Source organism: Podarcis gaigeae (genome assembly GCF_964106915.1).
Source record: "Podarcis gaigeae genome assembly, chromosome: 2".
Taxonomy (NCBI): Eukaryota; Metazoa; Chordata; class Lepidosauria; order Squamata; family Lacertidae; genus Podarcis; species Podarcis gaigeae.
Window position 1 is genome coordinate 109,998,232 of NC_139679.1, and position 283,394 is coordinate 110,281,625.

General features: G+C 45.7%; 10 protein-coding genes, 1 long non-coding RNA gene and 1 pseudogene across 37 annotated transcripts; 6 read left to right on the plus strand and 6 right to left on the minus strand.

The window, feature by feature from the left end:
* The first annotated feature begins 6,913 nt into the window (after nt 1–6,913).
* Nucleotides 6,914–16,437, plus strand: LOC310837553 (cholinesterase-like). Of its 3 annotated transcripts, none has more exons than XM_083724307.1 (5): nt 6,914–7,087; nt 7,722–9,225; nt 12,703–12,866; nt 13,933–14,008; nt 16,038–16,437. In XM_083724307.1, the coding sequence occupies exons 2-4, from the start codon at nt 7,730–7,732 to the stop codon at nt 13,977–13,979; spliced, it is 1,707 nt and encodes a 568-aa protein (XP_083580433.1). In that variant the 5' UTR covers nt 6,914–7,087; nt 7,722–7,729; the 3' UTR covers nt 13,980–14,008; nt 16,038–16,437. The 3 variants fall into 3 exon arrangements, with proteins under 3 accessions (XP_083580433.1, XP_083580434.1, XP_083580435.1); XM_083724308.1 differs by having other exon boundaries at nt 6,917–7,087; nt 13,936–14,008; XM_083724309.1 differs by having other exon boundaries at nt 6,918–7,087; nt 13,953–14,008; nt 16,036–16,437.
* A 5,583-nt stretch (nt 16,438–22,020) lies between these two features.
* Nucleotides 22,021–65,235, plus strand: PPP1R18 (protein phosphatase 1 regulatory subunit 18). Its single transcript, XM_083724156.1, has 4 exons — nt 22,021–23,676; nt 25,062–26,710; nt 61,047–61,254; nt 62,375–65,235. The coding sequence occupies exons 2-4, from the start codon at nt 25,091–25,093 to the stop codon at nt 62,392–62,394; spliced, it is 1,848 nt and encodes a 615-aa protein (XP_083580282.1). The 5' UTR covers nt 22,021–23,676; nt 25,062–25,090; the 3' UTR covers nt 62,395–65,235.
* Nucleotides 31,888–67,084, minus strand: LOC310838202. The gene is made up of 2 exons (XR_014560794.1): nt 66,948–67,084; nt 31,888–32,405 (listed from the first exon to the last, which is right to left on the minus strand). It is a non-coding gene; the product is annotated as an uncharacterized lncRNA (long non-coding RNA).
* On the plus strand, nt 66,977–84,986 carry DHX16 (DEAH-box helicase 16). 4 transcript variants are annotated; one of them, XM_083723344.1, is made up of 20 exons: nt 66,977–67,311; nt 69,288–69,556; nt 69,643–69,808; nt 71,035–71,091; nt 71,594–71,848; nt 73,117–73,341; nt 74,172–74,366; nt 74,550–74,660; nt 75,180–75,295; nt 76,364–76,574; nt 77,143–77,241; nt 77,334–77,486; nt 77,958–78,098; nt 80,141–80,303; nt 80,540–80,658; nt 81,576–81,643; nt 82,476–82,638; nt 83,399–83,560; nt 84,089–84,262; nt 84,746–84,986. In XM_083723344.1, the coding sequence occupies exons 1-20, from the start codon at nt 67,108–67,110 to the stop codon at nt 84,872–84,874; spliced, it is 3,180 nt and encodes a 1,059-aa protein (XP_083579470.1). In that variant the 5' UTR covers nt 66,977–67,107; the 3' UTR covers nt 84,875–84,986. The 4 variants fall into 4 exon arrangements, with proteins under 4 accessions (XP_083579470.1, XP_083579473.1, XP_083579472.1 ...); XM_083723347.1 differs by having other exon boundaries at nt 67,081–67,311; nt 71,594–72,769; nt 72,821–73,341; XM_083723346.1 differs by having other exon boundaries at nt 67,099–67,311; nt 71,035–71,114; nt 71,409–71,848.
* A 2,088-nt stretch (nt 84,987–87,074) lies between these two features.
* Nucleotides 87,075–95,659, minus strand: LOC310837805 (uncharacterized protein C6orf136 homolog). The gene is made up of 6 exons (XM_083724952.1): nt 95,431–95,659; nt 92,006–92,524; nt 90,140–90,228; nt 88,355–88,555; nt 87,603–87,672; nt 87,075–87,454 (listed from the first exon to the last, which is right to left on the minus strand). Exons 1-6 carry the CDS (start codon nt 95,563–95,565, stop codon nt 87,296–87,298), a joined length of 1,173 nt encoding a protein of 390 aa, XP_083581078.1. The 5' UTR covers nt 95,566–95,659; the 3' UTR covers nt 87,075–87,295.
* A 2,719-nt stretch (nt 95,660–98,378) lies between these two features.
* Nucleotides 98,379–122,513, minus strand: ATAT1 (alpha tubulin acetyltransferase 1). Of its 5 annotated transcripts, XM_083724760.1 has the most exons (12): nt 122,212–122,399; nt 119,770–119,830; nt 119,217–119,308; nt 118,229–118,289; nt 117,579–117,692; nt 116,788–116,889; nt 115,523–115,568; nt 112,862–112,933; nt 111,723–111,942; nt 103,479–103,576; nt 102,060–102,111; nt 98,379–100,120 (listed from the first exon to the last, which is right to left on the minus strand). In XM_083724760.1, the coding sequence occupies exons 1-12, from the start codon at nt 122,319–122,321 to the stop codon at nt 99,769–99,771; spliced, it is 1,380 nt and encodes a 459-aa protein (XP_083580886.1). In that variant the 5' UTR covers nt 122,322–122,399; the 3' UTR covers nt 98,379–99,768. The 5 variants fall into 5 exon arrangements, 4 of the variants coding, with proteins under 4 accessions (XP_083580886.1, XP_083580889.1, XP_083580887.1 ...); XM_083724763.1 differs by lacking the exon at nt 103,479–103,576 and having other exon boundaries at nt 122,212–122,394; XM_083724761.1 differs by lacking the exon at nt 119,770–119,830 and having other exon boundaries at nt 122,212–122,374.
* A 1,924-nt stretch (nt 122,514–124,437) lies between these two features.
* On the minus strand, nt 124,438–125,283 carry LOC310839496 (activated RNA polymerase II transcriptional coactivator p15 pseudogene; annotated as a pseudogene). The gene is made up of 2 exons: nt 125,280–125,283; nt 124,438–124,789 (listed from the first exon to the last, which is right to left on the minus strand). The product of its transcript is annotated as an activated RNA polymerase II transcriptional coactivator p15 pseudogene (transcript).
* A 6,082-nt stretch (nt 125,284–131,365) lies between these two features.
* On the minus strand, nt 131,366–141,232 carry MRPS18B (mitochondrial ribosomal protein S18B). Of its 3 annotated transcripts, none has more exons than XM_083725242.1 (7): nt 141,128–141,232; nt 137,614–137,764; nt 135,229–135,326; nt 134,906–134,974; nt 134,234–134,300; nt 131,969–132,028; nt 131,366–131,724 (listed from the first exon to the last, which is right to left on the minus strand). In XM_083725242.1, exons 1-7 carry the CDS (start codon nt 141,191–141,193, stop codon nt 131,513–131,515), a joined length of 723 nt encoding a protein of 240 aa, XP_083581368.1. In that variant the 5' UTR covers nt 141,194–141,232; the 3' UTR covers nt 131,366–131,512. The 3 variants fall into 3 exon arrangements, 2 of the variants coding, with proteins under 2 accessions (XP_083581368.1, XP_083581367.1); XM_083725241.1 differs by lacking the exon at nt 141,128–141,232 and adding an exon at nt 140,090–140,471; XR_014560651.1 differs by lacking the exons at nt 131,366–131,724; nt 131,969–132,028; nt 141,128–141,232 and adding exons at nt 132,487–133,089; nt 140,090–140,425 and having other exon boundaries at nt 133,316–134,300.
* PPP1R10 (protein phosphatase 1 regulatory subunit 10) lies at nt 140,614–162,590 on the plus strand. Of its 13 annotated transcripts, none has more exons than XM_083723471.1 (20): nt 140,614–140,786; nt 141,420–141,797; nt 152,160–152,277; nt 152,767–152,853; nt 153,315–153,450; nt 153,699–153,750; nt 153,862–153,939; nt 154,309–154,479; nt 154,887–154,992; nt 155,490–155,599; nt 155,924–156,024; nt 156,472–156,619; nt 156,944–157,105; nt 157,548–157,794; nt 158,310–158,385; nt 158,857–159,054; nt 159,489–159,603; nt 159,977–160,084; nt 160,386–161,009; nt 161,433–162,590. In XM_083723471.1, exons 3-20 carry the CDS (start codon nt 152,171–152,173, stop codon nt 161,540–161,542), a joined length of 2,736 nt encoding a protein of 911 aa, XP_083579597.1. In that variant the 5' UTR covers nt 140,614–140,786; nt 141,420–141,797; nt 152,160–152,170; the 3' UTR covers nt 161,543–162,590. The 13 variants fall into 13 exon arrangements, with proteins under 13 accessions (XP_083579597.1, XP_083579595.1, XP_083579593.1 ...); XM_083723472.1 differs by lacking the exon at nt 140,614–140,786 and adding an exon at nt 140,834–140,981; XM_083723477.1 differs by lacking the exon at nt 140,614–140,786 and adding an exon at nt 140,835–140,981 and having other exon boundaries at nt 141,420–145,203; nt 160,386–160,658.
* Nucleotides 162,591–172,810: 10,220 nt separating this feature from the next.
* Nucleotides 172,811–214,120, minus strand: ABCF1 (ATP binding cassette subfamily F member 1). Of its 3 annotated transcripts, none has more exons than XM_083723486.1 (28): nt 213,852–214,120; nt 209,514–209,560; nt 208,951–209,043; nt 207,807–207,942; nt 206,206–206,243; nt 205,285–205,392; nt 204,517–204,579; nt 201,059–201,121; nt 199,599–199,685; nt 199,306–199,350; nt 197,917–198,033; nt 195,555–195,647; nt 195,175–195,297; nt 193,933–194,033; nt 192,708–192,793; nt 191,538–191,677; nt 190,939–191,087; nt 189,358–189,441; nt 187,478–187,602; nt 184,447–184,559; nt 183,810–183,981; nt 182,470–182,544; nt 182,015–182,085; nt 180,358–180,390; nt 178,740–178,908; nt 177,500–177,564; nt 176,454–176,526; nt 172,811–173,324 (listed from the first exon to the last, which is right to left on the minus strand). In XM_083723486.1, the coding sequence occupies exons 1-28, from the start codon at nt 213,940–213,942 to the stop codon at nt 173,158–173,160; spliced, it is 2,727 nt and encodes a 908-aa protein (XP_083579612.1). In that variant the 5' UTR covers nt 213,943–214,120; the 3' UTR covers nt 172,811–173,157. The 3 variants fall into 3 exon arrangements, with proteins under 3 accessions (XP_083579612.1, XP_083579614.1, XP_083579613.1); XM_083723488.1 differs by having other exon boundaries at nt 207,807–207,933; nt 213,852–214,093; XM_083723487.1 differs by having other exon boundaries at nt 207,807–207,939; nt 213,852–214,093.
* A 2,808-nt stretch (nt 214,121–216,928) lies between these two features.
* GNL1 (G protein nucleolar 1 (putative)) lies at nt 216,929–249,680 on the plus strand. Its single transcript, XM_083724121.1, has 12 exons — nt 216,929–217,114; nt 231,175–231,343; nt 237,181–237,317; nt 239,367–239,518; nt 240,932–241,003; nt 242,247–242,445; nt 242,922–243,017; nt 244,188–244,388; nt 245,502–245,680; nt 245,948–246,110; nt 246,481–246,621; nt 249,243–249,680. Exons 1-12 carry the CDS (start codon nt 217,039–217,041, stop codon nt 249,530–249,532), a joined length of 1,875 nt encoding a protein of 624 aa, XP_083580247.1. The 5' UTR covers nt 216,929–217,038; the 3' UTR covers nt 249,533–249,680.
* A 7,695-nt stretch (nt 249,681–257,375) lies between these two features.
* Nucleotides 257,376–269,669, plus strand: LOC310837333 (uncharacterized protein; the record flags this gene model as incomplete). Its single annotated transcript, XM_083723747.1, has 4 exons — nt 257,376–257,612; nt 264,364–264,526; nt 264,765–264,824; nt 265,836–269,669. 4 exons carry the CDS (start codon nt 257,376–257,378, stop codon nt 267,584–267,586), a joined length of 2,211 nt encoding a protein of 736 aa, XP_083579873.1. The 3' UTR covers nt 267,587–269,669.
* Between the last annotated feature and the right edge of the window lie 13,725 nt (nt 269,670–283,394).

The window sequence follows — 283,394 nt, forward strand, 5'->3', positions numbered from 1 at the left end:
TTCAATAAAGACTTTTGTACATTACATCAACCGGGCGTTGGTCCTCTGTGAGCTGGGACCTAGAGGCAGCTCTGACAGTATGTAACCTGAGGTACCAGGTTACATACGCTTAAGTCCAGTGCAATGTGTTTCACTCTCTTGAGCCCAAGAGAGGGTCTTCTTGCTTCTAAAACTGCTTTGAAGCAGACCGTAAATTATACCATCGACCATTCTGGAGCAACTCTCCGAACTAGGAGTAGGTGGCACCGCTTTGCAGTGGTTCCAGTCCTACTTGGATGGTCGTTCCAAGAGGGTATTGCTTGGGGAATGCTTTTCAGCCCCATGGAACCTTCGATTTGGGGTTCCTCAGGGCTCAATCCTATCCCCCCATGTTGTTTAACATCTACAGGACACCACTGGGTGGGGTTATCTGGAGGTTTGGAGTACGTTGTCAGCAGTATGCTGATGACACTCAGCTCGTACAGTGGTGCCTCGCAAGACGAAATTAATTCGTTCTGCGAGTTTTTTCGCCTTGCGATTTTTTTGTCTTGCGAAGCACGGACTTTGGAAAAGCTTCAAAAAGCACCAAAGTCTTCAAAAACCTCAAAAAACGCTACCACACCGCGTGCTATGAGTTGCTCCTCGAAGTGAATGCACGGTTTTAAGAAAAAGGAATGAAACTCGCAAGACAAAGTAAACAAACCTGCAAGACCATAGGTAAATCCGTCCTGCGAAGCAACTCAAAAAACGAAAAACCCTTTCGTTTTGCGAGTTTTTCGTCTTCCGAGGCATTCGTCTTGTGGGGCACCACTGTATTTCTCCTTTGCATCTGCAGGTGAGGTAGTGAAAGTACTGGACCAGTGCCTTGCCTCGGTAACGGACTGGATGAGAGCCAGCAAATTGAAACTCAATCCAGATAAGACTGAGGCACTGTTAGTGGGTGGTTCCCTAGACCAGATGGGTGGGAGATCGCCTGTTCTTGATGGGGTTACACTTCCTTTGGAGGAGCAGTTTTGTAGCCTGGGGTTCCTCCTGGATCCTTTGCTGTTGCTCGGGGCTCAGGTAGCCTCAGTAGCCCAGAGTGCCTTCCTTCAGCTTCAGATCATAGCTGTCAACATTTCCCTTTTTTGAAGGGAAATTCCCTTATTCCGAATAGGATTCCTCACAAGAAAAGGGAAAAGTTGACAGCTATGCTTCGGATGGTGACCCAGCTACGCCCCTATCTGGACAGGGATAGCCTAACTACTATTGTCTATGCTCTGGTAACCTCAAGGTTCGATTACTGCAATGTGTTATGCCTAGGACTGCCTCTGAAGGCGGTTCAGCTAATGCAGAATTCAGCGACCAGGTTGCTCACCAGAGCAGAACAGTTTGAGGATATTACACTGATCCTGGTACGACTGCACAGGCTACCAATTCGTTTCCGGGCCTAATTCAAAGTGCTGGTTTTGACCTATAAATAGCTCAGGACCACAATACCTTGAGGATCACCTTTTTCCATATGAACCTACCCGGACCCTGAGATCAACTTCTGAGGCCCTTCTCTGTGTGCCTCCTCCTCAAGAGGTCCGGAGGGTGGCAACAAAAGAACGAGCCTTCTCTGCAATGGCTCCCGGTCTATGGAGTGCTCTCCTCAGCGAAGTTAACCCGGTACCTTCATTATATACCTTTAGGCGCCAGGCAGAAACTTTACTTTTTAACCACACTTGGTTGATTTGATTGACATCCTATGTCAATTGAAAATGTGTGTGGTTTTTTTGGGGGGCGGGGTTGCGTTGTTTTTATTTTGATTATGTATTTTGTGGTTTTATATTTGGATTTTATTTTGTGAACCGCCCTGAGACCTCCAGGTATAGGGCGGTATATAAATTCAATAAATAAGTAAACTAGTGTCCGCCTCTCTGCCATCTGCTCTACTGGTCCCAATTTTGGGGGATTTCTGTTGACATTGCTAACTATCCTCTACAGTTTTCTTTGCATTTGAGTTGGGAGATTTTCGTTTAAATTTGGAGTCTTCAAGCTGGCGTTCAACTTAACTGCTTTGCGGAATCAATGAACCCAAGTTGATTAGGTCTATTAATTTCAATAGGTTTACTCAGAGTAGAATTAGCATTGAATCCTGCCCCCACTTATGCCAGAATACTTCATGTGTTGATAATTGTGGAGGAGGAGAATTAATTCTGGAGAAATGGTAGGGTGTGTGTGTCTTGCTCAATGTTTCTTCTGTTCTCTCCCTTTGCACAATCTCCCTTTCCTTGGAAAGAGATGTTAAATTTTACCAAAATCATCATCATCATTGTGGTCATCTTTGTAGTAGCAAGGATTAGGATTGCAGCCTAAATGTGTGTGTGTGTGTTGCTCAATTCCCCATTTACCATATTTTCCCGTGTATTAGATGCCCCCATGTATAAGATGAACTCCTATTTTTGGAGACTAAAAATTAAGAAAATGAGGGGAGATTGCCAATATTAATTTTTTTTTTGCAGAGGAAGCCCAGAGCTTTTTTTTGGGGGGGGGGGACCACAAACATTTCTATAGCTTCTTTGGGAGGCAGTTAGCAAAAAAACACTCATCCTACAGAGCGCCGCTTTCAATCACGCGTGTCACTAAAGCAACCTACCGTCTGCTCAATCAGTGAAAGCAGACTCCAGGCACTCCAGATTGACGCAGCGCCAGCCAATACACTGCGGACGTTGCCGCAATCACCAGTCACCTGCCCAATCACTACTGACACTCTCCTGCTCGCTGCAACAACCAGTCACACGTCAAAAAATGTATAAGGAGACACCCCACCCCCCATTTTATACTTTATTTTTGGGTGAAAAAGGTTGTCTTATACACAGAAAAGTACGGTAATTTGGAGCAGGTGGTGTTAGCAACAACATCACCACCATCGTAGTAGAAGCAGTGGAATTAATATTGCAACCTGTGCATGTTGCTGGATGCTTTTTTGTTTTTTGTTTTTTTTTTATAGAATATTTATTAAAGTTTTCAAAGATAATACAATGTAAAAATAAAAATAAAAAATAACAAAAATACAAAAATAAAAACATTTAAAAACAAATTAAATTTCCATTACTTATTTTCTTTTAACTTATTTTCCAGACCTCCTCATACCTCCCTTTCTTGTATTCCAATTCCAATTCAAATCCAATTCAAATTGTTAGTTCAGCAAATCCTCACCATTAATTTTTACTTGTTTCTAAACCTTTTTTTTCATGTCTCTTAAGCATTACAGCTGAAAACCACTTAATTTCTGTCCAACATCATTCTAACATTCATTAATTTTACAATATGCTGGATGCTTTTGTTGTTGCATCATCATCACCCTAGCACGATGTCCTCTTTCAACTCAGCGTTGTCGAATGAACGTGTTGTTATCATTATCATCATTCTTCTTATGATCACAGCACAGTCTAGGTCACCTATTGAAACTAATGGCCCTAACTTAGCCATGGGTCTTAACTCTGAACAAAATTTACTTGAATAACACCCTTAAACGTGCATGTGGGTTTTTATTTATTTCATAGCTATTGTCATAGCACCAGGACAGGACAAAATCCCAGCAGAAGCGCTGACAGAAGGCCTCGATTCCTCCCTCAAAACACACCTGTACACCCTCCTCTTGCGGTGTCGGGAACAAGGATCTGTGCCACGAGACATGTGCAACCCCAGCTTTGTGACCTTCTACCAGAACAAAGGTGACCACCATGACTGACAACCAGTGTTCAAAACTCCCATTGTTCTAGGTGCGTTTGGCGACATGGAATTTCATTAGCGCGAGCAGTTTCTGAGCTCTGGGCACAGTACTGCGCCTAAGAATTCAGATTAAAACTGCAGAGTGGAAGGAAGGGAGGGCCTTTTTATGCCTCGCCACTTCCAGCTACTCTCTGAAAACTGAAGAAGAAACCCTCTTAAAGGGGGGTGGGCAGGGGAAGGACTAGATCATGTGAAAACTGAACATAATAGCTGCAGTTCATTTTCAGCTTTGTATTCTTGTTATTTTAAAAGCGTGCCTAGACATTCTCTTCTTGCTCCCATAACCTCTATGGTGTCATTTAGCTCCTAGCTTTCAAATCTCAGTTTCTAACGCTGCTGAGATCTCCCTGTTGAGCACTGTAAGGGAAAGCCTTTGCCTGTGTAGTTATCAACAGACTACAGTCACTGACAGCATCTGTTCTAAGCCACAGTGTGGCTTTAGAGCTGGGAGGTCAACAATCAACATGATTTTCTCACGATGCCAGCTGCAGGAGAAAATGCTGAGAGCAGAGACAATCCTGGTTACATCGCCTTCCTGGAACTTACAAAGGCCTTTGATCTTGTCAGCTGAAAAGGTCTCTCTGTTCTCGCCTCATCTCTCTTTGGCATATTCTTCTCCCTATTGCTCTCAGATGCCTTCGGCTCAACTGAAGATGGTGTGTTCATCCATTCAAGGAGTGATGGGAGTCTGCCCAACCTGGCACGTCTCCACTCCAAGACCAAGGTGTGGCAGGTCCTCATCTGAGAGAGGTTGTTTGCAGAAGACGCAGCCTTGACAGCACACACCGAGGAAACTCTACAGAGACTCATCGGCCGTTTTGTCCAAGCCTGCAGGGAGTTCGGCCTACCACCAGGCTGGTGAAGACCAACATTCTGAGTCAGGACATCGCCAGCATCACCATTGGTGATCACATGCTGGAGGTGGTAGACGATTTTGTCTACCTGGGTTCCACCATAACCAGCAATCTCTCCCTTGAGGCTGAACTGGACAAGCCTATTGGCAAGGCAGCTATGGCAATGGCTTACCTCTCCAAAAGGGTTTGGGGGAATGTGATGCTAACATCCAACACCAAGAAGAAGCTCTGCCAGGCTTGTGTGCTGAGCATGTTGCTCTATGGAAGTGAGTCGTGAACTTGTAACCATCAGGAGTGACACTTCAGTGCCTTCCACATGCGTTGCGTCAGGAAGATTTTGAATTGTCGCCGGACAGGAAATAATAATAAGAATAAATTTGATTTATACCCCAGCCAAGACCGGGCTCAGGGCGGCTAACACCAGATATAAAAACAATTGATTAAAATACAACATTAAAATGCAGCCTCATTTCAGTAGAAACTCAAATCAAAAACTTTTTTGGTGATGAAAACGTCAAGTCTTCACCAAGGCTAACTATCCAGACTGGTCCTACATGGGCCAGAAAAAAGCCAGGAAAGTCCCCAAATAGGAGTTCCATCACAGAAGGAGAAAGCAAAAAAAGAAAAAGGGGGAGGGGATCAAGTTAATTCCAAGCCAAAGGCCAGGCAGAGTAACTCTGTCTTACAGGCCCTGTGGAAAGAAATCAGATCCTGCAGGGCCCTGGTCTTATGAGACAGAGCGTTCCACCAGGCCGGAGCCAGAGTTGAAAAGGCCCTGGCTCTGGTTGAGGCTAATCTGACTTCCTTAAGGCCCGGGACCTCTAGGGTGTTGCTACTTATGGACCTTAAAGTCATCCGCGGGGCATACCAGGAGAGGCAGTCCGGTAGGTACGAGGATCCTACCAGGAAAGAGTTTCAAACAAACGTGCTCTCCCAAGTCCACATTCCCAACATGTTTGCACTCCTGTGCCAGCAATGTCTACACTGGCTTGGTCATGGCCACACAATGGAAGATGGCAGGATCGAAGATGGCAGGATCTGCAAGGATATGCTCTATGGGGCTTCAGGTACCAGGACCATTGGCAGACCAACTGCGTTACAAAGATGTCTGCAAATGGCAACGTCAATCCTGACATGTGGGAATCCCTTGCAGATGACCACAGTGCTTTGAGGCAGACAGGCAGGTCATGTATTCATAGCAATGGCCAGAGGAGAAATGACCTCTGGGAGGAGGGCAGAGAGAAGAAAGGCCATGGTGCATCTGCAGGAGCATAACTGGACGCCTTCGTCTTTTCCAGCTGCAACAAATGTGTATCTCTCGTATTGGTCTCTGCAGCCACAGTAGGAGCTGCAACCTTCAAACAGTTTGACTTCACCCCAGAGGCTCACTCCTCCATCTGGATACGCAGGAGTAAGTGGGTAGGTACTGGCAGCAACTGCCAGAGAGTAAGACACAGTGGCAGTCCTGCAGGGCTCTTGTATTGCAGTTGGGCTTCTCTCTGTCCTTCGTTCCAGGGTGGACCTAACAATGGCAGCAGTTCAAATGTTGTGAAAGAGGCAGCTCTTAACTGAAAACAGTATGGAACAAAAGCAGCTTATGCACTCCCATCAAATCTGGCATGGTGCTCAGCAATCATCATCATCATCACCTTCACCCCTCTGGTAGGGTTCCCCCTGCCATTCTGGTCAGTTCCAACACATAATAAAACATAATAAAACATCAGAGGAATGGTGTATGAAACCGATGGACTACGTTGAAATGGCTAAATTAATTGGCAAACTAAGAAGGCATAATGACGAAATGTTTAAGGAAGAATGGAAACCACTGATGGATTATCTGTCAAAGTATCACCCAGACATGTAGTTGCAGGCAGGATTTGAAATATAAGCAGTTACTGGAAGATTTAATGATAGTGAAGTTTAGATAATAAATACATATGAATTGTAAAACAGCTAATAAAAAGTAGTAAAGTACAAACTTCAGGAAAGGAGGGGTAAATTTGCCAGAGAGGAATATCTCCATGCAGGACACACACACACTCCGAAACATCAAACATTAAAAACTTCCCAATACAGTCTTGCATCTTTGCACTTGTGTACAAAAGGATCTCATGCCTTGTGGCAGAGAACTCTTGCACACAAATTATTATTATTATTATTATTAATAATAATAATAATAATAATTTGTACACCGCCCATCTGGCTGGGTTTCCCCAGCCACTCTGGGCAGCTTCCAACAAAGATTAAAAATACATTAAAATGTTACACATTAAAAACTTCCCTTTCGCAACCGCCCCACTTCACCTAGAACAACCCTTTTCCAACATTTCATTTGTTCTGTAGTCTCCTCCCACTCTGTGTACATAACTTGATGAATCACTGTTCTTGAAATCATTGCAACCAGTCCCTCACATCCCTTTCCAGGGGAGCAAGGGAGACACCGAACACGCGGAGAACGATAAAAAAATAAAACCCACCAGGAAAAAGAGAGAGAGGTGAGTCTGTGCTGTCTTGGGCACACCTGCCTCAGGTGATGGGAGAAATCTCGCCAAGAGGATGTGGCACGGTTGGTCCATTTAGCTTAGTCTTGCCTAAGTTACATGGACAGGCAAAAGCTGCCCAGGGGCTCTAACAGGAGTCCTTCCCAGGTCTACCTGAAGATGCTGGCCATTGAACCTAGGATGCTCTTATCATTGAGCTACAGCCCTTCCCTTAGTGTGGGTGGCAAGGAGAGGAAGCAGGGTTGGGGATTGCAGAAAGGGAGATGGAGAGACACCCTGCTTACTTTTGGCTCCAGCCCTGATCACTGCTGGTGGCCCCTGGAAGATTACCACTGAGGGATTGCGGCCCTCCAGAGGAAGAATAGGTTCCAACTCCCCTGCTCTTAACTTTCAAGCTAGCTGTCCTTCAAAACCAAAACTAGGCTTTAAAATAAAAAAATCCACTTCGGCTATTCAGAGGTGTTATGGGAACCACAAGTAGGAAGAGTGCTGTTGTGCTCAGATCCTATTTTTGAGCTTCCCATGGGCATCCTGATCTAGATGGGCCAGCCGACTGATCCAACAGGACTCTCCTTCTGAAATATCGTGTTCTATGTATTCTGCAATTTCTGGGACGTTTCCCTTTCAGCTGCTGCAATGGCCCCCCATCTCCTTCCTTGGCTCTTGTGCCTCATCCTTTCGCTGGTGGAATCAAGCTCTGGCACTGAAGATGACTTGGTGGTGGTGACCAGCAGTGGCTCAGTCCGGGGGAAGCATCTCACGTCTGGCTCTGGCAACGTCACGGCCTTTTTAGGCATCCCCTATGCTGAGCCCCCGGTAGGCAAGCTGCGCTTCCAGAAGCCCGTTCCTCATCAGCCATGGAGCCAGGTCTTGGAGGCCACCAACTTCAGCAATTCCTGCCCCCAGATAGTTATTTCCGGCACTCCAGATGCCGAAACATGGATGGCCAATACGCCCCTCTCAGAGGACTGTCTGTACCTCAACGTCTGGGTGCCCCATCCTCGGCCCTCCAAGCCAGCCGCTGTCCTTGTCTGGATCTATGGCGGGGCCTATTTTATTGGCACAAGCTCCTTAGTGATATACGATGCGGAATTCCTAGCTGCTGCAGAGAATGTCATTGTGGTCTCCATGAATTACCGCCTGGGGCCTCTAGGTTTCCTTTCGTTGCCACCAGCTGTCCCAGGGAACATGGGCCTGATGGACCAGCAACTTGCCATGTCTTGGGTGAAGCAAAATGCAGCTGCCTTTGGTGGAGACCCTACTCGGATAACCATTTTTGGCGTGAGTGCAGGAGGAGCCTCTGTTGCATTTCACCTCCTCTCACCAGGGAGCCAGCCTCTTTTCCATCGTGCTGTGCTAGAGAGTGGAGCTTCCGTCACAGCCTGGGCTTGGCTGAATCCTGAGGAGGCCAGGAGAAGAAGTCAGAAGCTGGCCAAGAAGATGGGCTGTGCTCAAAAAGAGGTCCCTGCTTTGGTGAGTTGCTTGCAGGGAAAGAACGCATCAGAGTTCCAAACCGCCCAGTTCCTTGTTGTGGACCCCACGGTGGTTCTGAATCCACCCTTTGCACCGACAACGGATGGGGAGTTCCTCACCGATGAGCCGCGGAAACTTCTAGAATCCAAGAACTTCACGGCTAAGCCTATCGTGATCGGTACCACCTCCGACGAAGGGTCTGTCTTCGTATTATATGCAAGCCTCTTTTTGAACACGACCAAAGACTGCCTTTTGACCCAGGAGCAACTGTTGAAGGGGCTGCAAATCACCGTCCGCAACGCAAGCAGCGACTTCATCAAAGCTGCAGCTGAGAGATACAGTCAGGCAGAACCTGAAGGCCCAGCAAGGTACCGTTCAGCCATGGTGAAAGCCTGCGGCGATTACCTTTTTGTCTGCCCAGTCACGGATGTCGCCACAGCAGTGACAGAGGCTGGAAGCCCCGTATACGTCTATACTTTCCGCCACCGCAGCACTGGCTCTGTTTGGCCTGAATGGCTGGGGGCCAGCCACGGAGCTGAGGTCCCGTATGTTTTCGGAACTTTGACGCTGTTGAAAGGAACCAAGGAAAAGCACACAAAGGCAGAGTTGGAGCTTATCTCCCGTGTCATGCGGTACTGGGCGGAGTTTGCCCGAAGCGGGTAAGAGAACTTTTTGGTTTCTCCTTTCAGTCACCCTTGCCTCGACAGCACAAAGACAGTCACTTCTCTATGAGTACGACAACTTAGCCAAAAGATTTGTTTATTGCTTTGAGATTGAAAACATGAAACTTATGGGTAACCCACAACTTGTGCACATTCCATTCCCTCCAACATTTCTCCAATGAAAAGAGGGGCTTCCTATTCCATAATAATAATTTTATTATTTAGATCCCGCCCATCTGACTGGCTTGCCCCAGACACTCTGGCGGGCTTCCAACATACAGTGGTACCTCGGGTTAAGTACTTAATTCATTCCGGAGGTCCATTCTTAACCTGAAACTGTTCTTAGCCTGAAGCACCACTTTAGCTAATGGGGCCTCCCACTGCTGCCTCGCCACTGCAGCATGATTTCTGTTCTCATCCTGAAGCAAAGTTCCTAATCCGAGGTAATATTTCTGAGTTAGCGGAGTCTGTAACCTGAAGCGTATGTAACCCGAGGTACCACTGTATATAAAAAACGTAGCAAACCATTAAGGATTTAAAATCTTCCCTACGCAGGGCTGCCTTCAAATGTCGTCTAAAGGTTGTATAGTTCAGGGGTCAGCAACCTTTTTCAGCCTTGGGCCAGTCCACCGTCCCTCAGACCATGTGGTGGGCGGGACTATATTTTGAAGGGGGGAAATGAACAAATTCCTATGCCCCACAAATAACCCAGAGGTGCATTTTAAATAAAAGCAGACATTTTACTCATGTAAGAACACCAGGCAGGCCCCACAAATAACCCAGAGATGCATTTTAAATAAAAGGACACATTCTACTCATGTAAAAACACGCTGATTCCCAGACCATCCGCGGGCTGGATTGAGAAAGCGATTGGGCCTCATCCAGCCTCCGGTCCTTAGGTTGCCTAGCCCTGGTATAGCAATTTATCTCCTTGGCTTGAGGGGACACATAACTCCACACCCTCCAAAATTTCTCCCATGAAAATAGGGACGTCGTAAGGAAAAGCAGGACATTATGGGGTCACATCAGAAACTGGGACGGCTTCTGTAAATCCGGGACTCTCCCTGGAAAACAGGGACACTAATGCCAGAGAGTCTCACATTCAGCTGTACACTTTTGGCAAAAAAACCCAAAAAATTAAAAGGGGGTGGAAAGTGGGTGGGTGTCCAGGAAAAAATACTTTGTCAACCCCTCCCGCCACTGAGCCCAATGTTTTGGCTATGGTTTGGGCAATGGTAAGTTGAAGGTGGCCTGTATAAAAGCCAAGCTCAAACTAAGATAAGGAAGCATTTCTGATATTCTCAGCGTTCAAAATTTTAGCTGATATCATAATTTTGTGTGCATGCTAATTATAAATAATGTCATTATCTCAGCCGCTCTGGATCTAGCTTGCATTTCTCTATACTAAGGTAGCTATACTACGTATTCTACTATAACCCCACACTTCTTTCTCCTGTGGGTTGAGGCAGGTGCTCGCTAATAGCTAATCACAATAAGCTGGCAAAACCTCCGGAAGCTGCTATGCACTGATAACACTGGTTGCAAGAAGGGTTGTTTGTGCAAGTGCAGAGTTGCACAATTAACAGGCACTGCATTGCGTTTTTGTTGGGGATAGTGAGCAACTGATTAGTGTGAAAGCAGAGTGTTTTGCAATTTTGTACAAAGTACACGCACACACACACACACACACACAAGTTAGCTATAATGCAATTGCATTACAGTGGTACCTCAGTTTTTGAACGGCTTAGTTCACGAACAACTTGGAATGCAAACTCTGCAAAACCGGAAGTAGGTGTTCCGGTTTTCGAACTTTTTTGGAAGCCGAATGTGCTCTGTTTTGAGTCCCCCTGTGTTTCCTGTTGCGCTGCTAATTTGCGTCCCCCCATTGTAATTCAAGCCTTCTGTTTCCAACTGCAGTGTTCTGAGGTGATATTTGGAGATTGAGACTTTTTCAGTTAATTTGTTTTTGTGACTGTGTGGATCCCAGTCCAGCTACTGATTGGTTGGTAGGTTGGTTGGTTGGTTGGTTGGTTGGTTGGTTGGTTGGTTGATTGATTGATTGATTGATTGACTGACTGACTGATTGATTGTGTGAGTGTGGAAATGGATAAAAGCCCCCCATCCAAACAATGACTATCATCAGTGCAGGTAAGAAAGAAAATTATTTTTTAATTTTATCATTTACAATACTGTTTTATTTATTTTATAGTACAGTGCATTGTTTATTGCTTTCACTTTATGGATCAATGGTCTCGTAACATAGTAAAATGCATGTTAAACTGCTGTTTTAGGGATTGTTTTTAAAAGTCTGGAACAGATTAATCTGTTTTGCATTATTTTCTATGGGAAAACACGCCTTGGTTTAGGAACGCTTTGGTTTGGGAACAGACTTCCAGAACGGATTAAGTTTGAGAACCAAGGTATAGTTTTGAGATCTGGTTCTCACAAATCTGGAAATTAATATTTTAATGGACAAGCTGACAACTTGTGTACGGGAGAGTCAAACGGACTCTCTCTAGCCTGGTTAGTCTAAAATTTAAAAAAAGGAAATTGGATTAACAGAATCAGAAATAGTACTACCATCTAGTATAAAAAATAGCCAATATTTTGAACTTTCTGAAATATTAGGAATGCCATTCAATCTTGAGTTTCACAGCATACTCTTTGTATATACCAGATTTCTCAGAAAGTGCACAAATCTGTCTCTTATTATGGAATCACAGATCCATTGGTCTCTGCGGTCTGTAAAAAGGAAACGGTTGCTCTTTTAACTGGAAATCATCTTTCTTCCTCCTCTACATGCTTTTGTCAAATCACAGCCATGTTAGTCTTTGGCTCAATGAGCTCTAACCCAAGTTTAGAATATATAGCTGGCGATGATGAAAATGGGAGGCATGTTATCCCTCCCAAAAAAAGGGGCAACATTAAAGGTAAAGGTAAAGGTACCCCTGCCCATACGGGCCAGTCTTGACAGACTCTGGGGTTGTGCGCCCATCTCACTTAAGAGGCCAGGGGCCAGCGCTGTCCGGAGACACTTCCGGGTCACGTGGCCAGCGTGACATCGCTGCTCTGGCCAGAGCCAGAGCCGCACACGGAAACGCCGTTTACCTTCCCGCTGGTAAGCGGTCCCTATTTATCTACTTGCACCTGGAGGTGCTTTCGAACTGCTAGGTTGGCAGGCGCTGGGACCGAGCAGCGGGAGCGCACCCCGCCGCAGGGATTCGAACCGACACTAGCTTAATTATGAACATGAGTCAAGTATTTCACTGATACTCAACATGGTGGTTTCGGAAACTCTGTCAGATGGGCAGGCTACAAGTAATAAATTTTATTATTATTATTATTATTATTATTATTATTATTATTAGCACTCCACACATGTATAACACTGTTTTAGGAAAGCAGAGTGGTGTATCGTGTGCCTCACACAGGACCAGTGCTATTTGAACAATGATTTATTGGCTTCCCACTCAGCAATCCAACTCCTTCCAATGTCAACGAAACAAAATGGCCTGTCTACGACCCGGCACAGCAGAACTTCTTCATCCTCAGCACGGACCCACCCCGTGTGATGGAGCCATCGCCGGCTCAGCAGTGCAGTTTTTGGAAAACACTTCCATCAGGGGCATCAAAGCCAGGTAAGTGGAAAGGGGGAACAGACAGGGCCAAATGCTTTCCTTGCAATGGTCACCTGTCATGGATTATTTAGCTGAGATTCCTGCATTGCAGAGGGTTGGACTGAATGACCCTCAGATCCCTTCCACCTCTGTGATAGTAATAAATGTCCCCCACCACCATTCAGGCATGGCTTTTTCCAGTTAAAACACAGTGATTTGGGTTTTACATGAACAAATTTCTCACTCGTGCACATATTCGCTTGGGGAGCTCATTCTCACCTCAGATATCTCTTGAAGGTCTTTTGTTTATGCTGACAGGCTTATTCAATTGCTTGCCGACATTTTTATATTTATTTTGCATTGCTTTATGTGCATTTTATTGTATTTCATCATCATCATCATTTATACCCCACCCATCTGGCTGGGTTTCCCCAGCCACTCTGGGTGTCTTCCAACAAAATATTAAAAATAGGATAAAACATCAGACATTAAAAACCTCCCTAAACAGGGCTGCCTTCAGATGTCTTCTAAAAGTCAGAGAGTTGTTTATTTCCTTGACATCTGATGGGAGGGCATTCCACAGAGAGGGCGCCACTACTGAGAAGGCCCTCTGCCTGGTTCCCTGTAACCTCACTTCTCGCAGTGAGGGAACCGCCAGAAGGCCCTCAGAGCTGAACCTCACTGTCTGAACTCATATGGGTGAGTGAAATCTAAATATTTTTGTAAATAAAATAAAAAATAGATCAGTTGCTCAGTGTTGTGGTGGTAGCCCAGGAGAAGGGAAATTCTCTGAGGCAGCCCTAAGTGTGTTTGCATCTGGCACCTTCATTGCCTAGTTTTTTCTCATGTGCTGAAGACATAACTTTTTATGCTGGTCTTAGACACCTGGGAGATATATTCTTATGTCCTTATTTTTAGCATCCACCATATACTTACGACTTTAATGGTTGAAAGCATTTTTATATTTCATTGCTGTAACCCACCCTGGGATCTTACAGGGAAGGGTTGGTAAGAAATCAAAATACTACTACTAATAATAATAATAAGTTCATTTCCTCCTTCATTTTCCATTTAAAAAAAATCCAAGAAGATGTCTTATCCACACAGGAATATGAAAGGATGGAGGAGCTGTGAATTAAGAGAAAGGCTTTTTTTTTTCACAGGTAAGTATCAGTAAGGATGGAGAGAAAGAAAGGATCTGGTTGGGAGTTGGGAGAAAGTAGTCCAATGGGACCAGTATAATTTTTTTGGTGGAATACAATTTTCTCCAGCCAAAATTAAGCGTTTAAAAGATCCATTTGATAAGATTTGATTGGGGAGCAATTTAAGCATCTGCTCCTGGAAATAATGGGGATTAAAAAGTGGTTAATTTGGGTTGGATTGTGGTTTATATTTACTTCAGTTTATGCCACCACACTGTCCCATTTGATTCAAGGGACTCGATACTATTTTTACATTGGCAGTTAGTTCTACGCAGAGAAGACCTGTTGAAATGAATGGAAATTACTTACTTAGCTTCCTTAAACTTCAACGGGCCTACCCAGAGGAAGACTTGGTTGAATACAACTAAGTCAACATAACAGCACCTACACCCTCCCAGTCCTTACGGAAGACGGGTTACTGCACCACTAGCACCTGGGCACCCCTTGGAGACGACAGGCAGGTTATAAATGTGAAATAATCACAATACATTGTGAACTGAAGTATGAGTGTAGCGCAAATTTTTCCTCCATAATTCTATTTTTTTATATATATAGGGAGAAATCGTCATTTTCTTGACTGAAAATATTTTCCTCTTTTCAAACATTATAAAAATATGAAATCGTTGATATGAAACACACCAACATTTAAACCTAGGATGGAGAACATGTGACCTGTTACCCCCAGCGAGCATAGTCAATAGTCAGGATTGACTCTAGTTCAGCAACATCTGGAGGGCCACATGTTCCCCACCCCTGATTTAGGTCCCATCTGTGGTCTAAACCACTGAGCTTAGGGCTCCCGTTGTTCGGTCCCAGCTCCTGCCAACCTAGCTGTTCTAAAGCACGTCAAAGTGCAAGTAGATAAATAGGTACCACTCCGGCGGGAAGGTAAATGGCGTATCCGTGCGCTGCTCTTGTTTCGCCACATGACCCGGAAAAACTCTGTGGACAAACATCGGCTCCATCGGCCAGTAAAGCGAGATGAGCGCCGCAACCCCAGAGTCGTTCGCGACTGGACTTAACTGTCAGGGGTCGTTTACCTTTGCACAAGACATGTAATGCAGTATCTGATACCACTTCAAACAGCCATGGCTCCCCCCCCCCCCCAAGAATACTGGGCGATGTAGTTTGCTAAGGACGTTGAGAGTTATTAAGAGACCCCTATTCCCCTCTCAGAGCTACACTTCCCAGAGTTCCCTGGGAAGGGAGCAGGATTGTTAAATGACTTTGAGAAGTGTAGCCCTGTGAGGGAATATGGGGTCTCCTCTCACAACCCGTAACAGACGGCATTTCCCAGGATTCTCTGTATATCCATGACTGTATAAAGTGGTACGATCCTGCTTTCAATGTATATTGCAGATGAGGCCTTATGCAGATAAAAGAGTCGGCAGTTTGGTTGAGGAACAAAACTTAGGAAAATATCCCGTTGATAGCTAAAGGGGAGGAGAAACCCACTTTTCCAGTTGTTCATGTAAAATCTCCAAGGCCAAGGGAACTGGCAACTATAAACAAGGGAGAGAGTTCTAGACATGAGGCACCCTGACTAAAAAGGCACTGTCTCTTGTTGACTTGCAACCCACCTTCAAAGGTAGGGACATTGAATGGAGCCTCTGAAGAAGGCTTTAACAACTGGGCAGGTACGTATGGAAGCAGGCTGTCAGGAACCCAGTTCCAAGCTGTTTAAGCCAGGGGTAGAAAACCTATGGCCCTCCAGATGTTGCTAATTTACAGGTCCCATAAACTCTGACCATTGGCCATGTTAGCTGAGGCTCATGGGAGTTTTGTAGTCCAATAACCTCAGGAGAGCCACAGGTTCTCAACCACTGGTTGGCAGGGTCAGACCAAAACCAGTACACCCTCAGAAATGTCATTACCTGCACATGTGGTTTTGGGGAAGGTCTTCCAGGACACCCATTCACAACCACACTGAGCTATCCTCCATCAGTAAAAAGAGCTCCCGCTAACACCAAATGCTTTGTGTCCCGCAGAGATGTCTAAAAAGATGCAGAAGAACCTATTATGTGGAATTATAAAGCTTCATTTTCGCAGAAAGGGCTTGCTACTGCCTTGCAAAGACCTGCCTGAAAGCCAAGGTTGATTCTCCAAGGGCCGCAACTCTTCGAGATGAAGCAGAATTATAGTGATAATTGATACCTCTGTTTTCTTTTTGTGAACTACTAGGCATCCCCAAACTCAGCCCTCCAGATGTTTTGGGACTACAACTCCCATCATCCCTAGCTAACAGGACCAGTGGTCAGGGATGATGGGAATTGTAGTCCAAAAACATCTGGAGGGCTGAGTTTGTGGGTACCTGACTTAGAGGCTTGCTTGCTTTTTTTACAGTCACGTGGGATGTAACTTTTATGCAATAAATAAATCTTTGGAAAGCATTTTCCCAGCTTCGTATCCTTGCCTCTGCATTACAGCAACAAAGGTCAGCAATATAAATTGAAATTTTGTATGGAAACGGGTGTGAAAAGTTTAGCTTTAGTGGGGATATTCATGTTCTGTACAAAGGACAAAGTTCAGAACCTCATATAGAGTTCGAGCTCAAAAACACCTGGAGGGCCATACAGTCCCCTTTCCACATTTATAATTACATTTTTACCAGCTAGATTTATTATTACATTTATATCCCGTTTTCCGCCAAAAATTTCAAAGTGATCTGCATGTTTCTGCATATTTTCCCCTTAACAACCCTGTGAGGCTGAGAAGTAGTGACTGGCCCAAGGCCACTCAGTAAGCTTTATGGCCAAGTGGGGTCTTGAACTCCGGTCTACTGGGTCTTGGGTTGCATTAAATGCAGCCAGTACAAGCATGGTATGTGTTGGTTATTTGGTTATTATAAAAGAAGAATTCATTGGATCCCTAGATCCCAAGGCAAGGTGGAATACTCCCCGCTAAAAGAGAGCCCCAGCAGAAGTTTCGAAACACAAAACATGCAGCAAAGAAAAGTGTGGGAATATGGGCTACTAAATATCCTGTTTTAAGTTGTTTACAACACTTCCCCTTTCTACCCTCTTAGCATAGAATAGACCACAGAGTTGGGTATGTTAAAATGGTTTTTACTTACAAACTTTCCAAAGGTCAGATTCATGCATTTTTCCATGCCACAGTAAGAAAACACAGGCAGACATTTTTGGTTACAAAATATAGTAAAACGTTTCTAAACAAGTGGTCTGAGCTTGGAGCGATCAAGCTCACACACATCCTATCTGGACAAGTTCACATGTTGGAAGAAGACAAACTGTAGAAAGAAAGCGAACAAAGAACCTTCCTAACCGTTTGCCACCAGAGGTGAGGGGGCAGAACCTGGCTGAGTGTACGCAAAAAGCTTACTCTATGGTCTTAGCCCTTTCATCCATTAACTAGAGCTAAGCATGCTGTTTTATATGAGGCTGTAATTATATCCCACAGCTTTAGTAAGAGAGGCCAGGGGCAAGCAATCAGCAATATTTTCTCCTTCAAAATGAATGGGGTGGTGTGAGAGCAGTACCACAGCCTTGTGTGTGCACACTTATCCCAGTATTGTCCATGCTCAGAATTTTTGTAGAGTTTGTTTTAAAAAAGTGGGACAAACTGAAGTGCAGAGTACAGTGGTACCTTGGTTCTCAAATTTAATTCATTCCTGAAGTCTGTTCCCAAACCAAAGCGTTCCAAAACCAAGGCATGCTTTCCCATTGAAAGTAATGCAAAATGGATTAATCCATCCCAGACTTTTAAAAACAACCCCTAAAACAACAATTTAACATGAATTTTACTAACGAGACCATTGATCCATAAAATGAAAGCAATAAATGTACTGCAGTCACACAATCAATCAATCAATCAGCAGCTGAACTGGATTCCACACAGTCACAAAAACAAAACAAAAAGAGCCGCAAAAATAAAAATGCAAAAACAAAATAGCAAAAACAGACAGACCTCAGTGTAACACTCAAAATGGAAGTGTGGCACTCAAAACACAGCACGTTCGGCTTCCCAAAAAAGTTTGCAAACCGGAACACTTACTTCCGGGTTTGTAGTGTTTGGCTTCCAAGTTGTTTGATTACCAAGGCGTTTGAGAACTAAGACACCACTGTACCTGAAATAGTCTCCTATCACACCAAACCCTCTTTGCAAAGGAATCCCGAGGAGGCAGTAATATTGGGCAGACACTAGGTGGCACCATAATGCTAAGCATCAAGAGCAGAGACTTTTAACCCCAAAAGTTTGGTGTATGGGAGCCTCCAATGAAATATCTGGCCACAGAGATAGGTATACTGACACCCTGCAGCTGGTGTGTATATTTCCCTCTGAAGTTAGTACAGTAAGAAGTTGTTCTTGTCAGGAAGAAGAAAGAGTATTCTGGCACCTTAAAAAATAAACAGATTTTTTATTCTGTGAGCTAGAGGAGCTTGCTCATGCCAGTGTATTGTCTGTAGCAGACAGTTACAGACAACACTGGGGCCAAAAGGCAGCGCTGGGTCTTTGGAAACCAGAGTCATAGAAGAGGCTTGTTCACACAACACACTCTACACAGGTATACATGTGCAAGTGCTTATGTGAAAAAGGTATACTTTTGTTGATTTGTATACCTCAACTATTGTCTGCACAGACTGTACACATGTGAAGCTCTGCGTGTACGGTAAATAACTATGAGTGTACAGCTATTTGTGTACACAGGCACACGGATTTTACACTTGCTGAATGGAATGGGTGAACACCCTTAAGAAAACTCCAACTCCAGCTCTCGGTGGCAATTTGTTGTTGTTGTTTAGTCGTTTAGTCGTGTCCGACTCTTTGTGACCCCATGGGCCAGAACACACCAGGCACTCCTTTCTTCCACTGCCTCCCGCAGTTTGGTCACACTCATGCTAGTAGCTTCGACAACAATGTCCAACCATCTCGTCCTCTGTCATCCCCTTCTCCTTGTGCCCTCCATCTTTCCCAGCATCAGGGTCTTTTCCAGGGAGTCTTCTCTTCTCATGAGGTAGCCAAAGTAATTGAGCCTCAGCTTCAGGATCTGTCCTGCCAGTGAGCACTCAGGGCTAATTTCCTTAAGAATGGATGCGTTTGATCTTCTTGCAGTCCATGGGACTCTCAAGAGTCTCCTCCAGCACCATAATTCAAAAGCATCAAATCTTCAGCGATCAGCCTTCTTTATGGTCCAGCTCTCACTTCCATACATCAGTACTGGGAAAACCATAGCTTTAACTATACGGACCTTTGGTGGCAAGGTGATGTCTCTGCTTTTTAAGATGCTGTCTAGGTTTGTCATTGCAAAAACAAACATGTGAAGTCTGAAAGCTCATTTTGCGGTCACGTGCCTTAAATCACAGCTTGCTTTGTAGCTCTGCTACCACAAACAAAAACATGGATTCAAAGCACGGATCCTCACAATTTTAATCAACCAAGCTCCCACATTTATCATGCAAACCAGGGGTGCCCAAACTTTTTTCAAAGAGGGCCAGATTTGATGTAGTGAACACGCGTGAGGGCTGATCAAAGTTGTTGCGCTTTTTAAAGGATTTTACCCCAGGACATATACTGCCGCAGGGACTGGATTAAATCACCCGGCAGCCTGGACTAGGCCCCAATACGGACTTTGGACATGCCTGATGTAAACCTACCTCACCATATATGCGTAGGACTGCACCAGGAACACAGCATTGTGATCCATGCACTGGAACCTCAAGACTAGATTACTGCAATGCATTCTGTGTGGGGCTACCCTTTGGCTGCAGCTGGTGCAAAACACTGAAGGTAGACGGTTGATTATCACCAGCCCACAACTCCAGTACTCAAAAGTCTGCACAGCCTGACAAGACAGCTACTGAGCCAGGTTCAAGGTTCCTGTATTAATTTACAAGGCCCTTAATAATTGGGTCCTTGAGGTACTGACCTTTAAAGCCCTAAACGGCATTGGTCCAGTATATCTGAAGGAGCGTCTCCACCCCCATCATGCTACCCGGACACTGAGGTCCAGCACCGAGGGCCTTCTGGGGGTTCCCTCACTGCGAGAAGCCAAGTTACAGGGAACAAGGCAGAGGGCCTTCTCGGTAGTGGCACCCACCCTGCGGAACGCCCTCCCACCAGATGTCAAAGAGAACAAAAACTACCAGACTTTTAGAAGACATCTGAAGGCAGCCCTGTTTAGGGAAGCTTTTAATGTTTGATGTATTATAGTATTTTAATATTTTTTTGGAAGCAGCCCAGAGTGGCTGGGGAAGTCCAGCCAGATGGGCAGGGTATAAATTATTATTATTATTATTATTATTATTATTATTATTATTATTATTATTATTATTATATCCCAGCCCGATCACTGAGATATTTGTCACTGTTAGTGGTCCCCAATGTCTGGGATGTATAGCTCATATTCTCCCCGAGCTGTGGGCGTAGTACTGTGGACCCAATTTCATGAAACTCCCTTCCGGCTGAGGTCAGACAAGCTGTCAACCCTGTTGAACATCTGGCACCTATTCAATACTTTTTAAAAATTCCAGCAGGCTGGAATTGAAGCTTGGTTTTATCATTTTAACTGATTTTTACTTTTTTGTATTGTATCTTTGTAAACAGTGGTAGTTGAGCAGGGACAGTGGTAGTTGAGCAGTATATAAATTCCTTAAAACATAAATTAATAAACAAATGGTGCTTTCTGAAGGGCTATGCCAGTGTTTCCCAAACTTGGGTCTCCAGCTGTTTTCGGACTACAAGTCCCATCATCCCTGACCATTGGTCTTGCTAACTAGGGATGATGGGAGTTGTAGTCTGAAAACAGCTGGGAAACACTGACCTACGCAGATGAGTTAACTCACAGCTGACCCAGCAGGCTTGAACTCTGCACCCATCAGCTATGGGGCTGTGACTTCAACTCCGCTGTCTCCAGGGGCTGGCTGCACGAGGGAGTTATCTAGATCCAATCCAGCAGCATCTGTGCCTGCCATACACCTGACAGCTTTGGGGTATGTGGGCACCATTTGCAGGAAATAACTTTGCAGGCCTAAATTGGGACCAGAATCTAATCCACAAGCTGGAGGTTCCCTACCGGTTACAAGCAGGTAATAGTAGCAGTAGTAGTAGTAGTAATTTATTTGTACCCCGCCAATCTGGCTGGGTTTCCTGCCACTCTGTGTGGCTTCCAACAAAAGATTAAAAATGCATTAAAACATCAGGCATAAAAAACTTCCCTAAACAGGGCTGCCTTCAGATGTCTTCTAAAAGTCAGATATTTGTTTATCTCTTTGACGTCTGACGGAAGGGTGTTCCACAGGGTGGGTGCCACTACTGAGAAGGCCCTCTGCCTGGTTCCCTGTAACCTCAGTTCTCGCAGTGAGGGAACTGCCAGAAGGCCCTTGGTGCTGGACCTCAGTGTCTGGGCTGAACGATGGGGGTGGAGACGCTCCTTCAGGTATACTGGACCGAGGCCACTTAGGGCTTTAAAGCTCAGCACCAACACTTTGAATTGTGCTCGGAAACGTACTGGGAGCCAATGTAGGTCTTTCAAGACCCACGTTAGATGGTCTCGGCGGCAGGTAGCAGCGCTCCCAGCTTACGGACTGCCCCGTGTAACAGGTGTCTGGCCCAGCAGCCTAAGGCGGACAAGCCACTGCAACAGGCATTCAGAATCCATTCATTTCATAAACCCTGCAGGGCTCAATCTCTGTGTTTGTGTATATTTCTGTTTTGCCCAAGGGTCTGGGAGTGCGAGAGAGCTCTTTAGCATGCTGCTTTTAAAATAATTAAATTATCAACAAACTTGATGCTACGAATAGCAATGTTAGGTGCTGCGGGGGGGGGGCGCGGAGAGAAGGGGGTCTACTCGGAAGTAAATACTGCGTCCAGGCGCAATTAGCGCCGATTTAAGGTGCACCAAGACTGCCTAAAAACCTCACCAAAGATATGCAACGGATCGCTTCGTTGCAGAGGGAAGAGTTAGTGCACCGTGGAGGCTGGAAGGCTTCTATTCTACATGCGGGGGGGGGGGCGAGGAAAATGTGCTGGGGGGGGGCAAGGAAAGGAGCTGAGCTCTAACTATAGGCTCCCACGCTTGAGCAGGCCCGACTCCGTGGGGCGGACCACCCTCTCTTCTGGAGGAGGAGGAGGTTCCCATCCACGGCGTGGCCTCCCGCGCTCCTGAACGGGAAATCTCTGCAGCCCAAGACTCTCCGCGAGGCAGCTCCTCCCTTCCTGCCTTGAGCCGCCGCCAGCCGCGCCCCCCTCCCCAGTTATCTGCTGCCTGCCAAGCCCCGCCCCTCTTCATTGTCCTCCCCTTTCTGTTTATACACAAAGACCCCCATCTTCTTCCCCCTTCCCCTTCCTCCATCCCTCGCTTTTTTCCCTCTCTTTCCTTTTTTTTTAAAAAAAATCTTTTCTCTTCCCCTTCTTTTCTTCCACCCTTTCTTTTCTCTCTTTCTCTCCCCCCCCCCATCCCCGCCCTCCTGCCTTCCTGGGTTAAAGGATTTGAGCAATGGGTCTGGAGGTGGAGCTCGTCGGAGGATTAGAAGAAGCGGATGTGAGAAGAGATTGAGAGGGATTTTTCTCTCTCTCTTCTCTGCCTCGCTCTGTCGCTCCGATCCCGAAAACTTCTCGGAAAGAAGCGGAGGGAGGAGGAAAGAGGAGGGTTTGTGTGTTGTTGTTTTTAAAAAGGGAACTAACCAAACCCCCTTCCTCCCCTTCACCCAGCAACAATCCTGACTCAGACCCGCTTGGATCTGCCCTCCCTTCCCCTCGGCTTGGGGAAAAGAGGAAAAAAAGATCTGCTGCTGAAATCTACCGCCAAGCAAGAGGACCAGCTCCGCCCGCGCCCAGCCACGCTCCCGGGGATCATGGGACAAGCGAGGGATCCAGCCTGCCGCCTGCCCCACGCCTCCAGGACCTAGCTGGATTAAGACTCTCCTCGCGTGTTTTTGCGTATCGTCGGAATACGCTTTCCCCTCCGGCTCCTCTGAGCACTGGAGGTGGCTTTTCCCCCCCCTCTTGGCGTCTTGAGGACAAGCCGCCGCTCCGGATCTGGGTTCTGATTTCGGAGCGGACGACCCTCCTGCCTTCTCGGACGCCTGGGTTCTAACGGAGCCGTGAAGAAATTCCACAGAAGGTGGAGCGGGGGAGAAGAAGAAGAAAGGATTCTTTTGATTTCGAAATTCACTGCTTTTCCCCTTCCAATTCTCGGGCACTTTGATTCTCTGCAGATACTGAAATACATTATCTCTACCGCTGTCTTTTAAAAAAAGGCTCCCTTGATCTCTTGGTTCCTCACCGGACTCCTGGGTTCTGTCGACTTATTGGAACGCTCCACCATTTTAATTATTTATTTTTGATGTCTATAATCCTCTTTCCTCCCGAGCTCCCGGACTGCTGAATTCTTGGGATTTTCTGAATATTAAGAAATTCTTGTTCTACAGACATCCAGCCACCTCTCTCCATCCTTTTGGACTTCTGGGTTTCCAGCTTGAGATTTGAGCCCATCTCCCCCACCCACCCACTGCCTTGGGCTTTGTGCTGATTTCCTCATCAGGGATCCTGGCTTCCTGACCCAGTTAAGAACTTTTAAGAGGAGGAGTTAGGTACCAAAGTCAACTCGGCACCTCCATCGTTGCTGGATTTAAACTCCTGGAATCGCTTGAAATTCTCGCATTCGGACTCTGGTAAATTCGATATTTAATTTTATCTCATTTCCACGCCGCCTCTTGCAGCCCCACAAACCCACTTTTCCTTTTCAGTCATCCACTGGAGTGCATCCTGATCAGTTTCTGCCAACAGGCAGGAGAAATTGGAGCTGTTCAGGATTTATTTTATCCCAGTTATTTAATTACAACTTACTTCCTGTCGATAATATTAATCTCCCCCCTACCCCCCCCCCCCGTTGCCAATCGCATGGGTCCTTGGTGACCTTCTGAACCCGAACCATTCCCCTCCTCAGGTTCAGATGAAAAGAATTCCCTCCCCCACCCCCCAAATTGGGAGCAAAAAATATTGCCCCCCAAACTATATCCCTGTTATCTGAGATTAGTTTCCACTACTCAGTAAGAAAACCGCAAGACCTGCATGTTTTAATTTAGATCAAGTAAGGAGGATGGCCTGTCAGCCCCTTAGCTGTGCACACGCTTGCCTCTTCAGATTAGTCTGTGCCACTGTTTAAATCTGGATTAAACAACCTGGAATAATTTCACCACCCCTGGTTTATTACTGCCTGTCACCATTAAGAATTAAAAAGCACACCTGCAGCATTAATAGCCATTGAGTGGGGTTTCAGAACAGTGGTACATAGGAGCTACCTTATTATGAATTATTATGAGGCTCTCCAGGATGGAGATCCTCTTCCCCATCTCTTTAACCACTCTGGCCTCGTCTACAAAACTATGGCTGCAGCATGCCACACTGCCCACCCCCTTTCTCCTTCCTTCAGTGGTGTGGCGCCTGAGCTCCTTGCGTGAAGAGATCCACGTGGAGAGCTGTCACCGCCCCAAGGCAGGGGAGGCAGCATATGGTGTGGGGTGTGTGTCTGGGTGTGAGCCGGAAAAAAGATGAGTGGATTGCATGCAGGGAAAGAAGGCAACTCCCAGGTGGAGCTCCTCGAAAAAGGGCTTTCCATCTCCACGCCCCTTCCTGAACGGACCCTCACAGTTATCCTTCCTTCCCAAGTTCCTCCATTTTCTTCTTCATCGTCTTCCTTCCCGGAATCTGTCTTGCTCCCCCTTCCTTCTTTCCCAATCCTCTTTCCTCACTCCTTCCTGCCTAGCTAACCCCTTTCCCTTCATGCCTTCCCCTCTCCCTCCTTCAATCACATCCCCATTCCCTTTCTCTCCCTCTCACAAGCCTTTTCCTATCTACTCCCATTTTGCTATTCGCCTTCCTTCCTTCTCCCCCCTCCTCTTTTTCCCCTTCGCTTCCCATTTTATTCCTCTTTATCACTCTTCCTCCTCCTCGAGTCTTTCACTTTCCCCAACTTGCTCTCCCTCCCTCTTCCTCCTCTTCTTTCTCATCCCTGGATTTCCCCGTCTTCTTCTCACGTTCCCTCCTTCTTTCCCAGGTTTCCCTCCCCGAGCTCCTCAGGCGAAGATGTCTTCTTCGGCTTCAGCTCTGCCGGAGTGGAAGCTCCAGCTCCTGGAGCGCCGGCGCAAGGAGGAGGAGGAGACCCGCCGGCGGGAACGAGAGCAGCAAGACCGCATGGCCAAAATGCCCGCCTGGAAGCGGGAGATCATCGAAAGGCGCCGGGCCAAGCAGGGCTCCGGCACCTCTTTCTCCGAGTCTGGGGGGCCAGGAGGGACCGAGAGTGGCGCAGCTCCGGCTTCTAGCGCTCCGCAGCCCTGCCAAGAGGGGGAGCCGGAGAGTTCGGTGCTGCAGGAGAAGATCGGCCCCATCCACCAAAACCCATTCATCCAGCTGGAGAAGCGGCGCTACAAGGAGTCGGAGAGCGACCTCGCCAACGCCAAAGCCAAGCAGATTGTTGACCTCTACGGGCAGATCCCGGGCGTCCGCACCTTGCGTGCGGACAACGTCATCATCATCGAGACGGTCCCGGGGGCACCGCCGGCGCAGCTGGCCAGCAGCCGGCAAACGGGCGAAGCCAAATCGGGGAGCGTGGAATCTCTCAACGAGCTGCTGGCTCGGCGCGGAGGTAGCGTAACTGAGATCCGCGCCGGGGAGGTCTTCATCGTCAAGTCGGCCTTGAGCCGCAGCGTGGAAGATCTCAATTCAGTCGGCCGGGCCGAAGGCCGGGGCTCGCTGCCCGAGCAGCACCGAGGGAGGGTCAGCAAACTGCTAAGCCACTTCAGCCAGGAGGGCAGCAACATCGGGTCGGCATCTCCGCGCCCGGTGCGGTCACTGAGTACCGAGAACCTAACTGAAAGCAGCTACATGGCAAGGAGGCCGGCCCGGGTGGCAGCGGACCCCAGCCCGACCCGGAAGCACTTCGACAGCAGCCCTCCGCGCGACCTTCCTGGATTGAGCCCGCCTGTTCCCTACACTGTGGCATCCTATCGCAGCCAGTTTGAATCCAAATCAAGCAGTGGCGAAGGCTGGCCGGACAGCCCTCCCAGGCGCTCCCCAACCGGGAGGAGCTGGGGGAGGGAGGCTGCGTCGCCTGAGAGAAGCCCCAGGAAGGACAGTGTAGATTCGGAGGCTGCTTTTGAGATCCAGCCGGCCCCCCCGCCAGCTCCGGTGGCTGAGGACGATGTCCAGGGCAAAGCCTTGGCCAATCTGCGCCTGCACTCTCGGAACTCCTTTGTGGTCGTTCCGCGCCGGGCCCCATCCTCCCCACCCCCAGAACTCAAGCAGGAAGCCAGCCCTTCTCTGTCTGCTGTCAAGCCCCCAGCCCCCACTTCCTGCTCCTCGCTTCTCCCAGACGCGGAGGAAGAGCCGCCCGAGGCTGCAGAGGCCATGAGGCGTGGTGTGGGGAGCGGTGTCGCCAAGGAGGACGTCCGGGTGGGGGGCTTGGCCCGCGCCTCGTCCCCCCACCCGGCCGTGCAGCGCCGCAGCGGCAACACCATCACCATCAACCCTCGCAAGGCCCCAGCCGCACCTGTGTCCGTGGTGGAGAACGGCATCGAGAGCGACACTTCCCCGGCTGTGGCGCCCATGAAGAAACGCTACCCTACGGCTGAGGAGATCCAGGTGATTGGAGGCTACCTGTCCCTGCAGAGGTCCTGCCTTGCCAAGAACGACCCACACCGGAAAAAGGTACACACACCTGGCTGGCTGGGCTGGGCCTGGCTCAGTTTTGCAGGACCTCCTTCGCTTCTCTCGCCACTGCCCCCTTTTGAGTTTGCTTCTTGCTGCCTTAGTTGGCCCTGCCTGCTTTCTAACTTAGGTGTTACTCTTTCATCGTCTTCCTTCTCTCCCAAATTATCCTCCAATTCCTTTTGTTTTCTTTTTCCTGCTTCCCTCCCTTCTTTCATTACTTCGTCCTCTTTACTCATAGCTCTGACGCAACTGGAAATAGTCATGTAAGGAATTGTACCAAGGCAACTTAGCTGGTTGAAGGGTGTGGGATTTGAAAGCAGGAGCCAGAACCTAACCTGGTGAGCTAGGCTCCGTTTATGATTGAGCCTTCCAGAATGCTTCGCTATTCCCGCCGGTTAGGTCACTGCTATCCCCATTTTACAGATGGAAAAATGAGGCCAAGGAGATGCAGCTTGCTCGAGGGTAGACGTATGTCTGAAGGGATTTGAATTCATGCCTAGGAAGCTGCCTTATACAGAGTCAGGCCATTGATCCACCTAGCTACGTTTTGGCTACACTGACTGGCAGCCGCTCTGCCGGGGATCAGACAGGGTGCAGGGCTCCCATCCCTTTCTGAGGATGGCAGGGATTGAACCTGGGTCGCATCTTTTGCGGGCAAAAGTGTGTGCTCCACCCACTGAGCTTCACAGCCTTGCAGGCCATGGGCTCTAGCCCCGAAACACCCTAGCTTTCTTTCAACTACTTCCTCTTGGTCTTGAGCATTCCTTTCACATTAGGCATAGTGATGTGAAGGCCTTTTTTGTTTTGTATATTAAAAGGTGCACTGTATACGCAGTAATTTTACTCATTGCCTTGTAAGGCAAAACGTTTAGCAGGATCAGCTGTCTGCTGGAGCACTTAGTCCTTTTCTCTTGTGCTTTTTTTGTCCCCCTTTCACTCTTTCTTTATCTCTTCCCTCCACCCCTTCTCTGAATTTCCTCCTCACCTTCTGCCCTCAGCCTTGCTCCGACAAACTGCTGCATCCTGAGAATTGCAGTCGCCTTCCCCTGCCTTCCCCGTGCATAATTTTACACGGGAGCTGTGGCTGTGGTTTGATGTTGACCAACAAACTCTGGACAAAAGCTTGGAGTGTTTGCACACTAAAAAAGCACTTTTGAGCTTCTGTTTCTACTGGTGCCATGCCTGGGTGTTCTTAATGGAGGACAGAATGCAGAACACTGTCTGCAATGTGTAGGGTTATTGTTGTTGTATTTTTACACTTGTTTGCAGTTGTTTTTGATTTTACAGATGGATTTAAGACTCTCATTTGTAAATTACCTTTGGCTATTTATAGACGAGGACCCCAGGAGAGCCCCAGTTACAGGCTAGGTCCCCTGTTGGGCTGGCTGGGCTTCAAAAGCTGCAGACCCAAAATGCAAATCTTCTCCCAGTTCAAAGGGGGATCAATATCACAGTTGTAGTTAACATGCAATTGCTTGTTCATCTGAAATTTCATCAGGAGTTGGCTGTGATCACTTGAATGCAACCACTGCCAAAGGGAGAAAAGCTTCCCCTGTGAAGGATTGGGGCATCCTTTTCTCAGTAAACACATTTCTACAAGACACTTGCCTCTCTGTTTCTTCACACGGTGGTCTGGATTATGGGTTGTGTGCTGTGTGTGTGTGCGTGTGCTTAAATGTGTCTGCGTGTGTGCAGATTGTTGTGACTCATAGCAAGAGATGTTCCCATTTCCAGTCATTCTTAATATCTGAAGAGCAAAACGCCAGCAATTTCTGACTTTTGCCAGTATATGTTGAACCCGTCAGGGTATCCAAATGTCATGCTTGTTTTCCCATCGTTTAGTTGTTCAAAGGACGCTTCTCATGCCATGGATACGAATGTCAAAAAAAACAAGCTGCACACCCACAGATGTTTCTGGTGTTTCCAGTTGGGCCGTTAAAAATCTTAAGAGTTACTGGTTAATGCCAGCATTTACCAAATTCTGACATTGACCACAACACACACATAAGTCCTTGTTTGCATGTAACAATAAGCTAGGCTCTCTGACATATCATGTTTTCAGAGAATCAAAGAAGGGAAGATTACAGTCAAGGTAAAGAGCTACGGAAATGACTATAGTAGCAGCAGCAGCAGCAGCATACTTGCATGCTGTAAATGGAGCAAGATAGGACATGTCAAATCCAGAGGAGAATCTTCTGCACAGCTTCTAAAAGGTAAAGGTAAAGGTACCCCTGCCCGTACGGGCCAGTCTTGACAGACTCTGGGGTTGTGCGCCCATCTCACTCAAGAGGCCAGGGGCCAGCGCTGTCCGGAGACACTTCCGGGTCACGTGGCCAGCGTGACATCGCTGCTCTGGCGAGCCAGAGCCACACACGGAAACGCCGTTTACCTTCCCGCTGGTAAGCGGTCCCTATTTATCTACTTGCACCCGGAGGTGCTTTCGAACTGCTAGGTTGGCAGGCGCTGGGACCGAGCAGCGGGAGCGCACCCCGCCGCAGGGATTCGAACCGCCGACCTTTCGATCGGGCCTCTGAGGAACAGGGTGCTTTGTGAATTACGGAGGTGACTAGTTGTCTTGAGCCTTATCCTGGGACCTGCTCTCTGCTTGGACTAAAACACACACAGAAACCAAGCTGTGGAAAAGGAAAAGAATCAGGTTGGAAGGGACATTGTCACCTACTAAAGCAAGAAGGTCCCATAGCCATGATTTACTTCTTCACCAGGGACAAGACTCAACACTAATGTTTTCTAGCGTGCCAACACCTGAAACATTAGAGTCCCCAGCTGCCAGTGGTGCAGTTTTCTAATATGTGATACATATATGAAATAGGTCTATTTATTTGCAGAATGGTCATTTTCCTGCTCGGCTGGAAAAGACTGCGCAGAGCAGCTCACGAATGTCAGTGGCAGGACAGCCCCTACCACTAGTCTTAAAAGTCTCCGGGGCATGACACAAAAGGAAAAAAGGACTGGGAGGGAGGAGGAAAAACCTTCATGTGCTGTGTCTTAGGTACAGAGCTCTTGCAATGAGCAGCTGGAATGCAAAGAGTTCGAGGAGAGGAGGAACCAAAAGTTGCTGACCTTTGAGCTGGTGGAGAGGATCTGTAGTCCCCCTGCTTGCTTGCTTGCTTGCTTGCTTGCTTGCTTGCTTGCTTGCTTTCTCTCTCTCTCTTTCTCTCTCTCTCTTTCTCTCTCTCTCTCTCTCTTTCTCTCTTTCTCTTTCTCTCTGTCCTAGGATAGAATATCTGGTGATAGTTGGCAGTTGACAGGATCCTGTTGGAGCTGCTCTGTGAGATCTGTCTTTGAAAGAGGGGGCATATTCATGGCAATAATTCCTTGGTGGAGGGCAGGTCCTCCAGAGCTAAGTGGCAGCAACTTTCTCCTCAGGGCCTCCCCCGCCTTGTCACCCTCCTGTGTGTCTATGGAGAGGAACCTATGAGCATCCAGGTGTTACAAGACTACACCTGGAGGGCCACAGGTTCACCATGCCTGCTCTATGGCATCTGCACTGCGGCATACGCTTCTCTTTGAGTGCCTGCAGCTTACACAAGATGGTGTCGCCTTAGGCTCTACGGTGTGTGACCTTGGGTTTGTGGTGTGTGTAGCTGTGGAAGTGCAGTGTTCAAAATTCGCCAGGTGCATTTTGCACCTGGTTGTCGGCCACTTGCGACCAAGTGAAGGTGCCAGGATGGCACCTGACGTCTCCACCCTCCGGAGGTGCGTCTCTGGAGATCCTTGGATCTTGACTGTTTTCACACGCTAGCAACACATCCTGTAGAATTCTACGTGTTATATTTTATCTGCGCAATTTCAGGAAACAAAAAGCCGCATTGAAAAATACGACCTTCGAACTGTCTGCCCCCAAAATAGGAACTAGGCATTCTGTTTTGGCTATTGCAACCCTGGTTTAAGGAACTGTTTGGTGCTCAGCTTATATATCTGAGTTTCTAACACTGGCAGCCACACTTACTTCATTACACCAGTATTTTCAACCTTGTGCAGCACTGGTTTGTGGCCCTTGAGAGGTTACCACAGGGCAATCCGGCCCTTGGGCATAAAAGCTTTAGCTGCCTGTGCCATAGAGGAAACACTTCAGGCATAATACAGTGGTACCTCGGGATGCATACGCTTCAGGTTACAGACTCTGCTAACCCAGAAATAGTGCTTCAGGTTAAGAACTTTGCTTCAGGATGAGAACAGAAATCGTGCTCCGGCGGTGTGGCAGCAGCAGGAGGCCCATTAGCTAAAGTGGTGCTTCAGGTTAAGAACAGTTTCAGGTTAAGAACGGACCTCCAGAACGAATTAAGTACTTAACCCGCGGTACCACTGTAAATGCCTCCCTTGCTGCCATGGAGATAACTTCCTGCTCCTCTGGCCATGTCAGTGGAAGAGTCCAAAATGTGCTGCCCTCAAACGGCACCCAAAGTTCAACACTTGAGATGGAGTCTTTGTGAGTCGGTTGGCCTCGAAAGCATCTAGTTCATGCTGGAAGACATTACACACAGAAGCCTTAAGTTCCCTCCCACAAAAGCCCTTTCATGCTAGTCGCCCTATACTACGCTTCTGGGGTCATTGGATGGGCCTGGAACAAATGTAGTAGCCTGTCTCTTCAGTGCATCATAAGGGAGTTATTTAGCCAAATTGCCAGCTACGTGCAAGGCATCCAGGCTACGTCTTTGTTGCCGGGTGCCAGCGGCATTTTCTGCAGCCAGCTTCAGAAATGCTACCCAGTTCCTAGCCACCCATAAGCACAGACATCTGCCTCCCGGCTTATTAATGCTGTCCTGCCATTTCCAACGTCTTGCACAACATTCCCCCAACGTGGGAATCAGCGACTAAATAGCAGCTTTAAGTCTCAAGCAACTTAGCTAAATACACCCTTTACGGGGATCCTTTGTCAGCCTTTAATTATCACTCATTAAGAAAATTCCTCAGTTCTTCTGTTACTCAACTCCAAGCCATTAGTGCTGGTGTCCGTAAGGAACATGGGCTTTTGAACTACATCTGCCCCACGTTATACTACATTAAGTCAAACGAGGTTTAAATTGACTTAACATTCTTGGTTTCTCAAAAGGAACTCTGGGAATTATATGTTGTATTCAAGGGCTGAGAATTCGGCTTCAGTCACCAGCCCCATTGCGGAATGGAGTTTCTTTGAGAGAGAGACTTGGCGGTTTAAAAGGGGTAATTACTTTTTAATTAACCGTGATTTAGTTTGTTAAGGTTTTCACAATGGAAGACTGCAGTCCCTTATTCTGCTTACCAACTTCCCTTCTTCCCAGCCTAGGCTGCTCTTGCGCATTGATGTGCAGAAATCCACCTCCAGTGCATGGAGACAGACATTGTCAGCAGCTAATGTCAGCTACAGTGACTGGTTGAAACTTTGACAATGCTGTGGACTTTTTGAGCTTCAGGTACCATCTCAAAACAGACATAAACCAGCAGCTGAGATCCACACACAGTGCCACACACAGTCATGAGAAGAGGAAGTCAGTAAGCTTTGTCTCCTCCCCACCCCAGTGTGCATGGAAGCATTTTGTGGCCATGCGTGCGGGAGCTTCTCTGAATTCCGCCCAGTGTTTGCTTGAAGAAACTTGCAGACTCGCATTCCAGAGGTCATTATGGCTTCCAGGTCTGTGAGGGCTACATGGCCACTTTCAGCTCCTGCAGATGTTGTTTCCGTAGGCAGGGCCTGGAAAAAAACCACAGAAACTTACAAAGAAGCAAAAAGTTCAAGAATTAAAGCCAACTCAGGTTTATCCTTGCCTGCTCTGTGAACTAGTAAATGGAGCATTCCTCTGCTATTATCACCCAAGCCTTCTTGTTCATCTCCACAACAGAATAACCTATGTCTGTGCATTGTTTTTTAAAAAACATTTTTATTTGATTTTACAAATACAAGGTTATTAAAATCCAAATATAAAGCCATATACAGAGATTCATCTGAATCTCGTGACTCCCCACCCCACCCCCTCCATGGGGTCCAATTTTGAACATTTACAACTGCATATTCTTCCATACTATTTTATATCAATCCATATTGTCTGTGATATTTATTAGGCTACAAGTGAAATCAAAATCCTGCCAGTGTTTCCATCTGCTTACAGTGGTCTCCTAAATAACTTATAAATTTCCCCATTCTTTTATAAAGGTTTTGTCCTCTTGGTTTCTGAGTTTTCCAGTCAGTTTTGCCATTTCGGCATCATCCATCAGCTTGGTTTGCCATTCCTCTTTGGTAGGGACCTTGTCTTCTTTCCATCTCTGAGCCAGTATGTTGTTCCATACATAAAAAGTCTTTTCTGCTCCTTTGGAATGCCGGTGCCTATAATTCCTAATAAAAAAAGTTTCTGGTTTCATGATGATATATAGTGTTTGTGTGTTTTATATCCCCTCATGCAATGCTCTGCACCTTGACTGAACCTTCTTCATTCTGATGGTCTGGCTAGCTTGGGTGAGTTTGGCATATAGATAGCCTACCTCTGGTTTTACCGCCATGCAACATCTCTCACTCCCAATTTCTATGGTGTTCAGAATTTCAAAATATTGCATGCCGGTGGTGGGGAATCTGTGGCTCTCCTGATATTGCCAAACACCAATCCTGTCATTCCTGGTCATTAGCCATGTTGGCCGAGGCTCCCAACTCCAGTAACATCTATAGGCCCAGAGCCTTCCCATCCCTGTTGTACTGTTTAGGAAACAAAGTGATCCCCATAAAGGCAGACAGTATTTCTAGGAACCAGAGCTGACTCTATAAAGTTACAGTGTCATTCTACTCAAGGCAACTGGCACATGTAGGTGCAAATTCTATTTTTTGCCGTTAAATGGGCACAAGTTATCCTGATCGCAATCTCCCCTTCTAACCTATGTGTTTTGATCCCCTCCCTTGCCATCCGACATACTTGTTTGCATTTCACCCAAGCCTGTTCACGACATCCCTCAGGGGGGAAATTCCAACCCTGCCTTTTCATCCATTGCTGGACTCTTCTTTTCTTGTCTTCCTTCACAAAAAGCCCTTTTATCGAGTCTGATTTGCTGGAAGCAGCTAAGCCTGACTGGAGTCCTCCCCACCCCACCCCGCCGCTTCATTTCTTTGGCCTGAGCTATTGCTGTTGGGCTCCGGTCCAGGGCTGACACAACGGCCTCTGAGAGGAAGCGAGGCCGGCTGACATCAGCTGAAAGCAGCGACTGGCTTGCCCTCAGCCTCCTCCTTCCTCTTCTGAGCGAGCAAATCTGTGAGAACGAGCTCCCAACTCTTGCTTCCTTGCCTGGGCCAAAGCCCCAGTCAGAAAAGGGAGCTGGGCTACAGGGCTAATCTGATTTCTGGTGGGGGAAAGGGCAAAGATGTTACAAATCACCCGACAGAAACTTTGCTGGGGAAAACAGCCATCCGAAAGATGGCGTCCTGTGGTACCTCAGAAGGCGACGAGCTTCTTGTGGCATTAATAGACAACGGCTTATTTCAACACACATGTTTATTCGGATTTTTTAAAATCCACATTCACCCACTCGCAGAACTTCCACTGTGAGGGCCACAGTTTGCTAAACTTTTAACTTGTTTTTTAAACTGTCTGACATGGCTGTGGGGATGATTCAGTCCCACCACAAGTCCAGCAGATGAAGATTCCTGTTTCTCTCTCATTTGTCTTGCACAGAGAAGGAGAGTAGGAAGGGGACATGGGGAGCTCCTGCAGCCTCCCCACCTGCCACCATAGCGATCTATCATGCTGCCTTGATGAGTGGAGGGGAAGGAAAGAGAAACTGTTGAGCCTCTGCACCTGTGGCAGAGTTGGATCATGCCTCAAATATTTGCTTAGAGTGAAGAAACGTTGCTAAGGAGGCATGCGGGCAGTTCCAAAGAGGGCTACATACTTCACAAATGGAGCCAGTGTCTTGAAGAATTGTGGGCCATGGAGAAGTGTCAGCAAATGCAGCGTTTTCCCTCATTGCACTACAGGGATGGGAGAAACTGCACCGTTCAGAAGTTGCTAATGTGCAACGGCACCTGTCAGCAGCATTCAGTCTTTCCAAACCCATAAAGTACTGATATAACCCCTATCTGCGACTTGTGACACAGATTTAATTTTGTGGGTTAGATGTGTGTGTGTTTTACCTCCACCAGCCCTAAGCCTATTTCTTATCTCCCCTATTCCCCTTACTTTTGCTCACCTCTCTCTCTGCCTTTGTCTCTAACATATACTTGTAGCACTGTTGATTTGGAGGAGAAACATAAACACATTAGGCTAGCAACTCATCCACAAGAAAGCTCCATGATCCCATTGGTGGAGCATGTGTGTGTGTTCCGTTGGTGGCGCATATATATTATTGAGTCATCAGATGTCTCTTTTTACTCAAGAGTCACCCAGACCTATAGATTACTTTTTGCCGTAGCGTCACAGGGCCACAAAGAACAGTGTAATGGGCAACCTGATCACAGAAATCCTGTCAAGTTCATTTCTCAGGAAATCCTGTCAAGTTTATAGGACCACAGCAACTGTATTCACACTTTCCTGAGAGTAGTGCCATCAAGCTTAGCGAGGCTTACTTCTGAGTAAACATGTGTAGGATTGCACTGTTTTTGTCCCTTCCTTTTTAATTCTTTTATTCCTAAGGCGCCATTTGTTAATTACTGCCATCCACTTTGTGGCTCAATCCCAAACTTTTTGGCTTAAAATTTATAGCCTGGTGAGTTCAGTAAGACCTATGTCCCCAGTCAGCATGCTGGTAAATGGGGCGTATTATTTGTACCCACACACACACCGCAAGTCCTTTGTGTGTTCTTTGCAGACATATTCCAGCCAGTTAGCCTAAAACCATTATATATAAAGAGAAAAGCATTTTGTTGACTTTTGGAACAGGAAAGCTCAATCGTTTTTCATCTCCCTTTTCAGACGTGATCCAATCATCCTTATCCTCACACTGCTGTCCTATGCACAGAATAGTCTCAGTTAGTTCATTGGGGCTTATTCCTATATAATTGTACATAGGATTTCAGCTTTAGTTTCTCTTTTCTCACTGCTGCCCATCCCTGACTGACAGTCAAGTACAATTCTGTGGATATCTATTTAGCAAGGCCCCATTCAGTTCAGTACAGTTTATCCCCAGGTAATTCTGTACAATGTAGATCTCTCTTTTATCTCTCTCTGGGACTGCTTTCTCCTGGTTCCAGCTGCCTCTTTGACAGATGCAACCCACATCGCGAGCAAGAACACAGACAATACACAATTTTCCACACCCTGCCTCTGTAGTGGCCCCTGCCAGCATAGGATTCTGGGGATATTTTGTTGAGTTCCCTCCTCCTAGGCCCTGCGGTTTTGGCTGCATCTCAAAACCCCTTTTGTCTCGTTCTGGCTCTAACGTCCTGCCAGCTGTAGCTGGCTAAGGGGCTGCTGGGCGAGCACAGAGAGGATGCCAGGGTGAGCGATGACAACACTCAGGAAGTTAGGAGTGGTGGAATTCCTTGCTGTTGCTAACAGAGACGTGGGTTTTCCCCAGGGCCTTTTGCAACACCTGGGATCTTTATGTACAGAGGGCATGTGCTCATGCAAGAATCACATACCCACCCACTCACATGCTCTCCCTTTGGCAAAGCACTTTGAGAAGGAGTTTCAGGGGCCTATGTGCATAAATTAGCACAGGCGTGGGAAACCTCTGGTCCACTGGCCAAATTAGGACCTGCCCAAAGTGGCCTGCAGGGTGTTGGAGGAGCTCAGGATCCAGTCTGCTGGCTGGATCCTGAAATGAAACCTTGCAGAGCGTGATGGTGGCATATATTGCTTCCGACCAATTACGTTCAGCTATATGGGCCAATTCAGAAGCTGGCAACCTTAATTCTATCACCAGATCTGGACAAAAAATAGTAATTTAAAGCAGGGGAAATGGCTAGACTTCCTATCTTCTGCCAAGAGGCTGATGAGGGAATTGGCAATGTCCTGAGTCCTGTGGCATCTTAGAAAGTTTTCTGTGCATTTGACAGAGAAAAAAAAACCCTAGCAATTCTTGGTTTATTGGTTTCCGGCTTCATGACGAGTCAATGGTGGAAGTTCAGGCAGGGGAAAGCCAGGATTTATGAGGCAAAAATCTTGGCAGTGTTCCCCAGTGGGTTCTGGGGAGCTCACTCCAACCTGAAAGGCAGAGTGGGTGCGACCTGGGAGTATCTCCCTGCCATGGATGAGCCTCCATCTCCAGCATGATTTGTGCTTGGTTTCTCCATAATTCGGACAATTGGTATTAATCAAGAGGTGCTCCTGGACTGACATGTGCCAAAGGGCTGCAATCTATCAGCTGCCAAAAGGATTGGGCTTGGCTCTTTGGAGTTTATTGTGGATTTATTTTGCTAATTTGTTAGTTGCCTAATACAGGGCAGTCTCTAAGGAGACTTACGATCAAGCTTAAAATACATACAAAATAGTTAAAAACAACCATCAACAATTAATGACCATCAAAATTAAATCAATACATTAAAAAAAAAAAACGAAAACGCCAGCCTCCGCAGGAAACAAGCAAACAGAAATCTTTGCAGCAACTGGCACAAACTAATCCCCTTCATCCAAATGATGAACTAGGCTCTTTCCCAGGAAAGCTCATACTACAATAAATGTTGTAGCCTTTAGGATGCAAGAGGGTTCATTGATGTATTTGCTGCAAGAGTCTAATAGGCTTCTTAGCCCCTCTTAGCTTTTCAGTGTTTCCAAATTAGGTTATAATAAAGATGAGTGGCCTGAAGAAATAGAGTACTTAATACCGCATGTACAAGATTATGTTTTGTGTTTAATCCAGAGCTATCACCAGGGTGACCAGCTGCAAGAAAGGACAGGGTTCCTGTACCTTTCATAGCTGTGTCAATTTCCCTCTTCCATATAGCTATTAAAAGGCACAGGAGCCCTGCCCTTTTCAGTATCTGGCAACACCAGGTTCAGTAGTCAACTAATACAGATTATAATCCTCACTTTTACCCAAAGGCAGGTGAGAAAAGGGTGGGAACGGCCCACCCTTTCTCTGTTTAAAAGAGCATTAACGGGTAACTAATACACACTGGATGATCTGTTGGGCACACCCTTAAGAGTAATAATTTCTACTATGAAATAAGCAGAGAAAAGTGACAGCAGCAGCACAGAATAGCAGGCCTAACAAAACAGTGAGAGAGTTACTCTACCAGAGAATTGGTAGGTGTCAAGATTGCCAGATGTGATGGTGACTAGCTTAGGTGGCTTTCGTTTTTATTTTCAAAGGGCTGTTAAGCAAATTCACGTGGGATGAACCTCTCAATGCCTATTTGTTGTGGTAATTAAATAGACCCCTCATGTACAGAGGCAGTATACCTCTTTCCAGAGGAATTTTGAACGAAATGACTCTCCTTGTACAACAAGATGGCGGGGAGCCAGTGGCCCTCTGGATGTTGTTGGACTCTGTTAAAAAAATAGCTAAGGGGGCTCTCAAAAAAGCTAATGAGGGTGGGGCAGAACCCCTCTTCCCTCCCTGTAATTCAGTCCCCGAATATAGCTGGTTTGGGATGGGCAGCCTGAGGGCCAGACCAACAGTGACATTAGCTTAGGTGGGTTGTTCTTACATGGCTGGTTTCCTAGTTTTTCAACAAATAGGTGTGGGTGGGCCTGATGCCAATAAGGGACCATTTCCACACACCACAGGCCTGATCCAGAGGCAGGAACCCTCAAATCGGCTTTTTGTTTTGTTTTGGTTTTTTTAATCAGTCACAAACCGCCAGACTCTCTGCCTAGTTTGACCCTCAGTAAACAAACTAGCCTGGAAACCAGCCAGTCATACAGCGACAGAGAGAGATAGTGAGGAGATCAAGGCACGTTGGCCATAGAAGGAGGTGACCTGCCCCCCCCAGCCCTCAAATTATGGGGGGGGGGGACGAATAAAGGTCTTTTATGAAATCCACAAACCCCACCTCCCTATTCCTCCCAGATTCAGCCAAATCACGTCCCCCTGCAGCCTTCGAATGCAGCAGAAAAGAGGGGTTTTCAAAAAAGTTGGCCTTTGTGTAGTTCAAGAAGTAAGTTTTTCGGCATCTGCCGTTTGCACTTTTTGAGGAGGCCTCCCTCAGAATCTGGGAGTTGCAACTGTCTGTCTGTGGCAGATGATACACATGAGGCACCGAGGACATTTTTGCGTGTGCAACTGGCAGAAGGTCCAGGGAGGCATCATGGAAGATTAAATACAGAGGGGAGCAGGAGTTGGAGCAGCGGACCAGGGCTCCTCCTGGCAGAAGCCGCCCTCTGTGTTTTTCCAAAGGAAGTCATTAAAAATATACTGAAGTCAGTGTTTATGAAGTTGCCACAGTTACCATGGAAGGCCTCTTTTAACTCCTCACTTCTTTGCAGCAGATGCCCTTAAGAAACCTCCCACCCAAGGCCTGTCGCTTTTTGGCACACACTCAACCCATCCCCTCTGCAGTTGCCTCAGGCCATCGCTGAGAAACATTCCTGGCATTGTGTTGAACTTGATTCCACTGGTTTCAGCTCAGCGCTTCCTAAAGGATGCTTGTGCTAAGGAAGCACTGGCAGAGTTACTGGGAGTGGCACCGCTGAGAGTCCAGAGCGATATGCAGGGATGTCTGTTGCTGGGATTGTGGAGACAGAACAGTAACATCCAAGACCAGGGCTGGCTCCATGATTAAGTAGAGTGGCAGCTCATTTGGAGTGTCTCGAAGGGGCAGCAAACTGTGAATTTATTATTGTTGGATTTTCACTGCCAGGGAGTGTCGGTGCTTGTGGGATTCTCCGCTTCAAATGCCAAAGGCTGGAGAACCGTAGATACTTCCATGGGAGATATGTCCTAGTGAACTCAGCTGGACTTGCTTCCGAGTAAATAGGAATAGGATGGGACTGAAATTAACTTGGGCATTGTGCACCTTGACTTGTGTGGTTTCGGGTGACACCATTTTGCTGTTCTGTTCTTTATGTGGCCAGATTCCACAGGCAGGCCCTAACAATGGCTGAATTGCATTACCCTTGATTCTCCATCATGAGGGTGGGGTTGATGTTTATTTTCTCCCCCCCCCCCCTTTTAGTATAGTCTTAATAATTTTGTGTGCTTTTTGTTGCTGGTGGGCTCTTGATGAAGGGTGATATATGTTGAATAGTGGGTAGACATGGCAGACGACACAGCGATTTCTCCAAGCAGCTCTTCATTTTTGTAAGCTGGAACAGAAAACTGAACAGCAAACAGCTCAGCCGGCCTGCTTTTATAGGCAGCTGGCTGTCAACATTGTAGCAACAACAACCCAGGGTTTCCCGCCTAAAATAACTGACGTGGACCTGAGTGAAAACTACATATACAATACTCCTGGTGGCCAGGGTGAGAACTTCAATACATAACAATATATAAATCTAATAAATATATAATACCGTAATTCTGGTTTGTGACAGCTTGGGTTCTGCCATTTTGTCTACTTCACTTTTAGAGCCACAGTTGCTGCCATAGATCTGAGTTGCCAGCTTTTGTCGCGGCCTTGCTCCTATGTCATTGAGAGCAGCGTAACACATCGATGTTATGCAAGTGACACTTTCCCAGGGATTCTCCCCCACACCCACTGCAGCTGTGCAGCACAATTCTGAGCATGTTTACTCAGAATTACTCACAGGTAAGTGTGCATAGGACTGTGGCCAGCACAACTGTACTGGACCAGATGAAGGGATGGGGAACCCATGGCCCTCCAGAAGTTGATGGGGATAAATGGGAGTTGCTGCCCAACATCTGAAAGGCCGCAGCTTCCCCATCCAGCATCCTCTTCCCTCAAGGAAGTGCACAAACAGGGAATGAATGCAACAGCTCTCCCATGGTGTTGCCCCCGCCAGCCAGCCACTGGAATCCAGTGGGCATGCAGGCTCTAAACAAAGAGGCTCCATTTAGACAACTTGGCTAATAGGCTGCTGATAGAGTTCTTCTTCCCCACCCCTCGGAATGTGTCTAATCCCCTTTTAAAGCCATCTAAGCCTGAGGCCATCACCATACAGTCCGACAGCGAATTCCATAGATTAACTGTGCATTGCATGCAGCGGCCGGGGGCGCGCAGGGGGGGGGAATCCTTTCTTTTGCCTGGCAGTAGACTGTGGGAATATTATGGGAGTTAGGGACAAAATGTCCTCTCTATTTGACTTTCTCTGCAACAAAGCTGGGGGAGCCATGGCCCTCTATAATCTAGAGCAAGCATAGGCAAACTCAGACCCTCCAGATGTTTTGAGACTACAATTCCCATCATCCGTGACCACTGGTCCTGTTAGCTAGGGATGATGGGAATTGTAGTCTCAAAGCATCTGGAGGGCCGAGTTTGCCTATGCCTGTTCTAGAGGCTCTTGGGCTTCAACTCCCCATCAGGCCCAGCCACCCTGGCCAGTGATCAGGGGTGCATGGGAGGGCCACAGCTTCCCCACCCCCCGCGCTACACTCTGCATATTTTTTAAATAAAGCTCTGTCACGTAGAGCATGAAACGTTTAATCTCAGGGGCTCATGTTGGGCAAAAAAAAATCCTGTATTGCAAGGGTTGGACTAGATTCTATGTCCCCACCCTACAGTTGGATTCTCCGCCCTAAACTAAAAAGCCCCCAGTGCGTCAACTTTTCCTTGATCCTTGGATCGTTTTGGTAGTTCTTTTCTTCTCTTCATTAATAAATGTGTTTTATTCATTTTGCATCCAATGATAGACAACAATAAAGAGGACAACAATGAGTAGTATCAGACCCTAAACTTTCTGAACATGTGGCGGTTCTGTGTTAACAGATAATTCTTAATTTGCAGAGGGCTTTGCAATAATTACTTGTGTTTTTCCTCAGGACATCTCTTTAGAGCAGCCTTTCTCAAACTGTGGGTCCCCAGATGTTTTGAACTACAACTCCCATCACCCCTAGCTAGCAAGGCCAGAGCTCAGGGAGTTGTAGTCCAACAACATCTGGGAACCCACAGGTTGAGAACCGCTGCTTTAGAGGTAAAAAAGGTAAAGGGACCCCTGACCATTAGGTTCAGTCGTGGCCGACTCTGGGGTTGCGGCGCTCATCTCGCTTTATTGGCCGAGGGAGCCGGCATACAGCTTTCGGGTCGTGTGGCCAGCATGACTAAGCCGCTTCTGGTGAACCAGAGCACACGGAAACGCCATTTACCTTCCCGCCGGAGCAGTACCTATTTATCTACTTGCACTTTGACATTCTTTCAAACTGCTAGGTTGGCAGGAGCAGGGACCGAGCAACGGGAGCTCACCCTGTTGCGGGGATTCAAACCGCCAACCTTCTGATCAGCAAGTCCTAGGCTCTGTGGTTTAACCCACAGCACCACCCGCGTCCCTGCTTTAGAGGTAGGTCACTGTTATTCCCCAATTAGGCGATGGGAGAAGCAAGGCTGAGGAGCAGCACTTAGAGTCTACGGCAGAGCACAAAGTCTTGTAGAAGGGTCAGAGTCCAGTTCTCAGTCTGTTTGTGACAGTGTTGTCTCTCCAGATGCATTTGTCCCTCTCAGCGTCTCTTGTTTTTCTTGGTTCTCTCCTAGAACTACCTGGAGATGTCAGGGAACGAATCTGGGACATAAAGCTTGCAGAGCAGAAGCCCTTTGCCAGTTAGGCCGGACTTTTGATTTGTTCCACAGCAGATGAGGCAGAGGAGTGAGAAGCAAAGGAGTCAAGAGAAAAAACTGAGGTGGGAGGAGCTACAGCAGCATCATTTGGCAACCCTTTTGCAGGGTGGCATTACATTCAATAGTACAGTGGTACCTCGGGTTAAGAACTTAATTCGTTTTGGAGGTCCGTTCTTAACCTGAAACTGTTCTTAACCTGAGGTACCACTTTAGCTAATGGGGCCTCCTGCTGCGCTGCTGGAGCACAATTTCTGTTCATCCTGAAGCAAAGTTCTTAACCCGAGGTACTATTTCTGGGTTAGCGGAGTCTGTAACCTGAAGCGTCTGTAACCCAAGGCACCACTGTATCATAGTGTCTGGGTGACCCTGAGGGTCATCCAATCCACCCCCTGCAATGCAGGAATCTTATCTTAAGCACAGAGCCTTACGTTTACATCTGGTTGGTTGCTCCTTTCCAGACCTACCGTCTTGCAGCCCATTGCATATAACCAAATGTGGTAAGGGCTGCTGTTTCTAGAGCTTGACTGGCTGTGGTTTCCGGCTTCCGTCATTCCCTTTGATGCCCTCTAGAAAGAAATTTCTGGTAAAGATTGCCCAACTTCACCTTCTGGGTAGCCACCACTCTTGCTGCTGTTTTGGCAGATTGCCTTATCTCGTCACAGAGCCTGCTAGGGCTGAGCATGCACAATTGCGCAAAGCATGATGAAGAAAAATGAAAACAGCTACAATTTTATGAGGGAGAGGGAAAGAGAACTGCACAATTGCACATTCCGGGTCGGGTTGCACCCATTTGTTTCCTGTGTTATTTCTCCTTGTGACAAATTGCCGAAACTGAATCGTCGAATCGCACAATTGTTTCTGAACCACTGTACGTGGACAAGTTTGACATGCCTCAAAGTTAAGATTTCAGAATTACAGGTTCATGGAGGATGGGTCTCTCAGCTGCTATAAGTCGTACAAACTAAGCCTCCATGTTCAGAGTACTTCTGAATAATAATCAATCATAAGCACACACAGGCCTGGTTCTCACATAATACTAAAACATGGTTTATTAAACTAGTTTATTAAACCATGGCTTAGCGCTATGTGAAAACCAGCACAGCATCTTACCTATGGTTTATTAACTATAGTAAAAGGTTGCTCATTAACCAAGGTTTGTAGTTGGTTTATAAACCTTACTTAATGTTAACCATAGCTTAGCATTATGTGCAAATCCAGACCTTAACTATGGTTAGCCCCAAAGCTGAGAGTGAAGAGCAGTTCTTCCTGGCTTGTGTGTTCTTTAGTGGGGGGAAAGGGGGAGGAATGTAAGAAACCAAAGTTTAAATGATTGTCTCCCAGATGCCTGTTTTACCTATGGTTTGCTGTTACATGCAAACTGTGCCACAGACACATTTAATTATTGAGAATAAAACACCCATCAGCAAAAATCCACCCCATAAAAGGACAAAACAGAGGTTCAGTTAAACAGGGATTTACATATACTAGAATAACACCATTTACACCTGGAACCTAAATGCGGTAAGGAAGGAAGCTGCCTACTACATACTCAGGGGTGAGGAATTCCCAAAGGGGACGCCACTACCAAGAAATCCCACTTTTCCAACTGCTATACCTCAACCAGCAATAGGATACAGCCTCATCCAGGAAGTCAGTGCTTAATGAGGCTTGGAATGCCTGCATGGAGGCTTAGAAAAAAGCTAGAAAATAGTTACAGCAGGGATGGGGAGCCGGTGGTCCTCCAGATGTTGTTGCGCTACAGCTCCCATCATCCCTGACCGTCATCCATGCTGCCTGGGGCTGATGGGAGATGGGGTCCGACCATATCTGGAGAGCAACAGGTTCCCCATCCCAGGGTTGCAATATCTCAGTTTCTCATTCTGGTATCATAACAAGCTGGTGAGGTGAGCCTGTTCTGAGAGATAGTGGCTTGCTCAAAGCCCACTCATAGCAGACCCACGGCATCTTCTCACCATCTATTTCTTCACTGTTTGAAGTCACTTCCGCCTCGCCAACCCCAGCCTGCATCACAGTTCTTCCGAAAACAGGAAGCAGTGAATGTGTGGGGCGGAAACCAGAGGCGGCAGGAGGCCTTTGCCATGCACCGAGTGCACCCTGGCTAGCTCCACTCAGGAAGTGGGTTGTTGCACTTACTAAAGATGGAAAGCAGGCAGGCACGAGGCAGGCATGGGGAGGAGGCTGGAGGCTACGAACAGGCCAAAGGTTTGTCTATGGTTCCTGGCTATGCTCAGTGAATTCTGAACAGAATGTAGGATCGGATATAAAACCCAGGCTCCCCTTCTCTTAAAAACATGTTTCTGTCCTTTGTTTCTCTGGGAGGGGAAATAATCCAGGCAGTATATCTGTGCCAAAAGCTTCCTTGTTCAAGAAATGCAGCTGCAACTTCTCCGCCCTGGCTACTAATTTTAACTTCTTCTCACGGTTTCCGGTCACAGTCGTTTGCGTGCACTAGAGCTGCTTTTGCTTCTGAGTGTGCTTTTGGAACCCCCGCCAGGGCAGAGAGTTGTGGTTTGGGGGGTGGGGGTGTCAAGAGTTAGCTGCGATAACCTGTGTGCTGTGTTGTGTTGTAAAAGCGATTAAAACCAGCCGTAGTTAGAAAGAAAACACATGTAAGATGTCTGGTACAGACCCGCCTAAACTAGCGCTCCCATATGTCTGGATATTCTCAAACATTACCAGGATTTCAAAGGCGGAAGTCCGGAAGGTGGGCCTTTCTTTAAAAAAAAGAAAGCTCAACAGGGTGTCCTGGTTTTTATTTCTTGAAACAGAATTGTTTTAAGTAGGTGCCAAAAGCAGTACGGTGAAGGCACCTGCCTGGTGTCAGTAGGCAGTCAGTTCTAAAGTTTGTGTGCTGCCACACTAAAATACTGATTTCTTGCAAGTATTATGTTGCACCTCTTCAGTGCCAGTTCCACAGCTCAAAGTGCTTGATAAGACATATATGAAGCAAGGCGATCCTGTAAAATCTTACGGTTGTGGTCCCATATTTGGCAACAGATTCCCCGCATTGCGGGAGGTTGGACAAGATTATCCTTGAGGGTCCCTTCCAACTATGATTCAATAGTAGCACCTTGAACTTGGCCCAGTAGCAAATCGGCAACCAGGGCAGATCTCTGAGCAGTGGTGGCAGATGCTGACAGGGTCTCACTCCTGACAGCAACTGTTCTGCAGCATTCTACGCTAACTACAACTTTCTGATGAAGTGCAAGGGAAGCTCCACACGGAGTGCCTTGCAGTAATACAATCTCGAAGTCTGAATGAACTGCTTTCACGCTTTTCATGAAAGTCACGAATATGTACAATTGGGGGGGGGCAAAGGGTGTTTAAGGAGATAACAGAAATCACTGGGTTAAAGCTGACCGAAAGTCCAGAGGTAGCATTGTTATCAATTTACGATGGGGTAGAAGGTTCGCAGGGGACGGAGGTGGCGCTGTGGGTTAAACCACAGAGCCTAGGGCTTGCCGATCAGAAGGTCGGTGGTTCGAATCCCTGCGACGGGGTGAGCTCCCATTGTTCTGTCCCTGCTCCTGCCAACCTAGCAGTTTGAAATCACGAAGTGCAAGTAGATAAATAGGTACCGCTCCAGCGGGAAGGTAAATGGCGTTTCCGTGCGCTGCTCTGGTTCGCCAGAAGCGGCTTAGTCATGCTGGCCACATGACCTGGAAGCTGTATGCTGGCTCTCTCGGCCAGTAAAGCGAGATGAGCGCTGCAACCCCAGAGTCGTCCGTGACTGGACCTAATGGTCAGGGGTCCCTTTACCTTTACCTTTAGAAGGTTTGCAGGCTATGAAGGACTTGCTCACAAATTTATTGACAGCTGCACGAATTATGATAGCTAGGAAGTGGAAGGGGCAAGCAGAATATAAAATGGAAGAATGGTATAAAGAGGTATGGGATATAGCCAATAATGATAAATTAACATGTGCCATTAATGTAAGATGAGGAATATGTAGGAGAAATGATTTTGAGGAGATATAGGGGGTTATTTGCAGAAATTGTACTGTTAAAACGGAAATGGGTCAAACCATCGCTAGAGGTGTTCAAATTTTGGGAGGTTGGATATTTACAATGGAATGGTCTCCGTGGTGGGGTGCACATTTTTATTCTTATTCTTTTATGATTATTACTTTGTCGAAATAAAAAAGAAAAATTTAAAAAAGGAAAGAAATAAATTCAGAAAAAAGAAAAGTCACGAATGTGCTTCCTCCCCCTCTTTCACCGTCGCAAGGTAGGTTTGGCCGAGAGGTTGTCACCGGCTAATCTGTGGCCCTTCAGACATTGGATTCCAACTCCCATCAGCTCAGAGAGATTCCTGCCTGAAGAGCTGCTGAGCTCTGCAGACCAAATGTTCTGACTTGGTATAAGGCAGCAGTCACAGGGTGTTTGTTGCATGCAGTTTCGGTTCAGATCATTAACGGTTCAGCTTGCAGGTGATTCTCTTATTTTAAAGCACTTCCTCCAGAACCGCAGAGGTCTTTGTTGTAGGCCACTTTGCTTCTGCTTGCAGCAGTCTTATCGGTTGGGATAAATGTGGGTTAATCTGCAGGGAATTAATGTGGGTTAGAGATAAGAAGATCCTGTCTCGGCAGGGTAGAGGGCAGGATTAGAGCCAGTAAATCCCAAATGGTACACCACAGCACGCTGGTGTCCCAGAAGAGAACTGCTATGAGAAATAAACTAATGACATAATTAAAAGTTCCTGTGAGCCCAGAGGATTTACCGGTAAAGGAGGTAGCCTGTTGTATCTCTTTGTGTTACATAGTTCTCTGCCCTGTGTGGGAGGCAGGAAATTATTTCCAGCACTGGATGCCAGCGTCACTCCTAATTAGTTGACATCCGTCCGTCTTAGGAGACAATGGAGTGCACCTTGCAGGGTGAGATCAAGCTGTTGAGCAGTTGCAGCGCCCGCTGTGGCTGTAGATACGGGAGAGACGTGTTTTGTTGCAGCTGGGGCAGAGGAAGATGGCCAGTTGTGCTGCTGCAGATGCACTCCTAATAAAGCTTCTTAGAGGAGGCTGCCTGTTCATCTCTACACGAGTCATGGACTGGGGCTGCAGGGTCTGGAGTAGGGATTGCCCTTTCCTTACCACCTTCTTGGTATGAGAGTATTTTCCTGTTTTCATCCAGAGCAGGTGGCTGGAGGGCAAGGTGGGGTTGTGGAGAAGAAATGTGACTCATCTACCAGTCTGGAAGTGTTTCTCGTCGTACTTGTGCCAAAGATAACCTTTCACATGAGATCATAATAAAGCAAATCCCGGTAGTAGGGTTGCATGCTCTGCGCATCTTGAGAAAGCTGATGGTTCCTTTTAACCTGCTTATTCCTGTACATAAGAGGATTCCACACTCATAAAATGAGTTTGCTATCCATTTCTTGTATATAGGAGTTCGTAGAATGGGCCCTCCGCCCCACACAATAATATTCATGTGTTGTAGATGCCTATCCTTTCTTCCCCAGCTAATAGCAGCTTTTAGGGATGGGGAATTAAGATCAGAACAAGGACTAGAGGAGTAGATGTCGAGCAACTGCTCAGCAGGCAGAAGGACTCAGTCCTTAGCGTCTCCAGGCCAGACTGGGCGAGAACCTACTCTGAAATCTTGGAAAGCCCCTACCAGCCAGTGTAAGACAGTACTGAACTAGATGAACCAATGATCTGACTAAGTAGAAGGCAGATTCCTATGTTCAGGCCTCTCCCATAGGCAAATTCCCCAATCTTCAAAGCTGCCGTACGGAGGTGGCAATTTAAAAAAAGAAGCCCAACAGTAATTGCAAGATATCCTAATCCTAGATCTCCCGCGCCACTTCCAGATTGGCAAGATTGGCTCACCAGTCGAGACAACCTGCTTTGCATGCAGACAATATCAGATTCATTCCCTGGTATCTCCAGTTAAATGGCTCAGGCGGCAGATGACAGGAGAGGCATTTAACCAAGATCTTGGAGAGCTGCTGCCAGTCTGAGCAGACAGTATTGAGTTAAAGGAACGAATAGTTTGACCCCAATATAAGGCGACTTCCTGTGTTTGGTCCTCAGCAAAGGTGCAAGAAAAATATCTCCTTTCCTGCTCTGCTTCCTGTTGTGAAATTTACCCTCTCTCTGACGGCATCATTACAAAGCACAACTGGGTTTATTTAATAATTTTTTAGGGGGGGTGTCATCACAGCAGCAGCACACAAAGTTGAATTCTTCCTTCCCCTTGCGATTAAAAGCTCCTATAGGTGTGAATGGGGGGGGGGCTGATTTTCATCAAGATTGCAGCTGGGGAAGGGCAGATTATACCTCCTTGTACATTGCCATCTCTGTAAAAAATTGGTGCACACCCCTTACCTTTTGTTAGATAAACAAAACGAAAACTGCTACAGTGGTACCTCAGGTTACATACGCTTCAGGTTACAGACTCCACTAACCCAGAAATAGTGCTTCAGGTTAAGAACTTTGCTTCAGGATGAGAACAGAAATCGTTCTCCGGCGGTGCGGCGGCAACAGGAGGCCCCATTAGCTAAAGTGGTGCTTCAGGTTAAGAACAGTTTCAGGTTAAGTACGGACCTCCAGAACGAATTAAGTACTTAACCTGAGGTACCACTGTACTTGTTGTTTTTTTAATTGATGTCTCTCATATCAAGTGTAGTTTGGCTCTGAGGAGGACAGTCTCAGTACTCTGGGAAGAAGAAAGAGCAGGCCTTGTTCGTGTACTGCTGCAAACCGCTCTTTAAAGAGAAGTCCATTTTCCTTACTTGACTTACTTCTGGTGTACAGGAGTTGCAGAGCATTCAGGACTTAAATGGGTACCTGTTAAAGCAGACGTTAACTGTGTGGATGTGGCCGAGATCAGAGTCTGGGTTAGTTAAGCTTTAAATGCCCATTAACCGCTCTGCTGTAGTTGGAGTGGATTTTTGTTCCCCTCATGCTTGCAGTGAGGTGGGTGCTCATTGAGCGGGACTGAAACAGCCGCCATTTCTCAATCTATTTATAAGCCAAAGAGACATTTCTTTCCCAGCCTGCATTGATTGGTGCAGAGAACAAGGTTGTAGTCTTGTGTATGTTAGTCTTGTGGTGGGTTTAAACCAGAGAGGCCTGCCTTCAAATGTTGGTCGTTGTGAAGATAAAGGATGGCATGTGAGGCACTCTAAGCTGCTCAGGAAAAGGGTGCGAAAGATATCTATGGAGTGCAATCTGTTTTTTTACTCCCCTACTCCAGAAAGCATCACATCCTCAAAGGCAAGCCGACTTAGACCCCAACTGCACTGTATACGTAAAGCAGTATCATTTTAAAAGTCATGGCTCCGCCTGCCCCGCCCCGCCCCACCCCCCAAATCCTGGCAATTGTGGTTTAACAGTGCTGGCTGTTAGGAGACACCCCCCCCCCAAAAAAAAGAGCTAAAGTCCTGAAAGTTCCTGGGAAGAGGGATTGGTTGTTAAATCACTCTGGGAATTGTAGCTTTGAGAGGGAAATGGTGTCCGCTAACTACTCTCAGCATCTTTAACCAGCAACAAGGTTCTTTGGGGAAGCCATGACGGTTTAAAGCTGCATGATACTGCTTTAAGTGTAGTTCCCGTGAGCCCATGGACAGAGATGGGGATTTATAGCTAAGGCTGTAGGCAGAAATGTCTTTGTTGCAGGCACCCGACTGCTTCCGCACAGCATTTCCTGTTTAAAAGGAGCCACCTAAGAGCTCCTGCCTGGGTGAAGCTAAATCATGCCGGACAACAAAGGTGGCACTAAAATGGAACTGCAGATCAAAATGTTCACCCCCGCCTATGCTGCTGGACGTTGTTAAGAATATCCTGGCTAGAGAGGTAGAGCTACAACATGACTTGCCTGCTTTTCAGACTGGACATGTTGCCCCACTCCTCCTCACCCCAAATTGAATCCCCTTTTCTCTGACAGCCCCTTTACGCCTACAATGGTCAGGGCTCCAGGAGAGATAAAAGCTCCGATGCAATACATCCCATCGGCGAGGGATGCGCAGCTTGCAGCCCATGTGAAACTCTAGCTCCCATCAGCCCCAGACAGCATGGCCAACGGCCAGGGGTTAATATGCAGAAGGATATTAAGTTTGTAAATTGAGATAAAGAGAAATGAAACAGGAAAAAAATAATTGGCATGGCAGTGAATATCCATTCCAAATGGAAATATGATGCTTAGAAGCACCCCACTCCAGAAAAAAAAACCCACAGGCTAAACACTTAAGACATACCTCAGAACAAACACAGATTAAAGAGCAGGCAGCATCCCTCACCCAAACCCCTCTTTAAACAGTGGGAGGGACAGGGGGCCTGAGCAGGCAACAATAGAGGTGTCTGAGAGTGCTGTTAGGGCTGCCATATGTCTGGGTTTTCCTTGACACATGGGAATTGGGTTGCAGAAATGGTGTCCAGGTGGATTTTTGCTGAATTGGCAAAATGTCTGGGAAAACCTGGACATATGGGGAAGGGGGGAGGTGTTCCCCCCAAAAGCTCAACAGCTTTGACCCCCCCCCCCAATGGCAATCCTAGCCTATGGGTGTCATGATGGAGGACCTCAGATCTAAAGAACCATAGCATTGTAGCTATCATGCCCATCTCTCTAGTAACAATCCTGTAAATGGGGCAGATTAGGGTTCAATCAATGAATGACTTGATGTTCAAAAGCTGCAGGAAGTAAAGCAAACCGCAATCTCATCCCTTTGGGACTGGGATCCAACTGCATACCTGAGTCTTCTAGTGCCAGTGGGTTGCTCTCCAGATGTTGGACTACAGTTCCCATCAGGCTTGACCATTGGCTGTGCTGACCAGAGCTGATTGGAGATACAGTTAAACAACATCTGGAGAGTGCCATATTGGCAGCCCCTCTTCTAGTGTGCAGTAGCAGGAGAGGCAAGTCAGCCGAAAGGGAAAAAAGGTGCCTTCTTTGTTCTTAGGCAGAGGTTGGATGGCCATCTGACATAGATGCTTTAGCTGAGATTCCTGCTTTGCAGGGGGTTGGACTAGATGACCCTTGGGTCCCTTCCAACTCTATGATTCTTGAAACCCTCTTCCATCCAATCCCTATAGCTATAAACAGCACTCCAAGGCTCATGTTGCAGGCTGGCTGGAGCCCTGAACAAGAGCACTCCTGGTGGTTGGAGAATTGCAGTAACATTTTTGGGCTGGTGTTTTAGCTCCTTTATGTTTGAACTGGCCTGCTAAATTAAACCCACCACCCATTCATTCATTCCTTCATTCCATCACACCTTTCATGCTGCCTGGAGGTCTGCTTTGTGATGATGCTGGTTTTGTAACTCCATCATTTGTTTTCAATTTTGTTTTATTATGCTTGTCAGCCACTTTTGAGAGTCCTGTGCAAGACTGAGAGGCAACATATAAGCTGCTACTCAGCCAGGAAGTACCTGAGACAGCATAAAACCTTTAAAACATGCAAGGCCGCCTCAAAAGCGCCGAAACTCACTAAAAGCTGGCATTAAATTCAAACAGCAGCATAAAAATACACCACGAAACTGTGATAGTGCCCCAGCGGTAAAAGCCACAGTCTGTTTAATTACTCATCAGTACATAGTGACTAAAACAAAAAGGGTTTTTAAAAAAATAATAAAAGCAATAAAATCAGTCACAACAAAACCTAAGCACACCACAAGAACAGTAAAATAATGAGTTCAAAGAACGTTTATGATTATAAGCATATTACTGTCTTGTGCTGACTGCCAGGAAAAGCTTTGTAAAACATCAAATGACATCAGTCGCCAGCAAAATGCTGTTACTACCGGGAGGGGGGGCAAATGGGTTCCCCTTGGGAAAGAGTTCTGCAGCATGGGTGCCACGATAGAGACAGCCCCTCCCTCCCCTTTTTATTTATTTTCTGAGCCATCAGTGGGACTTCAAGCACAGACTTTTCTCCTAGATCTTGGTTAGCAGGACGGAACGTACGGGAGAAGACAAGTCAAATGAAGTATTCGTTTATTGTTACTTAATCCTACCTTTCCTCACAGTGGTTCTCAACCTGTGGGTCCCCAGATGTTGTTGGACTACAACTCCCATCATCCCTGAGCTCTGGCCTTGCTAGCTAGGGGTGATGGGAGTTGTAGTTCAGCAACATCTGGGATGCCCTCCAAATGTTGTTACACTACAATGCCCATCAGCCCCAGCCAGGGTGGTCAGTACTGGGGATGATGGGAGTTGGAGTTCAGCATCTGGAGCTCTGCTCTAACTGCTGTGCCGCACAGGTGTAGGTTCTCTGTAAAGACAGACTCCTATTGATACAATGGACGACCTGTGGCTCTTCAGGTATTGTTGGACTCTGACTCCCAAGAGGCCCAGCTAGCATAGCGAAGAGTGATGGGAGCTACCATCCAAGAACACTTGGAGAGCCACAAAGTTCCCCATCTCTACTTTAAAGCTTAGCACCGAAATCTTAGCAAGGACCCAGCAGAGCCAAGAATAGTGTTGTTTTGCTCTCAGTGCAAAAAGCAATCTAAGTGCCAAATTCTGTGCTATCCTGGATAATTTTCAAGGCTTGCTCCTTGTAGATCCTGTTGCCAAGGCAACAGATGACAGTGTTCAGATCCTTATCAGAGAGGAAGGGGTTCCCTAGCAATTGATGAAACAGAGCTCTCCCTCACCATGCAAAGCAGATTCAACAAGCGCTCGCAGCTGTAAGCTTGCAGTAGATAAAACAACCTAGGATTGCCGTGCCAGCAACACTCGCGTCTAAGCATCTAGTGAACTTTGCTGCATTATCCCTCATCTGTGCCACGGCACCATCCACACATATATTCAAGGCCGTTTGAGTGACAGCTGGCCATCAGTTAAGATAACCAATACGTAGATCATAGAATCTGAGGGGACCCCGGGGGTCATCTAGTCCAACCCCCCTGCAGTGCAGGAACAATCATCAATATAACTTAATACTTCTCAGGGGTATGGGGCACTGTACAGGGTTTCAGAGACCTAAAAAGACAGTTCCCTGACATCGGAAGAGATTACAACCCAAGGGAATAATTAACGTGGTGGAGTGAGAAAGAGTAACAAGGGGGAAATGCGAGCAAGCCCATGCAACTTAAATAGCCTTAAACATGGCTCCGGTTTGGGACAAAGATTAAGAGGTTTAGCCAAAAGCAGACATAATTACAAAGGAAAAAGGAAACTGGGGGACCTGAAAGGAAAAACAAACAAATGTTGCAGCGTGAAGTGCTTCTATTCAGAGATCCAGTCCTTTTCTGTCCCCACCCCCGGTTTTTAAATTTTTTCCCCCTCCCTGAAAGACAGTCAGCGTTCTGCAGACACTGAGCAGCTGTTTTAGGATCTCCCTCCTCTTTTTTATTTCTTTTTCCCCTCTAAAGATTTGTTGGCTTTCGGCAAACCTTTCAGAGTTTCCTCAAACCAGCTGTGGGTGGTGCAGTTTTGACTACAGAAGGATCAGCGCTCTGATAATTGGTGTGTTTAGGGATGGTTAGATGAGAACTCAGAAGCCAGTTTCCATGGGTGTAGCCGGGGGGCAGCTGCCCCCCATCAAGTAAAACAATTGTTGTTGTTGTTGTTGTTGTTGTTGTTGTTGTTGTTGTGTCGTTTAGTCGTGTCCGACTCTTCGTGACACCATGGACCAGAGCATGCCAGGCACTCCTGTCTTCCACTGCCTCCCACAGTTTGGTCAAACTCATGCTGGTAGCTTCGAGAACACTGTCCCACCATCTCGTCCTCTGTCATCCCCTTCTCCTTGTGCCCTCCATCTTTCCCAAAATCAAGGTCTTTTCCAGGAGTCTTCTCTTCTCATGAGGTGGCCAAAGTATTGGAGCCTCAGCTTCACGATCTGTCCTTCCAGTGAGCACTCAGGGCTGATTTCCTTAAGAATGGAGAGGTTTGATCTTCTTGCAGTCCGTGGGACTCTCAAGAGTCTCCTCCAGCACCACAATTCAAAAGCATCAATTCTTCGGGAATCAGCTTTCTGTAAAACAGTAGAAATACTTAACTAACTGACCAATCATGTCAGTTCTGCCCCCCTCAAACAAAAATCCTGGCTACGCCCATGCCAGTTTCTTGTTCTTTCCCCTGTACTGTTTCACATCTGACCCTTGCGATCGGTGGGCATCCCCTTCCTTGGCCGTCTCATTGCCCTTCCCTCTTCTGTCTTGAATTTTGCATTTCCTCCCTCCTCACAGCAGCTGCTGGGGCCCCACCCATCCTCCTTGAGGAATGCTTCCGTTCTGAGTCACCCACTCCGCCAAAACAGCCCTGGGTGGGCAGGAGACAGAAGCCCAGGACCCCTGCAGCTGCTGCTATACCACCACCAAGTCTAGAGCGAACCCTCTCAGGACTTTCCTCTTCTTTTCCTTTGCTGCTGATAACATGTGTGGGAAAAGAAAGAAAATCCGGAAAGCAGCTTCTGGGTCTCCTCCTGGGAGGAGACCCGGGAATATTTATTCTTGTATGAAAGAGCGAGGGAGTGAACGTCAGTGGCACAAATTCCAGAGCTATGTTACATCTGTTCCTGGGGGGGGGGGGGCAGCAGCACAATTGGGGTGCCTTGAAGCCTAACAAATGCTAGCGTGGCAGATGCGATTGTGAGCCAGAGTCCACTCAGTCAGGTCACAGAAAAAGGTCAACAACTTGATCAAATCTGGCCCTCTTTGAAAAAAGTTTGGATAACCCATGGCCCTTACATTAAGAGTCTCATGCTCTATCGACTGAGCTATTCCTCTCATATACAGTGGTACCTCGCAAGACGAATGCCTCGAAAGACGAAAACTCGCAAAACGAAAGAGTTTTTCGTTTTTTGAGTTGCTTCGCAAGACGGATTTCCCTATGGGCTTGCTTCGCAAGACGGAAACGTCTTGCAAGTTTGTTTCCTTTGTCTTGCAAGTTTGTTTCCTTTTTCTTAAAACCGTGCATTCACTTCAAGGAGCAACTCATAGCACGCGGTGTGGTAGCCTTTTTTGAGGTTTTTGAAGACTTTGGTGATTTTTGAAGCTTTTCCAAAGTCCGTGCTTCGCAAGACGAAAAAATCGCAAGACGGAAAAACTCGCGGAAAGAATTAATTTCGTCTTGCGGGGCACCACTGTACCACTACAGTGATCCTTGGTTGTCAGATGCCTTGGTACTCAAACAACATGGAACCCAAACACTGCAAACCCGGAAGTAAGTGTTCCGGTTTGCAAACCTTTTTTGGAAGTCAAATGTGCTCTGTTTTGAGTGTTATGCTTTTGAGTGTTATGCTTCCGATTTGAGTGCTACACTTCTGTTTGGAGTGCCACACTTCCGTTTGGAGTGTTACGCTGAGGTCTGCCTGTTTTTGCTATTTATTTTGCGTTTTTGTTTTTACGGCTGTTTTTTGTTTTGTTTTTGTGACTGTGTGGAACAGTCCCTTCAGCTAATGATTGATGGATTGTATGACTGCAGTATATTATTTATTGCTTTCATTTTATGGCTCAATGGTCTTGTTGAATAGTAAAATTAATGTTAAGTTACTGTTTTAGAGGTTGCTTTTAAGAAGTGTGGAATGGATTCATCCATTTTGCATTACTTTCTATGGGAAAGCACACCTTGGTTTTGGAACAGACTTCAAGAACGGATTAAGTTTAGGAACCAAGGTACCATTGTATATTCCTATTGTGGTGCAGCAGCTAGTTAGATCCCTCAGCCATGAAATTCTGGAAATTCTGCTGGAAATTATTTTGGCAAATCGCCTGTGTCCATGGGTAGCCCCAAATCAGACTGGCTGTAGTAAAAGTGGGGGGGAAATTAGCCTTTCTCCCCACTCCCTAGTCTATTTTGGCCCTCATTGAGTAGCCTAGGTAATCCCATCCCATCACGATTTTGAGATAAGGTGCAATGGCTACTTTCTTTGTGTTGGTGGTGTGGAAAATGCACTCTGCACATGTTCTGTGGCATTCTAGTATTACTTTGTGTGCTGTAGTCCAGAAGCTGAAAATAGGTTTTGAGGTTAAGCCACATATCATCATAGTTCTCAAAGGATAGCTTCTACATAACCGGGGGGGGGGGGGGGGGAGGGCGGATAACCAAACGAAATAGACTGATCTTCTTCTGTGCTCTTATCATCAGCTTGGAAGCTTTCCAAGCAAGGATTAGCATGATCACCTGGTAATATTTGACAACATGTTGTTAAAAGCAAAGTGAAGCCAGTTTTTAAAAGGTGAGCTTTTGCTCCTACTGATACTCCCCCCCTTTTGCTTAAGACCCCTCCCATGTTAAAAACAAAACAAAATCCAAGTACATCAAATTGCAAATATCAGAATACCGTACCAGAATTCATGCCACCTCATTCTGCTGCATTCTTCTGTGTGTGTTGAGTATCCAGCTGTTTTTGTACTACATTTCCAATCATCCCTGACCACTGGTTCTGCTAGCTAAGGACAATGGAAGTTGTAGTCCAAAAACAGCTGGAGACCCAAGTTTGGGAAATCCTGGTGTAGACCAACACCCCACCCCCATTTCTGAAGGTGTGACTCTTCCTTGCTCAGGCCCATAACTAGAACTGGCAAGTTTTTGTTTTTTAACTGCTTCCTGTGACTGGAACAGCAGCTTGAATTTATTCAGCAAGTGACAATGTTTGGACTGTGGAACTGTTTCCCCTGTTCCTTTCTGTTGTGAAGACACAAGCCATTTCCAGCACACCCTCCCCATGCCACTCGGCAAGGCTTTTCTCTTCCCTGTTCAGTCTACAAACAAATCTTCTCTTCCCTGGGTCATTAATAGACTTCAGTTAATTGAGATTAGCTTGGATTAATTCCCATGGGAACACTTGGGAAGGAGATCAAGGACCCCCTAGGTCGCTAAACATAGGGGGCCTGGGAAGGAGCACGTTGAGGGCATCAGTGGCCTGAACCAACAATCTGGAAACTGGGTCCTTAAAACATGCAATGGGGTGGGCTTCTAAGGGGCTCATCCCTGCCTGCCAGAACCAGCAGGACTTTATGACAAAATCAAAAACAAAGTCTGGGCTTCCGTGGTCCATTCTGAGCTCAGCTTTGTAAAGTTACAGTTAATCATTTACAGAGGACGTTTAAAGCTCTGTAAGTTAAGCCGTTTACAATCCCTATCGTGTCCTTTCTCACACCATCCCTCTGAAGTACATGATTCCCCCTGCTTGTACAGCAAACAAATTGTGCAAGGCAGTGCCTTAAGTCATGGCTTCCTGCGTTGCCTGAGAGTCTATCTTTAGGTCACTCTGGGTCTTCCTTGCTCCAGGTAGCAGCAACAATGAGGTCATGTCATTCAGGGCTACAGAACCATTGGCCCTCCAGATGTTGCTGGACTACAACTCCCATCACCCCTGACCATTGGCTGTGCTGGCTGGGGCTGATGAGAATTGGTTTCAACAACATCTGGGGAGGGGTAGCTATCCCCCAGCCTTGATGTGATGGGTTGCAGCATCAATTTAGAAAAATAAAAATGAGGAATGAACTGTGACCACCATTTTCCTGGTGACCTTATTTTCCCCTGCCATGGCATTTTTTTGCTTTGCAGCTATGTGGCTTATGGAAATTCCACAGGTGCGGCGTGTGATTGTTTTCCTGCTCTGCTAGCAGCCTTCCCAGAAGTGTGAGAAACAGGATGCTGGACTCGGTGCAAGGCACTTAGGTTTTTATAGCAAGGAAATTGATTAATAGGGCTAAACATAATCTGCTGAATTTTGGCCTGCCACAAGTTACTGAGTTTTAAGCCTGTCTAGAAGCCACATTTCCTGACCTTTGAAAGCCGGGTCTCTTGGCCCAGGTGTCTCAGCGGAAGTCAAGAGCCTTTCTTCAGACGTCCTCCGTAGGTTTGCTAGATGCATGCAGGGTGCTTGATCAATTCCATTTGTCCATTGCTGGGGGACATGAGACCCTCCAGATGTTGTGGGCTAAAACTCTAATCAACCTCAGCCAGCCTGGCCAGTCAAAGAAGATGGGAGTTTTAGTTTACAAAATCTGGAGGACGCCCCCATGGGCTAGCCTTCTACAGTATTACAGGCAACCTGGGCAAATTGGGATTGCACCACTGCCTTTCTGTGCCAAATGTTTGGTAACGAGAGTAGCTGGCTGAGATAACTGCCAACCTACCAATGGGTTGAAGGGAGATTAGGCAAATTCATGGAGGCTAAAGTGGGCAATGGCTTCTAGTCAAGATGGCTACTTGCAGGATTCGAGGCAAGCTGAGAGTGCTTTTACGTTCACATCCTCCTGGGGGGGGGGGTGTTTCCAGTAGGCATCTGGTTGGCCCCTTGGGAGGAAAACACTGAATTGGATGTATTTATTTATTTAAAAATCTTTTAAGAGACTTTTTTGTCTATAAATCTCAGAGAAGCACCCAATAGCCACAAGACGGTGAAGACCGATAAATAACAGCTTAAACATTCAAATTGCCATAGAATTTCAGCAACTGCAGCTGCCAGATCCAAACAATATCAACAGCCAGGAAATGTCAGGGTAGGCAGAAAGGTCTGCGAAAACACCCCATGCTCAGTGCTCGCCTGGTCTCCATGGGGATCCTGCTCCTTTGGTCTGATCCAGCAAAGCTCTTCTTATGATCAACTGCTCCTCCTGAGGCCCAATGTCCGCTATTGAGAGCCTGTCAGAATATATTGGATCCTTACCCCCCCCCCCCCGCAGGCAGCATATTCTATCTCCTCTTTCTGCATGCTATTTTGGACTGCCATGCTCTCGGCGCTCGCCAAGGTGACGGGTCTCAGAGGACGCCTGCCCTTGAGAATGGTTGCTTGACTCTCTTCCGCTGCAGGGGTGGGAGTGGGGCAGTTTAATCTCATTTCCTCCGAGGTTTATCTCCTGCTGCAGCTTCCACTCTATATTTTGCCATGGGGGTTGAGCATGTGTGTGCATAAGGGAGGGGACGACACATGCTGGCAGGCGGCAGCAGTGACTTACCTGGCAAGGAAGGCTAGGCCACCTCCTTTATTTTTATGATGCCCGAAGGAGTAGGAATGTGTTTTGGTTTTTCCCCCAGCAGAACCAACAAAGAACCTTGCAGCGCCCAAACGACTGGCAAGCTCATTGTGGCATAATCAGCTTGTTAGTTTTTATTTCATTCCACATATTCGTACGCCATTTGATATTCCAAATTCCTAGGCGGTGTGCATAAACATTAGGAATAGGCAGAGAAGAATGGAGAACAAAACTAATAGACTATGCAGAACTGGACAAATTAACTGGGAAAATCAGACTTCAAAGAGACCATAAGTTTTTAGAGGACTGGGGAAAATTCAGAGAATATTTGAAAACTGTATGTGAGGAACACACAACGCTAGTGTGCTTTAAAGAAGCTTTGTGAAAAAATAAGGAATATTGCAAGAATGTAAATGAGGATTAATTTTTTTTTATTTAAAGGCGATATTATAATTAAGGAATGCGAGGATAGGAAATTAATTATGGATGATTGTCAGAGGAGTTGAGGGAAGTTCAATAAGTTAAAATATGTGATGTGATATGTGGTATGAACAGAGATATTATGGAAAAATTCAATAAAAATCTATTTTTAAAAAAAGGAATAGACAGAGAAAAAAGGATGATTAAAATTCATCATAGAGACAGACCTTCAAATGCCTGCTGAAATAGGAAAGACTTTGGAAAGAGTTCCACAGAATTGGGCCCATAGCACAGAATGCAAGGCTTCTGTTTGTGACAATGGGGGACTGCCAAGAGAGACTCCCCACCCACAAAGATCTCAGTGATATAAGGCAGGGCTCCCAAAGTTGGGTCTCCAGGTGTTTTGGGATACCAGTTCCCATCATCCCTGACCACTGGTTCTGCTAGCTAGGGATGATGGGAGTTGTAGTCCCAAAACAGCTGGAGACCCAAGTCTGGGAAACCCTGATAGAAGGGATCAAGGGGTCCTTAAGGTATCCTGGGCCTAAGCTGTTAAGGGCCTTGTAAATTAATACCAGACCCTTGAACACTGGCCTGGAAACATATGGGCAGCCAGTAAAAGCTTTTAAGCACTGGTGTTATGTGCTGACAGGAGTCTGCCCCCGCCAACAGTCTAGCCACAGCTAAGTTGCCACAAAACTATTTGTTGTCTTTATTTTCAGGTCATCTCCTCACTCCCTGTCCCCAAAGCTTGTGCTTTCCTGTTTCTTCTTGCCTTTCCCACCTTTCAACCCACCATTCCGCCTCCCTGCTGCTGACCCGGGGTATATCTCTGTAACCAGGAGAAGTTTGCTTTCAAAAACAAAACAGCAGCGCTGACAACGCAGCCCAGTCCCCTGGGGTGCCACCCGCAACTTGCAGGTGTTTTTTTTCTGCCGGATGCTCCTGTCTGAATGAAAGGGACCCAATGATTTAACCTAGCACAGTGTGTACACCAATACAGTGGTACCTCGGGTTAAGTACTTAATTCGTTCCGGAGGTGCATTCTTAACCTGAAACACCACTTTAGCTAATGGGGCCTCCTGCTGCTGCCGCACCACCGGAGAACGATTTCTGTTCTCATCCTGAAGCAAAGTTCTTAATCAGAGGTACTATTTCTGGGTTAGTGGAGTCTGTAACCGGAAGCGTATGTAACCCAAGGTACCACTGTATAGCATCCTCCAGCTGCTGTTCAACTCCCATCGTTCCTGATGGGAGGAACATGCTTGCTGGGACTGATGGAAGTTGGAGCCCAACATCTGGAGGACATGCTGTTGACTACCCCCATCAAGTGAGAGGTTGGCTCTGTGACCTGATCTTGCATGGCCAGAAAAGGATGAGATGACAGAGAAGAACACTGTGGAAGTCAAGATCTAACCAGCTTTCTCCTTTTCCACGCAGCTTAAGATTTCGTTCAGCGAGAACCAGCTGGAGAGGACCTTCCAGTATCCGTCAGAGGGCTCCTTGCTGGAAGAATATGGGCCTCCTGATGAGTCAGAGCCTCTGACCTGCACCAACCCCCATGGGGATGATGAAGACGAAGAGGAGGAGATGCTGCTGCTTCATCGGGGCCTCCCGGGCCTGCTGAGGACCAAACCCCTCATTGTAGGTGAGTACGGGCAATACAGATCTAGACGAACCTATGGCTGGTTTCGGTATAAGGCAGCTTCCTGAGTTCCTGAGAGGGAAGTTGGCAGTCGGTTGTGCAGTCTGGAAAGAGAGGGGAAGCCTTGCAGATCCAATGTCGGGTCTCATTGAGAGCTTAAATCACTTGGAGCTGCTACGCGTCTGTTTTCAGACTGGACCGCTAGACACACAGCAAGCAGCTGGGGAACTGAGTGCTCTTGTTAAATACTCCCTACGACCAGTGGTTCTCAAAGTGGCAGGAAGGGTGGAGGGAAGGTTCAAGGACAATCAAAGAAACGTTTAAACATTTCCTTTGTATAGATGAAAAAACGAGACTTCGTCTCAAATTAGACCTATGGTAAACAAGATTAGCTGGCAAAAGCAAGCTCACAGCTCTCACTGAGTTTATAAACATACTTAAGGTACATATGTAAGAGGCTCGCTTATGATCATATTTTGGGAATGATTCATGCTCCTATGCAGCTGCATTGTTTTATACTTTCTGGGTGTCCTGTGATCATATTATAAAGTACAGTGGTACCTCAGTTTTCGAGCGTCTTGGAAGCTGAACGTTTTGGTTTTTGAATGCCGAAAACCCGGAAGTAAATGCTTCTGTTTTCAAACGCACCTCGGAAGTTGAATGGCTTCTACTGCATTTCCCCCCCCCCCCCCACAATTTTATCCATTGGCTTTGCAGACTGCCCTTTGTGCCTTGGTTGTTGAACGTTTCAGAAGTCAAATGTTTTTACCGGAACGGATTTTGTTTGACAACCGAGGTACCACTGTAGTTGTGTTCTATGTTATAGCATTCCTAAGAGTGTCTCCCCCCCACCCAAGTATTTATTATAAATTTTTAAAAATTGTGTGGTGCGAGCAAATTATTATTCTGAAGGTGTGTCCCAGAGAAAAAAGTTTGAGAACCACTGCCCTATGCGACGGGTGGGGCTCCTAACTTCCATCACCCCCAACCTCACAACCAATGGTCCAGGATGACGAGAATCCAGCAATTTAGTGAAAAGGGGTTCAACATTCATTACTCCTTAGGTCTTTGGGCTTTCCTTTTTTGCTGACAATGCCTCTGTTCCTTCTCTCCCTCTTTGCAGACGAGTCTTGTCGGCGGTAACCCCGTTCAGCCTCCGCCGCAGAGAACAGCGGAATATGCACAAGGATTCCATGCCACATTCTGAATCCTCCAACTGGACCTTTTATTATCTCTTTCCGTCTTCCAGTGACTATCGCACCCAGGAAAGAAGCTGGGGCCACGAAAGACTGAGGGGGGTGGGGAGGCAACCACTTTTATCCTGGGGCTACAGGTGCATTTCTTCCTTCGGATGGAAACCACTCCGAAAATACTCTCCCATTTTTGATACATATATTTTTCCCTATCTGACTGGCACTGAAATCATGTGAGAGACGCTGCCCAGCCTAGCTGGGAGAGGGCACTCTCAACTTTCTCTTATCCTTGCACTGCCAGCCAACAAGGAATCTGACACAGCAGCGACTTGGATACTTCATTTAAAAACTGCCAGCAGGGGGAAGCACTGAACCTTGTATGCACACTTCTCTGGGGTTGCAGAGTTTCAAACAAGGGCTAATGATAATGGTCATATCTTTCTTCCTGCTGTCACTCAAAATACCGCTGAAAGCCTCACTGGCCAAGGGACTTTTCTGTAATTGGGTTTGTTTGTTTGTTTGTTTGTTTGTTTGTTTGTTTGTTTTGTAAAATATTGTCCAGTAGGACTTAATTGCTGCCATGTGAGTGAGATGAGATTTGGGGAGGGGGGAGTAGGGTGGGGAGGGAATAACTAGCTTTGAGAAGGGACCATTATGTTGGCGCACAGCCTATCAGTATTTCGGGGGGGGAGGGGGCTTTCTACTTGCTTTTTTCCCAAAGCCATTCTGGAGGAAGGCAATTCAAAATACCACGGCTCTAGTTATTCCACCAAGAGCCATGAGTAATAAGGCATGTTAGTGGGCAAATGGGGAGGGGTCCTGGTTGTTTATTGAAGCAGGAGCACTCAGTATTCAGGCATGGAAGTGGGTCAATGGGGAAGGGCATTCTGCATGTGGGCAGCGCTTGTTGCTCTTTGGGGCCGTTTGGGGGGTTCCTCCCCTCTTTTTGTTTCAGACGGGCAGTTCATGTTTGGAAGCAAAGCAAAATATGCAGGGGGTGCAGTGGGGACAGCCAGGCGAAAAATGCAGCTTCCTGTCGTGGTCATGACCATTTCCTGTTTGGGATTCAGCACTCACGTGGGATTAAATGACGGGCGATGAAGAGGCAGATTGAATGTTAGAAAATGAAGTAATATTTTGATAAACAGGGGTTTGGGTTCATTTGTTTCTCCCCCCCCCCCCCAAAGAAAATATTATATTACAAACTGTCTTCTTGATTAGTATTTGCCATTTTTTGCCATGTGGCATTTTGAGTGGAAAGAAGTGGACCCAGAGATTATAAACTGAGAACAGCTTTCAGAAATGATTGAATGCAGAGCAGTTGCAGCTCAGAGTATAGACAGCTCTCCAGAGCTGGCTTCAGGCTTTGGGGAAAGCCTCAGATGAGAGATTACCAAGAGTCCCCTTCATCAGCAAGGGGCAGCACAAACTGAAGGAGCACTCCACAATCCTTTCCCCAGATGACTGATGCAAGCAAACCCAGGCATTACTGTTCTGGATCTTTCTTTGCCAATTCAGCAGTCATTTAAGTCAGCCGATGACAGTAAGAACCTCAATAATGGTGAAGAGGAAGTCAAAGAGCATGTTGTGCATTTGTTCAAAGGTGTCTTATCCAGTTTCTTGAGTGGGCCTTGCTGTTGGTCTCAGGTGAGAGCTGGCATCAGGGATCAGCACCACTGCTGAGACCCATTTCTCAGTAGCGGAGCCATCGCCAACTGCTCGAGCCACAAAGCCATGGTGCTTGTCCTCTTTGGTATCACTGCTTGTTTACCTGCCCTCTCCGGATGAGTAATTATGGAGAAGGTGCAGTATCCCTCTGTATCCCTTTGGGTGAGAATGCACCTGGGGCTAGAGTGGGGATGGGGGAACCCCATTGTTCTGCCAGAAGTTAGCAAACTCCATCTCCCATCAGCCTCAGCCAGCAGGGATGATGGGAGTTGTTGTCCACTAGAATCTGGAAGGCCACAGGTTCACCATGTCTGTGCTAGAGATAGAGAGCAAGCTAAACGTGGCAGTGACAAGAATACTGCCCCGCTCAGGGAAGCAGCAGCCTACCAAGGGCATATTGCCCAATGCCCACTGCGAAAAAATAATATACAAGTGGAGCAGCCTCAGGGCCTTGGCAAATGCCCCACCGTGACACCACAATGCATATATTTTTTAATCCTCTTAGATGAAAATGTGTAACTAAACTGAAGCATCCAGCTTAAATTGGGGGAGTTTTTTAAAATTTGTGAACAGGAGTTCACAATTGGAGCAATTAAAACCTGGGAAAACTGGTCGGTTAAATGCCTTGAGGAACAACGCAACTCATCTGCAGGAGAGGATGCATACACAGAGTGGAAGACTGGCCAATGTATGAGAGCAGAAAGTTGTTTTTTTAGAGTGCAGGTTGTAGACTGAGTAAGCAGTATGAATGAGTGGAAGGAGGCATTGATGAGAGGGAATGAGGAAATTTACACTTGTTTTTTTTCTCTCTCTCTCTTCCTTCCTTCCTTGCTAATTTATCTTGTTATCTGTGCACAGTTGTTATTATCATTTCCCCCTCCCCCCTTATTTTGCACTGCGGGAACAGCCATGTCTGGAGCCCATTAACAGGTGAATGAGTGAATGATTGAACACAGCAGACATTTCTTTCTTTGATGCAGAGAATGAGGTCTGCGCAGATCAATGTGTGTGGGGCAAGGGCCGAAGCAGCTGTGTCCAGCCATTTCCATCAGTGTTGTTGTTGAAAAAAATGGTATTGTTATTATTATTATTAACAATAAACCAGAATGATGTTGCACGTTGACCTATTGTTCTTCTGTTGTCTCTTAGTCATGATAGTTAAATGGACTCTTTGTTTACAGAAGCCATATTCATCTGAATACTGGCGGCAAATAAGAAGACAGGCATCACCCTCGTGGACAAGCCACGATTGGACTAGATAGACATGTCGTGTTCCAGCAAAGCAATCTGATGCTCTTCTACCTTTAAGGGTGTCTCTTCTGCACTCTGATGGAGGAGGAGGAATCTGGCTTGGCTTGTAGAATCACAGGATAAAAAGTTTATTTTCTCCCATCATAAAAGCCATTCCCCCACCAGCTCCCTCTGTCAAAACACACACACACACACACACACACGTGTTAAAGTAATACGTACAGATTGTTAATATTCTTATTTATTAGACTTCGTAAAGGTAAAGGTAAAGGTACCCCTGCCCGTACGGGCCAGTCTTGACAGACTCTGGGGTTGTGCGCCCATCTCACTTAAGAGGCCAGGGGCCAGCGCTGTCCGGAGACACTTCCGGGTCACGTGGCCAGCGTGACATCGCTGCTCTGGCGAGCCAGAGCCGCACACGGAAACGCCGTTTACCTTCCCGCTGGTAAGCGGTCCCTATTTATCTACTTGCACCCGGAGGTGCTTTCGAACTGCTAGGTTGGCAGGCGCTGGGACCGAGCAGCGGGAGCGCACCCCGCCGCAGGGATTCGAACCGCCGACCTTTCGATCGGCAAGTCCTAGGCGCTGAGGCTTTAACCCACAGCGCCACCTGCGTCCCCCATTAGACTTCTTAGTCACTTGTTAATTATGAGTTTGACCAAACTGTGGGAGGCAGTGGAAGACAGGAGTGCCTTGACGTGCTCTGGTCCATGGGGTTAAGAAGAGTCAGACATGACTAAACAACGACAACAAAATCTGCAGGACAACTTGCTACCTGAAGTTCTCCAAGTGACTTAGAACACAATGAAAATACATTGGTCCATGTAGCTCAATATTGCCTACACTGACTTGACAGTGGCTTGCCAATAAAAAGAAAAAGGCTGTCCGCTGGAGTTAAGGAAAAACACATCCCCTGAATTCCTGAGGTGTCACCACCACACCACCACAGCTTGTGGTAGTCCCTGAAACATGTAACAATAATCAACTGAAATTAACCTTATGTAAGAATAGCCTGCTGGATCAGGCCAGTGGCTCATGTAGTCCAGCATCCTGTTCTCGCAGTGGTTTAACTGGCGTGTGGGAAACCAGGGAGCAGAATATGAGCACAAGAACACACTCTCCCCTCCCATGATTTCCAGCAACTGGTATTCGGAAGTACTTCCAAATACCAGTTTCCCACACGCCAGTTAAACCACTGTGAATTTGTGTAATCCTCTTAAAGCCATCCACGTTGGTGGCCTTTACTGCCTCCTGTGGGAGCAAGATCCATAGTTCGTCTATGCGCTGCATGAAAAAGTGTACAGTATTACTAAGCTACTTACCCACTAAAAAACAAAACACTTCAGATTGTAAGCAAAGTATTAAGGCTGGCTTAACAAAGTCAAAGAAACGAAAGGAAGACGACCAGTTATTCAAACTTCTGGTTTGAGCTGGATTCTTTTTCTATGCTTTACACCAAACCGATGATGATGATGATGATGATGATGATGATGATGATGATGATGATAATAATAATAATAATAATAATAATAATAATAATAATAATAATAATAATAATAATAATACAACTCCTCTCTATCATACCGTCTCTATGATCCTCCCGTCTCTATGATCCGCCGTCGCGGCGCAACAACAGCAACCGGAAAGCGCTTCTTCAGCCAGAGCGTCGACCGGCTGGCGAGGGCGCATGTCCGGAAGCGCTCGAAGGTGACGGGAGCCGTTGGAGAACCGGCTTTCCGCTGCCATGGCGGGCGAGCTGGAGCGCTGGGTGTCCGGGCAGCTTCACTCTCTGCTGGGGCTGAGCGAGCGCCATGTGGTCGCCTTCATGGTGGGCCTGGCTCACCGGAGCCGAACCCCGGAGGACCTGCTCGCGCGCCTGGAGGAGACGGAGACGCTGCGCGCCGCGGACCCTTCGGCGCGAGCCTTCGCGCAGCAGCTGTGGGAGCGGGTGAGGGCCCGGCGGCCGTTGGGCGCGAGGCCTGGGGCGGGGGGGGGGGGGAGGGGATAACGCGTCGGAAACAAGGAGACGCTGGGGTTCTCTGGGGGTGGCGCGCCTTGACTACGATACTTGGCATTTAGTGCTTGTGAGTGTCCAGGTAGAGTTGCTACCTTTCTACTGGCAAAAGGCGGGGCGGTTGGTGGACGATTTCTCTTTTTTCTTCTGGTGCTGAAGTGACTTCAAAGCCATCCATTACAACCTATGGCAGCCCAACAGGATGGCCCTTCTGGAATTTATCACACATGCATACACTCTCATGAATTCGTAAATCCATCCGTGCTTGGCTACCCAGAGCTTAAATGCATGACCTTTCATACACATTCATTTGGAGAGGATCCCTAACTTAGCAGAAAGGGGGGCAGGAGAGAGAGACCCGAAATACAGGACATAGCATTTCACATTGAAATATGGAACAACCCTGTGTTATGCAGGACAGGTGGCAACCCTATGCACAGAGCGCTTCCAGGATGTGGGACTGGCCACCCTTGGAAGACAGCTCAAGAACTTTGCTTGGTCCAAAATGCAGCATACAGATGCAGTGTTTCTCAAACTTGGGTCCCCATCTGTTGTTGGACTATAGCTCCCATCATCCCTGACCACTGGTCCTAGTTTAGGATGATGGGAGTTGTAGGCCAACAACAGCTGGGGACCGAAGTCTGAGAAAGATTTGGGTTAGTGGCTGGGGGCTCCACCTCCATCATTCAGCTGAGGTCCAGCTCCAAGGACCTTCTGGTGGTTCCCTCATTGCGAAAAGTGAGGATTCAGGAAACCAGGAAGAGGGCCTTCTCAGTAGTGGTGCCGGCCCTGTGGAACACCCTCCCATAAAATGTCAAGGAGATAAACAACTATTTGACTTTTAGAAGACACCTGAAGGTGGCCTTTTCAGGGAAGCTTTACTGTGTTTTTAATATTTTGTTGAGAGCTGCCCAGAGTGGCTAGAGCAACCCAGTTAGATGGGCAGCATATAAATAAAATTGTTTTAAAAAATTAAAAAATTGTTCAGTAGCACCTTAGAGACCAGCTAAGATTGTTCTGGGTATAAGCTTTCGTGTGCATACACACTTCTTCAGATACCAACAGTAAAATTGTTCTTCTTGTTGTTGTTCAGATCTCATATGAACCCCTGTGTTGAAAAAGCTGCACTGGTTGCCAGCTCGTTCCCTGGGCCCAATTCATGATGCTTATGTTGGTGCCTACAGCCTTAAATGACTCGGGAACCGAAATACCTGAAAGACCGCCTCCTCCCTACAAAACTACTGGTGCCAAGATTGACACTTTTGATAGTTTCTCTGCCTTCAGAAGTTGGGGTGGGGGTGGCTCTGAAGAGGCTGTTCTCTGTGGTGGTTATTAGGTTGTGGAACTCCCTCTCCACAAAGGTATATCTGGCACTTTTCTTGCACTGATTGCTGAGGATGCATCTCTTTAACCTTGCTTTTGACACTTGTGGTGTAGATTTTTAGGACCCGCCTTATTTCTGTAATTTTGTTCTTAAACTGTTTTTAATATTCATCTTGGGGTAAAAAGTGGGTAATTGTAAAAACAATCACCATCATCATCTTGTTATTTTTACAGTTGGTCAGTATTATCCCCATTTTATAGATATGGAGGGGAATGAGGCTAAGAGTTGTGCTGAAGGCCACTTAGTGAATCTCTGACAAAGATGCAGTTGTCTTTCAGCCACTGTTCTAGCTCTCTATACTTTAAATTCATGTGGTTGTACATAAAGTGCAACTAATGTGAGGAGCAGATGAGGGATGGGGAAATTTGTGGTTAGGAAGCACATCTAAAGCATCACCCTGAGAGGAGTTACCTTTTTGAGGAATGGTAATAGGCACTCAAGGGATGTGGGTTTTGCGTGTGAGGATGGAAGTCATAGTTTCCTTGTTTTCTGTGTCTGATTTTCTGTGTTCCAAATTTCCTGGTAGGTTCCGCACCAGGCCCCACGGGAACGTCCAGCTAGGCTGGCCGAACAGGAAGCCTTGGCCTTTCAGCAGAAGAACCGTTCATACACCCTGCTGGAGGACAGCGATGATGAAGAGACTGGAGAGGCAGCTCGGGGCTCCAAGCGTCAGCGCCCTCCGCGAGGCCCTGAGGGCAAGCAGCGGAAGCGGCATAAACACCTGAGGCAGCGCAAGGAGGAAGAGGAAGACGACAAGGACTCTGATGAGAAGGGCAGCCGAGATGATGGGGGAAAGTGAGTATCAGTCACTTGCAGAGAGCAAGATTGGGTGAGGAGCAAAGGAAGCGATAGTGATAATTCTTTTGTCATTCTTGGTGTAGGAAGTCAGCAGCATCCCCCACCATTAAGGAGGATTCAGAGGATGAGTGGGACCGGAGTGAGCGAGAGCGACTGCAGGACCTGGAGGAGCGGGACGCTTTTGCTGAACGTGTCAAACGCAAGGACAAGGAGAAGACACGCAACATTCTGGAGCGTTCAGACAAGAAGGTGTGGCCTCAGCCTGTGGCCCTGCTTTTGGCAGCCCTTCCTGATTGCTCTCCCTGGTTTGTGTCCCCCTCTGTCTAACCTGAATGTCTCACACTGCCCATCTGTTTTTTATTGCTGCCAGGAATTATCCACTTGTGGTTGAAAAAATCTGGCTTAAAATCTGATCTTGGTACCTAATACCTTTAAAACACAATAGGATTGATTGTGCATCTACTCAAGCTTTAAAAGCATCCACTGCAGAATTCAGTCTTTTACTAATCACAACTTTTCTGACCCTTATGGCAGCAAAAGAATGCCTCAAAGAGAGTTTGGGTAACATCTGGTAAAACGTCAGTTTCAAGAAAAGGAGAGGTTCCTGAATTACGATTTCAATGTTCAGTAATAGGGCATAAGTACACTGTGTACCTCCTCATCACTAAGCTCCTTTCCCCAAACAACAAGAGGGAATGAGTTACACAAAACAGCAAGGTCATTCAGAGTTACTTAATTCTGAGCATTTGCTGATGTTGCACATCTCTGTGCAGGTTACCCTAGTGTAGAATTTTAGCTCTGTATTCATATCTTCTAAAGCATGGAAGAACCTGTGTAAGATTGGCACCTAAACAATGCTGGCATATAGGACCCCGCCCTTTTTTACTCATTTCCCTCACTTCATTCTTTGCAAGGACTTCTTTTCCATTTTCTAGTACTAAACCTGCCCCAACTTTCCTTGCACTTTTGAAATCTCTGCCTTGCCTACTCCAAGGTTCTTGCCTCAAGGCCACGTGCTCTAATAATGCTTGCTAGTATTTTCTTTGCCATTTATATACTTCATGCTGTGTGTATTTAATTATGTAATTGTTATATTTAATTATCAGCTTTGATGCTGATTTATTTAAACAATTTATATCCTACATAACTACAGCTGTCTATAAATGGTTTACAAAGATGAAGCACAAAAAATAAAGATCAGTTAAAATTATAAAATAAAACTTCAATTAAAGTGCATTCTGGCTTCTGCAGTTAGAGAAGGATAAGAGAAGTCGTGTGTAAATTATGGAATGGGGAAAAGTCAGGGAGGGTAATGGTTTTCTTGCTGACAATTCTGTGGACTTGTGCTATTCATGACCAGTCCATAGTCTTTAAAATTTTTGCACCAGAAGTGTGGTGATAGGGACCCTGCTGATGATCTGCTTTGGTTGAGCTATATGTTTGTGTCTTTTGTCTTCTGATCCTGCCAAGTCTAGGCCTATGAAGAGGCTCAGAAGCGCTTGAAGATTGCAGAAGAAGATAAGAAAGTTATGGTAGGAACTTGATTTTTACCGTTGTATGGTGTAGCTTCTGGCTCATGAAATTTGTAGCTGTATAACTACAATTTGTAATTATATTCTACAATATTTTAATACATCTTATTTTTTAACCACTAATCTTTTTATTCTTAACTATCTTTGATCAGACTAATAGAGTGATTTTAACTTTATTCCCTGAATGCCACACTATGTGTGTACTGGGGTATAAGGGGTAACCACTTACAATATTTACAACAGCTTTTCAGAAAAGTACAAAATTAATGTTTTGTAACCATTTTTCCTGCTTGCATACATTTGCTTTCATGGGGCAGTTTGATTGGTGGGTTTAGCAAGCTACCAACCTAGCAGAAATACTTTCTGCTAGTGAGAGGCTGGTTTAGAAACCTATTTATTTCACAAAAGCCCTGTTCATATTAGGGATCATGAATCAAACTCTCATAGTCCTTGCTGTTTGACTTACTTGCATGGCCCCATATTTTCCCTTTCTGCCTGACAGGTTCCAGAGCTGCGTAAGAAGTCCCGCCGAGAGTATTTGGCGAAACGCGAAAAGGACAAGATAGAAGACTTGGAGGCAGAGATAGCCGATGAGGAGTACCTCTTCTCTGAGCTCAACCTAACTGCCCAAGAGCGGCAGGAGCTGGAATACAAACGTGAAGTTCGCGACTTGGCAAAACGGTACAAACAAGCTGGAGAACAGGAAAAGCTGGAGAAGAGCAATCGCTACTATATGCCTGAGGAGAGTCGCAGCAAGGTAACTATTATGCCTGTAGGAAAATTGGGAGCCTAGACCCCTATGAAGAATGGTTGGTAAAAGGCGCTCTGTGACAGAGTATATGTATAACGCCATTAACTCAGGGGTGGGGAACTTTGGGCCCTCCAGATATTGTTGAACTGCAACTCCCATCAGCCTTGATCATTGCCCATACTCATAGATATCTCATAGAGAGTTGCAAGGAACTCTGAGGATTATATAATCCAACCCCTTGCAATGCAGCTGTCCCTTATGGGGATCGCACCTGCAACCTTGGCGGTTCTCAGCACATTTGGGGGATAAAATCGGTTTGCTGAGATTTCAGACTAAGGCTCAGCAATACATACACTTGTTTGCAAACAAGATCCCTTTATTTGCTTATAGTATGTAGAACTGCATGGCCCGGTAGGAATAGAAGACACCATATTTTGCCTGGTCATATCTGCCATCCCTTCACTTGCTGTAGTGCTGTGAACGTTGACTATAACAAATGGAGAGGAGGAGACAGAACACAGCAACATATCTCCCCTACCCCAAGAGTATGCTGTTCGCATTAGCAGCTTGCAGCAGTTTCATCTGGAATGTTTGGGACTCTTATGCAGGAGAGTCCTCTGATAAAATTGGTTACCATACAGAACTGCCCTGGGGGAATGTGCTTCTGTAATTGTGGCATGCCTAGGATGGTGCTGCACTTTGTTTTTCTCCTTAGAAATGAATGGCAGGCATTCCTTCATATGGGAGAAAGTAATGAGGATAAATCTCTTTGCCATTCCTGATCTCAGCCATTGAGAATCAAGCCTGTTTCTGGCTGCATAGCCACACCCTGAGTTCTGCTTCTTGGTCACACTGTAGCACAAGGGTAGGGAACCTCCAGTCCTAAACCTAATTTTATGTGGGTGGCAAGGAGGAGGGGCACGTAAGGTAAAGGAAGTAGCAGGAAAAGAGGGTAGCTCCGCTCACTTTTGGCTCCAGCCTTGCCAACTGCTAGTATCTGGTCCCTAGTGGATTACCATGGCGAGAGAAAAGTTGCTCGCCCTTGCACCGCAGAATGGTAGATTGTGAAAACTTGCTTCCATATACAAGAAGAGTGTCTGAGGGTTTGGTGCTTGTTCAACATGGCTTATGTAAACTCAAATGCGGCATACTTTTGAATAAATGTGCAACAGTTTGGGCTGTGAATATACCTCCAATCTAGTGCTGCCTCACAAGGCTCTGAGATGCAAGACGCACAAAGGAAATTTCCATACTGATCTCTTTTTGCCCTGCAGAAGATACCTGATCGCTATGAGGATCCCCAGACAGAGGATCACATGGCCCCGCGAGATGAGCAGCGGCGCTGGGAGGAGGACCACATCGGGGCAGCTTCCCTCCGTTTTGGGGCCCGGGATGCCAGTCAGCGCCATCCTCACAAAGACTATGAATACGTGCTTGAAGAGGATGAGATGATCCAGTTTGTGAACGCCGTGCAGATGCGGGGCACAAACCAGGGCAAGGTGAGAGTAGGTTGTTGGTTAGGGAATGGGGCAAGGGACGGCTGGGACCAAGATAGTTAAATCGTGTAGTGAAGTTGTCTTGGAAGAGAAACTGCTGGGTGAAAAGAAAACAAGGCCATATTTGACGTGATTGAAAGGGAGCAAGCAAACTGTGTTACAGATAAGAAAACATTTGGGGACATCAGGAGATGGAGAATGCAACAAATTGCTCCGTAGAAGCTTGAAAGAGAATTGCAGATTGAGCACTTATGCATAGCTGATGGTGAGAAATAGGGTTAGTACCATGAGATGGAGCAGAGCTTCTTCATATTGCTGAATGTGTGCAAACTAGACATGATAGGGGCATTCACGTGTTTGTTCACTTGTCTTCCCCATTTCCTATTCACCCACGAATCATCACTGAGACAGATGGACAACAAATGTGGCTGCCTCCAGTATACCTGTTGTTTTGACAGCTTTCCTGAGCATCTTTAAAAGCAGCTTGTTTGAGCCTTGCTTGTTTGAGACGGGATTTGGTGTTAGATATGTCAGTATTTAAGCCCAAGTATGCATAGGCACCTGCATGCTCAAGTTCTGTTTACATAGGATAAGCTACTGGGAGATAGGAAAATGCCTTGTACTGTGGCAATCCAAATATCAATTTAGCCCAGAGTTATTTCTGGGATCTTCTGCATGTAAAGCGTGGTACTCGGCAACTGAACTACCATGCCTCCCCAGTTCTGCATGTGGAGCTGGCTTTTCCCAGTGGCAAGTGTAGAACAATAGGGATTTCACCCATGGTCTGTTGCTCTGGGGTTACTAAATCTCTATGGCCACTCTCTTTCACTTAGTCCGTGGAGGAGAATCCAGAGTTGTCCGAAGCTGAGCGCAAGAAGCTTTCCATCCAGGAGGTGCGTCGCAGCCTGCCCATCTTTCCTTACCGTGCAGACCTGTTGGCCGCCATTGCCGAACATCAGACGCTTATCATAGAAGGAGAGACTGGCTCTGGCAAGACCACTCAGATCCCACAATACTTGTTTGAAGAGGTAACTTCGCACAGAAAGTGAGGGATTGTGAAGATCAAGAAAACCTGCACTTTGGCGAGCTAGAGAAAGTGCTGCCTTTGTACTTGCTACCTCTTCCTAGTAGAAGCTTTTCAGCATCTGAATGAACAGCCTAGTACAAGTGCAGCCTGTGAGTGCTAAGGGAGATTTTCTCTCTTCCTACAGGGCTACACACAGAAAGGAATGAAGATCGGTTGCACCCAGCCCAGGCGGGTGGCAGCTATGAGTGTTGCTGCCCGTGTTTCCCAGGAAATGGGTGTCAAACTTGGAAATGAGGTATGTACTTGGAGCTGGGGGGCTGCAGAAGAAAAATGTATGTCCTGTTCCCAGTTGTTTTGGCCAGTCATTTCTGAATTGATTTTTACAGTGTCTAGTAATCCTAACAGCAGCCTACTTGGTCTCAGATAAATATGCTTTGCTGGTGTGACAATGTTCCTCCGTTAATAGATGGGAAGGTCCCATCCTTCCCTTTTGGAATATATTTGGGTAACCAAGAAGATCGGTGTTAAATCAGCTTGGAGTAAACTAGGGTCTCCTTTCTATGCATCCATTGTCTGTCCATGTCTGTCCTTGATCTGGTGTTAGTACAACCAGCATGGCTGACACTGCTATCACCCAGAGGTCAGGTACACTGTTTCCTTCTTACTTTCTGATGGGAATTTGTATACAGCTTATAAATGTATGTGTCCCGTTTTTAGACTGTTGAGCTAAATTGACTTCCTAGCCAAATACTGTTCTGTGGGTAATAAGGATGGCTTCATGGAAACCTGTATCTAAAATTCCGCCTTTTCACAGGTGGGCTATAGCATTCGTTTTGAGGACTGCACCTCAGAGCGGACAGTGCTGAAGTACATGACAGATGGGATGCTGCTGAGAGAATTCCTCACTGAGCCTGACCTGAGCAGCTACAGGTGAGCAACAGCCTACCCCCTAGAAGTCTGTAGAGAGCTCAGTTGGGAGGTGGTGAACAGCTCAGTTGTTTCTGAGGGATGGTTGAGCTAGATTAGGTAGAATGCTCAGGAGGAAATCTTGATTTGGGGTTATATAGAGTTACAAGATGGGCTAAATACTAGTATGTGTTGTACAGAACATAGAATGCAGCTTCAGTACCAGAGCCCCAACTTTACTTGTATACATACAATAAAAATGTAAGCATGTCATCACACTGCAGTTCACTTGGCCACACACAGGTGGTGCTCAAAACTACAGCATGTTGAGTGGCATCCGAGGAGAGTCACAGTCAGAATAGGCTGCTGCAGCGCCCCTTCCGGCAGCCACTCTTCTCCGCTAGCTTCTCTGCCTGCTATCCCTGGAGCTACTGCCTGCAGGATCTAGATATCTAGATCTACCTTACTCCTCCACAGCCTTCTTGGAGGAATGCTGCTTCCGCCACCAATTAGGATGAAAAGTTGGGCCTGCAGGAGGAACAGCAAGGAAAGAAAAGGCATTCAGAAGTGGCAGTTAGCTGGCCTAGTAATCTTCTGATGTTGCTGATGAGGCACAGAGAAGTTGGTAGTGGTGGCAGCAAGCAGATTCCCAGGCTGGCTGCTGCTTGTAGCATCCTTCCTGTTGCTCACCTGCCTGGCCAACTCTTTATTCTGGTTGGCTGCAGGGGATGGAAAGGGGAAGGTCTAAGAGGTTAGTGTAAGAGGGGGTGGGATAGGCAGGGTTGATGAGGAATGGGGGGGGGGAGGCAGGGTTGGCAATCAATGGGAGCAGGTGCACAGCCCCAGTTATATAAACAAAAACCCAAGAGCTGTTTCCTAGTCCTCAATATTGTGGAGAGAAACATAGAAGCAGTTTCTACTAAGAAGGAAAGGAGTAATTGAGAAGGTCTTTTCAGAGGCTTTTCAGTGGGAAGCCATTGCTTAGTACTGCTGCCATGCCACGCTGCTCATGTTCTTTTGTAATAAATGATCCATAGCTTTTAAATGACAACTGGTAGTTCAGCAGCACGGCCTCCCTAATTTCTTCCCTAGTGTCGTCATCATAGATGAGGCTCACGAGCGCACGCTGCACACAGACATCTTGTTTGGGCTGATCAAGGACATTGCTCGCTTCCGGCCTGAGCTGAAGGTGCTAATTGCCAGCGCCACCCTGGATACGGAGCGCTTTTCCACCTTCTTTGACGATGCTCCCATCTTCCGCATTCCTGGGCGCCGCTTCCCTGTTGACATCTTCTATACCAAGGTCAGCAAGCAGAGAGGCCTGTTGTGGGTTGTGTGTGTGAACATTGCTAAGGAAACACAGCTGCACTGATGAGCAGGACCAGTGCTCATGACAATAGTATACCAAAGGAGCTAAACACAGTGCTATTACTTTTTTAAAAAGCAAGATTCCCAGAACTGTACCCAGAACTGAATCTTGGCCAGATTCAACTAATGGATCCTGCTAGCAGAAGTGCACAGAAGGATTTTCACTGGTGCAATAGGGCTTTTGCCCCCTATCCCTTGCATTGGCTCTGTGGGGGGGGGGTCAGGAGAGCCCCCGGAAAAGCAGGGGGAGGGGAGATAGTGAGGACTTTGGTTAAAAGCTAAGCTGTGAGTGACATTGCGTTTAATGGAGAGAGAGGAATATCAGCAAGTCTTGGTGTTAGAATAAGCGGAAGACGGGTGCTGGAAGCAGCAGTGAAATTAGGTTCCCCAAAAGAGAGATCAAGTGGTACAAGTTGTAACAGAAGCCACTGAGAGGCAGAGATGGGCTTTGCTTATATGGGTCAGTAGGAGATAGTGATTTCTCCCTACCTTCTATCCTCTAGGCTCCAGAAGCTGATTACCTGGAAGCCTGTGTGGTATCCGTACTGCAGATCCATGTTACACAGCCTCGAGGGGACATCCTTGTATTCCTCACTGGCCAGGTATGTCTGTGTTTGTTTCAGTGCCCACTTTGTCCTTGGACGGAGAGGGGGGAGACATGCAACAGCATCCAACTCCCATTATTTGTTGACAGGAAGAAATCGAAGCATGCTGTGAGATGTTGCAAGATCGCTGCCGTCGCCTGGGTTCCAAGATTGCAGAACTTCTGGTCCTCCCCATTTATGCTAACCTGCCCTCTGACATGCAGGCCAAGATCTTTGAGCCAACCCCTCCAGGGGCCAGGAAGGTAGGAGCATGGAGTAGAGAAGGAGAGGGGAGCGAAGCTTTGGCTGTTTGCAGTGGAGCTTTATATCTCTTTATCCACTCTGGAGGAAGGGAGCACTTGGCAGGTTTGGGCTGTAGAGCTAGTGGTGATTTTAGGAACTGGTTTTGTGTTTCAGGGGATGTAGTTTCAAGCTGTTTAGTGTTCTGGGGTTGTGGCTTTGAAGGGGATTGTGCAAGGACCAGTTTTGAGTTCACAGTCTGGAGACAGACTGTTGGCTCAACTAGCCTGCCATGGTTTACTCTGACTGACACAGGTCCTTCCCAGCCCTTTTGCCTGAAATCCTTTTTAAATGAAGAAGCCAGGTCTAAACCTTCATCAAAGCATGGGCTCTTACCACTGAGTTATGTCCCTTCCTCTCATAGTGGTGTTTTTAGGCTATGACAAAAGCAGGTGACCTGACCAGTTAGCTTATGTATCTCTTCCCTTCTCCAGGTTGTCGTAGCCACCAACATTGCGGAGACATCTCTGACCATAGATGGCATCATATATGTGATTGATCCTGGCTTTTGCAAGCAGAAGAGCTACAACGCTCGCACAGGCATGGAGTCGCTCATTGTCACTCCATGCTCTCGGGTACTGGGCTTCTCTGCTTTTATTCATCACACTCCTAAGCTTAGTCTTTGGGTTACCTGCAATTTTCATTCAGTCCGTTTCCTCTCTCAGGGAGAACAGTCTAGCTGTTGGGATTTGTGTGCCAGGGAGAGGGTGTAAACTGTACTAACGGGTTGTGCAGCATAAATTAGAGATGTACAAAAAGTGACTCTGTTAAGCCACAAGTTTGAATCTGTTGTTTTTTTCTGTCTCAAAACCCCCATATGGTAGCATCTGCATAGCCACAAATGGCTTATGTGCTGGTTACCAGTACATTACAGGGAGTCTGAGACCAGTAGCTGGGAAGTGGGTCTTGGGTATGGTGTACCTTTTAAGGGACAGAGAAGTGAAAGTTGATAAGGTGATAGCTAGATATCAAAGCAAAAATGGATTGTTGTTGGTCATTCTCATCATAAAGATGTTGAGACAACTTTTGTAAAAGTAAATCAGAACATCTTGTGCAGTGGTTTGCTAGGAAAATTTAGATTCCCAACTGTAAACACACGTTTTCACTTCCCATGAAATTACAGTGGTGCCCCGCAAGACGGAAAACCCGCTAGACGAAAGGGTTTTCCGTTTTGGAGGTGCTTTGCAAAACGAATTTCCTATGGGCTTGCTTCACAAGACGAAAATGTCTTGCGAGTTCCTGCGGGGGGGTTTTCCTCCCCCCCCCTTTTTCCCAAGCCGCGAAGCCGCTTATCAGCTGATCCGCTAAGCCGCTGATCCGCTAAGCCGCTAATAGCGCTAAGCCGCTAATGGGCTTGCTTCGCAAGACGAAAAAACCGCAAGACGAAGAGACTCGCGGAACAGATTCTTTTCGTCTTACGAGGCACCACTGTACTGAAACTTACATACGTTTGTGAGGTTTTTATGGTGTGCCTGCATCTGGTTTCTGAGGCTACCTTGAGCACTGCATACATTTCAGGTGTGCCTTTTCCACAGTCATAAGGACTATAGATGTGCCCATATACCGGTTTTTTCGCTGTATAAGACTCACCCGACCATAAGACACACCTGGTTTTAGAGGAGGAGAACAAGGGAAAAAATGTTCTCTCCCTCTCTGCTCAGCGCCTCTCCAGCAAAGCGGGAGGAGAAATGGAAGGGGCATTGAGAAAAGGGAAGTGATCAGAGAGGAAAAGCTGTGCAGCAGCTCTCCAGCAACGCAAAGCCAGGAGAGCAAGAGGGATCATTGCGCACCAATCCCTCTTGCTCTCCTGGCTTCAGCGAAAGCAACGCGAAGCCTCCTGAGCACATCGGGAGCGCTCCCGCTGCACTCAGGAGGCTTTGGGCAGCTATCCCTGAAGCCAGGAGAGCAAGAGGGATTGGTGCGCAATGATCCCTCTTGCTCTCCTGGCTTCAACGAAAGCTGCACAGCCTGCATTCGGTCCATAAGATGCACACACATTTCCCCTTATAGAGCAAAAAATACGGTACTCAGTGAAGCCAGATATTCTGTATGTGCCGTGCTAGACAGCAACATGGAATTCTAGACCACCTTAATCAGGAACATGTTCATTTCACTGAGGTGCTGTTAAGGTAAAGGTAAAGGTACCCCTGCCTGTACGGGCCAGTCGTGTCCGACTCTGGGGTTGCGCGCCCATCTCACTTAAGAGGCCGGGAGCCAGCGCTGTCCGAAGACACTTCTGGGTCACATGGCCAGCGTGACAAGCTGCAACTGGCGAGCCAGCGCAGCACACGGAAACCCGTTTACCTTCCCGCTAGTAAGCGGTCTCTATTTACCTACTTGCACCCGAGGGTGCTTTCGAACCGCTAGGTGGGCAGGAGCTGGGACCGAGCAACGGGAGTGCACCCCGCCGCAGGGATTCAAACCGCCGACCTGATGATCGGCAAGTCCTAGGTGCTGAGGTTTTACCCACAGCGCCACCCGCGTCCCTAGGTGCTGTTAGTCCTCGTAATAACCCTGATAAGTTTTCCTTGGGATCTGGTGGGATAAGTTGCCAGTTGTCACCCCCCGCATCCTCACAGACACAATGCTTCATCGTCTCCTTCCCTCTTTCCCTCAGGCTTCTGCCAACCAGCGAGCAGGACGGGCTGGCCGTGTGGCTGCAGGGAAGTGCTTCCGTCTCTACACAGCCTGGGCCTACAAGAATGAGATGGAGGAGACCACAGTGCCAGAAATTCAAAGGACCAACCTGGGCAACGTTGTGCTGCTGCTCAAAAGCCTGGGTGCGTGGCTGGTCAATCTAGGATGAGAATGATGTACAGGAGTTGCTCAACTTTCCCTAAAACACCTTCTTATTAAGGCTTCTCTGGATGAGAACAAGAGTTTGAGTGTTTTTAAGCCCATCGTTTCCTAGGGTCCTATTTTCCTTTTTAGAAAGATGAGAGGGGTGCATTTCCTGGTGGCAGAAACACTTTGAAGTTTTGCAGGGTGTTTCTAAGTCTAGCTTTCCTCCCTTTAGGCATCAACGACCTGATCCACTTTGACTTCATGGACCCACCGCCCCATGAAACTCTAGTATTGGCACTGGAGCAACTCTATGCCCTGGGAGCCCTCAACCATCTTGGCGAGCTCACCAAGGTAATTGTTTCATAGGCTCAAGGATGTGCTCTTCCACCTGGGCTGAAAGTGAGCTGTATTTTCCAGCTGGCTTCATTTGAAAAAGAGCTGGAAGCAGGAAAGGAGGCCAGAGCTTCAAGCACACCAACATCTTCTGCTTGCTCCCCAGTTCAGGGCTTCGTGGGTACAGATGGTTTTCATAGCATTGTTATGGATGGTGTAAAATTCTTGCCATTTTTCACCTGTGGTAGTTGAGCAACTACAATGCTAGATTTAGGAGCCCATGCTCAGGTTGCTGCTGAGACAGAAAGCTAGATGGTGGCCTTGGGCCTTTCACTATTTCTCAGCCTTACCTAGGCTCACGCTATTATTATGATGAAAGAGGAGGGGGACATGAATGCTCCCCTAAGCTCATTAGAAGGATATAAAAAATGTAAGAGATAATAAATGTCTTCCATGGGTTGAACATGTACCCTCCTACTATGATCTTGACGAAACTCAAAAGCTAGGCAGTGTTAGGAAAAGTGGTGAAACTGTTCCCAAGAAAAGGTTTCAAATGGTTCGGGTTAAATTACACTTTTTTTATATATTTGCGCAACAGCCCACTGCATCCCAGTGACTCCAGGTAGGCACCAATATGAAAACATGAAACCCCCAATTAGCACAGTTAACCTAAAAGGGTGTGTTTCTGGGACAAGATTTGGGATTTCCACTGCAGGAGGAGTTTGTCCCCTTCCTTCCTTCCTTCCTTCCTTCCTTCCTTCCTTCCTTCCTTCCTGTCAGCATATGTGATCAGTTGCATCCATGCACAAACTAAGTGTCAGGATACAGCTGCACCCCCCTCTGCTCTTAAAAAGAAGACTAATTCATTGTGGAGTTGAAGTCGACATTTGTGCATTTGTACAGCAAAGTTTGTCCTTCTTGTGTTCTGTATTTAGCTGGGTCGGAAGATGGCAGAGCTGCCTGTGGATCCCATGCTGTCCAAGATGATCCTGGCTTCAGAACAGTGAGTCCTTCTCTGCCTTCCTCTGTCTCTTTCCAGCCAATAAATTGTGTGCTTAGCATTCCGTTCTAGTAACCACAAGTGAAGCTTGTGATCCCTATTATCTCTCTTAGTTCCTAGTTCCTCTTAGTTCTGCCTACTTATTGCTATTTCCCCAGCAAATTTCAAAGCTCTCAAAAACCTGAACGAGCTCTATTAGAATTAACTGTTTCTAGAGAGGGAGCCATGTTAGACTGTAAAGCAAAAATAACCATCTTATGGAATCGTAAAAACTAAGACATTTATAGATCTGCTTTTGTGTGTGCGTGTTGGCAATCTATTCCTTTGTTCTTTGTTGTGACTTGTGATCGAGAGTTGATTTCTTTTTTCACAGAGAGTATAAGTGACCTACTAAGCAATAAACTATTCTACTCAGGGTAGTAAAACATTTGTTTTGTTTTGCTTTAAATGGCAGGTGGCTAAAATTAGATATAATTTTGGTTGCATTTTAAATATTGTAATTTTAATTTTTTATTATCTAGTTAAAATTAATCCAAGCACGTGGAACAAACACTTGGATAATATTAAATTCATTTGTAAATTAACCTGTTTTGAGTAGTTAGGTTTGTTTAGGAAACCTTGGAAGTACCAGATTTAAAATTGTGATCAGTCCAGCTGCCCTTCAATTTTTCAGATTGTATTGCTTCTTGCTTCTGGTTGTCCTATTCCCCAACTTTCTGAAATTATCTTCTGGTTGGCTTTCTATCGTAAGGCTGTTGCTCTGAATTGAGTCTGGCTTTTGTTTCTGCCTTGCCAAGATCTAATGCTGTCCTGTTCCTCTGCTGGCATTCTCCAGGTATAAGTGCTCAGAGCAGATCCTTACCATCGCTGCCATGCTTTCAGTCAACAATGCCATTTTTTACCGGCCCAAGGACAAAGTGGTCCATGCTGATAATGCCCGCATGAACTTCTTCCTGCCTGGTGGGGACCACCTGGTTCTTCTCAATGTTTATAATCAGGTAAGGAAGAACTTCTAGGAACATAGGAAGCTGCCTTATACAGTCAAACTATTGGCCATCTAGCTAAGCACCATTTAGAGTGACTTAACAGTGACCTTCCATGGTTTCAGAGAGGGATGTTCCCATCCTTACCAGAAAATACCTGGATTGAACCTTAGACCTTCTTCATGCAAAGGAGGTGGTCTACCCAGAGCTATGAACCTTTGCTTATGCTGTGCATATGGAGTCAGGAAGGAGAGGGGCCTTTTGTTAATCCGTTTCAATTGAGTAACAGGCTAGCTCATGAAAAGAGCTGGCACAGTGGATGTGGATGACTTTCATGTGCTTGATTTGAGCAGATTGCTGTTTATAGTGGTGGTCTGCACCGTGTTTCTAAGGAGTGTGATTACGTCTCCACTGCAAAAGCTCCTTAAAGCAGATTAAACAGATATTTGGTGGGTGAATTTCAACCCTTTGGGTAGGAGTATTGATTAGATGGCCCCTTGAGATCTGTAAGAGACTCGTATCCAAGTGCATCTAGTCGCAAGAGATTAAGTGCATGGCCTTTCTCATTAAGGGTGTATTTAGGCAGGAATCCTGTTTTAAGGGTTGAGGGTCTAGACACCTCTGACTAGGAAAGGCTCATTGGCTGTTACGGTGAGAACTTAGGTACAGTATTCCCTTGAGAGGCACCAGCTCTGTGGTTGTAGTCGGGTCGATGGGTGGATGGGAGCCCAAAAAGTGGGACTTGGCTTATATCTCTCCTTTCCTCCTCTCTAAGTGGGTGGAGTGCGGTTACTCCATGCAGTGGTGCTATGAGAACTTCATCCAGTTCCGCTCCATGAGACGAGCCCGGGATGTGCGAGAACAGCTGGAAGGGTTGATGGAGCGCATTGAAGTGGACATCACTTCCAGCGAGGGAGACTACATCCCAGTCCGCAAGGTACAGGCTCTCCCCAGCTTCCATTACTTCCTCCAGGGCTGCTTGTAAATGTGGTGGTTGCCACAGACATGCCAGTGTTCTGCAGATCTAAAGATGGAGGGGAGGGGGAACCCAGCATAGATTTGGGAGGCAATGGAGAAGCTCTGTCGTACTTGGGGAAGTAGTTCCATGCATGCCGTAATTTAGTTGGATGCAACCCTGTGTGGGGAATAGCCCTCTGTTTCAACTTGACTTTGTTAAATTTCTGTGCATGAAATTGTGTTGCTAAATGTGTATTACGTAATGCAGAATGGAAGTGCACTGGAAACACAACCTACAACACTTTGTAGTAATTTATCAGATCAAAGACTCTACCAGTCCTAAATATATCATGCAACACTGAGCATTTTTGATCACTTGAAATGCCAGGGAATGCAATAAGTAGCTGGCTGTGTCAGGCAGAGCAAGCCAGTCCCCCCCCCCCCCATTACGTTTTTGGATCTTTTTCATTCTTGACTCCTTTTGACTCTTCCTCTTGTTCTTCCGCAGGCCATCACCGCTGGCTTCTTTTATCACACAGCCCGCCTGACCCGCAGTGGCTACAAGAGTGTCAAGCACCAGCAAACAGTGTTTGTCCACCCCAACAGTTCCCTTTTTGAAGAACAACCACGCTGGCTCATCTATCATGAGCTGGTCTTCACCACTAAAGAATTCATGAGACAGGTAAAAAGACCGTAATCCATGCTGGGACTTCTGGGGAGAACTTTTGAGATTATAACTCAAGCTAAGCCCTAAAGGAGACAGATGACCCGTAATTTTAGAAGAAATCAGTATAACGTGGGTAGCATTTGCAAATCCAGCCTTGGTAACTGATATAGGAAGAGCTTGATGGGGGTCTTGTGATGGGGGTAGCCTGTCTTTCCACTGTAGTACCCTCCCAGTGAACATATATTTTGTCCGTGACACGTCTAATTAAAAGGACCACAGGTAGTAGTGATCTCTGCAGAAGAGCAGCTGCTAGTCAGAGTAAATAATTGTAAGTTAGACCAAAGGGCTTCATGGGTTTAGAAACATACTTGTATTTTATTGTGCTCACTCTTTAGCAGGGTCTATGTAACGCTTTGGTTTTCCCCAAAGAAGAAAATGATCAGTGTGCCAGTTCACAGTGAGTGGGGCCAACAATGAAATATTCTCTGTACCTTGCAGGTCATAGAGATTGACAGTACGTGGCTGTTGGAGGTGGCCCCGCATTACTACAAAGCCAAAGAATTGGAGGATGCGTCCAACAAGAAGCTACCCAAGAAAGTGGGGAAGACCCGGGAGGAGCTGGGATAGGCTTCTTCTCAGTTACCTGCTTCTCCCCACCAACCCTGGGACACTTATTTGTACAGCTGTATAGTTTTGATGTCATTTCAAGGCATTGAATAAAACCTTTTTTCTACAAACACTCATGAGTAATTGCTTCCCTTCTCTTTCTCGGTAAGAGGAGGAAAGTCTCTTTGGAACTCATACAGCTGTCTTGGACTGCAGTGTAGCTATGGCTATTTAAGCTACTATAGTTTGTCACTTGTGTTGGCTATATTCATGCTATGCAAGCATTTGCACATTTTGCAGGGGAGTCCATTAATTCATCTAGGTCTAATACAGAATGCTATATAGCATTCACAGCAGTTCCCAGCCAATGCAGGCAGCTAACCTACACTCTGGGGCAGTTCATACATTATCTTGTGGTTGAACAGTTTGGTTAAGGATTTCCAGTATATAAAGCTGGCAGTTTGTGCTGCTAAAGTTAAAATTCTCTCAAGAATAAATGAATGCTGGAAATAATTCAGTGATAAGTAAATATGTTCTTATTCTCTAACTTACTCTGCTTCCTCCTGACAAGTTAAGCTCTGTAGGACACTGACATTCTGCTTCCAAACCTTGGAAAGCTTGACACACCTCTCATTTTAAGATTCAGGATGCCATGGTGACATTTTTAAGCATCTTTGCAATCATTAAGATTAACATTTTCTCTTTAGCGAAAAGAAAGCAGACATTCTTAAGACTATTTCACAGTACCACTTTCTGTGCTCACACAATTATGACATTTGACACCATACCTCAAGAAAGCTTCCAAAGATGGTACTAGCCAATGGGGAATTTACTAATGTAAAATCTGCTGTGCCTGTACTCAGTACAAAATCTACAATGTTGCTACAGGAAGCTGGAATGCTTGCCTTGTTTTTAGTTACATAGTAGAAAAAACCCTATGTATGATCCAGAAATGTGTTGTAGAAAAATCTGAAACAGGCTTTTATTTATAGCAGTGGTTTTCAACCTGTGTGCGGTGGCACCCTGGGGTGCCTTGAATGATGATGGTCAGGGTGCTGCAGGCAACACTGGCCTGCCTCTGTCCCTCTTTCTTTCCCTTTGATGCCCTCTTGCCTCTCTACCTCCCAAAGGTTGTCAAAGCTCTTTGTTGCAGCAGCCCTGGCTACAATCTCCCCAGGCAAATGGTGCCTCTGGGGCTGGCCAGGAGGTGCTTCCCAGGCAGTGTGAGGAGGCACCTCTCTTTTGGGGGGGAGAGCTTAGAGACAAGGGACGGCAGCAGCGGCTGTCTGGAGGACTCCCAGGGAGAGGGGTGAGGGTTCAAAAAAGGGTGAGAGACAGCCAGCTCTGCAGGAAGAGGTGACATAACTGGGCTCCTGAGTCCCTCAGGGGTGCCGCAGAAAGAATGTAGTTGGTCAAGGGAGCCACGGACTCAACAAGATTGAAAACCTCTGATTTATAGTCAGCTACTACTCTGCTTCTCTTAAGCCAAGGGTGACTGAGCTGTGGCCTGCCAGGTGCTGTTGGACTCTCTTCCCATTAGCTCTAGCCAGCATGGCCAATGGTCAGGTTTGATGGAAGTTGTGCCTAAGTATAAATATAACCTGCCAATTACCTAATAATTTTCCTAGCCCAACAGAGCAATTGTTTTGATTAATACAATCATCCTTATAATGATTTTTAAGATACGATATAAAATCAACCATAAGTCTAGATTGGCGCTGGACAAAATTTTCATGCAGCTCAATTTTCCATGCAAAGAAGCTCTTGCCAAGACAAGCCACCCTTTATGAAAAATTGTTTATAATAATAATAATTTATTATTTATACCCCGCCCATCTGGCTGAGTTTCCCCAGCCACTCTGGGCGGCTCCCAATCAAGTGTTATAAAGTGGGTTTGCACATTATATGCCTTGATTCTGTCCCTTCTCAGCAAGCACTTTGAGGCATTCCTCATTTCATGGCGATCTTTATAAAGCGCTGCTAAGAGATGATGCACAGCACCAACCCCATCGCTGTGATTCGCCTCCTCCGCGGTGACCATCGGCATCTGAAAGTTGCCAACCCTTTTTGGCCATCTGCATGTGCCCTGAAAGACTGCCAAAACAGGGACCGCCTTTTCATGCTGCTGAAAAGGGTGTTGTGAAACGGGGGCCTCTGCTCTGAATCAGTAGTTTAGATGCAAGTTGTTCTTCTACGATGGAGCCACTTCATTCGCCCAGACTTATTTTCAACATAAACCTTTTATTATGTACAGATTAAATTACAACCATCTTTATACAGCGCTTGCTGGTGCAATTGACAGCATAGCCACATGGAAGGCAAAGCCCACGCTATTTATAGAGAGGCAACACCGATACACAATGAGCCACTAGCGGCATCCTGCCGGCCACACACAGATATTGTCAATGAGCTGAGAGACATGACTAGCGAGAGGGCTGGACTTCAGCTATCCCTACAACCTAGTGGTGTTTCCTGCTGCTTGCCAGCCAGAATTGATAACAGCAGGAGCAGCGACGGCTTCTGTTCTGACAGCCCCAGGCCCAACAACGAGGCTACGACAAGCTTTTTCAACTTGTTCAGGGGAGGCTGGGATGGCATGAGCTGCAAGGGGAAAATAAGCCAGGAATTAGGCTGGTGAGTATAACATATCTTCGTCTCTTGAACCAAGCAAAGTGAAGGGGTGGCAGGAGCGTCGAGGGAGAGTGTTTCTACTCTCCCCTGCAGGTGGTATTCATGCACCAACACTCACCTTGCTTACCCTGTGACACTTAATCAATCCTTGTGAATCTAAGTAGAAAGTAGAATAGGCATCATAGGTCCTGGAGAGGAATTAAAATAAAAAAGGCAAAAGATCAGTTGGGTGGCGTCTTCCAACAAATACAGCATGAAAGTACACGTGTTTTGAATATATTACTGCATCTGAAAGGCTCAGCTCATGCTAACAGCCCTAAAACAGCACCCAAATAAGCAGAATACACTATTTTTCTGAAGACTTTCCCATAGCTACTTAACCCTAGCCATGGCAAGCCAGTATAAATACAGTGGTACCTTGGTTCTCGAATGGCTTGGCTACCAGACAAATCGGCTCCCAAACGCCGCAAACATGGAAGTAAGTGTTCCGGTTTGTGAATGTTTATCGGAAGCTGAACGTCCGACTCAGCTTCCACTTGAGTGCAGGAAGCTCCTGCAGCGAATCGGAAGCCACGCCTCGGTTTTCAAACAGTTTTCGGGAGTCAAACAGACTCCCGGAATGGATTAAGTTCGAAAACCAAGGTACCACTGTACAGTACAGTGCTTTCAGAAGACTAGCTCTGGTGTAAGAATTTCATTAACTCAGAGCAAGATGGTTACCTTTTCACTCCCTTCCTCACCCCCCCAAAAAAAGAATGATAGAAGCATGTCAAAAGCCCTAGTTCTTGATGCCAGGGGTTACACAAGACGATACATTTGTCTGGGGCTGCTCAGCTCTAAAGAGATGGGGTAGCAAAGGAGATGTCTCACCTGTACAGCTCACTCTTATCCTTCTTGTAGAAGCGCAAAAGGAATACATGGAAAGGCAGCCCTTTAATCCGCCACCGGGCTTGGATGCTCCAGTTCTCAGGGTGCTGTGTCACCTTCAGCACCTCCATGTGCAAACTGGCAAAGTAGTTCCAAGCCAAGAAACGGCAGAAGGTCAGCGCCAACTGGTACATGGTTCGGCCGCTGGTGATGGGAGGCAGAGAAGTGAAGAGAATGGAAAGGTCAGACTGGGATAGGAAATAAAGACACGCTAGGGAATGACCTAGTCCTCTCACCCCTACTGAGACAGATGATTCACACTGCCATCTCAAGTAGAATGACATATCTTGAACTTCCCTCTCTGTTCATGCCTGCAGGTTTAGACAAAAGCAGTACAGTTCCAGCCATAACACCTGGGAAGCTGATTAAGAAGGTTCCCCCAACTATTCTTCCTTCCCTAAATAGATCAAGGGTAGCCAGCCTTTTGGGGACCGATTTGCAAGCTGGAGAAACTGTCGTGAGCATTCCACACAAATCACCACCTTATCAGCCAACTACAACATAGGGCTTTTTTCGAGCTTAATTTCAGGCATGGGAGAGGGCCCTATAGGAAAGTCTCTGCGGACACTGGCAACCCCCAATAAGCTCACTCACTCAGGGGCAAGTTGGCACATGCCTTTCAGCCCCCAAGGACTACAACAAAGACTCACACATGAAACAGATCAAATGCCACGGATAACTCATGTAATCTCGCATTAAACAAAATGCTTGTTGGGGGTGGGGGAAAGAAGGGGAAACATACAAATTCTGCTACAAGTTAGTGTGTAATTCACAAATATGTGGGAATTAGACCTTTGAGCATATGATCCCCTGACACAGAAGAGCTAGATGCTGAAGGCAACCAAGGGATTTCAGAGGATAACTGAAGTAGCAGCAATTGTTGGGGATGTTTCAGTAAGCTGAAGCAAGATCATCCAGCCAATATCAGAGCACAGGGATGAGGGTCCAAAGCTCTTTCATTATACTGTTGTTTCTTCCAACATGCTCTCAGGCAGAAGCAACACTTCACCGTACTACAAGAGGCCCATGCTAGAAGAGAGCCCTGTAAATCTTCGTTCCTCTACTTATGCTCACCTCAAATTGAATGGTAAGGTATTTGCCGAATTGCATAGGCACATGAGAGTCGATTTCAAAATATTCAGAGACAAAGGCATGACTCCGGGAAGCCCAGCCTGAGCTCTTTATCGCTCTTGCTGTGTCTCTGCAGTGTGACGCCATCTGCCAAGCGCCACATCCAATGTGGCAGGACAGGGTATGTAATTATAAGAAGACATTGACAAAGGCGATGCAATAGATGGGGAATTGTGAAAGAAACCTTGCCCTAAAGACAAGCTGATAAAAAGTGGGGTGGAGTTTAATAAATAAAATACAAAAGATGAGGTAGAGCGCCAGCTAGGGCACTGGGAATGGTGCCATTTTGGAAAGATTTGAGTAATGCCCACTGAATATAGCAAGCCACTTCTGCCAGTGATTCAGGTTGTCTAGACACTGCCTGCTTTCTTGAGTCCTCAAGACAGTCAGAAGGCATTATCTTTGGGTTGCTTCCCACAGAGAGCCAGATAACTTCTGCTATGCAACCATTAGATCTTTAACTTACACAATGGATAGAAGGGACTGTTTTCTTTCATCTACTTTAAACGTCTCACAGAACCTTTCCCCGTCATCAGAGAGCAGTTCATTCAGCCGGCAGGCATCCCCCCCAATCCCTTCACTGTTCCTAGAACTGACCGTGTTCTCAGATGCAGAATCTCATTGATGAACTCTACTTCCTGGGAGTAGATCCCATAGTCGTGGGTCTTCAAAAAGAAGTACGGTAACTGGAGGGGGGGGGGGAGAGACAAAACAAAAACTATGAAGTATGAAACATTCCCAGCCCAGCTGCAGGCTTCCTGTCCTAGCTTCAAAAAACTTCCCCCTGTCCTCAGCTTTCACATCCATAGTAAGTGGCTAACAGCTCTCTCTTCCTCAATTCAGATTGTGGGCTCTTTGGCCTAGGTTTGACCCAGGGGAGTGGGAACATATTCTTGGTTAATTCCAATTCGAAACCTCAACTTCCTACGTGGAAATTTACATTTTAAAATCTGATATTCTGACTCAGCCTTCCATGCACAAATATAAAATAGAATTGGTATATATACTTTAGTAAGAAAGTGGGCCAGGATTCTGAGACTCGTGCACATAACAAAACTTTTTCTGCATGGATGGGACTTGTTATGTGCTGGATATTGATGAACCAAAGTCCCCTGGCTTTCATGAGTAGCTCCAAGAGGTGGTTTTAAGAGAAGGAGAACTCCAAGCTACTTCTTGGGTTTTTTGGATCCCTGCTTTGAACTCCCACCTCATTACAAAAGAGGCTTTTAGAAGTCAAATACTCAAGCCCTCAAAATATGAGATCCCACGCTTAAATTTCAAGTTTTCAGTTCTCAGTGGTACTTCTTTACTGCTATAATTTCTAGGCCCTCCAGGGTCTCAAGCAGGCAGAGGTTTTTCCCACCGCCTCTGACCTGTGATAGTGAGGCTTCCTCACAGAGACTACTTCCATCCTACTCCTAACCCCTCCACCCTTGCCAATAACACAGATAAACAAGATGGCTGGAAGTCATCCAAGGAGATATGGGAAGATTCATGTGTTATTTCTCAATGTGACAGGCATTTCCACTAAAACTATGCACATACCATACATTTAAAGAACATGTCTCCCCCCTGCCCAATCCTGGAAACTGTAGTTGTTAAGGGTGCTGGGAATTGTAGGCCTGATGGGTGGACTATAGTTCCCAAGATTCTTGGGGGGGGGGGAAAGGAATGTGCTTTAAATGTCTGTAAGCAACCCAAGTCAGTTTTGCGTGATAAATTATTTGTGTCTTCTCATGAAGGGAAGGCACTAGAACAAAGAAAACACTGCAGACAAAGGTTGTGGCATAGAAGATTTCAGATCTTAGTACATGAAACTAACTTATTTCATGATATTCACCATGTAAAAACCACCACCTCAGGGTGAATTTATCTCATAAATTATTATTATTTATTGAATTTATATACCGCCCAATACTCAGAGGTCTCAGGGCAGTTCACAGAATAAAATCAAGATACAAAACCACAAAATGCCCAATAAAAATAAAAACAACAACCCAATAGCTCCCCCCCCCAAAAAAAAAAACATTTTAAAGGGCCATAGTACGTAAATCGGATCAACCAAAGGCCTGGTTAAAAAGGAGCATTTTTGCTTGGTGCCTAAAGGTGTGTAATGAAGGCCCCAGGAGAACGTCCCTGGGGACAGCATTCCACAAACGGGGAGCCACTGCAGAGAAGGCCCCGTCTTGTGTTGCCACCCTCCGGACCTCTTGAATAGTAAGGCAGTAAATGCTGAACCTAACCTCAAGGTATGTTAAAATGGGGAATCCAAAGGACAACAAGGGGCCCTTAACTTCTGCCCAAGCCACACAGAACAGAACCCAGCCTGCCATGCCACTCCTTATGCCACTCCTTATTCCAATATCAAGTTCAGAATATGCTAGCCTGCTTTTGGGAAGTCTTCCAGCCCTAGCAAAGCAAAAGCACTAAGCCCCATAACAGGACAAGATCCCCCATATATACCTCTTTCCGTAGTTTCTGATGCATGACTGCAAGATGCTCTTCCATGCTGGGGTCATCCCTTTCTGGAGAACTAACTGGGGAGGGAGTCCCGGTAGTAGCCCTGAAAGGTGCAAGGGGCCCCAGTGCTACCTCTGAAGCCTGGTAAGGCGATCGGTACTGCCAGCCGTGGAAAAGGCTGTGCAGGGAGTCTAAAGAGGCACCGTCCAGCCCTTCGCTCTCTTGCACTGCAATGTCGTCCTCTTGCCTCCCGTTCACCAGCGTGATGGCACCCTCCATGCCCTCCGGTGGGGAAAGCACAGCGGGGTGGGGAAGGACCCTAGTCTCTAGATAGCGCATCGGTGGGCAAAGGCTGGTCTTCAGTTTCGTACTGTTGATAACGGCAAAGGTGTCCCCAGGAGGTGCAGGCAGGACGGTGGGAACTTCTGGTGGGTTCTTGGTGAAGAGGGAGTGGAATGTCGGTCCTATGGAACTGGAAGAGACTAGCCCTGGAGGTAGTTTGTCCCATGAGCCATCCAGGTCCTAGAATAAAAGAAGGAATTTGAGGACAATTAAAGCTAGGTAGCCCAGCTGTGCCCCCGGAACTCCTGAGAAGTGAAGGAAGCTTGCAAAAGCACCTAAATCAGGCTTCCTCAAACTCGGCCCTCCAGATGTTTTGAGACTACAAGTCCCATCATCCCTGACCACTTGTCCTGCTAGTTGGGATCATGGGAGTTGTAGGCCAAAACATCTGGAGGGCTGAGTTTGAGGAAGCCTGACCTAAATTATCCTCCTCAAAAAACCAGAAGCATTTTTGCTCCGGTTGATGGGAGAAGAAATTGCAAAAGTAGATCAAAGACTATTTATGTATGCTACCACTGCAGCAAGAACTTTGTTAGTCCAAAGGTGGAAATCCCAAGAATTACCAACGACTGAGGCAGATGAGTGGCAGATGAAAATGATGGACTATGTGGAATTGGCCAAACTGACTGTGAGGATCCGGAACCAAGGTGACCAGAAATTCCAAAGAGATTGGAGTAAATTTACTGAACATATGAAAGATCATTGCAAAAATGTGAAGACACTAGAAGGACTGATATGAATCCTGTAACACAACATAAAAATAGTATCTGACCACTGATAATAAAAGGATTGGATATATGTTGAAGGACAGAAGCTGGCAGCTAAAATGCACATACAACTTATTAGGAAATGGGAAACCAGTTGAAGGGAGGGAGGGAAGTCACAAGCTCAGGGGAGCAAATGAAATTGATTTGTTATTGTAATGTTGTTATATTTTATGTTTAATGTTTTTTTATTAAATAAAATAAGAAAAATTATATTCCAAAAAAAAGGAAGTCCTACAGCCTCAGCCACCATTCTCGGTTCTTTTTAAAAACCCACACACACCGATAAATGGGAAGCATGACAAGATTTGACGTAAGACTGACAACTGCTAAGTTACTGGTTCTAGCACCAGGCCTATATAAGGATCTAAAGAGAACCGTCCCATATTCCTTTCCTCAATTCCTGCACCAGCCAGTTTCTATCTCCCAGGCTACCTTGGTATTCAGCGAGAATGGAACTGTTTTAGTTATTTCACATCCTCACACCAGATCACATCAGTTAAGTGGTCGTTTTTGTATTCAGCATTGCATAGAAACTGACACACAAGATAGTGCAAAGTAAAAATGCCTAGCAACAATATCAGAGGCAGAACCTGGTACAGTCATACCTCGGGTTAAAGTAGCTTTGGGTTGAGTGTTTTCAGGTTGTGCTCCACGGCAACCCGGAAGTAACGGAACATGTTACTTCTGGGTTTCGCTGCTCGCGCAGACACTCAAAATGACGTCACGCGCATGCGCAGACGCGGCAAATTGCGACCCGCACACACATGGGTTGTGTTTGCTTCAGGATGCAAACGGATCCCATTCGCATCCAGAGGTACCACTGTATTTTGAAAATGTCAGTTTTCCAGCTGCCATAAATGCAGGGCAAAACCTGAAAACGGGTGGGCAGAGCTGAGTGAAGCTTCACAGACTAAGATGGTATCCAGTGATCAGTCAGTAAGCCCCACTTCAGCAATTTGCCCTTGCCTACAGATCCTATTCCCTGCTTCCCCACTGTTTGTTGTCTATATCGGGGACAATGAAAGAGTGTGCCTTCAGGGATGAAGTCAAACTGTTGGAAAGTTACAGCACTTGCTGTGGCTGTAGAGCCTGATACAGGAGAGGCATGTTTTTTTGTAGGTGGGGCACAGGAAGGCGTCTGCTTTTGCTGCTCTGGGTGCACCAGGAAATTTCTTCTCTCTGCCCAGTGGTCACTCCTTCTCCAGTCACTGCTATATAGCTCATCTTAGCACAGCCCCAACCCAACCCCTTGTTGTGAAGATCTGAATTTTAGAAGGCCAATAAATTGTGGCGTATGCAGTGCTTTTTTTCGGGGGGGGGGGACACTGGAGTACACATACTCCTCAACGTTTTGTGAATCTTTGTACTTTTGTCCATTTACTGTATTTACTTTTCCCAATCTGAACTATAAAATGGTGATTTTCTTGAGTCAAAATGAGAGTACAGTGGTACCGCTGGTTGCGAATGGGATCCATTCCGGGGCCCGATTCGCAACCTGCAAGGAACGCAACCCGCGTCTGCATGGGTCGCGATTCGCCACTTCTGCACATGCGCGTGACGTCATTTTGCGCATCTGCACATGCGGCGAAACCCAGAAGTAACCCTTTCCGGTACTTCCGGGTCGCTGTGGGACGCAACCTGAAAAGATGTAACCTGAACTGAGCGTAACAAAAGGTATGACTGTACCCCTAAACATTTTTTAAAGGAAAAAAAGCACTGGGTGTACGTATGCAAATATATATGAGGGCATGTGTATTGTGGCACTTTAAGAACCATGAAGACTATGTTTCCAGGGTACTGGGTCCACTTCACCATGCACTCAAGCCCCCTCCCAAGCATGTACTCTGTGTGTGTGTGTGTGTGTGTGTGTGCGCGCGCGCGCATGCATACACATACACACACACAACCAGATAGATAGATAAATAAACACAAACACACAATCACACAACAGAGATATAGATAGATAGATAGATAGATAGATAGATAGATGATAGATAGATAGATACACAGAAACACACAATCACACACACATACACACACACGGCTCAGCGCACGAGGAAGGCACGAGCAACGATCCAGTTGCCAATCTCACCACTCGCGATCCTACCTAACTCAGTGCTCAGCAAGTTGGTCCCACGGACCATGTGCCAACACGCACCTCCCCCCCCCCCCCCAAAAAAGCAGCCCTCCTTCCGGGACTCCCATCATCAGCCCTCAGAAAGGAGCAGGGTCGCCTGGCCCCGCCCCCTCCGCGCCCGGCCCCGCCCCTTTGCCCACCCCGCCCACCGTCTCCCGCTCTCTCCTCGCTCGCTCTCTCACCTTCGGCCGCGCCCGGTAACAGCATCGCGCCGCGTCGCCGTGGCCCAGCCGGAGCCTGCCGCCGCCGCTTCCTCCCCACCTCCACGGGCACCGGGGCCCCAGGCGCCCGGCCACCGCCCGGCTCCGCTGGTACATAATGCGGACACAGGGCGGCTCCCCACCTCCAGCCCAACGCCTCTCGCCTCAGAAAGCGCCCGCTGCAGCCGGCGAAGCCACGGCGCCTGCGCTGGCAAGGGAGCCTCCAAATGCGCAGGCGCAGTGCCGTAGTCTCCTTGGGCTGAAGGAGGAAGGCGTGCGCAGGCGCCCTCTTGGCCGGGCCCCGACCCCGCTTTGAACTTTCCGAGAGCTCTTCGCCCACTGCGCTTGCGCCACGAGGCTGCTGCTGCTGCTGCTGCTAGGGGTTACGGTTCTGCTGCAGGAAGACTTCCGGTTCTCTATCACAGCTGACAGCATCCTCCATGTGCGGGGGTCGAGAGTGCTAGAAATGCAGAATGCCGACAAAAAAATGGCACTACGGAGTCTTTCGAGTCCTGTCCTTATTTTCCCCCTCCCAGGATATTCCTTCCGATCCTCTCACATCACACACACAGCACACATTGAGCACAGCCAGGGCTCACTGGGCAGTTTGAGGGGTGGGGTCAGCACCCCCTCTCCTCATAAGAAGTTGAACGTATTTTGTTCCCCAAAGCTGCAACTGTCTCCCTCTTGCGCTTATGTAATCAAAACCATCAACTCTAGAAGAACTTCGCTTTTAGTTATGTAGGAGAATTACCGTATTTTTGCACCATAACACTCACTTTTTTCCTCCTAAAAAGTAAGGGGAAATGTCTGTGCGTGTTATGGAGGGAATGCCTATGGGTGGCATGCCTACGGATTTTCCTCCTCTAAAAACTATGTGCGTGTTATGGTCGGGTGCGTGTTATAGAGCGAAAAATACAGTAAATGTAAAAGCCCCCAAACACACGTGGTTAGAGGCTCCTTTGGGTGGAGGGGATTTGACATAACCATGCCCCTAACAACGAAGTGCCCCTGTGCATTTTTTTAACGCCTCATGACAAGTAGAAGGGCAACAGTTTCACAATGTATTGCATGAAGGTGTATCTTTTAGACTCTCTCATTACAGTAGTACCTCGGGTTACATACGCTTCAGGTTACAGACTCTGCTAACCCAGAAATAGTACCTCAGGTTAAGAACTTTGCTTCAGGATGAGAACAGAAATCGTGCTCCGGCGGCGCGGCAGCAGCGGGAGGCCCCATTAGCTAAAGTGGTGCTTCAGGTTAAGAACAGTTTCAGGTTAAGAACGGACCTCTGGAACGAATTAGGTACTTAACCCGAGGTACCACTGTACAGTCCTTTGAAAAACCCCTGTCCTCTACCCAGGATAGTGAAAGAAACCTCATGTCCTTAATGACAATGTGACAGGAAGATGATAATACAGACTTCTAAAAGGCTTCATGACAGGTAAAGACATAGATCTCAAAAGCTGAGAGCCAATATTTATTGTAATAGGCTTCCGTATTACAGTAACCCCCTTGGTGAATCCTTACACCCTTAACATGAAGTTGCTCGGTTCCAGTCTTAAAGCCCAGTCTTTTAGCTCACTTTTCCTACTTGTTGCTGTTGGTGAATGTTAATCTGGTTTTACCAGTTAAGAGCTGGTCACACCAACACAGACCAGATTGCATCAATTACTCCTTTTGAATGGCTCTCACTTTCACAGGAAAATGGAAATTGTGCATTGCTCTATTTTCCAGCCTCCCTTCATGATAACTTATTTTCCTCTGTATTCACACATAAAGTTAGGAACTATTTATGTGTCTGATGAGAGGGGTTCTCATCCACAAAACCTTACACCACAATATTTGAACCCTTTAAGGTGTCGTCGGACTCGTGCTACAACAGACACAACTCCACTTCTGTAATTTCCTCACAAAATGTTTGCTTCAGTTATGAGTGCAGCTATCAAACACGGCGTGCGTACATAGAATTATATAGACTATTGATTTCAGTGAGTTTAGGTACACCCAGTACTTATTTTCTGGGGGGACCCAGGGGTACACATACCCCTAAACATTTTGTGAATCTAGTTTGGCCTCATTGAGGGGCAGTATTTCAATATGAGTAGGGAAATGAGAGTACCCCTAAACATTATTTTAAGAAATAAAGCACTGGGTACACCTAACAGCAGCTCCCATTCCATTTTCTATCATGTATACATTTCCCCTTCCCTTGCTTTAAATTTAGCCAGGTAATTAGCATTACTTTGATTCAGAAGTGAGTTTCCTAAAAAATAGTTCCTTGTTAGATTTTGAAAAATAAAGTTACAATGAATATCAGAACTTTCACTGTTGCCTTATTCTTCCCCAAATAAACAAAAAAAAAAATTCCTACTTTAAACCTTGTTTTATTCCAACAGCTAGAGAGCAGGCTCAACTGAAAAACAAAAAATAACCAAAACATTTTTGCAAGCCAGAGAAGTACACTGATTTCAACACACTGGAACAAAAAGGTACTTCTCATGTACTTGCAACTCTTTTGTCCTGCATATGGAAGCTTATAATCTGAACAGGAAATGATGGCTGCAAGGAACTCTGCTTTTTCTCTATCTTGAGCCTGCTCAAACTTAAGTGCTAGAAAACTTTTCTGCATGTATGGGACATGCAGCCCAAATTGTACATGTTCAAATAGGGAAAGAAAGCTGGAAGATGCAATTGCATCTTTGCACCAGAACAATGACTGCAAAAGCTAAATCATGCATGTTTTTCAGGGGTCTGTGATTGCATCAAATGTGTAATTTATGCACGCTCTTCAATGCTGTGCTAACTTGGAAGAGATACTTGCATGATCAGCCCTCAACAACAGCAACAGCTTGATATGAAATAACCTGTTATACCTACATCTACATAAATTCTGCACAGGACACTCATAGCTTAGGGAAGACAACAACTTTTCTGTTCTGTTAAATTCAATATTTAATGGCACATTCTGTATGATGGTACATGTGCAAATGACTGACACGAGTTGACACTATCCAGTCCATTAAGCTCAACACCCTGTGTCTTCATTAGATCATCTTAAAAATTCTTCCTAATCTCCAAGCAGCCTAGTTAAGGTGATGCATACTGCTAATGGTTGCGCTTCTATTTAAAATGTTTTTGCCCCTTCATGTTCATCCTGCCCTGTTTGGACAAGCTGCTGACTTACCTTTGCATGAGTTAGTGCTCCTTTCCAGCCGGTGCAACGTGGAGACAGAAGAAGATGCCAGAGTCTATAATGGTTTGCCTAAATGGTTTAAATTGATGTGGCCACTACCAAGAGAAGAGAATACTATATGGAAAAAGATACTAACATTTGCTCTGTTATTAAAGCCTTGAGGAGCTTTGGCCTAGACACATTAATAAGTTAACAAATGAATGAGAGAACATTAATAAGAAAATGAACAGGAAAGTAAAAGGCATAGGAAGTGAACTTAGCCAATTTTGTAAGGAATTGGTTCAATGAAATAAGTATGAATTCACTTTTAACTCCAGTATTGGCTAATTTGAACTAAACGCTCTACTAAGACCATATTCATGTAGATTATATTTAGTCCAATTAGGAGGAGAAATATACCAAATTGGAAGGGGTAAATTTAAATCTAGATTAAGCGGATCCAGAAGTGCTAAATCCCTTTTGATTAAACTGGACCAAGTTGATTTCCTGCACATGCTATTTATTCCTTCCTGTGTTTTCTTCCTACCGCTCTTCATATTCAGGGCAAAGGCAAAGGAAGTGAGCGGCCCTTCCCTTCTCAAAGTTTGTGGGAAGTTCCAACATTGTACTGAAACAATTACCGAAAATTTGAATTCAGGCTTTCCTATTTTTCTTGGGATGGAGCAAAAACCCACGTAAGATTTGCCAAGTAAAATTTGGCTGGGGCATTTCAGCACCGGTATCTGAATTCTGTAAAAATTCAGGCCCTTTTAAGTTTACAAATGCAGGATCACCTAATTGAACGGAGTTTCATTAAAACGCTAGTTTCAAACGATGAAAAGAGGATTTCAAACTGAACGGAGCTAGCAGGAAATACAACAGAAAGGCACCACATCAAGGTGAGTGAGAGGGATATAGTGAATGGCATGCTGCTTCTGCTGGTCCGATCCAGGGCAGAAGGAAAAGGAGCAGGAAAATGCTGGCAATTTAATGCCAGAGGGAGGAGACATTCCAGGTAAGACGGGTTGATCCAAGTCAGTATGTCAGCAAGAGAGGAATCTAAGCTAATTCAGACCTCTTCCTCATATTGGCAAGATTATCTGTTCTTGGCTGAAGACTACAGCCACAAGTGCAGGCCATTCCTCTCACCAGGGTCTGGTATTGCAATACAGATACTTGTGGTGGATCCATTTGGCTTCATAGGGACTCCCCGCTACTGTCCAAAGTGGTTTCATCTGCCAGGGACTCCTAGGCAGATTGTGCCACCCTCTGTTCTGCTGCGGGGAGAGTCTGCCCACGCAATGGCCGTTTTCGCAGGAGGGTTGGCTGTTTGTGACTGTCAAAGCGTAATGGTCCTTAATCCTTTCTGGAGGACTTGGAGTCATAAGAGTTCTGGAGTCCATCCTCTGATGTGTAGCTTCTGCAGAAGGATGAGCTGTCTCTCCCATCTGCCCGAGGTTGGCTGGTTCTGGGGGGGTGATGATGGTGTTGTCCAGCCTAGTGGAGAAAACAAATATCATCATCATGATCCCTTTTATCATATGTGGTGGTCTTGTAGTAAGGTTAAAGCTTACTGGGAAATGGCACACAATGAATTGAAAAGGATGTTCAAAATAACTTTTGGGGGGAAACCAGCTTTTCTTTGGTGAATTATAGGGACAGAACTACCTAAAGTGTATAGCAATTTGTTTATGTATGCTACTACAGTGGCAAGAATGCTACTTGCCCAAAAGTGAAAAGAAGCAGAAGTCCCAGCAAAGGAAGAATGGATACAAAAACTTATGGAATATGCAGAATGGCAAAACTTACCGAAGAATAAGAAAGCAAGATAACAAAACTTTTTATAAAAGAATAGAAATGGTTTGTTGAATATTTACAGATAAATTGCAAACAGATAAAAACATTGTCAGGGTTATTGTAATAACCTCCAGTTTCATAAACGTATATATTTAAAGTAGATAATTAAAGGAGAAAAATAAAGGAATTTGGGTATGCAGAAAATACTAAAAATAAATTTAAGGAACCACAGAAAGAGGGGGAAGTAAGTTTGAAATGTTAAATTGATTGTAAAACTAATGAAATGTATAAACTTGAAAAGTATAAATAAAAACTTTAAAAAATAAATAAATCATATGACATGATCCAAAGGCTAATGGTGGTGATGTTCAGTTTTTACACAATCCTTTTAAAGCAATTCATCTAGACTGGAAGTACAAATTTGATATTGCCATCCTATTCAGAGCCTTCATTAGCCACTGTTGCCTTTCAGAATCAGAAAAGTATCTGGGCAATATCTAACTAAATCGCACTCAGAGTAGACCCACTGAAATAAAGGGATTTGGTTTATTTACATTCACAGCGAACAACTGGAAGATTCCTAGCAGTGAAGGAGGCAGAAAGACTGGCTACTGTGTTTGGAGGGAAAGAAAGAAAACAATTTCCCTCCAGGGATTGAGATTGTTCTCTCCTGCGGGTGGGGAAGAGCTATAGCTCAGTGCTAGAGAATCTGCTTTGCACGTAGGTGGTCTCCGGTTCAATCCCCGGCACCTGCAGGTATCACTGGGAAATATCCATGAACCACTGCTGTAGGAGTGCAAATATCCAGAGTGTGGGGTCAGGTGCGATTACTATGAGGAATTCTAAAATATGCATCAAGCCATTGTGTCCACGATGAATGCATTGTGTTGACTGGGTTTAATTCATTGACAATCATTTCTGACCAAATCCCACAACCCTCTGCATCTCTGGCCATTTCCTCTACTGCCTGGGCCATAAAGATAGTGGGCAAGCTTCTTTGATGTAGCTTTTCTGATATGTTAATCTTAGGATGTTAATCTTAGGGCCAGGAAACAGGTTTCACATAAAGGTGATAATGATCGCTGTCCTCCTGGCCATCCTTCTCATCATGTGTATTGATTGTTTCCGACCTCTGGGGTTGCTGAATGCACTCTTTTGTAGTTTTCATTCATTTACACCAAAAGTATGCATGCTTAACTAGTGTTTGTAATTTAACTTTGCCCCCACATGGGGTTTGTTGAAATGCTCAGAAGAAATCTGATTGGTTCTTATGAACACTCTGTCAAAAGCTCTTTTGTGAATAAAACGACCTGGGCCAGGGGCTGGAGGCACAGATTACTATACGCACCCTTCCCAGAGTCTTGCTGGTTCAAGCCTCTGTGTGTATTCTTATTAATCAGAGTTCAATCTTTACTTTGGGAACGCCTCAAACTGCTGGTCTATATAAACAATACCAAGTGGGACTGTGCCAGCAGGAGGCACTGTAATATCCTTGCAGCACTGCTGCAGGCTGAATTACATAGGCATGTTTGGTTAGATGGTCCTGCACGTAGTAAAATACCAAACCAGAATAGCTTTTGGTGCCTTCAGTTGTTTTATTGGAAGAAAAGTCATGGGGCAGGAAAGTAACAAGAAGTACCTCTCTGACTCCTGAAGCTTTATGGGTGAACTGAGGTTGTCCTCTAAGTCATCTAGATAGGAAGAAACCAGACAAATGCAGCGTTTCAGTAGTACAGACATGACAATACCCCTCCCCCTCCCGAATTCTTCATAATGGATGGCAGACACACTATATTAAAACTAGCCCTTAGGCAGAAATTCCTCAAACATTAGCAAGTAATAGCTAGAAAGAAACCAATCAGAGCTTCGTCAATTAATCTGTTCCACATGGTTGAGACTGCTTTTGCACAAGGCCAGAATTTGATATCGAAGACGTAATTCAAAAATCCTGAGAACCACAGCTTGGTTATTTCTTTTTTAAAGAAACATCTAGGGCAGTGTTGTTGTTTTTTGTCCAGTAGGAACACAGGGATCTGCCTTACAAACAGGCCAGACTACAGTATTTGTCCATGTAGCCTAGTACACTTTACAGAATACATCCTTTGGGTGTAGAAAATTTCCAGGGCCAATCCTTGACATCTCCAGTTAAAGGATCCAGATTGGAGGACTGGAAAAAGATCCTCTGCCAGAGACAGCACAGTGCTAGGTGGACCAAGAAGCTAACTCTGAATCAGACAGGTTCAATGCTTGCTTTCCTCCTCCCTCCCTAGGCCTTTTGTACTGTCTCTATTAAATTGTGAGCCTGCAGACAGGGACTGTTACCTGTTAATTCCTGCAGAGTGCTGAGAAAACTTGCAGCACTTTAGAGCAAATAATAATGAGGCAGAATATTAAATAAGCACTGTAGAGGTGCTATTGAAACGTTCACCGTGAACAGTGCAATCCTAACTGTGCCTACTCAGAAGTAGCTCCTACAGAGTTCAGTGGGGCAGACTCCCAGGTAAATGCAGTAAAGATTGCAACCTGGGCGAGTCCTTTATGGGCTAGGATCCCAGTGCTGTAATGCAAGTGTAGGGAAACCTTTGACCTTCCAGACATTGCTGAACTACAGCTCCCATCATCCTTGGCTATGCTTGCTGGGGCTGATGGGCGCTCCAGTTCAGTAACATCCGGAGGGAGGCAAAGGTTCTCCGGATCTGCTGAAACGGTTAACCTGTACAGTGGTACCTCAGAAGTTGAATGGAATCCATTTCAGAAATTTATTCAACTTCCAAGAAGTTCAGAAACCAAGGTGCAGCTTCTGATTGGCTGCCGGAAGCTCCCACAGCAGGAAGCTCCCACAGCCAATCGGAAGCTGCGTCAGACGTTCGGGTTCCAAAGCATGTTCGCAAACTGGAACACTCACTTCCGGGTTTGTGGCATTCAGGAGCCAAAACATGCAAGTACCAAGGTGTTCGGGATCCAAGGTACAGCTGTATTTGCCCCACTACCCAGTCCCTTGAGGAAAAAGCTGGCTATAGATCTGGAAATGTCTCCTATGCCTCCAGCGGTCACTCACTTGCTCTTTTATCGGAAAGCTCCACGGCTGGGGCAGAGTTCTTGAAGCGGCTGTAAGAAGACTTCTGAGCCATGAGGCTGTCCTTTAGAGTGCCTGTCCTGGAGGGCGGGAGGGGGAAGACAAGCGGGAGGGTGGAGATGAAGCGGTGGCAGAAGAAAGCAGCAGGTAGGGCAGGAACATCAAGCAAGGATGCGATGGAACAAGAATGTCCCACAGGGAGAGGATGAACAGAATGAAATCCATCCAGTGGGGCACAGTCCGTCCCCCCCATTCAAAAGGAATTATATTGCAGGAGGTTGTACCTGGAGGGGAGAAGTGAGCAACATTGCAATGTACTTTCCCTTGTACTTGGGCGACGTTACTGTATATCAACCCTCCGCCCCTACCTGGATTCATTACCCCAACCCTGTATAAGGTAGGTTAACTCAAGAAGGGCAAGCAATCCGCACAAGGCAAATGAGAGGTTTGAACCAAGGCTTCCAGGGTTCGGCATCAGTGATCTATTTGCCTACTATAATACACCAATTCCTGGAAAGGGAGAGGATTTGCTAGCTATTCCATAAGCCAGCAGATGCGGAACAAAAAAGACAAGACCACACATTGAAACTTTGAAAAAAAAAAATCAAACTTTATTGAAATGTAAACAAAAGTTTTTGTATTTTCCATGCCAGACACCAACAGCCAAAGGCAGTTCAGAGTCTCAGGTGCTTTGATAAGAAAAGAAAGGGGTTGGGAAAGGCAAGAAGCCTCAAGGAGCGGTGCTTTTCAAGCAGCCAAATCTGAATTTAAAGAGAAAAAGGGTGGGGGGCAACGTTGGGAGTTCCCCACATCTGAGCAGCTTTTAAAGTCCGTTGTGTCCAGGGAAAAGGGACATTACTTGGGCTCATGAACGTCATTCTAGAGAAAAGCTTAAGACGCTAAGCAAACTTCTGCCTTGTCCACAGACGTCATCTCCAAGTGGCTGCTGTCTCACTCAGCTTCACTTTCCCCCCGTTTAGCAATACTGAGCTGAGAAGGGTGGGGTCTAAAGATGGCAACTGGGGATGTGCTGTAAGACATAAGAACTGCTATGCTAGATCTGACCAAAGGTCCGTCACAGCTTTCAGCTGGATGCTCCCAGAGAAAAATGACTTCCAACAGGAATGAGGAAGAGAGCCATTCCCCCATTTGGCCTCAGCATCTGGAGAACAGAGCAATACTGGGATGTATCCAGGGCTAGTCCTACTCAAGAGCTGGCCTACTTAACAGACATGACTAACTTAGGTTCCTTAATTTCAATGAGTTTACTCTGTGTAGAACTTAGGTGGATACAACCTATTGTGTATGAACTTTAGAGGGCCCATTTTTTAAAGACCAGGCATATGCAAACTTGGCCTTCCAGATGTTTTGGGACTACAACTCCTATGATCCCTAGCTAACAGGACCAGTGGTCAGGGGTGATGGGAATTGTAGTCCCAAAACATCTGGAGGACCGAGTTTGCCTATGTCTGTTTAAAACCATAAAGGCTGTCAGTGACAGACCTAGCCAAAGCTATTTTTCTAGAAAAAGAGGTGTGAGAACTCACCATGAACGCCTCCCTTGTTCTCTTATAATGGCAATGGCAGCCACCTGAGAGATGCCGGAACTAAAAGCAAGCCCTGGACCACTGTAAAATTATCAGGGCTGGCCCAATATAATAACAATAATAATAATAATTTATTATTTATACCCCGCCCATCTGGCTGGGCTTCCCCAGCAACTCTGGGCAGCGTCCAACAAAATATTAAAATACCGTAATACATCAAAAATTAAAAGCTTCCCTAAACAGGGCTGCCGATACATTTTGCTGCCTCAAGCTCATCATAACCCCCCACCTTCTTCTACATACGAATGAATCTTACTTAACACTGGTGACAGGACAGCATCCTCAGCAGGGATTAGCAGACCATTTGGCACATGCAGCTCTATTCTTCAGCACCTCCCTGCCACTCATCACCTCTCAGCTTCTGCCACCTGAGGCAGCTGCTTCCCTTTGCCTAACGGTAGCACCGGCCAGCCCTGACATTTATAGCAACACTCGTTGGTGAAGCTCAGTATCATTCAGGGGCATGATCTAAATGCAAGTTGTTAAGAGTCAAATTTAAAAGCAGCACGAGCCAAATATTCCAAGAACTAGATAGCCACTAGGCTGGGGGTTTTTTAAGAGAGAGAGAACAGATTAGATTCAGCCATGGAGGATAGGAGTATCGTAAGCTATCAGAAATGCTAAACTAAAACAGAACTCCAAGAATGACACCAAGTACCAGTTACGGAGGACAAAGAGTAGTAGGAAAACCATCGCCTGCATAATCTTCTTATAAACCTCCTGGGAGCAACCAGCTGGCTGCTGTTAGAAACCAAATGCAAGATTAGGTGGAGCAACGCAGCAAGGCAGTTCCTACGTTCTTAAGCAAAGTAAGTCTCCTGTTATAGCTGAGCCCATGCTACTTGATGGCACAACCTATGCAAGGTGTAACTGCATACAAGGGCAGCCCATACTGCCACATGATACAATTGGCGGACCACACAGGGTGATGACCACTGGCACACTCAGCAGGCAGTGCTTCAACCTACGCCTCTGCGGTCTCCTCTCTGTCGATCTGGTGTCACAGGAGCACAAAACAAACTGTGTATGCCGGAATGCGTGTGGCACTTTACAGCTCTGCAATTTCAGCGCACATGAGGAATGTAGCATTGGGCTCTGAAGTTAAGCATCCCAAGTCTCATGAGTTTTCATTAAATCTGTGAGCCTGCGTGTGATGACAAATTTGAAATCAGGCAATGCCATGATTTCAAAGCTCAGAAGCCAGAGGAGAGTCCGAAGGGAAAAGGCAGAGTTTCATTGCCCCTGAAGTTTCACGGCCACATTTTTATCCTGCCCTTTCCCCAAGCCGCTCAGGCAAGCACACATGACATCTGTATCCCTGCCCCCATTTTATCCTCACAACAACCCTGTGAGGTAGGTTAGGCACAGAGAGGGAAAGAGGGGGTAAGGTCACCCAGTATGCATCAGGGCTGAGTGCGGATTTGAATCCAAGTCTTCCCCATTCTAGTCCAACACCCCAACCACCACACCACACAGGCTCTATATAGTTCCCTTGCTCTTTATATTATTACTACACCTACTGGTTAAGTAAACATCTAAATTACAGTAGCTAAGCAACCTCACTGGCAAGTTGCTAAAACAAGTTGCTGTTTTCCCTGGCACAAGAGTTTAGGCTACCTTGGCACTTTTATCCTCAATATATGTGCACTTGCTTCTCTGGCATCATAATTCTCTGGCTGGCATGCCCAACACCTTTCAGTTTCTTGCTGGAGACCAATTCCCCCCTCCAAGGCACGCAAGACCCAACTCTCATTCTAGGGGCTTCTAGTTTCCCGCTTCTCGTCCTCTAAACCTGTCCATCTCCACTCCCAAGTCTGAAAATAAAGGCCAGAGCTTCTGCTTCTCCAGCTGAGGTATCCATTTTAAAGCCCTGTGAAGACAGGGACAACCGCTGTAGGTTTTGTCACCGAAGCCAGGTCCTTCTACGCTACATCCCAAACACATCAGCAGCCTCAGGGGTGACATTCTGAAAGGAATTCAGGGCAGAACATGCTATAGACACAAGAATGTCTGAAGGCAACACACAGTTGGCAAATCACAAAGTGGAGGAAGACGGGAGAATGCAGGAAGGTGGACAAGGTGAGCAAATCAGCTTCTTTCTTCCTCTCTTAAAATTTGGCAGAGGGGGTGAAACTGCTATCAATGTTGTGTTCTATGGAAACTGGGTCACGTGGAAACACGATTGTGGTTCTTCTCACATTTCCACCATAACCACACTAAATGAAACCTCAATAAGTACCTTTGGCTACAGTCGCAACTCTATTAGGAGTTAATTTGGGGGATGACAGGGGGAGAGGAGGAGGAGATACTGAAGGAGGACTAGGTGGATTTCGCCAAGAGCAGCTGTGGCCTTTGCTGTGCTCAACTCTGCTTTAGAGGGATTCTCCAGGGGAACTTTCCCAGGCCTACTTTGGAAAAGCAGAGCCCCAGCTTTGCAGGCAGACAGACGGTCCCAGCCCCAGGCACAATCCTTCTGAATACTAGTTGCTGGAAACTACATGAGTGCTCAGGTCCTGCCTGTGGGTTTCCCCATCTGGTTGGCCACTGTGAGAACAGGATACTTGACTAGATGGGGCACTGGTATGATCCAGCAGGGTCTTCTTGTGCTCTTATGGTGGGGAAGCTGTGGCACCTCCAGATGTTGTCAGGCTCCCAGCACCCATAAGCAGATATGGCCAACGGTCAGGGATAATGGATTTAGGAGTCCAGCAACATCCCCACCTCTGACCTAGCATCTCTGGGTCAAGGGTGTCAGATAGCAGGAAAAACTCCTTTCTGCCAGTCAAATTAGACTGCGCTGGGCCAGATGGACCAATGGTCTGGCTCGGTACAAGGCCGCTCCATTGGTTCCATCTATGCATACCTTAAAACAGAACACACTGTGGCCCAATTTAATGTCTCAGCCACTCCCTCCAAGGTAAGGGTAACAAGTATCTAGAAAGTAGCTGAGGTGCGTAACGGCAAGGGCGAAGGCGAAAAAAGAGTTCTCCTTCAGAGTTAGGGACTATGCATGGCAGGGGGATGAGGGCAGATAAGGGAGTTTATAGGGGTTTCATAGAGACCCCTAATGCCTGTCCACTAGTTCAGCCTTGCAAGTACGTTTACAGCAGCTCCTAGCCTGCCCATCTATCACTATTAAAGTTAAATCATTCTTCCGGCCTGTCCCTATATCAATCTCTGCCATTCATAACACATGGATACAAAACGCACCAAACACAACAGGGAGCCTGACCGCAACTGAAAAAAAACCTAAAACAAATACGCTATACCGTAAGTTTTTCAGGGATCAGATCACTTTGTCAAAATCTATGATGAAAGTGGGAGGGGTTCCTAGTGACTAGCCAAACGTACAGGAGAAATATCACGGGCCCCAATTTTAATAATATGAAGCCGCCAGACAGCTCCTCTGACTTGGGCTCTGCTAAAAGCAGTGGATCCCATGTAAAAGGAATCAGGCTTTTGAAGCCCTACAAGAAATAATAATAATAATAATAATAATAATAATAATAATAATAATGCAAACTCTGTTTACCAGAGATAACAGCAGGATGTGTCTGCACCCCAGGCTGATGCCTCTTTCAGAGGCTCTGAAGTTACAACTGTCTCTCTCCAATCTAAAACTCACAGACGGCTGGCCAGGTAGCGCCTAACACTGTAAATCCAAAACCGTACCTGCCTCATGGTGGTAAGACTATAATAACCATTTCAATAATTCTCTTGCTTTTAATAGTAAAGTAAAATCTGCCATCTGAAATGGGTGCTCTCATCCCTTCTAATAATACACCCAGTCCTGACAGTGTTACGTTTTGTCACCAGTCCGACGACTATTCACTTAATCTATGTGGCCAGTTTTTCAAAAGTGAAATCTTACAGAACTAAGTGATAATTTACAGTAAACTTGTATTGTCTTCTTTGGATCCATGATTGGCAGGTCACAACAGACGACTGACAGGTCTGTATGGTGACAGGCAGCAGACCACAGTGTCAAAGAGTGTATACTTGGGACGCCAGTACTTTCCCAGCTGTAAGCTCTCACCGCTTTGGAGCTGAAGCCCAACTTAATAAATAATTTGAATTTCATCAAAGCCCAGCAGTCTTTTAAAAACGCAGCTAGGTTCCTTTCCTTAAGGGCATTCCGGAATCTTGGCATTAAAAAATTGAAGACCAAAAACACACACACACACACGCACACGATATAAATAAACCCACATCCTTACAGGTTCTACCCATAAAGCTTATAAAAAGGAAGGGATGAGGAAATTGGATGTAAAACCAAATTTCGCTGCTAGAAAGAACTCAAGGATGCAAGTGGAGGCCCAACGGCTGGGTAGACACAGCAGAGACCGGCGATCAATGGCTGTTTTCAGCACGATTCAGGGAGCTGGTGGTGGAGAGGGGGAGGAAGAGAAGAAAGGAAAGGGAGGGAAGAGGAGGGGATTGAAAACAGAAAAAAGAAAGAGAGGTTAGACCCCCAAACGAACCATTTGGGGAAAATCTATCAGGTTAAGATAACGAAGAAAACATCTCACTTCCGAGAGACACAGTGCTAATGGATAAATGGTACTCTGGAAATGGTGGGTATATTATACTTTTGATGCTGGATTAAGTGCAAGGATGAGGATGATGGATGGCAAGCACTAAGGAGGGGGAAGGAATGTGAGGGTGCTGCCATGGCAAGAGCTGTGCAGGACAGCAAGACCTTTCTAGAACCTCTGATTTCTGAAACTTCCTGAGGCCCTGCCTACATTTCTCCAAACCTTTTATAGCATATCAGATACTATTAACTGCTGTGCAAAATAAATATGACCCAGGGCACTCTTTATTCTGAGGAACCAAGGTGAAAGAGCATACAATTAGAATCGACACATTAGAATTGAAAGTGCATACAATTAGAATTGAAGACCCACAAAAAGTTTTTTTTTAATAACTGCATTAGAAGCATGCATGGAAAATGTACAATACACTGTTAAAAATTGTATTTCATGCACAGCAACATCCACAACCTAAGATTAATATAGCTTAGTCATGCAAAACTGGCACATCTTTATGGCTTTATAGCTTTCGAGAGCCACAAACAAATCAAACATAATCTCATCTAGCACTCAGTGAGCCAAGTTCAAACCTAGCATCCTTTTTCGGCATGTCAGATGCAAAGCAAACTGACAAACTGCAAGCGCTCAGTCCCATTTCATGTGGTCTGCATGTGATAAAAGACCAATTCTGCCAACTAGCAGAATTGCATAGAGGAATTAGCCACCCAAGGCCACAAGGAATGATATGAAGGGTTAAATCCTGAGAGGGAGCCTGTGGGTCACTCCAGTGCAAATGTCTAGGGCAGCTCATCTTTGCCAGCACTTTCTGTACTTTCCTACATCTCACTCAAGGTTCACCCTGTACCTAAATGAGCACATCTCTGCCCCTCCCCTAGACGTGCAAGTCCCACATTTACTGCTGAAGCTCTGTTGCATTTGCAACCACGTGATCTCCACCCATCCATCTTGCCTTCATATCTTGGCTCGCTGTTGCCACTGCCCTCTCTGATTCCAAGGCTGCCTCTGGCACTCAGTCTCTAGTCCCAACATGGCCTTTTAACTCCTTTGTCCAGGAAAGGGTAAGCATAATGTAGCAACTAGGTACCTACGTAATACACTAGCAACCACTGCCAGGTGGAACTGGAGGTAGCTAGAAAGAGCATTGTAGCTGTTTAAGTAACTACAACGCGCTCATCCTTCTTCCCTGTACTGTTCACACAGTCAGCATTTTCCAGGGTCTCAAGACATACACCTTTATCCCAGGGATTTCAACACCCACCACCCAATTCCAGATGGTACAGTTTCAAAATAGGGTACTGAGCACATAGTTAATATTCTCCAGAATCAGATTTAATTTTACAAAGCGAGATTCTAGCCCTTAGGGTATGAAAATATGTTTGAAGGCAAGTGGGAAATGCCTGGTGAAGTCTCAGAAGCCAGAGGAACTGCTGAACGACATTTTTTTAATTGATTTACAGTGGAGGTATTCAGTACCTTGCACAGCTGTAGTCTCCCCATCTCACTTGTCTATTATTAATATTATTATTATTAATAATAAAAATAACATAAATATATTATATTATATTATATTATAATTATTTACAGCACGCCCATCCAGCTGGGCTTCCCCAGCCACTCTAGGAGGCTTACAGCATATATAAAAAAAATTGAAAAACACCAGACATTAAAATTTTACTGATACAGGAAAGTAAAGTCAGAATGAAATCTGTAAAAGTAAGCCAAATTACACAAATCATTTCATTTTGTAATTTTTTTTTACGGGCAGCAGAATTCAGTTTTTCTTGTCAAGGACTTAGAATGCCTGGATGCATAGTTTGAACTACTTAAGTTCAGGGAACAGACTTCTCTGTTAACAAGGCTCCAGTGTGACAAGACAAAAAAACCCCAGAAGCTGAAGTCATTTGCAAATGAAATGCCTGCTGGTGTTTTGATTCAAAGATCCTTAAGGACTGACTACTTCCCAAGCTCAACAGAAACAATATTCTATTCCACACATACAGAGAGAGAGAGAGCATTCTTTCCCAGGTACTGCAAGATGTTCAGATACCCCACATCTCCAACTGTACCTGGTTCTCCGCCTCTGTGAAGCTGGGTCTCCGGGCTCACCATTCATCAGATGGTGGGCAGTCGAGTGGGGAGGGCAGAGGCGCAAGTTCTTCAGCAGCTCCTGCTCGTTGAGAAAAGGCTTGAGGCAGCCTCGCACTGGGGAGTTGCCCAGACTGCTGGAGCGGGTCAGTGAGCGAGACTGGTTGAAGGGCCAGGGTGGTTCAACTTCTTCCTTCAGGACTATTTGTGGGGACATATATATAAAAAAAAGGTTCAGTCCTCCAGTTCCTAGAGAGGCCCAAGGTATGCTATTCAAAAAGGCAGCCAATCTGGGTCCCTTAAAAGCCACATCACCACCATCACCTTCGCCTTCTACTTGCTGAAAGGCCAAAGACCCAGAGAACCACCTTGCTTTTTTCTCCCACTTGCACTACAGGAAGCTCAAAAACAGCTGCATCCTTACTTATGGAAGACCAGGTAGGACAAAGTTTGAGTGTTTTCTTCTTTATGCAATGTTTCCCTGACATCCTGTCAGGGGACCGGTTTGGAACTGGCACATTCTAAAAGGTGGTGGCTGAGCCCCGGGATCTTGTAGCTCACTTCCTAGACAAGGGAACCCCTTTTCTTCTTAAAAAAAAAAAAAGTCCGCTCATTTCCAAGCTTGGATGGAATGTAGACCAGGCTTCCTCAACCTCAGCCCTCCAGATGTTTTGAGACTACAATTCCCAACATCCCTGACCACTGGTCCTGCTAGCTAGGGATCATGGGAGTTGTAGGCCAAAAAACATCTGGAGGGCCGAGGTTGAGGAACCCGTCTGTTGACTCTTCTGACTGAAGTCTGTCTCAGATTTCAAAACTGACTTGCCGTTTCTCCTACTCTCCTAAATCAAACAGCTGCCGTACCCTAGAGAGGGCCTAGTGACCTAACTGTGACAAGTATCACAGAACCACGAACACATAATATGCACATTCCTCAGCTTCATGAAGTCAACTGGTCTCCATCCTACCCTGAGAAACAACACAAAATGGGTTCTTGTCTTGGCGTCATTCACAACTTGCCCCCTCAATTTGGAGGCGGATTTGCAACGCTCCCACCAAAAAGAGAACTGCTTAAACCCACTTCCCAATCCAGAAGCAGCCTCAGTTATTAATCTCTTACACTCTCGGTCTGATGAAGAATATGGTTTTATCTCCCCCTCATGACGCTTTTGAGGCAACTTTCTCACTGGAGCTGTGAGGAGAGGGAGAGAGAAAGATGAGTAAGCCTTTGAGGAGGAAGGGAAAATCAGTTAATCACATAAAAACATTTTATCTCAGATAAAATAAATAAAATAAAATAAAATCTTATTCCAAGCATGAGAAGCAGTTGTGAGGAAGATCCCTTAATAATCAAAATAGTTCAATACTGGGAGGTATATAAAAAGGGGGGGGGGGTAGAAATAAGATGAAAATAGGAGAATAAGTCCAGCAAAGCCAGTGCAATTTATCAAAGTATGTTCTAATTCTTATATTCACAAAGTACAGATCAATAAACTCTAGTTCATCTCATCGGACCAATTGCCCTCGTAGAAGTTGATTATTAGTAGGCTAAAAAAGAGTGTCATTTAATTATCTCCCTCGTAGATTTAAAAGAACACATCCATGGTGGACCTCCTTTTTACACCCCTAATGTTTGCCAAATTAATTTCAATTTAAATAAACAGTTTATTATCCTCTTGGTAGTTAATTAATTCTAGGCTTTCAAGTTTTGGAAAAGTTACTGCTTTGATGCACGGAGCTTGAGGCTTCTCGTAGTGGAGCTGCGTTGGAGCTTGGTGCTTTCGGCTCCATCTCACCCCCACAGCTGGATAGCGGGACAAGAATCAGAATTGTGCTGCTGGACCCCTTTGAACCCAAAAAGAACCTTTTGGGCTCTCTCGGGAGTGCAGAGCGCCCACGTGCTTCCCCCAGAACTCTCACGATGAGCGAGCCGTTCATGGAGAACAGAGCTTGCCGTCTGACACCATTCCACGGTAACCCAGAAATGGGAGTAGGGATTTTAAGAGCTTTTTCTGAGCAACCAAATGAATGGCAGTTCTAAACTGTGTGGGTGACCATCTAAGAATTAACCGAGAAGAACATGATTTCATGAATGGTAGTTAAGGCATGCAATAGGAACAGTCCCTTAATTGTATTCAAAGATCTAGCCAACGAGCAAAAGCATGTGTAGGCAATCTATTCAGGAAATTCCAGGAACAACACTGGAAATCTGTCATTAGACAGCGGGCCCTCACTTCCTTTTCTCTGTGTTTAATTAGCATAATTGCCATTCCATTTTCAGATTCTTGGCAGATGCTGAATCACAGCCAACCGGATGTGGTATACTTGTTCTACACTTAAGCTTAGCTTGAAATTATTACTCTCAAACCCCCATCAATGCCACTAATATAAATCCTGCGGCGGCGGAGGAAGCCGCTTGGGCGCCTGGGGTGGTGGGCCCAGGGGTGGAGCAGGGCACACCGCAGGGCCTCCAGAGTCCGCCTGCCTCCTCCCACTCAGCCACCCTACAGCTGGGGGGAAGGCAGCGGGCAGACCGTTTGGGCAAGAGACACGTGGCTCGGGCGTACTGCAGGCCCCACGGTGAGTGCCACCCGGCACTTTGTCATGCCCCTCAGTGGTGACACGCGGCGCAAACCTGCAGCCACTGCACCCCCCTTCGCCCTTGTATAAATCCATGATGTAGGATTTTTATTAATGTAAAGAAAGACTTCAGTTTTTGGAGCTGCCAGCAGGCCCAGACAGAGCGGGGGCCATATGGGCCACTTGGCCAGGGACTCCGATTCCAAAGGGGGCCTAAGTCACCATGTTTTTTAAAAGCGCTATTGTATATCTATATTTTGCGTTTTGTCTTTATATGCAGATACTGTTCAAGCCTTGAAATAAAATTATTTGTCAGCATAACTTTTGTGATAATTATTTATATACTTACTTATTTATAAGACTTCAGTTACCCCCAGGGTAAAAAAAAAGGGGGGGCACATTATTTACCTGGTCCGGGCCTCTGCCTGGCTTTGCAAGGCCCTGGCTGCCAGTCTTGGGGGAAAGGATAACATTGTACATGGTGTAGACAAAATGGGGAGTTTTTATCCCTCTCTCATACTAGAACCTGGGGACATCCATCCCCGGGATAGAGAAAAGGAAGCACTTCATCACACAGTGGATGACTAACCGTGTCTGGAATTCAGTACACAAGATGCAATAATGTCCCGCCAGCATGGACGGTTTATACAAATTCATCGAGGGAAGGCTATCAGTGGCTAATAGCCATGATGGTTATAGCTCAACTTCCACAATAGACTGCAGTATCTTTCCAAATATCAGCTGCTGGGAACCACAAGTCGGGGTTGCACTCAGGTCTTGCTTCTGAGCTTCCCTTGGGCGTTTGGGTGACTACTGTGGGAAATGGGGTGCTCATCTTGATAGGCCTTGCTTTTATTTTGGACCAAAACAGCATCCATACTTCTGAAGCCTTTCATGACTTGGACATTCTGGCTATTGGGCCCAGAATAACCATCTATTGCTTGAGGGTTCCATTTTAACTTCATTACAGGCACAGAATAAAGCTGCAAACATTTAGTATTCATCAGGAGGTGGCAAAGGTAACTGACACGCAAAATGCTCAGAAGCCAGCCTATGTTGAGGGAGATCTTTTTTTAAAAAAAATTGAAGAAGCTTCTATACCGTTTGCCTCTTCTAACCCTTCTCATGAGCAGCCCCCCACTCTTAATCACATGCAGAATCTCAGCAAAAGGATGTAGCAATGTTTATGCCACTGACTCACCATGGTGGTGGCTGAAAAAGCCCTGGAAGATCACAAAGTTGTTCACCTGAAAGAAGAAAAACAAGATTTTTTTAAAAAAACAGCCAGAAAACCAAACCTACCCCACTGTTCCAAGCTTCTTGTGAAACACATTTGTACGGCTCCCTACAGTTACCTCCCCACTCACCCTCTTTTTTGCAGCTGGTCTGCATATTTGCTTCGGGGGGGGGAATACAACTCTTCAGGGTAAGAGCTTAGTAGCAGAGCATATGCTTTGCATCTTGGTTTGTGCAATTTATAAGCTTTCACTACATGGTGACAGGTCATAAAAATAACACATAAAACTGCAATATGCACACACAAAACATCAAACTATCATTCAATTAATCATTAGCAAAACACTTATTACAATATACTTGGAAACAGGCAATGAAACAAGATCGTACTGACTGGTTACTTACTATTCTCTTTAAATACAATCAATTCCCAGTAGTTTTTGAGCACAAGATCTTCAGGAGAACAGGGTAGAGCAGAGATAAGGAACCTCTGGCCTTCCGGACACTGTCAGACTACAACATCCATCACACTTGGCCATTAACCATGCTTGCTGGGGTTGATGGGACTTGGAGTCCAACAATGCTGGAGGGCCATATGTTCCCCACTACAAGGCTAGAGTGTCTGCTGCGTGGTATAAGGACCTGTGCAGCATCCTACATCCCTCCTCTGTGAAGCTTAAGCTAGTGGCACCAGGACGAGCTCCCAGCCTGGTTCATGGCACATTTAACAGTGTGCAGTTCCATTAAAGTGTGGCCACTCAGAACCACCTCTGGGTGACCCAGAGAACAGTCAAGACGCAAGATACACTTTTGCTGCTATGGGGCTGTAAGCCGCCTAGACGGAAGATTGTCTGGGAGATCCAAGTGGCTCTGAGAGGACGTGGCAGGTAGAATAAAAGAGTATTCAAAATCCATTTTATTGTTTGCTTCCTGCACAGCACACAGCTATTTCCAACTTCTCTGGAACCATTCCCTTCTTGTCCCACAGTCTGTGCAAGCTTAAAAATGAATACTTTCAGAGATGATGGACACGAACTCAAGTGAACAGAGTATTATTGCATTAGCTATCAAACTGCCTTGAGGGTGATTTTTTATAAAATAAAATAAAAAACAACCACCACCAAGTGGTGTGTAAATTTTATGAAACAAATAATAAAATAAGTCAAAAGGTGAAGGAATTGCTGTTGCTTTCTTTCGTCCTGGCTTCCCAGCACAAAAAGACCAGCTCACCTGGGGAATAGTGTCACAAAGATTATAGTGTTTCCGGAGAAAGCAGAGCAGCTTCTCTGAGGGGCGATCCACAGCCAGTTTGTGAGGCTCCACTCGCTCTTGCTGAGGGAGGGGAGACAGAGAGAAGTGAAGATAAGGGTTGTGGACTACAGCTTCCACCTCAAAAGAAGGGGTAAAATTTAGGAGCTGGATCTAAAGCATCAGTCGTGGGGCCAGCAGCAAGTTTCTATGAACCCTGAAAGGTGCAATAACAGGGAGGACAGGTGAAAAGAGATATCAACAAAACCAAAGCAACAGCAGCTGCTGTTATTTACAGAAGAGAGGTGAAACCAGCTTGCTAAGGCTGTGAAGCAATCCACAGGGCAAGAATGTTAAACGGTGGATCCTAAGAGCTTGTTCCAACCCCATCCAGGTCAGCCTGGCTACGTGAATTAATTAATGCCTATTGGGATAACCAACTGCACTGGTTCCATACAGCTAAAATTAAAATGAACTGAGAATAGCTCCAGGGCCATAGAAACCACAACAGCCACAAATAAGCATTGCACTTTGGATGGGATGTGTTCTAAGAGAGATAAAATATCCCCTGGAGAAGACTCTTGTCTAACTGATCACCTTATCTGTGGTTAGGAATGAAATCTCCACACAGATTGATTCACTGTGAAGGGGATTGAGCCTTTAAATGTAGGAAGTGAGCACACAAAATACAGGGATATGTGACCCAGCCAGGATATTACAGGGGTGGGGGAGAGACAGAGACAGAGAAAGAGAGAGAATATGCAGAGGCACACCTGCAGCATGTAATGGAAGAGCTCCTTGCCATAGCCATGCCTCTGGAGGGACTCGTGAATGTAAAAGTCCAATACACACAGTGGTTCCACTTCGTTGTGAGCTCCGTGGCGGTCCTGAAAGAAAGAAGGAAGACTTGCAAGATGTGTATCTATATATAAAAACAGAGCAGAGTACACAGAATAAAAACAGACACTTCATACTCGCACCACAAGTAACAGAGCTAAAATATCTGAGCCACATACCAAACACATGCTAGCTTACGCTTACTTTTCTGAGACACTCTTGCTTAAATCAAGTTGTCAAATGCTACTTTAAGGAAATTCAGGCCCCATGTTTTGACCTAGCATGCAACACGATTACAATGAAAACAAACTATAGCTCACCTATCTATATTGCTAGCACTTTCATTTTAAAGGTCTTCCTTCCTTCTACCTCCAACACATACAAATGTCAGCTAACTTCATGGATATTATAAAGAAGGGAGGCAGTTGTCCCCACCTAGTTCTGCTAGATCTCTCAGTGGCCTTTGATACCATCGACCATGATTCTTTAAGGAAGTGGATAGACTTAGTCCTGTTTGGTACCAATGACCCTTTTGCACCAGAGACAACTGCTCTGCACATAAAGGCAACTTCGCATTGCAACTTACCAGTACAAAGAGTTTCTTGTATCCCACCTTGAGGAAGCCAATTATGACCCCTTTCCCGGCCCTGGTAGCAATGAAGAAAAGATACAAAGCATTAGTTAGAGATGTATGAACAATGGGCCACTGAGGCAGAGGAGGGCTATCATTTATTACTGTAATGTATTCATTCCTGACGGCGTCATGGGATCTACAGTTACTTAGAGCCAAAACACTGTTTGCAAAACACCTGCTTATTTATACTTTTAGGGCAAGTGATAAAACCTGCTGTATAAAATTGAGATAAGGGGCCCAAGGTAGACTATCAACCTTCCCTAACCTGGTGCTTGCCAGATGTTTTTGACTACTGCTCCCATCAACCCTGACCACTGGCCATGATTACTGAGGCTGACGGAATTTGGAATCCAACAAATATCTAGAGGGCCAAAGTGTCCTCATCCTTGAACTAGAGGCTAGATTATTAGCAGTAGCACGAGGAAACAGTATAGCATTATTAAATAGAGACCTTTTTTTGCTTTTCAGATTCCAGAATCATAATGATTTATGCAAATCAGGGAAATGTATAGTATTCCAAGAGCAGAGGATTTTTGGTCACAGACAGAGGGAAAGAAGCACACAGATACAGGAATACATGGAACTAGCAACTGTGAGGGACAAGCAACTGTGCTGAAGGAAACAGGGCAAGATCTCCCCACCCACCCAATAAAAAAAGAGGGGGAACTCTGATATTTCAAGGATTTTGCAAATCCCTGAAAAATATTTCTATGGTTGCTACGGCTAAGCAGATTGTGTAGAGTTCCTGTGTATGGTTCAGAACAACAAAGCCTTTTCTTGCTGCATCCCAAGATGTTCCCACAGAAATGGCTTGGGCTGCAATCCTATGGACACTTACCTGGGAGTAAGTCCCACTGAACTCAGTGGGATTTACTACTGAGTAGGCATGCAAAGGACTGGACCCTTAAGACTCCAGCCCCTCAGTCGCAGCCACACTCACGTTTTTGCTTCGCTGTCCTTCAGAATGTAGAGAACATGGCGGTTGGTTTGCATCCGTGAGGCGCTGGTGATTGGAGTTGGCAGATTCTGGGCCTGAAACCAAAAAGTTTCGAGTTTCACTAACTCGAGAAGATTTTTTTTTTTACGGACTTGGAAGGGCAACTGAACAAACTGATATCTGAACTGGAGCTTATATCCCTTGGAGAGAAAAAGTTCCCCTCTCTCCTTTCTTGCATCCTCTAGGCAGAACTACACTGCAAGACAGTGAATCTTCCAGGCCAGAGCAATTTAAGACCTACAAAGCCAAAACCTGCTGCTTCACCTGTGCTTCTGCCCAGGCATTTAGGAGATGAGTCATTTTCAATGGAACTGTTTCTCCCACCCACCCACTCCTGCTCCACAGTTATATTTGTGTTTTAGTTACAGTTTTAAGTGAATTGGCCGAGGCTTACAAGGGATAGGCAACCTGGCTTCACACACATCCTCCTGTTTACCCAGAAACTATCATCTACTCTGCGGCCCTTTAAACCCTCCAGATGAAAACCCTGACCCACCTTGGCAGAGGCCCTGCCCATCTCATCTATGATCCTCATGAGCTGCTGCTGGTGATCCACCCTGGCCATGAAGAAAAAGAGAGAGAAAGAGAAGCAACTAGGTTGAGAGCCTGAATAATCTAATCAAAATAGAAACCTAGAAGAGGAAATAGTCCAAATCCTTGAAGGAGGAAAGGAATGTTTGACACGCTGGAGGCAGCATAGTATCAGGCAGCTTCTGCAATGTCATACCCAGGGACAGAAAGAAATAATAGGAGGTTCCTGGAATTGACCGAGCACATTAGGAAAAATAGCAACTCAGAACACGGAAATGGTTTAAGGCTGCCTAATAAAGATCCATCCAGGATGCTAAGCAGAAGAAGACTGCTGCTGGATCAGACCAGAGGTCCATCTAGTAAAGCATCATTTTTTCCTCAGTAGCCAATTTGTGTTTCTGGGAATACCACAAACAGCATATGAATCTAACAGCCCTCTCCTGTTGTTGCTGACAAAAGCAAAAGGATAACAGGTTAGTCAACAAAAGGTACCTCATCCATGCAACCAGGTAATCCTAAAGCAATGGGGCACCCCCCTGCTATACACTGTGGATGGATGGATGGAAAGAATGATGCTAATGTAAACCAATTTATTTTTCATGCTTCAAGACCATGGTTTTCAGACTCTGTTCTGAGAAATTCTAGGCTTCCTTGGAAATTTCTTAAGAGGTTCATCCAAGTAACAGCAGACAAGCTTCCTTGAAAGGCACCTTGATCACCATTACTTATTGGCCTTTGCAATGCTCCCCCTGTAAGATAGCTCAAAATACATACTAGATCACCACCTCTGTTATGAAGGGGCAACTGTGGAACCTCAAACACCTAACAAGAACCCTACATCAGGGTAGGGTACCCTGGCCCTCAGGACTCTCACCAGGTCACAGCCCTCATCAGCCCCACTTCTCATCTTCATGTGTTTTTGACAGGCTAGAATGCTTCATTGAACACTGATAATGTCTATTGGGTGCCTGGATGGAGGATGGGGAGGGGTGTGTCAGTGTGTAGAAGAAGCTAGCCTACTGTACAAAGATAGCACACAGAAGCTCCTGAGCAAACATGTCGATGCATAAAGGATTCCCTACAGATATAATGCCTGAGAGGCACTGCTGTAAGACAACAGGAATGCAGGGACAGTATCTACCACAGGGAACTGTTATATCTTTTCTGTGCAGACTTATAGAGCAAAAATAAACCCCCTGCAAAGCACATAAAGCAACAGGGATCATTGTTCTAAGACAATAGATTGAAGTAGATTAGCCACCATTCTCAGGATGGCAGCCGTAGCTAATTTTAAATATCCTATCCCAGGCTGTGCACGTAAGAGTAAACCTGTTAGTTACTTCACTTTAAGACTGTTCATGGTCGAACAGAGAACTATAAATCATGCTCTGAAGTAGGCTGATAACATTTAAACCTCACTATTAACCATTTCAAATTATAATATTCTACACTATCATCTTCAAAATAGTTAGTAGCACCTTATATGCGACAATCTTCAAAACACCCTTACAAGGTGAGCTCAGGCTATGACAGTGTTGAATGTTGACATGTTGAATGTTAGCCAACAAAGCTTAGGTTTAAGTTAACTTTCTTCAGTTTGTATAAATGTCTTAATCATCATTTTAAATTTAAAAAAACACCACCACCAGGCATCTATGCTAACATGCAACCATGGAGCAATGGACCTGTGAACCATTTATCATTTCTGTACCTACCCATCCTTCATCCACTTCAAGCGTCACAAGCACGGGCTAACCCCCCACTTTATTCCCAAAACACGTATGCGAACGTGAGGCTAGGATTCGATTCTCTTTTCAGCTAGGTGACTTTGGGCCAGACTGACCTACCTCATGGGGTTGTTGTGGGAGGGAGAAATGGAAATAACAGGTAGTGACGGGGGGGGGCGTGCGGGGGGGGGGAGAGAACCACGTCTGAACAGCCGGAATTCCTTGAATAAAAAGTTGGGCACAGATGTTAGCATGTAAACAAAGAGGGAAAGAGCAGGAACATTCATGGCTAAGGTCACATGTCTGGGAGTAAAGCCCCGCGGCATTGACTTCTGAGTCAGGAACCAGGGTGTCAAAATGTATGCCTACATATGGTACATAAAGGTTGACACCCTCATTCCCAGGGGAAAGAGGTGAGAAGCAGCTAGGGCTATCAATTACCCAGCATGCCCCGCGCCTGAGACAATAGATGGGCGTGGGAACAGCCGCCAGGAGCGGCTCCTGAGGGCGTCACGGGCGCGCAGGGAGAGCGCCTCCCCGCGGTGCTGAGGCGCAACTGAGGGGGTCGGACCGCCGCCCTGCGCTGTTTTCGCGGGGCGAAAGGAGCCCCATAGGCGAGGAGGGCGGGGGTGGGGGGTATGGCAGCCCTCCCCCAAAGCCCGTGCCGCTGCCATAGTTACCTGTGGGTCGTGGCGAAGCCGGCCCCCCTCCGTCCCGACGGTCGCAAGTGTTGATCCACCGTCGTAATCCGCTCCGCGAAGAGCGCGTCCACGTCGAAGGGGAACTCCATAGCCCCGGCATCCGGGTCCTTTTCTCCCTGCTGCCCCGGTCGCGCCGACTCACGCCTCTGAGCGACGCGGAGCGCGCGCGCGGCCGGCCCCGCCCCTAGCGACCGGGCCTGCTGCCGGCACCTCCGTTGCCAGGCTCGCCCTAGCAACCGGACGGCCCCTAGCAACCGCTGCCTTCCTCGCCCGCCGCCGGGCGTCTAGACTTGAAAGCCCGCCAGCGGGGGAACCTGCCTCCGTTGCCACGTTTACAACGCACTTTCCCTTTGGAAGTTCAGCCTTGCCCTGGATGTCCAGCAGCATGGATGTCTGCTGAGTTGTTGTCCCTGTTCGCCAGCCTTGTTTAAGGATATTTTATTTTTTTTTTATTTTTTTTTTAATTGAATGTGTTTTATTTTACACCGTGATGTGAGAACATGACACCTGTTTAATAAAAGTATACACATCTGTAACTTCACCCATAATACACTTTTAATGCACATTTTTTTTAAAAAGTGCTCATCTGACAAATTGCTTTGCAGTCCAATCATCATCATCATAATAATTTATTATATATTTCCCGCCCATCTGGCTGGGTTTCCCCAGTCCCTCTGGGCGGCTCCCAACCGAATATTAAAAACATGATACAGCATTAAACATTAAAAGCTTCCCTAAACAGGGCTGCCTTCAGCTGTCTTCTAAATAATACAGTGGTACCTCAGGTTAAGTACGTAATTCGTTCCGGAGGTCCGTACTTAACCTGAAACTGTTCTTAACCTGAAGCACCACTTTAGCAAATGGGGCCTCCTGCTGCTGCCACGCCGCCAGAGCACAATTTCTGTTCTCATCCTGAAGCAAAGTTCTTAACCTGAAGCACTATTTCTGGGTTAGTGGAGTCTGTAACCTGAACATATGTAACCTGAGGTACCACTATAATAATAATTATATATATACAATAATTATTTATACAATCAAAATATACAATAGTTTGGAAAACAAATAGTTTAGAAAATGAAGGCCAACGTAAAAAGATTACTTAAACCTATAACAACAATATAGTTTCTGCATGGCTCATCTTTACAGTTTTCTTTTTCTTTTCTTTTTTTAAATAAATTTTTATTCAAGTTTTCCCAAATTTATGACATTTCCACACAACACAATAATCAACAGAAAAAAAGAAAAAAAGAAAAAAGACATTATAGTAGAAAAATACAAACATAAAACACGTATAAATTTCGAGTTTTTCTTTCTTATAACTTACTTTCCCGACTTCCTCATACCTCCCCTTTCTGTATTCTAATTTCTGGTTAAGTTATCAGCAAATTCTTCCCTTACTTTTAACTTAATTTTAGTATTATTTAATTTCTTTAAATTATCCCTTGCCGCGATTAACCCCTTAATTTATGATCCAGCGTCTTTCTAACATTCATTAATTTTACAGTGTTTCTTTAGATATTCTTTAAATTTGTCCCAGTCCTCTTCCGCCGTATCTCTTCTCTGGACCCAGATTCTGCTCGTCATCTCTGCCAGTCCCATATAGTCTATCACCTTCATCTGCCATTCTTCCACGGTGGGTAGATCTTGCATCTTCCAGTACTTTGCGATGAGTATTCTTGCTGCTGTTGTAGCATACATAAAGAAAGTTCTATCCTTCTTTGACACCAATTGGCCAACTATGCCCAGCAGAAAGGCCTCTGGTTTCTTAGGGAAAGTGTACTTAAGTACCTTTTTCAATTCATTGTAGATCATTTCCCAGAAAGCCTTAATCCTTGGGCACGTCCACCAAAGGTGAAAGAATGTTCCTTCATTTTCTTTACATTTCCAACATTTATTATCGGGCAAATGATAAATTTTTGCAAGCTTGACTGGGGTCATGTACCACCTATAGATCATTTTCATAATATTCTCTCTTAAGGCATTACATGCCGTAAATTTCATGCCGGTGGTCCACAACCTTTCCCAGTCAGCAAACAAAATATTATGACCAATGTCCTGTGCCCACTTAATCATTGCAGATTTAACCATTTCATCTTTTGTATTCCATTCCAACAGCAAACTATACATTCTTGACAAATTCTTAGTACTGGGTTCTAACAGTTCTGTCTCCAATTTTGATTTTTCCACCTGGAAGCCAATTTTTCTTTACAGTTTTCTTACTGCTTCATCAATATAGTATCAGTAATCTGTTCCTTCAGGGGCTCCACTGTTCTGGATTTAGAGAGAGACCTTTTTCTGCCAGGTTTCATTTCACCTTCTTGATCCATCCAGCATTCTGTAGTATCAATTAGGACTTTACCTTTAAAATCATGAACCCTGACATATCTTATTTTACCAATCTGAAACATATTCTCATCTCAGTTGCTACTTTGCTTGGAGCTTTCACCAGTCTTCTGTTTCTTTACAGGCTTTTCGGGCACTGCTTTTTTTTTCCTTTTCACCTTTTTGTCAACTTCACTGTCCGAATCACTGGCAGATGAGCTTGAAGATACAAGTTCTTTTGTTCCACTCAGTGCCTGCTGCTCTCACTGCCTTCTTCTTGGTTTGCCTTCCCCCCACCCATCCACTCATAAGCATCTTTTATATAGTAAAGGTAAAGGGACCCCTGACCATTAGGTCCAGTCATGACCGACTCTGGGGTTGCGGCGCTCATCTCGCTTTATTGGTCGAGGGAGCTGGCATACAGCTTCTGTGGTCAGCATGACTAAGCCGCTTCTGGCGAACCAGAGCAGCGCACAGAAATGCCGTTTACCTTCCCACCGGAGCAATACCTATTTTTTAAAAATGTGAGCTGACAAGAGACAGTCCTGTCTACCATTTCAATAGTCATTTACTGCATTATCCTGATTCCGCTACACAACCCATGTGTGGTCATTGCATTGTGCCCTTTAAAAACAAGCTGTTTTTAAATTTCCCACAAAGTATCATAATGCATGACACGGATCCTTGAGTGTAAACCTGATAACTGGGCAACAGTGTGATCCAACCCATGTCTACTCATAACTAGGTTCTGTTGAATTCAATAGGGCTTACTTCTCAGGTGAGTGCAGCCTAAGAATTATATTTCATTTCATTTTTTCATTTTATTTTATTTTATAATAATTTTTATTGGTTTTTTAACAAAAAGACAAACAAAACACAAAACAAAAACATATAAAAAACATTTAAAACATGACTTCCCCATACCTCCCTTTCACTGCATCCTTGTTTTGCAACTCTTTAGCAACCCTTCAGTCAATTTCTCTAATAGTTTTCTTTAAATTTCCTTAATGTTAATGTTTACAGCTGTAATTCTCTATTTCTTACCCCCAGACATCTTATCAGTCCTCAATTTTACAACAATTTTTAAGATATATTTTAAATTTCTTCCAGTCCTCTTCCACTGTCTCTTTCCCCTGGTCACGGATTCTGCCGGTCATCTCTGCCAGTCCCATAAAGTCAATCACCTTTGTCTGCCATTCTTCCAGAGTAGGTAGTTCTTGCATCTTCCAATACTTTGCCAACAGGATCCTTGCTGCTGTGGTCGCATACATAAAAAAAGTCCTATCCTTCCTTGGCACCAACTGGCCAACCATGCCCAAGAGAAAAGCCTCCGGTTTCTTTATAAATGGCCACTTAAGGACTTTTTTGATTTCATTATAGATCATTTCCCAAAAGGCTTTAATCTTTGGGCAGGTCCACCAAAGATGATAGAAGGTACCTTCAGACTCATTACATTTCCAACATTTATTATTGGGCAAATGGTAGATTTTTGCAAGCTTGACTGGGGTCAGTTTTCTGGCACCCTAAAGAGGATGAAGTAGCTGCAGTAATACTATTCCCATGCTATCATGGGCAGTATTTCTGTAACGTTATATTTCTCAAGGTTATTCCCACAACTGCAACAGCTAGAACTAAATGAACTAGTTTCAGACTTCATTATGCTGTGTAGCTGCCAAAGACCGTTAAGTGATGTAAAAATCCCCTCTGGGCCTTGTTATAATTTTTAAACACAAGATTGGGCTTGCCAGCAACAGAGGATGACTTCGGAAAGTAACAGGAGCTATAGGATGGAAGCTAATATTTTGATTTTCAATGCACATAATTAGTGTAACTAAAAAGCCTATCATTACCAGTGATGTGGGGAAAAACCCCACCTACTGTAAGGTCTGCCGCACAGCCCAAGCCCTTGCATGCATCTATAACGTTCTTTTACACATTTCTGTGTTCTCTCTTTGTCCCCCTCTCAAGCTTTCATTACACCATGATTACAATAAGAATAAATGATCCTGATATATCAAAATGGTGTATCTTTGGTTCAAAATGACATTAAGTCTTAGCCTTGGCTTTAACACCAGCATCTTTATGTAGGGCTGGGAGAGAGACCCCTTTTTGAAACCTTGGAAAGCCTCTACCAGTCACTGTAGATGGTATGAGGCTGTAGACCGTCTTCTTGTGTTCCAAGGGGGAAAACCCATTAAACTGAATTAAGTCTGACAAGACCTCTCCCCGTCCATATTTAGACTGAAATTGACATAGTTTGACTGCAATACATTGAGTACTTTTGAACATAACATACTGCCCTTCAAAATGTTTTTCTTCTTGAGAATAACTGGCCTATAGAAGAGTTTGATCTACCATAATTCAGTGACTCACATCCTATGTGAGCATTGCTTGATCCCAATAGAATTACTAATTTGCCTTTCCTGTGACTTTTGTTCTAAAGTAGGGCTGCCATACGTCTGGAATTTTCCAGACATTACTGGGATTTCAAAGGCCGAAGTGACGTCTAGGGAGAATTTCAGGAAGGCGACAGTTTGTCCTGGATCTTTGGCAAGTAAACCAAAAAATTGCGGGGTTTTTTTTTTTTTTTGCTTTTTCATTAAAAAAAAATGCTCAACAACTTTGGGGTTTGAAATATGGCAACCCTATCTAATGGACTAACATGGCTATGTGTTTTTGATAGTCATCCATTACTTTTATATTCTGCTTTTCTGCCACTGGCAGTTAGAGTCTTCTGAAGAGAATGTGTAGAGTCTAATAGGCACAATATTAGAGGGAAAAGAGATTGAGTGAGATGAGGAAAATAATTAACTTCAGGTACCAACTCTGCTGTCCTAATGTTACATAATCATTATAATGATCAGGTGGAACAGCCACTGGGGGAGCCAGTTCTGGAAGAAGAGCCTTATGTAATGTGCATGCAATCTTCATGAGCAAATTGCTCTACAGTTGGCAAACATTTAAACCTGCATTATACTATTATTATCCTTTAAGTCAGGGCTGGCATCAGCTCCTTGCATGTTTGGGCAGCTGGAAGGCGACCTCAGTGGTTTCAAAAGGTTTGCCACTGATGCTTAAAGCGAATGTTATCTATACACCCTTGATCATAGCATTTTTCAAAACCTCTTAGCACTGGTGAGGGCTAAGAACTTTAAACAAGAGTTAAAGCATTTGCATGTTAGATTTTAACAAAGCTGCATGTCTTCAAGGCTGCTTTTAAGAAAAGAGTGACACTTGTTCTCCAACTTTATCCTGAAGTGTCAGGAACAGCAAGGCTGTAGCTGAATGTATATTATGCAGTCATAAGTTACGGTAAGTACTATTGGCTGTCCCAGACCATTATTACATGATTGCATTATGCCTTGAAATTAAGGCATTCAAAATTCTTTGTGCCTTCTCTGACAGTTTCTTTAGAGATAATTGCTGGCATGACAGGAAGTGTGATGCACTAATTTACCAGGCCATTTACAGCCATTCTCAAATACAGAACATCAGCAGAAACAAAACACTGCTTTATGTATTTATTATTTGTTCTCTCACACAAAGTCACACATCTGAAGTTATTATGCACTATAAGGAATGGTTACAGAGGAAAAAAGATTCTCAAAAGCCACAGCCTTCAAATGCTTGTAGGGTGAGCTACCGTTGCTCACTGTTCCCGCTCCTGCCAACCTAGTAGTTCAAAAGCATACCAGTGCAAGTAGATAAATAGGTACTTCTGTGGTAGGAAGGCAAACGGTGTTTCCGTGTGCTCTGGTTTCCGTCAAGGTGTTGCGTTGCACCAGAAGCGGTTTAGTCATGCTGGCCACATGACCCAGAAAGCTGTCTGTGGACAAACGCCAGCTCCCTCACCCTGAAGCAAGATGAGCGCCACAACCCCATATTCACCTTTGACTGGATTTAACCACCCAGGGGTCCTTTACCTTTACCTATGGTAAAAGGTTAAGAAATGGGTCCCCCAGATGCATGATTAAAAGTAGGTCCTGGCTCTGACAAGGTTGAAGACAACTGGATTACAGGATACCGATTTGCAGCAGCAGAGGATTTTCGTCTCCCAGGAATGCATACAGCAGACTGTGAAGTAAGAAAACTTCCAGTTTCTCAAAGGGAGTATTCAGCATGAAGCTGAAGTTCAAATCCATTAGGAAATTCAATACAGTGGATCTCTGACCCAACAGACCCTGGGAGTGCCTACCTCATAGTGGAAATTGCTCCATTTCCAAAATGGCTTGTTTTTTTAACTACCCACCTTCTTGTGCCAATTTATCCCCTGCAGCCCTAGTTAGGAGTGCATTAATTGGATTGCTAAGTAGTCTGCATGTTATATCTTGCTTTTTGACTTGTTCACTTCCTTCTGAGTAAGTGAAGTCCTTTGTTTTGTTAGGTTATTTTGGGGCGTCACTGTGCTCTTTGTTTTGAATATTTGCACAATTCAAACTTAACCTTTAGGCGTAGTGTCATCCACCCTACAATTTGCTGGCTGAAGCTGTTCTTGATGGGGCACCAGGTTGGGTTTTTTTTAACTGCTGTGTATTATGGTTGCAACTGCATGGATTAATCTGTGAGAGGGCGGTAATGATAGGGGAGGGAATACCAGTGTCAGCACAGGTTATGAGAGTGAAGCTGCTGAAAAGTGACGGCACACTAGTTTGGTTCTTCCAGATGTTAGTTTTGTAGCACAGCTTGGGTGTCAAATGGGTTCCCTTTCTCTCCCCACCCTTCTCATATCAAATTCAATTTTCCTTACATGGTTTCTGTGAGTTGCGTGCTAAAGAAACAGCTTCCCCCAGATGTTATAAATAGAATGCTGGAAATGCAAAGTAGAAGGAACTTTTTCCCATATGTGGTAGACATGTAAAAAAGTTCAAGTATGGTATATTGGGAAATGATATATGAGATAAAAATAGGTTTAAAACAACTCCCCCCCCCCAAGTTAGGAATCGTTCAGAGGTTCCTAGGAATCAGAATAACTTATTCATGTATGCAACAACGGCTCAGATCTTGTTAGCCCAACAATGGAAAGTGAGAGAGGTCCCTAGTAAGGAAGATTGGCAATTTAAGGTAAGAATATGCAGAATTAGCAGGCCTAGAATAAGAGTAGAATAAGAGAACAAGACGACCAGGTATTTAAAGAGTGGAATTTTGTTGTTGAGCATACTGAAAATAATTGTGTACACTTGAAAGACGCTGGCAGAATTAAAGTAATTCAACAGAATAACATTTTGAACTGATGTAAGATAGGAAAATTAAATTAGATGGCTATATTAAAATATGCAGGAGTGGTGGATAAGTTAAATGAACCTTGGAAGGGGAGGGAGGGAAGTCAATGAATGCATGGTATAATAAAAGATGTCTAATTTGATAATTTAATAAAAGATAAGAAATAGTAATAGTAATAACTGTAGCGAAGGAATAAAAGGTTTTAGAACTGTGACATTCTGATCCAGTTCCCATGGTTCAGCGTGAGCAAGGGAACACGTAGATTCCCAGAAAGAAGATTGCAGCTGTTTTGCAGTCATGCTGCCAACTCCCATCAGCCATACTGCACAATAGACTGGCCTCAAATACTTGTTGGAAATTTGGGTGCCACTCAGCTGAGGGGGTGGCATGGGTTCAAGGAGTAATGAGCCTCCAGCTTCCCAGACTATCCCTGTACTTTCATCACCATGCTGACTTCTCTCTCTCTTTCATGTTCAGACTGGCAAGTCTCAGGCTGCATCCTCTTTATAACTTCCCGATCCTCCTCACATTCTTTCTCTGGACCTTGAGCCAAGAGAACATCTTGGATACGCCTTCTGAGAACAAAGGGGCAATCATGGCTTCTTTGTTTCTCCACCTAGATAAGCTAGCTAGGTCAACCAGAACTCTGCGTCTCAGTCTGAATACCTTTCAACTAAAAGTGTGCTCCAAGCATGGGTTCATTTAGTGAAGGTTATGCATATTGTTGTAAACAAGAATCTGCCCTTTTCCCCTTATGGGGTATCCAAGAGCCCATATAGAGTCCTTACATAGGTTCCCTATTGGTAAGAGAAAATAACAGAGGCCAACCAGAGAATATTGAGAAGCAAAGCAGCTAGTAAGCCTGATCTTTATTGATCTGTTGCAACAGGGTGCTCCCCTCACATGCAGAAGAGGAGGAACCCAGAAAGATGGAGCACAAGGCCTTATATAGACATTTTAAATTCCCTGCCCTGGAGCTCAAGATCACCCCTCCATACATGCATCACAGAAGGGGTGTAACCCAAGACCACCACCCCAGATACATCATACCTACATCACAGAAAAGGCAGTCTAAAACAGAAATTTGAATGTTGTTTATCTCCTGTCTGGCAGGCTACTTGATTGGATACCCTGCTTACTTGATTGGATTGCCTGGGGAGCCTGGCCAGTCTTTTGTAATGATAAATACTTAGTTCCTGGGCTAGGTCACAGGCTCACACCCTATTCATATCTTAAATGTGCCCTTAAGACAGGATTTGTGAAGGAAAAGACAATGGGGAGACTTTTCCATTTTCCTTTGACTTTGCAGAGAAAACATTTGCTCAGTTTGGGAATCAAAATGGTTTCTGGTCGGTCTTCCTGTGCTGATCTATGTACGTGCTTGGTTGGTACACTTATGAACATTAAACGTGTATCTAAGACCTCAAAATTCCCATCACAGAATAAACACAATATCTGCTCACTGGAAGGGTGAGTTTGGAGTTTATGGTTGCCCAGTACCCAACCTTTGCTTTTGCTTCTCCCCCTACCCCACACCGCAGTCAGATATTGATTGGGGGGGGGGGGCGGAATTAACGACCAGAGTCACGGATAAGGTCTTTGACTTTATTGACACATGGGTAGATGAGCAAACAGAAGGCAGCCAAGATCTATCCATCCAAACTGGATGTTCAAAATATTTTCAAGGACCAATTCTACAACCACTAGGGAGTGTTTCACCCAGTGCCACCTGCCTAACTCACGGGGGACTGCTCTCCTCTTTCAGGTAGTCCTTGTAAATCCTCCTCATCCGCTGAATCTCCTTCTCCGGGGGCTGCTGCCAGTCATACCACTCATACCACGCTGTCTTGTTCTGCAGGGCTGGGGACGGAGGGGTCTTGGTGACAGCTGGATGCCGGTTGCTGTAGTCCTCGTGGAAAGTGACAAAGGGGACGCTAGAGGATAAAAGGCCTGAGGGAGGGGGTGGAGTAAACATGTCAGAAAGACAGCTTCTTGCTATCTCCAAAGAAGATGGAATGACGCCCCCTCCCACACCCACAATATCTCCCTGTTGCTGGTCTGCAGAATCTCCCACTGCTGATATGGAGTACGGGTGGGGCTGCATTATCCCACACACAGCCCTGCAGGCATCCCCTCCCCCTCCAGCTTCAACCCAACTCTCTTCCCCTCCTTTGCTCAGCTTCATGCCACTCACCACTGTCCCGAGCCATATGAATAGCTTTGGTCAGTTGCTGATACTTCTTCATACAGATACCTGCGACGGAAGGAGGCAAACATTTCAAAGTGCAGCAGAGACTGCAGTCGCATGCAAATAAAAACTTGTTTGCACTTAGGGATGGAGAGTCTATCTGCTGGAACTCCGTTCGACCGAGCTACTCCTCCGGTCAAGTCTTCGGAATCTCCTCCGAAGGTGATTAACGACCTAAGCCTTTGACGGAGTTTCAGGCACGTTCCCATTCCGCAGAGTATACAAACAGCAGCAGAAGGACGAGAAATATATGCTACAGCACTACGTTTTATATCTAACTACGCAGGACAGAAAAGAATATACATCTGCTCTCTGTGAAGTCAGAGAACCAACTGGTACAAAGAAACAGGAAACCAGTAACATCAACACCTGTCTCCCGTCAGACTTCCAACAGTCTGGAATGTAAACAGAGTCCTGTGACTCCAAAAACTGCACAGTGGCATAACAGAAATCCAACACTTCTTATACCTTAGAACCTGGGCTGGCCAACTTCTCTACTCATGGAGTCGATTCTCCAAAGTGAACTTTTTCATGAGTAATCATGAAGCTGATGTCACAAAAGAGCTGGAAAGTTATGGAGTTTGGGCATGAGCAGGCCTTTCCACAGGAAAATGAGAAGGCTCATGTTTCTAGGAATTCTAGGAAGTTGCCTTATTCCGAGTCAAACTACCTGACAGTCTAGCCAGTGCTGCCTCCTGTGATTGGCAGTGGCTCGCTCACCAGCATGTTAGGCAGATCACCTGCTGCCTTGTTTGCTTGTTAATGCCAGGGATTAATCCTGGGAACTTGTATTGCAAGGCATGTACCCTCCCACCCAACTACCATCCTTTCCCTAAAACCTGGCCACACAGCATGACCAATCCCAAGAAGGTCAGGTTGTGCAGCAAAACTATGCTTCTGGCTGACAGGCTACTCTGAGTGGCACCTAGAAAAATATATATTTTTTAAAAACCATAAAGAGCCCTGTTGGATCAGACCAAAGCTCATTACTCCAGCATCCTGTTTCCTCCAGCTTTTTCAGAAAGCCCACAAGCAGGTCTTGAAGCAAGTGGTGTATACAGTGGTACCTCGGGTTAAGAACTTAATTCGTTCCGGAGGTCTGTTCTTAACCTGAAACTGTTCTTAACCTGAAGCACCAATTTATCTAATGGAGTCTCCTGCTGCTGCCGCGCTGCTGCCGCTGCACGACTTCTGTTCTCATCCTAAAGCAAAGTTCTTAACCCGAGGTATTATTTCTGGGTTAGCAGAGTCTGTAACCTGAAGCGTATGTAACCCGAGGTACCACTGTGCCACCTTTCTTCCAATGATCTCAGGGTGGTTCACAACATAAAAATACAAAATAAGTACGCAAAATGCATAATAAAATACCCCCCAGCACATTTAAAAGGTCTTAGAATGTTTATTCAGCCAAAGGCCTGGTTATAGAGAAACCTTTTTGCCTGGCGCCTAAAGATATGTAGTGAAGGTGCCAGGCGAGCCTCCCTGAGGGCATTCCACAAACAAGGAGCCACTGCAGAAAAGGCCCATTTTTGTGTTGCCACCCTCCAGAATTCTTGTAGAGGGGGCACACAAAGAAAGGCCTCAGATGATGAGTGCAGGAACCAGTTGGTTAATATGTGGAGAAGACGGGAGAAAGCTAGAATTTTTCTAGTGCTGTCAACTATTTCAGTCCAGTCCAGTCCAGTCGCTCTGTGGTGTTTGTCCTAACAGGGCCAAAATTAATAATGATTACTGCTGCACTCAGAAGACCCAGGGTCAAATCCCAATTCAGGCACAAAGCTCCATGGATGGCCTTGGAGAGGAAGAAGACAACCATGAGTCTTTTGAAAGAAAGGTGCAATAAATAGGCAATGGACTAGGATCATGGCTAATGAAGCCTAATAGATATTTATTCCATGTATTTGACTAACCCCTTTTTAAAGCTGTCTAAATTTGTGGTCATCTGGCTGCAGTGAATTCCCTAAAAAAATATGTATTGCGTGAAACAGTTGTTTTTTTAGGGGGTCTGCCCTGAATCCACTGTTAACCAGTTTTAGTGAGTGACCACAAGTTCTAGTACAATGGGAAAGAATTTGGAGGCTGAGAAGAGCCTCTCTGGTATAGAATTCTCACTTCCTTCCAGTGCCAGAAACCTCAACAAGGTAGACAACAGCAGGGATGTAGAATTAAGTGGAATGGGGGGGGGGGTATAAAGGGCAAAGGGTGGCTTACCTGTATGTGTCGGGTGGTAGGCGATGCCTGTGTGGGGGCTGATGAACTGCTCCAGAAGCCTCACATTCTGCAGGAATAATCAGACTTTACATGTTACAATTCAAAAAAGGGATCATGGGCACTAAAGCTATTTCTGCCAGTTCACTATGAAGCTGCCTTATACTGTTAGTTAGACCATTGGTCCATCTTAAGCTCAGTCCTGTTGATACTGACTGGCAGCTGTTCCACAGGACATCAGATGTATCCCTCCTGGCCCTACCTGGAGATGCCGAGAATCGAACCAAGGACCTTCTAAATGCTAAGTAGATGCTTGACCACAGAGCTACATAGCTCTTCCATTTAGGGCCATGTGACATGCTGTGGTGGCGATGTGAGCCAGGGGCCTTCTCTGCAGCCACAGAGTGTCCTCTCTAGGGAAGGTCACCTCATTCCTCCCTTATTGGCTCTTAAGATGTCAAGGCAAGGAAGCTGGAGGGCCTTGAAGGTTGTACTTTTACCTCTCTTACCAGTCCCTGCTGTTCTGATTAACATGGCGACCAATCCCCCCCCACCCCCTTTTCAAAATGTAGCAAATTTTTATACTATTTCTAACAAGTCTTGTTCTCTGCTTTGGAGACTTTCAGTTGAAAAGCAGGTTATTTCAATTCAGAAACAAATTTTGGTTCCTCTTACCCTATAATCCAAGAAGAGGTTTTGGTCTCTGCAGATAGGGCAGGGATTCCCACAGATGTGCTTTCCTCTCTGCAGGAACAAACGTATCAAATGAATGTCATTACATATATATAAAAAAAGAGGTGCTGGTATTGATAAAAGTATCATTGGTTCCACCACAAAATGGATACTATAGGCAGTCCAAAAAGTAGTGACGGTATTGTCTCTATACATATACTTACTCTCTCTCTCTCTCTCTCTCTCTCTCTCTGATGCAAAGTATCCATTTGGAACTTAGTTTTCCTGGCACACATCACAAAAAAGGGGGAAAGAAACACACTCACAATGCAAGTCTTCCGGGTCTTCTGTGGTGGAATCTGGCCCTTGTGATTGCGCCGGTAGCCGAACCAGACGGGATTGCTGCCATATCTTTCTATGTATTCTAAAGCAGGAGAGAGAGAAAACGATGCCAGTCTATCACAGCCGCATTTTGTCAAGGCTCTCCGAAAGGACAACACAGCAGAAGTTTTCATCCTCCTGAGCCCAACTATTACAGATTCAAGTACACATCCACTTCACACTGCGTGCCCCAGAAGAAACAACAGGATTACTGTCCTGTGAAGGAAACGTGGGCTGCAGCTCTATTGACTTGTGAGCAAGCCCCACTAAGCCATGTAATTTACCCCCGAGAAAGTCATGGCTTCGACTGCACCGTTTGTCAAAATCACAGATGGTGGTTAAAGGAACGTTGGTGTTGTGATGAACCACACCCACTCAAAAAAAATAATTATTATTTAACACACCCTCTCCAAGACTACATGCATCCCTTTGTCTCTTTCCCTTTGAGCACAAGCCCATGCATGGCTACTCAAATGTAGGTCCCACTGGGTTCAATAGATTTTATTCCCATCTTAGTGCGAAACTGTTCTCGGAGCCTCTCTGCAGCTCTGTCTCAGCCTATCCTTCAGCTGTTAATTCCCCACTGTATTCCTTCCAGAGATATCTGTTCCTAAGACTTGACCACCCTCAGTTTCCCCAAAGTTTCCTGCTCCTCTTCCCTGCTGCCCCATGTGGCTTGAACTCCCCACATAGCACTTTCTTCCTTCAAAACCTACCGCTCTCATGAGGGTTTTTACTTAACTGCTTAGTTCTCACTCCCAAATCAACTGGAGCTTATGTAGCTGCTCTTCATCCAGTACTGCCCTTGCCTCACTCTTTCTTGCCTTGACCCCATTACCTCCCTCTGCGGTTTAAATTTACATCCTAATCTCTCTCTCTCTCTCTCTCTCTCTCTCTCTCACACACACACACACACACACAGAGAACGCTCTATAAAACACCATGAACACTGATAGTGCTATATAAATAAAAACAGCACAGAATTGCATGCTGGGAGTTCAGTGAGTTTTAAAATCTAGCAGTCACCCAATTGCTACTGCTATGTGCCCCAAGCAAACTTTATGGCTTTGCTAACCATTCTTTACTGAGAATCTGGTAAATATTCATAGATGGCCAGAAGAAACTACTTTATACTGAATCAGGCCAATGGGTCATCTGGTGTCATACTGCCAATGGCTCTCCAGAGCTTCAGGAAGAATGTTCCAAGCCCAGCAACTGGAGGTGCCAGTGACTGAACTTGACCCAGTGAGCTTAGTGCGCAACTGTAGCTGGAAGGAGGAAAACAAGATAGCCGCACGAACCCAAAGCAGAGAGCCAATGACTGCATGTTCCCAACAGATACAAGGGAAATCACACAGAGCAAACATGCCTGGAAAAAATACTTCTGAGAACCATTTGTATGCTGTTCCACGGGAGAAAGGCATAGCACACTTATAAGAACTGCATGTACGTAATGGTGTATGTGGGGTTAAAAAAAGAAAAATGTAAAGTCTAGCACATGGATAGGCAAACTAAGGCCCAGGGGCCGGATTGCGGACGGTCCGGGAATCAAAGAAATGTTAATGATGTCGCCAGGCAGACCACAACAGGGAGAGCATTCCACAAGTGGGGAGCCACAGCTAAAAAGGCCCTTACCCTTGTCACCAACTCCAAACCGCCTTCAGGGCTGCAATGCCCATCAGCCTCAAACAGAGTGGCCAATGGTCAGCTCCTGTATGTAACTGTACTGTTACATACAGGCAGAGGTCAACATTCTTGGCCATGGGAATTATCCCAGGAGTAGCCAATGTGGCGACCGCAGCGCCTGGAGACAGTCAGGTTGTGTATCTGCAGTAATGACCAGAGGAGGAATAACCACTGGGATGAGTACAAAGAGAAGAAATTCCATGGTACACCTGCAGCAGCACAATCAGACACCTTCACCTGCCACAGCTGCAACAAAACATGTCTCTCCAGTATCAGCCCCTACGGCCACAGCAGGTGCTGTAACTCTGCAATGGTTTGACTTCACTCACAAAGGTGCACTCGTCCACTGTCTCCCTAGACAGACAGATGCCAACATGAGCCAATGTGGCATCCTCCAGATGTTGTGGACTACAATTCCCTAATCCACAGGCCATCCAGGCCAAGGCTGGTGGAAGTTGGAGTCCACAACATCTGGAAAGCACCACACTGACTAACCCAGCATTATCCACTTTTATCTATGTAAAAAGATCTGCAGTCACATGAATGTCATTGCAGTTCATGCCCTATTCTTCAAAGACACAACACCACTTACACACACACACACACACACACACACTGCTGCTGTCCTTATATTCCCCAGATACCTTCAGACTCAAAGTACTCCCACGGCTTCTCTTTAAAACGTGATTCTGTCTCAGAAGCCGCTTGCTCTGTGGGTTCAGCTTCGCCGGCCTCTGTGCTGTAAATACGGAAAGTTAATCGCTCGGGCTGCAGGATGGAAATGCTGGATACATTCTAAAGGGCAGAAGCAAAGCAAGGCATGTGTAAAAAGGCAGATATCGATATGAATGGTGACAGTGGTTTGTTTTTGTTTTTTTTTAAAGCAGAAACCGTGTATAGGGAAGTTTTTAATATTTGATGTTTTACAATTTGTTGAAAGCCACCCAGAGTAGCTGGGGCAACCCGGTCAGGTGGGTGGCATACAAATTACGTAATAATAATACAGTAATTGTTGTTGTTGTTGTTGTTGGTATTACATCACAGCAAGTTCAAAAAGCTATATTCCTCAATGAAGTGTTCAGAAATTAAGGGCCCCATTTGCCATCTCCACTGCCAATTCAGCACACAATAGAAGACAAAAAAACTACCGTATCCTCATACTTTCTCGAAACTATGCAAAATAAGTAGCAGTCATATTTTCACTTTTCCTATAGGGAAATTAAGATGGTCAGTATGGGGAATTCTGTAGTTATGATGGAATTCAAAGAATTCTGAGATCCTGGCTTCACACAATATCCATTATGGGACAGAGAAGACATAGTTCTCCTGTCTGTTAACCATAGTTAAAAGAATGAAAGTGAGCTTGCATGCTCTCTCCTCCATCAAGCAGTGTACACAATAGTTGAGCTGTACAAATCACCAAGTGTAAGCGATAGCTTGCACCTGTGTCCACTGTAATGTATGAACAAGCCTATTAGAAATAGCTATTGTTACACTTTAAAGAATTGGTATATTTTGCTTTCTCCCCCACCCTTCTCCTTTTTAGACTGAAAGCTTATGGGAGGGAATGTCTTATTTTGATTGGCTGTAGGAAGGATGGGGGGGCTTTTCAGATGAAGAGCAGCAGGGGGAGCTTTCTCTGCGTAAATAAAATGAAGAAACATGGAGAGGCTAACATAGATTTAGCTTATTTATCCTCTAATAAATTTAATAAATAATTTGTCCTCTATTAAAGCTATATAAAAGAGACTAGAACTGGCTATGAATTTAGCAAGTAATTAAATCAGGCTGCAATTCTTACCCTGCCTTACTCGAGAGTAAGCCCCATTGACTTCAACAAGGCTTTCATTTGAGTAGGCATTGTTGTAAATAAAAAAATTGCCCTTTTCCCTTATGGGGTATCCAAGAGCCCATATAGAATCCTTACATAGGTTCCCTATTGGTAGGAGAGAATAACAGAGGCCAACCAGAGAATATTGAGAAGCAAAGCAGCTAGTAAGCCTGATCTTTATTGATCTGTTGCAACAGGGTGCTCCCTTCACACGCGGGAAAGGAGGACCCAGAAAAATGGTGTGCAAAGCCTTATAAAGACTTTTGAAATTCCCATCCTGTAGATCAAGACCATCCCCAGAAACATCATACATATATCACAGAAATTTTAATATTGTTTTTCTCCTGTTGTTGTTTATCTCCTGTCTAGCAGGTTACTTGATTGGATTGCCTGGGGAGCCTGGCCAGTCTTTTGTAATGATAAATACTTAGTTCCTGGTCATGTCACAGGCTCACACCTTATTCAAACCCCCTTAAGACAGGATTTGTGAGGGAAAAGACAATGGGGAGGTTTTTCCACTTTGACCTTGCAGAGAAAACATTTCTTCAGTTTAGGAATCAAAATGGTTCCAGGTTGGCCTTCCTGTGCTGATCTATGTATGTGCTTGGTTGGTACAGTTATGAACATTACCATATATCTAAGACCATAAAATTCCTATTACAGCATAGATAGGATTGTGCTGTTTTGTCATTAACTGGCTAATGCTCTTAGCAAAGGATAAAGGTGAATTAACACACTAACATGCGGGCACCACCAATTACCGGTAATTAATTATATTCTGATATGGTACTTTAGATTATAATCTCTTCCGGACAGAGACTGGAACATTGTAAAGTAAGAATCACAGCCTGTAATACAGAATTTACACCCATGCTTCCCAAGTCCAAAACCGCATTCCATTTCAGTTACAAAGCCGTAGCGGACATTTAATACAGAAACAGTAGTTTAAGATTTTTTTTCCTGAATAGATAAATGGATGGTTTACAATGCCTACATAAACACAGCGATGTAACCATGGATACAGGCATCCAGCTTTCTGCAGCGGGAAGAAGAGGAAGAGCCCCGTCATTTAAAGCCCTAAAAACGCGCAAGGTTTCTTGTCAGGTAAAAGAAACAACGATGCAGAATTAGAGAAGGTCAAGTAAGGAGAAGGGAACAGAATTAGCCGAATTTAGTAGGAGCACAAAGAGAAACCATTTTGTTTCTGCGGAAGCCTCTAACCCCGCATAGTAAAACGAATACTTCCAGTTGTAGGCGAGGTCCCCGGTGAAACATAAAAGGCTCCTCACCTGCGCCCAGAGAGGCCTCCTAAGCACAGTGCGAGCCACCAAGCAGCCCAAGCTCCTGCTGAGCAGCATGGCACAACTGGAGGCCGCCATCTTGGAGTCCAGAGGTTTCGCTGCGCATGCGCCATAGCGCTCCTTCCTCAAGGTGACCTTGAACGTGGTGCCCTTGGGGCATCGACAGCTTTGGGCCCATAGTTAATTTTTTTTATTCCCCACCAGCCTCCGGTATTTATTCACATATAAAACCCTACGACAAAAAACAAAATGGAAATTTATTTAAATTCGCGTTTTGCTATGACGCGGCCTTCCCCCCGTTCAGCCCAGTCTCGCGCACGCGCACAACGCTCCCCACAATAAAACACTGCGCCACAACCCACCGAACGAAACCCCCCCCCAGGGCCCCAAAGAGAGAGCTTCTTCACTGCGCATGAGCACAATGGTTGACCATTGTGCCGAGTTCGGTACTCGCCGTCAACCACCGAGCTAAGCGCATGCTCGGTTTGTGACGCCATCTCGCACTCACCTTCCCTGCCCCCCACGGAAACTAGGGCGGAGGCCGCGCGCGAGCGCGCACACGTCGCAGGTCTGGCAACGGATCGCGCATGCGTATTCGTGTTCTACTAACTGCGCCACAACCTTCACGGGCGGAATTTTTTATTTCGGCTCAGTTAGTCCGATTGGAATTCAAAATGCGATTCAGGTGATGTGCTTTGAAGTAAATTTTGATTCGGATTTGGCCGGGCAACTGTGTCGGCGTGGGGCGGCGGCGCGCGCTCTCGCCTTTGTTCTTTACCGCATCGCGCGACGATGGGAGGGGGGAGTTGGGGAGAGGGAGTGGCCTCATATAAAAGCCTCCGCGCGCGCCCGGGTCGGCCATTCTGGGGTCTGTTAAAAGGTAAGTACGGTGTATCTCGGAACGTTATTGTGGGGAACGGCTAGGGTGGGGACAAAGGGGCATTACGTTAGGGTTATTTTTATCTTCCCCCTTCCCAGAATGCGTCTTAATTGGCGATTTTTAGTAAATTATTTGATTGGCTGTACCTGGAGGTAAATTGTCCTTTCAAGACTATTCTTAAATGAATTCTCCCCAAAGGAAATATTTCCCATTTAAAACCGAGCAACTTAATTTTAAAGGGACGTCTTCCCTTAAAAAGAAAAGGGGAAAAAATATTTTCTTCGCCCCCGCCCGCCCCAATGATCGTCGCGGCTTCCTCTCCTTAACAAAGGCTTGTTGTTACGTAACAGTTCGGTTTTATTGCTTGCTTTTTCTCCCCCTCTGAGTTTAAATTCTTAAGCTTAACTTTGTGATTTTTTTTCTCTTTTCTTGTTATAGGTTTGGTTTGGCTTGAGATACCACCGTCGAACTTGCTCCGCGAAACAAAGAGAAAAATACCCCCACAATCTTGAGCCTCTGAGACGACACTAAAAAAGCCAGCTACATTTCAGATCGTCTGTATTGGGAAGCTGATGAAATTCTTTGTGACCTTGAAGGAGAACCGCCACTAAAAAACATAAAAAAACAAAATTAATATTTAGCAACAACTTTCCCTGATTTTTTTAATAGGCAACTTTTTGTTATTTATTGACCGTCCAAAAAGTTGCTATATTTTTTAAAAATGAAAACCAAATATTTTTTCTTTAAAAACACAGCTTAATCCAAAAAAAAAAAGCTAAACCTTGAGGCGCTGTCGACGAGAAAATTAATTGGATAGTAAGTGTCGCATTTTCAACCAACAGACCAAAAGAAAATTGGTCCGTGTCGAAGTGAGCTAATGGCACGAAGAAAAGACAAAAAAATGGAGGGGAAGTGGGTTTTGTTTGAGGTGTTAACCCTTAAGACTCGGGCATTTTGTCACCTAAAATGCATATTTATAAGGAGCATGATGGTCTCAGATAATCCATCATCTCCAGGACTTGTCAAGGGTTAATGAGCTCCCACATAATAGATGGTGGTGACTGAGCCATAAAGTACTACTTCTTTGTGTGGGAGACAGAGAAATGGAGCTAAATAAGCAATCTGTACATAAAGATTGCAGGGTAAGAGGCGAAGGGATGAAGAAAGCAATAACTTTGTTCTAGCCAGTAGTTAGACAGTTTAAAATACAGGGTGATATGTCAGTATTTCTAAATTTGTCAATGTTAAAGTGGGGGCTGTGGGGTTTTTTTTAAAAAAAAAACTTGGAAGGTTTTATAATGTATATGTAAGTATGTAATGCTGCAAAAAATAACTAGCAATCTAAAAATAAAGATTGCAACATGATGGGAAAATTGTTTTAAACCACTCAATTTTTTTAAAAAAAAAGCCAATTAAGAGTTTTCTCGGACTCAAATGAGGTCTAATGTTTTTAAAATGTTCATCCTATTTATTTCCCCTTGCTGCAATATGGCGGTGCTATTTTATCTTTTGTCCCTGACAAGCAGCATTGTATATTTCCTTTACAGGACCTTCTAATGCCATTTTCTACCTCCTCCCAAGTGGAGGGTAAAAGAAGGGGGGGGAGTGGAGTTAACCCTATAGTAGTGAATAATGGGAGGTTCTTTGAATCTCCGGCATTCGCGGACAAATTCCTTTCTCCCCCCCCCCAAACTGTGTATGTTAAATAGGTTCTAGTCTATAGAACTGACATAATATGCTACAAATTGTGTATATGGTGGGGATTGTATTGCTATAGTTTCCTCTTAATAGATTCTAAAGCCTCTTGCTTTTTTTCCTAATTGCCTGTGCTTCTAAAATGGCGTCGCTGCCTCTTTCCTTCCTCATGTACAAGAACCCACAAGGCTTGCTGGGCAAGGGAGCTGATGTAAGCAGCTTGTAGTAAACTCCTCCCCCTGAATAGCTTGTGTTTGGCGCCCCAAGCAAGCAGACATGAAATGGAGGAAGGAGAGATGATGGGGGGGGGGAGAACGCTTTAACCTTCCCCTTCATCGCCTTTCAAAAAAACCGATCTAATGAAATTCCACTCCCACTTCATATATAGGAGGAGATCTTTAGATACAGCTTGATAAGTGCAAAGTATGATCATAAATCCACAATGTGTTTTTTTAGGTTTCAACATCACATGAGCTTTGGATTTCAGTTATTTCTCCCATGTCTGTCTGCTGTACTTGTATTAGGAATTTTTTGTCAAGTGCTTATGTTTAGTATCAGGCAGGCAAACTGTTTTGTGTCTTTTCCTTCTCTTTTCCCCTTCCCTTTTTTCATCTCTAGGTTTCTTTGAGGGTGGGCTTGATTGGGAAAGCATGTTCAGACAAATTAATTGCTGAGATGAAATGCTACCACTGGACCCCAAATCTTTTGCGAGTGTCAATGACACTTGCTGGAAAAGTTATAAAAGGGGGGGGTGTCTGCATTTTCTCCGGCCACATGCACACAGCTGGGGGAGGGGGTAAGTTTTGTCTTAATTTGCCACATTCCACAGTTCCTGTACAATGTACTAGGAAAGAAGTTATCATTAGGAAAAATGGGAATCCAGCACTTGTATTACCTCATCAAAGGGAGGGGAACAGCCACAATTCCACCTGGTAAGCAAACTCTTTCTGGTATTAATTACATTTCACAACCTTCATTTCTGTTCCAGACCACTTTGTTTTATTTTTGTTTTTTTGCTGCTGTTCTCTTCCATTGTCAGCGCCATGAAGTGACACCTACTGATGCATGCAGGCTGTTAAGGGTGTTAAATGTTTGCCAATCTGCTTAGGACACTAATGTTTAAGTTGGTTAATTCCTTAAAACAGGCGGAATCTGGATTTTTAAAATGGGTCTGCATGAACATCAAAGAGCATTTTAGAGATGCTGCCCTTGTGACTTCCCCCCATTAAGCACTGGATCCTTTACTTTCTGTGGGGAATGTTTCACAAAGCAGAATTTAAATGCCTCCATCTACACCTCCGGTGGTAGCATTTCATATTGTAACACTCCCCTCCCCGAAAGAACAAATGACACTCTTCTGGCTAGAAGTCTTTATAGCACTGAGGCACTTGTCATTTCTCTTGAAGAATATTTCAAAGTGCCCTATTAAGAAAGACACCTATTGTCAGGTTAACTTGTGTTTGGGAGTGGGGAATAGAATGAGGTCAGCTTATATAATACAAGCTTCTTAAAAGTAAACTTTGCAGAAGACAATTTCATCTCAAAATTCGGATATTGGATAATGTTCAGATCATGCACAGATTAAGTGGCCTTTAAATTTCAAAACTGATACGCTCCATTAGAGGTGACGTGATCTTAGGAGAATAAAACATACTGTCCACAACAGTTAGGGGATAACTAGCAGCATTGGTGCATCAAGAATAGTTCCTAATAGGCTTTAGATCCTTAAAGCACAACAGCAGATGTTCATATTGGTTCAGTAAAGACACATCAGAGTGATAATTCCAACACCGTGTGAGCTTAAAAGTTATAATAAAAACTAGCAGTGTCGTTGAACTAAAATTCTATTTTAAAAGATAAGGAATTCAGTTTTAAGATAAGCAAAGTATTGGTGTGAGTAGCAGCCTTTCTGGAAGCACAGTGGCTTACCTAGGAATTTACCCAAACTCGTAAAAGTAAGGCAAGTAGTGTGGCGTAAGACTCCCCTTAAAGCCATTGTTTGAAGGATTCCCTCTTAAGGAAAAACAATGCTTTAGAATCTTTGTTGGCTTGGTATTCTGAAATTTCAATTCTGGAAGCCTGGCAAAAGAGCTGCAGCCCAGTTAAGCATTATAAAGACTAGTGGTGCCACGGGCTTCAGAAGTCTTGGCCTGTTTCCTTATGGCTTAGCTTCTCTGCCAAATGTTATACCTACATTATTAGGTCAGCCAGTGAGCTGGTGAGGCAATGAAATGTCACAAGACTTTGGGACAAGCTGGTTTAGATCCTGTGTGTGCATAGTGTAAAAGCAACAGTCTGAAAAGTTGGCTCTTCCTTAGTAACTTCCCCACAAGTCTAGCATTCTTTTTCTTCATCTCTTAACTGCTGCTGAAGGAAACATGGACTAAGTTAGAACCTTGACCTAAATTTGATGAACAGTAGTACATGTAGTCTGGCCCCTTGCTTCCTGCACACTTTGTGAGGGAAAAGGTATTCCCTTTTGAGAAAATCATTCTTAACTGGAAATTTCAGTGGGGCCAATTTCCATGTAAGTGTAATTAAGCTTGGTGCAAACTAGAAACCTGAGTAATTAACATTTCCCGTAGTAGTTATGGCAATTTGTCCGTTCCTTTTAGGAAATTTATTGGCGTTTAACATAATGCCATAAATTGGTCTGAAAGGTGTCGCAGGACTGCGGTCTGCAGCAGCAGCCATGCAGCTTGAATTTAACAAGACCTATTTGGAAACAAATCCTCTCAACAGTGAGATTTACTTTCAAGTCTATCCAGGATTTCACGTTTAACGTTCCGATCAAATCTTGGCTCCATCTGAAAACCTGTGACATTAATTCAGGAGCTAACCTAAAAAGAAAGATCAGTTGGATGCCATGAACGCCGTTGCTTAGAAAAGTCAGTATGAGCCTCAAGCTAGGTGGTTTTGCTACTTCTAAGTTAAAATTAAAACTGGCTTTTTGAATTTTGCACTTTTGAAATGCTGACCTCAAGTGGAATTGCTTGTCTGCTACAGATCAGTTTCCCCATACTTGCTAGAGTGGAAATTCAGCACACTACCATAGTGAACAGAGTACCTTTCATAGAAAATGAAGCAGACATACTTTTATGTGGGAGTGAGGGGTGATCTGAAAACTTGCAATAAGCAACTGTCACTTCAGTAATTCCCTTGGGAACACATTTATTTAAGACACTTTGCTAACATATATTAATAGAATTGTAGGATATGAAGATGTCTTAATTGGATTAAAATCTCGAGTCCATTCTCTAAAACTGTAAGTATCAAATGACTCTCCCCATGGAGTCCAATCCTGGAGAACTTGTTTTCAGGACAATTGGAGCATTTGGGAGAGGATAATGCTGAATAGATGAGTAGACCTGCTTAGCTTGTGGTTCCAGTATCGCCTGTATCTTCCTAGTTGGTTCTCCGTCCAGTTTTTGGCTTTCTATGGTACAGCCTACATGTTACTTATGCTTCAGCAAGCCCAAATTCTGTAGTGTTTTTGTAAAAAGATTGACAGGAGTCTGTGCAAGATAGCAAAGTAATACAATGGGAGCAAGTAACTCTTTGAGTGATCGGCTTGCTTGCTTGTATGGCAGCAGTTGACACAAGGCATTCTTACAGGAGTGCCTTGTGGGGAACTGCTTGAGGTTCCTTGCATAATTTATTTTCCAAATCCGTGCTTTTGGTTTAGAAGTAGGGTGGAAGTTGATAATTTTTAACTTTACACAATGTGTGAACATGGATGAAACATTTAAGCATTAATTCACAGTTGTCCTAATAAAAAATGTGTTCTCTTTAGCGAAGGTACAACATGCTACAGTGTTTTTATTGCAAGTTGAGTTTTTGCTGACACCTTAAATTACAGGGTGTCAGATATCTGTATTTTTAAAAAACAAATTACCTTGCAATTATTTTCCCCCCCTTTTTGACCTTTGATATACGCTATGAAAGTGGCATAATGTTTAATTTCAAAAAGGTTTGTATATGATCAAGGAACCAGTACATTTAACTGCCTAGTGTTATATCTGCCTCTGGAAGCATTTCTAAGTGTGAAAAGTAGTTGTGTTAACTGTTAAGGAATGAATGCTGAGACTTCCCTTTTTTATGTTCATCTGGCATTTTACTATTTTTTGCCTTTTTTGTTTTTCAAAATAGGAGTGGCATGACTGAGTGCAGATGTATTTAGAATTTGTTCCAAATGGTGTTCTGAGTCTTAAATAAGACAGAGTTTGATTGAATTCCTATGTTTTCAGTCTGCTCTTTGAAAAGACGGCTTTCAAGGTTTTTTAAAAACGAAATGAAGGCTTTGATCCTAAATGGCCCTTTATTCGTATTTATTGGGGGGGGGGGGTATTTTTGTGATTAGTATTTGGAATATGTTACCTCTAATTTGGAAGAAAAATATTTAAAATGCCAACTGTGTTTCACACTGGATCTGTTTGCTTGGGCACTACGTAGTAGCTCTTGTGCCAAGTTGTAGTAAAATCGTGTCCCTGTTTGCAAATACTAGAACTGTATAGACTGGAGACAAGCACAGTTGCCATTTCTGGTAAGGTTACTGAGGGTTGGATTTATGTGCATGTTAATGAGTACAGGCCCTAAAATCTTCCCCTGTGTGCCTTATTGGGAAATATAGCATATATTTGAGGTTTAGTCAGCTATAGGAAGATTATTGGAGTATACTGTTGTCGACTTGCCAGGATCTGACATGGCCCTTATTTTTCTGAATTGCATGTCACATTTCAATACAGTCATACCTTGGGTTACAGACGTTTCAGGTTGTGTATTTTCGGGTTGCGCACCGCGCCGAACCCAGAAGTACTGGAATGGGTTACTTCCAGGTTTAGGCACATGAACAGAAGCGGCGCTGCGGGTTGTGAACGTGCCTCCCATATGGATCACGTTTGCAACCCGCGCGCCCACTGTATGTTCGAAATTTTAGCATGGTCAGTTAACTAGTTTTTCTAATGGAGGATGGATGTTGACCAGTTTTTGGCTTCATAGCAAAACCAGCTCTGTATAACTGACACTGTCAAACAGTTAAAACAATCCTAATGTGCTAAGAAAAGAATGGGTATTGCTGTATCCACATTCACAAAGGAAACAGCATTCCCACCCCACCCCCATTAGTAGTAGTACTGTTAACTTTTGTATGGCTTTGTGCAGCCTGTTTGCTTGGGAACAAGTTCTGCAGAGTTGAAGTGTTACATGCATAGTTACTGTACAGGGAATGGAAACTTCATGATGAGCATGAATTTTGACTATCTTTACTAATCCTGTGTGATACACCTGGAATGACTGCGAAACTCTTAACTCTTCAGTTTGTTGAGATGTTATAGCAATGTCTTGCTCAAATAGGTTATTGTTTTACAGCTGTGTAGTAGAGGAGAGGGTCAGAGCTGCAGAGAAAAAGCTGGCAGTATGAGATTGAGAGCTGTGAGTCATAATTAGAAATAAGAATAATTCTGCTAAAATTATATCTTGAAATCAAACATATTGCCATTTTCATAGCGTTCCTTTTCAGAATTTAACTATGTACCTTGGAGCATATGAAGGATTTCAACTTGTTTCTAAGCTGTTAAAGTAGTTTGCTGCCATTCATATTCCCTACTCTAGCTTTTTTAATTTACAGTAAGTACATGTACCCCAGCCTCTCTAATTTGCCTCTCTAAACCCCCCATTAGTAATTTGTCCATAATCCTTGCAGGATTCTATTACAGGACGTGTTGCTTTGAAAACTTCTTTCAAGTCATCTAACACAGATTACTTTTCAGAGTATTGACTCTTAATCTGTCAGCAGTATTTTGTGGGACAGCTTCTGTACAAAAATAATTATACGGCATTTGCAATCCTAATACTGTAGCTTTGTGCATATGCAGGGAAATTACATCTTTTTTGAAGGGGGGAACTTAGATTAATGTTCTTTATAGGGGGTGTAATTCATAGCAGCTGAAAGCTCAGCAAACGGGACCTGTGATATCTTCAAAGTGTCGTGGCATAAACTTAAGAACCTAGAGCCAATTTTTTCAGAAATAAGGAGGCGCTAGCCCATGAAAGCTTGTGCCATAATACATATGTGCTATTTTTTCTGAAGTGTCACAGGGCTTTCTCATAAATGTGGCGCTTTATCCTGGAGTCCAGTAAACCCTGATTAAGGTCAGTGTCATACTGCTCCTTAGAGGACTTAAAATTACTTGCATTACTTTACATCTAATGTCCAATGTACTTTACATCTAATTACTTTACTAATACACCTAAATTCATGCATGAAATGGATGTGGGGAACATAGTCACAAACCCATAGCTATGGAGCCTGGAAAGTTGAGAATGGACTGTTCTATAGAATTACCAGTCTCACAAGGTTTGTAGCGCACATTGATACTTTAAATTATAGTCCATCTTTGTAGCGGATCGAATGGCAACAAAAGGAGAGACACTCAAACACAGGCGTGGAACACCAACTAGTTAAACTTACTACCTCAGTTCTCCACATTGCAGATGTAGGTGTTATCAGCGTGCCACTGCTTGCAAGGCTAGGGAGGTTGGGCAGACTGAAGTTGCTGAAATTGTACATAAGTAACATGCATATTTTTTGAATTTCTCCTGGGAATGTAGTGCTGGAAATTGCCAGATTGACAGCTCTGGAGACTGAAGTCCTCTCTTCACCGCCACAGCAGGCTGAGCCCAAGCATCATCAGTGCAAGTCTTCGTCACCAGTGTATTACTGCCTTGCATGTGAAAGGCCATATTGTGGGGTGAAAGGGGGAGTTCAGTCTCCAAAGCCCACTTGGTCATTTGGCCTATCCACTACAGGGTGAATTCACAAACATGGACCTTGAATGCAAATGCTTCAGAACTGGACTGAAGCCACGCAAAAAGATCTTCAAGCAACCACAAGCTGGTAACACCTTCCAATCTTCCGCTCAGTTGCCCAGCTGTCCTTGGATGAAATTTTCCATCATATGAGTGCATAATAACCTATTGATTATCACCAACAGTGGACTCACTTTTTAAAATAACCAAATTCAAGGATTTAGAAGAATGTAGGACCTCCTGGACCGTATTGATTTAGGGGGAAATCTCAGTCATTGAAAAAAAGCAGGGCTATGAGAAGATCTGGGTTTTGTAGTCTAGTCCTGTATTTTAAAAAAAACAACTTGAAACCACACTTGCTGGCAGATAATGCCTCCGCAGAAGGCAACTCGAGTCACCAGTTCAATTTCACATTGAGAGTGAACACAAAGGTAGTTTTAGTCTTCCAGGCAGCTACATATATTAATATGCTACAGATTTCTTGAATTGGAGAGTACATTTTTCAACGCAGACAGTTGCTACTGCATCAAACTTGCAAGGCTTTAAGGTGCTTCAGAATGCATACTGCATTGCCATTAGATAACTGACATTTACATAGATGCAACCCTGTTTCAGATTGGCATCTGAGCCTGATCCAGTAGAAAGATGCTTAGCAGGTTGCTACAGGCTACCTCTTTGAACAATTTCAATAGCTAGCACACCTCTTGATGCAACTAGCTGTCCTTGCAAAGAAGATAGAAAATCAGGAAGCCCCAAATCTTAACATGAAATTGGCATCTCACTGCCTCTCTAAGATTTGTGTTGGTCAATCATACATGGTATTCTTTCAGAGACTAATAAACCATGATGTGAGGAAGAGACAGTCTTGACTCGGGCATGATTTTATACCAGCAAGTTCCTACGTTGGCTACCAGAAGTTAGCTGTAAAAACATCAGCTGCTCTTGGTTTAATTGCAAGGGGCACAGCTGGAGCACTGCACAGTCTCAAACCAGCTGCCACCCATGATGTGTGCTCGTGAGAGAGAGACAACCATGCACTGGATCAGATTTAAACTAAATTGGCAACCCTTGCTACAATTTAGCTCAGTTGCTACCCATAGGTACTGCCCTGTGCTTTGGGGCCTTGACAATTAGCAGCTATATAGTATAACTTGACTGGCCATGAAAGTTGAGAAGTACATTAAACGTTAGAGGAAGTTGCCAGTAAAAAAGCATGACTCATGAACCTCTTCAGGTAGCTTTTACCATAAAGCTTGCACATCCACCAACAGCCCCCTTTTAGTGTTGGCAGTGTAGAAATGCATATGGCCATAGGCTGCTTTAACCACACAGCTTCAACTCTTGACTCGCACAGAATATACCATTGCTTTCTGAGCATAGCAACTTTATGAGCCCTTTCCTCAGAAAAGGGGTTGTGCACTTGGCTGATGACCCCCATTGACCTCCATGGAATATAGGACCTTTCCAAAAACTTGGAAAAGCACTATGAGTGCCTGATTTTGCTACTCGTGGCAATAGAAGTGCTGTGGGTTAATGAGAGTTGAATGTACATCTGAAGGTGCTAGTATAATAAAAGGAGGTTGACTACTCCTTTTACAATAATGGCAGTGGAGGAACAAGAGAGAGGGCCCTTGGATCTTAGTTGGCTGTTTCCTGATATGTGAGACTGGACAATTGCAAGCTGCTAGGTCCCAGAAGCCTTTATGTGACCCAGTGAAATAATTGCATCTAAGCAACTGTTGTAAATGCTCATTCAGTGTATTTGCCCATTTTAAATGGGTGTGCTCTTCTGTCTGCTGTATTCCTGTAAAACATACTTAGCAGTGAGAGTGGATGTCAGAAATACGACAACCAATAAAACTAGATTCTGGTATATTGCCTCTCACACTTTTCATGAAGTTTTATATTTTAGCCTGGCTATATCTCACTGAATTATTTACAGTGTTCTTTTTAGAGTCAGGCCTACATATTCCAGTATGAATAATCCTGCCTTTAAGATAGGAGAGGAGAAACTTTAGTTGTGCTCCTGTGTGCCTGAGAGTATGCCCCACTGAACTGTAAATTGTGTAGGATTGTGCTATGAAATTCGTAAAAGTTAAAAAATCTTATGATATTAGTAGGGAAGAACTCTCAGAACATTTGGTAGAAGGACATTTGTTGTGACTGAAATATATGAGACTTGGACTGCATGTGGCAAAACACTAAATGTTTATTTTTTAAAAAATACTTGTTCCAGTTGGAAACAAAATATCTTGTAATGGCTTGCATATTTCACCAACACTCATTCAAAGGTCATGGTGATCAACAAAATGGCAAACAAATTATCAGTGCAGAGGATAGCATTTCTTCACTCTTTCTCACTGTCTTTCGCCATCTCTTTGCTTACTGCTCCTTTTTATTTTCCAAAGTTTATGTGATTGAGGAAGCCGCTTGTTGGCTCAAAGAATAGGATAACTCTTCAGTGCAAATCTTGATCCTTTCTCTGCACTGTACATTGACTCCTGAGAACTTTATCTAAAGAGGAAACATGATAATACTTTGCACTTACTAGAATTGAAAGCTACCCCCTGAAATTTTCTCACTTTTTTTTTTTTTGCAAAGGGAAGGTGTAGTTTTAACTGTTTTGAGGAGTTAGAACTAACTGTAGTACGCTCTTTTTCTCCTGTATTTTATCAGAATTTCCAACCATGGGTTCCAGACCGATAGACCCAAAGGAACTCCTGAAAGGACTGGACTGTTTCCTTGGCAAAGATGGAGAAGTCAAAACACACGAAGGAATCACTAAAATTTTCAAGTAGGTTTTTAGTGTTAAGGGTATAATTGAAAGGCTTGTTGTGACTCCCAAAAAGTGATGGCTTACTAAAACCTTACCTTGTACATGCGATGCAAGAACCCTCCAGCATCGTTTACAGCTGTTCAGCTATGGCAGGCATCCCCAAACCTGGCCCTCCAGATGTTTGGGGACTACAACTCCCATCATCCCTAGCTAACAGGACCAGTGGTCAGGGATGCTGGGAATTGTAGTCTCAAAACATCTGGAGGGCCGAGGTTGTTGAAGCCTGACCTTGCATATAATTCTGAAAACTAGGTCAACTTACTGGGTGAGCTGGAATTGACAGAATTTGAATTCCCTTCTCTCAACAAATGTATCTGTGTGTGTGTCACCCCACCCCACTGAAAAAGCTCCCTTTTCCTTACAAATATTATCTGGTGACTATACACAGTCTCATCTTCTGGATGGCCTTGCAGTAGTAGTTAATATTTCCCTTTTCTCCAATTTTAGCTTGATGAAAGATGCCCAGAAGATGGTCAGTCGCTGCATCTATCTGAACATCTTGTTGCAGACCAGAACACAAGACATACTCTCAAAGTAAGGACTTTTGAATGTTTCTGATGAATAGAATTTGGTCTGCTAGTTCCAGAGGCAGAGCGGGAGTTCTGTGGATTAAGTCTAGGAAAGGGGCTGGGGTGGACTTCTGACTCGTGTCGCCACCTCCAGCAAAAGGAATATGATTTCTATAATTACGGATGCCACTGAATTGTCCAGTCACTCACTTTACTTTATGCATTTTGCATTTTATGTTTTAACTCATCTTGTGGTCTCGATGATACATGAATATTAATAAATAAATAAATGAATAATACTTAAATAAATAATAATAGTTAGCAGGGTGAGCCCACTTGCATTCAGGATATTCATATCCCTGCTTTGCTTTTGCCTGTCTATCCGCCTCCCAGTTAGTCTTACAAATCCTAGGCACTCATTGCAACCATCTAGGAACGGTGAGCAAAGCACTTATCTCAACAAAGTGTGTTCCCCTCTTTCTGCAGATTCATCAAGGTTGGTGGCTACAAGCTTCTCAACACATGGCTGACCAGCTCAAAAGCAGCGAATAACGTGCCCCTCCTGCAGCAGATCCTGCTCACCCTCCAGCACTTACCCCTTACTGTGGATCATCTGAAACAAGTTAGTCAATGAAACAGCTTTGGACGTTGCTCTTCACCCTTGCCCTTGGGTTTCAGGGCAGCAGAAATGCCCTGTGGCAAGGTGGGTGGGCCAGGAGGGTTTGGCCTTTTTCTCAGGATCACACGCCTTTCCCAAAGCCAGTACCCCCTGGGTGCAGTAGTACAGCAACCTGGCGCACATTGTTTCAGCCTGCTGTTTTGCTTGATGTGATAACCTCCTATTTTTTCCTCCCACCCTTTCTATGTCAGAACAATACTGCCAAGCTGGTCAAGCAGCTCAGCAAGACAAGTGAGGATGAAGGTAAAAAACCTGTTCTCTGGACACTTGCAGAAATCTGACACATGCCCTCTTACATTGGCTATCACTGTATTCCAGCAGCTCATTCGGTGCTTATGTCTCTCTCCTTTCCAGAGCTTCGCAGACTGGCTTCAATACTGGTCAGCGACTGGATGGGTGTCATCCGTTCCCAGAGTAGCTCCCAGCCTACAGGTGAGTGACTCTGTGCTATCTCACAGATGCTCAGGTTAAGTTTGTAATAGCCAAATCTGGCTCTTAACCGGTCTCATCCTTCAGAACTAAGAACAAGTGTTTCCCAAACTCTGGTCTCCAGATGTTTTTGGACTACAACTCCCATCACTCCTAGCTAGCAAGGCCAGTGGTCAGGGATGATGGGAATTGTAGTCTGAAAACAGCTGGAGATTCAAGTTTGGGAAACACTGGATTAGACCAAAGAGATTGGTATATGCACACATTGTTTAAAGTAGGTACAAACAGTGATGAAATCTCCCTTAGCTGCATCCCAAAAGGGCCAGGAAGTATTCCGACTTTAACCCTTCTGACCTTCATTCTTCCTTGCAGAGCGAGACAAGAAAAAGCGGAAGGAGGAGAATAAAGGCAAAGCACCCGTTCAGGAGAAGCCTCAGGAGGCCAAATCAGAAACCAAGCCTGAAGAGACCCCTGAGAAAAAGAAAGAAAAGCCAAAATCTCTCCGCACTACAGCGCCCAGCCATGCTAAGTTCCGTTCCACTGGTAAGTGCTGGCATAGTCATGCTTAATGATCCAGTATGGTGTAGCATTTAAGAGTGTTGGACTAGGACCCTGAGAGAGCAGAGTTCAAATCCAAACTCAGTTGTGGAGCTCACAAGGTCACCTTGGGCCAGTCACAGCCTCTCAGCTTAGCCCCACCCCACCAAGTTGTTGTGAGGATAAAATGGGGGGCAGAGAACTGTGTATGCCACTCTGAGTTCCTTGGAAGGAAAGGTGGGATATAAATGTAGCGAACAAAATAATACGTTTTTGAGCAAAAATACATTCTAGAAACAGCTGGCTTACAGTCTTGGATAGGCAGGCAGTCCACACTTGCAGAGCCTATTCTGGGATTATTGCAGTTGTTGTTGGAAACTGTTATGACACTGAATGTTGCCGTTAACTTGCAGGGCTGGAAATGGAGACTCCATCCCTCCTTCCCGTAAAGAAAACTGTCAGTGCTGCAGTAACCTCGGACAAATACAACTTGAAGCCAATACCACTGAAGAGACAGAAGTAAGTCCTTGGATCCTAATGATGACTTCATCTCATTGCTCTTAACTACTTGTCGATTGGAGGGTTTTGACCCAGCGTTGGGAAAGCTTTGATTATTCCTGTTGAGCCAGCACTTTCCTAAGTTGTAACATCAACTCTTTCAGGAGGCGGGAGTTGATGGTGACAGGAGGCCTCTTGTTTGTTATCTGTAATGAATGAGGTGTAATAGTGGGAGAAAGTGGCTCAAGCCATTCTGTTCACCGGTTTTTAGATATGCTATAGCAAGGAAGTTTGGAATAGTGATAGGGCAGAATCTGAGTTCACACTGCCCTGGGATCTTCTGATAAAAGGGAGGGCTATAAATTGGATAAATAACAACAACAGGGACGTTCATTAGACGAGCAAAGTATGCAATTTGTGTCAAGTGAACTACAAGAGATATAAACTCCTGAAACTGATGGCGACCTTCGTAGTGCCCCCTCCTCATTTAACTGACAGTGTGCCTTTTCCTCCTGCAGCACATCTACTCCCATTGCAGAAAACCCACCTGCTGAGAAGAAATACAAGCCCCTCAATACCACCCCTAACACTACCAAAGAGATTAAAGTCAAGATCATCCCCGCACAACGTAAGCTTCTCTAATTTTTGTTTTTTTAATGGTTGTTCACACCATTGTGTCTTACCCAGAAGGCTTGTCCCAGGTAGAAAATGACCGATAGAGTAACATGCACTATAGAGGCAGCTAGAATACCAGTGCTCTGACCTTCCTCATGAGTGAGGCTGTTGTGGCTGCTGAATGTTTCTGAGGCTGCAGACCTTGCCATGCTTGCTTGGGAGTAGCTCCCACTGAGTACGGTGGGACATCTTATGACTAAACACGCTCAGGATTGCACTGATGAGGGACTTTGTTTACAGAATTGCTTTCAACCCGTTTTTCTCCATTCATCCCCAGCTATGGAAGGTTTGGGCTTTTTGGATGCCCTAAACTCTGCCCCTGTCCCAGGGATCAAGATCAAGAAGAAAAAGAAAGTTTTGTCTCCAACTGCAGCAAAGGTGAGAGGAACCTGTTAATAATGATAATAATAATAATGATAATAATAATAATAATAATTTATACTTTGCCCCTCTGGCTGGGGTTCCCCAGCCACTCTGGGCAGCTCCCAACAGAGTGTTAAAGCCGCAATCAAACATTAAAAAGTTCCCTAAACAGGGCTACCTTCAGATGTCTTCTAAAAGTCAGATAGTTGTTTATCTCCTTGACATCTGACGGGAGCGCCACTACTAAGAAGGCCCCCCGCCTGGTTCCCTGTAACCTCACTTCTTGCAATGAGAGAACCACCAGAAGGCCCTCGGTGCTGGACCTTAGTGTCTGGGCATGAACGATGGGGGTGGATGTATCAGTATGTATATTGATGGCCAAAGCCCCAGCTTCCCCTACTGTTAACACCATATCTGGCAATTAACTAAATAGAGGTTTGGGGTGTGTTTCTCAATCCTCAGTCGAGCCCCTTTGAAGGGAAGCCAGTGCAAGAAATGAGTGCCACCAAGCCAGCTTCACCAGAGCTTACCCCTGCATCAGAGCCAATGGATGTGGATAGACCTGGCACCCCTGTACCAGCTGTGGAGGTTCCTGAGCCAATGGAGACAAGTAAGGAATAGCAGGAGGGAAGGCACATCTAGTGTAACTGTGTGTGTACATGGAGCAGAGCTTTTTACCCGATGCAGTGTTGAGCTTGTCCAGGAAGCCTTCACCATCTTAAAATTGCTGTCTCAAAGCGAGATCCCGAGCAGCTAGTGCATGGTGTCTAAAAAGCCCCCCCCCCCCCAAAAAAAGAGGCAACTTTGCCTAAGGGATATACATTGCATCTGAAACAGGTTGGGGGTTTCCCTGCCTCTTCTGGCCCTGGTATTCGAAGCATGCGATGTCTCTGCAGCTCTGTTGCTGAGCTTGCATGTGGTTGTGCTTTTGCAGACTCCTCTGAGCAGGGCGGATTGCTGGATTCCAAACCAGCCGATAGCCCGGTCGACTCAACCCAGCTGACAAAGAAGGGCAAGAAGAAGAAGACTGTGAGCTGGCCTGAGGAAAGCAAGCTGCGGGAATATTTCTACTTTGAATTGGATGAGACAGAGCGAGGTGAGTGCCCTGTTCTGTTATTTGTGCAAATAAAAGGAGTTGGAATGTGAAAACACAATGCCCAGCCCAGGGATTCCTTCTGCAATGGCTACATCACAAGGCCACGTGGCAGTGAAAACAATTATTTTGGGCACTCTTGATTTTTCATCAAGGTTATCTTTGGAAGCAGTAATGTCCAGGGTTTATTTCTTCGTTGAATTAAAGCTTTGATATTCAGGAACTGAGGATCCTCTAGGCTAACATATATTGTTTGCTGTAGGAAAATCTGGAGTTTCTCTGTTGTGCTGATCAACAGAAAGGATTGGTTTTTCCTTTCAAGAAGTTGGTGTGGGAAGGCAATAATGAACTTTAAGTGTTGGCTCACGAGGGTCCCTAGCTGCATTGTTAAAAAGAGTTTTGCCAGATCTTATTTTAGGCTTACCTGTCTGCTTTGTCCTCACAGTCAATGTGAACAAAATCAAAGACTTTGGCGAAGCTGCCAAGCGAGAGATGCTGAAGGATCGCGAGGCCTTTGAGACAGCACGTCGGCTCAGTCACGATGCCATGGAGGAGAAGATCCCCTGGGTCTACCCGAAGCCCATTGACTTGCCTTCTCCACTGGTTCAGCCGGGAAGCGGGAGCCAGGAGAAGTTCACCCAGGCTGAGCGCGAGAAAGGCATTTTGCAGGAAATCTTTCTCTCCAAAGAGAGGTAGGCGAACTCCAGCAAACATGCTGACATGTGCATTTTGAGCACTTGAGACCTTGGGTTAGATCCCTGGCATCTTCAGCAGATGACTTCCAGACTGAGTATAGGACACAGAAACTAGATGGAATACGGACGTGACTATAGGCGATGCTCTAACAAGGATATGTGTCCTGGAAGACAGCAGTGGAGAAACAGAATTAGTTGCATGGTTGGGAGAGGCAATTCCATGGCTAGTCCCATTTTGGGGAGGACCTGGGCAATTATAGCGCTATCTTCCCGTTTCTTCGGCAGTATCTGGGCTCTCAGCAGTTCTCACCGTGCTTGTCCTCTCGGTGTTCCCATGTGGCAGGAGAAGGAGCTTTATTACGTAGGGCACTAGGTGAACTGTCCAGAGTTGGCCAGGGATTTCAAGTTTCTTGGCTTCCCTAGTTTCAGGCCTAGCAATCTTAACTTAGGCAAGGTGTTATCCGTCTCTTCTCTCCCTGTATTAATTCCAGACCAATATTCTCTCTCCCTAGTGTTCCTGACAGTCCTCATGAGCCTGACCCAGAGTCCTATGAGCCAGTGCCACCCAAGCTCATTCCTCTGGATGAGGTAAGTGCTTTCTCACTTTGGTGATTTCCAATCCCCTGCTTTGAGCAGAGGAAAATAAAAAAATAAAAAATAGTGGCTACAAGAGGAGTGGGAATGATAGCCAGGGCTAGTCTTGCAACTGTGCAGCAGGCCAATATTTTATTTTATTTTTTTAAGAGCAGGACACTTGATAGACAAAACCTCCTAGGTTCCCTATGCTAAGAAAGCATATTTAAGAAAGGGACCCCAGAAACCGTGTGCTCTATGCCTATTCCCTGCCCCCTCTCTGTGTTGGTTTCCCTTCTGTGTAGTGGAAACAAGCTGGAGAAGGGGAATATTTTGGATCAGAAGCACAGCCGATCTCCCCTGGGCTAGAACAGCCGGCTCTCCCACCCACCCACCCACCCGCCCCGTCTCCCTGGGTTTGAGCAGCCAGCTCCCCAGCAGCCAGCCTCTGCTGACTCCTTCTGTCTCCTCTGTCACCTCTCTCAGGAATGCTCCATGGATGAGGCTACCTACGAGGAAAGACTCGACCCAACCACCGCCTCGCAGTCTCCGGACGGAGCTGGGGGCTCGAAGCTGCCCCCGGTCCTGGCCAACCTCATGGGCAGCATGGGGGCAGGCAAGAACCCGCAGGGCCCCAACCCCAACTCCTCCATCAACGTGCAAGAGATCCTCACCTCCATCATGGTAACTAGAACTGCCACATTGCAGTCTTTTGAACAGCAGAAAACCAACCGCAGCTGACCTGGCCTGCCATGCCTCCTCCTCACCTGCCTCCTTTGCAGTTGAGAAGCCGAATTTCTGCTGAACCAAACTATTGGCCCCATCTTACCGACACCTTCAAATAGGTGCAGAGACCAGAATCCTCCTCCTCCTCTTCCCCTCATGAAATAAAAAGAGCAGGAGACTATCCCACGCTGCGCCAGGATGAGAAGCTGATAAATGGGATTCTGTCCTGAAACCCATTTTCTGGTGCCTTCCTTTGCGCAAAACCGGAGTAGCTCCCCTGCCCCAGCTAAGCAGAGGTGTACGCAGGACCAGTGTAGCCAGTGGGGACAGGGTAGGCCAAGGCTGCAGACCTCCTTTCTAATCCCACGGCTTATCTTCCCCGTTTATTGCAGGGTGGCTCCAACAATCACAAAACAGAAGAGCTGCTGAAGCAGCCAGATTACTCCGACAAGATCAAGCACCTGCTGGGCAACTTGCAGGGTCAGCCTGGACCGGGTCCTTCAGGAGGTGAGTTGGTTTCATTTGGCACCTTAATCCCTCTGCCCCCCATGTTGAATAGGCCTCGCTGTTTCCACCAGCTGTCCACCCAGATATGCCACACAGTTCCTCCCCACGAGTCTGTTGCATAAGGCGCCATAGGGCTGCTTCCCCCCACTTTAAAATGGAGGCCTAAGTAAAGGACTAGGTGGCCCATCCAAGGGAGGACATGCCAAAGCTTTGTGTTCGAATTCCAGGCGTACAGTGGCAAATGGGTTGGGTTTAGCCTGGTGGTTATGTAGAGCTGTTTCTCTCCTTTCTTTTTTCTTTCATATACAGCTGTTTTTCTCTGTTTCTCCTTTGCGATGGGACTCCATTAACAGTTCCTTTCTTCTCCTTATAGTTCCTCACGGACTGCTTGGAACAGGGCCTGGTCCAGTCCCCAACGGATTTCCCCCGGGGCCCAAAAACATGCAGCTCTTCCCTCCTGTAGTTCCAGGACCTATGCCTGGTAAGTAGAGATGGGTTCTTCCCAAAAAGAAAAGGCCAGCATGGAATCATAGAATCGAAAAGCTGAAAGAGGGAGCATGAGAATCATCTAGTCCAACCCCCTGCACTGCAGGAATCTTTCACCCTCTGTGGGGCTTGAAACCACAACCCTGAGATCTAGAGACTTATGCTCTTACCAACCGATCTATCCCTGGGATTGGGGGGGGGGGGGCATGGCGTATTCCTGAAAAAACATTGTCGGTTGTGTTTCTTTGGCTAAACCCCAAGCCACGCTCATTGTGCTCCCCTTCTGTCTTCCCCAGGACCCCACGGGGGCCCAGTTGGTCCTAACATGCCTCCCGGCCCTGGCGTGCCCAGCGGGCCTCGAATGATGGGCCCACCCCCACCCCAGTGTAATGATGGCTACTGGGACCCTCCCGACGGTGGCATGCGAGGTGGGCCCCACGGAGGCATGAGAGGCGGCAGCCCTGGTCCGGGCCCTGGCCCCGGCCCTTTTCACCGTGGGCGAGGTGGCAGAGGCGGAGAGCCCCCTTTCCGTGGACGAGGCGGCAGGCGGAACGGCGGCCCCCCTAATGGTAGGGGTGGCCCTCCCAACAACAGCATGGGCGGTGGCCATGGAGGGGGACACGGCGGTGGTGGCCACGGAGGGGGACACGGCGGCGGCCACGGAGGTCACGGAGGAGGGGGCCACCCCGGGGACCATGGCAGGGGCCACCCCGGGGACCACGGCCGGGGACATCCTGGCGGTCATCCAGGGGACCACAGCAGGGGACATCCAGGTGGTCATCCAGGGGACCACGGCCGGGGATATCCAGGGGACCACGGCAGAGGTCACCCAGGGGACCACGGCAGGGGACATCCAGGGGACCACGGCAGAGGTCACCCAGGGGACCACGGCTGGGGGCACGGAGGCGGCCACGGTGGAGGTAAATACTGGAGGTTTTCAGTGCTCTTCCCTTGATGGGGTGGGATTTGCGAGGGTGTCAGCCCAGCATGCAGAGTTTCACAGGGAGGCAAGCAGCTGCTAAAAGAAAAAGCAAAAAGCAAAGGGGAACAGAAATGTTTGGATACAGATTGTCCGTCCCCTTTGTCTTTGGCCCCTAAAACAGATTCTTCAAATGTTAACTATGCTGCCCAGGGCATAGGATAGTCTCTTCCCATTTACTTTTAATAGCATGCTTTCTTTAGAAACTTGTTTTGCCATCTTCGGTTCTTTGTGATGCATCGCATTCTGGGTCTGCGGGTGGCTGGGATGTAACAGCATGTTGAGGGAAGGGATGCAGGCAAAGTTACCCGAACTTCCTTCCCGCCGTGGCTGACTGCCCTGTCCCTTCCCTTTCGCCTCGCAGACAGGTCGGAGCGCCCCGTTTGCCGTCACTTCACGATGAAAGGCAGCTGCAGGTACGAGAACAAGTGTGCCTTCTACCACCCTGGCGTCAACGGGCCGCCCTTGCCCTAGTCGCAGGGCCCCGGGCCCCTCTCCCCAGCTCTTCTTAACTGTGGTATCAGCACACATTCCCATGTCACGGACTCCGGGACTTGAACCCCCAACTCTCGAGACTCATGCTGCATCCACCTTTTTATGGCTTCTGTGAGGCCCTTTAAACGTTTGGGGCAAGGGGGAGCCGACCACTCTCCCCTCCGCTGCTACTGATATGAACTGCCACACACCCCCCCCCCCAAAAAAAGAGGAAACCACTGGGAGGCACCTTCTCCGTCTGGTCTGTGGAGCGATGAGGCCACCCATGGCTGTGAAAGCACAAGAGACGTCAGGGCAGGATTTTGGGGAAAGCCGACCGACCTGTTTAAATATCCCTGTGAAAACCAGCAGAGGAGGAGGAGGAGGAGGAGGCGGCACTGCAGCTCTGAAAGGCCTGCCTGGGCTGGACTATATTCCACCACAGGTTCCCAGGAACCAGGCCTGCACTGAGGACTTTGCTTTTCCTCCGGCAGAACAGCTGGCCTCCGCAGGCAAACGCTGCCCTTCTAGGAACACGCATGTGAGGCAGGGCGAGAAGCAGCTGCTTCTGGATTATTCTGCGGTCGACGAATCTACAGCCCTGGTTGAAGGCCCACTGGGAGATGGGGGAATTCCAGTAGTCGCCACTTGCACAATACCTTACTGGTGCCCCATCCTCTCCCCTTTGTCAAATCTTCCCCACTGGCTGCAGAGATGCGGTTTCCTTTGGTGCTATGTTCTGTCATTAGGGGAAACCTACAAACTGTTTTCTATGAAAACTCAACCTTGACTCTAATGATTTAGGGGGGTAATTTTTTGTTTTCCTGATTTATGTTGTTGGTTGTGGGTTTCTTTTTTTCCTTTTCTTTTTTTTTTAAGTGTCTCACAAGGTGTGGGCTTGTCATTACATCTTATGTCTCCCGTTCTCCTTGAAGTGGGTGCAGTCGCCCCTCTCCTGAGGGGAAGGAAATGTCTCTTCTCTCTCTAAGTTTTGTATATTTTGTACATTAGTAATAAACATGGTGGGAAAATGAGTTATCTAATTTAACCCTTGTCGTCTGGGCTGGCTGTTCTTTTCCCTGGCAAATAAATTACATTGTATTCATTGAAGCAGGGCTCGAGGGGGAAAGGGGGAAATTGTTTTGAATTATTACCTGAACCAGCCAATTCTCCAGCATAGGCTGGCTTGAGCGGTGCTCTCATGGAACCATCTGTCCAAGAGTGTTTCTTTTGCAAAAGAAAACGGAAAAAGAGTCTTGCTCCAGCAAACCAGAGACACATCTCCAGCCTTCAGTTCCTGCAAGCCCACATGCAGCAGATGAAAGCGATTACATTCTCTAGGAACTATCTAGTTCCCCAGCAAAGTACTGTACTCTGAACCTTCTATCTGTCCCAAATCTACTACCAGTGAGCCTAGTTTCTAGTAAAGTGGTACCTTGATTTACAACCATAATCCGTTCTGGAGGTCCGTTCATAAACCAAAACAGGTTGTAACCCAAGGCGTGCTTTCGCCAATGGGGCCTCCAAAAACAATTGGTTCGTAACCCCAAAAAATTTAGGTGTAATCCAGAAAAAGTTCGCAAACCGGGACACACACTTCCGGGTTTGGCGTGTTTGTCATCCAAAACGTATGCAAACCAGACTGTTTGCAAACCAAAGTACCACTGTATTACGAGAAGAAAAACTTATCTCAATCCACTTTCTTCATACAATGTATTTTTATACAACTCTTGTCAAATGTCCCTGCTTGCTTTCCCCCGCTGTTAGTGAACACACACCCGCTGTTATTTTTCCACACAGAGTTGCTTCATTTAGGTTGCCCCTTTTTTGCACGTTTGCTAAAGCAAGTTTGTTGTAGAGTGCTGAGAAGTTTTAAAATTTCCTCTGAAGTTGAGCCAGGCAAGTTGGGGTTGACTCCTCTCTGCCATATAGGCCAGGTACCATCATGCAACTTGGCATCCGTCATCCCTGGCTGTTGTTGGGAGTCTCGGAAACATGTAGAGAGGCCCACAGGTTTCCCCAGACAGTTCGAAGAGACCTGCTGTCTTGGCCTGTGTGTCGTCTTCACTAAACAGGTTTCTCTGACGCGTTTCTAATCTTCTGATAATTTCCACATTCATTTCTTAATGTGCAGGCATTATCTTCCATAATGCCAATGTCAAGGATGTGATTGGGCAGAGTTAGCTTGATTTCTGAAAGGGGTTTTCCCATTTCGCACCGAACCTGAAACTGCAGAGCTACAAAACTAGGTATTTCATCCATTTTGGGGCAATATCTACTGATGGCAGGACACAACATTGTAAAGCCAGTGACATTAACATCATCCTTGGTGGAAGCAGTTTATCTCAGGTAGCTATACAGAGGTGGCTTTTCGTCCTCAAAAGTTTTGCAGGATAGGTTGAATGCAACAAATAATGTGTAGATTAAACAGTGATGGGTATGTGGCAGTCAGTCCTATGGCTCCTAAGCTACTTATAGCAGACTTTCAGAATATATGTGAATTTAAGGTGGCAGTAATTCTCTACCACTGGCAAAAGAATGGCTGACTCTACCCTTAAACAGAGTGAGAGCCCTGGCTCAGGCATGAGTTTTCACAGAGCTGATCTGATCTGCATCCCAGAAGCTAACCACTGCGGTGGTGATGCTGTCCCATTCCTAATAGGATTCAGATGCCAGCCTTAGTTGGCTTTGGTACTTAGAACAGGGAGGGCGTTGTCTTGTCCACTGCCTCAGGCAGCAAAACGTCTTGACCTGGGCAAAATGGGCGAGCTGTTCTCAACAGGCAGGTAGCAAAATGATGGCTCAGAAATAAACCTAGGCCTGGAACAATTGGAAGACCTAAAGTGCTGCTCTGCTAAAAGCCAGTCTGGCCCTGTAAATTTACCAGTTCGAGACCCTGTACGAGTTCTTCTGGATAAAGATGTTAACAACAAAGGAGTAATTTGTTGTAGGACCATGAATGGTTCATAGCGCCTTCCCTACATGTTACAGTTGCCAGCTGGGGGCTGCTAGGAAAAGTTTGTTGTGAGGCAGCTGCAGTGGGCATGGATGGGGAAACTTGGGGCTTTAGAGTTCTTGGGACTCCCATCAGCTGGAGCAAACAAGGTCCATGTTCAGGGGTGGTGAGAGATATAGTCCAGCGACATATAGAGAGCTTCAAGTTACTGTTGGCTCATCATGGATGGAACCATCTTTTTCTTTTTAAAAACCACTTCTGTTGCTTATCATCTAGGGTAGAACCTACAGGAAAATCCTACATGATACCCTCCTTATATTGTTGAAACCCAACTTCTCTAAGTCCCAGCCAACATGGCCAATGGTCCGGGATGATCAGGCAACATCTGAAGGGCACTACATTTGCTACCCCTGCTTTACGGCATCATGAGGTCATTTCAATTTCAAATCTTCAGTTCACTTCTGAGGGCTGGATTCAACCAACTAGCTCCACCAGTGGGAGCCCACAGAAGACATTCCAGTAGAGCAATGGGGCTCCCCTCCCTGTGCATTTGCTTGTGCTTGGGGGGGGGAGGGGAGTTGGGCGAACCTCTGAAACATAGTGCAAGAGAAAGGGGAGATCCTGTCATCAGGCAAAGATAAACAATACGCATAGCCTTGAATTCCTCCCTGAGTTTTATAATTTAAGCCATAGGTAGGCAACCTAAGGCCCGGGGGCCAGATCCGGCCCAACCGCCGCCTCAATCTGGCCTGCAGACAGCGTGTTTTTACATGAGTAGAATGTGTCCTTTTATTTAAAATGCATCTCTGGGTTGTTTGTGGGGCCTGCCTGGTGTTTTTACATGAGTAGAAAGTGTACTTTTATTTAAAATGCATTTCTGGGTTATTTGGGGGGGGGGGCATAGGAATTTGTTCTTTTCTTTTTTTTCCCCTTCAAAATATAGTCTGCCCCCCCCACAAGGTCTGAGGGACAGTGGACCGGCCCCCTGCTGAAAAAGTTTGCTGACCCCTGATTTAAGCTTTCTCTATAATTTGCTGATATCATTCGTATGCCTAAATTGTCTATAGAGCTTATTTTATCCATTTCTCATTGAAATGATAAAATCACAGAATCACAGACTTGTTGAGTTGGAAGGGACCCTACGGGTCATCTAGTCCAACCCCCTGCAATGCAGGAATCTCAGCTAAATCGTCCGCTTTCTCCTCCTTACTCTGCCCTTGCAAAACTCAGCAGGGAGGACAAAGATAGAATTAGCGGTCTCAGCCTATCACACATTATAGATCTGCCGTCTGCTGGGTTCCCCACTTTCTGCCCTACCTGCTGTCCCTGCCCCCCCCCCCACAGCACCAAGCTCCCTGCTGCCTCTCCTGGCAAGTGGCAGCAGCCCCACAGGAGGGAATCCAGGTGGGCACCACAGTGAAAACCAACCTCTTGACTGAATGTAAGCTACCTTACAAAAGGTAAGAACCAACTCTCTGTTGCTCCACCCACTTCCCCTCTGGCTCCACCCACCACTTCCGCAAAGACTTCCACAAGGCTGTCTAGGAGAGCATACTTCTATGAGGAATGAGGAAGCTGTACCACAGCCCATAGCTTATGTTGATCCATTTTTGTCGTCTGATGGGGGAAAAAATACTTGCCTGTGTCTGTTTCGTTCTGCACAATATAGTTTGCTTCTCTCAGAGAAGGGTGGGAATGTTGATAGGACGCCTTTTGCAGACAAATACCGGTACACCAAATTGTGGCTAGAAAGTGGAGGTGGTGGGGAATATGGAAGGCATGCAAACTTTGCCCTAGACAGCATCTTAGGGTAAGCAATGCAAATTTAGCCTGCCTCCTAAACAGTCATTGTGCTAGCATTCATTACAAGGCACCACAAGTAAATTAAGAAAAAAAACAACTTCACAGCAACGGAATGCAGGTTTCATGTGACCAAATCATTCGGTTGAAAGACTCTGGAGACTGAGACAAGCAGCAAAGGCTTGAAAACGCTGTCCTTGGAGCAGACGTCACTCCAAGAGTTGTTTAGTTGCAAACCACAGATTCCTTTTCGATACACTTTTGAGCCTGATTCGAGTCTCGCAGGAACAATGGATTTTAAGGCAAATGGGACTTCAAATGCAGTACCTTTCTTTGCCTGGCTTCTAGGTACATTCTAATTGTTTAGCAGCTTGCTAGGATAAGTCAAAGCTAAACACTCTAACGAGAGAGAGCACTAACCTTGCACCAAGGGTGCAACATGAGGACGGCGGGTCTTGTGGCTTCAAGAATAGTGTGAAAGAAGAGAATTTTAGCAGGTAGCGCTTGTTCATCCCAGGACATCCCCAAACTGCACCTGACAACGTTCCCTCCATAGCTGTCAACCGTCCCTTATTTGGCGGGAAACTCCCTTATCCCAGTGCCGTGTCCGGCTGCTGTCCCTTATTGATTATGTCCCTTAAATTTCCCGGGTTTCATGCTCGCCTGGCTTGGGAGGGAAGCAGCGGCTTGAGGCCCTCCGCCTCGAGAGAGCAAGAGAGAGTGCGCGCACGAGCTGCTGCGTCTCCGTCTCTCCCTTTTCCCCCTCAGGGGCCCGTTGTGAGGAGATGGGTGTCGGCGGGTGGACAGGGAGCCCCTCTCTTGCGAGACTTCTGCCGCACCACCAGGGGAAGCCGGAGGCGGCAGCGGTGGCTGAGGAGGCGGCCTGAGGGAGGAGGAAGAGGAGGGGATGGGGAGGGACGCAGAAGGGCGGCGCTTCAGTGGCCGCCGCGGCGCCACAACCACCTCATGCCGGGCTCGCGGGCGGCACGAGCGAGAGTCTCCCTCCCTCTCTCTCAGGCAGGGAAGGGCCAATGGAACTCCTTGCCCCAAGATGACGGCAGCCCCGACGTACCTCTTAGCAAACCCTCCAACCAGTGCAGCATCTTAATGTAGTGATTTCCCCCTCTGCATCCCTTTCATAACTCTATTTTTATAAATCATTTGTCCATCCATTGTTCAAATTTTTACTACAATTTTTCTGTCAATCCTACCAATGTATGTAACTCTTGACAATAGCTTTTCAACTAAATTATAAACTTTCCCCATTCTTTATTAAAGAGGTCCTCTTCCTGGTTTCTAATTCTGCCTGTAAGCTTTGCCATCTGGACGTCGTTCATCAGTTTTGTCTGCCACTCTTCTTTGGTGGGAGTTGTAGACCCTTAGGATCATCTAGTTCAACCCCCTGCAAAACACAGTCAGTCGCAGCCAAAGCAGCATGGCTTCATCAGTGCCAGATTTCTGTATAAGCTATGGTTCCCTCTTCTACACAGCGACAAAAAGTTTCCACAGTCCAACCCTTCTTTTCCATCTTGGTACCTGCACCAGAGTTTACACAAGGTTGTTGTCACAAGGTTTGGAGCATGTCCCTGCATGAGTTTTCTAGCCATTTCAGACATATCCATGCTTGGTGCTCAGAACCAGCCACCTGTCGTCTGATAGGATTAGCTTCCTGCATATTTCACCATTTCCTTAGGGTCAGGCACATTGCAAGGTAGCATTTTCCTGCCTTATGGAAGCCAAGTGCATTAATTAGGACTTTCCAGCTCTATTGTCACAAGGAAGAGGCGTTTGGTATTTTTAATCACAGAGACAACCCTAATAAGCAAAAGCGCTCGGGACAACTCGTGGATTTGGTAACTTGCCGAGTCAATGCTTGCTGGAGACATTTGTGCTTATGATCTATTTGTTCTCTATTACATATAATGTAATAACGAAATGTGTCACAAGCTTCTTGTTATCCTTTTATCTCAAAGTTAAATAAAGCAGTGTTGTTGGGTTTTTAAAAATCTAGATTGAAATTTTATTGCAATGAGCAATTCAACCTTGACAGTAAGGACACCTTAGCAACTGCATGGCAACCACACTGAAACATTTGTGTGTGCATGGACTAAACAAGCTGAGATTCCTGCATTGCAGTGGGTTGGAGTAGATGACCCCTGGGGTCCCTTTTAGCTCTGCAATTCTATGACTCATAGTGGCTGGGAGGAAAGAAGCAGATGGGGCTGTTATTTGCCTGTTGCAGGTATCTCTTTTGTGGGTGTATCACCCCATCCTGTTACCTGTGTAGATTAGGGTTAGTGCACTCAGACAGGGACAATTCTTTCACTCCAGTTTCTATTTTCCTTCTCCAGGCTCACTTTCCATAAGCAGGAGAAGACACCCTAGTTGTGTAAAAGTTTCCTTAGGAAATAAAGCTTTTTAATTTTTATTTTTGGCCTGGTTATTTCTCCCTTGCAAGGAAAGACACACCCCCTCAATGCCGTGTGTCTCAGGCCTGATCACCTTGGCACACACAGCAAGGCTGCCGTTTTAAAGTTCACAGTCCGAGTTCCAATCCCCAGAACTGGCATGTAAAGAAAGCAGCTTTCATTTCTGGCAAAGGCAGCGCTTCCAGTCCATGTTGTGGGTAGAAATATCAGAGCAGCCCTCATTCCCCCTGGCACTGCAGCCCAAGTCCTACAAATACTAGGGTGGCCAGAAGAACACTTGGAACTTGCAGCAAATTTAGATAAAATATCCCAATGCCACTGAAGAAATATTAACACTTAATATGGCAAGACTAGATTTCAGCAGTAGAGCTAACAAATATAAGGACTTGTCCTCATTGGTCTACAGTCAATCGACTAACAGTCATAGTATTTTGAAGAATTCTGAGATCCAATTAAACAAGTTTCTAAACCTCATGGATGCAGAGACAAGCTAAACAAGGAAAAGGCTCCACACACACACCTATTCCCTGTCCCATTCTTAATTCTCTTCTGCATTACTGTTCCACACTTGACCCAACTTTGTCCCAGTTGAGCTGTTACTGCTTATCATGGGATCTGAGACCGAATGAGACCAATTTGACTTAATTTGAATTAAAACTGTTTCCTGCACCCCACTGTGTGTCTTCACTTACTACCCACTTAGAACACTCTTTAGCCCAGTGAATGCTACATGCTGTCTAGGCGAGTGGACGGTAGATTGGGATCTGCTGTTAGATCTAGGGGTGCGTTGCAATAGATTCAGAAGTGTATAAAATAAATAAATAAATATTTTTAATTATTTATACCCCGCCCATCTGGCTGGGTTTCCCCAGCCACTCTGGGCAGCTTCCAACAAAATATTAAAATATAGTAGTCCATCAAACATTAAAAGCTTCCCTAAACAGGCTGCCTTCAGATGTCTTCTAAAAGTCTGGTAGTTGTTGTTCTCTTTAACATCAGGTGGGAGGGCATTCCACAGGGTGGGTGCCACTACCAAGAAGGCCCTCTGCCGGGTTCCCTGTAACTTGGCTTCTTGCAGTGAGGGAACTGCCAGAAGGCCCTCAGAGTTGGACCTCAGTGTCTGGGCTGAATGATGGGGGTGGAGACGCTCCTTCAGATATACTGGACCGAGGCCGTTTAGGGCTTTAAAGGTCAGCACCAACACTTTGAATTGTGCTCGGAAATGTACTGGGAGCCAATGTAGGTCTTTCAAGACCGGTGTTATGTGGTCTCGGAGGCTGCTCCCAGTCACCAGTCTAGCTGCCATATTCTGGATTAGTTGTAGTTTCCGGGTCACCTTCAAAGATAGCCCCACATAGAGCGCATTGCAGTAGTCCAAGTGGGAGATAACTAGAGCATGCACCACTCTGGCGAGGCAGTCCGTGGGCAGATAGGGTCTCAGCCTGCGTACCAGATGGAGCTGGTAAACAGCTGCCCTGGACACAGAATTGACCTGCGCCTCCATGGACAGCTGCGAGTCCAAAATGACTCCCAGGCTGCACACCTGGTCCTTCAGGGGCACAATTACCCCATTCAGGACCAGGGAGTCCTCCACACCCACCCACCTCCTGTCCCCCAAAAACAGTACTTCTGTCTTGTCAGGATTCAACCTCAATCTGATTTAGCAACCAAAGAGAGTCCCTTCCCCCACCCTGCTAAATTAGGCTGCTGAAGCAAAGGTGGGGTAGGATCAGAAGTGGATTTGTGTGTGGAAGGGCAGAAGATTCTGTTTTGGAAACACAACTGACTGGCTCAGCATGTCCTCAGCAGCACCTTAGTCTTCAGTTCCAACTTGCTGAGATGCCCATTTGTGCAATCATAGATCCTAACCTGGGGAGAGAACAGCAAAGACCTGGTGAAGAGAGAACAGCAGAGATTATATTTTCTGAGAATCCTCCAGAAAAACAATCTCTCAAAGGACCTGTTGATGGCATTCTACCATTGCACTGTGGAGAGCGTACTAACTTATGGTATATGCGTGTGGTTTGGGAGCTGCACGGCCAGGGAAAAAACAATGCTATCCAGGGTTGTAAAGACTGCAGAGAGAATTATTGGGTGCACTCTTCCCACCTTATATCAAATCTATGCTGCCAGGTGCCATAAGAAAGCAGCAGAGATAGCACATGATAGTACGCACCCCGGAAATGATCTCTTTCAGCTTCTGCCTTCTGGAAGAAGGAATAGGGTTATAAAGGCCAGGACTAGTCACCTGAAAAACAGTTTCTACGCTAATGCAATTCTGGTTCTAAACGCAGCATAAGGGGTCTCTGTAGTATTTGTTGTTGTTGTTTAGTCGTTTAGTCGTGTCCGACTCTTCGTGACCCCATGGACCAGAGAACGCCAGGCACCTCTGTCCTCCACTGCCTCCCGCAGTTTGGTCAAACTCATGCTGGTAACCTCGAAAACACTATCCAACCATCTCGTCCTCTGCCGTCCCCTTCTCCTTGTGCCCTCCATCTTTCCCAGCATCAGGGTCTTCTCCAGGGAGTCTTCTCTTCTCATGAGGTGGCCAAAGTATAGTGTATTTTAAAATGGGGTTTTAGAGTTTTTAGGGGTTTTTGAATGTTTTATGTAGTTTTGTAGTAGTTTTATGTAGTTTTGTGGTAGTTTTATGTAGTTTTCAATTTCATTGTTCCGCAAGGGACAATGACAATAAAGATATCGTATCGTATGAAGACCAAAGCCTGTCCACCCCTGGCCTTTGCAAACTGAGCTAAGGGTCTCCATCTGGCAAATATCACGGCATGCACTAGGGCCACCAAGCTTTTTTTTTGGGGGGGGGAGGCACATCTGCAAACGAGAAGAAGCTGTCATGGGTACCCCACACATTGCAACCGGTCGGCTACTGGCTACAACAGAATGCTTGCTTCAAGCCAATTTTTTTGGGGGGGCCTGCGGGCACATGGGCACCACATTGGCAACTCTAGTGCTAGGAAGCAGGACTTTAAAACTGCTTAGAGGCCTCCCCCTCAAAGGAGGCAGTGATGGTGGGGAAACCCTTGCCTGCCTCCTTCCCCTTGCTCAACCAACTTGTTCCCACCTTCTCACTCCCTATTCTCCAGAATTAAAAAAAAAAACTAAACCTGTTTGCAATCACATAGATAGCTCTGTTGGCTAGAGTGTGGTGCTGATAACACCAAGGACTCAGGTTCGATTCCCGTATGGGACAGATGCATATTCCTGCACTGCAGGGGTTTGGACTTGATGACCGCCAGGGTCCCTTCCAACTCTATGATTCTAAGATGAATATGATTCTCCTTAAACAAAAGATTTTAAATATATAAACAGGGGAAAGATACTGAGTATGCTCTTCTATGAACTGTATTAAATGTATGAAGTACCATATTTTTTGCTCCATAAGACACACTTTTTCCCTCCTAAAAAGTAAGGGGAAATGTGTGTGCATCTTATGGAGCGAATGCAGGGGGGAGGCAGGCAGGAAAAGCCCCCAAGAGCCGCTCATAAGCTCTGTGTGGCTCTTGCGGGCTTTTCTACAAGGACGGAGAAGGGACTGACACGGCCAGTCAGTCCCTTCTCCCTCCTCGTAGAAAAGCCCGCAGGAGCCGCACACTCCTTAAAGGGTGCACGGCTGCTGTGGGCTTTTGCGGGAGGTGGGGGTATTGCCATAGCCATGCGCAGCCTCTCTCCTGCTGGAGAGATTGCGTGTGGCTATGGGAGAAGCCAAGACAGCGAGTGGGATGGATCCCGCTCGCTGTCTTGGCTTCTTAGCTCATTGGGGCTGGGGGGGAGGGACCTGGGCTTCCCCCGGCAGCTCTTTGGGGCTGGGGGGGAATAAGATTTTTTTTCTTGATTTCCCCCTCTAAAAACTAGGTGTGCCTTATGGTCCGGTGCGCCTTATGGAGCAAAAAATACGGTATGTTGCTTTCTTCCTTGTTTATTCAGAGATATTGATAATCTGGATTATAATCTTAGCGACTCATTATCTGATGCAATGTTGTAAACTGTGCAATTATGTTTCCATCTCAGCGCTTGTTTTTTGATGTGCTGACATATGTACACATCTATATACATAAATAAATACAAAGGCAAAAGCATCCTTCACATTTTAATTTATTAAGTGTACGGTGGGAGGAAAAAGAGAAAGAAGATCAGTAAAAATGACACCAAAATGCCAGCCTCGGGGGTGGGAACAACAAGCCGCTGGGAGACACACCCGCTCTTTTTCAACCCCCTCAAACACTTTTAACTTTCCTGCTGGTGGTGGAGAGGGAAGAGTAAGATGGAGCTGTTAGCTCCTTCTCAATGCTCAATCTTTCCTCCCTCAGCTGTCAGATAAATAGAGTCCGGCTTCTCAAGGAAAGGGATGAGCTTCTGCTAGGAAAACCAAGGGAGGCGGGGCCTACACCGAAGAGACCCCGCCTCGTTCATCCTCATTCCCGGGGCCGATTGACCAGGACTTCGCCCAAGGCCTCCAGCACTTCACGCTTGTAGTCTTCGAAGTCGCCATCTATCTGGTTGACAGAGCGGTCTTCTACCACCCAAAGGTGGCAGTTGGTCTCTGTGATAAGCCGGGCGTCGTGGCTCACAACAATCACGGCTGGAAGGGGGAAGAGGCGGGACAGTTAGCACATCCTGCTCTAAGATGATTCCACTTGCTGCAAAACACGCCCCCCCCCACAAAAAACCATTCCACAGGACAATATACCACACTATTTCATGTATAAGAGAAGGGTTTTTTTACTCTAAAATAACATTAAAAAATGGGGGTTGTCTTAGACACGGATAGTGCATAGGGGGGACTGGTGATCAGTTGCAGCTGCGAGCAGGAGCTTGTCAGAAGCGATTTGGTGGGTGATTGGTGGCTGCGGCAAGGGCTGTTGTGGATTGGCTGCTGCTGCAGTAATTGGGCAGGAGATTGGTTGCTGTGGCAAGGGCTGCTGCGGATTGGCTGCCCGTGTCAATTGGGCGTGCAGTTGCCGGCTGCTGTTGGCTTCTGCGACACGAGCGATTGTCAGTGTTTGTCAATCGGGTTAGTGATTTTCAGCATTTCCCCCCAAATTTTCTTAAATTTGAGTCCCCAAAAATTTATACATGGGGGCATCTTATACACGGAAAAATACGGTATGTGCCTCTTCTGGTCTCAAGAGCTACCAGAGAGAAGTAGTCGCTGGGAACACAAGCAGGGCATGTTCATATTTGTACTGTATTTGTTAGAAAATGTATTTCACTAAGAATGAATTGAAAGAGTGAAAAGAAAACCTATGTAATGTAATGTAATGTAATGTAATGTAATGTAATGTAATGTAATAGCCGCAAAATCTTGTGACTCCAATTAAGGTCACAAAAATGCAGAATCATGTTCACATGTAGTGGGGATGAAAATATGTACAATTTTTTTGGCAAAGGGTGTTTAAGGAGATAACAGAAATCACTGTGTTAAAGCGGACCAAAACTCCAGGGGTAGCATTATTATCAATTTACAATGGGGTGGAAGGTTCGCAGGCTACGAAGGACTTGCTTACAAATTTATTGACAGCTGCAAGAATTATTATAGCTAGGAAGTGGAAGGGGAAAGGTGAATACAAATTGGAAGAACGGTATAAAGAGGTGTGGGATATATAAAGAGGTGTGGGATATAATGATAAATTAACATGTGCCATTAAGGTAAGATGAGGAATATGCAGGAAAAATGATTTTGAGGAGATATGGAGGGTTGTTTGCAGAAATTGTACTGTTAAAATGGAAAGGGTTCAAACCATCGCTAGAGGTCTTGGAATTTTAGGAGGCTGGATAGTTACAATGGAATGGTCTCGGTGGTGGGGTGCACATGTTTATTCTTATTCATTTATGATTATTACTTTATCAAAAAAAGGATGAATGTATGAAATGCAAAGTGTATAAAATATAAATAAATAAATAAACAACCAAAAAAGAAAGAAACATGGAATCATTGCTGTGTCAATTTGTTAACTCCCTTTAAAAATGTGTGTGTGTCTGTCTGTCTGTCTGTCTGTTAGATAGGAAGGGTTGGAGCTGGCGGTTGGCTAGCTGTTTCACTGAATATAGAAACTTCAAGCAAACTTCAGACAAACTACAGACTGCTAACTTATGCTCTGCTATAAAGGAGTTTTGAAAGCAAGAAGCAAAAAGACCCTCTCTTGGGCTCAAGGGAGAGAGAAACACATTGTATCAGACTTGATATGCATATACAATACTGCTTGTTAATATTCGCCATCCTGCAGGTAAAGAATTATCTTCAAAATCTTGTGTGCGAGGTCTACTTCATCACTAGGGCTTTGAGGGTGAAACTGCTGCATCGCTCTGCGCGACTCAGAAAAATAGCTAACAAGTGCCACACTGGAACTTGAGTCCATGCCCAGATGCAAATAGACTGGGTCTAAAGGTCTGTCTAATACAGTGGTACCTTGGCTCCTGAATGCCTTGCGAGTCGAATGTTTTGGCTCCTGAACACCGCAAACCCGGAATTGACTGTTCCGGTTTGCAACGTTCTTTGGAACCCGAATGTCTGATGCAGGGCAGGATTTAGGTTTGATGAGGCTCTAAGCTACTGAAGGTAATGGGGCCCTTTATATGTCCAGCTGCCCTTTGTCAACAACAAATTGTCGTTTTTTGTGTTGAATATATGCTATATGGTAATTTATGGACCTAATAGGATAGCAGGCAGGGCCCATTACTTACATCCTAGGAGCCTACACAACACAAAACACTGTTGCTGTATGTAGGCTTTATTTTATTTGTATTTTATCTTATATTTTGGAAATGTACATCCATTTTTTTTCCCTTTAAAATTTTTTTGGGCCCCCAAGAGAGTGGAGCCCTAAGCTATAACTTGTTTAGCTTATACATAAATCTGGTACTGGTCCGATGCGACTTCCGCAGCTTCTGACTGGCTGAAGGAGTTTCCTGCAGCCAATCGGAAGCCGTGTCTTGGTTTCTGAATGTTTTAGACTTCTGGAATAGATTCCGTTCAACTTCCGAGGTACAACTGTATAGCATTCTTCAGCTAGACACTACCGGGAAAATTACAAAACAGGGCATAAAGAAGAAAGCTACCCCACCCCTTGTCTGTCTCAAGCATCAAATATTCAGAGATATACACTTTGGTGCTGTTTGACTTCACCCCCAGAGGAGCACTCCATTTCTTGAGACAGGCAGATGCCAAAAACTACTACTGCCTCTGAACATGGAGGTTTCACTTAGCTAGCCTTGGTCCTTGTTGCTAGATCTAGCCTCTCCTGTAGGTTTGTCTAATTCTTGTTAAAAGCAGCGATCGCAAGGCACTGAGTTCCATATCAGCTACAAATGTCTGGGGGACTAAATAATTCTCTTTCCCCTCTTGTCCTGAATCAACTTCATTGGCAGTCCAGTTCTGCTGTGTGTATGGTGTCTTCAGTCACATCCACACCATGCATTCAAAGCACACATCTACCACTTTAGCAGTCACAGCTTCCCCCCCAAGAATCCTGGGAACTGTAGTTCACCCCCCCCCCGCAGAACTACAATTCCCATCACCCCCCACAAACGACAGCTCCCAGGATTCACAGGGGAGAAACTGTGTGCGTAAATATGCTTGAAATGGGCTTCAAATGCAGGGTCTAGAAGTGACCCCAGCTGCAAAGTGATCATTCCAAATGTAGGAAACATAATCCATATGCTCTTTAGAATGGCCTTCCCCAACCCGGTGCTCTCCAGATGTTCCACTCACCTCCTTTATACTCATTGATGGCATCGCCCAAGGCATCGATTGACTCAATATCCAGGTTATTCGTCGGTTCATCCTGGGGGGGGGGGGGGGCAAGAAAGTCACAAAAAGAGGATGAAGTTCATGGGGTTGGGGTTGCGGACAGTGTCTTGGCTTTTCATTGCTCTACAGTGGTGGGGGGTGGGGTGGGGTTGGAGAAGGATGCTTTCGGCTCCCAGGTTCTGCAGCAGCAGAAATCTTTGTAGTACAGTGGTACCTCAGGTTACATACGCTTCAGGTTACAGACTCCGCTAACCCAGAAATAGTGCTTCAGGTTAAGAACTTTGCTTCAGGATGAGAACAGAAATCATGCGGTGGCGGCACGGCAGCAGCGGGAGGCCCCATTAGCTAAAGTGGTGCTTCAGGTTAAGAACAGTTTCAGTTGAAGAACGGACCTCCGGAACAAATTAAGTACGTAACCAGAGGTACCACTGTACTGAGCAGATTTCAGAAAGCAGCCTTACTGGGTTGACTCAGGAAGGTGTTTTTAATCTTTATTAGCTCAGGATCTGAAATAGAGGGTAGCTGAATGGGGTTGTGAAGAAAAGAGAAATAGAATTGGAGGAAGGTGCACCAAGGATTACCATCCTTTCATTAAGAGACAGGACAGGACAGGACAGGGCAAGGGCAAGGGCAGGGGCAGGGGCAGGGGCAGGGGCAGGGTAAGGGAAGGGAAGGGAGGAAGGAAGGAGAGGAGGGGAGGGGAGGGGAGGGGAGGGAAGGGAAGGGAAGGGAAGGGAAGGGGGGGGAAGGAAGGAAGGAAGGAAGGAAGGAAGGAAGGAAGGAAGGAAGGAAGGAAGGAAGGAAGGAGAGGAGAGGAGGGGAGGGAAGGGAAGGGAAGGGAAGGGAGGTCTTATTGTAGCAATTCCTCGGGGAACAATCCCAGTGCTCCAAGATTGATTAGGTTCAAATTTATTGCTATTTTGTAGTAATGAGATAACTATCACAATCTTACAAGATATATCCCATACGCCGCCCCTCCTCTTCAAGGAGTTATGTGTGGGACTCACCAAAATGAGGACATCTGGTTCCCTACAAGAGAGTTCAGCAAAGACCACGCGGGCTTTCTGTCCCCCTAGAAGGAAGTACAAAACAGAAGAGAGACAATGAATGTGAGATGCTCCCTCTATGAATAGGAACCTCAGAAGTGCCCGTTCTCACAGGAGCCAGGGAAGAGTGCAAGCAGGAGCAATCTCCCCACTTGCGGATGGTTTTCAGAGGCACACCACCTTTGACAGTGGAGGTAGGGAAACAGCTTTGCCAAAGCTGGGGCAGGTAAGATCTTTCATCCACAGCACTGAGGGCAGCTAAATAAGGACAATGGGTGGGGTCACAGCTGTTTAGCCCTGCAAGGATGACCATTTGTTATATGCATGCTTTACCAGAGATTCCTGCATTGCAGGGGGTTGGCATAGATAGCCCTCAGGGTCCCTATGATTCCACGAGCCCCAGTCCTTTTCTAAAAGCTGTTAAATATCAGTCCCTGAAAGCCGCCCACTTCCCATTTCTCCAGCCCAAGGCGGAGCACGAGCAACGAAGGCCAAGCAGGGAAACTCTTCATGGCAACCCTTCGTTCTCCAGCCCACCCTGCCCTAAGGCTCGCTTCTTTTCTTCCTCCTCCTCCCCACTCCTGAGAGAGTCCGTTTCTGAGCACAATTCAAAGTGTTGATGCTGACCTTTAAAGCCCTAAACAGCCTCGGCCCAATGTACCTGAAGGAGCGTCTCCACCCCCATCGTTCTGCCCGGACACAGAGGTTCAGCGCAGAGGGCCTTCTGATGGTTCCCTCACTGTGAGAAGTGAAGTTACAGGGAACCAGGCAGAAGGCCTTCTTGGTGGTGGCGCTCTCCCGTCAGATGTCAAGGAAACAATCAACAATCTGACTTTTAGAAGACATCTGAAGGCAGCCCTGTTTAGAGAAGTTTTTAATGTTTGATGTTTCATCGTGTTTTTAATATTCTCCTGGAAGCCACTCAGAGTGGCTGGAGAAACCCAGTCAGGTGGGCAGGGTATAAATAATAAATTTGTTGTTGTTATTTATTACAGTGGTACCTCGGGTTACAAACTTAATTCGTTCCGGAGGTCCATTCTTAACCTGAAACTATTCTTAACATGGGGCACCACTTTAGCTAATGGGGCCTCCCGCCGCCACCACGTGATTTCCATTCTCATCCTGAGGTAAAGTTCTCAACCCAAGGTACTACCCGAAGTGTTTGTCACCCGAGGTACCACTATATTATTACTTTATATACCAGAGAGCTTGCAGATCTGGATGGTATGGGCGTGGCTCTCCAGGCCAAACCGCCCCAGGCATTTGCGGGCATCCTGGTAGGGCAGGTTGAAGTTGCGCTGCAGGTACTCTGTCGCCGTTTCCTGCATATTCAGCTGGTCGGCATACTGCTGGTTGAAGAACCCGATTTTCTGCCAGGAGAGAAAAGGACAGGTCTTTCATCCTGCGAAGGGAAATGTCACCCGTCCGGTTGTGTGGCCTGCCCTGTCAAACACCCTCCTATTCGATGTCAAGGAAATGAACAACTATCTGACGTTTAGAAGACACCTGAAGGCAGCCCTGCTTAGGGAAGTTTTTTTTAAAAAAACTGTTTTTATGAGTTTTTGATATTCTGTTGGGAGCCACCCAGAGTTGTTGGGGAAACCCAGCCAGATGGGCGGGGTATAAATAAGCTATAAATAAATAAGATATATTAATTACTACTACTACTAGTACTACTACTACTACTACCACCACCCCCCCACTCCCTTAACCAGTTTAAAAGGGTGCCACACTGAGGTGCTGTGCGAGCTCAGCCATATGTTCCTGGCACCTCTGGACAGAGGAGAGGGACTTGACATCTTTCTGCAGGGTCTGCAAGACAGAGCTATTCCACCAGGCCTTTGGCCAGGGCACAGCCTGACCCCCTCTCTCCTTCTGTAATCCTCATAGAGCTCTAGCTCAATAGTTGCCATTAATTTGATTCTGAATTGATTTTAGAATGTATTTTAATTAATCAACTGTGTGATTTTATGTACACTGTGCTATTCTTACTTCTTGTTAGCCGCTCTGAGCCAAGCTTTGTTGGCTGGGGAGGGTGGGATATAAATAAATAAAAATTATTATTATTATTATTATTATTATTATTATTATTATTATTATTATTAGAGATCCTATTGCTCTGCACTGATTTTTCAGCAGACCACTCTTATCGAGACATGCATCCATTATGCGTACATCCCCTGTACTGCATCCCACATCCAGTGGACCTGTGGGCACACTATAGCAGAGTTTCAGCAAGAAGTGAAGCTGCGTAGGGTATGTGGTGCCACGAAAGCTTCTTTATTTACAGCAAATCAAAATAACAAAGATGGCTAGTGTGAGCAGTGTCTCACATGTCTTCTCTGTCTGAGAGCAGAGAACAAAGAGCAGAAAACTAAAGCACAAAGAACAGAAGTTCAGTGTCTGTTCCATACACTTCCAGCAGTATGGAATGTAAATAAGGATCACATGATCCAGCAATGAGAGAATGAAATCCCAACACCCATGAGCTTCTTGGAGGAGAGGCGGGGAAGAAATGTAATAGCCACCATAAAAGAAAGAAATCAATCCAGGGCCTCTCACATTCAACCCCAGGACCCTCTGCCTCCCAGCAGCTTCTTAAAAGCAAAGGTAGGAAGCCCCTCTGCCATATGTGTCTTGTCAGGTGAAGACATAAACTATTTGTTTTCATGGTTTCTTGGAACAAACCAGCTTCCAGCAGGACAAAGATCCTTCCATTTGGAGTGACAGGCTTGCTTTGCTATTCCAGATGTGAACCGCTCCCCCCCCCCCTCAAAATGTCATTCCACATTCCCTGTTGTATTGTCACGGGTACTTACCAGCCTGTGGTTTTTTCTCATTTCCCCTCTTGTCTGGAAGGATGAAAACAGAAACAAAAACAAGTTAAGAGTGTAGTCCAAGGGTCTAATGACCTTCCCTGAGATACAGTACAACCAGATTAAAGAAGTGCTTGAAAAGATCGGATTCAGCAGGGCCAAAATGCCACCTGCAAGGATGTTGCTTGCCCAGAACTGGAAAGATAATAAGATACCTATGAGGGCAGACCGGCAGATGAAACTATTCGACTATTGCAATGATATATAGACTTTGGATATAATTGTGGACTTATTATATTGTGGACTTAAACTGGATGGACTTATAATCTGAATAATAAGAATATTTGTGTTAAATTTTAATATTTGCAAGAATATTTTTCTGTGAATGAACTTGTGAAACCAAAGCACACACACACACACACACACACACAACAAAAGGCAGCCTATTTTGGGATTGTGCAAAATGGAAAGGAATGATTTTGTGCCTGGTTAAGATGCAAGAGGGACATTTGAACAGCAGTGATAAGAGTGTTTGCCTTGATTTGACCAACACCTTCTGTTCTTTTGGTCCCCGTATGGGCCACCAAAACACACACACACACACAAACACCCTACTGTTCTTTTGATTAAAATTTTGGGTTGGATAGCTCTTAGGATAGACGTTTGCTCAGCAGTTAAACTCCTCAGGTCTAGGCCTACAAACCTGGGTAGGAGAGAGCTTGCTGGCTGCAAAGCAGAGCCCAAGGTTAAATGTTCTTGCAGAAGGCCCCAGATTCACAGGAGGTGAGCAGGCATAGACAACAGCTGGGCCTGCTCCAGCCAGACCGCCCTGTTCCCACCACAGGGCCAAGAAACACCACTTGCCCTGCAGGAAGGAACCCCTGATGCCAGTTCCTGTTTCAGCAGGGTTGGTTGTTTGGTGAGACATGGTCCTTGGTGTACCTGTAAAGGTAAAGGGACCCCTGACCATTAGGTCCAGTCGTGACCGACTCTGGGGTTGCAGCGCTCATCTCGCTTTATTGGCCAAGGGAGCCAGTGTTTGTCCGCAGACAGCTTCCGGGTCATGTGGCCAGCATGACAAAGCCGCTTCTGGCGAACCAGAGCAGCGCACGGAAACGCCATTAACCTTCCCACCGGAGCGGTACCTATTTATCTACTTGCAGTTTGATGTGCTTTCAAACTGCTAGGTTGGCAGGAGCTGGGACCTAGGAACGGGAGCTCACCCCGTCGCAGGGATTCGAACCGCCGACCTTCTGATCAGCAAGTCCTAGGCTCAGTGGTTTAACCCACAGCGCCACCCGCGTCCCCTGTAGTTCTTTTATAAATGTCGCTTAAAGGATCCTATAGTGAAAAAGTGGTATATGAATCTACTAAATAAACATGTGGCCATCCACAGATGGGTCCTGCAGCTCACCCCTTGCTCCCCAGCAATGGCATGGCCCAATTCATGCACCAAGGGGGGCTGAATTTGAGGACACACCTAGAGCAGCCCTTCTCGCTGCCTGAGCAGAAATGGGACACACATTCCTGGCGGGATCAGCAGAGGCATGTGGTGGAGGGAGGACAAGCAGAAAAGGGAGGCCATCTCAGGAACAAAGCGGGATGATAAAAAGAACCCAAGGAAGCCCAAAATGGGGAAAGAGGGGCAGGGTTCACTTACCGGCGTCAATTTACCCGTTAACAGCAACAGCAGCGTACTTTTCCCGACGCCGTTGGGACCCACGATACAGACTGAGGGGAGAGAGAAAAGCAGAGTCAACTTTGAGATCCCTGCGTGGCAGGCTATGCTTTCAAGAGGTCCTCCCCGTGGCCTGCTCTTAAGAGCTGAGGCAGACAGACTTGAGAAGGGAACTCTCAGGCAAAAATAAAACACTGGAAGACGTTAAAACGGGGATAAGCAAGTGTGGCTCCAGATGTTGCTAGACTTCCAACCTTTAGCTATGACGGCCTGGGCTGACGGGAGATGGAGTCCAACAACACCTGGAAGGAACTATGACGGTTTCAAAGGACATCATGTAGGCAGCACGCTGAGGTGGATTTCTCGTTCAGTAAACAAGAGGCATACAAGTTTCTTAGAAGGACTTATTCACTGCCCCCGACCCCAAAATCACTTACTTCGAGATTCCATGTCAATCCCAAAGTCCAAATTTTTGAAAAGAGGCTTCTGTCCCTCATAACAGAAGTCCACACCTACAGGAGGGAAAAAGGAGGAGAGTGGGCTACAGGGAAGGAAATATTTCTAAATGTAGTCACTGTGTTGTAGGAAACTGTGGAAATAAATTGTGTGTGCGTGCTATTCTCAATAAATATATTAATCTATTATTATTTCTAAGTTAGTTTTGAAGAAGCAATGGAACAAAATAGAATCTGGAGATCTCAACAATAGTGTTTCTTTTTAGACGCAGCTTCACAATTAAAGTATGTTTTTGGTCTTAGTGGCTCGTTCTAGCTACGCAAGCCTGTTTTGCTTTCGTTATAGTACAAGTCCATTTCATGTATGTTCTTATGTGCTATTGCTGTAATATATTGTTGTAGCTATCAGTTACAATGATTGCCTCTTAAAACTACAGTGGTACCTTGGTTCTCAAACGGCTTAGCTGTCAAACAAGTCGTCTCCTGAATGCCACAAACCCAGAAGAGTTTTGGTTTGTGAATGGTTTTCGGAAGCCGAAGGTCTGACGCAGCTTCCGATTGAGTGCAGAAAGTTCCTGCAGCCAATCAGAAGTTGCGCCTTGGTTTTCGAATGGTTTCGGGAGTCGAACGGACTCCTGGAACTGATTAAGTTCAAGAACCAAGGTACCATTCTATCTAGAAGCAAAACACTCTTGTTATGAGAACTTAGCCATTTTAGACACATGTGAAAGGTAATTCATAAATGTTGTTGTTGTTTAGTCGTTTAGTTGCGTCCGACTCTTCGTGACCCCATGGACCAGAGCACACCAGGCACTCTTGTCTTCCACTGCCTCCCACAACTTGGTCAAACTCATGTTCGTAGCTTCGAGAACACTGTCCAGCCATCTTGTTCTCTGTTGTCCCCTTCTCCTTCTGACCCTCAATCTTTCAGTAATAATCATATATTAATATCTATCTATCTATCTACAGTGGTACCTCGGGTTAAGTACTTAATTTGTTGCAGAGGTCCGTTCTTAACCTGAAACTGTTCTTAACCTGAAGCACCACTTTAGCTAATGGGGCCTCCTGCTGCCGCTGTGCCGCCAGAGCACGATTTCTGCTCTCATCCTGAAGCAAAGTTCTTAACCCGAGGTACTATTTCTGGGTTAGCGGAGTCTGTAACTTGAAGTGTCTGTAACCTGAAGCGTATGTAACCCGAGGTACCACTTTATCTATCTATCTATCTAATAGATGCCATTGATTTTGTGATTTTCCAGAGTTACACAGACAACTGCCTGCCCCTGCTCCCTGATAGACTCTCCCTGGCTAAGGCAGACTCGTACCGTGCAAGCCCAGAATGGGTGGGCTGAGGGGCGGTGGGTTTGGAAAGGTGAATTTAACAGTGTACTCCTTTGGCCGCTTCAGCAGCTCGGGCACCTCGCTCGCCTCTTCATCCGGGTTCTTCTTACGGCACTTCTGCTGCTTTCGGGTCAGGGCCTCCTTGGTCTGCTTTTCCTGGGGATGGCCGGAGGGAGACAGGTTAACAAGGACACCGATTATTGGCAAGCATTCTTGACAGGCCCAATCTAGGCCGCTATGCTCTTTTAATCTCACCAGACAGAAACCCTTAATTAAAAAGTGCAATACTGTGTACATTTTTTCAGAAGGGCCACTGAGACTAGAACCAACCCACCTCCTGTCAACTTCCACCACTGGAGTAAAAGTCTGCCCTAATATCCGAGGCCATGCAGAAGGCTAAGGGTGCCATCTTATCCCAACAGTTGTGCTTATTTAATCACTGTAAAGAACACTGCAGTGTGTAGTTCCACAGATTAACTCATGGAAAAGCTCTGCCGCCTTGGACCACCCTGCTCCCAGGAAGCCCACAGAGAAGAACCTAACTGTGCATTTTTTGGGGGGGAGGAGGGGTTTCCTCCCGAGTCTGTGGGTCCCATGACAAAATACAAACCGGAAACCTACTGCCTGCTTTGTTGACTTCCCTCCGGCCTTGAGGTCTTTCAGTTTCTTCTCTTGCTTCTCGTACTGTTTCAGAAGCTCCTTCTGTTTCTGCTGATACATCTTCTTGAAAGTCACTGAGGTGGGGGTGAAGAGAGATGCAGAGGGGTGAAGAGAACTCTTAAGAACTTGGTTGGTTGGATCAATCAGCCTGTATCTGCCTTCTCCAACCGGGTGCATGTTGTTGGACAACAACTCTCATCAGATCCTGTCAGCACCCAATAGCCAGGGATGATGGGAGGTGTAGTTCAACATCATCTTGGAGATCTGAACTCTGTTGTCTTGAATTGGGAGTCTAGCTGTGGCCAGCAAAGACTTGAGGCAATGGCTCTCCACCATGTTACGAAGCACTTCTTGGAGCCCAGCTTTTTGCTGTCGCAGATAGCACCTGAGTCTGGAAGTTCTATTTTGGCCCTGAAAAAGCCTGCATGGCAGGAACCCAGGCGTACGTGTTTAAGCCAGCTTAGTTGCAACATCTGGGGGGGTGTGTGTGTCAGGACTGCAAGTGAGAACTGCAGGTTGGCATACACACTTCATAACACCCAACACTTGCAGGCACCGGTATTTGCTAATCAGAAGTATATTGCTACCAGATGAGCAAGTTGCCCTTTTAGCTGTTATAGGTGATAAGGACGCATGGACTAAATCTTCCAAGAAGAGGTTTGTGAATGACAGGTAACAGAGATTCAAATCTCCCTGGAAATGCACCCTGGGAAAGTCAGGCATGGGGAAATCTAGTTTTGCAGATACCCCTAGACCATGGGAAGTGGATTCCAATGCGGTCCAAGTCACTGCTTGTCGCTGAGCAAGGACTTGTTTTGCTCCAGGGCTCAAAACCAGCAGCAACCTGGTTTCAGTTGCTCAATCCTAGAAAATACATTTGCACATTTGATAAAACTGTCTTGCTATCTCAGCACTTGCATATTGGCAAAAAAAAAAGAAAGGCTAGAGACACGTTAGGCTGAAACACCCCGGAGTTTTAAGATTCCACCCAATCTACTGAATCACTAATCTTGAGCCCTCATGCTTCCAGAGGGGTGCCCCCATTTCTCCCCCCATATTTTAAAAAAGTGGGGAGAATGGAGCCACCTCTGCATAGAGTTGGGAAGGGAGTTCGAATTCTGACACCTCATTACTGGACAAGCATATCTGCATACATTTATTTAGTTATTCTGGTGGCAAAACAGAAGTTTTGTTTCTGTCCTGCTATTCCCCATTCTCCCCCTTTCTTGAATTTACTGTATTTTTCGCAGTATAAGACACATCAGACCACAAGACGCACCTAGTTTTTGGAGGAGGAAAACAAGAAAAAAAATATTCTGAATCTCAGAAGCCAGAACAGCAAGAGGGATCGCTGTGCAGTGAAAGCAGCAATCCCTCTTGCTGTTCTGGCTTCTGGGATAGCTGCGCAGCCTGCATTCGCTCCATAAGATGCACACACATTTCCTCTTACTTTTTAGGAGGGAAAAAGTGAGTCTTATAGAGCAAAAAATAAGGTAAATTGATTTGATCAGGAGCCAGAGCAAAGGGAGGAAAAGAAAAGGGAAATAAATTGCCAATGAGTGGTTTCTGAACTTCCCAGCAAATGGTCATATGTTGGCTGAGTTAAGTCATGAGGTAAAACATATTGAACAGAGAGAGAGAGAGAGAGAGAGAGAGAGCGAGCGAATGAGTTTTGCCAAACATCAGCATTCCAAGTTCTTTGTGAAAATGCCCATCTCCCTTGCCCTGGCGGAAGGCGTGGGAATTGAGCGGCAGCCCTGAAATGGAGTCATGCGACTCCACTCCCAAGTCACAAGATCTGTGTCCTTGCTCCGGTTTGAACAAAGGAAGGAGCTTATGTTGTATCTGCAACAAATGGAGGCCTCTGGAGACATGGCTCTGGGGCAAGGAGATTTCACAGTCTAACAACATTCCACCCAGAAGGGGTATTTCGGGCCTCTAAGTTTCTGAAGGACCGCACGCTGAACTGGAAGTAGACCTCAATCAGAGAGACTCAGACAGGGTTTAAATGTACAACAGTAACAGCAGCCTGGGCACTTGGTGAAAATCAGGCCCTCTCCATTGAGAGCACCCCTTGAGCTCAGTTCAATTCACATGACTTCTAGATTCAACCCTCTGATTCTAACTGTATTTGAAAGCTGGCCTTTTAGGTCATTCGATACTTTACACTCTTTAAAACAACAACCCATACAACACAAAAACGTGCAGGGAAAAGACTGCCCCGACAAGTCTAAAACCCTTCAAATTCCAAGGAAGAGGATTGGAAGAAGTTTAAAGACTATCTGCAGAAATACTGCAAAGTTTATGAATGTTAAAAGGATGTGGGATATGAAAATAATATGGCATTAGTGATACAGTGTGAAAAAATATGCAAAAATGAAATAGAAAAAAGGTGAATGACAAAAGTTTTATTATGTCAAAGGTAAATAATGTGTTAAGGGTACTTAAAATATAAGGAGGAAAGAATGGAGACATAATAGAGTGATCTTAATAACTAGAAATGATTTCTGAAAGAGGGTTAGGATTTGCTGTATCGGATTGGGTAAAGAGGAACACTAAAAAGGGAGGCGTGAGGAAGTCAAGAAAGAAAGTTAATCAAGTAAGAATTCAAAGCTGGAGGTTTTATCTTTTTTATTGTTGTTAATTTTATTTTATTTTTTTGTATCTTGTTTTTTGTTTGTTCTGCTTTATGTGTATAAAACTTAATAAATATATTTAAAAAAATTCCAAGGAATTTTGAAGTTTAAACATCCAAAGTCAAAATCCAATTTCTCTAACTTGAAGGCTTTCTAGATTGGGGGAGAGGGGAGCTTCAGTTCTACAAAGTGACCTTATGACCAATATTGAATGAGTTTTCCTTGATGTTTCACTTCCTTAACTCCTCCCCCCCCCCCCGCAAAGAAACCTAACAGCACCCTAGCAATGGCATTGCCCCCCCCAACAAAAAAACCTGCCTAGTCCTTCCAATGTGGAGGCTTCTGTGGGCACTTACTGTAGTTTCCCCGGTAGTAGAAAAGCTTCTGCATATCCAGATGGATGATATCCGTACACACATCGTCCAGGAAACCCTGGTCGTGAGAGACAATAAGGAGGGTCTTCTTCCATGTTTGGAGGTAGCTGTAAGAGGGTGTGGAGCAATCGTTAGACAACGAAGGGTTTTCAGTTTTAACCCATCACCAGATGCTTTTTAAAAAGTGAGTACATTTTCCTTGTAATGGAACCACCCTGCTTTGGAAGCAGCGGCCCGGAGCGCCTTCCATCAGCTGGTGGCCCAGCTACGCCCCTACCTGGACAGGGATAGCCTAACTACTGTTGTCTATGCTCTGCTAACCTCAAGGTGAGATTACTGCAATGCGTTAATACGTAGGGCTGCCTCTGAAGACGGTTCAGAAACTTTAGCCGATGCAGAATTCAGCGGCCAGGTTACTCACCAGAGCAAGACGGTTTGAGGATATTACACCGATCCTGGTCCAACTGCACTAGCTACCAATTAGTTTCCGGGCCCAATTCAAAGTGTTGGCTTTGACCTATAAAGCCTTAAGCAGCTCAGGACCGCAATACCTCAAGGACCGCCTCTTTCCATATGAACCTACCCGGACCCTGAGATCATCTTCTGAGGCCCTCCTTTGTGTGCCTCCTCCTTGAGAGGTCTGGAGGGTGGCAGCACAAGAACAGGGCCCTCTCTGCAGTGGCTCCCCATCTGTGGAATGCTCTCTCTAAGGAAGCTCGCCTGGTGCCTTCATTATACACCTTTAAGCACCAAGCAATTCCTTTTTAACTAGGCCTTTGGTTGATCTGATTGGCATCCTATACTCTTTTAAAATGTAGCTCTTTTTTAGGGGGGGTGTTATTGGGTTGTTGTTTTTATTTTGATTATATATATTGTGGTCTTTATGTCGATCTTTTCTGTGAGACTTCCGGGTGTCGGGCAGTATATAAATTCAAACCACAACAATGGTTTCTATGTACAGATGTTCAGGGTTAGGCCTTCTTTTGAAATCAGGAACAGAGGCAAAATGAGGATGTAGGTAAGGTGGCAATTAGGAAGGGCTGAGAAATTAACAGAGAGGGAAGAATTCTGGCACAAGGAAAGCCTGTGACGTGTGTGGCTCCCTGGTTGTTGAATGCCCTCGTAAGCACGGCCTGCTGGATCAGGCCAATGGCCCATCTAGTCCAGCATCTCCCAGTGGATACCCAGATGCCTCTGGGAAACCAGTGAGCCGAACAGGAGCAGAAGGACTCTCTCCCCTCCTGTCGTTTCCAGCAACAGGTATTCAGAAGCAATGATGCTTTCTCTAGTCAGGTGTGCCCATCTCCATCACTAACTTTGAGGGATTGAGGCATCTGGTGGTTGAAGAATACTGTTCCTGGCTGCCCCGAGATCAAGGCATAGACACATATTTTAATCGCAAGTGCTGTTAGATGTTTTTCATTGCAATTGGGTTTTAGAACATTTTAATCCGTTTCAAAATGTTTTTACAAACACAGCAAACTGTGCATCTGTTCGCAGCCCTGGACTCTCTGGGGAAGAAGGGTGAGATATAAGTTCAATAAATCAGTAACTAAAGCTCGTGTGCATCTTATTATTTCCTGCTAGGGCCTAAGTCTACATGTCATAAACAATGCACAGCGTGGTTGGTTTTCCTTGGTTCATGCTGGTGGTTTTTAAACTTTTATTGCAAATCGTTCAGAGGGTGGTGTCCATCAGGCAAGCAGGATGATGGAAATGAATGATATTAAGGTAAAGAAAAAAGGCTAGCACCAAAACTGCTTTGCCCACCCTTCACTGGAAAGCGGGCATGTTCACCCACGCAGGTGCCCACACCCCCCAGCTGCTGTTATGCCCCCAGATGCACGGAGGCAGCGACTTACTTGTTAAGCCAGATGACGGCGTTGAGATCCAAGTGGTTGGTGGGCTCATCGAGCATCAGCAGTGTGGGCTCCATAAACAGCGCTCTGAAAGGAGAGCATGGTTAGCAATGACAAAGGGCCATAGCTCGGTGGCAGTGCATCTACTTTGAAGGCCGAAGATCCTGGGTTGGACCCCCAGCATCTCCAAGTGGGGCAGGGAGAAAACTGTGCCTGAAACTCTGGAGAGCTGCTGCCAATCAGAGTAGACAATACTGAGTGAGATGGTTTGACTGTTCCTGCACAAGCAACAGACAGCATCTTAAAAAGCAGAGACATCACCTTGCCAACAAAGGTCCGTATAGTTAAAGCTATGGTTTTCCCAGTAGTGATGTATGGAAGTGAGAGCTGGACCATAAAGAAGGCTGGTCGCCGAAGAATGGATGCTTTTGAATTATGGTGCTGGAGGAGACTCTTGAGAGTCCCATGGACTGCAAGAAGATCAAACCTCTCCATTCTGAAGGAAATCAGCCCTGAGTGCTCACTGGAAGGACAGATCCTGAAGCTGAGGCTCCAGTACTTTGGCCACCTCATGAGAAGAGAAGACTCCCTGGAAAAGACCCTGATGTTGGGAAAGATGGAGGGCACAAGGAGAAGGGGACGACAGAGGACGAGATGGTTGGACAGTGTTCTCGAAGCTACCAGCATGAGTTTGACCAAACTGCGGGAGGCAGTGGAAGACAGGAGTGCCTGGGGTGCTCTGGTCCACGGGGTCACGAAGAGTTGGACACAACTAAACAACAACACCACACAAGCAACAGAGGCCATTTGCTCTTCGTGCTCAGTTCCTGTTTGCATAAACTGGCTTGGCCTCTCCTTAAACAGGCCCACATTTCACTGGCAACTAGGAGTGGACACCGGCCGCCTGATCAGTTCTGAACAGAGGAGAGGTGGAAATAAAACATCTCTTTGTGGGTGAGAGTGGTGGTGGCTGATATAGGTGTCTATCCTCCTATTGACAGGAAGGGGGGGGCACGCCTTGCGCTCCTGTCTTATTTTCAGCTCTTTTAAAAGTGGCAGCCATTTTGTGTTACATCACACCGCCAAGGCAGCCATTTTGTGTCTAGTGACCATGGCACTTTCTCAAAATTCCAAAATGTGCTCTGTTGGCTCCCATGACAATCCCTGATCTACATTGTGTGGTGCAAGACAGAGTGCGTTTTGAGGCAGAATGTGGCAGTAGCGGACTTCCTTATCCTAAAGCCACTCATGACAGGAGAAAATGAGTGGTATACCACCGAGGTGTACACTCATAGGAGACACAGTGTAATTAGCAGACATGACTGGGTTAGGTCCATTAACGTCTACTTTGAGGAAAACTTAGTTGACAACCACTCATCACAAGCTAGCACCTGTGACCTTTCACCCCTTGCTTTATTGGACTCCTGTGCCACAGTCTGAATGATGCTGTATTGGATTTCCAATTAAAACTGTTCCGTTAGCCAGAGACTATTGGCTACGGGGCAACAAATGAAAACGAATTAACTTCAAGGATACGTCATGCTGATCCTCCCATTTCTCCACGTCTCCCCACCTGACAATTACCTGGCCAGGGACACTCTCATCCGCCAGCCTCCGGAGAACTTCTTGGTCTGCCGGTTCTGCATCTCAGGGTTGAAGCCCAAACCTGCCAGAATTCTCCGGGCTTTTGCCTCAGCTGCTGCGGCTCCTGTGGCCCGCAATTCCTCATAGACCTGGGGAAAGGGGATGAAATATATGGCGTGAGCGGAGATCAACAAAAGGGAACAGGCTAACAACCAGAGGTTGAGTGTGAACATGTCCCTTCCTTTTTTTCTCACCCCACAGAAGAAGTATTTAATTTGCTTTGCTGGCCTTTGTAAAATAATAATAATAATAATAATAATAATAATAATAATAATAATAATAATAATAAATATTTTTATTTATACCCCACCCTCCCCAGCCAAGACCGGGCTCACGGCGGCTAACACCAAATATAAAAACAACTGATTGAAATACAGCTTAAAAAACATTTTTGAAGTTCTGCGAATGTATCTAGGGACACATTTTGAGCGATGCCAGCCATTCCAGATCAGAGAGCTCCTTGTGCAAAATACTCCTGCCTGGGTAACCCAGTTTTGTATTGCCCCTCGGTCACAGGACAGGGAACGCTCCACGAGTACCTTCTCCAGCCGCTCTGCAGCCCCGTCGTCCCCTTTCTCTAGCAGCGCCTGCAGGCGCTTCTCCTCCTCCAGCAACTTCAGCCGCTTGGTGTCAGCCTTGAGCACAGCCTGCACTGCGGGGGTTTCATCCGCAACCACCTCTGTGAAGATAAAGGAGGACACCACCGTGAAGACTCTGCCGCTTAAGCCCCATGGTCAAGGATTGATCAAAGCCTGCACCAAATTATTATTATTATTTTTAAAAAGAAAACCTCTGCAGCCAAAACACTCATATTGTGCTACTGAATGGAGAGGGGGCAGGGCTCAAAGATGACTGGCTGAGCATCTGGTTTGCATGCAGATGTTATGGACTGGAGAACCAACAAAGGAACCCTCAGGGGAAGAAGGCTCAGAGCCCAGGGACTGGTGGTGGAACAAAGCTAAGCGATCAGAGGGAGGAGGAGGAGCAGACTGGGAGAAGGTGATGTCGGAAGCTGAAGAGACAACAAGGTTTAGTGAGCAGGAAGAGGCTGTGGCAGAGAGCAGTCTAGAATCAGAGCAGGGGTGAAGAGGCAGAGATCTGGCTGCTGAAGAAGCAGAGAGTCTCCCCCTCCTGCTGCAACCAGCTCCTCTCCCCTCTGGTTTCCCAGAACATGCAGAGAAATGAAGAGGGTGCAGCAGAGACGGGCAAAACAAAGGAGCCTTCGGCTGCTGCGAAAGGAACCGGAGGAGGACCTTTCTTAGAGAGCGGTGGGAAGGCAGGGATCTTCAGTCTATGCAACTGCCTCATTGGGGCAAGACCCTGCTGGGATAACTAGGGCTGAACTGTTTTGGTTTCTTCACTGACACTGGGTGTTTTATGGCTGACCTATTCCTGACTGTGGCTCCTGACAGCAGAAGGCCCCAGGCATATCTAGCTGAGGCTAAGAAAGACACTCTGCTGAACCCCTGGAGAACTTCTCCCCATTGGTGCAGGCAGTACTGAGATGAGCCAGTGGTTTGAGTCGGTTCTGTGAACTGTCCTGAGACCTGCGGGTATAGGGCAGTATATAAATCCAATCAATCTATCTATCAATAAAATAATAATAATAAGACGGCAGCTTTTTCTGTTCTTAATAAGAGGGACCACCTGGCTGGGCAGAACAATGAATGGGCTGCCTCTGCAGAGGGGAGGAACGCTTCTTCCATTACCTTGTTCACAGAGCAGGACATCAATATTGGGAGGAATGCTCAAGGCCCGGTTGGCAATATGTTTCAGCAAGGTGGTTTTGCCTTTCCTGGAGAGAGAGGGAGGATTGGAATATTGGTGCTCTCCTTAACCAAAAGCAACCATAGACAAAACAAGGGCTACAGATAAAGCGCTCAAAAGGAAAGTTGCAAACATACCAACAGATATTTAATATTCCATAAAACACTACAAGGACATTTTTTTAAAAAGCACTCCTATACAGTGGTACCTCTGGTTACAAACTTAATTCGTTCCAGAGGTCCATTCTTAACCTGAGGTACCACTTTAGCTAATGGGGCCTCCTGCTGCCGCTGCCGCTGCCACTGCTGCGTGATTTCTGTTCTCATCCTGAGGTAAAGTTCTTAACCCAAGGTACTATTTCTGGGTTAGTGGAGTCTGTAACCTGAAGTGTTTGTAACCCGAGGTTATTGTAACCCGAGGTACCATTGTGCTCAATTTATAAAGGCACATGTTGATTAAAAATTGGGAGCAGCCAATTTTTAATTGGCATGTGCCCAAGGGATTGAGGACAGGACCTCAATATGTTTTTGTTTAATATGTTTAATATGTTTTTACACATGTAAATGGGACCAAGACCACTGAAATAATTTCACCTGTATGGTCCAGAGAGGAGGGAAGGCCAATAAGGACGCTGCTGGGCTGGGGAAGGAACTTTAGACAAAGTTTTGTTACATTTCCGCCTCAGCCTCCCCCCCCCCCCCAATTACTCCTTGCAGCACCAACGCTGTGGTAACTGGAGATTTATTTCAAATATTTGCAGACCACGCTTCCATGTAAAATATCACAAGGTGACACACAACCTAAACAAACACAAGGCAAAACAATTTTTAAACATCATTTAGGTTCAACAGGCCTGTCTAACTCATACAGTTTTTGAAAGGCCTCTAAAAACGAGCAGGGGTGACTCCTGCCAAACCTCTACTGGCAAGGAGTTCCATAGGGCAGGACCTGCCACAGTAAAGGCCTGATGATCCTTAGGGGCTGCAGGGACACTAAAGACCTCACAGCAAGCGAGGTGGAGCATATGGAACCAGGCAGTGAGCTCATAAGGTACTTCGGGGCCCAAGCTGCTTACAGCTTTGTGAATTAAAGAGATAAAGTGTGTTTCATCATCCACTGGGGTAAGCAAACAAAATGGTGGGGATTCACCTCACAACAGACACATACCCGTTAGGCCCCACCAGGCCATATCGGCGCCCGGCCACAATATATAGATCTGCGTTGACAAACAACTCTTTGCCATGAGCCGAGATGCTAAATTTCTCCAGCTGAAATAGAAGGTAAAAGAGATTAGAGAGGTCCTTTTTATTATAATTTATTTAGGAGACCGCTGTAAGCAAAAAAAAAACAAAAAACAAAAAACAAAACAAAACATTAGCAGGGCTTTAATAACACTTGTAACGTAGGAAATAACGTGGATAATAGGGACAGACACAAATTATGGATTATAAAATAATATGCAGTTGAAAAGGTTGATAGTAGAACCCAGGGAGGGGATGATGGGAAGTCTTGAGATTCAGAGAAATCTCTTAAATATGGATATGCAATCTGCATTGTTTTAGCTTTGCACTTGTAAAATTAAAATATGATTTCGGGGGAGGGGGACAGAGGTCCTTCTTAATGCCTTTAAGCTCTTGTTTCCATCTGCTGGCTCTAAATGTTTACACAAGCCTACCTAGGATGCGGGTTTTAACCTACTTTTACTCTACTCTTGTTCTAACTTTTTGAAAGTCTTAAATTATTGCCATATTTTTTTCTTTGTGGTAATTTTGTTGCTTTAGCTTTTTTGTAAAGTGCTTTGAGGCTACCTCCCTTCATTCTCCTAAAACGTCTTCCCTGGATCCTCCAACCAAGATTTTTTAACTGGAGATTCTGCAAATTGGGCTTGAGGCCTTCAAGCCTTGGCCCAACCTGTTTCCCTCCATACAGATGTTTCTGGTAGGAGTTGAAGTGCAAAACATCTGGGCCAACGCTGACCCTCCTTGCAATCTCCTTGCTCTGCCAAAGGTGACTCAGCTTCCTCTTAAGTTTACATATCCGTTGAGAAAATATAATTAGGCATCCACTCTTGAGACGCAATGGAAGAAGAGACTGGAGGAATGATCCAGACTGGAGAAGAAGAAGAGTTTGGTTTTGATATCCCGCTTTATCACTACCCTAGGAAGTCTCAAAAGCGGCTAACATTCTCCTTTCCCTTCCTCCCCCACAACAAACACTCTGTGAGGTGAGTGAGGCTGAGAGACTTCAGAGAAGTATGACTAGTCCAAGGTCACCCATCAGCTGCATGTGGAGGAGCGGAGACGCGAACCCGGTTCCCCAGATTACGGGTCTATCGCTCTTAACCACTACACCACACTGGCTCTGGTGGGCAAGGGGCAAGGTGGAGGCAGTGGATCGAGACAGCCGTACCTTGATGTCAGAGGCGTTCTCCAGCATGGCCTGCCGTGAGGACATCTCCGCTTGGGACACCGAAAAGTCGTTCTCTGCCGCGCTGGCTGCCTTTAAGGTTGCCACCTGCCGCTCAAACTCCAGCTGTTGGGAGGAGGAAACAAAATCTGGCCGTGAAACAGCAACAAAAAGAGAGACTCTTCCCCATCTACCATTTGCCAGGTGCCAGTCTGCCCACCAACTCACTCTCCAGAGACTTATTTCTATCCAGGGAATGCTTTACCAGGATTTGACCTTACAACTGGCAGGCAGAGAAAGCCACGAGGCCTTTTTTTGCCCCCTGGCCAGCCACAGGAATAACCATTTGGGCCTTTTCCTTCGGTCCCCGGCAGAGATCTCACCTGCTTCTTCAGCTTCTTCTTCTCCTTTTTGCTGAGATGGGCGTAGGGATCGTCTTCCTTCTTCTCCCCTTCCTCTCCCTCCTCTTCCGACTGCTACAGAAATCACAAGGTGGCGTGTTTTGTGTTAGTAAACGGGACTAGAAAAGGAAACCAAGAATGCCCTCATACAAAACCTTTGGAGAGACCCTGTGCTGCTCTCCCCTCCAAGTCGGTTCAGAGTTAAGACTCTCTCTCTCGCTTCTGGTACAGCTCTGCAGGGCTCAAGAGTCCTTTCTGCAGGGATTGAACCCCAGGAGATAGAAGAGGTGCTTCCATAGACCTCTTCAGTCTCTCCAGAGAACTTGCTGGAGTTCTGGGTCAGTCATAGGGTTGAGAAGTGGCTTGCTCATATAGCTCTCATTTCTTGCCAACGTGAAGTAGAAAGTTACAGATAGGTAGCCGTGTTGGTCTGCCATAGTCAAAACAAAAAATTCCTTCCAGTAGCACCTTAAAGACCAACTAAGGTAGTTCTAGGTATGAGCTTTCGTGTTGGTCTTTAAGGTGCTACTGGAAGGAATTTTTTGTGAAGTAGAAAGTAAGAGGTAGGAAGGAGGAGGTTTTTTGGGGGGTGGGGTAAGCTGCAGTAGCTCCTGGGTCTTATTGCCCCAGGCACTAGGAACAGCTTTGCCTAACCTGGGGTCCTTCACATCTTTTGGACTACAACTCCCATCAGCCCCATGCTGGCTGGGGCTGATGGGAATTGTAGTCCAAGCCATCTCCAGGTTGGAGAAGGATGTTTGAAGGAGTATGAACAAAAAAAATTCCTTCCAGTAGCACCTTAAAGACCAACTAAGTCAGTTCTTGGTATGAGCTTTCGTGTGCATGCACACTATCTGTAACTGAAGGACTATGGTTTGCACTCCACCCTATGGGTGACTTGTGGAAGACAGTCGGTAGTTCCCCGCACCTCAACCAGTGTGACATATCAGCAGAGATTCCCTGCTCCCAGCAGAACAGCTTCTTCCACAATCCCGTTAAGGGGGGAAAACTCCTCGCCCACACAGTTCAAAGTAACGAAGTGAATGCCCTAGAGACTATTATACTTTCTCTAGGCAAATTTCCTGAACCAATGGGAGGGTGAATGGCTCAGCAAGGCATACACTCAACCTCCCTGGTGTTGCTACAGTAACCCAGTGCGCCTGGCACCCTTATCTCAGAACATCCAGACATGGGAAATATATTCCAAGCACGGTGCCATTTCACCCAGTGTTAACATGACACCAACACACACACCCTGTTGCTTTTTGCCAGAACCCTCACCAATAGGTGAGTTTGCCTTGCCCAGTGTTTTTTGTTCATAGTAGACAGGAGGAGCGGAGATCTAAGCTATGCACACAGGCACTGATAAATACAAGAGACAGCCAGCATGGCATAGTGATTAGAGTGTTTGATTGAGACCTGGGCGATGTGGGTTCTAGTCCTCACTCAGCCATGAAGCTCACCTTTTGCCCACCACCCAATCTCAGCCTAAACCATCTTGCAGGATTTTTGTGAGGATAAAATGAGGGAGAGCTGTGCCCTCCCTCTTGAGAACCTTGGATGAACGAAGGTGGGATGCAAGTGCAATTAACAGAATACTATGGTACCTCGGGATGCAAATGGGATCTGTTCCAGAGCCCCGTTCGCATCCAGAAGCAAACATAACTAGTGACGGCATGTCTGCACACGCGTTGCTTTTCGCTGCTTCTGCGCATGACGTCATCTTGAGCATCTGCGCATGCGGTGAAACCCGGAAGTAACGTGCTTCGTTACTTCCAGATTGCCGCGGAGCGCAACTTGAACGCGCTCAACATGAAGCATATTCAACCCAAGGTAAAGGTAAAGGTACCCCTGACCATTAGGTCCAGTCGTGACCGACTCTGGGGTTGCAGCGCTCATCTCACTCTATGGGCCGAGGGAGCCGGCATTTGTCCGCAGACAACTTCTGGGTCATGTGGCCAGCATGACTAAGCCGCTTCTGGTGAACCAGAGCAGTGCACGGAAACGCCGTTTACCTTCCCGCTGGAGCAGTACCTATTTATCTACTTGCACTTTGACGTGCTTTCAAACTGCTAGGTTGGCAGGAGCAGGGACCGAGCAACGGGAGCTCACCCCATCGCGGGGATTCGAACCGCCAACCTTCTGATCAGCAAGTCCTAGGCTCTGTGGTTTAACCCACAGCGCCACCCGCATCCCTTCAACCCAAGGTATGACTGTACTAATAGATGCCAAACAGCCTACGTGCATGAAAGGAGAGAGCAGGAGCCTTAAAGCTCCCTCCTCTGCCTTCCTGCATAAGGTGGACAAAGCCCAACTGACGCAGCAAAGTCACAAGCTCCCTTACTGGCTGGCTGCCCTGTTTGGGCTTCTCTTTGCCCTTTGTGGCTTCTTCCTCTTGGTCATCCTCATCCCCCTCGTCCTCGTCGTCTATCTCCTCCGCCTCCAGAGCGGCAAACATGTTCTGTGGAACCAAAGAAACAAAAGCTTGTATAAGAACGTGACTTAAGAAGAGGCCCGCTGGGTCAGGCCAATGGGTCTTCTAGTTAAAAAAAAGGGGGGGGGGATATAGGACCCCTGGACAGTTAAGTCCAGTCAAAGGCGACTATGGGGAGCTGCGCTCATCTCACTTTCAGGCCGAGGGAACCAGCGTTTGTCCACAGATAGCTTTCCGGGTCATGTGGCCAGCAGGACTAAACTGCTTCGGGCACAGCGGGACACCGTGACAGAAACCAGAGCGCATGAAAACGCCATTTACCTTCCCGCCACAGCGGTACCTATTTATCTACTTGCACTGGCGTGCTTTCAAACTGCTAGGTTGGCAGGAGCTGGGACAGAGCAACGGGAGCTCACCCCGTCGCGGGGATTCGAACTGCCGACCTTCTGATCGGCAAGCCCAGGAGGCTCAGCAGTTTAGACCACAGCGCCACCCGCAGTCTCCGGGTCTTCTAGTACAGCATCTTGGCCAATCAGATGCCTGCAGGGAATCTCATAAGCAGGACCTGAGCACAAGAACACTCTCCCCTCCTGTGGTTTCCAGCAAGTGCTATTCAGCATTCCTGCCTCTGGAGACAGAGTATAGCTATCCTCAGGAAAAGGTTACAGTGACTGCGCTTGTGCATCATGGCAAACCAAGGGTGGGGGACCTGAGCCAACCCCCCACCCCCACCCCAGTGTTGATGGACTACAAGTCCCATCATACCTGACCCCAATGGCCATGCAGGAGAGCCAGTATGGTGCAGCTGCTATGGGAACTGGCTCAGGACATGGGAGCAGGCTTCAGCTGTGAAGACCACTGGGCGAACTTTGGCCAGGCATTGCCTCCTAGCCTAATCTACCTTACAGGGTTGTGCGAGAATAAAATGGGGAGCAGGAGAACACCATGTACACCACCTCAAGCTTCTCAAGAGGCGTTGTAATGTCACCACAAATAAAATAAAACCACCTGCAGGGCAACAGATACTGCACTCCTGCAGTAAGCCATGGTTGGTCGTTTACTGCGAATGCACAGATGGCTCTTGCTTCAATTTCCTCCCCGCTAGCAAGTGGAAGCAACAAACCATGATGCTCAAGCTTAGGGTTCCATCCATTTCTCTCGAAGAAACCGCGGGTTGGTAAAACCAAGGTTTGCTCTTGGCTGACAAACACTGGCTTGTCGGGATGCCGGTGGCACAGCACTACCAAGCCTTGGGGGTTGGATTTTGGCCACCAGGAATCGCCTTGAGGTGTCCCTTACCTTGGTCGGCTGAGTCTTCTTCCCTGCAGCCTGTTTGGTCGCAGTCTAAAAGAAGTATGGAAAGAGATGAGACGGGCAGAAGAGAGCATGAAAGGCAGCTGTTGCAGCAAACCCTTTCTCCTCCAACTGCCCAGATCTTTCCCCTCTGCTTTAAGGTGAGTTAAGCAACTTGAGTATCAGCTATTTTAGCTGTCAGGCACATAACCCAGAAGCCTGGGATTCTCCTGTTTGTCTAAGAACCCAACCAACCACCCAACTCTTCGCATGACTCTCCCATTCCTCTCTTGCTGTACCTTAGCTTTCTCCTTGGGTTTCTTTAACTCTCCGTTGTCTTCCTCCTCATCGCTCTGAGCCAGGATAGCAATGGCTGGACCCCCTCTCTAGGAGTGCAGGTGAAAAACAGACAAAATGTACAGGTAACGAATACCAAGTCAAAATGGGGTTCAGCACCCTGAGCAAATGAGTAGTATTATCACTATTATTATGGTCGTCATCACAACCAATTTACAGTGGTACCTCGGTTTTCGAACGTCTCGGAAGCTGAATGTTTCGGTTTTCGACTGCCGAAAACCGAGACGTAAATGCTTCCGTTTTCAAATGCACCTCAGAAGTTGAACAACTTCCGCTGAGTTTTTTTCAATTTTCTCCACTGAATTTGCAGACCGCCCTTTGTGCCTCGTATTTCGAATGTTCCGGAAGTCAAATGGTCTTCCGGAACGGATTATGTTCAAACACTGAGGCACCACTGTGTTGTTTTTATTTTCATCATAATCATCAATTAGTCATCATCACTACCATAAAATTTATTTTATCAGCCAGCTTCTACACAGTCCTCTCGAGGCAACGTTCAATAAGAAACAGCTAAAAATTCAAAACCAAAAACCAAGCCAATACCTTTCAGACAAAACTAAAACGAAACAAGTTAGACGCTTGTAGGAAAGACTCATTTATCCAGCTGGAAAAGACTAAATTTGCTGCTCTCTGACTTCCTTCACTCTGACCAAAGCAGAAATGAAATCTCACACAAATTTAAACTTCAGCTGAGTTTCAAGACCTGAAGCTGAAATTCTGACATCCTGGAATTTTCAAGCTCCATGGGTTTCTGTTCCTCTAAGGCACTGGATTGTTTCCAGTCTCTCCCAGGTGACAACTGGGAAATTATGTTTTGTCTCCAGGGCATCTACTGACTGCCCACTATCCCTGATCAACTTCTACAATTTGCCATGCTGTATGCAAATGCTTTTTACTCTTTCTACAAGCCCAAATCCTTTTGAAATGCTCCAATTCATTTTCCTTTTTAACTCACGCCCTGCAATTAGAATAAAATTATGGAAATCATATATTTTAGCGTGATCTGCACAGTTAATAAAAAGTATAAAAAACTGGGAGAGTATATGTGTTTTCAAAACGGTCCACGTAGTCCCAACGGCATATTTTGGCATCAAATATACAGTTTCAAAGATAGAGCCTCTCCCAAGCCCCAGCCTCAATTGCCTATCTGTAAAATGGGAATAATATCAAGCTGCTTTATAGCGCAAGGGTTGTGGAAGACAGAAATAGAAAGGTTCATAAGGCAATTTGAACAGTTTGGACTGCTCAGGCCATTCCAGGAACGTTTTATGCTCAAAAGTGGGATACAAATTTACAAATAAATAATTTAAGAAGAATACTAGCAACTAAAAACATTTAATTTAATGTTTCAATAAAAAGGTTAAAAAACAGTGTCTTCATTATCAACCATGAAACACCATACCTCCTGTTTTCCTTTGTTCTTCTCATTTTTCCTACTCTTCCTCTTTGTGTCTTCCTCCTCTTCCTGGGAAATAAAAGACAAGAAATTCTGATTATTTCCCACCACGACCAATGCAAATTAGCACAGGGAATCCCACCTATCTAGAGCGGTCCAGCCATTGAGGATTTGCATCATTATTTTAAAATTTTAATTACGTGTGTTACAGCATAATAGTTACAATCATAAAGAATTAGCAAAGCCTGTGAACACAATTAATTCCAGCCTATGATACATCCTGGAGAGCAATACTGTATTGTTCTTATCCCAACTATCATATTTGTTGCGTTTTCTAACTCCCAATGGAGGATTATAAGAAATACAAGGAGGGCTCTGCGGAATCTCCTCCCTGTTGAGGTTTCCAGGAAAAGCTGGGAGCAAATATCGGTCAGGTACCAAAGACGCCTGCTCCTTGGGAGAAAGGTGATGGCAAACCTAGACAGCATCTTAAAAAGCAGAGACATCACCTTGCCAACAAAGGCCCGTATAGTGAAAGCCATGGTTTTCCCAGTAGTGATGTATGGAAGTGAGAGCTGGACCATAAAGAAGGCTGATCGCCAAAGAATTGATGCTTTTGAATTCTGGTGCTGGAGGAGACTCCTGAGAGTCCCATGGACTGCAAGAAGATCAAACCTCTCCATTCTGAAGGAAATCAGCCCTGAGTGGTCACTGGAAGGACAGATCCTGAAGCTGAGGCTCCAATACTTTGGCCACCTCATGAGAAGAGAAGACTCCCTGGAAAAGACTCTGATGTTGGGAAAGATCTGAGACCACAAGGAGAAGGGGATGACAGAGGACGAGATGGTTGGACAGTGTTCTCGAAGCTACCAGCATGAGTTTGACCAAACTGCGGGAGGCAGTGAAAGACAGGAGTGCCTGGCATGCTCTGGTCCATGGGGTCATGAAGAGTCGGACACGACTAAGCGACTAAACAACAACCAAAGGCATCCCTAACTGCCCAGTTTGGTTTTTGAAGAGATGAAGTCTGGGATCTGGTTCCAATGCCAGTATTCCATCCATATAACATACGTAGTAAGTACAGAAGTGCCCCTGATCCAGTGCAGAGTGCATTTTCTTCACCCTTGTGTAGCAACAGAGAACTCCAATAGTGAGGCTTTTAAGGGGAAGAACTGTCGGAATCTCCAAGCAACCGAGCTAATAAAGCTCATCTTCCAAAATTGCCCTCCGACGTGATTAACGACCTGAGCCTTTGATGAGGCTCAGGCACATTCCCATTCAGCAGAGAATCAAAACAGCAGGCGGAAGTGATGAGATTTATGGCTACATCGCTATGCTTCATTTTCTAAGCTACGCAGACAGAAAAGAAACCAGTAACGTAACACCCATCTCCTGTCTTCTGTGAGACTTCCAACAGCCTGGAATGTCTCTGGAATGTAAACAGAGTCTTGTGACTCCAAAGCACTGCACAGTGGCAAACAGAAACTAACAAGAGGTGGTTCATCCTGGAGAAGAGTGACTAGTGGGGTGCCACAGGGTTCTGTCTTGGGCCCGGTCTTATTCAACATCTTTATCAACGACTTGGATGATGGACTCAAGGGCATCCTGATCAAATTTGCAGATGACACCAAACTGGGAGGGGTGGCTAACACCCCAGAGGACAGGATCACACTTCAAAACGACCTTGACAGATTAGAGAACTGGGCCAAAACAAACAAGATGAATTTTAACAGGGAGAAATGTAAAGTATTGCACTTGGGCAAAAAAAATGAGAGGCACAAATACAAGATGGGTGACACCTGGCTTGAGAGCAGTACATGTGAAAAGGATCTAGGAGTCTTGGTTGACCACAACTTGACATGAGCCAACAGTGTGACACGGCAGCTAAAAAAGCCAATGCAATTCTGGGCTGCATCAATAGGAGTATAGCATCTAGATCAAGGGAAGTAATAGTGCCACTGTATTCTGCTCTGGCCAGACCTCACCTGGAGTGCTGTGTCCAGTTCTGGGCACCACAGTTCAAGAAGGACACTGACAAAATGGAACGTGTCCAGAGGAGGGCAACCAAAATGGTCAAAGGCCTGGAAATGATGCCTTATGAGGAACAGCTAAGGGAGCTGGGCATGTTTAGCCTGGAGAAGAGGAGGTTAAGGGGTGATATGATAGCCATGTTCAAATATATAAAAGGATGTCACATAGAGGAGGGAGAAAGGTTGTTTGCTGCTGCTCCAGAGAAGTGGACACGGAACAATGGATCCAAACTACAAGAAAGAAGATTCCACCTAAACATTAGGAAGAACTTCCTGACAGTAAGAGCTGTTCGACAGTGGAATTTGCTGCCAAGGAGTGTGGTGGAGTCTCCTTCTTTGGAGGTCTTTAAGCAGAGGCTTGACAACCATATGTCAGGAGTACTCTGATGGTGTTTCCTGCTTGGCAGGGGGTTGGACTCGATGGCCCTAGTGGTCTCTTCCAACTCTATGATTCTATGATTCTATTCTATGATTCTAAGAGCTTCCAGGTAAGAAAGGTTTTTTTGGGGGGGGTTTAAACGATCAGATGTGAACCCAAACTCTTTCCCACAACAGCGCCACCCGGAAGCATGCACTCCCAAACAATTTGGTCCCAAAATTTTAAAGGGACCACTTCCTCCTACATATCCTGTTTGCAACCCCTCACAGGGCAAGATCAGGAGGGTGATCCAAGGAGGCATGGAAGCACTGGTTTAAACCTGCACAGAGAGGCACCCTCCGTGGTTATCGAGGGTTCCCTTGACTCTGTCATCTTTTTAAAACATAGGAGGACTTTAATGATATAGGCAGGAGTTCGACAGCTACTGCTAAAATATGATTTACTGGCCCACTTCTACACAGAGCCAGACCAATGGCCTATGTGGTACAGTCCAGTCCACCCCAATACTCACCCTGCCCACACCTGGTTTGATATGATGTCAGGGGTGCAGCAGGTAAAGCCAGGTCAGGAAAGCAACAACTGGGGACTTTAAAGTGTGCTCCCCCAATTAGCTTTTCTTTGCAAGAAGGGCTTGCATTCGGTGCTTTTCGAATTTGCCACCCAATACAAGCCTCACTTGTTTTATTGTATTTTTAATATTTGTTGGAAGCCAGAAACCCAGCCAGATTGGTGGGGTATAAATAATAATAGTAGTAGTTGTTATTAAAAAGGTAAAGGACCCCTGACAGTTTTGTTAATACGCAATAAAAAGTTTTATAAAAGAACAAGAAGCGTTTGTGTGGTGATCTGAAGAGGACAACGACCAGGCCTGACACGCTTCCCCGATTCTTCCCCTTGATCCTGAATCACCTGACATTATATTCCATCAGGCGACAGACAGGTTGACTAGTTCTGGATTGTGGCTGGATGCAGTCCCCCACCCCAGTGGAGACGGTCCACCATGCCTCTTCCAGCCCTCTCTTTATTTTGGCTCTCCCAGCGCAGCCCAGACTGACCTTCTGCTTGGCTTTTGGCCCTTTCTGACTTGGTTTCTTCTCCTTTTCATCATCTGAAGCAGCCTAAAGAAGCAAAGACGGATTGTTTATCTGCACTAAGGAAAAGGCCAGAAAGCATCCCTGTTGACTCTGGTTATGCACTTTGCCACACTGCCACCTCCCAAGAGCAAATGCATACAGGAGAGAGGACTGTCCTGCAGGGCTAGAAAAACCCCAGCAGTCTGATCACTTAGTTATCTATCTGCAGCTCCTGTGCTTAGGAGTCCGAGACCTTTTTCCAGTGCTGGGAAAGCCGAGTGCCAAAGGGTTTGAAGATCAGTGCCAAAGAATTTGAGATCTTCAGTATAGTCCTGCTGACCGTCATTCTCTGGCTGTTCGCATGCTGGAAAATCCCCATGTTCTGTATGTCCTTGGCTCTGCATAAATTTACCCTTCTGCTTATATGAGAAAGGTGGAAGGAACTACACAGAATACTGAAGACCCACCTCCAAACCACCAAGAGCCCTGGGTAACCCTGCATCTCAACCTTCATTTGACCAGGCCTTTCCGAAGTGTTTAAAACCCTTCTATCTGCATAGTGGCCAGAAACAACTTCTTTTTAATGGGAGTAAATGTTTTGCGTTCTGCTCTTGCGCTACAGAGCCCAAATACGCAAGTGAAGAAGAATACAAAATTCCTCTTCTGACACTGTGACCTGGCCTACCTAATACTCTACAAATCCCCATCTTGATCCAAATCACTTTCTGTTGGATCCAGAGGGAGGCTAACCTTGTTGATCTTATTCTTGTCAGGTCTGGTTGGTTTCGGCGGTTCCTCTTCGTCGTCGTCTTCCTCCTCACTCTGATCCTGGCTCAGGGCGGCAAAGACATTTCCCCCCTAAGAGAGAAAGCAAGCGGCAGTGAAGAAACTGCAGAGACAAGTTCCATGTAACAAACTCCCCTTTGCTTGGTCCCCAAAAGTGAAAGGCAGGTTCTCCTGGGGGATTTGCTGGTGGCGGTCCAAATTTTACCATGCAATGGTCTGGCCACAGAAAGGGAGTCCATTGCGCACAAAGAAGAAGAGGAGGAGTTTGGATTTGATATTCCACTTTATCACTACCCAAAGGAGTCTCAAAGCGGCTAACATTCTTCTGGCGAGAGCCAGTGTGGTGTAGTGGTTAAGAGCGGTAGTCACGTAATCTGGGGATCCGGGTTCGCGTCTCCGCTCCTCCACATGCAGCTGCTGGGTGACCTTGGGCCAGTCACACTTCTCTGAAGTCTCTCAGCCCCACTCACCTCACAGAGTGTTTGTTGTGGGGGAGGAAGGGAAAGGAGATTGTTAGCTGCTTTGAGACTCCTGAAGGGGAGTGAAAGGCGGGATATCAAATCCAAACTCTTCTTCTTCTTCTTCTTCCCTTCCTCCCCCACAACAAACACTCTGTGAGGTGAGTGGGGCTGAGAGACTTCAAAGAAATGTGACTGGCTCAAGGTCACCCAGCAGCTGCATGTGGAGGAGCCAGGAAGCGAACCTGGTTCACCAGATAACGAGTCCACCGCTCTTAACCACTACACCACACTGGCTTTGTTAGTCTCATCCACGGGCCTGAAGTTGACAGTATCCCCTCAACCTGCTGCGGACGCCCCAGGGCATTATTATTATTATTTATTTGTCCCACCCTTCCCTAACCAAAGGAAACGTCAAAATGCCCACCTTCTTTTTCTTGCCAGCTTTGCTGATGGGGAGAGGCACTGGAAAGGAAACAAAAAACTGTGAATACCTGCTGGGCAAGAACAGGACGTTGGGGCAAGGTGGGTCTGATCCTGAAGGCTCTTCTTGGGTTCCAAGGAGCTTATTCAGCCCTGATCTCTGTCTCCAACAGCGGCTAGTCAGATGCCAAGGAAAACTCACAGGTAAACCACAAAATAAGCCTCACACTCTGTTTACCAGCAGCAGCGCATAGCCTCTGCTAATAAAGGCAACACCACAGCTAACACAGATCACCTTGAACTGCTAGCCTAGATATAAATCAGTGGTAGGGAAGCTGCGGTTCTGCAGATGGTAGCAATGCTCTCATCAGGTCCAGCTAGCATGGCCAATGGTCAGGGATGATAGGTGTTGTAGTCCCTGGCAACATTGGGTGGGCCACAGGTTCCCCGTCTCTGACATAAACCTGTTCCGTGAGGCTGGGAACACTAATGCAGGGGGGGGGGCCTCTGTCCAATATGATTTGGCCTCGGCTCATTTCACACAGATGGAGGAAGGGCTGGGAGAAGAGGAAAAGCTAAAATGGACGAAGCAAAGGGGAAAGGGGAGGGGAACCCACTCCAACCAATAGTTTGGGCATCTGTGAAGAAGCCTGTTCTTATGAGCACAATTCAATTCACGTTTCACGTTTCCGAGCACAATTCAAAGTGTTGGTGCTGACCTTTAAACAGCCTTGGTCCAGTAAACCTGAAGGAGCGTCTCCACCCCCATTGTTCTGCCCAGACACTGAGGTCCAGCGCCGAGGGCCTTCTAGCAGTTCCCTCACTGTGAGAAGCCAAGCTACAGGGAACCAGGCAGAGGGCCTTCTCGGTAGAGGCACCCGCCCTGTGGAACGCCCTTCCCACCAGATGTCAAAGAGAAAAACAACTACCAGACTTTTAGAAGACATCTGAAGGCAGCCCCGTTTAGGGATGCTTTTAATGTTTAATAGATTGTTATATTTTAATATTTTGTTGGAAGCTGCCCAGAGTGGCTGGGGAAACCCAGCCAGATAGGCGGGGTATAAATAATACATTATTATTATTATTATTATTATTATTATTATTATTATTATTGGAGGTGGCAGAAAGAGGTGAGAGAAGGCGCAGCCCTGCCCACTAGCCACCACAAGCTCCATTTCATCCCACCACCTATATGCACCTTCCAACAGATAACCCCTGAGGAAAAGGTCCCCAAGCCCTGTCCTAAGGACCAGTGGGAAGAAATGTCTTGGAACTCACACAGAGCGAAGGGTGACCAGCTTGTGGCTTTCCAGACAGCCGTTGGACCACAACTCCCAGCAGCCCCAGGCAGCATAGCCAAAGGGTCAGGGCCAATGGGAGCTGCAGTTCACAGCAAGATCCTAGAGCAGGAGTGGGGAACATGGGCCTTCCCAGAGTTGACTGCAACTCCCATCAGCCTTGGCCACGGGAGTTGTCGTTCAGCAACATCGGGATGGGGAGGGGGCACCAGTTCCCTGTCTCTGGTCTAGGGGGTTGGGCAGGTTCCTCAGCCCCAATGTAGAAAATCTCTTCCCCTCCCCCCCCCCGAAGATCGCAGCCTCCAACCTTCCTCTTCCTCATCACTGGCTTGGGCTGACAGCTTCTTCAGCCGCTCAATCAGCTGGTTCTCATCGTCGTCATCTTCTGCCTCTTTTTTCTTTCTGTCTTTTTTCTTGTCTCGTCGCTTCTTTTGCTGGGGCTGCTGCAGCCATGAAAACAGACAGGGAAATGAACAAACAAACATGAGGAGGGTGGGTCAACCTGCCTTTTTTAGCAAATTATCTCCCCGAGGCACTGCGACATCCTCAGCCCCATTGCAGAGGTGGACTTTGGTAATATGTCACCCTGGACCAGGGGAAAATTTGGCACCCTCCCTGCCCAATACTTCTTATTTTAAGAAGAATTCATTTTGGTACATTTGCTTTTTAATGGATCTTCTGAGTAGGTTGTGAAGGCGTAGCGTAGCTAATTGGATTGGACCCCAATTAGCCGTAGCTAATCGAATTGCAGCCCGGCACACTTCCCTCTAGCTGCCTCCTTGCTGCGCCGATCCTCCGTCCGCCACAATTGCAGAGTAATAACACAGTGTGCTGTTGCTCCCCGGTGTTTAGAAGATCAAACACACTTAGACATTAGTGTGTTTATATCTCAGTCTTTATTCATGCAGTAAAACAATAAAAGAGAACTTTCCTGGACTTTCCTGGACTCAGAGCGCTCATGTTGCTTCCGTCTTCTTCGGAAGCAAAGACAAACAGGCAGTGGAATAAAACCACTCCCTCCTCCTAGTCACGCCTCAGGAATGGAGAGACGTCACCCAGAACTCCTTAACCCTGTGAGTTCTGAAACTAGCCACATGTATTAATATAACAACAACAACACTAATAATAATAATACTTGTTGTTGTTGTTGTTGTTGTTGTTGTTGTTATTATTATTATTATTTTGTGTTCCCTCAGCTTGGCATCCTATATGGAGAAATGGCCCACACTACCCTAAATCCAGTGCTGTCCAATGTGGTCAACTAGCATGCCCTCTGGTGACAAGACCCACAATATATATTCCTCCCAGGTTCGTGGGTTCAAGCCCCACACTGGGCAAAAGATTTCTGCATTGCAGGGGTCTGGATCCTCGTGGTCCCTTCCAACTTTACCATTCTATGATTCTACGATTCTGTGATCCTGCTTGGCACTCCTGGTTCCAAAGTTACTTACCTGTTGTTGATGTTGCTGTTGCTGCTGCTGCTCTTTCTCAACTGCTTGCTCCTCACTGGCATGTTTCTCTTCCACAGCCAGTTCCTCAAAGAACTTGGGAGACAGAAGGAAAAAAGTTTAGGATGGTGGCAGGGAGGTAGTAGCCCCCTCCCTCCGAACCACTACCCCCCTACTGGAAAGAGGGCAAAAGGCCTCTCCATCCCCTCCAAAAACCAAAAATAATAAATCCTTAGTAAGCCAAAAATATTACACAACCCCCCAATTATTGGATTAGCTTTACGTAAAAAATGGAGCTACTACCTCTCAGCCGAATTATGGAGGTGGATAAACAGGAAAGGGGTGGCAAAGCATTCGGGGACATCAAGAAGTGCTACAGGTGCAGTTAACAACCACCAGTGCACAGTCCCCCAAATGCTGAATTGTTTGGAGGAGGAAAAGGAGCATTTGTGGAAGGTGGCAAAGTTCTCATGAAGGTCAACAGAACTACAGAGTGTCCAGATTCGTGGACGTCACACAGAGCCCAAATGAGGGCGAAGTCAACAGAAGACGAGACCAAATCTTACCGACTTTTTGGTCTTTTTATCCTTCTTCCCCTTCTTTACCACTTTGTCTGAAAGAAAGAATCGGGAGGTATTTGAGATACAAATCCGAGAGTATTCGTCCTCAACCACAGAAAAAAGTATATACCGTATTTTCTGCTCTATAAGACTCACTTTTTCCCTCCTAAAAAGTAAGCGGAAATGTGTGTGTGTCTTATGGAGCGCAGCTATCCCAGAAGCCAGAACAGCAAGAGGGATTGCTGCTTTCACTGTGCAGTGATCTCTCTTGCTGTTCTGGCTTCTGAGATTCAGAATATTTTTTTTTCTTGTTTTCCTCCTCCAAAAACTAGGTGCGTCTTGTGGTCTGGTGCATCTTATAGAGCGAAAAATACGGTATATCTCTCTGTCTCCCCCCCACACACTGAGACCAGGAACCGAGAAGAGTTCGGGCACACTAAAGCACGCACCATATTCCACACTCAAGTCCACTATTTACTACTGAAAGTCAGAGTGGAGCAGAGGCAGTCAAGATGCTGCCCTCCACATGTTGCTGGACTGCAATTTGCATCACCCTTGACCAATAGGCTATGCCAGCTGAGGCTCATGGGAGTTGTAGTGCAGCAACATCTGAAGGGCAGAATATTGGCCATCTCTCAGTTGAACTAGGAATGGGGAGAATTGGGTTCAAACCCCCAACTCAGCCACAAAGCTCACCAAGTGATCTTGGGTTAAGTCACTCTTTTTCAGCATAACCTACTGGGCTGTTGTGGGGAGAAAACAGGGACGGGGAAGAGAAGCACGCACTTCACCCTGATAAACTGAGGATTTTAAAGAAAGGCAGGGGGAAAGTATCAGAAATAAAAGAAAGCTGAATTTCAACATGGTGCAATTACACAATGTGCTGCTGGTTAGACAAATACATATATGTGGGTATATATGGATTCATATAGAGAGGGAGGAAAGCAAATTGAAAATATAAAAGCGTTAGCCTAAGAACAATAGTAAACCATCTCAACTGCAATTTCAGGATGCCTGGCAAAATAAGAATGCCTCAATTTGTTTCCAGAAATTGGCCAGGGAAAACATGCTTCACCAGGAAAATACATTCCATATTAACTATTATTATTGTTAGTATTATTTTTTAAAAAGCAAAATTACACCACCTCTCATCAAAAGATCTCAGGGCGGTTCACAAGATAAATATACAAGATAAAAGCACAAATAAATAATTAAAATGGAAGCAACAAACACATTTAAAAGGCTGTGGGATATTAATCAGCCAAAGGTTGAAAAGGAATGTTTTCACCTGGCACCTATTTCTTACCATGATATCCGATCTATTAGAGGTTCACATTAGATTAAAATAAAGTCATAAAGCTAAGAAAAAAGTCTATTTCAGTCCTACCTGGTGACCTTTTGGGTGTAAATCATATTCTCTACCACTGAGCTATGACTAGCTGTGAACAGGTAGCAGAGTTTTCTTCTTTCAACTATGACACATCCCATCTCACAGCAGACTAAGCCTGCTGGGCTTCTTCCAAGCCCAGCCACCTTTCCCTCCCAGCTCCAATTACCCCGGCTTCTCAAGCTCATGCATCTCACCCTGCCCACACCCCAACTTAGTCGAGCCTCTCCTGCCTCTTTAACTCCAGCCAGCTTCCTGCACAGCCAATTGAAAATGGCCTCTCTCCCTTGTCCCATATCCCCAGTTGATGGACTCCAACGCCCTCCAGGCCCAGCCATCATGGTGATGATGGAGACATCTGGAGGTCCACGAGGTCCCTGCTCCTGCCATGCCTTTTGTTTGTGGAGTTCCTGGATCTTCCCACGACTACATACACATGGAAAATCAATGGCCATTCCGCCAGCAGCAGAAATGCAGTAATAGGAAATGCTAGTGCTAGATCTTTTTTTCTCAGAGCACTCTTCCACAAAGAGCACTGCTGCCTACAACCAATGTTCAAAATTTTCCAGGCACCAGGTTGGCGGCTGCAGAAAGCAAAATGTCACTCAGAGAAGGAATGGAAAGATTTTCCTTGACGGCGGCCTGCGTTTCGCTAGCCCAAAAATGGAAAACGAGCGAGGTCCCAACCAAAGAGGAATGGCAAACACAAAACTGATGGAATACACGCAGCTTGCAGATCTAACATGTAGAATAAGAGAACAAGAAGAATGCACGTTTAAAGAAGACTGGAAAATGTTAACTGAGTATATGGGTGAAAACTGTGTTCATTTAAAAACACTGGTAGCATTAATTTAAATTCAACAGATTTGATGGATGTAACATTGCATTACTGAATGGTTTTGTTCATGTAAAATATGCAGGGATATATGGTATGCAAATTGAACCACGGAAAGAGAAGAAGGGAAGTCACTGATTTAAGGTTAAGTGAATATCTTGAAATGTGATTGAGAAAATTTAATAAAAATAGTGTGTTGAGAGAAATATTTTCCTTGAAGCTTGAAGTAGTTTTATTCTTGAATGTTTTATTTGATGTTTTAACGTGTTGTGAACCACTTTGTTCTTTAAAATATAAAGCGCTACAGAAATGGAATAATAATAATAATAATAATAGTAATTCCCATGGGGGGGGGGGCGATCAGCACCTAGACATGCCATTGTAGCAACTGCAGCCTAGGTTTAAGGGACCATTTAGCAATTAGATTATATATACTGTATCTGAATTTCTAACACTGCTTATGACTGTAGCTTCTGCAACTGCAGCTCTGCCTCTTTGTTAGCAGCTCAGGAGCCCCACAAGGAAAATAATTATACTATATATAATTGGCAACTCACGGATTACAGCAACATGTGTTGGGACTCACCTGGTTCCCTTCATCATAGCCCAATGCCCCACCCTTCCTCTTCCAAATGCCTTGTCACTGGTGTCTGTAAAATGGGTTGAGTGGTTGAGAAACTTTTATGGGAATTGTTGGGCAGCTCCTATTGCTGGTCGAAGTTAAGACAATACAGGCTAAGGAGCAAAAGGATGCTGCCCCAACCCCAAGTCCACATTAAACAATGCCGAACAAATATTTCTGCGCAGTTAGCATATTTTACCGAGTCGGAACCTCTGCCCTTTTTCCAGCAAAGGACATGGCAGGAAAGAACTATGGTGTTGGCAGGAAGGAGGAACATATACTGCTTCCACAAGTGGCAGTAGAACATACAGACATCATGGTCAGTAGTCACTGAAAGCTATTTTTATGAAAGTTTATTTTGTTTATTTGATATTTATAAACAAAATAAATCAGCATTACTACGGCTAAGAGACTGAGTAGCTAATAAGGAAGTCTCTGGTAAAGATCTAACCTCTGCAAACTGCTCTCTCTCAGCCCCCTCATCTACAATTCAGGTAATAATAAAACAACTAAACTAAGGATTACAACTAGATCAGATCATGAATTCGAGTCTCAAGACCTAAGCACTACACAAATATCAAAGACTTGTTAAAAGCATACACACACATTGTTTTTATATTAGTAGCTAGGATTAGCTGGGACTTTGATTTACTTAGTACAGGTGGGTTTATCAGTTCAACGTAGCGTATTTTAGATTTATTTTTATATCACTGTTTCTTTTCCTAGGGAATTCCTTGGTCAAATTATCTCTAGTTATATAAATGAAGACACATATGGAAGCTCACATGTATGGGGCCTTTTAGTCCAGTTCCTTGCCCAAGCCACAAAGTTTCATCCTCAATATTCCTCCTCTATCTAACCAGCCACTTGAACGTTCCTTTAACATGCAAATCAAGGGGAGCACATAAAAAATGCTAAGAATAGCAATGAAACCAGCGCCGCATCGGAAAAAAATCTGGGCCCTTGTCCATTTAGACAAAACCTAAGCAGCAAATTAGGAAAAAGAGAGTTGGAGGAGGGGAAAGAGAGGCAGGGGCAGCCAGGGGTGGGGAATGGTGTGTGCCAAACACATTCAGACACACCTACGACCAGTGCTTTTTTTCCCCCTAGGGAGACGCATACCCCTAAACATTTTGTGAATCTAAGTTTGGCCTCATTGAGGGGCAGTATTTCAGTATGAGTAGGAAAATGAGAGTAAGCCCTAAACTTTTTTTTAAATGAAAAAAAAGCACTGCCTACGACTATGCGAGACCCGCTGACCACGGCAGAGCTTGCGTCTGAGCAGACAGACACGTGTATGGACAGAGGTGTGTGAACGGTGGCTGCTTGTTTCGGGTTGTTTTAAAGGGCAAACACTTTTACACCGAATTGTGTGTGTTAGCCCCCTCCCACCCACTGATATTTTGCCTACTCCCCCCCCCTCCTTGAAGGTCCTCCTCCCAACCTTCATGAGGACTAGCCTCTTTCCTCCCCGCCCAGCCCTCCCGCCTCCGCCCTCACCTCCAGCGCCCTCTCCGGGGCAGCGCTTCTCTTCTTCGTCCCCGACCCACTCCTCCTGGGGCTGCTGCGGCTGTCTCCCTCCCTTCGGCATGGCTGCTCCCTTCGCTCCGGCGCCCGCCGCCTGCTTCTTTGCGGCTCTTCCTACCGCAATCTTGGCTCAACACATGCCCGCCTGGGCCGCACTGCGCCTGCGCGGGAGGTGACGCGACCGGGGCTTCTCCAGGCCAGAAAGAGAACAGATACTTTCGTCAGCGATCCCCGAGCGCAGGCCGGGGATAGAGATCATAGAGATCAGGAAGCGCCTCTCCTAGAAGGGCACGGGAGAGACCCGGGGTGCAACAAAGATATGAGGCCGCGCCTATCCTAGAGGGGCACCGGAGAGACCGGGTTGCCACAAAGAGATGAGGAAGCGCATATCCTAGAAGGGCACCGGAGAGACCCGGGTTGCCACAAAGAGACGAGGAAGCGCCTATCCTAGAAGGGCACCGGAGAGACCCGGGTTGAGACATCGAGATCAGGAAGCGCCTCTCATAGAGCGGCCCAGCAAAAACCCGGAAGATTAGTCGCAGGCTGCAGGAGCGCAAATGGAGACGTGCAGTTTTTAGGACGCGCACAAGTTTTGTTTCCCGCTTATTTTAGCCAAGAGTGGGAAGGGGGCCGCTGCCTCCGAGAAAGACCTGCAGCGCTTTTTACTGTGAGGAATGCAGGTGCATGCCCAGAATGAAACATGTCCAGCAAGAAACAGCAACTCTGTATAGTATGCACTTAAGAATGCAGGATTGCTTGGTTTAAGTACACACCTCGCGTTTAAATAATAATATTTATTTATTTATTTATACATACATACATACATACATACATACCCCGCCCATCTGGCTAAGTTTCCCCAGCCACTCTGGGCGGCTTCCAATCAAGTGTTAAAAAGCACATCAGCCTCTTTCCCTCCTACCCACCCCAGGATAGGAATCCTGGGAACTGTAGTTTTTAAAAAACTGCAAACTGCACCTCTCCGAAAGGGTAAAAACTACACTTCCCAGGATTCTTTGTGGGAATCCTTGTGCTTTAATATGTAGTGCGAATACACGGCTATAGTCATTATAGCTGTGATTACTGATTTTTACATAGTCCCTAAGAAGAAGAAAACTACGCTGGGCAGAAGTTCTAGAGTTTACAAAACCAAATATAAAAAGGTATAAGATTAATGGCAACGCTTATCATGGCATCGATCAAGGTTTCTAATCAGCTGTGAGTAGTGTCAGCTTTTTTTGTGGTGGCTCTGGTCCTATCTCTAGGGTCAGTTTCCAAGAAAGGCATTGATTGTCTCTTGGCTCCCAGGCATTTGTGCAATGGGATGCTGAAGAATATCATCCTGTCCCCAGTGCTATTTTAACATATATATGTAGCTATTGGGAGTGGTCATCAGTAGACTAACAATTGAATCAGGACAGGCTGCACAAGTCCTGGACTTGGTGGTGGGACAAACAAATTTACATTGAATAATGAATGACAAGACAGAGAGGCCCTGTGGGTAGATGGCTCCTAAGTCCAGGTAATCAGTCAATTGTCTGCTTTAGATGAAGTCATCCTCTGTCTTAAGGAGGAGGTTTGCAGTTTGTGGGTGCTCCTAGATCCATCTCTCTTGCAAGAGGCCCAGGTGACCTCAGGGAATTGGAGTGTCTTTTACCAGCTTTGGTTAGTAAGACAGCTATGGCTGTTTGTGGGTCAAGATAGCCAAGCTTATATTGTCCATGTGCTGCTATATACTCCACGTGACGTGGCTCTTGAGGCTAACCTGGAAGCTCCAGCTAGTTGAAAATCCTGTTTTTATATATGCAGTTCTTTATACATTTTTATTGCATTGTAAGTGGCATTAGGACACCTCATGGGAAGCCATTAAAAATCCAATGGATAATGTAGCAGTGACCATTAACTTAATGAAAGAATGTAAGCTTTCAAAGAATGTCAGTTCCTTTGTTAGTGGCAAAAAATCTATATAACGATACACTTTGATATCTTTATTGTCATTGTCCCATACAGAACAATGAAATTGAAAACAAGACAGTTAATGGAATATTTAAAATCTGGCTGCAATTCCAAACACATAGACAGCCAGCTCTAACTGCATTCTTATTAAGTCCTAATATATTAGATGAGCCCTCCAGGACATAGTAAGATCCATTATTAACCTCACTTCTTAATAAGCATTCTTAAATCAGTTGATTTCAGTGGGCCTAGACATGACACTTATGATGTCCTGCCTCCCCCATTAAAATGTTTTCTTGTTGTTTTTTATAGGGATTTGGCTTCTTTGTTTTAGATTCATCTTGGAAGTCAGTCTGGGAATGCTTTTTACGCTGAAGGTCTGAACCACATTTATTAAATAAACAAATGTCATATTGTTTATAATATAGGCATTTGCCTTAGATGCAAATGGTGTTGTTCTATACTAGTACAGTGGTACCTCGGGTTACATACACTTCAGGTTACATACGCTTCAGGTTACAGACTCCACTAACCCAGAAATAGCCCACCCAGAGATGTTTGTGGCCAGAATTCCTGCATTGCAGGGCGTTGGATTGGTGACCCTTGGAGCCCCTTCCAACTCTACGAGTCTCAAGTCTTTGTAGTACGTAGGTGGGAATTCCGTCTGCGCTTTTCCCAAACAGCATTGGAGGCGCTCAAGGGTTCCATCAAATGGTTGAATGGAGTACTGTACTTAGTTCCGTCCGCTTCCTCCCCCGGCTGAAATGGTACGGCCCGAGCGCCCTTGCAGAATGGCAATCTTGATTTCTCTTCCCCCCCCCCCCTCGAGCCACCCTCACTGGTACCGTCCGCAAATCCGAAATCGCGTTCCATTTTCCTGGAAGGCGACGTTCCATCGCCTGCGTCCACCCCCCTTTTTATGAGTCCCGAATGGTTTCGCCAAACTACTCCGCTCCCCCCCCCTCTCTCCGCACAAGTTCTGCTCTTTCCGCTCCCTACGTCACGGCCCCGCATTCTTTCACTCGAGAGGCCCCGCCCCCTTTCCCTTTCGACCCCGCCCCTTGCGCGGCGCTCATTGGGCCCTCGTCTCTCCGCCGAGGAGCGCTCTCCCCTTGGCCCCGCCCACTCCGGTGCCGCGCGTCGGGGCTGGTGGTGGAGGAGCAGAAGGAGGAGGAGGAGGAGGGGACGGCAGCCGGGATAGGACATGCACCGCAAGAGGCCGTTCAGCGCTAAGCAGAAGAAGAAGCAGCTGCAGGACAAACGGGAGAGAAAGCGGCAGGGTGAGCGCGGGAGGGGGCGGGGCCGTGCGGGAGGGGGCGGGGCCCCGTCTTGAAACATCTGGAAGGATGTAACATTCCCCCACCCTCTTTGGGCTGCATGGGGGGAGGATCCCCCCTTCAACATCTGTATCCTCACCTTTCTCTTACCCCCCTTTTTATAATGAGAAGGGACCGATCATTAGCAACATCTGGTTCTCATGATCGCCCACATAAACATCTGGGTAGCAGAAGGCCACGCCTCCTCTTCCTCCTTGAAACATTTTAGAGGGGGCGTTGGAAGGAAGAGAAAGCGTGACCTCTACCTCTCCTCCATTAAAACAAATCGGGGGTTGGCTATTTATTGGCTTCTGCAGGAAACGCTTACATAGAAAGCAAATCTTCTTTCCTGAAAACGTATAGCACCTCTCTCTTCCTCTCCCTTTCCATCTTTTCCCCCCTCTCTCTCCCTTTTTGCAAAGCGGGGGTGGGCAGGCATAAGTGAGCCAGGCCTTTCAGCTCACGACTTAGCACCCCGCTGCTCCTCTCCTGGAAACAATTTGGAAGATGAGTCTAGAAATGTTCACTTTCTCTCTCTGGCTTCTGACATGCAGGGTGCACGCTGCTAATTCATGCTAATTGACAAGCCTCATCCCCCCCCATCCCCCTTTGCATGCACGTACATGGAATTGTCAACTCTTGTGGAGCAGTCCAGTCTTCTCCCTTCAATGAAATATTAAACTAGGCCCTTTTGGAGCACTAGCCTCTTCCTTCTGAACCACCTTTTAAACTGTGTTCAAAATAAAATTTTAGGTCCGCCGCCCTCAATTTTTGGATAATGGCTTCTTGATGTACACTTGAAGGATGATTCTCTCTTTGGAAGGCATTGGGGGTGCTTGCTATAGTTCTGTGTACACCCAACATCTGCAATGCAGTGTGCATTATATCGTTCTCTCTTTTTCTCCCACCTAAACTGCTTAATGGAATAAACTGCCCTTCTCCAGTGCATTGGGAATACTGTGTCCTCACCTCCCCGTAGCTGGGAGACAGAAACACTTTTCAAATATGGAACACAACTCTTTCCTTCAGTTATTTTGGCTTAGGGCTGTAACCATTGAATCTGTTCTACTATTCATATTCAATTTTGTCCCTTTCCAGGTATACACAGCCAGATCTTACACATGGTTTCTCGGAAGTGTGCTGTGCTTTATTCAGTAGGACTTACTTCCAAGTAACTGTGTATAAAAGTACGGTTTATGGGAGGAGGGGAACCAATGTGGTATCAGCAGTTAGAGTGTTGAACTAGAAGAGCTGGGTTCAAATCTCCACTCTGCCAACAGAGAACAAAGAACTTGGGTCTGTCTCTCAGCCTGATCTACCTCACAGGGTTATTTTGAGGACAAGAGGGGAGAGATTTACAAATAACATCCTGAAAGTGGGATACAAATGTACAGGCAACTCCCCATTTATGGGCACGCGCATTGCTGCGAACATGGAAGTGGCACGAAGAGGGGCAACAACAGCTCTAAAAGAGCAGGGAAACTGTGAAAATGGTGTGGTTTTTTAAGAAACATGTTAGAGGGGATGGAATTAAGTAAGACGAAATCTTAAAATGCAACTGTATGTAATTTGGGTTATAAATATCAGTGTTGGGTGAGCAGGAAATCACTAGTTTTGTTCAATAGTTGAGTAACAAATGTAATTTTCCATATGGATTATTTATTTATTAAAATAAGAACCCATTAGTAAAAGGTTGCATTAAAGTAGGGATGTGGAACCTGTGGTCGTCAAGATGTTAATGCTGCCTTGGACTGACAAGAGCTTCGGAGTCAGACCATAGGTCCTCCCCCTGCCAAGCAGGTCAATTTTGTCTACACCAGGGGTGCCCAAACCTTTTTCAAAGAGGGCCACATTTTACAATTTAAAACCCAAAATTGTTGAGCTTTTTTTTTAGGGTTGAAGTTTTTCTGGGGTTTTACCCCAGGAAATAAATTTCCACGGGGGCCGGATTTAATCGACCGGAGGAACTGAACATGGAACTTTCTGCGTGCAAAACAAATCCTCTGCAGCTAAGCCAGGTCTCTTCTCCTGGAGTCTCCCAACAACATCTGGAGGGCCACAAGCTTCCACCTTGGCCTTATTAACTTGCACTGAAATCAGTAGGGCTGTATCTGTGTTTAGAATTACATTGTAATGTTTGCATCAGGTCTGCATATCTTGCAGCCCACCAAGCTGAATGCAGCCTGCCTGGTGATTAGCAGCCCTCCTCACTGCAGGCCCAGGCAGGATCTGCAGTATCAAGAGGTTCATATAGCGCCTGTCAGATGTGATGTGAACTCCGTTCAGCGTGGTGGACCACAAATTGCTCAGGCCTGCGCCATGTCCCATTCCACTTCCTTTATAGCTATTATTGTTATTGTTGTATTTTGTTATAACCATTATTGTCGTTGTTGCTTGTACACCACCCATCTGACTGGGTTGCCCCAGCCACTCTGGGCGGCTTCCAACAGATATAAAAGCATAATAAGATGTCGGACATTGACTTTGGTGCATTAAGGGGGGAGACGTGCATCCTACTGTCCCTGGATCAGATCCTAATATTCACAATTTCTGCAGTTGGAAAGCTACAGAGATTTTGAGACTGTGATAGGTGCATGTGGTATAAATGGCAGCTTTGCACAGAAACAAAGGGTAGTAGTACTGATCGGTGTGCCATTATAGCTGGAGCTACGCTAAGCCATTCATTCCAGTGCAATACGATCGTTTTCGTTGCGGTCATATTTAAAAATAGCCAGCGTGGTCCAGGCTACTAAGCTGTACTCCTGCGCCCTGCAAGGTTTTTGTTGACTGTAGCATCTTTGGCGGGCAGAGCTAAAAGAGGAAGGTGGTGGTTACGCATCATCTAGTGTTGCTGCGTTATGGTGGGGGGGGGATTCATATGAATAAGGGAAGGGGGGAAACCTCACCTCTTGTGACACACACAGAGAGAGATGCACTGTGCTCAAACTGCTACTGTGCCAACTCAACTAGAAACAATTCGAAAGAAAAGTGCTGAGCTTCAGTGACAGGCAGTGGGATGAAAACGCTTTATGGGGGTTATGAATTATGTGCTAATGGGACCGAAATAACTCTTTAGGGCATTAAATGGGCAGCTGGTGCTTTTTTGCACTGGTTTCTCAGATAAGAGAGCTCCAGAACAGGAAGGTGGGCATGTGTCATGAGTGTGTCATCGTCCTTTAGATAGCGAAGATAATGCCTTGCGCTTAATATAGTGGAATCTGGATCATTGAAGTGCCTTTGCATATCTCGTCTTTAGTAATCCTTGCAGCAGCCCTGTAAAGTTGGTTGGTGAGAATGGTCCAAGTTTTGGATGAGACAGTCATTGTTTGCCTGATGGCACTTAGATGAGTTAATGGGTGAAGCAGCCATTCTGTTTGCAGGGGGTGGTTTATCCATAGCTGAATGAATGGAACCAGTCCCACTTCACTTCTGGGCTGGAACTGTGGAAGAAACTGCTTCTGGGATTGCATTGCTGCACTGGGTGAAGAGGGCCCTTCCTAGATAGAATACTGTCGCACAGTGTATCGTTAAACTATGGAACTCCCTGCCACAGGAGGCAGTGATGGCCACCAATTTGGATGGCTTTAAAAGAGGATTGGACAGCCATTTCTGATAATTTTTTTTTTTTTACTTATCAAACCTTTATTAGGCATTATACAAATAAAACCATAAAAGAGAAAATAACATATAAAAGCCTTGAAATATATATAAAAAGGCTGCAGTTGGCTACATACATATATATATATATATATATATATACGTCTAGAATCAGTGGTTTTCCTTGTTAACCTGCTCCTTGGAGGACTGCTACCAAAAACTCGGCTACCCCCGCCGTTACCCTTTGGTCAGCGTCGGATAGGTAGAGTCCCACACATTCACCTTGCTGGGGTTCCAGACCAGCCGAAAGAGGGGACAGCACGCGTTGACGGAGCGTACTGTGCAGTGGGCAATGAAAGAGAATATGCTCAACAGTGTCCGGGACATTCATAGAACATCTGCAGAATCTCTTGTTCCTAGGAACGTTTTGATATCTTCCCCCTGACAAATGCTGAGGGAAAAACATTCAAACGGGCCAGCATAAAAGCCCTACGTTGGGCTGGAATTATTAATTTAGTGACGTAATTGGCTCTGCTATCTAAGATATTTAAATCATAGAATATGGGGGAGCAAATTTTGTTTACAGCTGCCATAATATTTTGTCTCTCGACATCCTTTAGTCTAGTTAGAATATTATGAAAAATGTATTGCTCATTAGAATTGTACAGGGGCTCCAGCTCGATACCTAAAGATTCAATCTTTTTTTCGAGGTGCTGATACCAACTTGATTTATAGGAGTCTTTGAGCAAATCAGCGAGCAGACTTGATGGGGTGCAGCGAAAGTGGCAGCGTAACCAGTACTTTATTGAGGTGGACCATGCCCAATATTCCATTGTGTGTATGCCTATTTCTGCACACATTGTTTCATATTTGATCACAGCTGGGAGTCCAAGAATACGTCTCAGGAAGCTGGAATGAATCTTTTTTAAATCACTGTTATATGCTTGGACCCATAGCGGGATTCCATAGAGTATCTGGGATTGCACTTTTGTTTGAAATATCTGAATGGCCGCAGGAATGAATTGATTACCTTTCTGATAATAAAAGCGGGCAACTGCTGATAAGGTGCACTTTGCCTGTTTTATGGCATTTGTGCGATGGGTAGCCCACCCTAAATTGCTCTGGAATAAGATTCCCAGATACCTATAGATTTTCACTTGTTGGATTTCTTGCCCTCTTATTTTCCATTTCTCTAATTTCCGACCATTTGAGAAGACCAAAATTTTTGTCTTCTCATAATTTATAGAGAGTTTGTTACATTCGCAGTAAAGGATCAGTGAAGATATAAGACGTTTCAGACCCAAGCTCGTTAGTGATAGTAGGACAGCATCGTCTGCGTATAATAAGAGAGGAACTGGTTTCTGATTAAGTTTAGGGGCATGTGATTCTATTTTTTGAAGGTAATCTGGCAAGTCTGATAAGAATAAATTAAATAGAAAGGGGGCAAGAATACACCCTTGTTTTACCCCTTTCGTGTTTGGGATGTCTGATGAAAGGTGACCTTTGGTGTTGAGTTTGACTTGACAGGTATTGGAAGAGTGTAGATTTTGCATTAGAATCAATAAGCGCTGATCAATTTTTAATTCTGCGAGTTTCCTCCACAGCTTTGGGCGGTCAATTGAGTCGAATGCACCACGAAAATCTACAAAAGCAGCGTATATCTTAGATTGCCTTTGGGATCTGTATTTTTCAACCAGATGCATAAGTATAAGGCAGTGGTCTAGTGTAGAGCGACCTTTGGAGAAACCTATTTGTTCTTTCCCTGGTAAGTTTAGATTTTTCATCCAGGTAAGAAGTTTAGATAAGAGGTGCTTAGCGTAGATTTTCCCTATCACTGATAGTAGGCTTATCGGTCTATAATTCCTTGGTTCTTTTGGGTCGCCATTTTTAAAGATTGGAATAATTATTGATTTTAGCCATATCTCAGGTATGATCCCGTATTTATCTATAAGAGTAAACAGTTGAGCTAAGGGTTCTGCCCACCAATCTATATAGGTCTTAAATAATTCTATTGGTAGACCGTCTGGCCCAGGAGATTTCCCCGATTTGAAATTTTTAACTATCGCTCTAATTTCCTCTTCCTCTACCCTTGGCCACTCTTGGAGTTTATTAATTTTGTTTTTAGTGGTTTCATTTCCTTTAAGTTCACTGTGTAGATTGTTAAATACAGATGTAAAGTATTGGGACCATTTGGATTCTGCAATTGGTGGTAGAGTTAGTTGATTTTCGGCTTTCAATCCTCCGTACACTAGGTTCCAGAACGCTTTGTTGTTTTTACTTTGAATTGAGTCGAATAATTGTAGCCATTTTTGGGTTGCGTATTTCTGTTTCTTTTCGGCCAGCATGTAGTGATATTTTCTTTTTTCATCAAGATAAGAGGGCTCTAGTTTAGTGCGGTTATTTTTAAATGTTTGGCGCAGTTTTCTTTTTAGCTGGAAACATTCATCGTCAAACCAAGGGCTAGCGCTATGTTTAAGTACCCAAACTTTAGGTGGAGTACTAAGCTCTACAAACATTTGGAAGATTTCATTATAAATTTTCGGAATATCACTGTAGAAATTAGTAGACTTTAAGTTGGATAATACTTGTTTTCTCAGGTTGGCTGTAAGTTTTTGCCCCACTGCTGCACTCATTTCCTGGGACCATTTTAATTGGGTCATTTGTTTGTATTGAGAAGGTTCTATGATATTGTACTTAGTTATTTTGATTTCGTCCTTTAAGTTAATAGACAACGATAATGGCTGATGGTCGCTTTCAGTACGCCTTCCAATTTTGAAGTCCATGATCGAATTTATAATATTATAAGGGACAAGAATATAGTCGATGACACTGCATCCTCGGGGGGAGAAGTATGTAAACTCCCCGCTTCTATCGCCTTTTGTTGAACCGTTCACAATCTGCAAATTAAAGTTGTTACATAATTCAAGTAGGCGTAAGCCTTCGTTGTTTACAACCCTGTCTCTGGAGAATCGTCCTATTTTCAGGGCATATGCGATATCATTATCAGTATTCCAATTTAGTTTGTTACATAGTTGTTCGTTGTTGGTTCCCACTCTGGCATTAAAATCACCTGCTATTATCAGTGAGGCATTTGGGTATTCATCGGTCAAATTTTCTATATAGAAGGTTAGTTGTGACCAATTTTCACTGCTGCTGTTGTTTTTGGTTGGGGGGATATAGACATTTAGAAGTAGCAGAGAATCTTTCTGATAATTATTAAATTCTGATAATTATTAAAGTAAAGGTAAAGGGACCCCTGACCATTAGGTCCAGTCGTGACTAACTCTGGGGTTGTGGCGCTCATCTCGCTTTATTGGCCGAGGGAGCCGGCGTACAGCTTCCGGGTCATGTGGCCAGCATGACTAAGCCGCTTCTGGCAAACCAGAGCAGCGTATGGAAATGCTGTTTCCCTTCCCATGAGCGGTACCTATTTATCTACTTGCACTGGTGTGCTTTCGAACTGCTAGGTGGGCAGGAGCAGGGACCAAGCAACCCCATCGCGGGGATTCGAACCACCTACCTTCTGATTGGCAAGTCCTAGGCTCTGTTTCCCATTATTATTATTATTATTATTATTACTATTTTATTAATACAAGTTTGTATCGAACTGTATTAATTATCAAATTGCTTTACACAACATTCCTTTTGTGTGTGCTTTTATTTGAATACGCTGATGGGAATGTTGTTTGCTAATATTATTATTATTATTAACATATAAAACACATACATTTGCATTTACACAATACATATATACAACACACCACCTTATTTTCACAGCATAAAACATACCTACATTACTCTATATTATACCTACCTGTAGCATACATATCAACATACCTACACACCTACCCCACACGGACACCGACCAAGTGACTTGACTTTCAGTCATTCTTGTTACACTACTTTATTTTTCCAAGTAGTTTAAACACATTTCATTATTTCTTTAACTCTTCTTCTATCTTAACTCTCCTTTCACTCTAATCATTTTCTGGATTCACTCAATATCTGTCAAAAGTTCTACTTTTTCCACATAGATTTTGATGTATTCCTTAAGGATAGCCCACTCCTTATTCACTTTTTATACCATATCTCCTCTTATCTTTTTATGCTTTAAGCTTTTAATGTTTAATAGATTATTGTATTTTAGTGTTTTGTTGGAAGCTGCCCAGAGTGGCTGGGGAAACCCAGCTAGATGGGCGGGGTATAAATAATTTATTATTATTATTATTATTATTATTATTATTATTATTATTATCCTCCCTGTTAATTCAGCAATATGGAGGTATTCCATCATTTTAGATAGCCAGTCTGTTTTAGTTAGGACACTGGTGCTGTTCCAATTTTTGGCAATTAACCTTGCCTCCGTAGTTGCATACATAAATATTGGTCTGACCGTTCTTTTTATTTTCTCTGACATACCTAGGAGAAAGGATTCTGGGTTTTTTCCAAATGAAAATCCAAACATCTTTTTCAATTCGTTGTAAATATTTTCCCAGAATCCCACTATCTCTTTGCATTCCCACCATATGTGTAGAAAGCTTCCTGCCCCGTTGTTGCGTCTCCAACAAACATCACTACAGTTTTTATACATTTTTGCCAGTCTAACCGGGGTCAGATACCATCTATATTGCATTTTATTACATTCTCTCTTAAATTATAGAACGCCGTAAATTTAATACCCCTTTTCCACAGCCGTTCCCATTGGCTCATCATAATATTTCCCCCTAAATCCTGGGCCCAGTTTACCATCACTGTCTTCACTTGCCCCTCTTCTACCTCACATTCTAGGAGCAAATCGTATAATTTGGAAACTTGTTTCCTTTTAGATTGGATTAAGTCCTCATCCAATCTTGAAATTTCTTTCTCAAATCCTTTTTGTTTATCTTTTGGCAATCTCTGATTAATTTGAAAATATTGCAGCCAATCATTTAAATATTTTTTAACTTCCTTATATTCTTTCAATTTATTATTTTCCTCTTCCAGTAATACCTTATATGTTGCCTAGTTGTTATTCATATTCTTTCTCTTTACAGTCATGATTTCTAAGGGTGAGGTCCACCAAGGTATTTTGGGTTCTAGGATCCCTTTATATTTCATCCATATTTTTTACGATTTCCTTATAATATGGTGCATAAAACCATTGTGGACTCTCACCTTTTCATCTATTAGGTAAGCATGCCATCCAAATCGAGGGCCTACTCCCTCCAGATCTAACACATCAGTATCCTTTAACTTAATCCACTCCCTTAACCAAGTCAAACCTGCTGCAACATGATATAATTCCAGGTCAGATAGGTCAAATCTGCCTCTCTTTCTCCGATCAATAAGTAATTTATATTTTATTCTAGGTTTTTTTACATTCCATACAAATCTGGCTAGATCTCTTTCCCACTTCTTAAAACAATCCATTCCTCCTAGAATCGGCATGGTTTGGAATAGAAATATCATTCTGGGCAATATATTCATCTTTACTGTTGAGATATGGCCCCAAAACGATAGATGTAGCCTATTCAGAGTTTCTGAATTTCTCTTTATCTCCTTCCATACTTTAATATAGCTTTCTTGAAATAGGTCTATATTTCTTGTTGTCATCCATATGCCTAGATATTTCATCCTTTTTTAAATCTCCAACCCTGAGATTTTTTGTAGCTCACTTTTTTCTTGATTCCCCATATTTTTTACTAAAAGATTTGTTTTTTTAATAGTTTATCTTAAAGCCAGCTAGATGTCCAAATTCATTTATATATTCTATTGCTCTTGGATACATTCTATCGGATTTTCAGTAGTGATGATCAAGTCGTCCGCGAAGGCTCCCCCCCCCCCCGCCATCACAATCCCTTTTTAATAGCCTTGCGGATTCGTTGCTGCTGTCAAATCAAAAACTAAATACTTTAGAAACGACTGAGGGATATCGCTGTCGCACGCCAGATTCGACCTTTTCAAACGTGACTAGATTAGAGAAGTATGACCAACCACCCTGTCTGCACGCATCAAGATGTCGAAGCTCAGCTTAAATGGTGGACTGGGCAAAGCTTTTGGGAAGTATTTTTTTGCTCTATAGGACACACTTTTCCCCCTCCAAAAATGAAGGCGAAATGTGTGCGTGTCCCATGGAGCGAATGCAGGCTCCTTGGCTTCAGTGATAGCAACGCAAAGCCTCCGAAGCGCAGAGGGAGAGCTCCCCCCGTGCACCGGAGCTTCGCGTTGCTTTTGCTGAAGCCGCCTGAAGTCCCCAGAGCGCAGTGGCAGTTCGTGCTGCGCTCTGGGGGCTTCAGGCAGCTATCCGCAAGCCTTGGGAGAGCAGCAGGAGTTCCCGCTGCGCTCCGAAGGCTTGTGGATAGCTGCCTGACGCCTGGAGAGCGAGAGGGGTCAGTGCACACCAATCCCTCTTGCTCTCCAGGCTTCGCTAGAGAGGCGCTGCACAGTTTTCCCTCTCTGCGCAGCGCCCTTTCAGCGAAGCGGGAGGAGAAATGGAAGGGGCTCCGTTTCTCCTGCTGCTTCACTGAAGGGGCGCTGAGCAGAGAGGGGGAGAATTTTTTCCCCCTTGTTCTCCCCCTCCTATGGCCCGGTGCATCCTATAGAGCAAAAAAAAATGGTAAATATATAACTGCACAGTGCTTGAAATCATGGATGGAAAGCTGTGGAGCTGTTAATGAAATCCATATACAGTGGTACCTTGGCTTACAGAAGCTTCAGGTTACGCGTTTTTGGGTTGTGCACCGCGCCGAACCCGGAAGTACCGGAACGGGTTATTTCCGGGTTTTGGCGCATGCACAGAAACACCAAATCGCAACCTGCAAGTGTGCAGACGCAGCGCTGTGGGTTGCGAATGCTGCAGGTTGCAAATGTGCCTCCCGCACAGATCACGTTCGCAACCCGAGGTTCCACTGTATCCCACTCCCTGACTTCTGGCGAAAACTTTTAGGCTCCACAAACACACCGTCCATAATTGGGGCATTAGAGTAGTAGCTTTGCTCACATGAACACATAAGCAAATAGGGAGTCCCGTGGTGGTTCTTCAGGTGAGATTAATTTACTTCTGTGTTCTTCGTTTGCGGTTTTTAAGGCAGGGCCACATCACAGTCTTTCTCCTTGCCTGTTCAGTGCATGCAGGGGAGGTAGCTTGAGTTCTCCTTCCAACTCCCAGCAGCCTCTAGGTAGTGTGGTCAGTGGTCAGAGATGATGGGAGTTGTAGTCTTGCAACATCTGGAGGAACACATGTTCCCCAGCCCTGAAGTGGTGGATAGAGGGGCTCAGGCTTCAAACTTTTAATGTTCCCATGAACTACCGGTAATTGTGCATGGATGTTTTTCTGTAATGTTGGTAACGGCCATTAAAGCCACTGGGACCAGGATATCTGAAGGGTGACCTTCATGATGAGCTTCTTGCTTTACTAAACCACCAAAAAAAAAAGGGAAACTTCCTTATACAGTGGTACCTCGGATTACAGACTCCTCGGGTTACAGAGACTTCAGGTTACAGACTCCGCTAACCCAGAAGTAGTACCTCAGGTTAAGAACTTTACCTCAGGATGAGAACAGAAATCGAGCAGCGGCGGCAATGGGAGGCCCCATTACCTAAAGTGGTACCTCAGGTTAAGAACAGTTTCAGGTTAAGAACGGATCTTCGGAACGAATTAAGTTCTTGACCAGAAGTACCACTGTACCAAGTCAGACCATTGTTTCATGTAGCTCACCAATATCTACACCAGGGTTTCTCAAACTTGGGTCACCAGCTTTTTTCGGACTACAGTTCCCAACATCCCTGACCGCTAGTCTTGCTAACTAGCTAGGGATGATGGGAGTTGTAGTCTGAAAACAGCTGGAGTTCCAAGTTTGGGAAACACTGGTCTACACTGACCATCAGCGTCTTTCCAGCTTGTTGGACTGGAATGTCTACCTTCCCCACTGGGACATGCTGCGGATTGAACTGTGAGGACCGTTTGCATGCCAATCATGTTCTTTTCTGCTGAGCCTCAGATCTGGCCTGACATCTGCCTACTACTGGCTGGCGTAGGGGCTCTGGATGCAGGGTTATAAATCAGCCTATCCTTGGAAGCAAACAGGAAAAACAGGAACCTATTGCAAGGATCAAAGACCTTCTTCCTGAGGGCCAGATTAAAATGTTATGACTGAGAACAGAAATATGGGGAGAGGCATGCTCTCAGGTGTGGCTGCTGCAAGAGAAGGCAGTGGCACTGTTGCATTGGCATGACCATTAACAGCCAGTAAGCCCAGTTGGGCACTGGGAAAGTTGTACAGTGGTACCTCGGGTTAAGTACTTAATTCGTTCCAGAGGTCTGTTCTTAACCTCAAACTGTTCTTAACCTGAAGCACCACTTTAGTTAATGGGGCTTCCTGCTGCTGCTGCGCCACCGGAGCATGATTTCTGTTCTCATCCTGAAGCAAAGTTCTTAACCTGAAGCACTATTTCTGGGTTAGCGGAGTCTGTAACCTGAAGCGTATGTAACCTGAAGCGTATGTAACCTGAGGTACCACTGGACTTCAGAATCTAGTTGAGTGGGTGGTCCACCCACCCATCCTATGCAAGCGTATGTGCAAAGCAAAATATGTCTTTGTATGTAAATGATCGGTGCTGAGGGGAGAGCTCTGTGTTAGTCGAGTTCTCTGCTCCACGAATTAGGGGGCTGGGTCTCCTGTTTCATGATTTGGAAAAATGGCTGGCTCTTTATCCTCCCCGCCTGCCAACACCGCAGCCGGGCTTTGCAGATGTGGGCTGGGAGCTGTCGATAGCAAGACTTACAGGCCCCACCCTGGGGTGAGTCATCTGTTTCCTGCCTTTTGAGCCCCTTCTCGGCCTCAAAATCCCCTCAGAAACAACCAGCAAGACTGTTGCAGCTCTTTCAGACAAATCCCCTCTCTGCTCCTCCTGCTGAGGAGTTGTTTCAGAGTCGATAACAGAAGCGCCCAGCGGCCTGTCCTTTCTCCTTCCTTTGGCCTTCGAGAACTGGATTCCTCCCTCGAGTAGCCTCCCTTGCACTCGTAGGAATGAGCCCTGGAATCCCTTTAGTTCTACTTCCCTCTGTTAAGTCTGCAAACACCTATCCCTGCTTTTAGTTATGGTACACACCCTGGCCAAAAATGTGGGGAGAGTCCAAGGTGCAGTGGTGTTCTTGTCTACTTTAAACCCCTTTTGCTGCCTCCGCAGAATCCTGCCTGGGCTGCATTTGCCTTCAGTATTGCAACACGACCCTCAAATCCCACTCCCTCTGCCTCTTATAATTTCAACGGGTATCTGGTGGTTTTGAGCCTTCGTGTCTCTTCTTTAAGTGATAATGGAATTCTGGTTTATATCAGAGGAGGTGGACTCCAACTCCCATGATTCCCATCCAGCATGGTCAGTGGTCAAGGATGATGGGAATTGTAGTCCCAACAACATCTGGGAACCTGTTGCTTCCCACCCCTGGTGTGGTTTTCAGCCAGGGTGGAGAAAAACCAATGATATTAAAAATAAATAAATAAATAAATAAATAAATAAATAAATAAAGGATATATATTTTTATTTAAATCGGAATTTTTTTTTATCTAAATCAGATTTTTAAGATAAAATGCTTTTGGAGAGAAAAAAATCTTCTTAAGGATAGTTTTCTGTTTAAGTTACATTATAGTCCAAAGGCTATTCATCAGGAAATAAGGATTTGTTTAAAGTTTTTCATGTGTGCTAAAACTCAGTCTAATGTTTTTTTAACTTAGTTGACAAACATGGATACATATGCTATAATGTTATTGTTTTAGTTAAATAAATTGTTTAAGTTGTTATTAAGGAAATGATTATTTTTCTCCTTCCAATAAAGTACAGCAGAAAAGTTGTCCAAATATAAACAGTTCTTATTAAACCTCACAATAATTTCATAATTATCTGTCTATGTATTTCTAATAGTATAACCAGATCAGTCATTGTTGATATAACTGTAAAAACTACTCTGAAAATTTATTATTCCAAAAATGAAACCTGGTTGTAAATATTAAGATGATACCAGCAAGAATGAGCCTTTCTGTAAAAAAAAAAAAGAAAGGATTTAAATCAAGTCTTACTGACTAGTGATTTAAATTGTGATACCGCATACCATATTTTTCTGTGTATAAGACAAGGTTTTTTTACATAAAAAATAATGTCAAAAATTAGGGGCCATCTCCCCCCATTTTCTTAAATCTGAGTCCCCCAAAATAGGAGGTGTCTTATAGATGAAAAAATGCGGTAATTCCCCCTGTGCCTCCCAGAAATTGTGAGGGGGTTGGGAGAACCCCCAGAAGAGCAATGGGAGGGGAGATGGTTCCATCATCAGAAGAGTAGAAGCTTTTGTACAGGCAGAGTGGTCTACTTAGCGCTACTTTGAATTCCTTCCCTGGGGTTTCAGAGTTACGACTCGGCCTCTCTGCTCACTTCCCCTTTGCTTGTCCCTCCAGGCTTTCAAGATGGCGTGAGGTCCAGTTCCAACAGCCGGAGCGGCAGCCACGACAGGCACGAGGACCATACGGACACATCGGACAGCGAGTCGTTCTCTCTGCAGGTGCGCAAGCTGAACCAGCAGCCTCAAGTCCGCAAGCCGGGAGAACATGGCTACGATCCCAACAGGTAATGCGGGAGATTTTGCTGCGCTTGATTCAAAGAAGCATCCGGGGAGTGGCTGAAGCTGCCCCCCAACTTTTAAGATATGTTCTTCATCAGGGACATATTCTCGCATGAGCTCCCCAGACCCCGTTCCATTGCCTGGGCCCAATTCACAGTGCTTGTTCCCAGATTTTAGGGACCTACATGGGTTGAGACCCAGTTAGCTGAAACCTGCTTCCATCCCACCCTGCTGATGCCCTGTGTTCCTCGTCAGGGGCCTCTCTTTGGGTGCCCTTCCTGCTGGAGAAAGCTCCTGCTTCAGGGATGGAGAACTTGTGGCCATCCAGATGTTGCTTAATTCTAAGCCCCATGGCCTCAGCTGATGTGGCTCCTGGTCTGAGAAGATGGCAACATCTTGGGCAGCTGCTGAGAGCCAATTGCTACTAAAACCACTCCCTTGGACCCTGCTCTTCCTACTCTCCAATGAATGCCAAGCAGCCCCCTTGTATTTACCACAATGCCCCCCATAGCAGCGCTGTTGTTGCAAGGCATTCTGGGCAATTACAATGGAGTCCACCTGATGCTCATTGGAGGAGTCCCTTTCTCCTGGTAAGCCCTCCCGCCCACACGTGTGTCCGGCGTAACCATAACATGATGTTTGATTATGCTAATGAGATTGAACAGCCATAATATAGATCTGACTTTCCAGCTACTTGCAGTGGTGGAAAGGCCTGTGGGCCTCTGGGTGGCATTGGACTACAAATCCCATCACCCTTGACCATTGGCCATGTTCCCAGGACTGATGGGAGCCAGAGTCCCACAATATCTGCAGGGCCATAAATTAATCATCCCTGGATTAGAGTGATTCAGGGCCAGAAAACCTATTATCCTCCGGATGTGGTTGGACTTCCATTCCCATCAATCCCATCCAGGGGTGATGGGATTTGTAGTCCACTGATATCTAGAGGGCCATAAGTTCCCCATTTATTTCCTTATTTCGCAAATTCTTTTTTTTTCATGGACGTTGGTTAATGGCCTGGGCCTACTCGATGAAAGTGCAACTTTTGTGGCCAGAATGTGTTGGTTGTTCTTAGCTTAGGTGTGATACGTTTGCTGCATGTGAGACAGTGAGTCCTCCATTCTTGTCCTTCCTTTGAATTCCCCTCAGCTGAACAGGCCGCCCTGATATGCTCTGTCCCTGATATGCTCAGGGACCTGCTTTCAAAATTGTGATTTTGCTGCTCTGACATCTTCACGGCAGAAATCCCTTTCCCTCACACGCGCACGCGAACATTTAAGAAGTCAGCAACGTGCTTTTAACGCCTGTACTCTTCTCAGTAAGAGACTTGCACGTGAGGAGGATGTAGGAAACCTTTCTCCTGACTTGTGAACATTACCAAAATAGGCCATGCTCCACCATTTCCTGTTGTGCCTCTGAGTGCAGCATAGAGCAAAGGACAAGTTCTCCTTTAGAAGGCAGAACAGGGAAGAGCTGTCAGTATCACCACATAACCCTCCTCCTGTGGGGTGAATGTACGTTAAAGTATGCGTGCAAAAGTAAGTCACAATGTTCACGTGAGCATGCGACACTATTGGCTTGTGTTCTGATGAACATTAGCTTTCCTCCTGGAGCAGAGAGTTCTGTCTACAGTTTCCCACGACCAGACTTTGATTTCTCTCTCTCTTTTTTTGTATATATTCCATGGAAATAAAACCTAGGCACTCAAAGGAATCTGCAGCTTATTGCTAGAATGTGTGTCTTGCATGGTGAAAGTCTCGGGTTTAACCCCTGACATTGCCCCACTTGTGAATTCCAGCATCTGGCATTCAGAGGGAGAACATAGCCGTCGTGGTCCTTGATCACAGCCACCCATGTTCCTTGTTAGAGAACAGCTCCAGTCAGAGGAGGCCTTACTGGGCCTCATGGATCAGTGATCCAACTTGATGTGAGGCAGGCTCTTTTATTGCACTTTTATTGCACTCTTATTTCATGACCCATATCTCTTTTCCACCTGGCCCTATGAGGTAGGCTGAGAGAATACTCTTAAGGCATGTGGTGTAATTTCATCCCTGAAGATAAACATCCCTGCAAAAACTTGGCCAGTACAAGGATGGAGTGAGACTTTAGAAGCCCGCAAAATCCCTTCTCAACTAACTGGGGGAAGGGACAAATATGAATGAATGGAACAGGTTGCCAGTAGCAAGGGCATCCATGTTGCCACTATTGTTTGTTATTGTTTTGTTTCATTTAAGCCTTGCAGTGGTTCTCAACCTGTGGGTCCCCAGATGTTGTTGGACTACAACTCCCATCACCCCTGAGCTCTGGCCTTGCTAGCTAGGGGGTGATGGGAGTTGTAGTCCCAAAACATCTGGGGACCCACAGGTTGAGAAAAGCTGATAAGGTAAGAGGCAGAAAAGATCCAGCAGGCCGGATCCTTATCTCTCTTACCTGCTGTGACTGGTGGGAAAGGCTATCACCAGATACTATGGTGACATGGCATTTGGAAGCCCCGACAGTCAGCTGAATGTTGGGAACTTTGAAATGCTCTTCATAAGACCCTTGCAAACAGCCTTGCGTGATACTGCCTGTCCGCTGAAGTTGGAACTTCAAAGCATCACGCAGGGGTTTTCAAAGAGCTCTGCACAGTGCTCTGAAGTCTCCAATTTTTGAGACTTCAGAAGCACTCTGTGTGTTGCTTCAGAAGGCCCCTTTTGTCTTAGCCCAGTTGCCTTCTTAACTGCCCACACCTGATATCAGGTGGTTGGCAAATGGGGTGTGGTTTGGCAAAGTGGCCTGGCAGGCCAAATGGGCTGAGGAGGCCCTGCCTCTGATTTCAGGTATTTGTGGTACCACCCTTTGTAATATATTTGTCTAGATAGTTGGCCTTGGTGAAGATTTGACGTTTCATCCCCAAAAAGTTTTTGATTTGAGTTTCTACTGAAATGAGGCTGCATTTTAATGTTGTATTTTAGTTGTATTTTAATCAATTGGTTTTATACCTGCTGTTAGCCGCCCTGAGCCTGGTTTTGGTTGGGGAGGGTGGGGTATAAATAAAATTTATTATTATTATTATTATTATTATTATTATTATTATTATTATTAGCCCCAGGGTAGTTTACAATATCATTTAAATAAAAAACATTAATGCAATAGACAATAAACCTGTTAAAAATGATGGGGAAAAATAATAACATACTTGGCACAATACACAAAGTAAAGAGCAACTGAAACAGCAAAATAAAAAAGTTTTTGTTTGTTTTTAATGTAGCATCCTCCAGTGCTGTTTTAAACTACAGTGGTGCCCCGCAAGACGAACGCCTCGCAAGACGGAAAACCCGCTAGACGAAAGGGTTTTCCGTTTTGGAGGCGCTTCGCTAAACGAATTTCCCTATGGGGTTGCTTCGCAAGACGAAAAAATCTTGCGAGTTCCCGCGGGTTTTTTTCGCTCCCCCCCTTTCCTAAGCCGCTAAGCCGTTTATCAGCTGTTCCGCTGATAAGCCGCCTCTCACCTGATCGCTAAAAGCCGCTAGACCGCTAATAGCGCTAATCCGCTAAGCTGTCAATGGGCTTGCTTCGCAAGATGAAAAAACCGCTAGACAAAGAGAATCGCGGAACGGATTCTTTTCGTCTTGCGAGGCACCACTGTACAAAGTATTAAAATACCTGTCTTAACATTGCACCTAAGGGATGATAACATTTGATGCCAGGCAATCCCCATAGTGTGAGTCTGTGTCACAGACTGAGACAGAGGCTATAGACATTTTTCGCTCTATAGGACGCACCGGACCATAGGACACACCTTGTTTTAGAGTGGGAGAACCAGAAAAAAAAATTCTCCCCCTCTCTGCTCAGCGCCCCTTCAGCAAAGCAGCAGGAGAAACAGAGCCCCTTCCATTTCTCCTCCCGCTTCGCTGAAGGGTCGCTGCGCAGCTCTCTCTCTCTGCTGAAGCCAGGAGAGTCTTGCTTTCCTGGCTTCAGCAAAAGGAACCTGAAGCCTGCGGAGCACAGCGGGAACTCGCACTGCACTCCGCAGGCTTCAGGCGACTATCCCTGAAGCCTGGAGAATGAGAGGGGTCGGTGCGACCAGGCTTCAGCAAAAGCAGGCTTCAGCGAAAGCAATGCGAAGCCTCCAGAGCGCGGAGGGAGGGTTCCCTCTGCGCTTCGGAGGCTTCGCGTTGCTATCGCTGAAGCCAAGGAACCTGCATTCGCTCCATAGGACGCACACACATTTCCCCTTAATTTTTGGAGGGGGAAAAGTGTGTCCTATAGAGCGAAAAATATGGTATATACTGGCCTTTGTGGAAGTAGACAAGAAGAAGATGCTGGATTAGGCCAATGGCTGCTTCTGGTCCAGCATCGTGTTCTCACAGAGGCCAACCAAATGCCTATGGAGAGCCCACAAGCAGAATCAGAGCACAAGAGGCTCGCCACATTTTACAATTTCCAGCAACTGGGATTCAAAAACACAAGCAACTCTGGTTTGTAGCCATTAATCACTTTATCTTCCATGAATCCGTCTAATCTTTTAAAGCCATCTAAGCTGCTGGACGTCATTACTGCTGGCCTTTCCTGAAACAGGGAGAGAATGTTGGGGTCCAATCCTTTGCTGCAGCTTTTTTGATGTAAATATTTTTAATTAAGTTTTACATAACAAATTTCCATTTAAACATATCAATCGCCTTTTCTTTCAGGATTCTCAGATTCCCTTGACTTCCCTCCGCCCTTCTCTGGTTTCCATTACCCATCCCTTCTTATTCCACTTATCCTATCCCCCCCCCCCCATTTGTTATATCTATTTTTAACTTTTCCATTCTATTTTGTCTTTTACAGGTATTATTCTAATCCTGCAAAAGTTTTTAACTGTTTACAATGTTCTCTTAGGTAACCTATAACCTTTTCCCATTCTCTCCTAAACTTCTTCTTGTCCTGGTCTCTGATTCTCCCAGTCACTTTCGCCATTTCGGCATAGTCCCTCATCTTCATCAGCTGTCCTTCTCTGGTTGGAACTTTGTCTTCTTTCCCATTCTGGGCCAGTAGTATTCTTGCTGCTGTCGTCACATACATAGTCTTTTCTGCTCTTTTGGAATCTATGTACCCATAATACCTAACAAAAAAGCCTCTGATTTTTCCACAAATGTTATTTTAAACATTTTTTTCCAGCTCATTATACATCATTTCCCAGAATGCTTTTGTTACCTTGCACATCCACCGCATGTGGTAGAATGTGCCTTCTTTTTATTTGCATTTCCAACATACTTTGCTGCAGTTTTTTCATGTGGCAAGTAACCTGGGCCTCCTTTCAGATGTATTAATAAAATAATAATAAAATTTTATTTATATCCCAGCCGAAGCCGGGCTCAGAGCGGCTAACAACAGCAAAATGATAGAACATTCTAAAATAATTTCATTATAAAATCAGTTCAAATCAGGTTAATGGCAACCGTTGGGCTAGAGTTCTGTGAGGATTGCCAAAGGAGTAGGTCAGGCTGTGCCCTGGCCAAAGGCCTGATCAAACAGCTCTGTCTTGCAGGCCCTACAGAAAGATGTCAAGTCCCGCAGGGCCCTAGTCTCTTGTGACAGAGCGTTCCACCAGATTGGAGCCACAGCCGAAAAAGCCCTGGCTCTGGTTGAGGCCAGCCTAACCTCTCTGTGGCCCGGGACCTCCAATATGTTTTTGTTTGAAGACCGTAAGGTCCTTCGTGTATTGCTTAAATCACTGTAATCCTGAAACTGAGCAAGACGTGCCTGGTTCTGGGCCTCGGGTGGGAAGCTGGGCAGCGAATTTCAGCCAAGGATGGCCCCTCTCTTTTATCTCCTGCCTGATCTTTCCTGCTTTCGCTTCTTTCCCCCTGCCTGACAGATACCGGCTGCACTTTGACCGGGAGAGTAGAGAGGAGGTGGAGCGGAGGAAAAAGATTGCCCGAGAGAAGATCTTGGAGCCTGCTCCAGAAGTTGAGACAGAGGTGGACATAGAAGACGTTTATAAAACTGGTTCAGGTGAGCAAAGGGGATCTGGCTAAGGCATTCCTGGGGAGTCTCCGCTGATAGAGGAAAATGCTAAAGAAGATTTTCTCCCTCTGTCTGTAAAGCATTACCCCTCCTGGCCTCTGGAGGCAGCAGACAGTTTTGCTCTATGGAAGCACCATATGCAGGTGGTCTAAAAATGGGCCCAATAGGAAAAAAGGGAATTGAGTATGAAAGTTCCCTGTATCACTAAACAATATGTTGATAAAGGGGTTGCCATATTTTAAAAAGAAAATCTAGAGCTTTTTTTTTTTGCCAAAATCGTTGAGCTTTATTTGCAAAATCTCCAAAAAATAAGTTTTTGAGCTATTTTTTATGGAATTCGCAAAGAAATCAACACTTCCGATATGGGCTGCAATACACACTGGATTTTCCCGGACATTTAAACCGATTTCTGAAAATTCCACCCGGATGCTATTGTTGGTGGATGGATCCCAGATATGTCCAGGAAATTCTGGACTTATGGCAGCCCTGGTTTGATATATATATATATATATATATGCTTTCGTAGATTTTCACGGGTACAGGAATGCAGGTTTTGGTGTCCTCGGGTGTCTTCCCGTGTAAAAGTTGGGGTGTCTAGGCGACGTTTCGACGAGGTCTCACTCGTCATCTTCAGGCTGGTGCTTTCGGCTTCTTGTTACTGGAACAGAGCGGGATCTCAATGTTTGAGTTCCTATAAATACTGTAGAGAGGGTGTGGTGTCTAGCCTCCAATGTTCTGGGCAGAGAGGAAGTTCCCAGGCTAGTGTGCCTTTTCTTCTTTTGTTCCTTAATTACTTGAGAGATACCTTGAGTGATTTCTTGAGTGATATCCTGAGTACCACTTAGGTGGGTCATTAGGTGTGGATTAGTTGCTAAAGTCTTTGTGTCTTGACCTCTTGAACTTTGTGAAGAGTTCTTTAACACGGAACATCACCACAAGAGAATAATCATGGAAGCCATCGAGATAGAGAAACACCCTCACAACATGAACAAGCGTGACGACACATCCCGCTTGCCAGACATCTGGAAATTAGCCCTCTCCACAAAAACTGACACCAGATCCAGAGGCACACAGAACGCCAACACCAATCAACCACACCAGACCCAAACCCAGACCCTCTCCACAGATGAATTACTGACACCATCCAGTAGCCAATCCATGGTGGCACCTCCGGATGCTGCACCCCCCTGCAATCCCTACACAGATCTGGCTGACACAAGCCACAAAACCACAGCTCGCCCCTATACACGAAGCCAAGCCAAAGCACAACTAAGTGCAATACAGCCATCTTCTCAGGAAAACTCTTCACAAAGTTCAAGAGGTCAAGACACAAAGACTTTAGCAACTAATCCACACCTAATGACCCACCTAAGTGGTACTCAGGATATCACTCAAGAAATCACTCAAGGTATCTCTCAAGTAATTAAGGAACAAAAGAAGAAAAGGCACACTAGCCTGGGAACTTCCTCTCTGCCCAGAACATTGGAGGCTAGACACCACACCCCCTCTACAGTATTTATAGGAACTCAAACATTGAGATCCCGCTCTGTTCCAGTAACAAGAAGCCGAAAGCACCAGCCTGAAGATGACGAGTGAGACCTCGTCGAAACGTCGCCTAGACACCCCAACTTTTACACGGGAAGACACCCGAGGACACCAAAACCTGCATATATATATATATATATATATATATATATATATATATATATAACATTAATGTGCCTGCATGCAAGTTTAAATCTCTTTAATGGCCTGCCAACTTGCCATGTTGCCCACGTTCCATCAGTTCAGTAAGTCTTCTCAATTCAGTTTTTATGTTCCCGTTCTTATCATTATGTCAACCTTGTCCTGGCTTTCTGAAAGGCTTTATATTTCTTGGATTGTCCAAATGGTAGCCATCGGTGAAAAGTATCGATGGGAGTTGGAGTGATCAGGGAAGCTTCTTGATGCGAGATGTAGCTTTTCCCCTTAGAACTTTTCTCCTGCTTCTCGCAAGACGTTGGCTATATCTTCCAACTGATCCTTAACCTTTCTCAGCACTGGATTTTCCAAAACGCCCGCCCTGGAATTATCAGATGGCCAAGGACCAGCTCTTAGCCCGAGAGGAGAAGTGTTTTCGGGAATATCTCGAGAATATCTACAGTACATTCCCACCAAGCCAGCTGAGCTACTTTGAGCACAATTTGGAGGTGAGCCTTTAAAAGCCTTAAGAGGAAAGTCAGGCTGAATGGTTCAGCTGTATTGGAGCTGAGTGGAGTGATCTTTTCCACCAGTCCATTCCTTTCATGCAGCCAGAGTCAAGTGTCAAAAAAAGATTTGTAACTGGCTGTCTTGTGTAATTAACTTTGCTTGTACGGTTCAGGGTTTCAGCTATTTTGGGGCAAGAGCTGGGGCGACAAAGAGTTGTGTTTCTTTAGCCACATTCACGCCATGCCTTTAAAACACGACGATACCACTTTAACCTGTCATGGCTTCTCCCCAAGGAATTCTGTGGGCTGCAGTTTGTTAAGGGTGCTGAGAGTTGTTGAGATACCCCAATATATTCCCTCACAGAGCTACAATTTCCAGAGTTTCCTCTGAAGAGGGACTGGTTGTCATAAGCCACTCTGGAAATTGTAACTCTATGCGAGGGGAATAGTGGGGTCTCCTACCAACTCTCAGCAACCTTAGCAAACTACAGCTCCCAGAATTCTTTGGCAGAAGTCAAGACTGTTTAAAGCAGTATTGTAGTGCTGTAAATGTATGGTGTGAATGTAGCCTTTGTCTCTGCAGCCCCTGGTGTAACTTGAGACCTGATCCAGCCTAATCCAATTTGGTGTGCTGTCTCCTACACTCTATTGAAAAGCTGTGACTAAATGCAGGTTGTAGCTAGATCATCAAACCAGCTCCTTTCTCTCCCCCCCCCCTTTTTTTGCTTAATGTTCAGTTCAACAAACAGAGTCCTGGAGAATGTGAAAGTTTGCTCACTATTTTATGACATTTATGTTGGCCCTTATAAAGGTATGGCGCCCAACTGCAGATTTTGGATTCCCCCCCGCCTTATGAACCAGCACTGTTTCCTTTGCCTCCAGTCCTTTAATAAACTATTAATACTAGTTAACGCCTAATTCTGTTTCCATGGATATTCGCTTCACATATTATGCCGTTTCTAAACAGGAAATGCTATTGTGCAGAAAATAGCATGAGAATCATGTGGCATTGTACATGTGGATATTTCACTGGGTGTACAAGCAATGAAAAGGATGCAGTTGACAGCAGCTCCCCAGGACTCATGCACCCAGTGAGACACATGTGCGATTTTCACACATGACAATCGAACACGCGGCTTCCATGCTTTTTCTTATGTGCTTTCATTTTTTCATTTTCTCTTTTTTTATTATTTTTGGCTTGGGTTTTTGGTGCAGTGTAAACACAATGACGTGTGCTGATTCTGCTCCAAAGTGCCAATTAAGCCTTGGGGAGTTGTGATTGCTGGGATACCAGTCCTGACTCCAATTTGATTTCGAGCATTGTGACCCAGGTTCAAAGGGGTCCTTTTAATCCGCTTAGGCCTAGTGTAATCTTACACAGGCCTTTTTCTAATCTCCTGGTTTCTCTTGTAGACATGGAGGCAGCTGTGGCGTGTCCTGGAGATGTCCGACATTGTGTTGCTCATTACAGACATCCGGCACCCAGTAAGGACATTTTGTGGTTCTGTTGATGACTGGTGGCTCGTTCTCAATAGACCTTGTTTGCACAGACCTTTGACTTGGTTTCTCAGATCCTTTAATGCGATTTAACTAGCTAAACAGGAGGACAATTTCTAGGGCTGAGTCCATAGGGTGCAGCCTCCCCCCGAAAAAGTATTTTTCTACACGCCCCTAGGGTGGCCCTAGGGTAGCAGTTTAATGTGAATTCCTAGCTAAGTGCCACTTAAGAATAAAATGGGGAAATCCTTCAGGAGCCACATGCTCTGGGTCCTGGGGGCAGTGTCTCCCATGACAATGTGGAATGGCATTTTGTATAAAGTCATCCCCACCTGCCACTACATTCTGTTTTTTTAATATTAATTTTTATTTGGTTTTACAAATTAAAATTTACTTTCAGAATCACAGATAAAACAAACAAACACAAGGTTCTCTCAAATCTTTAGACTTCCCTCCATGGGTTCTGTACTTGTCATTTTCTACTGCATATTCTAAGTCATTCCAATTATTTGATCGTTCGTTACATCCAAAGTCCTTGTTACATTACAAGTGTTTATTTGAGTTCAATTCTTTACAGTGGTAACTCCCAAATAAATCTCCCCCATTCTTTGTTAACATTTTGGTCTTCCTGGTTTCTGATTTTCCCGGTCATTTTTGCCATCTCTGCATAGTCCATCAACTTAAGTCTGCCATTCCACTCTGGTAGGAACCTTGTCATCTTTCCATCTCTGGGACAAAAGCATCTTGCCACCTGTGGTCTAAACCACTGAGCCTCTTGGGCTTGCCATTTGGAAGGTTGGCGTTTCAAATCCCTGAAACGGGGTGAGCTCCCGTTGCTCTGTCCCAGCTCCTGCCAACCTAGCAGCTCGAAAGCACACCAGTGCAAGTAGATAAATAGGTACTGCTGCGGCAGGAAGGTAAACAGTGTTTCTGTGCGCTCTGGTTTACGTCACGGTGTCCTGTTGTGCAAGAAGCAGTTTAGTCCTGCTGGCCACATGACCCAGAAAGCTGTCTGTGGACAAACGCTGGCTCCTTCGGCCTGAAAGCGAGATGAGCGCCGCAACACTATAGTCACCTTTGACTGGACTTAACCGTCCAGGGGTCCTTTCCCTTTACATTCTAATCACATCTGTGTCACAGAGAAGAAAGAAGGAAGAAATACATATTCTTAGCTCTCACTGTTTGGGATCTCTCACTTAATTACTTAATTTGGTTCTCCCTTCCTGCCCAGGTCATCAACTTCTCCCCAGCCCTCTATGACTTCGTGACTAAGCAGATGAAGAGGAACCTCATCCTGGTACTGAACAAGATTGACCTGGCTCCCCCATCCCTGGTGGTGGCCTGGAAGCACTACTTCAAGAGCCGCTTCCCCGAAATCCATGTGATCTGCTTCACTTCCTACCCGCAACAGGACCAAGATCCCAGCACTGGTATTTTCTTTTTCTTTTTCCAATAAATTGCATTAGCGTTTATAAAGAAGAGATACAAAACTGATACCAAATAGATAATTTTTTTATCCAACGTAAATGTAAATGAAATCAAAAACATAGAGAAGAAGAGGAGAAAAAGGAAAGGAGGAGAAAAGAAAAGGAGAGAGAGAAAACAATCAGAAGAAAGAGATAGAAAAGAACTCAAAAGAGAGAGTAGAAAAGATAAAACACAGAAATTAAAGATCTGTTTTTTCGAAGCAATAAGTCAACATGTAAACACCCCCTTTGACTTCCATGCCTTCCTAAACTGCATGGAAGTCAAAGATGCTGCTTTGGTTCCCTGACTCCCTTTTTCTGAATCTTTAGATCCAACTACTTTTTTAGGAAGAGGTGCGTTGGCTCACACCCTTTACTTCCCTGCTGGCTGAAATCTTGGCTCCCAGGACTTGATTTTCTGGGTTTTCCTCTCTTGTCAGTGTTTAAGAAACGCCGGAAGCGTCGAAAGGGCTGGAGCAGAGCCATGGGGCCCGATCAGCTGCTGAGCGCTTGCGAGAGCATCGTGGCTGGAAGAGGTGAGTTTGCATGTGTCACTCTGAGCTCTTGGCTTACCCCTTCGGAGTTTGTTTTACTCCAGGGCTAAAATTCTTCTGGAGGTCAGCACCTGTTTGTTCTTTAAACAAGGAAAGCTCCCAGAACTCAAGCCTGCTTATAAGCCACATTTTCTGATCCTGAAGCTTCTTTAGCCCAGGCGAATGGAACCTCAGAAATAAAGGAGAGGGCACTCTGTGCCTCAGTTTGTATGTAGCACTGAGCCACAGCATGGCTTAGCATGAAGGTGAAGGCTCCTGGAGAGATCGTGGCTGCTTTGTTCCACCTCTGCTGCTGCTGCTGCTGCTGTGCTACCGTGAGTTAAGCCACGGTTTGGTTTACTGTGACATCTGAGCCTCTGCTCATGGTTTGTTTCTTTGAGACAAACCACAGGCCTGTAAACCAAGAGCAAAGCTTGGTTACCAAACCATGGCTTAGCTTGCAGCAGTGCAGCAGGGTCAGGACTAGAGCGGGAGCAGAGTAGCCATGATCTTCCCTCTGGGAAGGTAAAAGGGTAAAGGTTAAGTCCAGTCAAAGACGACTATGGGGTTGCGGCGCTCATCTCGCTTTCAGTCCGAGGGAGCCGGCATTTGTCCACAGACAGCTTTCTAGGTCATGTGGCCAGCATGACTAAACTGCTGCTTGCGCAACGGGACACTGTGACGGAAACCGTTTATCTTCCCGTCACAGTGGTACCTATTTATCTACTTGCACTGGTGTGCTTTGGAACTGCTAGGTGGGCAGGAGCTGGGACAGAGCAACAGGAGCTCACCCTGTCTCAGGGATCCGAACTGCTGACCTTCCAATCAGCAAGCTCAAGAGGCTCGGTGGTTCACAGCACCACCCATGTACTTATGTGTTCACACTAACCCATGACTAACATAGCACATGGACCAGGCTTGTGTCTGCTCTAAGGTTCCCTCCAGCTAATCTAGGCATTGAGAGTAACACAGTCCCAACAAAGTTTTGATACGATATTTGTGCATCCCAGTTTTCCTTCTCTTTCAAGCGGTAGTAAGCTCCACATAATTTCACCTGTGCTTGGATTTGTGCATTGGATTTCAGCCTTAGATTCCAAAATGGGTCGTATGGTGCTGTTTGCATCACCGCTTGTTGTGGGTCTTTTTTTGGCATCTATTTTCTCTTTTCTCCAGTGGACTTGAGCAGCTGGAAGGAGAAAATCGAGCGGGATGCAGCTACCTCTTGCCTGCCGCTTGAAGACTCGGAGGAAGAGGACGACGACGACGACGAAAGTGCAGCTGTACTAGTGGAGCATCAGACGGATGTGGCCATGGAAGCCGGGGGCTTCTCCCAGGAAATCTATAAGGATGGAATCCTGACAGTGGGCTGTGTAGGTGAGTGCGCCCTCTGGTGGACAAGGTGGACAAAGACATCCAGCTAGAAACTGTTGAGTGTTGACTCTTAAGTTGGGCCGCAATGGTTATATCGGTACAGTGGTACCTCGGGTTACAGACGCTTCAGGTTACAGACTCTGCTAACCCAGAAATAGTACCTCGGGTTAAGAACTTTGCTTCAGGATTAGAACAGAAATTGCGCAGCAGTAGCGGGAGGCCTCATTAGCTAAAGTGGTACCTCAGGTTAAGAAGTTTCAGGTTAAGAACGGACCTCCAGAACGAATTGAGTTCTTAACCCGAGGTACCACTGTACTTGCTTAAGAAATAAGCTTTATTAAATGATTGCCTCGTTTGCTGCTCTTTATATTATGTATGGATCAGCCTTCCTGAATGGGAACCTGATAACACAGTTCTCCCTTCCTTCAAATCCCTCCTCTAAACCCTCCTTTTATGTATGGTCTTTGGTTTGGTTTATCCTCATAGTCCTCATTTGTCACTGCAGCCAACATTTAGGCCTGCGGTTCTCAACCTGTGGGTCCCCAGATGTTGTTGGACTACAACTCCCATCATCCCTGAGTTCTGGCCTTGCTAGCTAGGGGTGATGGGAGTTGTAGTTCAACAACATCTGGGGACCAACAGGTTGAGAAAGGCTGCTTTAGGCAAATGCAGTGGTATCTGCCCACATTCCTTCCATCTTTTCCTTACCTCTCCTCCCTCCCCCTCCCCCCCCCGCTCTGTTCCCCCATTTGCCTGTTTTGGATTTTAAAGCTCATTGGGAGTGAGGACTCACTTGTGTTGCCTTTCCTTGAGGCCCCATAGGCAGCAAGGGCGCAGCATAAATAAACCAGTGGACCTTGTAGGGTATCTAATGCAGGACATGCAGGGCTAGAGTATCCCCAACAAATGACTTCCAGGCTCAGCTTGAAGATGTTTAGATTTTAAAGCTCATTGGGAGTGAGGACTTGCCTCACTGTGAGGCCCCACATGCACCAGTGGTGCAGCATAAATACATTTGGAGGTAGACCTCAGAGGACATCCATGACCAGAGCATCCACAACATACAATTGTCCAGCCTCTGCTTGAAGACCTCCAATACCTCTTCCTCCCTCACAGGCTTTCCCAACGTGGGCAAGTCCTCGCTCATAAATGGCTTGGTGGGCCGCAAGGTGGTGAGCGTCTCCCGCACTCCAGGCCACACCAAGTACTTCCAAACCTACTTCTTGACGCCCACAGTCAAGCTGTGCGACTGCCCTGGGCTCATCTTCCCCTCCCTTGTGGACAGAAAACAGCAGGTAAGTTTGTGAAGTAGGAGATGAGTGGAGGAGACAAACGATCTGGGAGGGATTTATTGCTGGGACTTTGGGGGAGAGGGCGTGAGGTTGAACAAGGTGGGAGATGGTATTTGTGTTGTTTCTTCAGCAGGGGGAGCAGAACTCAAAAGTCTGGTTGGTCTCACATTGGTTGAAAGGAAATCTCTTGTGTCTTAACCTGCTTCCACGGAGTAATACGTGGGATCTGCAAGCCCTGTAACAGGTGTGCCCTTGTGCTCTCATTTTTAGATCCTGGCTGGCATCTACCCTATTTCCCAGATCCAGGAGCCCTACACTTCTGTGGGGTTCCTGGCCAGCCGAATTCCAGTCCAAGCCTTGCTCAAGCTGAAACATCCGGATGCCGAACATGGGAAACCTGAGCCCCCGTGGTGCGCCTGGGATGTCTGCGAAGGTAAAAGGGTAAACGAGGGTGCAGCGAGGGCATGGCGCTGCCGTTTAGCACAGGGTAGCCAACCCAGATGTTGTAGACCAGGGTTTCCCAAACTTGGGTCGCCAGCTGTTTTTGGAGTACAACTCCCATCATCCCTGACCACTGGTCCTGCTAGCTAGGGATGATGGGGATTGTAGTCCAAAAACAGCTGGAGACCCAGTTTGGAAAAACCCTGCCAGACATAGCAACTACCAGCCTCACTCAGCACAGCCAATTGTCTGGGATAATGCAGGTGGGTGGGGTCCATGCTGGCAAACCCTTGATTTAGCAGGAAGGCTGAGCATTGTCAATACGTCTGTGAACTCTGACACCATCTCTACCCTCTTTTTAGCCTGGGCTGAGAAGCGCGGCTACAAGACCGCCAAGGGAGCCCGCAATGACGTCTACCGAGCAGCCAATAGCCTCCTACGCCTGGCAGTGGACGGGCGCCTCTGTGTCTGCATGAGGCCTCCAGGCTACTCTGCAAGGAAAGGTACCTGTGGTTAAGGATAAAAATAACCAAGCATATAACAGCCTCACTTGAAGCAGAGTCAGCAGGAGCTATGCAAGGGAAAGTCCTGTCTCACAAACCTATTAGAATTCAGTGTCAACGAGCATGTAGAGAGAGGGGATCTGGTTGACATAGTGTACTCAGACTTCCAAAAAAGCTTTTGACAAAGGTGCCTCAGCAAAGACTCCCGAGTAAGCTTAACAGTCATGGGATAAGAAGAAGAGGTTTTGTGGTGGATCAGGAATTAAGGTTAAGTATTAGGTAAAGGTAAAGGTACCCCTGCCCGTACGGGCCAGTCTTGACAGACTCTGGGGTTGTGCGCCCATCTCACTTAAGAGGCCAGGGGCCAGCGCTGTCCGGAGACACTTCCGGGTCACGTGGCCAGTGTGACAAAGCTGCATCTGGCGAGCCAGAGCCGCACACTGAAACGCCGTTTACCTTCCCGCTGGTAAGCGGTCCCTATTTATCTACTTGCACCCGGGGGTGCTTTCGAACTGCTAGGTTGGCAGGCGCTGGGACCGAGCAGCGGGAGCGCACCCCGCCGCAGGGATTCGAACCGCCGACCTTTCGATCGGCAAGTCCTAGGTGCTGAGGCTTTAACCCACAGCGCCACCTGCGTCCCCAAGGTTAAGTATTAGGACTTGCCAATCAGAAGGTCAGTGGTTCGAATCCCCACGACGGGGTGAGCTCCCGTTGCTCGGTCCCTGCTCCTGCCAATCTAGTAGTTCAAAAGCACATCAAAGTGCAGGTAGATAAATAGGTAAGGTAAATGGTGTTGCCATGCACTGCTCTAGTTCGCCAGAAGCGGCTTAGCCATGCTGGTCACATGACCCGGAAGCTGTACGCCGGCTCCCTCGGCCAATAAAGCGAGATGAGCGCCGCAACCCCAGAGTCGGTCACGACTGGACCTAATGGTCAGGGGTCCCTTTACCTTTATCAAGAAGCAGAGAGTAGGAATAAATGGGCAGTTCTTTGAATGAAGAGGTAGAGAAAGTGAAGCCACCAAGGTTCAGCAATGGGGCCTGTACTTTTCATAGCATCGTGGAGTTGGAAGTGACCCTGAGGGTCATCTAGTCTGCAATAAGGAATCTCAATTTAAAAGCATCCATGACAGATGGCCATCCAACGTCTGCTTTAAAACCTCCAGTGATGGAGGGTGCACAACCTCCCGAGGGAGTCCGTTCCACTGTCAAACAGTTCTTAGTGTCAGAAAGTTCTTCCTTATGTTTCATTGGAATCTCCTTTCTTGTAACTTGAATCCATTGGTTCAGGTCATCATCATCATCATCATCTAGTTACAGGTAGGTAGCCTTGCTGGTCTGCTGCAGTCAAAAGAAAATAAAAAAATTCCTTCCAGTAGCACCTTTGAGACCAACGAAGTTTGTTGTTGGTATGCTCTTTCGTGTATCTGAAGAAGTGTGCATGCACACGAAAGCTCATACCAACAACAAACTTACCGGTAATTGGTCTCTAAGGTGTTTACCTTTTTTAAGGTGCTACGGGAAGGAATCATCATCAACATTGTCATCAATTTATACCCCACCCATCTGGCTGGGTTTCCCCAACAACTCTGGGCAGCTCCTAACAGAATATTAAAAACACTATAAAACATCAAACATTAAAAACTTCCCTAAACAGGATTGCCTTCAGATGTCTTACTGTCCTACTCTCCAGAGCAGGAGAAAACAAGCTTGCTCCATCTTCCATGTGACAGCCCTTTTGAACTTGTTTGTAAATGATCTGGAGTTAGAGATAAACCAGAGGCTTATCTCCTGGGAATTACAGATCCAGATATTCCGCAAAAAATGAAGGGTATCTTTTTATACGCTACGGCAGCAGCAACAGTTCTTATCGCAGCAAAATGGAAGAGCATTGAAATTCCCTCTGTACATGAATGGATACAAAAGTGGACAGAATATGCAGAATTAGATCGTCTATCAGAAAAAATAAAGAATAAACCAAAAGAGGAATTTGTTTCAAAATGGGAGGTTTTCAAAGAATATTTGAAATATAATTACAGTAGTTTAAATTCTGTTGCAGCATTTGAGGAATTTGAGGAATAGTTGCAAGTTAGACATGAGAGTTAAGGTATATTAAGAATAAGTTATGATAAAAGTGTGTATTGGCAATAAGTAATATAACATTGAAATAAGGAATAGATGGGAGGTTGGGTCTATAGTTAAGAGCAACTTATTTTTTAGTTTGTTCTAAAAAATTGTGTTTATTGTTATCCCTGTGTGTAATTTTGTATTTGTGTTTTCCTTTTTTGTTGCATTAATAAATAAAAAAATAGTTATTAAAAATAATGATAATAAACAAGCAGAGATTTATGAAGCGCTCCAAACGGACCTCTCCAAACTGAGCACATGGGTGGTAAAACGGCAAATGCAGTTCAGTGTAAACAAGTGTAAAGTAATGTGTGTTGGGACAAAGTGTCTATATACAGTCGTGGAATCTGAAACTGAGACTTTCAGGAGACCGTTCCTCACACCGTTTTACTTGAATATGAAATTTGCCACCTTAGTGGCTTTCACTGGGTGACCTTTGACCCTTGGCAATTCCTGTGATTCTGACAGTCTCCTCTCTCTCTCTCTCCCCTTCAGCCATGTGGGAACACCACCCTGAAACAGCTGAGATTGCTGCTTTGCAAGAGGCCCACCGCCATGACGGCAAGCGCAGCTCTGGGGACGAGGAAGAGGAGGAGGAAGACGAAATCTCCAGCTCGGGAGAAGAAGAGGATGACGAGAAAGACCGGGATGCAGACGAAGAAGGCGAGGAGGAAGAAGAACCGCACTCGGCACCCAAGAGCGGGCCTAGCCAGCCTGGCCCTTCTAGGAAGGGAAAGTTCGCTGGCCGGAACTTATTTGCGTTGCTTGGGGAGGATGAATGTTAGCAGCTTCCGCTGATGGACAGACTGAGAGGGGATGGATGGCTCTCTCCTCTCCCCCATTCTGCTCCCGTTCCCCCCCCCCCACACACCCCATGTTCATTCTCAAGCTCCAGAGCCGCTGTATATCAATAAAGGTGATGTTTATTTCCTGGCCCACCTTCCATCACTGTGGGGAGAGCATGGGGCAAGGGATAAGAATGCAGGGTCGGCCTGACATCCATCAGTTCTCTGGCTCTGACAGCGGCCATCCAGGCATTTCTGCAGAACTCCCAATCAGGACATGAAGGCGAGAGCCACCCTCTCTTTGTGACCCCACCCTGTCTGAGGAAATCCCGTATACAAATAGCCAATTCAATTTCCTAGCTGCCAGCCTTTATGTGGCCAGAATGGAACCCTTCTTCCAAGGAAGAGAGGGAGGTACCAGTAACCTTGAGGCAGCTCCATTGGTTACGTAGGTCCAATAAATTTTTAGGTGGGGGGGAAAGATAGCCAAAGGCACGCAATGAGAACTGCACATGGTCCGTGGATAGAGAAAACTGGCTGTGGGGGTGGGGCGCTGGTGGACAGCAGGAATGGAAAACTGGAGAGGGATGGATAGCAATGGAGTGTGCTGGAAAAGGGAAATGTTTTGGACCAGAAGCACTCAGTGCCTCAGCATTTTCATCCATGTCTTTACTGGACAGGCTGCTCTGGTGCACTGGAGACAGAGAGAGTACCTTGCCTTCAACTTCTTCTCAATGGCAGCATCCACCTCCCATCATCCACAGCCATAGATGACGATTGCTGAGCCTGATGGGGGTTGTAATTCAGCAACATCTGGAGGGCCAGAGGTTCCCACACTTACTTGCAGGCTCCGGCCTAAGACCGAGATCATCAGAGTTGGGTTCTTGTTGGCTAAGAGCGCCGGGGATGATGGGAGTTGTAGTCCAACAACATCTAGGGACCCAAGATTGAATGATGTCAGCTTGTAGGATATATTGTTGCCTAGGCTAAGCAGTCCTGGGTCTTGGTAGGAGGCCACACGTATACCACCTTGAGTTTCACGATGGATGGAAGAAAGGAAGGATATGGCAGCAGGAAACTAAAATGTTTCTTAAATAAATTAAGGCCCATGGTTGCTTTTTGGTGAGCCCTGCTATATATGCCCGCAGGACTCTGCCTCATGTTGGATTTTGGGCAGGGGGGAGGTGTGTTGCCAGGATACTTTTTTCATCCTGCTTGCATTCTTTCTGTATAAATAATGTAAATCATTTTAACTGATTTTAATAGCATTCTGATATTGCTTTAAACTGCCCAGCAACACCTTCAGGTCATGTGGGTTTCCCTTGTTGATTCCAGTACCCATCCAGTCAAGACCAGACCCAGAGGCAGGGATAGTCTTCAAACAATGATTAATCCTGCCTCCTCGGTAATGACATGGTCTGGTCTTAGCGTAACTCCTCCTCCTGCCCATGATCACTGAGATCAGATGTCCCAGTGCATCCCCCACAATAGAACTTGCACCAGCCATTCTGTTGGCTGGGGCCCACTCCCATGCGGCCCTGATCCCACCCCTTAAAAACAAACCACAAACTATACAACCAATAAACAACAAAAAACAAAAACAAAACAGTTATACTCAAATTAATCCTGAACCAGATATCCACCCCCCAACACATCAAAAAAAAAAGGGGGGGGAGATAAAAAAATTAAAATGCCACTAACTGCTTAAGGGCATTTTAAAACACATTATACACTCATTTCTATAGCATGTGAGCCTTTGTGTCAGTGTCAGGTAAACCGGTATTTTGTTTTTATTGGCGGTGGGAGAGACCAGAGTGTCCAGGTGGTTTTTGGTTGCAGGATATTCGTCAAAGCAATGCCCAGCCTCTGTGGTGTTTCAGAGTGACCCCCAATGGTTGTTTACACATGTGAGGGATCCATCGCCTGCTGCAGTCAACATGTCTCCACCGTGTGCGTCTAAACTCCTGGGAGGTAGAGACCCAAATCTGGACCAAGACAAGGGGATGGCAGATCTCTAGCTAGGATAGACCCAAGCTCCTTCTGCCCACTGACCAGAAAAGCCCACCCTGAGATTCCTTCTCCTTTCACTCTCCAGTTTTACAAAGGCAAACTCCTATTAGGCAAAGGTGGGTTGCAGAACTTCTAACAAAATTTTGCTTTAAAAAAGGTATACAAGTCGGAGCCAAACAGTACAAATTGAAAGCTTTTGCAGATGATCTAGTATTGACATTACAGGAGCCAGAATCTAGTACTAAAAGAGTATTGGAACTGATTCAAGAATTTGATCAGGTTGCAGGATTTAAGTTGAATAAGTTAAAAACTAAGGTTCTAGAGAAAAATCTAACACTGATTGAGAGAGAGAGGTTTCAGAAGGAGACAGGTTTAACATTGGTTAAGAAAGTAAAATACCTGGGGGTTAATATGACTGCTAAGAATGTGAATTTATTTAAAGATAATTATGAAAAATGCTGGACAGAAGTGAAATAGGATTTAGAAATATGGTCAAACTTGAAGCTTTCTTTGCTAGGTCGTATCGCAGCTATAAAAATGAATGTATTGCCAAGAATGTTGTTTTTGTTTCAATCATTGCAAATTTTGGACAAATTGGACTGTTTCAAGAAGTGGCGGAGAGACATTTCTAGATTTGTCTGGCAGGGCAAGAAGCCCAGAATAAAATTTAAAATACTAAGTGACGCAAAAGAAAGAGGTGGATTTGCCCTGCCAGACCTTAAACTTTACTATGAATCAGCTGCATTTTGCTGGCTGAAAGAATGGCTGCTTCTTGAAAACACAGACATTTTGGATCTAGAAGGTTTTAATAATGTATTCGGGTGGCATGCATATTTGTGGTATGATAAGGTTAAAGCACATAAAGCGTTTAAAAATCACGTTGTTAGGAAAGCTTTGTTTAATGTTTGGACAAGATATAAGGATTTACTTGAAAATAAAACCCCAAGGTGGCTGTCACCAATGGAAGCGAAGGCTCAGAGAAAGCCCAGTATGGAGGCCAAATGGCCAAAATATTGGAAAATCTTAGAACAAGAGGGAGATAAACTAAAATTGCAGAGCTTTGAAAAATTAAGAAACAAAGTGCAAGATTGGCTTCATTATTACCAAATAATGGAGGCATACAACTTGGACAAGAAAATTGGCTTCCAGGTAGAAAAATCAAAATTGGAAACAGAACTGTTAGATCCCAAAACTAAGATTCTGTCAAGAATGTATAACTTGCTGTTGAAATGGAACACTCAGGATGAAACGGTGAAATCTGCTATGATTAAATGTGCACAAGATGTGGGTCACAACATTATGCTGGCTGACTGGGAACAGTTATGGACCACTGGTATGAAGTTTAATGCCTTAAGAGAGAATATTATGAAAATGATATACAAGCTTGCAAAAATATATCATTTGCCTGACAATAAATGTTGGAAATGTAAAGAGACTGAAGGTACATTTTTTCATCTTTGGTGGACGTGACCAAGGATTAAGGCTTTCTGGGAGATGATCTATAATGAAATGAAAAAGGTATTTAAATATACCTTCCTGAAGAAACCAGAGGCCTTTCTCCTGGGCATGGTCAGCCAATTGGTGCCAAAAAAGGACAGAACTTTCTTTATGTATGCAACAAGAGCAGCAAGAATACTCATCGCGAAGTATTGGAAGACACAAGATCTACCCACCCGGGAAGAATGGCAGATGAAGGTGATAGAGTACATGGAACTGGCGGAAATGACTGGCAGAATCCGAGACCAGGGAGAAGAGTCGGTAGAAGAAGATTGGAAGAAATTTAAAGACTATTTACAGAAACACTGTAAAATTAAGGAATGTTAGAAGGATGTGGGAATGAAGTTATGTGGTTTTAGCAGTAATGTTATAGAATTAGGTAAAATTGGATTATGAATAGGTGAGAATGTAAAGTTACAATATATTAAGATAAATTATTAAGATAAAAGCAAAAATGGAAAGGATTTGCAAAACCTGCTAATTGAATTAGAATACAAAAAAGGGAGGTGTGAGGAGGTCAGGGAAACAAGTAAATGAAAGACAAGACATAGAAATTTTGAAATGTTTTTAATTGTTTTTATTTTTTCTGTATTTTGTATTTTTCTTATTTTCTTTTTTTCATTTTTGTAACATTTTTGAAACTTTAATAAATATTATTAAAAAAAAATAAAAATAAAAATTGTGGTGGTTCTCTCATTGTGAATAAGTGAGGTTCATAGACCACAGAATCATAGAGTTGGAAGGGACCAAGAGGGTCATCTAGCCGAACCCCCTGCAATGCAGGAATCTTTTTGACAAGGTGGGGATCGAACCCACAACCTCAAGAAACTCATGCTCTACCAGCTGAACTATCCCAGGACTCAGATCAAATTCAGCCAGTGGGATTGCAAACGATGAATCGGGAGCAAAGCTTTTGTATGAATATATCACCTCAAGTTATTCTGATGCTCCCAAATGCACTGGTAAAAGAAATTTTCAGATTGAACAAGTGGTATCATCATCATCCTCATTATTCCCCAGCCAATTGGGGCAGCTTCCAGCAAAATATAAAAACATAGTAAGACATCAAACACTAAAAACTTCCTGAATCTGCTTCTTTGAGAGAAGCCGACAAATTTAGGACGGATATCAACTCAAAGACAGGGAACCAGGCAGAGGGCCTTCTTGGTAGCGGCACCTGCTCTGGAATGCTCTCCCGTCAGATTTCAAGGAAATAAATATCTATCTGACTTTTATAAGACAACTGAAGGCACCCCTGTATGGAGAAGCTTTTAATGTTTGATGTTTCATTAGTTTTTAAAAAATATTCTGTTGGGAGCTGCCCTAGTGGCTGGGGAAACCCAGCCAGATGAGCAGGTATAAATAGGAATGTTGTTATAATATTATTATTCTTATGCTTAATTGAATAGCAGTTCCCGGAAGCCGCGGAAGGGGAGAGATGCTCTTATGCTCCCATCCTCCTCGCATGCTTGGCCACCATGAGGAGACAGAGCTGAGATTCCTGCATTGCAGGGGGTTGGGCTCGATGACTCTCAGGGTCCCCTTCCATCTCTACGGTTCTATGATTCTAACAGGGTGCGGGACTAGATGGGCTTGATCAAACTACAGGGCTGTGTGTGTGTGTGTGTGTGTGTGTGTGTGTGTGTGTGTGTGTGAGAGAGAGAGAGAGAGAGAGAGAGAGAGAACCTTCAGGAAGAGGCCCCTGTCTCTTTTTTGCAACTAGGATGAATCAGCTGCAATACCCCCACACTTGAGCCACTGCTTCCCTGCCTGATCTCTCTCCAGCCCCAACCCCAATTATGCTTACTGCATTGCACCCGCACCCCCCCCCCAGCTTGCTGCACCCCGAGGCGCTTTGCACTCAGCGGATTCCTTGCAGCAGTGCAGGACGGCAGAGGGGGCGGGTCAGCTGTTCCGCTTAAGCCACGCCCCCTTTCCCAGGTCAGTATGGAGCAGCCCCACCTTCTCTTTCTCTCTTTTTAAAAAAAAAAATAATATTTATTCGGAGTTTAAAAGTTACACACACACAAAAAGAACAATACAAAATACAAGAAAAGAGTACAACAGCAACAGAAAAAAAATAAAAATACATTCACTTAAAAAAAAAAGAACAGATTAAACCTTTACATAACTTTCTTCCTTTACTTATTTCCTTGACCTCCTCACACCTCCCAATTTTGTATTCTAGTTCAGATCGTTATTTCAGCAAATCCTTCCAACCTTATTTTCATTTAAGGAATTTAATTTAATATATTATAGTTTAACGTCCTCTCTTTCATCAATTTCATCAACTCATTTTTACTTAATCCTTTATATCATTTCTACCAAAACCGCCTAATTTTCTTTTTCCAACATCTTTCTAACAATCCTTAATTTTACAATATTTTTGAAGATATACTTTAAATTTTTTCCAATCTTCTTCCACCGACTCTTGGTCCCGGATTCTGCCAGTCCTTGGTCCCGGATTCTGCCAGTCATCTCAGCCAATTCCATATAGTCCATCACTTTCGTCTGCCATTCTTCTCGGGTGGGTAATTCTTGTGTCTTCCAATACTTTGCGATGAGTATTCTTGCTGCTGTTGTAGCGTACATTAAAAAAGTTCTATCCTCCCTTCGCACCAATTGGCCGTCCATGCCCAGGAGAAAGGCCTCTGGTTTCTTCTGGAAGGTATATTTAAATATCTTTTTCATTTCATTATAAATCGTCTCCCAGAAGGCCTTAATCCTAGGGCATGTCCACCAAAGGTGAAAGAATGTGCCCTCAATCTCTTTACATTTCCAACATTTGTTATCGGGCAAATGGTAAATTTTTGCCAGCTTGACTGGGGTTAGGTACCACCTGTAAATCATTTTCATTATATTCTCTCTTAAGGCATTACAAGCCATAAACTTAATACCTGTGGTCCATAACTTTTCCCAGTCAGCCATCATAATGTTATGTCCAAAATCTTGTGCCCATTTAATCATAGCAGATTTAACCGTTTCATCTTGTGTATTCCATTTCAACAGCAAGTTATACATTCTTGATAAATTCTTAGTTTTAGGATCTAACAATTCTGTTTCCAATTTTGATTTTTCCACCTGAAAACCAATTTTCTTATCCAAATTATAAACCTCCCTTATTTGATAGTAGTGAAGCCAGTCTCGTACTTTAGTTTTTAAACTGTCAAAGCTCTGCAGCTTTAATCTATCTCCATCTTGTTCCAAAATTTCCCAATATTTTGGCCAGTTTGTCTCCATATTAAGTTTTTTCAGAGCCTTAACCTCCATTGGTGACAGCCACCTTGGTGTTTTACTTTCAAGCAAGTCCTTATATCTCATCCAAACATTAAACAATGCTTTCCTGACAATATGGTTTTTAAAGGCTTTGTGTGCTTTGACCTTATCATACCACAGGTATGCATGCCATCCAAAAACATTATTAAAACCTTCTAAATCCAAAATGTCCATGATTTCAAGAAGCAGCCAATCTTTCAGCCAACAAAAAGTTTAAGGTCTGGCAGGGCAAATCCACCTCTTTCTTTAGCGTCAGTTAGAATCTTAAATTTTATTCGAGGTTTCTTGCCCTGCCAGACAAATCTTGAGATATCTCTCTGCCATTTCTTGAAACAGTCCATCTTGTCCAAAATTTGCAGTGTTTGAAACAAAAACAGCATCCTAGGCAATACATTCATCTTTATCGCAGCAATTTGGCCCAGCAGTGATAACTTCAATTTTGACCATATTTCTAAGTCCTTTTTCCTGGAAGCCGCCGGACAGGAGAGATGTTCTTGGGCTCCTCGTAGGCTTGGCCACCATGAGGAGACAGTGCTGGGATTCCTGCATTGCAGGGGGTTGGACTAGATGACTCTCAGGGTGTCCTTCCATCTCTATGATTCTAACAGGGACTAGATGGGCTTGATCAAACTACAGAGGTCTTCATGTGATCTGTGTGTGCATGCAGACGAATGTTTTTCTGTGTGTGTGTGTGTGTGTGTGTGTGTGTGTGAGAGAGAGAGAGAGAGAGAGAGAGAGAGAGAGAGAGAGAGAACCTTCAGGGAGAGGCCCCTGTCCCTTTTTTGCAACTAGGATGAATCAGCTGCAATACCCCCACACTTGACCCACCGCTTCCCTGCCTGCTCTCTCTCCACCCCCAACCCCAATTATGGATATTGCATTGCACTGCACAACCCCCACCCCGCAAAGCTTGCTGCACCCCGAGGCGCTTTGCACTCAGCGGATTCCTTGCAGGACAAGGACAGTGCACGACGGCAGAGGGGGCGGGTCAGCTGTTCTGCTTAAGCCGAGCCCCATCCCCCAGCTGCTTCCACTCTCTAGCCCCCTTTCCCAGGTCAGTATGGAGCAGCCCCACATTCTCTTTCTCTCTCTCTATGGCAGCTTGCACTCTCTGCCTTTAATCTTTAAGGGAACGAGCATCTGTTCCCTATACTCGAAGCCCAGGTTCCCTCCCTCCTCTCCTCATTGGCTGGCGACTGCAATTATCCCGCCCCCGCAGATATCCTGCCTCCCAGGCGGGGGCTCCCATTCCCGCCCCCGCTGCCCAGGGTCGCTGCCACCATCGCCAGGATTTTGGGTCAGTGCAAAGCCAGCTGCGGGGAAGGAGGGAAGGGGCTTGGCAAGGGGTGGGGGGTCCAGGATGAGAAGCCCCGGGACGGGGAGAGGCGGCATGCACAAGTCCGGGCGGGGAGAAGAAGAGAAGGGAGGACGGGGAGCTGGTCTTTTTAACGGGGCCTTGAAGGGCGGGAGGGGTTTCCTCTGTGGAAAGAGAGAATCTTCCTCCTGCCCGAATCTGGTGCAAAGGGAGTTGCAGGGAATCGGGAAAGGGGAGAGGGTTGGGTATTGCAGACCAGCCTCGCCATAGTAGTAATAATTATATAAATAAATAAATAAATTATATTTATACCCCCCCCCCATTTTCTGGCTTTCCCCAGCCACTCTGGGCGGCTTCCAACAAAATAAGAAACACCAAAAACATCCAAGTCTTCCGTTTTGTAGAGGAGATGGGGACATGGACTGCTGGATGGCAGAGGGAGAAAGAGGGAAAGATGGGGAGGAAAACAAAGGCAGGGGGGTCCTGGCAGGAAGAAGGAAGGGCTGAGGCCTCCTCCAAAGAGCTCTTTGTTCTTGAACTCCTTGCATAAAGTCCTGGCGGCAGGGCCGGATTGAGGTTTGATGGGGCCCTAAGCTACTGGAGGTAGCTGTCTTTTGTCAACAACAAATTGTTGCTGTTTTTTGTGTTGAATATATGCTATATGGTAATTTATGGACCTAATAGGTATCTAAACCATTTGCACATAACAGAGTATGTATTTCCTCAAAGTAATTGTTGAACTAAAATACAATTACTAAGAATATTAATAGTGAAATAATTATTAAGCTGTAACTTAAAATGATTTTGTTCTTCATAAGAAATTAATAATGCAAACACATTGGCATTTGGCAATAACAAAAGTTCCTTTAGAAACACAATTTACAAAGACTCCTAATCTAGTCCTAGAAACTTGCTATAATAATAGGTGTAAATATATGATGCAAATTACTAATAATTATAAATAGCATTATTAATATGAAATTAAGTGTTATAACCTGTACAATGCAATTGTAGTTAATACAATGCATTTTTTTTATATCAGGATCAATATTACCATAATAGTCCACATTCTTCATTGGGACAGCAGACCTTTGTACCCTGTTACACTTAGTGAGTGTAAAAGACAGTATTTCTAGTAATATGTCACATTTATAAATAATACCAATACTGTACACACCTGTATATTAAAATTATTTTACAAGACTAATTGTATTAATGCATCTACCCAATACCCATTCAACTGTATAATTTTATCATGATTCATTGTGTACTGTGTATACAAACAGTACACAAACATGATCTAAATTAAAATACTTTCTTGCCTTTGCCAAAGCAAAGTCACTGATGATATCATCAAATGATAAACTGCTTAGCTTGTCACTTTCTATGTACATGAGGCTGAAGTAACATAATTTATCTTGAGACATTGTTGTTCAAATTCATTTTTTATCCTCTTCAGCTGAGAAACGGATCTTTACAAATGGCAATTTGCAATCATCATTCAAAGAAACATTGTCAGAATTGCTTCTACATTAGGGAATGCTGATTGGACATTGTTGTTGTTGTTTAGTCACTTAGTTGTGTCTGACTATTTGTGACCCCATGGACCAGAGCATGCCAGGCACTCCTGTTTTCCACTGCCTCCTCCAGTCTGGTCAAACTCATGTTAGTAGCTTTGAGAGCACTGTCCAACCATCTCATCCTCTGCATATAAGTTAAATAAGCAGGGAGACAATATACAGCCTTGTCGTACTCCTTTCCCAATTTTGAGCCAATCAGTTGTTCCATATCCAGTTCTAACTGTTGCTTCTTGTCCCACATAGAGATTTCTCAGGAGACAGATGAGGTGGTCAGGCACTCCCATTTCTTTAAGAATTTGCCATAGTTTGCTGTGGTCCACGCAGTCAAAGGCTTTTGCGTAGTCAATGAAGCAGAAGTAGATGTCTTTCTGGAACTCTCTAGCTTTCTCCCTAATCCAGTGCATGTTTGCAATTTGGTCTCTGGTTCCTCTGCCCCTCCAAAATCCAGATTGTACTTCTGGGAGTTCTCGGTACGAATACTGCTTAAGCTTGCCTTGTAGAATTTTAAGCATAACCTTGCTAGCGTGTGAAATGAGCACAATTGTGCGGTAGTTGGAGCATTCTTTGGCACTGCCCTTCTTTGGGATTGCGTTGTAGACTGATCTTCTCCAATCCTCTGGCCACTGGTGAGTTTTCCAAACTTGCTGGCATATTGAGTGTAGCACCTTAACAGTATCATCTTTTAAGTTTTTAAATAGTTCCGCTGGAACGTCATCACTTCCACTGGCCTTGTTATTAGCAGTGGTTTCTAAGGCCCGTTTGACGTCACTCTCCAGGATGTCTGGCTCAAGGTCATCAGTCACACTACCTGGGGTGTGTTTGGGACATCCATATCTTTCTGGTATAACTCCTCTGTGTATTCTTGCCACCTCTTTTTGATGTCTTCTGCTTCTGTTAGGTCCTTACCACTTTTGTCCTTTATTATGGTAATCTTTGCATAAAATGTTCCTTTCATATCTCCAATTTTCTTGAATAGATCTCTGGTTTTTCCCCATTCTATTGTTTCCCTCTATTCTTGGCACTGCTCGTTTAAGAAGGCCTTCTTGTCTCTCCTTGCTATTCGTTGGAAGTCTGCAGTCAGTTTCCTGTATCTTTAACGATCTCCCTTGCATTTTGCTTGCCTTCTGTCACCTGTGGTTTGTAAGGCCTCATTGGACAACCACTTTGCTTTCTTGCATTTCCTTTTCATTGGGATGATTTTCATTGCTGCCTCCTGTATGATGTTCCAAGCCTCCATCCATAGTTCTTCAGGCACTCTGTCTACCAAATCTAAATCCTTAAATCTCTTCCTCTCTTCCACTGTGTATTCATAAGGGATTTGATTTCGATTGTATCTTACTGGACCAGTGGCTTTCCCTACTTTCTTCAGTTAAAGCTTGAATTTTGCTATAAGAAGCTGATGCTCTGAGCCACAGTCAGCTCCAGGTCTTGTTTTTGCTGTATAGAACTTCTCCATCTTTGGCTGCAAAGAATATAATTAATCTGATTTTGATGCTGCCCATCTGGTGATGTGCATGTGTAGAGTCATCTCATGTGTTTTTGGAAAAGAGTGTTTGTTATGATCAGCTTGTTCTCTTGAGAGAACTCTATTAGCCTTTGCCCTGCTTCGTTTTGAACTCCAAGGCCAAACTTGCCAATTGTTCCTTTTATCTCTTTGACTCCCTGCTTTAGCATTCCAATCCCCTATGATGAGAAGAACATCCTTCTTTGGTGTCAGTTCTAGAAGGTGTTGTAAGTCTTCATAGGATTGGTCAATTTCAGTTTCTTCAGCACCAGTAGTTGGTGCATAAACCTGGATTACTGTGATGTTAAAAGGTCTGCCTTGGATTTGTCTTCATAGAATTGGTCAAGTTCATTTTGTTGAGCATTGGTAAGGTAAAGGGACCCCCGACCATTAGGTCCAGTCATGGCTGACTCTGGGGTTGGGGCGCTCATCTTGCTTTACTGGCCGAGGGAGCTGGCATTTGTCTGCAGACAGTCGTGTGGACAGCATAACTAAGCCGCTTCTGGCAAACCAGAGCAGCTCATGGAAACACCATTTACCTCCTCGCTGAAGCGGTACCTATTTATCTGTTTGCACTTTGACGTGCTTTCGAACTGCTAGCTTGGCAGGAGCAGGGACCGAACAACGGGAGCTCACCCCATCACAGGGATTTGAACCGCTGACCTTCTGATCAGCAAGTCCTAGGCTCTGTGATTTAACCCACAGCGCCACCCGCGTACCTCAGTATTGGTAGTTGGTGCATAAACCTGGATTACTGTGATGTTAAAAGGTCTGCCTTCATTTGTATCAAGATCATTCTATCATTAGGCGCACAGCCCCCGTGGGGGCTGGCTCTCCTGGACGCTGTCTCTGATCACGCGAACTGGTTGCAGGAGCTCGAAATAAACAATTAGAGAGAAGCAAATGCACATATTTCGAGTGAAGATCGGGAGTTAAGACTGCTAATTGAAGTGACCTCTGTGAAGTAGAGCGATGGGCTGGATTCAACAATATATCAAGAAGAAGATACCTCAAAGGGTCGGTATGTCAGAACGGGACTGAAAGGGGGGGGAACCTTTCTTTTTTATCTTATGTGAGTACCTAACAACCCTCCCCCCAAGAAGAATCGTTGCAATTACTGATTACAAGCAGGATGATTAAGATCTGTGTGGAAATAAATTACTAATCAAAGACATGGCTTGTGGAATATTGGAAAGGAATGAAAAGCCTTTGTGGCACAGTTATAAAAAGAGATTTGTTAGGGCAGGCCTGCCTACAGGATTTATGATCGAGGGGAACAGACCATGGCTTGTTATTACATCGAACTGTGAGTTTGACCTGGCAGAACCCCCTAAGAAGATTGAGGAGAGACTGACAGGTCTGCGAGAATTAATGGACAGGCTTTAAGAATGTTTTGTACGTAAGTGTGGAAATGGCGTCTGTCTGTATTGAATATGGCTCTTGGAGGAATGGAAAATCCACACAGGATATAACAACATTTGTTTTCAACCCGCTTGTGGAGACTATCAGAGGTCACAAAGAAAGGAATATATGACAACAATAAGAAGATGAGGAAAATAATAAAGAGAAGATGGAATAGAACTGAGAACTGTGAATACCATTTGGACAGAACTGTAATCATTAAAGCAGCAGCAAGAGATGTTTGGATCCCTTTCTGAGCTCGAAGCATGGGTACCCCCAACAAAAATTTAAAAATTTGGCTGTGTAATTTGGAATTAATGTGATTTGATTGGTTTGTTAATAAAAATTATATTGAAAGAGATCATTCTATCATTTTTGAGATTGCATCCCAGTACAGCTTTTGCCACTCTTTTGTTGACTAAGAGGGCCACTCCATTTCTTCTATGGGAATCTTGTCCACCGTAGTAGATATGATGATCATCCAAATTGAATTCACCCATTCCCGTCCATTTTAGTTCACTGATGCCCAGGATGTCAATATTTATTCTTGCCTTCTCATTTTTGACCACATCCAGCTTACCATGGTTCATGGATCTTACATTCCAGGTTCCTATGCAATATTTTTCTTTGCAGCACTGGACTTTCCTTTCACTTCCAGGCACATCCGCAACTGAGCGACCTTTCGGCTTTGGCCCAGCTGCTTCATCAGCTCTGGATCTACTTGTACTTGACCTCCGCTCTTCCTCAGTAGCATGTTGGATGCCTTCCTACCTGAGGGGTTCATCTTCCAGTGTCATAACTTTTATATGACCATGGAGTTTTCTCGGCAGGGATACTGGCATGGCTTGCTGGTTCCTGCTCCAGGTGGATCACGTTTAGTCAAAACACTCCACTTTGACTTGTCTGTCTTGGGTGGCCCTGCACGGCATAGCTCATAGCGTCTCTGAGTTATTCAAGCCCCTTTGCCATGACAAGGCAGTGATCCATGAAGGACACGGTCATTAAATATTATTTGGTACAGATCCTGATGTGTCAGATTATCAAATCATCTACATATTCTTATTGTCTTTCTTTACTAATTATTCTTCAATCCAGTACTTCACATTTTAATCTAGGCATATTAGCATATCTTTTTTGAGCAATATTTTGCCATATATTCATCAAAACATTTCCACTCCTTTTAAATTTTTTGATTCAACTGATTTCTTATTATCGCAGTTAATTTTGCCAGAATTAACTATTCATTTAGTTTACAAATCCATTCCTCCTCTGTGGGTATAGTTTTTGACTTCCACTTAGCAGCAATCATTATTCTATCAGCTGTACTTGCATACTTTGTTATTGATATTTTCAACATCTTCTTTAGTTCTTTGTGTACTACTATCCAAAATTTCTTAATTTCCTCACACCTCCACCACATATGTGGTCCAGGCATTGGTATTTATATAATTTCAAACAAAGCATTTCTATTTCAACCAATAATACATCCAAGCGCTGGGCCGCAATTGACAGGTAGACCTCTGTGTTGTTTTGGGTCGATTGTGAGACCTTTGAAGGCCCCGCCCCCTTTCCACAAGAACTTCTGTGCATGCTTCTGTTTCTGTTTTTGCTCAGCAGTTCCTTGTTTTAATGTTTATTGTTGCCAAAAGAATCTAAATTTTTCTTGCGTCCCCTGCCTCCTTAAAAAAGTCCCTTTGCAGTTGCACGTTCCTGATATTCATCGTTACCTCATGTTATTATAATACACATGCGCAACAAGCGCATGCAATTTCTGCTGATTTAGTTTTGATTCCCACAGCATTCTGTTATGTTGTGTTGGTGTGCATGTTGGGAACCTGTGTTACATACAGCCATTTGCATCATATAGCAACTCATGTTCCAGCTTTCAGCTGTATCTTTGTGATTCTCATATTAGCTGTATTTCTGCCCCTATTGGGGGGCGGCAACTTGCAAAATAATCAGTTTCATAAAGCACAGGCTACCATCACTTCTGTATTAGAAGCACACTCAAGGGGTACACATTATCACATTTATTGTGGCCCTTTGGGCAACTGCCACAAGGCCACTACTCCCCATACCATGCCAGCCTTAGGAAGGGAGAAGGGACAGGCAGATGGAAGGAATTCCCAAAGGTGTTTGAAAATGGGTGGAGGCTCTTGGGAAGCGGGTGCCCAATAGGGGATTCTACAGGGTCAAAAAAATCCCTGCAGGGGCTCTGAGACTCCCTTGACTTCTTCCTTCTTCCCAGGAAGCTACAACTTGCCTTCGCTTATTTGCTTCTCAAGACGTTGAACCTGCAAACCTGGTCAGGATGGACAGAGGAATATGGACAGTTGACCTGCTCAAGCTGTCTCCCGCATCCCTCCCTGCAACCTCTGATCATCCCCTCCCAGGGCCCTCAGAGAAATCTGGTGAGTTCCAGGGGAGAGGAGATGGGGACATGGATGGCTGGATGGTGGAGGGAGAAAGAGGAAAAGATGGAGAGGAGACCAAAGGCAGGGAGGGCCAGGCAGGAAGAAAGAAAGGAGGGAGGGAGGGGTGAGGCCTTTTTCAAAGCAGCTCTTTGTTTTTGGAATCCCTTTCATAAAGTAGTGGGGGCAGATTTTCTTTCTCTGTGCTTTTAAATCTCTGGTGTTATTTCCACTGCAGGATTAAGTGATGATAATGATGTTGCACACCAATCCAGAAAAATGGGTGAAGGGGGCTATGGTAATGCTTCCCGTCATTATGTATTCTTCATATATTTAAATAGTTTATATTACTTTTATTTTTTTGAAGACTGGATCAGAGTGATACATTCCACCAGCAGAAAAATACAGTAAATGCATGCACCTCCCCAGTTTCGTGGGCTTTCGGGACAAAGGACCTGTTATCATGACACACAGTTCATGTGGCTGGAGGCTCTACACATAGGATTGGGCATATGAAGACCAAGTGGCACCAGCTTTCCTAATCAAGAGTCCCCTTTGTTAGACTGCAGCCCACAAAAGCTTAAGCCATAATACATTTATGTGCCTTTCAGAGCTGCAGAAGATGGATAAACAGAAGCATAGTTAATCTATGGACTTCTATCCTACTGGAAACAGTGACTGCCAGCAAGTTGGATATCTTGAAAAAAAAGGGATTAGGCTGGTGTCTGTGCTCTGCGCTTGTGGTCCTAGGCAATAATGCTTCTTAATACTAGTTTCTGGAAAGCACAGGAGAGCAGAGGGCTCTTGGGCTGAAATCTTGCTTGCTGGTTTCCCCCGGGTATTTGCTTGGCCACTGTGAAAACAGGATGCTGGACTAGGATGGGCCTTTTCCCAATCCAGCAGGCTCTGTTTAGGTTCTAATATGTTGTAATATTTTTACACTTACATGTTACATAAGAACAGTTCAGTTTTACTTCTTACTCATAGGGGAGACTGCTATTGGAGCCTGTGATCCTTTCCTCACTTGAAAAAGAAAAAGACAGATGTTTCTCATTAGACAGTTCCACCGTAGATCTCTATTATAAAATGATGGTGCTTTCTTAAGTGTAAATGGAGTGATCATGGGTTTCTCTTGCCATTATCTCATCTTTATTCCTAAAATTTTGGAACATGGAGAGGACAGTTGAGAATGGAGAGGGTGTTAAAATAAGAGAAGGTGCACATGGGAATTGACGTGTGTTCAGTTCCTTTCTTGTCTTTCATAGGAGTCTAACAGGATTCTCTCTCCCCCGCCCCCACTCGCAAACAGGTGAGGAAGACGATGGTCAGGATTCTACGGAGCCATCTGTGAATTCATTGGGAAGAACAAAGAAACAGTTTAAATGCAGGGAATGTGGAATGTGCTTTAGTCACTGTGGAAGAATGAGGATACACCAACAAACTCACACAGGAGAGAATCCATTTAAATGCATTGAATGTGGAAAGAGCTTCAGTCATAGTGGAGCCCTCAGAACACATCAACGAAGTCACACAGGGGAGAAACCATTTCAATGCACTGAATGCGGAAAGAGCTTCAGTCATAGTGGAGCCCTCAGAACACATCAACGAACTCACACGGGGGAGAAACCATTTAAATGCATTGAATGTGGAAAGAGCTTCAGGCATAGTGGAGCCCTCAGAACACATCAACGAACTCACACGGGGGAGAAACCATTTCAATGCACTGAATGTGGAAAGAGCTTCAGTCGTAGTGGATACGTTAGAATACATCAACGAACTCACACTGGGGAAAAACCATTTAAATGCATTGAATGTGGAAAAATCTTCAGTCATAGTGGAGCCTTCAGAACACATCAACGAACTCACACTGGGGAGAAACCATTTAAATGCATTGAATGTGGAAAAATCTTCAGTCGTAGTGGAGACCTTAGAATACATCAACGTACTCACACTGGGGAAAAACCAATTAAATGCATTGAATGTGGAAAGAGCTTCAGTTGTAGTGGAGCCCTTAGAAGACATCAACGAACTCACACTGGGGAGAAACCATATAAATGTATTGAATGTGGAAAGAGCTTCAGTCAAAATGGAGCCCTTAGAACACATCAACGAACTCACGCGGGGGAGAAACCATTTAAATGCATTGAATGTGGAAAGAGCTTCAGTCATAGTGGAGCCCTCAGAACACATCAACAAACTCACACGGGGGAGAAACCATTTAAATGCATTGAATGTGGAAAGAGCTTCAGTCGTAGTGGAGTCCTTAGAATACATCAACGAACTCACACAGGGGAGAAACCATTTAAATGCATTGAATGTGGAAAGAGCTTCATTCATAGTGGAATCCTTAGAATACATCAACGAACTCACACAGGGGAGAAACCATTTAAATGCATTGAATGTGGAAAGAGCTTCAGTCGTAGTGGAGCCCTTAGAAGACATCAACGAACTCACACAGGGGAGAAACCATTTGAATGTATTAAATGTGGAAAGGGCTTCAATGAGATTGGATCCCTCAGAAAACACCAACAAACTCACATGGGAGAGAAGCCATTTAAATGCATGGAATGTGGAAAGAACTTCAGTGAAAGTGGAACACTTAGAATACATCAACGAACTCACATAGGGGAGAAACCATTTAAATGTATTGAATGTGGAAAGAGCTTCAGTAGTAGTGGAGAATTTAGAATACATCAACGAACTCACACCGGGGAGAAACCATTTAAATGTATTGAATGTAGAAAGAGCTTCAGTCATAGTGGAGCCCTTAGAAAACATCAACGTACTCATACAGGGGAGAAACCGTTTAAATGTATGGAGTGTGGAAAGGGCTTCAGTCAAAACGGAACCCTTAGAATACATCAACGAACTCACACGGGGGAGAAACCATTTAAATGTATGCAGTGTGGAAAGGGCTTCAGTCAAAACGGAGCCCTTAGAATACATCAACGAACTCACACGGGGGAGAAACCATTTCAATGCACTAAATGTGGAAATAACTTCAGTGAAAGTGGAAAACTTAGAATACATCAACAAACTCACATGGCAGAAACGATTTAAATGTATGGAGTGTGGAAAGAGCTTCAGACTGTGTGGAGACCTTAATATTCATGAACGAATTCACACAGGTGAAAAGCCATATCAATGTATGCAGCGTTCAACTCAAGTTTCACTATTTAATTCACATCAAGAAACTCATAAAGGCAGAAATCAATTTTAAACACATGGAACCCATGTGATGTTCTGATTTTTGTATTTAAATTTGTATACACACATATATATATTAATGAAGGTCACAAATACTTGATGTACAAAAGATGTTGCAAGTTGTTGCTAGATAAATGGGGGAAGTATGAATATGAAATGTTCAAGGTTTGTGATGAATCTGTTGAGTTTTTACTCTGCCCTTCACTGCCAAAATGATGGGCTGCCCTTGTCTTGTGGATCAGCATCTGTCAGGCTTCAGGGAATTGGCTTCCTTCCCCCTTGGCTGTAGATAAGCAGAACAACGGAAAAGGAGTCTTCTTACCAGTTAGAAACTTTAATGATCCTAGTGAGAGAACAAAAACCTGTCTTCTAGGAATGGCGGTGCTCCCAATTAAGAGGTCCACCCCCTTTCATCCCTAGTCACCCCCGTCACTTCTGCGTCTCGTAACCTCAGCTCATACACTCTGTGCTTTCTGTCCTGCCACTTTCGCAACTCTCCTTGAACTTGGGGAAAGCAGAGGGATGCTTTCCAGACACAGTGAATCTGTTAACTCTCTCTCTCAATGTTTCTTCTGCAAGGTGTTCCTCATCCAGTATTTCCCAGCTTCTCCCTTCTGAACTATGTTCCTCTGCAAACCACTGTTTCAAATCTATACAGTCCTCCTGCTCCTGGGAAGATTCAGGGGGAGGCTCCCACGAATGCGCCTCAGTGCAGCTCTCCTCAGCTGGGTCCCTAGTTAGGTTTTGGTTTAGGGGAGAAAGCATTGGACTGGCCCTTGGGTGGGGGCGAGGGGAGAAGGGAAGAGAAGTAGAGGGGATGCTTCTTTTTCCATGCAAGGCTAGTTCTTGTTTCTCCCAAGTACGCGCCTGTAATCAGTGAGCGTGCATTTAGCAGGAGTGCGTCCCTTTGTCTCATAGCCTAAGCTGCTTCAGGAGGCATTAGGGCGAAGCGTGTGTATCACACATGTGCTGTGAGAGCAATGGTTAAGATTAAGTTAATTGCAACCTTAAACACACTTGGGTCCCATTAGAGAGGATCCTCATGAGGCCGGAGGAACATTGCCCGGCTGTGAGGTGTAATGTCCACCACTCGCTGCAAGGCCTTTCCCACCTGGCCTAGGGGGTGGGGTGTAGGGATGATCGTGGAGTGGGCAGTGGGGTCCGGAGGGAGCACACTCCCCACCAGCAGGCAGCCACAGTCTGCCTGCACGTGTGACCTTGGGGTGCGGGGCACCCGCCCCCCAGACAAGCCACAGCTGTCTGAACATCGTTCCCTCTGTCTAACATTTTGCGGTCTCAGTACTCTGCGGTGTCCTGTCTGTAACCTTTGTCTCTGAGACCTTTTGTCTCCTTTGTCATACACTGTGCAAGGGGAAAATGACGCGGTGGAAACAGGTACCAAAATAACTTTGTACCTCCCCACGACCTCGGCACCGGAAGATGTGCAAAGGTCACAGCCCAAAATGTATCTGCTTGGGTTTGCATATTTGTCTCAATAAAAGGAGGCTCCACAGGGCTGGCTGGCAGCTTGCATGTAGCTCACCTGTGTGCAGCTCACCTGCATTATCAACTCCCTGCCTCATGTCCTTCACTTCAGTGGGGCCCAGACTCACCCAGCCCTACTATGTTAAATTTGTATTCTGTAGTTGACCTCCTTTGCATTGTTTTATTTTGAAATCTTTTTAGATAATATTTTAGATTTCTGATATGTTGCTTTGAATGTATACTCTCACCCTGTCCTGAAGTTCTCACCCTGGGCCAGCAGGGGGATACTGTAGATAGTTATGCAAATGAAGGATCGAAAGTGACGTTCAGTGATTGGATAGTTTTAGAAAGTTGCAACAGTTACGATTGTTCTGGAGCTCTATATAAGCATGCCGACTGAGTTCAGTTCAGTTCTGTTCCAGCTTACAAATAAAGAGCTGCTTTGGAAGAATCGCTGTGTCGTCTGATATGTTCGCCCACAACCTAACAGTGGCGACGAGGATGGGATTGATGGACATCAGAGCACAGCCAGATGCGGCCATCCTCTGAACTGAGCTGAATCACTGAGCGAAATCACTGAACAGAACCAATTCAGAGCTGACTGTTCTGGCTAGAGCACTGTGTTCCATCCATCGCCCTTTACGCCGGCATCGGAATCATGGCTTCACTTGTGCCTCTACCGCCATTTCCGCCAGCCTCTGAATCATGGGACTCCTACCTCGCTCGGTTTGACTGCTACCTCCAAGCCAACGAGCTGACAGCAGTATCAAAGGAACGGAAGAGGGGCCTATTCCTCAGCCTCTGTGGGCCTGAGGTGTTCGAGACGCCCCGAGCATTGGTTGAGCCTGAAGCAGTCCAGGCAACACCATGGGACACGATTCAAGAGAAGCTCTGAAACCACTACGCACCAAAGCCGTCCAGGATTGCTGCCTGCCATGCGTTCTACCACCAGAACCAGGCAGAGGGAGAGTCAATCAACAACTACACCACCGCCCTCTGACAGGCTGCAATGCATTGCGAGTTCCGAGACTTGGACGATGCCCTGATGGATCAAATCATCTGTGGGGTCCGGTACATCCATCTGCAATGGCGTCTCCTCGCCAAGCCAGACCTCACGCTAGAGAAAGCCATTGAGGAGGCTGTGGCCTCGGAAGCCCCAGGAGATCTGCAAGTCCAGCAGCCCATGTCTTGCTAGGAAGCCAGTTCCAGTGCATCACGAAGAGGCCAGCAGTGATGAGGCATCCTCCAGTGAAGATGATAATGTGCACACCAGGCAAAGCGGGAACGCAGGAAGTTCCAACAGAAGTCCAAGGGCCAACCAGAATGTGCCGGCTGTGGAGGCAACCATTCCCGTGCCAAGTGTCGATTCAGAGACATCATCTGTCAGACGTGTTCCAGAAGGGGCCACATCGCTAAGGTCTGCCGATCGGCTCCGTCTGACACCCCCCTTTACCGACTCGCAAGTCCAAGTCTTCACTCCAATCTGCCAAGGAAAGCTATTTCGCTCTCACCAACTGCCGCTGCCCATCTGGAACCACAATTGGCCAAACCGACTTGCCTACGTGACGCAAGCTGAACGTCACGGTGCTCATTGAAGGAGCTCCATGTGACATGGAGATCGACACCGGGTCTGCCCTGTCCATCGTGTCTTGGAGCACCATCAAAAGACTGGTACCCAGAGTGTCCAAAAGGCAACTCAACGCTCACTGTGTACACCTGAGAGACTACCAGGGAAACGACATTCCCGTGGTAGGCGTTGGCCGGTTCCGGATTGCCTTCAAGGACTTTTCGGGCCTGCTCTGACTGGTGGTGGTCGAAGGTCAGCGGCCAAGCCTCCTAGGGTTAGGCTGGTTTGATGCCCTCGGCCTGGAAGTCACCGGCATCAACTGCATCTCTAACGCAGAGACTGAGGGTCTGGTCAAAGACTTTGCCGAGGTTTTTGACGGCACTTTGGGGCAATATACAGGTACGCCCATCTCCTTTAGCCTTGATCCACAAGTCACCCCCATCAAGCTAAAGCAACGCTGGGTTCCCTTTGCTCTCAAGGCTAAGGTGGAGAAACAACTGGACAAGCTGATCGCCCAAGAAGTTTTGGAGCCTGTTGACCACGCCAAGTGGGAAACCCCCATCGTCACGCCTGTCAAGCCAGACGGGTTGGTGAGAATCTGTGCTGACTACAAGTGCACGATCAACAAGGCACTTCAGCAGCACACTGTTCTTCAACACCTGCTGCATTCCTTAGGTGAGGGTAAGGTCTTTGCTAAGCTGGACCTTGCCCAAGCCTATCAACAACTGCCCATCGATTATGCCACTGCTGAAGCCCAGACGATCGTCACCCACCGAGGGGCATTCCGTTGCCGCCGTTTGCAGTTCGGGGTGAGTGTGGCTCCTGGTATCTTCCAAAGCCTTATGGAGCGTCTCCTGCAAGGGCTTCTGGGCGTGGTACAGTGAAGCCAGGCTGCTGGTCCTTGCCTGTGACGCCTCACCTTTTGGCATTGGCACTGTCCTTAGTCACCGTTTTCCAGACAGAAGAGCACTGCTCGCCTACTTTTCCAGGACGCTATCTCCAACGGAACGGAATTACAGCCAGCTCGACAAGGAGGCACTGGCACTTGTGGCTGGAGTGAAGAGGTTCCATGAATACCTCTACGGCAGGACTTTCGACCTCATCACCGACCACAAGCCGCTCCTGGGCCTCCTCGCTGGTGATCGACCAACTCTACCGGTCCTCTCGCCGTGCATGCTGTGATGGACTGTTTTCCTGGCTGCCTACCACTACCAGCTCGTCCATCGCCCGGGGAAATCGATGAGCCATGCCGACGCCCTCAGCCATTGCCCTCTTCCAGTGTTTGTGGAAGACCCAGCTCCTGCTTCATCACTCCTCCTGATTGAGGATCTTCCGGCAACGCCTGTATCGGCTGCCACTGTGGCCTCCGCATCTGCCCAGGATCGCACCATCAGCCGTGTGCTCAACTGGGTGTGGAGAGGGTGGCCACAAGGGCCTTTTGCATTGGAGTTCCAGCTGTTCGCAACCAGACAACATGGTCTCTCGGCTCATCGCGGCTGTCTGTTGTGGGGAGACCGCGTCGTGATTCCCCAAAGACTTTGTCAACGTGTCCTGGAGGCTCTGCACGTTGGCCACGCGGAAATCGTCAAGATGAAGGCGTTGGCTCGGTGTTACGTCTGGTGGCCTAACATGGACGATGCCATCACTGCCTGGGTTTCCGCCTGTCTAGCGTGGCAAGAATCGAGGCCTGTGCCACCGGCAGCTAAGGGACACACCTGGGGGACGCCCAAGACACCCTGGTTGAGGGTGCACATCGATCTGGCCAGCCCCTTTCACGGCCGGAATTTTATGGTAGTGGTGGACACCTATTCCAAATGGCTGGAGGTGGCCCTGATGCCCTCCACCACTACCGAGGCCGTCATCCAGGTGCTACGAGGCCTCTTTGCGACGCATGGGTGTCCTGATGTCCTTGTCTCTGACAACGGATCACAGTTCATGTCAGGCGTTTTTGCGCGGTATCTTTTGGGACTGGGCATCCGCCATGCCCTAACGGCACCATTTCATCCATCCAGCAACGGGGAAGCAGAGAGAATGGTGCGCTCGGCAAAAGAGGCACTGGCGCGCCTGGAACGGGGAGACTGGCACGAGCGGGTTGCCGAATACTTGTTCATACAACACATCACCCCTCATGCGGCCACAGGGCGGAGTCCTGCTGAATAATAATAATAATAATAATAATAATAATAATAATAATAAATTTATTTATACCCCGCCCATCTGGCTGGGCCTCCCCAGCCACTCTGGGCGGCTTCCATAAAAACCAAAAATACACTAAAATGTCACACGTTAAAAACTTCCCTGAACAGGGCTGCCTTAAGATGTCTTCTGAATGTCAGGTGGTAGTTTATTGCTTTGACATCTGCTGGAAGGGCGTTCCACAGGGTGGGCGCCACTACCGAGAAGGCCCTCTGCCTGGTTCCCTGTAGCTTTGCTTCTCGCAATGAGGGAACCGCCAGAAGGCCCTCGGCGCTGGACCTCAGCGTCCGGGCAGAATGATGGGGGTGGAGACGCTCCTTCAGGTATACTGGACCGAGGCCGTTTAGGGCTTTAAAGGTCAGCACCAACACTTTGAATTGTGCTCGGAAACATACTGGGAGCCAATGTAGGTCTTTCAAGACCGGTGTTATATGGTCTCGGCGGCCGCTCCCAGTCACCAGTCTAGCTGCCGCATTCTGGATTAGTTGTAGTTTCCGAGTCACCTTCAAAGGTAGCCCCACGTAGAGTGCATTGCAGTAGTCCAAGTGGGAGATAACCAGAGCATGCACCACTCTGGCGAGACAGTCCGCAGGCAGATAGGGTCTCAGCCTACGTACCAGATGGAGCTGGTAAACAGCTGCCCTGGACACAGATTTGACCTGTGCCTCCATGGACAGCTCTGAGTCCAAAATGACTCCCAGGCTGCGCACCTGGTCCTTCAGGGGCACAGTTACCCCATTCAGGACCAGGGAATCCTCCACACCTGCCCGCCTCCTGTCCCCCAGAAACAGTACTTCTCTCTTGTCAGGATTTAACCTCAATCTGTTAGCCGCCATCCAACCTCCAACCGCCTCCAGGCACTCACACAGGACCTTCACTGCCCTCACTGGTTCTGATTTAAAAGAGAGGTAGAGCTGGGTATCATCTGCATACTGATGAACACCCAGCCCAAACCTCCTGATGATCTCTCCCAGCGGCTGCATGTAGATGTTGAAAAGCATGGGGGAGAGAACAGAACCCTGAGGCACCCCACAAGTGAGAGCCCAGGGGTCTGAACACTCATCCCCCACCACCACTTTCTGAACACGGCCCAGGAGGAAGGAGCGGAACCACTGTAGGACAGTGCCCCCAGCTCCCAGCCCCTCAAGACGGTCCAGAAGGATGTTATGGTCGATGGTATCAAACGCCGCTGAGAGATCCAGCAGAACTAGGAAACAGCTCTCACCTTTGTCCCTAGCCCGCCAGAGATCATCAACCAGTGCGACCAAGGCAGTTTCAGTCCCATGATGAGGCCTGAATCCCGACTGGAAGGGATCCAAACTGCTTATGGGCTGCCGCCTCAGGTCCCCACTCAACCGGCTGCACCCAGACTTTGCTGTGCCCGAACCCCCAGGCTGTGCTAACGTGCCACTGTCATTTGTTCCCAGAAACCAGGTCTTTGCCTAGAACTTTGTGGGGGACATTCCTTGGGTGCCAGCAACAGTAGTGGGAGTCACTGGACCTCGCTCGTACCAGGTGGCACTCGAAGACAGACGCTTGCGGTGCCGGCACATAGACCAGCTTAGGCGCAGGGTTGGGGATTTTTACACTACCATGGTGCCCCCAACTGCGCTCGTGGCTCTGGAACAGACACTCACAGATAGTGAGGCTCCACCTACACCTCTCTCGCAAACTGCCGGCGTGGAGCCGAACCAAGCCGCTTCAGAGGGTCTGCCAGACTTACCACAGACTCAGACCGCTACCGTGCCTGACATTCCACCAACTCCACTTGCGGAGTTTCCACCCACAGCAGCGGATCCAGGGGACTTGGTTTCAACCCCCCCTAGGGTCGCACCACAGCCTCAGCAAGAATTGGGTGGCCCCCTGGACTTGGCTACCAGTCCCCGGCGGTCTCGCAGAGTTTCCAAGCGCCCAACTTATTTAAAGGACTATGTTGTTGGACATGTATCACTGTTGGTCTAAGTATGTGAAATCTAACCAATATGCTTTTGTGCCTAATTGAACCATTACGTGTAGTGCTGTATATAAGAAAACCATTACGATTGTAACTAACGCCTTATCTTGGTGGGGAGGGGTGTTATGTACTGAAGTTCCCACCCTGGGCCAGCAGGGGGACATAGGCGCCGACTCCATGGGGCCTGAGGGGGCCCGAGCCCCCTCAAAAATTCGTTTGGGGGGCTCCGCCCCCCCAATAATTTAAGAAAATTATTACCGTAAATTTCGCTCTATAACATGCAGATTTTTTCTCCTAAAAAGTAAGGGGAAATGTCTGTGCGTGTTATTGAGCGAATGTGTGGTCCCTGGAGCTGACTCGCCGGAGCGCAGGGGCAAAAATCAGGCAAAAATAAGGTCGGGCGGAGGGAAGGTGGAAGCTGCTGCTTTTCTGCATTCTGCCTCAGGGTCTTACTGCCCACCTGCTTCTGTTGCTGCGTTTGCTCAAACTCAACAAAGAACAGGGAATCCCCTGCCCTCTTGGCAAGCAGAGGGTTAAGGAAAGGATCGAGTCCTTCCTTCTAATTCTTTCCTAGTCACACTGCGTGCAGGCTCCAGCCCACCACCTCCTCCTCTCCGTGCTCTAGGGACTGGCAGGTGGGGGAGAGAGAGAGGGCTGGCTTGGGGGGGGGACTTTTGCCTTCCTTTCCTCCCCCCACCCCGTTAAACTCCTCCCCTGCATTCTTAGCCAGCTGCTTCTCCGCACACCCCTCTTGTGCTTCTTGTCCCTTCTGTGTTTTTCCTTCCCTCCCCATTTAAAACGTGGTGACAAAGCACGGATCCACATGGATCCTCAGGATTTTTGCATTGGGTCACTCCAAATTCACTATCAGATCACATTACATGTCCATGGCTACAGTCTGTACCAAAAAAATCACGCACCCACTGTTGCCTGGGGCTGCAATGGTGCAAAAACGTGGTTACAAAGCATGGATCCACAGGATCTTTGCACTGGGTCACCCCAAATTCACCATCAGATAACATAGCATGTCCATGGCTACAGCCTGCACCAAAAAAATCATGCACCCACTGTGGCCTGGGGCCACAATGGTGCAAAAACGTGGTTACAAAGCACGGATCCACATGGATCCTCAGGATTTTTGCATTGGGTCACCCCAATTTCACCATCAGATCACATGGCATGTCCATGGCTACATCTTGCACCAAAAAAATCATGCACCCACTGTTGCCTAGGGTCACAGTGGTGCAAAAACGTGGTTACAAAGCACGGATCCACATGGATCCTCAGAATTTTTGCATTGGGCTACTCCAAACTCACTGTCAGATATTAAAAATCTTTATAAAATAGAGAATTAAATACATACAGAATGTTAAATTTTCAGTTTCGAAATATTAGTACTAGTTTAGTACTGTATTTCTATATTACTATAGTACTGTATTAGTTATTTTCAAATACTTAAATATTTTTAGGGTGTAAGACCCAATTAAAGCCCGTTATTTACATACAGTATTACAGTATTTACATACAGTATTAGGCATACTGTATTAACTTTATTAACTGTATTAAAGCATTAACTTTGAGATATTATTTTTATTTAATGAACCCTCAGCCTTATTCAAAGTAAGCTTAAATTAGCTATTTCACTTATTAATCAAAGTGCTATTACTGTGCGACAGCAATATTTTATGTTTTATTCTTTTAATGATAGTTTAGGATTTATTTAAATATCATTTCAGTCTTTTCAGAGCTATATATTCACTGCTCTGTAATAGTCTATAAGCATAATTGTTACTGTAAATTAAATTAGCTTTTTACGAAAATACCGTGCGTGTTTATGTTTTGTTTCTTTTTTCAAAGCCAAAAAGTGTTTCAGGCTTGTCGAGTTTCCCGGAGTGTGGAGTTATAGAGAGTCAAGTTTTCGGGGTTCTAATGTTGATCATATGACTCTAAAATACTTTTAAAAAACTTTAAAACTCACTAATTTTCATCTAAAATTTCGAAAACTTCCCGGGGCAGGACCCTGGTATGGGCCCCCCCAATATTTTTTATAAGTCGGTGCCCCTGCAGGGGGATACTGTAGAATGAAGGATCAAAAGTGGCGTTCAGTGATGGATAGTTTTAGAAAGTTGCAACAGTTATGATTGTTCTGGAGCTCTATATAAGCAGGCTGACTGAGCTCCTCAGTTCACTTCTGTTCCAGCTTACAAATAAAGAGCTGCTTTGGAAGAATCGCTGTGTCATCTGATATGTTCGCCCACAACCTAACAAAAAACACCTCAGGTGACAAAACACTTCAGGTTTCAAACTCTACTAACCCGGAGTTAGTACCTCGGGTTGAGAACTTTATCTCAGGATGAGAAGGGAAATTGTGCGGTGGCAGCAGGAGGCCCCATTAGCAAAAGCGCACCTCAGGTTAAGAAGCGTTTCAGGTTAAGAATGGACCTCCAGAACCAATTAAGTTCTTAACCCGAGGTACCACTGTATTTCACTTTTTTCAAATTGTTTTATTTATGTTTTATTGATATATGCTTTAACCCGCTTTGAAGTTATTTAAAAAAAATATAAAGGGTATAGAAATTAAACAAACAATAAATAAATAAATGTATAGAGCGGGGATATCCGACATGGGGTTGCTCACATGTTGGGCAACAGCTCTTACAAGCCTCAGCCCGTATGGCCAAGGTTGATGGGAGTTGTAGTTCAAAAGCTCAGGGGTGGAAAATCTCATGTTTCTTACAACTTTTCATTATGAATAATTGTAGGCAAAACTTTTGATGATTCAGAGCTCATTTTTAGGTTCCAGGAGCAGCTGGTCACTTCTGCTTTATAAACAAACCCAAATATATTGACACGCCTTACATTAAAATTAAATTTCAGAAGAGAGACAAACAAACTTTTTTTAAAAAAGCCATTTTTTTTACTTTACAAACCATTATCTTCTCAATCCAAGATTTGCTTTTCATATTGAGGCAAGGAAGAAGGGCTACCCCTATGCTATCCATATAATCAGTTATCAGTAATCAATATATTCATATATGCTCACACATAATCAAGGCTTACAGTATTTTATAATCCATTTTGAATCAAAGGGAAGCTGTGACTTAGCTAACTGCATACTGCCTGAAACAGCAAAATTAGGAGCCGACCTTTCCCCTACAAACATCCGTGTACCCTGGAGAAGGGGAAGATGTGAATCAGAGATTCTGGTACAAAATCCCCTCAGATACAGGCTAAATTAATCCACAGAACAGGAAGAGAAAACCACAAAATCTCCAAACTCCCTGTCCTGTCATAACTAGGGGAGAGGTAGACAGAGCGTCACTGCAAGCAGCGGAAGCAGAACTAGAACTCCGTGCTTGACCAGGAGCTGGTAGCATGGCAAGAAGCTTGCTAATTGGCTAATTGTCGCTGGCAATATCGTGACTGCCTCATGGTTGTCTCATGATCTATGATTTGCTGTGATCTGCTCAAGTATAAAGACCTCTGGATTTCTGTCAATCAGGGTTCCAGTTCCTTTTGGAAGAGATTCCAAACTGGGTCCTTATTGCCTGGCAATAAACTTCACCTTCTTATTCTCCATTGCTGAGTCTGTCTGATCCTTATTTAACGCCAAGCGAGTACCTGCTTACATTCACGTGCTTCATTATGTATAAAAATACTTGGTTAGCAAGGGGGTACAGAAATAATAATAAAAAAGCGACAATAAAAGCATTATCAGCATTTAAAAATAAATGCTAGTGGATGTTCTTCTGCAAGCTGTTCTCCATCCAGTATTTCCCAGCTTCTGCCTTCTGAACTATGTTCCTCTGCAAACCACTGGTCCAAATCTATACAGTCCTCCTGCTCCTGGGAAGATTCAGAGGGAGGCTCCTACGAATGCACCTCAGTGCAGCTCTCCTCAGCTGGGTCCCTGGTTAGGTTTTGGTTTAGGGGAGAAAGCATGGGACTGGCCCTTGGGTTGGGGCGAGGGGAGAAGGGAAGCGAAGTACAGTGGTACCTCAGATTATATACGCTTCAGGTTACATACGCCTCAGGTTACAGATTCCGCTAACCCAGAAATAGTACCTTGGGTTAAGAACTTTACTTCAGGATGACAACAGGCGGCGCAGCAGCAGTGGGAGGCCCATTAGCTAAAGTGGTGTTTCAGGTTAAGAACAGTTTCAGTTTAAGAACGGAATGAATTAAGTACTTAACCCGAAGTACCACTGTAGAGGGGATGCTTCTTTTTCCTTGCAAGGCTAGTTCTTGTTTCTCCTGAGTGCGCGCCTGTAATCAGCAAGCGTGCTTTTAACTGGAGTGCATCCCTTTGTCTTGAAGTGCAAGATGATTCAGGAGGCCTGTGGCGTTTGCCTCCTAGGATGGGTCATAAGGAAAGGGTTAAAATGGGTGTGATGTGATTGGCCAGTGAGAATGCAAGTGGGGAGTAAAAGTTAGAGTGGGAGGTTTTGAAAGTCAGTTGAGGTTTGGGAACTGGAGAAGGAAGAGGGAGGAATAGGCAGTGGGTTGGTTGTATTGTGTGAGAGAGAGAGGAATTATTAGGTTGAGTCAGATAGATAGTTGGAATAATCAGTTTGGAGTTGTTAGGAACTAAGATTAAGAAACTGACAAGAGAAAAATAAACTGAAGCCATACGCTTATTCCTGCATTTAAAAATAAACTTGATTATTTGTTAATGTTAACAACTGTCTGGACTCCGCGTGTCCCCGTGAGAAGCGGGGTGGTGGCAGCAAAGAAAGCAATCACAGTGGTGGCACAGGTCAATAGACCGTCAAACGTCTGGGGGCCCTGTGTGATTGCCACAAGGCCTTAGAGTGAAGCACGTGTATCTCACATGTGCCTTGAGAGCAATGGTGGAGGGACGGTCGCGGTGTTTAAAAGGAGGCTGTTGTTTTGTTTGGGGGGGGGAGAGTTTCAGCGACGTCAAAAAGGAAGAGCCAACCGCGCCTACAGGATACGTGTGCTTCCTACTCTGATTTGGAAGATGGGCAGTGGAAGTGGCACATGCTTGTGCTAAAAGCAGATCTAATGAAGATTAAGTTAATGGCAACCTTTTAAGAAAATTAATATTCTTTATTGATTAAAAAAAATGCATGTCTGTACAAACATTATGTACAATCTCCTAACAGGTAGAAAAAAAGAAAATATAAAATATTTAACTTTACAAAACATAATGTTCTCAATCCATGATTTGCTTTTATAATGTATAAAAATGTTTATTTTCTGCCCCACTTCCCATCACTGTGGGGGGAGCATGGGGCAAGGGATAAGAATGCAGGGTTGGCCTGACATCCATCAGTTCTCTGGCTCTGACAGCGGCCATCCAGGCATTTCTGCAGAACTCACAATCAGGACATGAAGGCGAGAGCCACCCTCTCTTTGTGACCCCACCCTGTCTGAGGAAATCCCGTATACAAATAGCCAATTTCCTAGCTGCCAACCTTTATGTGGCCAAAATGGAACCCTTCCTCCAAGGAAGAGAGGGAGGTACCAGTAACCTTGAGGCAGCTCCACTGGTTACTTATGTCCAATAAATTTTTAGGTGTGTGTGTGGGGGGAAAGATAGCCAAAGCCACGCAATGAGAACTGCACATGGTCCGTGGATACAGAAAACTGGCTGTGGGGGTGGGGCGCTGGTGGACAGCAGGAATGGAACCTGGAGAGGGATGGATAGCAGTGGAGTGTGCTGGAAAAGGGAAATGTTTTGGATCAGAAGCACTCAGTGCCTCAGCATTTTCTTCCATGTCTTTACTGGACAGGCTGCTCTGGTGCACTGGAGACAGAGAGAGTACTTTGCCTTCAACTTCTTCTCAATGGCAGCATCCACCTCCCATCATCCACAGCCATAGATGACGATTGCTGAGCCTGATGGGGGTTGTAATTCAGCAACATCTGGAGGGCCAGAGGTTCCCACACTTACTTGCAGGCTCCGGCCTAAGACCGGGTTCATCAGAGTTGGGTCCTTGTTGGCTAAGAGCGCCGGGGATGATGGGAGTTGCAGTCCAACAACATCTAGGGACCCAAGATTGAATGACACCGGCTTGTAGGATATATTGCTGCCTAGGCAAAGCAGTCCTGGGTCTTGGGAGGAGGCCACACGTATACAGTGGTGCCTCGCAAGACGAAATTAATCCGTTCTGTGAGGCTCTTCGTATAGCGGTTTTTTCGTCTTGCGAAGCAAGCCCATTGACAGCTTAGCGGATTAGCGCTATTAGCGGATTAGCGGCTTTTAGCGGATCAGCTGATAAGCGGCTTATCAGCGGATCAGGTGATAAGCGGCTTAGCGGCTTAGGAAAAGGGAAAAAAAGGGGGGAAACCCGCAGGAACTCGCAAGATATTTCGTCTTGCGAAGCAAGCCCATAGGGAAATTCGTTTTGCGAAGTGCCTCCAAAACCGAAAACCCTTTCGTCTAGCGGGTTTTCCGTCTTGCGAGGCGTTCGTCTTGCGGGGCACCACTGTACCACCTTGAGTTTCGTGATGGAAGAAGGGAAGGATATGGCAGCAGGAAACTAGAATGTTTCTTAAATAAATCAAGGCCCATGGTTGCTTTTTGCTGAGCCCTGCTATATAGGCCTGCAGGGCTCCGTCTCATGTTGGATTTTGTGCAGGGGGGAGATGTGTTGCCAGGATACTTTTTTCATCCTGCTTGCATTCTTTGTGTATAAAGAATGTAAATTATTTTAACTGATTTTAATAGCGTTCTGATATTGCTTTTAACTGCCGAGGGTGGGGCTTTATAGTGAAGGGTGGCAACAAAATAATAATCTGAATACAGTGCTCTGCATTGGGATGCAAAAGGGGCAAGCTAGGATGAGTTTTGTTTGCCTAACTGGGCTTCCAAAATTGTTTCCTATGGTAATGACACACGGCATAAACCTCACAGAAGTGAGTGAAAAGCAAAATGAAACCTATTCAGTTAGCTAACCTTGACCATAGCAGAAATGCATTTTCCCTTGAAACAGCCTTGCCCTACAGTGCTGTGTCACAAGCTGTCCATGGCAACGATCCCAGATTTCTGAAGGCAGGCAGTGGGGACGAGTGCTGTGTTGCCCTGTGAGGAACACGAAACGTCACTGGAGGCTGCCATTGTGGGCTCCATTGTGTTCACTGTCACCTCCTGATTTCTTGCCTTCTCCACATCCACACCACATTTAAATCACTCTAGTACCACTTCAGTCAGTCATGGATTCCCTCAAAGCATTCTGGGAGCTGTAGTGAGTCTGGCTGGCTGTTGCTGTTGCTGCTGCTGCTTGTCACTGTTCACTGTTTCTGTGTGTCTGTGAGGAGAATACAGGACACTGCAAAAGACACAGGGTGTCATAAGCCAGACAGAGAGTGATCCCTCCCTATACATGTAAATAGAGAGACTTCTGTTCAGGAGATTTCTGTATAAAGAACTCTTTATAGAGGGGGAAATGGGGCCTAAGTGAGGTTGGAGTGGAACCATGTTTGCATAAATATGACAATGAAAAATATGCTCTCCATTGTTAAATTTTTATTAAAATAATTCATTCAGTTACCCAGAAGAGTCATTAGGCTTTTTTTTGTTTTGCTGTAAGCTACTTCATACATTGTAAGAAGTGGGTCAGGAAACCCTTGATCCCGCTCCTTAAAATACCGAATGGGATTCCTAAATAAATATGCATAGGCCCAGGCTGCACAAAAACTGTTATTTTGTACTGCAGCCCACATTTCAGAATAACAGATAGGCACCATACTGAGATTTCTGTAACTGCTCCAGAGAGACTTGTTTTTTAAAATGTTTTTATTAAATTCTTGGGTACACCCAGAGTCTCTGTTTTCAAGTCACAGAATCCTTCAAACAAGTCAGTCCTATTCAGAGTGAGACAGTACTGTTCTAGGCAATATGGAGTTGGGGGGGGGGAAGAAAAGTGGGAAGAGAGAAGGAAGGAAAGCGGGAAAGAAATAAACATTTCATTCATTTCTATAGTATGTGAGCTTTTGTGTCAGCGTCAGGTAAACAAGTATTTTATTTTTATTGGCAGTGGGAGAGACCAGAGGGCTCAGGAAGGTGGTTGGTTGCAGGATATTCGTCAAAGCAATGCCCAGTCTCTGTGTGACCCCCAATGGCTATTCACACATGCGAGGGAGCCATTGCCTGCTGCAGTCAGCATGTGGCGACCGTGTGTGTGAAGGGACAGAATACCCAAATCCTGTATGTGAAATCACCCCAGGCTTCAATAATCAACCAGGCCTCAAAACTGTCCAAAACTCCTTTTGTCTTCTAAAAATCCAAAACAGCTTTTCTCTGCTCTTCTCTGCTTTTCTCACAAGATGCTGTGGCAAAAGGCAAAATGTTACTTTTAAAGGCTAATGAATAGGCTCTGTCATTGCCAAGAATACTCAGGCCTGAGAAACGAATCTTATCTCATTTGGTTGCAACATCTTGGACATGCTGAACCACCAGGGCTCCTCGACCCACCCCCTCGGCTTCTCATTCC

What these genes read in the sequence shown, in the direction of transcription:
- PPP1R18 (XM_083724156.1), top strand. Translation starts at nt 25,091, where the DNA reads ATGTCTTCTTCGGCTTCAGCTCTGCCGGAGTGGAAGCTCCAGCTCCTG. An exon ending in ACGACCCACACCGGAAAAAG is followed by an intron (nt 26,711 to 61,046) that starts GTACACACACCT and finishes TTTTCCACGCAG; the next exon opens with CTTAAGATTTCGTTCAGCGA. An exon ending in GACCAAACCCCTCATTGTAG is followed by an intron (nt 61,255 to 62,374) that starts GTGAGTACGGGC and finishes CCCTCTTTGCAG; the next exon opens with ACGAGTCTTGTCGGCGGTAA.
- GNL1 (XM_083724121.1), top strand. Translation starts at nt 217,039, where the DNA reads ATGCACCGCAAGAGGCCGTTCAGCGCTAAGCAGAAGAAGAAGCAGCTG. An exon ending in GGACCAAGATCCCAGCACTG is followed by an intron (nt 242,446 to 242,921) that starts GTATTTTCTTTT and finishes CTCTCTTGTCAG; the next exon opens with TGTTTAAGAAACGCCGGAAG. An exon ending in AGGCTACTCTGCAAGGAAAG is followed by an intron (nt 246,622 to 249,242) that starts GTACCTGTGGTT and finishes TCTCCCCTTCAG; the next exon opens with CCATGTGGGAACACCACCCT.
- MRPS18B (XM_083725241.1), bottom strand. Translation starts at nt 140,179, where the DNA reads ATGGCGGCCTCCAGTTGTGCCATGCTGCTCAGCAGGAGCTTGGGCTGC. An exon ending in GGAGTACTTTGAGTCTGAAG is followed by an intron (nt 135,327 to 137,613) that starts GTATCTGGGGAA and finishes CTCCTGCTTTAG; the next exon opens with AATACATAGAAAGATATGGC. An exon ending in ACCTCTTCTTGGATTATAGG is followed by an intron (nt 134,301 to 134,905) that starts GTAAGAGGAACC and finishes TTATTCCTGCAG; the next exon opens with AATGTGAGGCTTCTGGAGCA.
- PPP1R10 (XM_083723471.1), top strand. Translation starts at nt 152,171, where the DNA reads ATGGGTTCCAGACCGATAGACCCAAAGGAACTCCTGAAAGGACTGGAC. An exon ending in CAAGACAAGTGAGGATGAAG is followed by an intron (nt 153,751 to 153,861) that starts GTAAAAAACCTG and finishes TCTCCTTTCCAG; the next exon opens with AGCTTCGCAGACTGGCTTCA. An exon ending in TGTCTCCAACTGCAGCAAAG is followed by an intron (nt 156,025 to 156,471) that starts GTGAGAGGAACC and finishes CTCAATCCTCAG; the next exon opens with TCGAGCCCCTTTGAAGGGAA.
- DHX16 (XM_083723344.1), top strand. Translation starts at nt 67,108, where the DNA reads ATGGCGGGCGAGCTGGAGCGCTGGGTGTCCGGGCAGCTTCACTCTCTG. An exon ending in CCTGACCTGAGCAGCTACAG is followed by an intron (nt 75,296 to 76,363) that starts GTGAGCAACAGC and finishes TTTCTTCCCTAG; the next exon opens with TGTCGTCATCATAGATGAGG. An exon ending in ACTACATCCCAGTCCGCAAG is followed by an intron (nt 83,561 to 84,088) that starts GTACAGGCTCTC and finishes GTTCTTCCGCAG; the next exon opens with GCCATCACCGCTGGCTTCTT.
- LOC310837805 (XM_083724952.1), bottom strand. Translation starts at nt 95,565, where the DNA reads ATGTACCAGCGGAGCCGGGCGGTGGCCGGGCGCCTGGGGCCCCGGTGC. An exon ending in GTTACCGGGCGCGGCCGAAG is followed by an intron (nt 92,525 to 95,430) that starts GTGAGAGAGCGA and finishes CTTTTATTCTAG; the next exon opens with GACCTGGATGGCTCATGGGA. An exon ending in ATTCTGCATCTGAGAACACG is followed by an intron (nt 88,556 to 90,139) that starts GTCAGTTCTAGG and finishes TCCCATCACCAG; the next exon opens with CGGCCGAACCATGTACCAGT.
- ABCF1 (XM_083723486.1), bottom strand. Translation starts at nt 213,942, where the DNA reads ATGCCGAAGGGAGGGAGACAGCCGCAGCAGCCCCAGGAGGAGTGGGTC. An exon ending in CCCCGGAGAGGGCGCTGGAG is followed by an intron (nt 209,561 to 213,851) that starts GTGAGGGCGGAG and finishes TCTTTCTTTCAG; the next exon opens with ACAAAGTGGTAAAGAAGGGG. An exon ending in CATCAATGAGTATAAAGGAG is followed by an intron (nt 173,325 to 176,453) that starts GTGAGTGGAACA and finishes TCCCCCTTCCAG; the next exon opens with CCGTGATTGTTGTGAGCCAC.
- LOC310837553 (XM_083724307.1), top strand. Translation starts at nt 7,730, where the DNA reads ATGGCCCCCCATCTCCTTCCTTGGCTCTTGTGCCTCATCCTTTCGCTG. An exon ending in GCGGAGTTTGCCCGAAGCGG is followed by an intron (nt 9,226 to 12,702) that starts GTAAGAGAACTT and finishes CTTCCCACTCAG; the next exon opens with CAATCCAACTCCTTCCAATG. An exon ending in ATCAGGGGCATCAAAGCCAG is followed by an intron (nt 12,867 to 13,932) that starts GTAAGTGGAAAG and finishes AAAAAATCCAAG; the next exon opens with AAGATGTCTTATCCACACAG.
- ATAT1 (XM_083724760.1), bottom strand. Translation starts at nt 122,321, where the DNA reads ATGGAGTTCCCCTTCGACGTGGACGCGCTCTTCGCGGAGCGGATTACG. An exon ending in AAGGACAGCGAAGCAAAAAC is followed by an intron (nt 118,290 to 119,216) that starts GTGAGTGTGGCT and finishes CATTGCTACCAG; the next exon opens with GGCCGGGAAAGGGGTCATAA. An exon ending in TTTGTGACACTATTCCCCAG is followed by an intron (nt 115,569 to 116,787) that starts GTGAGCTGGTCT and finishes TTCTTCTTTCAG; the next exon opens with GTGAACAACTTTGTGATCTT.